Consider the following 275081-nt stretch of genomic DNA (forward strand, 5'->3'; position numbering starts at 1 on the left):
CTGATGGTGTGGAGGTCAAAGCTGTGAGTGTATGTGTGTGTGTGCGTGAGTGATGCTCCTTTTGCCCTTTCCAAATGTCACAAAAGGGCCAACTCCTGAGGAGCAGGCTCATAATGTGGGCCCAGATATTATGCACGTGTGTGTGTGTGTGTCATGGTAATCTTCCCTATTCAGCACTTCAAACGCATCATTCCTACTGATGTGTGTGCGCGGACAGGAAAGGGTGCTCTCGTGTTTGTGCGCCAAGTCTGTTTGCGTGTAGCTCTCCCGCTCTGCATCCCATTTTCTATTCTCTCATTGCATCTTTAATAATCGTCGTCCACAGAACAGTGCAGCGGTCCACAAACAGAGTCTTCAAAACAACATCTGCTTACCACAAATTTTCAAAATGGATTTTCATATATTTTTTCCCCCAGTGTTTTATAGTTCAGTATTGATTTATATTCATGAACAACTCCCCTAAAGTTAGCCACAAGAGACCCTCAGGCTTTCAAATGTCACTTTATTAAGTGAACGAAGGCCCACTTTTTATAATGCTGAAATGTTGCACCAGCTGTTTTGTTTTTTTTGTTTTGTTTTTTTCAAAGATTTTGTTTGGCAGAAGTGCTACAAAATAATTAGTTCACACATGTATAAAAACACAGCGAAAATGCAACCTGATTAATCCACAAGCCGAGTTTAGCTTCACGAATCGCCATTTATGTTTTCATTCAAATTTATTCCTCACCCATGTGACTAATGCTGGTGAAGACAAAGACGAGTGCTCCACGGTGCTGGATCCAGGCTAGCATTGTCCGCCTACAGTCTGTCACCAATCGGTCCTAATCTATTCCTTACGGCATAAAAAACAATTAGCAGAGGCACAGTGTTTGCTTCAGAATTGCTGACCATCATTGCCAAAGAGAAACAGAAAACCTATGTGTCAAGCGTCGCTTTATGATGCTAATGTTTGTTTTTTCACGGGCACTTTTCAGCAGCACATCATTTTTGCCAGCTGGGAGTGTGCAAAAAAAAAAAACACAAGACAATGAAGCACTGCAAACAGGTAATGTTTGATGTATTCCTTCTCTGCTCTTTTCACTGCTTGTGCCTCATTTTTGGTTTGCTTCTCTTCCCTTATTTGGTCGGCGTCTACGTTTGAGAGAGAGTTGTTTGCGTTACAAACATTGATTAAGCGCTCCAGAATTACAGGTACAATACAAGATTGATTTTCCCTTTAGCCACCACGGTAAAGTACACTTTTCACAAAAAAAGCATATCAAACCACACAGTTCATAATGAGAAGCATGAGGTGTGTTTATAAGCTTTCATTTACAAAAACATTATGAAAAACAATTCAAATGGATCAAATGCTTCTATATTCCATTAGTGCATCCTGATAAAAATGTGCATTTTTACAGCTTTTTAGAGACAAGCTCTGCGGGTGACCGGGATTGGTGTCGGTACTGATGGCAGGGGGCTGCACAAATAATGCCAAAGTGCAGTTTATATAGCAGTTTCTATGACAATCATAACTCGACAGGTTGCCTTGCTTGTATACAGAACACTTAATGATGGTGTTGGAATGCTTACAAAGTGCAAAATGCTGCCATTATTAGAGCAACAAAACTCCAAACATAGTGCGACTGCCACATAACTATTAAAGGCAAAACAACTTTTAAATTCACCACGGGAATTCAGTTTCTGTTACAGAAATCATCAAAGAAATAGATAAGGCAGTGATGGTTTATATGAAGATGTTCGAAAGCAAAACAACTTGAAAGAAACACTGTATCTCTGTGTTTCTTCAAGAAAAAATGAGGTAGATGATATTATATACTTTTCATTTTCAGGTTTATTATCTTTTTCTCGGTTACTACTAAGAGAGGTTCACATCCTTTCATGCCCAGAGCCACATCAGTTTTCTTACACTCTCCAGTGCTGCAGCTCTGTATTCCCTCTCTGTATGAAACACTGTCTCTTTAAGTCTCGTGTCTCTAATATTTAAACAATTGCCACAATTACCATCAGTGAACGTCATGTGAGTTTTTAGAAGTGATTTAAAGCTAAGATTTATTGTAAACATTAGAGAGATCAGCAAAGGTTATCGAGATTGACTCATTTCTGCTACTCAACTACCCCTTGTCTCCTTCACATGTCAGAAAACAACCACTTTATCCTAATGAACGACAAGCTTTGGCAATATACATTACTGTATCTGCACAGCCAGATGAAACCCCATCCATCAGTCAGTTCAGATTAATCGATTGATTGTATGCAGGTCAGCGTTGTTGATGCTTAAAGATGTTATTCACATGTAAAAAATATATTCTAAAATAGATTGCATACACAACCTGCGCTAACTTTAAAATACTGAGTCTGCTGGAGCTACATGGATGAGGAGCATGGAAAGCAAAGGGCCCAATCACCTTTTGTAACAAGTTCTGATTTTGGAACCATTAGTTCGGCCTTGCCAGAGCATTCCCTGCGGAGATGAGGCTTATAGGGGAGTCAGAAGATCCCCAATACAGGCAGGAACTGGACCTTTCAAAGCTTCAAATCAGTTCTAAATTAACAGGTTAACAGCGAAGAGCAGCGAGGATGTGTGATGTCTTAAAAGCCTGTCTACAGCATTTTGTATAAATTGCAGTCTTTGGGTGTTTCGCCTTTTGATATCAGAATAAAGTGCATTGCAGTAGTCAAGTCTGATGGACTAAAAAGCGTGGATGACCTTTTCTGGATCTGCAGAGAGAAGGAATGACCTGCTCTTGGTTAAATGTATCAGTTGGACAAAGCAGGATTGCACCATTTTGACACTTGAGAAGACAATTGTGAGAGGGAAAAGTATACTTGGGTCTCTTTTTTATTGACATTATTAGACGAGGCACCCAGACTAGATGAGAGATTGTTAATGCTGCCAGTTCTGGGGTCCACACCAGGGCTAATTATAGTTATTAATCTTTTTCGCTTTTTTGGGAGATTAAGTTGCATATCGTCAGAGTAGCATTGACGATCGATATGCATGATTTGTGCAGCAGCATTATAAAGTCAAGCATATATTTAAAGTAAACAAGAGGGGAAGAGCAAGGGAGGAGGAATTATCTCCAAGCACAACAGATTTCAAAATAGTTATTACAGCAGCTGATTGTTTTTTTGTGTGTCAAAGGTAAATTACAGGCCAACATCAGCAGTATACACTAAGTCACTGATGACCTTGAACACAGCAGTCTCAAGGCCTTGACAAACTGAGGATGTTTCACACATGCAAGGAATAATAGGCCGCAAAAAAGAGAATGCTTTTTCTTCAGCGCAAAGTCAATTGTTCAAAGCTTTCGAGCCAAGAAAAGACAGCATCAATCAATCAATCATTTACTGACAGTGAGCTGAAGCTGTTATAGCCATCTGTGCTCTCTACAAATTCACATACTGAATTTAGTTAGTTTGTTTGTAACTTTGGTCTTTTAACATATTATTACATCTTGGCGGACCAGACTGGACTAACAGCCTTGAGACAAGCAGCTGAGATACACCCGGTGAATGTGACCTCTCTCTTAACCCGTCAGCAAGTCGGTCAGTGCTGCAGTGCGACCCCAGAGACCACCGGGGCTCTCTCGGAGCTCCACAAGCTGGCGCCATTTTTCTGCCAGTCCCTATCCTGCTTGATCTGTGGTGAATATCATTTTAATGTGATCATATTCCCGTGTCACAATTTTGCATAGTGGAGCGTTATATGCGTTGCTGCGGTGTGACTAATTTGAATGCAACAAATACGAGGCAAATTCCCTGTTTCTTTGTCACGTCCCCGGCGTGTTAAGGCCTTGAACAAAACCAGATTTAAATAATAATATTGGTTTTGCTCTTTTCATTGGCTCATTTGACAATTAAAAAAAACTTTAAACGGCCATCCCTATGCTTCAAATGAGTCACCGGAAGAATGACTGAGTCATCCATGGCATATCATTGCTTTAATCTTAGTATTATTGCGTTAGGAGTGCTGTTAATCACCTGTTAATAAAATGACAAAAATAGCACTGTCTCACTAAAGCCTCTTGAATCCACTCATCTACTGCTGTTTTGGGCCACTCACTCTGTTTTTGTAAATTCCTCTTATGTTCTGCAGACCATCGTGTCATGGGAAACCAGAAGGGTTAGTAATTTTTTTTCTTTGTGTGTGTGTGTGTGTGATTGTGTACTTGGACGCATGTTTATTTATGTGCGCGCACGTGTGTGTGTGTGTCTGTTTTTAAGCTTAATTTATTCAGGAATTCCCCTGATATCAGCTTGCACATTACTTTCCCAGCCTCTCTCATAATCCTCTTCCCCCTTTATAAGTGTTTCCCAGACCAAAATGGAAAACCAATTGAATAATGAAGTACAATCTGATACAATACTTCACATACTTCCCCTCTTATCATCCCCCAGTAATGAGCCAAACAGGTCGGCTTAATAGGCTGTTTAGGCTGGACATTATTGATAATTCATATAGGACATCCCATTGGAAAACCAGAGAAGAAAAAAGAGACAGATATATCTGCTTGTTGAAAGCAGAAGTGGAATATAACAGCTGTACTGCACCAACAGCAAAAAATGAGAATAACATGTATCCACAAAATATATATTCCACCTCATATTCTCACTTGGTTGTTGTATGATCTGTCTTTTGAGCATCATTTTTTTGAATCGCAAAATGTTGTCATAGATTGCTTACTGTCCTTTAAAAGCTCTGTTAATGGATTTTCCTGGACAACTGGGGTCAGCAGAAAAAGCTACAAACACAACATCTGACATTATCACCTTATAAAGTTGTTTGGGCAGGTTAAAGCAACATTAGCATTCATTTGGAGTCATGCCTCTGTCCACCTAAAGAATGAAAGTCCAACATTTACTCTCCTTTTGAACTGAGAAAAATATCTTTCTCTGGATGGATGCTGGATGCTCCGCCATGTTCACCTGCTAGCCGCTGGCTTTGTCTGCATGTCATTTGGTGCCTGGCGGGTAGTGTCCAGTGGTTATATCAAAGCTGTTTTGCTGGAGGCGGGTGCCTGCTCCTGCTGGTCACATTAGAGGGAAGTTTGTTTGTTTTTGTTTTTCTACACCATTGATCCAACAAGAGAGGTCTGGATGGAGCCTTGGAGGTGATCATTCCCATGAAGGCTGCTCAGTGGCGAAAGCTTGCCTGCCTGGATATAGAATTATTATTACAGAATATTCATTGTTGTGGGGCCCAGAGAGCATACACTACAGAATTTAGCTGGCCAATACTGCTAAACGTCCGATTTAGCCCCCAACTTATTTGAATATGGTTGATGGTTTAATTTTTCGGCTTTTTCCTTCCCAGTGTTGCGGAGTGGATCAGATTATGACACGAGACACGAGTGAAACGAGGAGTTGTGGCGCTCAAAAAATGCATCAACTGTTTAACATCCACTTTTATAATGTATGCATGTGGGAAAACACCTTTTTTGGCACAAGTGCATCATATGGCATTGCAATTCAATGTTTTGGCCACTATGTAGAATTGGCTTGGCTGGTGCTCTTTTTGGGGGGCTTGATCTTACACCATGCTCCGTCGCCCCCACCTCATGGCTGAATAGAAGTGGTATATGCATCCATCCTTCTGTGTCGTGATAGCGACACATCTTGCCTCGATCCATTCTTGCAGTTAGACCTGAGAGTGAGTTTGAATACTGACAGTTAGGGGTAGTTTGTGTCATGCCTGAACACAAAACTTGATGATGACTCATTACTTTCCATTTTTTAAGGTTATAATGTTTAGTTTTTGTCCCCAGCTTGGTGAGGTTAAGGAAGAGATCATGCTTTGGGTTACAATGATGCACCAGTGATTTGGCTTAATTTAAGCACAGTTGCATCTTCCATCAAATATTTGACTAGAAAATGGCAATCGACCCAAGAGCTTCCGAGAAAGTTCAGAGAGAGGAAAGGTAAGGGCTCCAAGTGTCATGCCTACCAGCCTACCAACAAACCCAATGCCTTCCCTAGAGTCACGCTGCTAGTGTGACCAAAAAGTATAGATCCGGCGCAGCTCTTAGTAATTAATATGCTGTGAAAGTTTTAATTGCAACACCGGCAAAGTGCTGGCTAAACCACATAACATTTAGATAGCCAGTCAAAATGCTAATAGGAATGTAGTGCATGTGGTTGCATAATGAAGACAATCATCCAAAGTTGGTGTTCTGGCCTCGGAGGCTGGATGTGGAGGATCAAGCTCTCTTCCATTTTTGGGTGAGATTTAATAGTCATTATGAGGAGATGATTGCCTCTGTCCAGCGCTCCTCCCTCCTCCCACACTCCCCTTCATCCCTCTTTATTGGAGCTTCGAGCACATGCAGCCGCAGATCCTTCAGAAGACGCTGCCGTAACTACTCATTCACTGCTGCAGATATTTTGTGTGTGTGTGTGTGTGTGTGTGTGTGTGCGTGTGTGTTCAAGCATGCGAAGCTACATCCACACACAAACACTTGAAATAAGATGAACACACGCTCGCACACAGACACACACATGCATACGTGGTTACACACAGGGTCTAAAATATCAATCCAGCTAAGTCCCAGCTATTGCCAGGCACTTTGGCGTCGGCGGGCGAGAGTATGGAGAGAACATGAGTGTGGTGTGTTTGTGTGTGTGTGTGTATGTCACAGAGGCAGACAGACAAAATAAAGCTGAAAGTTGTGTTAATTTACTTTCTCTCTGCATTCTCTGAGTGTGTATGTGTTTATTTATGTAACACTAAATGTATATGTAATCTCTTGGCAAATTGGAAAAAAAATCAGTTATGTTCTTAAATTGGCCCAATGTGCGTGTTTATCAGGATCTCTCCCACATACCAGATGTAGGCTAAAGCCAAAGATGACACTAAAATTATCTTCATTCTTGTTTGTCTCTCACACTTTTTCCACTTCCTCTCTCCTGTTGCAAAGTTAACACCACAAATGCTGTTTTTTCTCAGTCCGTCTTGCTTTTTTTTTCCATCTCGCTCTCCCCGGCTGAGCCTGGGTGAGTGTGGTGTAGGCAGCAGTGATATTTCAGCGGTGGGTATTATTAGTCTCTCTGGAGAGCTCCACCTGTAAACAAGTCAAGCCACTGTCAGCGATGGAGGGGAAACCGACTGTGAGACATGGGCAGTATAATCGGATGCAGTGGGAGTAGCACGCTAATGAGAAAATAACCGCGGAGAAGGCACAGAGATAAATATCGAAGGAATACGTCACCAAAATTAGCATTTTTTTGTATGAATTACTCCCCCTTTGATGAAACGGATGATGAAAAGGTTTGCAGGAGCAGACTCTGAAAAAGTAAAAACAAAGGTGGTGCAGATCCTGCTTAAGTTTTAGTTCTGTAGGTGAGTGACTTCATGCTCAATTGATTATGACTGTGCAGGAGGCATGGATGTTGCCAAATGGTTTGTTTTGCGATATTTCAAAGAAAGAAAATGAGGAATTAAACATAAATATGTGCTGAATGAGTAGATTGAGAAGTTTAAGAGTTGAGCGGCTGTGGCTCAAGGGCAGAGCCAGAGTCTTGTTATCCAAAGGTCGCTGGTTCGATTCCTCTGGTCTGCATGTTGAAGAATCCTTTGGCAAGCTACTGAACTCCAGATGTGCTCCTGATGTGCAGGTTGGCATCATGCATGACCACCATCACTGTTTGTATGTATGACTTACTGTAAGTCGCTTTGGACAAAAGTGTCCAATAAATACCGTAAATGTAAACGTGGTTTGAATGCTTTATTCTCTGTGAAATTCAAACTGTGTTACATCTGCGGTGTGGTGGTCCCTTTAACCTAACATTGCCAGGTTGCTAACTTTAGCCATGAAACTTTAGATAACATTGCTAACACTAGCTGTATGTTTCATTTTTTTTTTTTTGTATGAAAAAATCATATCAATATGACCTTGAAAATATGGACACAGCTCTTTTTTATCGTGATCACAAACTTTTATTTCATAGCAGTTGGAGCAGGTAAACCACGGTGAAATATTGATACTCAGGTGTTAGGAGCACAGAAAGTCTGTAGAAAATGGTTGGAAGTCCTTAATTAGCTAGCGTGTCCCATTAACTTCACATCTTCGTACTGAAGCATGAGACAAATGAGTCGTCAGTTATTATGTAAACACATTAGCGAATGGAGCTACAAAATGTAAAATTCAAAAGCCCCTTTAAAAATCTATTTAAAATTAATTCATTTGATCATGATTTAAAGACAGTGGAATTATTCATTGTAAAGCTATTTTTACAACTTTTTCTTTCATTAATTGTCTTTTAATTGCACAATTTAAATGCATTGAATTAACCGAATAACTGAATGTATCAATTAATTAATCAATTATAATTAAGCACTGAGAACGTCCATAATGATTTCAGTGGCACCCTTAAGCCTCGATAGAAATTGCCCCCAAAGGACATAAAAGATATATTCAATTTGCACTGAGAGGAATTAACCTAGACGATTTGAAGCACTTATGTCTTCACTGTCCACTTTAACACCAGGAGGCTATCTAACTCAGTCTGTGTCCCAACACATGGGAGTTATCAGAGAGAAAGATGACACTGACTAGTATTTGATACATTTTTTTTGGGTCACTGAGAGAACAGAGAACTGAAACAAACTGTGTGTCCCTGATTCATTCATTCAATGCAAATCTGCCTCAGCAGTTTGTTTCAGTACAACAGTGCAGTTAGAGCAAAATGATCTCACTTATCAGTCGTTTCTAAAGGGAGACTTTAAAATCTATGTAATGTGTCGGTAGCTACTAATCAATTAGAGCAACTCTTTAACCTTAAATAAGAGCTTCAAAATCATGTGGATGGTTCTGTGTCTTGTAACAGGGTGAATGGTGTCTCTGTCTCAGCTAGCAGTCTGGTCTCATTTCAGGAAAAATGCATAATATATTCTAATGTCTGTCTTAATGACATGTTGGAATTGTCTATGTATGTACATTAGCATCATGAACTTATTTGACTTTGTGTACATATTTCAAAGTAAGGTGTTTTTAAAAAAAAAAAAAAATGACATCAATTATTGTTTTAATCATGGTGACTGCTTGGATAAAACCAAAACAATTATGTGCATTTTTTTTTCCAGCAAAGCAAGCCAGCAACAGATCCATGTGGGAGACATTCTGAAGCTATGACTTTAATTTTTCTGTGACTGCGCCCATTGCTAAAGCAATTTCTGCACCCAGCTGAGCTGAACACAGCCTCCGTACTTCAGACATGTCAAATTCGTCACTTCTGCCACCCAACCTCCACTCGCTCACTCCTTTTAACTCCTGCTTTTTAATATCACTTTCACTTTTGCTATCTTCGCGAATCTTTTAACGCAACCATTGCTCTCACTGTCTCGCACAAGCACCTCCGTCACACACACACATACACACACACTCACGGTCTCATTTCCTCACACACCCAGCAATCTTTTCAAAATCACTTCCTTGATTCACATCTTTGCCCTCCCATTTATGAGCACTTTATTGAGAAGCAGAGAGGTGGCAGAAAAACAGACATAATTGCCTAGGGTGGTAAGTTATTGGAAAATGGATGAATTGCTTTCTTCAGGGAAGAGCTGTGAGAGTGTCAGGAATAAAGAAGGCTCCTTAATAACGCTGAAGGTCAGGTGCAGGGGTGTCGGGGAGGGATTTCTTTATGCTGCAGCAGTATGGGGGATGAATATACACATATAGCGTTTTTTCTCCCTCCCTCTCTGCATATGCAATCTATCAGCGTGTGTTTTTTGAGGGCACGTGTGTTTGTGCGTGTGGGGCACGAGGGTTTGGGTGTGTCCTAGAGCAGGGCATTGAGACCGCTGATATTGTTATTCTTTGCCAGCTGGGCCTGGCAGACTAAGGTTAGGGCTCTTTTTGAAAAGGGGCGTTCAAGTTCATCTCCATGGTTACACTCAGATCCCCGCAAGATGGTTCAGTTACATTTAGTGAGGATGGACACGGATAACAAAAGAATATGGCCAAGAGCAGCACATATAGTAACAATAGAATATGGCACATATAGTCAGCCTAATAACAGCATCAGTCTATTGAGTTATCAACGTCTGTGTGTGTGTGTGTGTGTGTGTGTATGTGTTTGTGTCACTTTGTAACTTTTCTTACCATTTCAGCTATTCCAACTATTTCAGAGTTTGGGAGAGTACGTCACGTAGTAAAGGTGCAAGAAACTCTTAACGGAGGAGTTCGGATGTTTACAAAGTTTCTGGTATTATAGTAGTTTTAATAAAGGATCTCCTTCTGCAGTCCTCACCACTCTAACATGATGTCGGAGCCTGCAGCTGAAAATGAAGGGAGCTCTTTTTGCTTTAACTTCTAGTGGATTCCACTTTATGTTTCTTTATGAACAACTGGTGGCAGTCAGAAAAACAAAGTCCTTAGTGTGCTTTTGTAAGGAACATTTATGACGTGTATTCATTTATAGACAATATGTCATGAAGTCACAACCAAGGCTATCATCGTTAATTAAAACTAATCTAAAAACTAAAGCTAGGTGTGAAAAAAAAAACATTTTAGTTTACTGAAATAAAAAATGGAAACCAGACTTTATTAATTAAATTAACTGAAACAATACTGTATGCACAAAATTAGCTTAAAGTGGTATTACCAATCTAGTCTCAAACAAGCAATGTAAATAAATCAGTAATATGAACACAAAATTCACTTTACTTGCTCAAACGTCCCTAAACGTTTCTATTTATAATTCTAGCATCTAGCAACTTGGCCTCAAATTAGTCAATGCAGACAGATGGACACTGGATGAAAATAGATGTAAAGGCGTCTCTCTGTACATCCAGACAGAATATCCAGCAGCCCAGGGACAAGCAGCACGTTGTAGCCATACTGTGGGTGGACTCCCTGTGACCAATCGGTAAGAACTGCCGGAAGTCCCAAGAGACTTCAGGTTTTTGTTGAAGCTTTTGAAAGCAACATACTAATGGATATCACCACGAATTTAAGCAGCGTTGCATAAGATATGGTCAGAATTAAAATTTTGAGTGAAGAAAAAGTGTTGATGTTAGGTCAGGGACGTCCATGTATTGTTTTGTGGATGTGTGTACTGAAGTTAGCATGCTAAGCAGCTAGCCCTGGACCGTCTTGTCTCGTTATACCACCTTTGTACCAACAATAAGCGAGCAGTAGTTTAAGCTGAGATGTATGCAAGCTGTTAGCATAAAACAATTACAAAATAAACCAACAATGTCAAGAAATTAAATGGTCTTACCTCTGTTTTCCAAAATAAACAGAAAAATACAACTGTACACCTTCATAAGTTAAGTCTCTGAACTGAACTAAGACTAGTTCACTGAACTAAGACTAATTTAATTGCACTGCTAACTCTAACACATTTTATTCAACCTAAACTAAATGAAACTCACCAACACAATCTTGGTTTGTCTTTCTACAAACACCTCTGGTTTGGTTGAAATGAGTCCTCAAGATGAGACAATATTCCAGCTCTACATGCCGTTTTCAACTGCAGCTCCCTGCTGCTTCTCTGCTGCTGCAGGCCTCTCCCCTGCCATTTCTATCGTCCCCGAAGTCAAAGTCTTGGTCAGAGTTTCTGTAAATGATCTCTGTACAGATATCTCCCATTGTCAAACTGACATACAGCAGCCTTGGAGGCTTCGTCCAGTCCCAGCTCGGTGTCCAGCTGTGTTCACTGAGCCCGATCACTCGTAGTTACTCCCCCTGAGGTCTGAGATCCTGGTCCAGGAAAACCATGGCAACTGACTCCATGGCTAACTTAGCCTAAGTAGCTAACGGTAGCTAGCTATATTATACAAATTGAAACTTTAAGGCTTGTTTTACTATTATTTTTCTGAAATCTTTTTCTGATATAAGTATGTGCTACTTTGCATCCATTTTCAGAAAATTAAACTTTTGTTGACATATTTGTGGTGGTTTTTACACAGGGGATCTCAGATTTGTCTTTTTTTTCATTATTCCATAAATCAGAAAATACCATCAACAACTAACACAAAAAATAAATTCTCTGTGTAGAATAAACCTGGAAAGTTTGGGAGTATGTAAGTGCTACTCAAGTGTATATTCCGGACTCATAGAATTTCTTCGTTTTCTATTTTTTGTTTTTCTTATTAAATACACAAAAAGGCTAATAAAATAGGCCTGTGGGACATTTTACAAATTAACAGAAATCTAAAATAAAAATAAACACCTTAATACGTATTATTTCTACTCAGCTGAAATAAGACATATTATTAAAGAAAAGCAGGTGTCAGACGCTGCGTGTGAGACAAATTACTTACTGCCTTCTTAAAAATTGCAATATGAGTATTCCATAAACACATACAGGCCCCCAGTACTCTTAATTTCTGCATTGCTCTCCCTCATCTTTACCCAAATCTCTAACCTCTGAAAGTCATCTATCACCTGTCAGTGGTATCTTGTTCAGAATTTGACAGACAATGTAGACATGGGCAGCATATCATACACTACACAGCCTGACACGAGGCATCATTTCTCTCTCCGCTGCTCTGCCTGTCGAAAAAACCTCATAATAGCCTGCTTGGTAGGAGCAGAGGAATTCTCACTGTTATCCGTAACCGGAGCAGGCGCTCCGACATGGACCTGTTTTCTGATGAGGTGCTTCAACAGATTACTCGTCAAGTTTGCCTCAGTGGTTAGAAGATGCTCAACATGGATGGACATTTTGGCATTTATTTTGATACCGACAGGGAGAGAGGGGGAGAGGTTTGAACCATGGATGTAAGCTCATGATCAGCATCTTAAACACCAGTGGACGCCACCGACTGGGTTCAGCTTGTGCTCAGTGGTGACATTCTTTTCTTTACCTGGCATGAATTCAAATAATGACCAGACCTCTGCTTTTCTCCTGGCAGGAAGAATAATGAGACAAGCCAAATTGATTTTTATTTGATAGATAATAAAAACTGGGTTTTCATTAAATGGAAATAGCTTGCTGAAAATAAAACAGCAGTGCCTAAAACTGCTGTGTTCCTGAGGAGAAGTAGAAGTAGTGTGATTACATGACGTGTCCGGTACTAGGTGGAGGTGTTTGCCATTGCAATCTTGTCTGGCTGACGTAACACTAAACCAGACCTGTAATGAGTTAAGCTGGGGGCAAGTTGGGATGTTGAGAATATAGCAACATGATAAAGTGAGGAAGTGTGCCTGTGTGTGTGTGTGTGTGTGTGTGTGTGTGTGTGTGTGTGCAAGCGTGTGTGTGCGAGATAGAGAGATGGAGCGTCAGAGGATGGGATTTGTATGGACTGCAGCCTATCATAATTACAAGCCTTGCAGACAGCCCTGGAACCGCGGATGCCAAGAAGCGCTTATATTGTGTGCTTCTGAGAGTTCTGCTTTTTTTATCTACCGGCAGAGCGACGCCTCCCCGCCGTCTCCATCTGATCCCCCGGGGACACGAGACCTGACATCATTCAGACAGAGAGAGAAATACGGCAACACCTCAGTCTACGCCCATCTACAAATAAACAGACATTCAAATGCCTGTACATGCCCCCACACACGTGCATACATTTCCCAACAAAAAAGATTTTTTTCTCAGTGGGAAACTGGGACAAACTGCTCCTGGCAGGGGAAAACGTCTGTGCTCAGAGAGCAAATCTAACTGTTTGGCAGCCAACGAAGCGAGTGGGCAGGCTAGCATGTGCACTGGAGTGGCCGCGCTCGCGTATTGGAAAGTAGCAGGCCGCAGTGGCAGATGTGAAACGGATGACATCCGGTGGTTTTCTCTCTCTCTGTTCACATTTGTCCCATTGTCGTGAGGAACGGAGGGAGAAGTGACTGAATTTGGTTTGTCTTCTCAAGATCCAGAGGTAAAAAAAAACAAAAAAAACAAAAAAAACACAAAGTGTCGTGGAGGAATGAGTTAATATTAGCTGAAGACAAATATTAACTCAAGTATGGGAGGTGAACGAGGAGAGGGTGTGCTGAAAAGGCAACGGGAGGAGCTGAAAATAGGATTGTTGAGGAATAAAGAAGACAAGATGTGAGAGCAGAAAGAAATAAAGGTGGATGGGAGCAGGGATGGGGGAAAGGGAAGAAGCAGAAAAAACAGCAGCAAAGGAGATGGTTGGTATTTTTTTTTTTTGCTCTTGTTTTTTTTTCCTCCCCACTTTCATTCCATCTCTCTATTTCTCTCCCCCACCGCTGCTCTCATGGGAACTAAGTTTTGAGTTGCTCGAGCTGTTTGGAGGTGCTGTGAGTGTTTACCAGTTTGTGTGTGCGTTGGTGCGTGCATGTGTGTGGGAGGTGGCAAATTGAGCAGGTGTATCAGGAACAAAAGAGCAGGGAAGATCAGTGAGTCAACCGTCGCCGCGCTGTGTGTGTATGTGTGTGTGTGAGCGCATGCACGTGACTGTGACACGCGTGCGTGCGACAGAGAAAGAGAGCCAGGGTAATAAAACTGTCGACCTGGGGGATTTGTCAGGGGAAACAACACACGGTGAATCCCACTTAATGTGCAAGCGAATGCACGCAGTCGTGCAGGTAGAGTCAAACATGCAAAACGCACACAAACTCACAAACAAAGCGCTGGATTAGGTTGATTTTTTTTTCCTACAAATTCCAGCAGGCACTCAGCTACAAATGTGCTTCTGATTATGTCTTAGTTTGAGGTGAAGTAGTGGCTCTTGACAAACAGGAAATCTTCCAAAGCTTTTTTTTTCTTTTTTGAGCGTCAGCTTTCATAAATTGTCACCGTTGTTCCCCTTGAACGCACACACACACACACACACACACACACACACACACAGGACATCTTCTGTTCAACTATTGTACTGGGGCAGAAAATTACATAACGTTATGACTGAGTTAATTTATTGTACAGGACCAGTATGCTAATCCTATTCAAATGCAATAACCTGAACATGAGTGAGTCAACAGTATTATTCAGCACCGCTGTCGTGGAAAAGACTTGGGCTCCAGGTAATAGATGCCCACATACTTGGGAAACAAAGAAGACATTTAAACCATGTATAGATACACAATATAAAAAAACCAAAACACCAACCTGATTTATTTTGTTTTCATTTTTCTCGCTTTTGATCCCTCTCTTTCAGAACTTTAATGAGGTGCAGCGTGGGTGCTGCTGCTTCTCTTTCTCTCTCTATTGCTTTCTGCCTCCCTCGACACCACTATTCCTATTTTTTTTATTTTTATAATCAAATACACCCCAGTCCAGTTAAACTGCCACCACTTTCCGCAGGGGGTAATGACGGAGGCAGCCTTCTGAGAAATGTTGTCTTACTGAGTTGTAATGAAAAGGTCCAAGATGAAACGTTTGTGACATCCAACTCATATATAGATAGTGCCGCCCCCCCCCCCAAAAAAAGCATGTTTGTATATTATTAAACTGCTATTATAATTTTGTTATGCTGAAAGATAATTGCTGCCTGGATTATACTCCCAGACACCACCACATCTTTGAAATAATGATACACCGCGTAGCGCAAAGTGCAGGGAGGTAGTATCAGAATCCAGGGTTCACATCCAGACTCCTGTCTTTTGTCAAGTTTGGGCAACAAAAGCACTTTAAAATGGGCTCTGCAGAACTTCTGTGTTGTGCTGGAAGCCTGTTGTTAGTTGACGTTAGTGGACTTAGTTTCTAAACTAACGTTAGCTGATGTTGCTCTCTGAGTCCTTCACAACGAGATCCACAGTCCAGCAGCATTTAACAACTTCCACAGCCCGAGAGAGAGGCGGGGAAGGTCTAATTTTTTCGTGTCACGTTAGGCAACAGTCCGCTCACTTATGGCCAATAAAAAAGCCATTCATACATTTAAAATGCTAAAAGAAATGTTGCACAGAGCCCCTTTAAGGTAAGAGAAAGATGGTGATTTTGGTTAAATGTTAATAAAGAATTCTTATTTCTCAAGTCACTGCTGACTTTTTCTGTATTAAAACGGACTATAATCAAGTGCTGACCTGCGCCTGAAAGACTTTGGACTTTCAAATTGTATGCAGTACGTACGGCAAAAAGCTAATTTGGTGCACAATCCTTGTCAATCCTGCATTTGTTTTCACTCATGTCTGTGACATAGTGTACAAGGTAACAGATTTAGCCCAGTCCTTTATCTTTTCCTAATACTAACCGAGTAGTTCCATTGCCCATAAACTGTGGTGGTTTCACAGTGTTAACCACATTGACTTTTCATACCATGATAACAAAGGTCACCTGAGTTTGGATCTTCTCTCCACAGAAGTTAAGGGGAAGGGACAGGCATATCACCTGGATGTAAATTAGGACTTTATATGCACTGCGCGCAATTTGGAAAATGTAAATTCATGTTATTCATCTGCAGGTTGATGAGACATTGTATCCTTATTATGCTAATAGAAAACGTAATTAGGTCGGCATTATGGTTTCCTCAACTGTATTTTCTGTTGCATATTAATCTGAGCAGAATTTCTCAAGGCTGACAGAGCGGAGACAGACGCGGTTCATGCGTGGTCAGTATGATTATCTATGATGGGAGCATACTGCTGTGTTACGGTGGAGTGGTCTGGGGCTATTCAGTGCTGCCACACCTCAGAGAAAAACAATGTAGAGAGCTGTGAGAAGACATAGAGAGACTTTTTTGTAACAATGCAGATGGCCTTTTATTACCATCTGCTTTGTCATTACAGATGCAGTCTTGTTGACGGCCACCTTTGTAATTTAAAGAAAGTAATTGAATTTGCAAAAACTTCCAAAGTCATTGAAAACAGCTGTAATCTTGGAATTTACCCTTTTAGCAGGTTAGTGGTGTCACACACAATTTGGTTGGGTTAGGCTTTGTTTTGTTTTTTTTTGGTCATGGCGTGTGTTTCATTGTGGTTTAGCTTACGTGTCACTTAAGGTTACCCATATGTTAGTAATATCATTGTTGAACTCTAAATGACACTTCCATTTGATTCTTTTTAGACCGAATGGTACATTTTTAGAAGGATCCTCAGTCTTATTGGTCGCTCGGCAAAGACACATTTGGTTGCTGGCATTTTTATTTGTCGCCTACCTGTTTTTTTTAGTCACTTCACCTTGTGTGCTTACTGCTTTTAACTCCACTGGGAGTTGATCCATGTTCACCATGTTCTTCTGTGGTTCTGGAGGCGGCGTACTTCACTGCGAGATTATCTTCAGCATTGATGAACACATAAAACCAGAGAGAGAGAGAAAAAAAAAACAGGCTGATGGAGGTCTCTGCAGAAAATGTACCCTAAGGGTAATGAATTTACCCACATCGTAACTCCTTGAGTAACACTTCTCTCATTCTTGCGGGCCAGCTCCTTGACCGTGATTTTGTGGTGCATGTCCTTGTCACCTTTAAGCAGCTTCTGGCAGAAGATTCAGATCAGGTCAACTTACAGTTTTGGTCAGTACAGATACGAGTTGGATTTAAGTATTATGCTTCAAGTGCTCGAAACAACATATAACGGTTCTGATATCGTTCATACTTTTGTTTTAACGTAGTAGAAAAACCGTCACTTTGCCTCATGTTTATTTAGATCACTGGCCAAATGCAAACACTTGAGTGCCTCAATTAATCTAATAGAGACAGAAATGTTTTCCTTTGCATTTCCATTTTTCACATATGCAAAGCTTTGTTTTCTCTTTGTGTGTAGCATTTGTGTACACTAGCAGTGTAAAAATAAAAACTTTCCCAACAAAGGATTATGGAAGTGTCATATCAAGTGAAAAAATGTCATTATCGGTGTAAGGTCCCCATGTGACAGATGGGATGTGGGTGTCGATATCTCAGCCTGTGCCGGTGCCTTTATGTATGCATGTGCTGTAGGCGTTCGGTCCTTCTTACCTGCATTCTCACTCCCTCTCCCTCTTTACCTCTCTGTATGTTCTATCATCCGTCCTACTCTCTTTAACTGTGCAGTAAATTTATGTGGTGCAGTACAGATAAGTCAGGGTAGGATGGAGAGTACAACGTGGGTGTTTTAAGAGGGATGGAGAGAAAAGATGGAGCAAGAGAAAAGGAGAGGTAAAGAGAAGAGAGAGCCAGAGCGAGCGAGAGAGAGCGAGCCACGCATGTGTGTGTGCACATGTTGTGTTGTCTTTAAAGTCTTACATAGTGTATGCTGCATTACATATCATTACATACAGATATTAGGACGATGCAGAGAGTCAAATCAAGTCATTATAATCAACACCAATTCTAAGTAGGCTTTAGTGTAGCACTCTTCTATCTTTGACATATAAAAGTCCCAAAAATGCCATCAGCCCAAACTGGTTTTCACATTTCTCACATGAGTAAGGCACTTTTATATTTCCTGTAAAAATGGGTGGTGCTAAACGCTTGTTTTTATCATGGCTCCTTACAGGACTGCAGTTAGTTAAGCCCTCAGGAACAGCATGGGGATTTTGGCATAGAGGCTACGCTCCATATTGCAGGATCATGTGATGCACACTGGCCCCACAAGGATATTTCCCCATACACAAACATTATGGTGAATACATTGTCACATAAACACCCCCAAATTACTCTTGGTATTACCAGAATTTGATCATTTAGGTCAGGTATTATTTGGAAATAGTAGAAGAGTTAATTATTTTATGCCATTAAAGTGTGGGAAGCCAGCAGGAGGTCAGAAAGCGCTACAAAGGAGGAGTCTCCAGTGCCTGCCCTCAACTAGCTCGGCAAAAGAAGAATTCAGAGAAGTCGATTATTTAACACAGCTACAAATCAATGTTAGCCTCCTTTATTTTGACCTCTTTTTGGACTCTCAGGCTCTCTGTTCCCTCAGTGGTCAAAACTTAAGATAGGTAAACAAATAAAAAACATTTAATGCGGCTGGGTGACTGGGCCTTTAAACACAGTACACAGCTCGGTCACACTGGTCATTTAATGTAGAAAAAGCAAGATGCATTTGAACTGTAACAACACCCATAATCAAAAGCTGGGAATGATCACAGGTACAACAGGTCACATCTGATACATTTCTGCTGTACAGGGAGCAGACAGAGCATTCAGTCAACACTAGTTTGCAGCACAAGTAAGATTTTGCCTGTGTACAGTCTTTAAAAAGAAATGGTATATTGCTGACCTCATCTATTAATTTAAATCGGGTAAGTATCATAATATCAGTCTGTCAGTCAAAAACTCTGTTTTCCCTTTTGGCATACAACAAAAATACTAACTATTTTGTTTTGAGAGGTATCGGATGTAGTTGCAAAAACACAGATCATGATCTAATCACCAGGATCTGAAACAGGTACAAAGGCCAAGCCTTTTGTCAGAGGTTGAATAGATGTGCTGCAGCAGTGGACATTATTAGAAAAATCATGTGTATTTTTATCGCCTTAAAGCATGTGAACACCTTCTCAAGGACTCCCTCAAAAGTATGAACATGAAAGACGCCATAATATGGGGCCTTGAACCATGACCAAGATTATTTCCTGACCCTAAACAGACGGTTATTCAAGATTCAAGGTTCACTTATTTTTTCAGTTTCCAACACAAGGTTGTGCAACGAAATGCAAGTTGCAGTCTCTTCATGCAACACAATGAAGAGAAAATGATATTTTAATGGTGGAGATGAGTCTCATAGCTTGAGAATAGAAACTGCTTCGTAGTCTAGTGGCAGATACCACTGTTACTATTGCTGTTACCATGACAACGAAGGTCTCCTAACCTTAACAAAATAGATTTTTTTTTTAAAATAAAAACCATTATAATATTTTCCTAAACCTAACCAAGCTGATATTGTGTCTTGTTTTGAAAGAGACAGACACCTGACGTCATCCTGCCAATGGGGCTGTGAGAAACGAAAACACTTCTATGTGTTGTGAGGTCATGGGAACCTGTTTTTTAATGTTTTTCTTTTAGTGGCAGGCATGCAGAATGTCATAAATGTGTCTCTCCAGTGTTTTGGATGAAGACAGCAGGGGGCAGTAGTGAATCTCTGCTGTTTCTTTCCTTTATCTACATACAGAAGTTAAATGTTAAGTTTTTTAATATGCATGTGTGTCTGCAGGGATCCTTGGTGTCTGTAGGCGTGACTCTTTCTGGCCTGAGGAGTTGTTTTATGTGTGTTGGTGGACTCCAACTTAAAGTGTGACATGGAATGAATATGTGGGCAGACAACAGTGTCTGGTGTTGGCAAAGGTCTGAATTTAAATGCCTTATGCATTCTACTGACCACCTGGACTGCTAGCCTACTTATTCTACATGTGACAAAACAGCAATGGGATAAAAGCTTGCTTTGATTTCAGTGGGCTCGCAGTAGCAGCTTGGGTTTACAGGGCGTGCATGTATATGTTCATATAACACCATTATCTACAAGAATAGCAAGGTAGTTTGTGTTCTGGGCCAACACAGACTTTTTAATTTTAAGTTCAAACAGGGTGTAAGAAGGATATAGGGCGTATACATTACACATTGTCCAAAATGTATGTAATGACCTAAACTGTCAATGATACATTAATAAAGTTTCTGACAGACATTTGCATTTCATCTGAGAGCTGATTAAGCAGTCAAACCAGAAAAATATCACTTCAGGCATGTGGTAAAAGCGACAAACTCAGTTTGCCAGTTTTAACTTGGCATGTCTCTGGCAGGAGGCTCTGCCATCCAAGGTCACATCATTTAAGAGGAACATTTCAAAACAGGGGGTGGAAGCCATTGGATGCAATTTAAAGATCAGGGACAAACAATTCAAGAAAAAATAAGACATTACTTTTACCAAAAAAAAAAAAAAAAAAAGCTGCCAGCTGACAGGTGGCCAGATGGACTCTTAAATATCAGCTTGGATTGACACTTGCTTTGGCTAAAAGCTAAAGCCAAACTCACTGCGGTTTCCAAACAGTGAGTGGTTTTTCAAATGACTTTCTGAAAATGTTAAGTCAATGCTGTGGTAAACTCAGATTCTTTTACATTTACAATTACACTGGTGCCCTCACCATCAACAGTAGGTATCATGAACGACTCCCTTGCACTTTCCACCCTCCCCCCCTTTTGCTCCCATTGTTTGCTGTATTTACTTTCCACATTAGGAAGTGGGGGCGGCTGTGGCTCAGTGGGTAGAGCTGAGGACTAGTGACCAGAAGGTCACTGGTTCAAATCCCTGGCTCCCCTGGGCGGGACTGAGCTACAAGCCGAAGCATCCTTGAGCAAGATGCTGAACCCCAACACTGCTCCTGATGTGCAGTTGGCACCTTCGTGGCAGCCACTGCCATCAGTAAGGGCCCTGCGATGAGCTGGCGTCTCATCCAGGGAGTACCCTGGCCTTCGCCCATAGAGCCACTGGATTTGGCCCCAGTATCCCCGCTCCACCTTGAAAAAGGTGGTATAAAAGCGGTAACATCACCCGCGACCCGCATGGATAAAGCGGAAGAAAACGAACGAACGAAAACGAACGAACATTAGGAAGTGCATTTGGCACAAACCACTTGTAATTGTCTATTGTGTCTGCCAGACAGTGAGTACAAAAGGTGGAACTGCAAAGCGGGGGAGGGATCACTTACAATCTGAAGAGTTTTGTTATTTACATATTTATCACGTAGTAGTCAAACCTCGGGCTTTGACACAGTGTCACTACTGGTATTTACAGATCTAAGCAGTGTTCATTATATCTAACATTGAAGCTTACATACATTACATATCAGTTTCATATTCAACATTTCTACAGAATCCTTGAGTTTCCCATAGTAACACTACTTTAAATGCTGCTACTTGGCAGCAGTAGCTCTTTGAATGTACAGTACACTCTGAAATCTTTTTAATATTCATAGAGAATTTAGAGCCATTAAAGCAAATCCAAGCCTTCTTATTACGTCAATTTGTTAGGTCACCTGCTCTCTGTAATTCTTGAAGCAGTTTTGCCTCGGACTCATTAGAAATAATATGTCTCTGCACAGTTGTGGAGCTCATGGGATAAAGAAGAGAAGTGAGAACACGAGGGACAGCGTTTGATAAAGTGAGGAAGACGAGATCTGGGATTAAAAGACGAGTTGGGATTTTAGAAAATAAAAAGGTGTCACCATGTAAGGGGATGGAAGATGAGAGAAGTGGGGCTGGAGACCAAAGGTTTTTCCGTACGTCTCCCTCCAGCAGTGAGCAGATGTTGGACCCACAGGCCTCTACCAGCATGGAGCCCCCCAAAGCTGGCACTGTGGCAAACCTGCCCAAACACACATATACAGTACATTCTCTTTCATGTAGTTATATGTGTGTGGGCACTGAACCATCTTCTATTCCACCATATTGTATAACAAGGTCATGCAGCTGGGTGAACGCGCAGTGAGGTGATGACAGCGGTGCTCAGGATACATTAAACGCTTTCTTTCAGTCGGTTGTGGGTCGAGGGTGCAGTGGTCATTATTTTGTCTTGTGAAAAATGCCTCCATCTTAAGGAGCCCGCACCTTGTCCCCCTGGCTTTGATAGATGTGAATATGAATTTGGATTATGACAAAACTACAAGGCCCATCTTGGCATTCTGCATTCATTGCAAAACAGTTTTCACAATGCAATCTGTGGCGCACTGTAAAAACAATCGAGCCAGTTTCCTATATAGTCGAGACACAATGAGATTCTCATCCCTCCTGCTGATGAACTTATTTACTTATGTCAGGTCTCAGAATCAATAATGTATTGATGATGAAATGCTACATGAATCTTTATTAAAAAAGCATTTTGCTAAAAGATTGCAAACAGAATCTCTTACACACTTACAGGTCCTTTTGCGGGAAATTATTAAGATACACATCTATTTTTTGGAGAGTACCAACCACACCCATCACCACTACTTGCCTAACCCTAACCCATCCAAAAATCAGCTTTGGCACACACACACACACGGTGTTGACGGTGCATGTCAATGTTTGTAGGCGTGAGATGCAGATACAGTTAGTAAATGCGTGTCTCTACGTCTTTTGTGCAGGATACTACCATAGTGTATGTATGAGAGCTGATGGTGTGTTGTTCACTGACAGCAAAGTGAGGCTGAGTTTTCATTATATTTAGGAGTCTTCACTTCTTGCAACCTTGACTCTGTGAGAAACACATCTGAGTGGTCTTACAGTCTGTGTTCTTGTGCAGTCCAAGTGACCCTTATGTGAGAAACGAAAAAAGCAAGGTCAATGATGCCATCAGGTCAACGGGTCACTCAGCTCGATCACTGCGCTCTGTTGGTTGCTTTTATCAGCACTTCCCTGAGGGCTATTGTCCACCTACACTAGCTAATTAAAGACACCAGCTAAAGAGTGGGGAACGATGGCAGCACTGCTTTTGTGTGGCTGGTTTATACTTCTAATCATCTATTAAAAACACCTCGAAGTCCAATCAGGTTAATTTGTACAGCCTACTACGATACACAATACCTCAATGGGCTTTACAGATCAATTGGACACGAATAAACAACAAATGGATGAAACCTTCACTGAGGCAATTCAAAGACAGATCCTCTCCAAGGACAGCAACATGAGCACTTGAGTGTTATTAGTAATTTCGAAAAAAAAAAAAATGTCATAAAGGTTTGACAAGTTATAATAGCACAAGACTGAGAGTCTTCAGTCACACAGAGAGCTTTGAGAGGCTGATCTAACGCACTGCAGCACATGCTAGTGTAAGCATGCTACCATGCCCGCAGTGACAAGGCTAACATATCGATGATTGACAGGTGTTCCTAGTTGTATTTTAGTGTGTTTGCATGCAGTTACTTGCTGAAAAGGCACTAGTTGTGCAGGAATTTGGATGGAAATGAATTACATTGTCAACATTCAGTTTTTTTGCCTGGTGATGAACAGAAATAAAGGTGCAGATTATTCTTTATTTTAATAGGAGCACATGCAACAAGAAAATTGCTAAAACCTCAACTTTTAAAATAATTACAAAGTGCTGCTCAATCTATATAAGGTAATATTAAAGATCCATTTGGCAATCTAAAAGTATAAACTTTGAGTTAAAATGACATGCTATGGATCTGGCATGAAAATATTCAGGATTGAGAAGAGAGAGGTAGTGTGCTGCGTATGGACAGAAAGTACACTTTAACCTTAAAACTTTCTAAGCCCTGTTTTACTATATACTCTGGTTTGTAGTGCGAGTTGGTTTGCAAATGAAAGTGAAAATGGGAAAAAAAGATTTTTCATAGATTTTTCTAATCTGGCCTGCTGAACGTCAAGTGTCGCATGTGCGGCCAAAATTGCCACACCCTGGAGCCCTGTGGTGGTGCCAGTTGAACAGAGAGGAGGTTCAATTCATCATGAGCGGGGTAAGAAAATGTGTGCACCAGATTTCATGGCAACTCATCCAATAATGTCAAAATATTTCAGTCTGAACCAAAACTGTCAACCTGTCGGTGGAGCTGCATGAAAAGATGGAAGATTTATCATCCAGGAACATTTGATATCTCCACACATGTTTATGGCAATATGTCTAGTAGCTGTTGGGACATTTAACAAAAACAAAGAGCCCCTCCCTCAGAGAGGAATGGGTAGCCTAAATGAAGAAAATTAGGGAAGAAAATGTGTAGGTATATTTACTCTTACTTCAACATCTATTGGACCTATGAAGACGGCACAACTATGTAAACATGATCTGTTTCCATGTCATTGTTTGTCCAGCAGCCCAATCTATTTACACAGATGTAACAGGATGTCTAAATTGGTATTCAGCCCGGCAGTCTGAACTCTGTGTATCAGTACTCGGCCCAGCAGTCTGCTGCCCCTGACCTGATGGGCTGAGACGGCCCTCTGTTCAGATGAGAGCTGGGATCCTTTGGGTTGGATATGTTCTGATGATGGTGCAATCCCCAGATTGTCATCCTTTGCCAGGCCCTATGATTGGATCAGCAGGCATGGATGAAGGGCTGTGTGTGTGTGCGCGCGTGTGTGTAGTTGTGTGTCTCCTTCTGTGTGTTTGTGTGACCTAAAAGGAAACACTTTGACCCTCGTGTCTCCCCTGCTGTATCTTCTTCCTTTTTGGTGTTTAACTGTTTTTTCTTTCATCCACAAATTTTCTGAGAGATAGAGTTGACATGTCACAGGAAGAATAGAATAGAAAAGAAGAGAAGCGAAGAGAATAGAATGACAGCCTGAGATAACCCAGTACTGGCAGTTAGTCCGAGATGTCGCTGTTGGGTAGATGCTGCACAATGACACTAACGAAGCAACACAGTACATTAAATAAGTACAGTAGAAATGTCAGAAAGGTCGAACCTTTGGGTTTTTCCTTAAAAGAACATCTTCAAAATCATGTCGGTGTCTTGTAATAGGGTGTATGATGTCTGTATCTAACTTCCATGATGTGATGTTTTTTAGTTAGCACCTGCTAGCGTCTGATGAATTTTTCCCTTTGTATTTACGACAGTGGTGTTGCACTCAAAAACGGTTGGGGGCGCTGAATCTTCATGATGTTGCCTTAAACATTACAGCTTTGTCTAAAAGTTACAAAAGAAATAAACAAGTTTGCAGAATTAACTTCCACAACACAAATCAGAATCTATAAGTCACTTGACATCAACATCACAGTAATTCAACCTATGGAATAGAATAGAATAGAATAGAAATCAAACAAACTCGTTGAAAAGAGAATTTCTATGCTCAGCTGTCAATTATTGATGATTCTGATTTGACTTCATTTGAAAAGTGATCTTGTAGACAGATTAACACCATGCACACAAAGACACTGTAGGGATAATTTGTGCAAAAGTTTGATATAACAGCTACATGCTTCAATATCAAATATAGAGATTAAGTTAATTAATCAAAAAGGAATAGTTTGATTCCTCATTATTTCTGTAGCTTAGCTCATGTTGGATAAATAAAAGGGTTTTTATATTCTAACTATGTACAAATTCAAATCCAGTTAATGTAGTGCATCTCTCAGTTGTTGTATACTCACTGACTCTAAGCTTCTTTAAGCCTTAAATAATAAAGATAAAATCTCAGATCTTGGTAGCTGGCAAAGGCACAGCAGCAGGCTGACAAACCAATCTGCATACCTTGAGGCCTGCTGCTGGAACCAAATGCATTTTTGCCATGAATTGTTTTTGCAGCTGTATTTCATGTACTTGCCACTGACAAAGAGGTTCGGAGCAGGAGTTCGACTTCAGATAAACCAGCGTTGGTTTGTGAATAACATTTGGAGTTCACATTAGGTTCTAGCCTCTATTGCTATATCTTTAAACAAGAATCGAGTCTTATCAACGCGTTAAGTTTGCTGCTTGCTCTGAAATGTGGAGCACTTGTCCTTTCTCAATAGAGTGGCCTCTTCTCTTCTTGCAACATCATTTCCCATTAAATCAGCCATTGTCGTCCGCCCTTGAGAGTCACTTCTCAGTCACACAGCCAAGAGATCAAAAACCCCCTAGTATAGTCCCTCGACATACAGAGGTACCATTTGTACAAAGCGATCCTCAATCAAAGGTTGAGATACCCTTGCAGATCTGAGGGTTAAGAGCACGTGTGCGCGCATACACGTGTGCGTGCATGAGAGCGAGGGGTAATTGAGGCGCCTCATCCCTGGGTTTTGATAAGGCGACTAATAGTGTGTGTGGTTTCCATGGTAACCTTTGTTTGAACATAACAGCACAAGGATCTTCATTCCTCCACACGACACACACATATGCTGCCTCTCTCACTCCTGTCCTCTCTCTCTCTCTCTCTCTTTCTCTCTCACTCTCTCTCTCTCTCTCTCTCTCTCTCTCTGTCATATGAGAGCGTACTTCTTGCATCAGTGATTTGAAAAGAGGCAGCAGATACATAATGAAGAGTCCTTGGATGCTACAGCAAACAGCCAGCTTTTTAATCCTTTCCCTGCCTGTGAGGGTTGGGTATCCACCACCAAATAGTAGTGTCAGGTTTTTGAGTTTGGCCAGATCTCAGGAGGATGTTGAGCAAGTGCAATAAAAAAAAAAGGGAAAAAAAAAAAGGCTGCAGCTCATCAAAAACACACACAAATACGGATGTAGAGACAAACACAATAATAACCCACACACACACTCGTCTTCCCAGGTGACCGGCATTCATGCTGAGACCGTGTTGGCAAATTGTTAATATTGTGAGGTGCATTGCGGCTTATACATTTGAATGGTTCTTAAATTACATTTTAAATTTAGATGAGCTGTTTCAGTTAGCTGACAAATGTGTTGTCCTGTTCGCCGAGGGAGGGCTCGGGGCATCCAGTTCCTACAGAGGCAGTTCAAGAGGGACCAAGCAGCCAATCAAAATGCACGACACTTCATTTTTTGCACACCACACCCATGGCGGGGTTTAATAATCACAGCACCCATTGTGTTTGTGGGTGTGCGTATGTTTGTGTGTTCGTGGGTGTGTGTCTGCTAGTGCTTCCTACATACTGAGGACGTTTTAAACAAACAAAGTGAGGACATTTTGGGAAAATTAGGACATTTTAGATGCATTACTTATTTTCTGATTGCCTCTTTTCCTGTGTCTCTGGGTCATGCAAAAACTGACTTGTTTTGCCGCTCTCTAGCTTTTACCGTTCTTTACATTACTTTTTTGCATTTGAAGGTTTAGCCTTTGTTGGAAGGTTTACATTATGATTAGGGGTCTGCTATCTGACCAAGTAAGGGTTAGGGTTAGGGTTAATGTCACAAACTATTCAATCACAATAAATGATCTAAACAATCTTGTTTTGTTTTTCATTTGTTTTACTTCATGAAATATGGCCAGACTTAAAGGAGACATCATGATCATTTTCAGGTTGATTATTTGATTTTGGTAGTACGAGAGCAGGTTTACACGTTTTAATGTTTGAACAACTTCTTTGAGACTATATTCATAGTAAAATCAGTAATTATTTCATATTAGCAACAGCTTAAACTTATTTGTCAAAAAATATGAAGCAAACAGTGTGAAATAGCATAAACACAGCAAAACACACTGCAGGACACTCTGAGTTCTTTAGTTCTAGTTCAGTTGTTTACAATATGTCACCCAAGGAAAGAGACATGTGAAGCAATTCTTTCAGTCAGGCATCTAGCTGTCTTGTACATCGCTCTATCGGTTTCCTTTAGAAGCACAGTTCTGCTAGTCAATAAAGTTATGTGATATTTGGACAGAGAGGCAAGACAACATTAAATACCACGATCTCTCAGATTGACCTGGAATGATCACGATCTAAAATCGTCAGGCCACCCAGACCTAGAAGGTTTAGGTTTGTGTAAGGGACTGGGGAACGCAATATGTCAATGAGGGTCCTCACAAGTGTAGAGGTACAAATCACGTGTGTGTGTGTGTGTGTGTGTGTGTGTGAGTGTGTGTGTGTGGGTGTGGGTGTGTGTGTGTGTGTGAGAGTGTGTATTTGTCTGTGTTCCTGTGTCAAGTTAAGTTTTTGGGCTGTGGAAATTAATTAACAGGCTTTCAATCAGGCGCATCCATTACAGCAGGTAATCATGCTTGCAGAAATTTAATCAAATTGAATGTTTGATGATGTTTCTGCAATTTCTTCTGTAAACTCCAACATTTACACAGCGCCCTCTCACACAAAATACCTATTGGTTATTGTCAATAATCTACTGTACCAAACCGACTCACCCACCGGCTCCATGCAAATATCTAGAATCTATGCAAATAATGCAGGTACATGCAGGGCGGCGACACGAGCCTGTAAATGTTTGCACCCAATATTCAACCCACATACTTCGCCAGCAGTGTGCCCGGAGCCAGACACTTTGTTTTCAGGAGTTTTGTGTAGATGCTCTGTATGCTTGCATTCGCTGATTTATGTGAGCTAACTATAGCTCACATAAATCTCCTGAAACCTGACTTGAGTTTGAGATTAGGAGCCATAGTGCAGCATGTGCAAAAAAAAAGAAAAAAAGAGCTTTCGTCACATTCAGTATCCAAAACAAGAATCACTCTCTTGCTCTGTCTTAACATATTTTCTTTTTCAATCTTTTCTGAGGTGTTGTATTATCTAGATTCAACTATTAGCTGTTCTTCTTAAGACCCTCAACCGTAAAAAGAAAAAGAGAAAACCTTCAAAGTTTAACCTACTCCATCCTGCTCTTGAACCTCCAATCCTCACGACACAACACAGGGTCTATTCACAAGGCGCTGAAGAGTGAAAGAGGCTATGGGCCAACTAGAACAGCTTTGGTGAGAGGGAGAAAGGCGGACAAAAGAAATAAGTCTCACTGGTCAAATTTATCTCACAAGGTGTCTCTCTGAGCCGCCGTGTACTGTAGCCATAGCAACTGGCACCCAGCATCTCCTGAAGGGAATGCGAAAGGGATTCATGATTCATATCCAAACAACAACAGCCTGGGAATCCAAATATACTGAGGTAAACTGCCTCCCCCAGACAGTCAGGCTGACAGCTGTGAGGAGGAGGGGCCAAGCAGAAAACAAATAAACAAAAACAATCACAGTCATCCTCCGTTTGCTAAACCGCATCACTTGTGGTCATTGTTTTCTGTTTGTCTTTTGTGATCTCGGCCATGTTGACTTGTGCTGACAAACTGCATGATGGTAAAAAAGTAATAACTCATGCCAGCAGGATGGAATAAAGTAAAACTGGCAGCTCTGCTCGTGAGTCAGTTCTTGTGGACACAAACTAATGCCGGGTTCAGACTACATTATATTTTTTTCTGTTACAGTGGTCAGTGTGTCAGATAAGGCGATTGCCGTGACTTGGCTGAGAGACATGACAGACTACACGTTGGCCTCCGTCCAGTCATAGCTTGTCATCTTTTATGACCTCACAGGAAAACGAACACATTTTTGTGTGTTTATGATACGGACAAAAAAGAAAGAGAAAATGATAGCATGGCCGTGACTCTTTTATTACACTCTGTGCTCCTCTTGGTCGATGTTTGAAACATGTTTTGGTATACGCAAGCAAAGGCAAAACATTTCTAAGACGGAGCCATTCAATGTTTTTCAGGCCAAAGGCCCCTTAGTTGTTAGACAGAACAGGGAGAGTTTTATTTTGTATACAATTCTGGGTCATATTAAACTGGGCCTACAATACTGTGCAGGTCTGCAGATAGAGCCATGTATAAATAGTCAGCAGTTGTATCATGGCCCTTGTTAGGTGTGTTAACCTCACCCTCTGCAGTTTCCCCGGTGGTTTCTGAGGTGAAGATATGTCAGAGTCTTTTGCTCAGCAAGTTACAAAACAAACTATTGTTTTCCCTATCATCTTCCCAAGTGTATGGACAAGAGTGTCTAGCGCATCTATAATCGCTAGTTTGCCGCTATAGATGCATGGTGCATGGTTACAATAGTATTATCAAACTATGGCCGCCCCCCTGAAGTAACTCTGAGAACCCTCAAAGGGTCGTGGACCCCCTGTCGGCACACTAGTCATTTTCGCCTGACGCACTGTCTGTTGCCTTCCGCTACGAGGCTCTACACGGTAAACAGACATTAATTGTCGCTTCCGGCTTCAATTTTCCTTTCTGGTGCCCTATGGTGAGCTATTATCAGGCTGATATTGTGTTGTCTGAAGCCGGCATCAGACTCAGATGATTTTCGAATTCTCCTGTTGAGGAAATGGATACATTAAAAGGACATGAATATGAATCAGATAATATAAATCAGAGATTCAGTACAGGCAGGTGACAAAGTAAAGGGAAGAACCAACAACGTGGAGTATCTTAGTAAGGTGTTGAGAACAGAAGTCTCTGGAGCTCAACCAGACGGATGGAACACCATTCTTCCAAAAGATCCCTCATTTGTTGGTTTGATGATAGCGGTAGAGAGTGCAGTCCCATAAGTCCAACATCTCCCATATGTCTTCAATTGGGTTCAGATCTGTTGACTGTGAAGGCCATAGCATATGATTTACACTGATTCAACACTGATCAAAGCATTCAGTGAGCCCTCATGCCCTGTGGAATGGGCGGCCCTGTCATCTTGGAATGGCATGCTCCTATCAGAATGGCAATATTCATTACAGCATAGGGGGGAAAAAAATGATTTGCTGTGAACCTTCCCTCTGAGGGGACAAGCGGACTCAAACCATGCCAGCAAAATGCCCCTCTACAGCATAAAAGAGCCACCGTTTGTTATGCTTCTCAATTCATAGGTTTTTCTGTTAAGTTGTCACTCGTCCGTACGTACACCGTCCAAAATAAAGCATTGCTGGCAGCGAAATTGTGATCCATAGTTTAATGTTCTTGTACAAAAAGCTGCAAATCCAACACGCAATTACAGCTGTTTCACACTCACACTCACTCTAAGGCTCGTATCAGCGCAACTTTTTCTATATTTGTTCCAAAGCCATTATCCTGGAAGATCAGTGACGTTTACAGCCTTCACAAAAAAAACAAAAAAAAAACAACATCACATTCACTGCCAATGAAAATATAACAAGCAAGCCAGAACTACTTGTGAATCGTATTTAGTGGAGCTGAGAATACCGTTCTGAATCATAATAACCAAGATTGGGATCTCTTCATTACCAAAAGTCCCCCAGTTCTCGCACTCACATTGCAATCCAGTCGGCTTTGCCACATTTTGCCTGCTCAAGTAAGCGGCAGCAATCAAGGCCCTGCCTGCTGGGCCCACTATAAGGCAGCTGCGCCTCATTACCAATCAGAAGAAAAAGAGAGACATGGCCGCTGGGAGACATCAGTTTGGACTGCAGTGATATGTGGAGATTAAGCATAGAGGATGCTCTCTTTCCTTCCTGTTTGTCTCATGTTCTCTTCATCTGCATGTCATGCAAAACTCACTTCATGTCTGCAGCTTTGTTTTCCTCTCTTTCTTAGCTCTCTTTGTTTCTGCCCGTCTTCACATTACTCTTTTTTATTCGTGGCGACAGATTTTGCTATTCATTTTCAGAGGATAACACCAGCGTAATAGCAATTTTCTTCTCCCATCACATATTGTTGCCAAAACGTATCACATCACAGTCAGAAGCTACGTCTGTCTGCTTTGTTGTAGATATGCCCCACGCCCAGTGGTGGAGGAAGTATTCAGACCTTTTACTCATGTAGAAGTAGCAATACCTCAGGTTAATATTACTCCATACGAGTAAAGGTCTCGTGTTAAAACTCTTAACGTAGAAAAGTATGGTCCGTGAAATGTAGCCTATTTAAAGCATCAAAAGTACACATTGGCACCAGAATGACCAGTGTCAGTCTGACATTACATTACTACATTGGTATGTCGTAAAGGCTTACATTTTCGTCTAAGCAGCATTATAATTTGTAGCTTGTGAAAATTAGGCTAATTTTAACTACCTTTTATAGTGTTAGGTAGTTTAATGTATAACATCAAATCTTTCTTTATCATTGTATTTGATAAACTGAAATTATGGTTTGTACGTAAAACCTTGATGTTCAAAGTAGCTAGCAACTAAAGTTAATCAGATAAGAGCTGTAAGGTAACAAATGCAACATTTACCTCTGAACTGAACTGTACTGGTGGCATGAAATGTTAATACAAGTACCTAAAAATTATACCTAAGTGCGGTACTTGCATCAATGTACTTAGTTCCTACATTGCCATTATTTAAAAAACACCAGCTGTATGCGGTGGGGCACCAGTGTGTAGAAAGTAGTGATACGTCTATGGTGAAGTGGAAAGGAACCCAAGAGGGCACTTTATCATGTTTTATCTACCGTAGGGGCATCCAAGTGCAGAGTCACCCTTGAGGGCACTTTTGTGGCATTTGAAAAAAACAACACAAAAGTGCCCTCAGGGGTGACTATGCTATTTACCAGTGGTAAATGGTCGATTGCTGCTTTATCGAATGTAATACATCACAGTGAACATATTGGGAACAGGGCCAGTGGTTCACATCCAGATTCATATTGGTCATTTCAAAACCTAATAGATAAAGAACCATAGGTGAGATAATTTTCCATCACATTTTAAATCGATTCCTGAAGGTTATTATTATGACCATTCAATTACCTTCTGTCAAATGTTTATGACGTCTATTTTTTTTTACTGAGCTTTGCAATACTACTTTGAAAGGAGCTATTTGAGATAGACAAAGAAGCCTTCATGCATCGGATATATATTTGGTAAGTCCACTTTTCAGTCTTATGCAGTGAACCCAACAAACTAACAGCTTATTTGACAAATGCTTTGTTTGCGTGTTGTACTGATAATTGGGGTCAGAATTAGTGCACGTGGGCTACAACAATAGCAACAAACAAACCAAATATAAGTTCAAAGAAAGTTCAAGATGGAATTCAGTGCATAAGTAAGTCAGCTATCAAACTCTGAATACAGAGCAAGTTACATTTCAAACACTTCCAAATTAAGACTGTGGAAGATCAAGAAAAGCGAGCATTGAAGATAAAAGTACAGGTTATCTTGGTGAAAACATGAGGTGCCTGTACACGCTGTGCATCTCGCCATATAAGAGAGAATAAGTGCATATATTGCAAGACAAATTGCCTTTCAAGATTTTTCTTTTGGGCACAGCCAGCCCCGTTATGCTTTCATATAAAACCAGAGCTGTCACATGGGAAGTGTCACTGGACCTTTAATAAATTAAGTATATACCAGACCCAACACTAAATAACCTGTGCAGTTACCCAGTATTGGTGTTAACGTTACGCATATTAGGTGGGTAGGTTGGTCATTTTGGTCACTGGTGTAAGAGATCATGAGCAAAGGTGGGAAAGCTACACTGGTTCCATTTAGCATCCAGGACAAATTATTAAACTGGGAAAGGACATACTTCTATGATTTCTATTTTCTCTGTATGACAAAGAGACAGGGTAGACTTTGGTCTGTTTGTTAAAATATCAGTCAAAATATCCCTTCACTGTAAAGTCAATATGCTTAAAAGGGTCTTAAAGATATAATATGTAGAAATTCTGCGTTAAAATGTCTAAAAACAACTGGACCTTTGTTATGTATTGTGTTGAGTTATGCACTGACATTATCACAAGTATGTCCAAACCCAGAGAAATACACAAGTTTACTCAGGCTAACGGCGCATCCTTCATGTGAAGGCCACACTTCCAATTTAAAACATTACGTCGTCTGTGCAGATTTGTGCCTGAGTCGCATCAGTTTGATCATCATCAGCAATGATGGTTGTTTAATGGTATATACATTACCAGTAATGCTTAAAAACAGTTTCTTTTATATTAATCATTTATCTATTGCAATTATATGATTCAGTAACTCTGCAGTATTGCGAGAAACTACAACCATAGCACCTGTCATTCAACTCCAAGCCGAACAAGGGCAGTGAAGTCGGGTGAATCTGCAAGGCACCAGGGCTAACATGCTGTAAGTTTTTGGGACCCATTAGTTCCACCTTTGAACAAACTATCACAGTGGCCAGATATAGTTTGTTAACGAGATCCTACTTTGGTGAGCTAGCGTGTCATCGCAAAGTCAGAAACTGCACAGGTTTAAAATGCACTCTAATACTCCTGGAGCACTCCTTGCCACAGGAAATGTTCATGAGTGTCATGAGGGCTGACAGTACATCTCTTCATTTGCACTGGCTCTCCTCCTGTGTGACCACGATCAATTATTAATTGAAAGTGTTTCTCTTTTTTTTTTTCAACCTTTGCTCCATTATGTAGTAGGAATTATGCGCGAGTTGCACATTTGGGATGATCTAATCAGTTTTTTCTTGCTAGAGAAACTCGATCAATTTAAAAGAAGAAAATGAATCCATTTCAGAAAGTAATTTGACATGGGTCTGGCCTACTGTACTTGCTCTCCACAAAAGCGCACTGGCAGTAACCCAGCGTCTATCATTCATATACACTAGTGGCTAGCCCTCTCTCTCTCTCTCTCTCTCTCTCTCCCAGCCATCCCGGCGATAGTCTAAATGTCAGTGTTTTCTGAGCTCCTAATGTGTTCCTAAAATAGTATCTCCATTGCTGAGCCTCCGTGAAAAGGCATGCTCCAGAAAAGGCATAGTGAATCTGACTCACAGCAGAGGCAGCAGAAACACCATGCCATCCCAAAGCCAATTAAACATGCATGGGGGTGTATGTGACCTCAAAAAAAAAAAAAAAAGGCCAGTGGATGCTGGATGGCCACTCACCCCCCCTCCCATCTTTTCAACTCTGTAGCTCACCCTCTGTCACTCTTTTGCTAAAGCCTTTCTTTTCCCCCTTTTTGCCAATTAGAGTGAATAATTCAGGGTGGCCTGTATGTACCTGTTAAGTGTTTTTCTTCCAATGAGCACACTCACGGAAAATTGAGGTGAGGAGACGACGAGTAAGAGGCTGGGCAGCGCAAGCAGATGAGCTGGCATGGAAAATGGATGGGCAATCACACACTAGCAGACATACACACACACACACACACACACACACACACACACATAGGTCAATGGAGGGACCCCCAGTGCATTTTGATTTTTTTCCAGAGGTCAGTGCAAGGCTAGCCATTCAGACGCAAACACGATGTGGCTCAGAGAAAAGACTAATTAGCTCTCTCTCCCAGTGAGGTTCTAATCAAAGAAGGAATGGCCACAAAATGATAGATTGAATGCCCGGACAATGCAATTAAAATTGAGTAATTCAATACAATAATTTAATTCCAATGGCAGCACAGGAATTCTAGAATGTGAGGTCATGTGTTCCATTCCAGTCCATCAGAACCTCAACTAGATACCAGAATGGCGGGGAAATATGCCTCTTGTGCTTCATAATGCTCGACCGTGCAGAAGGAGGAAATGGGATGGAAATCTTGAAATGTCATACTGTATATGGATGGGCTGATTTTCCACATTTAATCAAATTCAGACTCGGCTTTAAATGTCATAGTTGCCTTAATTAACAGAGACCACAATGTAATATCGGTTTCACAATGAGGGAGCTGCTTGTTACCGTGCCATTCATTCGCATTCATCGCTAACGCCGGATTCCACTCGCATACCAGGTTGCATCCATCACGAAGCATTTAGGGAGTGATTCACTGGGAGAAAGGAACACACTGATGAGCTTCACATCTAAGTCAATCCATCAAGCTTTGTTTCAGGATAAACATTGTCAAAGCACCTGTATGGTATGAGCGAATGGCATCCGATGTTGAAGACTATGAGATGTGCTTGATAGTTTGAAGAAAAAAGCCAGTCAGTGGACTGTAAGAGGTATTTGTCAAAATTTCCTGATTCTAATTCTATGACACTCTGGCTTGCTTGAATTTTCATCTTTTCTATCTCTCGGCGTCATCTGAACTATTTCTGCACACGTACTTTTTCAACAACTCAGAACTATTTTGAGCTACGAGTGGCTTTCCAGGAAGTTATTCTGCACGTCTTGCTCTGTTTAGCTTTTTGTAGTCCCCTGCACTACAGTTGCCACATTTAGATTCCCTCGGCTTGCCACCATCATTAATTAATCATATACAATAAACAGATTGATTCCTTTAATTTATACTCCCGCTCATGCTCGCAGTCTTCTGCCTTTGGTGTGTGAGCTGAGTCTGAGAGACGTGTCACCTTGTAAGACATACTGAATGCCTTCCCTTGAAGGAGGGAAACAGAGAGAGCGGGGAAGATAACACAGCCAGGCAGCACTAACCGATCAGAGCACTCCAGCAGAGATATGACCCACATAGACCAACGCGCGTTTAATCAGCCTGCTACTAGCAGCGTGGCGGGGAAGGAGAGAGAGAGGGAGGTACAGGGGGAGTGTGAGTGTGAGGTGGCTCCAGTTAATTTGAAAGAAAGCTCAAATACGTTTATAAAAAATGCAATTTCTTTCCACATTTTTTTGGTTCTGTCTCCTTTTCTCACACCACTGTTCCATCTTGCAAATGCCTTCATTATTTTCCGACTCTCCTGACTCCATTATTTTCTTTACTTTTCCCTTCCATAAACTGAATCTGTGATCAAAGCAGATAAGAGATGGTGAGAGATGGTTTGTGGTGGCCCTGCAACAAATAAAATACAATTTCATGAAGATTTTGATATTCATCCAGAGCCAAATACTTATTTATCCATTTTTCTTTCGACAGATATATTGGAAATTCATTGTAGGTCAAGCACTGATGTTAACTGTCTGGGATGTGTTATGACCAGAGATTATCACCTTAAATTGTCTGTTTTCATATTGATAAATAAAACAATCTACAGCAACAACAAATGATAACCAAACCAACATCAGGCTGAGAGATGAACCTGAAGTAGCAAGAGTATTAGTGAATGAAAAGACATATGAACATCATTAGTGCACTGCTTAAATGCACAATATGTAACATTTCAAATACATCAAAATGGGGGGCTGTCATGCACAAATCAGCAATGACAATGTAACGCAGCTAGATAGCTACCGAGACATCAGCAAACTGGCTGCGATTGTTTTATGCTTGCAATAAAGAAAAGGAAATGACAGAGAGTTCTCATAACCCTTGGTTTGCGGTGTGCCAATGAAACCTGACTATTCTATCCTAACAGGAATCGGTGCAACCTAGCCCTTGACGGTAACCTGCAAAACTAGGCTAAACTAAGGCTAAGTGGTATGGGCAAGGGGTGTACTGGGATCGAGCATTTTTTCAGAGTGGCCTCAAGCTGAAGAAACTGTTTCTCTACTTGGAGATCAGTGGTCATATGTTACTCACTTGGTCAACACATATCTTCCAAATTTAGGGATGTGCAAGTATGCTATGTTCCACTGTCATCTCTCCAGAAAAGCAGCAGTTGGGTAAGGGTAATAAAACCTTACCTTGACAAAGGGTGTCAATTTAAGTGTGTCAAATTAGGTGGCGTGTCAAAAAAATGAAACCTGCAAATATGCATCCGAGATTGCAGCTCATCGGAATCAAGATATCGACAAATCTACGCTAAATACACACCCTTTGGCTCGCAGGTACCGCCACAAACAAGAACTGCTGCTTAACAGTCCACTTTGTAAGAAAGTTGTTATTGAGTCTCGTTCCTAACTTTTCAAATACGGACGCTTTGGCTTACCCAGGTGGGACCGTCCCCCATCCAAAAGCATCACTAGTTGACGAGTTAGGAATGAGACTCAACAAAACAGTCTTTTAAATTGGACCTTTGGAGCAAATTTATGAGATGCTATCAAAGTCTTGATAGTCTTGCAACAGCCCTATGGCCGAATGGGAGGAGCGTAGGAGCTCCTTGGTCCTGCCCTACAGAAGCAAGAATGACTGGAAAAGGTGCCCTAACAAGCGATATTCATTGAGTAGAATGGGACTTCCCAGAGTCGAGAACACTTGAAAAAATGCACGACCACAAGGGCTGAGCCAGCGAGAGGATGTGCTGGATGGGAGAGGATGAACTGTCTCAGAAATATCCCACCTACTTGTGTGCAATGTCTCCGACACCTCCTAATGTTAGTCAGTACCTTGGCTGGCAGCTACATCCACTCAGCGGCCAAGCTCAAAATTCGAGTCCAACTTTCTCTGTGTCTGCAATGAAAGGTCGTGCCAAGTAAGGGGGTCCCAGGTGGTCTCATCTTACTTCTGCACGATTCCTGAGAACGATAGCATGTGTTGTCAATACGGAGCTCACATCCTCTCTCTGCACCGTTTGTAGGAGTGGATGGAGTGGGGAAAGGAAGGAAAGGCATACAACCAAGGCCATCGATGGGTTTTGGCTTATTTTCCAAGGTGAGGGCAGTTGTTCCCCGGGGAGAAGCAGTGGGCTGCAGTCTGTCTTTCTACTCTCTATGGGATTGTCCCTGCATTTGGACCATCCTCAGAGACACAAACGATCTTTGGGCCATTTTATAGACACACTTGCAAACCTAAACTGCAGGGTATGGCAGAGGGCTTGCTGTATTGTTCTCATTTGCAGCACATGGATATCCAGGCAAGCAGAAAAAGACGTAAAGCAGAACTTTCTCTTTTTAGCGCACACAATCTTGTCCCTGGAGCAAGTATTCCAAATAGAATACACCTATTAATGATGGTGTAATCATTAGGCCACGTTGAGAGGAACAGAATGCTGTTTAATTAAATGTTTGCCCCTCTTCTCTCCCTAATTTGGAATAGGCATTTCAGTGGTTGGCGCTAACTTTCACTCTTAGCCACACAGTTGATGAGGACAGACCGACCTCCCTTATTTATCCACTAGTTCGGGTGCAAAGACATGATACCTCACCAGCTACCAATCCACGGACACTACCAATTATGTTTGCCAAACCATGAGCCCAGGTGCTGGGGATTTGACTCATTTCTCCAGTAATGAACATTGGGTGCTTTTTTCCTCCATGCACTGACCAGTATGCTTTACCTGTGCTGACTTTCATAACTTTTTGGTGGCTGGGAAAAGCACATGGAGGTCATACATGTTCCAAAAAATACATGATCCTTAGGATGCTTAGACAACCACGATGTACAACCAAACTGAGTGAATCTTGTGTTGTGATACCCGTTGGCTCTGTCTGACTTTCTAGTATTCTGCTATTGTGGCATTCAGCGACAAGATCGTAAAAGGCCGTCCTCGTACACAGACATCTATTTCAAACACCAACCTACTCTCAACCTAGCCCTCAAGTGACTATTCAAGGGCAGGTGCACAGGTGCTTTTATGTTGTGCACAGCCACTTCAAAGGTGGTTTGTGTGAACGTATTCTCATCCCCTGACCCTTGAGGGTCGGTTCTTCACATGTATGGGACGTGTAAATAAATGAAGAGTTAGTTTCAATACAAGTACTCCTTTCAGTCAACATTTACCCAGTAATTTCCTGATATTATTCTCTAAACGTCTACCTTCATATACATAAATCCAGGACGCTGAAATGATTTTATGGACATTACTCCTTTTTACAGATTTCCAAAGAATGGTAAGAATTTCCCAGAATAAAACATGAGCAGGTACAAACATACTAGAAAACCTACAGTATGTCATCACTAAATGGCTAGAAATGCATATTTGAAGTGAAATCACTGCTGGATTTAACGCCGTGTTTGCATTTCATTTCGCTGTAAAAACTGGTAACACTCAAGAGGCGGAAAACCGCGAAGCTATGTCAGTAATTTATTTGTTGGCAAACAACTTTCACTGTTACAACAAATATTAGTTATGAGATCATTCAACTTGGAACCCATACAAAAAGAATAAATAATTAGCAATAATATTGTAATAATAATCATGATCATAATAATTTAAAAAAAGAACCATAAAACAAACCCAGTGCCACTTTATATACTCCTGCCTAAAGCCAGCTTTCTTTCCTCTAAGCTTGTTTTTTTTTTTGCTGCCCTCAAACCAATAAACAGATAAATAAATAATTTCTCTCTTGGGGACATGGAGGGGGCTTGTGGGATACATGTGCAAGCTACACTTCATACACTTATGAAATCTTCTCCTAAATAAGTAAACATTGGCTTTCCACATTGGACAGTGCCGCTGTGTGCAGAGCTTTTCACATCTTCAGTACACAAACATGGTGTAATCATGGCATTTCACAGGTGAGACCCACTCTTTTTCAAATAGTGGAAATTCTCTCTTTTTTTAAGTTTAGAGAATGACATTTATTATTCTCAGTTTCATTTTTTTTTTCTGTACAACAAGTTTCGAAACCAGCACAGCAAGGTAACGTCAATTAGTAAAATATTTGGCAATAGAGAGGATATGCTTCATAAACCATTCTTGTGTAACTCCAAGTATCCATCTGCCTTCAGGAATGAAATGCTTTATTCAAGAAACAAATGAGATGAGTCCCACCTTCAGCAAAGACTAAAACGTAGCATTTCCATTTCCATAACTTTGCCACTTCATTTTTCCCATTTAGTTTTAAATCTACACAGTGGTAAAGTATATAGTAACAATTGATTTGCAAAATGTTAAGTGACAGTGGTGTTGCTATAAAAAGGACCAGGATGAAGTGCGCGCGGGGTAAATGCGTATTGATTAAGGAGTGCTTAACTGTCTCTGTATGTACGAAAAAGAGTGACATGAAAGATTGTTCCTTGCTCGTTCTGCAGTCTACACATGACCAGAACATGTTGTGACGTTTCAGAACAGTTCCACACACAGAAGGTTTGCAACATAAAAATCATGAAATAAAAAGACTTGGTCATATGCAACATTTGTATCTGTATCTGTATTCTGTACAATACATAGAAACAGTTTGTGATTTCTTTATAATCCTTTGATAACTGAAAACGTTTACAGAAGAAAGGAGAAGAAACGGAACCCATTCTTGTTTTTTTTTTTTTTGTTTTTTAGTATTTTTAAATTCAGTCTGTTGTAATATGATCTTCCTTCTTTGTTTTCAGTGAAATACACAGTAGCCGCAGTCACTACAACTTGCAGGAATGTTACACCAGCCCAGACAAAACGTCAGTTTAGCAGATACGAACGGGAAGAGAATTCAGAACATCAGCGTGATATGGGTACAGTTCGGTTGCCCAATAATATAGTTTTCGGGGTGATCCGTAGTGAGGGCATATATCATACATCCTCCACTTGATTGGCAGGTAGTGGGGCGGGGCCTCTTTAAGGCCAGTTTATGTTGTGAACACCAGAGTTTTAATATCCTGCTCTACCCTTCGGAGAGGTGGAAACGATATCCCAGTATGTGTCTTTGAGAGTGAGACAGAGAGACAGACATACAAACAAACAGACAGGCAGCTCCACGCCCCTGTAGTGGTGGTATCGGAGACTATATGCTATGATCTGCTAGAGGTCCATATTGGGGAACTTGTAGGGCTTCAGTCAATTCAAGATTCCAAATTAAAGTAACAGGTAGGGTAAAATTACAGAATCCCTCCCCATTCCTCTCCGTTCCAGGTTGAGTGTCCCATTTCTGTAGGATGTTCACGAAAAGTCTCTCAGAACCGCCCTTTTCAGTCTGCGCCATTTATGACAATACATTCAGTCCCTGCTTTCATTTGACCGGCGATATCTCAACCATACTGTCACGAGCCATAGTTAATGTCACACACAGCACGTCAGTCAAGGGTGGCGGGGCCAGCTCAGTCGACAACACAGAATGTTTTCATCGGAGGATTGGAAGTGTGAGAATAGGCTGGGGAGGGATAGAAGTCTCTTGGTTGGCTCTATAGACTGGTGACCAGGTGAGAAGGGTCTATGGGCGGCTCCTCGGGCGACGAATCGGACTCCTCCTTGCTGCTGGACACCATGTATCCATCGCTGCCACCACGGCCCATGTGGTAGTAGCTCTGGAGCTCGTGAAGGTGATTCCTGGAGCCTAAGTTTGGCATGCTCTTATAATAGACGTCATCCAGCTCTGGAGCAGTGGCACTCTTACAGGGCTGCAGCTCCCCGGAGCTGTCTTCCTCTCCGTCTGTCAAACCATTCATCTGCCCATCTGGAAGGTCCGTCAGCACTGGCATGCTGGTGTAAAGTGAGTCTCTGTGGTTGGGCGAATGCGTGTGCTCGTCAGTGTGCTCGTTGGTCAGCAGGGGGAAGAAGCTCTCGCTGGTCTCCTGGGGAATGCGCCTTGGCCGGGAGAAGCTGTGGGGAGGCGGCGGAGGCGGGGGGTGGCTGTCTGGCGGTGGAGGCCGAGGCGGCAGGAGCGGCGCGTTGGACTCCTCTCTGATAATCTCCAAACCCAGGTTCTCCTCATGGGGGAAGGCTGCAGGGTTGTCCAGCACCATGGGTCCATTGTCCTCTTTACTGCTGCCCACACAGCCACCAACTCCACTGCTGCTGCTGCTGCTGCTGCCTCCTGCCATGCTCCCTGAAAGACCCAGGCAGGAATAATAGTTACAGCACTGACTACTCATTTTGGAAAGAAGCTGTGTTTTTGCTTGTACGGTGACATGTGGTGATGATTTCAGCGTTCTGCACAAGCGATCTCGGCTTTAACCAGTCAGTATTTTCAGTTAACATAATTTATCCATAAATAACAAATGTATTATAATTTTGTGGTGAATCTCTCATTTACTGTGTGTAATGTGAAGCCTTATGGAGGGTTTCAGCATCTTTGGTCCCACTGTTTCGATGTTTTTTCAGCCCACAATCTTGCTGTTTTGGTTCAACTCATCACTCTCCTCAGCATCGTTTTCATCGTGGCAGGCAGCTGTTTTCAGCAAAAACCACTGTTTGTTAGCCTGGCAACAAAAGCCTAACTCACATTGCACATTAGTTCATTTCATTTTTGATTTCCAAGGGGCACTATCAATGCGCAGATCAAAATACGTCTAAATGGGAACAGGGAAATCTGTCTGAGTGGGAGGGGGGTTAGACGTACATGCCACAATAAATGTAGCATGCTCACAGATTTGTCTGATTCCCAGCATAACTGTACGCTACCAGTCCAGCACCAAGCAGCAGCCATTAAGAACGGCGAATATATTTGCTTTTTAAGGGTGGTGGACACCGAAGACAGCTAAGAGGAGAGTGAGTATTGGACTTTCAGCTGCCTCCAAGTGGCCAAAAAGTCAAGTATTGCAGGTTTAACATACTAATTTACAGCACATGTGCATGTCCAAAAAATGCCAACAAAGCACGTAGCGAAACTCTAAATGCTCTTCCTAGTGTTCCGCTCTAGTTAAATTATGAGACAGAAAAAGTGTTAGGCAACCCAACTTATAGAAGTTGCTCTATTTCAGCTCTATTTGTGAGGTTTTCGAGTGGTGTGTCTATCGAGATTAAAACCAGCAGTGTGTGACTAAACGTGTCATTTGAAAATCAAACCAGTCACCTCCATTGGCCATGCTGCTGTTGACCAGCTTGTTCATCAGGTTGTGATTGCGCTCAGTGGTGGCCCTCTCGTGGTTGTTGAGGTAGGATGGGATGTAATTGGAGGTCAGCTCCTTGAGAATCTTCTTCTCCAGGGTCGTCTCCTTGTGGTTGCTGTGGGTGCCGTAGCCGCCGCTACGGTCTAGAATCTGGACGCAGTCGCTCAAGTACTCACTGCTGGCCATGCTGTAGTTGTTGGCATGGTTACCATTAAGTGGGAGTGTATCCATAACACTGGAGTCTCTTGCGTTGTTCAGGATGCCCTCTGAGGAACAGAAATTAATAAAAAAAAAAAAAAAGTAATAATTATTAGGATTGTTAAATAAACTAAGTGGATTTCTCAGAAGAGAGATTTTAATTATTGTTTGATATCATCGTGTGTGCTGTGAATTGAGGATTAAAAAGTAGCACTGATATTTTTTTGGACAGAAAAATGCTTCAAGCATCCATAATTCATTTAAGAGAAACCTCAGAAGTACTTTCTTTTCTCAATTACTGCCAGCACTAGAGCAACACAAAGAGCAGTGTTAAGAGCTTCGTTGCAAAATATGATAAATGTTTTGAAGTGATACTTAAAGTTATTACATTACAAGTGATTTTAAGGGCAAGCCTATTGCAGCTCAATTCTTACCCAGATGTCAATTTGCACATTTGATCCACAATATTTCACTTCTTTTATATTGTACATAAGTATATTGTGTCCAAGGGAGGATTTTTTTAACAGCATTTTCTAGAAAAAGTGTGAAAAACCAAATAACTCCACTTTATTACATGGACTGATTAATGATTTGAGTAAAAAAAGACTTTGGGGTGGCTGACAGCCAAACAACACTGCTGTTTGGATGTAGATTGGACTGAAAAAATGTTAGGCAGAGTGCTTTGGAGGCAAGAAAAGAGAGAAGAAATTAACATTATGGAAGTATTAATTTAGCCCATACTTGTGTCTCGGTAAGGAGCTTATAGACAGCATGAGGAGGAAGGGAGAAAAGAGACAGTCGTGAGTTCACACTGCGAGAGAAGCAACTTTCGCCATCTACAAAATCAACAGTTGCACAGTAATTGGAGGCATGATTAAAAAAAAGGGTTTCACAAAGAAACCCTGCCTCTCAAAAAAAATCAAAGTCAGCGCTGGAAATATCTACTTTTCAAGGCCTTATTGTTAACTTGGCAGCTATCATGTGGATCCTTATTTATCTAACATAGTGAAAACATAAAAAAAAAACACCTCACAATTACATTTAAAAACAGTTTAGAAAAAGCAGACGTGCACTAAGACAAGTCATACACAAGTCCCAACTGACACATACAAAATGACATTCAAAAAATGAAGCGCACACTGTGTAAAATAGAACATTAACACAAAACAGTGCAAAAATATTTCATGGCTCCCAAGTAGCTTATAAAAGATACAGTAAAACTGCAGCCGGCAACGTATAGCAGTGCATCTATAGCACACAATAAATCAGCGTGTGAACTTGTTATACTGTTTCGATAAATCATCAGCAGAATTTTCCTCTCTACATTTATGTGCTGCGAGAACTGCCCAGTGGGTGTCCTTTGTGAGAGATTATTGCAGTGTGATTGATCGCCTCACTTGGGAGCCATAATAAGGCGAGATCAGATATGCATCCAAAAAAAGTGCACCACGGTAGCAAACATTTTAAAAATGAAATAACCATGCAAAATAAATTGAATTTAAACTCTACTGCTAACTTTCTAAATGTTGTGTGTTTATAATAGGAACATCAGGCACACCTTGGGTGTTGTACATGCCCACAGCCGGGTTGTTATAGACTGCCGAGTCCCCCAGGAGAGTGTTATAAGGATTGTTAGTACCATGGGGACGAAGGAGAGCATTAGTTATAAGATGATTAGCCATGGCTCCTGGTACAGACAGATAGAGAGAGAGAGAGGAAGAGCAGACAGCCAAGTCGAGAGAAGGAAGAGAGAGAGGAGAAGCAACAGCCAAGTCAAGAGAGAGAAAGGAGAGAAAAGCACTCAAGGGGAGAAAAAAAAGGGGGGGCAGGGATAGAGGGGTGAAGGAGAGAGCATGTAGATGTCGCAGAGTGGAAGTAAGCGAGAAGGAGAGAGGAGAAGGGAGAGTGAGATGGAAAGTGAGTGTGTGGAAGAAAGAGGGAGAGAAGAGGACAAGTAAATCAAACAAGCAAACATAGTTCGAGGTGAAAGCCAAGAAACAGCTCGACAAGTCATTCTTGCAGCCACTGCGTTCAGGCCGAGGGAGGGAACGAGACAGGGAGAGAGACGGAGAGAGAGAGAGAGAGAGAGAGAGAGAGAGAGAGAGAGAGAGAGAGAGAGAGAGAGAGAGAAAGAGAGAGCAGCATAGCTTGGAGAAGAAGATTGTGCTGCAGTTCAATACGCTTGAGCAGAGTAGCATGACTACAGGATAGTTAATGGGGGGCCACAAAAAAGGTGTTCTCAGTGCATTTTCACCCCTAGGTGAGAGACAAATCTTGTGCACATAAAGACACTGCAGAAAAAAAAAAAAACAGAAGACGAATGAACATGACAGCTCCTATGCATTCATCCTCGTGTTGCACTCTACACTGTGTCAAACGCACTAACTCCAGCACTATGCCTATGGTACTTGGTATTTCATGTAGCTTGGAAACTCAAGTAAGATGGATATTTGTGGTGCCGTTTTTTTTGTTAGCTAAGAGCAACAGGTGTGTAGCTAAAAGAACATACCACTTTTTACTCATCTACCTCCTAAGCCTAAAGGTTTGGGGTTTCAGTTCATGTTATTAAACATTTAACTTGTACTATTTGAGAAAGGAGAAGCTGGCCAGCAGCCTGAACCAGGTAGAATAAATAAGAAATAATGGAGACAGTGGAACATGGCCGAATAATGAATCATTTTCTGGGCATCAGTGTAGATTCTCTATTAACAAAAAATGTTTTTTTGCATCATAATGGATCTTTGCTGATACAGAATATGCTGAAATTGTTTTCTCCCCCAACAATTGCCAATGCATATACCTATATATACACTTTTTCCCCTCAATTTTATTCCCCCGCCTAATTGCAGAGAGCATCAAGTCTCTCCTGGAGTGCAATTAACATAAGTATGCCTTTTTTTGCGATGGCCCATTGGCAGATGCAGTGTTTTCAAATAGTTTATTTCAAAAAATCAGGTAGGCACAAAACAATCCTTTTGGATTCCGACCACTTAATTTTTTTTTTTTGATTGGTGAAAGAAACAATAAAAAATAAATGCTAGTGTGACCACGCAGCTAATTTGCACCCATAGTCCCCACTTGACAAAAAAACAGACAAAAGAAATAATAAATATTAGACATATTAACGCCTTAAAATGCACTTAAAAATTTAAATGACCACATTCATGTCTCCGATTCCCTCTCCTCAAATTTCAACATGTCAATCTCCTATCAGAATATCCAATTTATTCCACCCCATCCTTATTCTCTAAGCCACAGTGCGTAGTCATTTGAAATCTACTGGCTAAGTCGCTCTCTGCTGCAGCACACTTTTAAATGTGAGGGAGGAAGGGAGGAGGTGGGGGTGTCTTAAGCCCTGCCTCACTAAGTGTGTGATAATTCAGGCGCTGACACACACCGTGTCTGCTTTAGCATCAATCTGTCATGCTAACAGCTTATTAGTGGCCTGAAGGAAGTGAGGGCCACACCTCGACTCGGAGACTAACAAATGGCAGTGTGTGTGTGTGCGCATTCGAGTGCATTCCGCAGTATGTGTGTGTGACAGAATGTCTGGCCGTTTGGGTGTCTATGTCCTCATTACCCTCGCCTTCAGACAGCTACACTCACAGAGTCCATTCTTACAGCGGCTAACTCTGAAGGGACAGCTCAGAATACAGTGTGAATACAGTGACCTGGGCCCTAATGTTCCTTTAAAAGCTCGGGAACGACAGCAGCCTTCACATAATGAGATGGGCTAGTCAGAACGTATAGATTCTCCAGTGAAGCACGCTGCAGAACACACATTTCTAGTGCTGTTTTAGAGGCAGAGACTTTACCTGAAGTGACACACAACTGCGTTTAGCTAATAATAAAGCGTTTATCTGGAGCAACTCTGCATATGTTATCGTATGATAATGAGGGGGCCGCGGGTGCTCAGCTCAAAACTTGCACACATACTTTAACTTAAAGGATTTATCCCCCTCACATGCTTCAAAAGATGACTATCGTCTAAAGCGGTATAGGAGCCCTCTGTAACACGGTTGGCTCTACACTCTGTAGATTTATAATGGGACCACAAACCGGTTGAGGCTTCAGTTTTGACAAGAGTCCGCTCATAACTCTCCCTCCTGTAATGTCATCCTTTGAAGCAGCGCGAAAGTAGTAAGTGATATTTACACTCCACTCTGCTAATCTTCCTCTCTATGAGAACACGGCACCATTATCAGAAGTTTGGACTCCTACCACTTTACTAAATGACAGCGTATGCTGTCTGAGCCTCCCGCTATTAATAAAGTAGATATGGTGACAGTGATGAGGATGCAAATGGTAGGTATCCTGTGGTTACCTCTGTTGAGCGTGGCGGAGCTGTTGATGTCTCCAGTGATGAAGGAAGACTCCTGTTTCCTCACAGTGTCATTCCACATCCGCCTGATACGACTCTATACATAGGAGAGGAGAAGCGAGAGAGAAAGAGAGAGAAAATGAGGGAGAGACGGTGTGGACAGAGACGGAGGAGTGGCGGTAATGACGGGGGAAAAGGAAATAAAGGGGACAAGTCGAGGGAGGGGACGACAAAATAGGGGAAATAATTATGGTAAGAAACATAATATATGGGGGTGTGATGTGCAAAAGAAGGCAAATTAGTGCAGGAGAGGCAGGAGAGGCAGTAAAGGAAAAGGCAAAGCAACGACCGGTGAGGGAGAAGCAGGTGGGGAGAAATAATCACCCGTCAATGCCATTTATACTCCATCGGCCTGTGTGTCAGCATCAATATCTGAAGGTGTAAGTCAGGGTTTGGGCTATCTCACTTTCAACACAAAATCCGCATTTTAAGTCTGCACATACTATATAAAATATTCTGCCTGTCACATCAAAGGTCCCGTATTATGCTCATTCTGCAGTTTATGCTTTTTATTTGTGTGTCGTCAGGATACAGTGTTTACATGATTTGATGTTCAAAAGACACAACATTTTTCTCCCCCTGTCTGTTGCTGCAACACCACTGTTCACCCTCTGTCCGAACGCTCTTTTTTAGTTCCTGTCTCTTGAAGGCCCCCCCCCCTCCCTAAAAGTCTGCTCTTATTGTTCAGCTCTAAAAAAAAAAAGGACATGGATATCTACACGATGGGACCTTTAAACGTTTTAGTCTTGTTACATCTGCCTTAAAATTAAATCAAAAACTCTAAATTTAAGTTGAAAGTGATCAGCGATAACCCAAAACCCTCATGGCGTGCTCCGGCCTCACCTGAGAGTCTGCTGTGCTGTAGCGTCCAGGTGTGCAGGCAGGTAAGCTCACCTGTGAGCCTGTGGAGTAGCGGCCAGGGGTCCGTGACGTTGTGGTCTTACTGGAGGAGGAGATGGACGTCTCCACGCTCTTGCCGCTGCAGCAGTGAGTGCGCAGACACTTGCCGTACTCTTTACGCACCTGGGCGGCAGGAGACAGAGAGGGTTACTTACAACACACACACACACACACACACTACGCACATGTATAACACACATGAAGGAGGGGGAATTGACTGACGTTCCACTTTAATGAGCACATATTGAGGCATATTTTTAGGATGACATACTCGGAAAAGGAACAGTGTGGAAGGGCTTAACTTGATAGAGTGTCCCCGCTAACTTCTTCTTCTACTCAAATTCCTTGTGCAAACACTAACTCCATAAAAATGTGGACATTAAAGGATTAACTTCATAAACTTTCCCCCCCATCAGCATCCACCCCGATGTTATTGCTGCCACATATCCATCTGAAACGGACACACTCCTCCGGGAGACATATGATGCACTTGTACACACAGAACATCTGCATTTAGATCCCAATCAAGTTAGAACAAATAGGACTGTAATTGCTTTTTAACAAGCTTGTTGGACTTGCAGACGTGTATTGCCACATGCTCTGTTTGAACAGCTGTGTGGTGAGTTGCTTCATGCATCTTGGGAGAAACCATGTTTTGGGCTGCAGCCAAGGAAAACCTCAGCGCTGTTTCTGAGGACACATCTCTCAGGATACCTGATCCCGTGGCCTAACACATACCTAAGTCCACTGCACACACACACACACGTACAGCACTTGTATACCGGTCGTACACTTAAAACTAAAAACTCTCTGCGGGACCGCAGCCAGAAGAGTGTATTAAGCATTTGATGAATTTTTCTTTCCAGATCCTACTCCTCTTCTGCACTCCCAGGCACTGACAGCGTGTGGGAGACTTTGTAAAAATATCCTTGGATGTGTAGGCTCTTCCTGGGAGCCATTCATGTAATGCAAATATGAAAAGTGGAACATATGTGCTCACAAAATGCCTCTAATCCTTAAGGCCAGCCGAAACCCAAAACACATCTAAAGGGCTGGCGAACGGAACTGTGTTGGGGCATTAAATCACAGAGATCATCGTAACCTCGGTCACTTAGACACCAAAACAGACGCTGTATTCTCTCTGCGTGTGTTCAAGATATAAAACAATACGGGAAAAAATATTATTACAATTTCGAACAAGCTATTTCAGGCCCGATGACCCCGCCCGATGATGAAAACCTGCCTTTTCTGTCGGGGTAAGACAGAAACTTTGTAAGACTAGCAGCTTGGTTTGCTACCTGCTGAGGGAGGTGGTGGGAATAAAAAAGTGAGCGAGTTGAGCAGCCAGTAGGGTTATTGAATGACCAATCAAACCTGTGACAGCTCGGCAGATATTTTTGGTGTCCCTGCTGATCAATGCTAGCATGCGTGTGCGTGTGTGTCTGTGCGAGATTGTGTTTGTCTGCCCGTCACGCTGTCTGTCTATTTCTGTCCGGCTTTGTCTCGGTTCGTCTCCCTCACCTTCTTCTGCAGTATGCAGTGGAAGATGAAGATGAACATGCCCTGCAGGGAGTTGAAGATAGTGAAAAGGTAGGCCATGATGACGGTGCTCTCGTTGATGTACATCAGGCCGAAAGCCCAGGTGAGGCCCAGCAGACACAGCAGGGCGATGGCCCCGATCACCCAGGACCTACAGAGAAGGGAATAATGCTTAATGAATCACTGTACAATATAAAATCTGACAAAGGGACTTTACTTAAAACAATTGAAGTAAACTAAATATGTAAAGACATTTTACCTGGTACTACTTTAATGTAATAGTCTACGTTACTTGGCAATTATGAGGTAGTCGTTTTCCTGATAAAATCACACTTTACATTTGACAGTGATACCCCCCTGTCACTTCTTATTGTAAACTAAAACAAAACTAGGCAGTGAAAAAACTGAAATAAGACTAAAACTGAATTAGAAATATAATCTGTAATAAAACCTAAACCTGAAGTGAAACAATATTGGTCTGGTTACCAAGCGAAGTAAAAATAGAAATAAAAATAAAGATACATTCATTTTAGGTCAATTTACTGCCAATTTGCAACATGATGATTTCTAAACAAAGTGAAGGGTGTAGCCCCTCATCATGCGACACATACAACATACACAAATATTTGAATTTGAGGCACATTGCAGCATATTTTGTATTCTGTTTTTATTTGTAGCTACATACTTCTGACACATCATACGTGGTTTTGACAAAAATACACTAAAAACTAGTTCAATAGAACCTGAAACTGAACCTTTCTGAAAAAACTAGAACATGTAAAACTACATTTATTTAAAAAAAAAAGACTTTATTTTTTAACTATCTCAGAATTACCAAGTAAAATAGAGTATTAAATGTAAAGGTGCATTATGTTTGTCCCCAGAACAGTTTGAAGCTAGAAAGGTGGCCACTTCTAAAACAAAGTAAAATAGTATGAAAAACGGTTGTAAGTTGAGCGAGCTAAAAGGTATTATCAATTTAAAGTAAAGTAGTGAAGTAAAGTAGTGAAGTAAAGTCACTTTGTCATATTTTACAGTGTTTGAAATGCACTCTGAAAGCAAACTGCAGCAAACTAATGCGACATCTGAAAGTAAAAACTAAAAAAAAGAAAAGCTAATTGAAAATCCAAACTTTCATAACCTTGGCTGTATCACATTAAATGTACAGTCTATAATGTTGGTTTCATTGGCAGTACGTTAAGACTCTTGTCTCATTCCCTAGATCAGAAAAAAAGCTATTCAGGCAAGTTTGACACACGTGGGACCTCGAGGAGGAAAAAAGGGTTAGAGAGGGTTCATTCAGAATCCTAACGCTGTGGGAGTGGGATGGAGAAAACAGTGGGAGGTTTTTTTTTTTTTTGCCTAAAAGAGTTATACTCTTACGGAAAGGGTGAGAGAATAGAGCGAGAGTGGATTTGCTCGCTTAGATACCATCTCAAGAGAGGGCGCGGAGGTTATAAGCTGGCTGACGTCAGCCACTTGTCTCGAGAAAGTCAAGCAGTCGAGACTTTTCTTCTCCAAAAGTTACATCCAAACTCTGACGCTCACTCTGCCCCGTGCACTTGGGCACGGCGTGAAAGACGTTTTCACAGGCAAAAGTGGACACTGAAGTCTGTTAGTGCACTTGTGACTATAAGAATTTAATGGAATTAGATCTAATAAAAGTTTTCAAGGCTGTGAACCTCCATTTTAAATAAAGCCCATGCAGAAGAGCGTCATCAAGGCCAAATGTCAGGGGAAGTTGGCCGCGTCGAGGCATGTGTATGCATTGTAAGTCCTCCACTGAGCGAGTGCGCGCGAGTGCGGGCAGTAAGTAGAGGGACATTACTGCCATTATAAATGACATTTCCCACTAAAGGTCACAGTTTCGGGGTCTGCCACAGCCGCGAAGATGGCTGTTAATTTGATTGGCTGACTGGGCAGTGATCACCTCTCATGCGAGGGATGGAGACGAAGAAATGAGGTAAGGGAAAGGAAGGGGAGAGAGAAAATACAGCGAGGGGGGGGACATTAGGGGAGTCAGGAGGAAGGAAGAGAGAAAGAGGAGGAGAGTAAGTGAGTGAGACTGAGGTGATTGATTCGATGTTGCCCTCTGTGGCACCATTCAGGCGAGACAGAACCTCCAATAAAGCTCGTCTGACGACCCTCTTCAATAAAGGGTACACTCATCCCTCTTTTTTTTCCATCCCTTCATTCCACCTCTTCCTCCAGTGCTCCCTTGAGTCATGGTTTCTCTCCCAGCTCTGTTTCCCCTCATTCACATCTCACCATTCTAATATTTCAACAACACATTAAGTCTGTAGGTCACAGGGGCTCACAAATCACACATCAACAAGTAATCCATTTTACAAGGCAGGTTAATGGTTAATTGAGGGATATGCATAGACTCTCAGCAGATTTCTACGGACAAACAGGACAACAAGCAAACCAATCAAAATGTCTCCGCAGACAAAAGGCATCGTGATTGGAGAGCCGCCTTACCGGAGCCAATCCACAACAAAGACAACTTGTGATGGCAAAGGAAACAAAAGGAAGAATAATAATAAGACAAAAAGGACATGATGATGATTAACAAGTAAATGAACCACTGTAAGACATGACTTATGAAGTGAAATAGATTAAAATCTATTCAGTCCCTCAGTACGCTTGGAAGCAAGAAGGAATGTGATTAAAACGGAGGGGGAAAAAACATCCGAAAGCATCATATTTCTAAATCCTTCTTTGATTTACATCTTTCATCAGACCTTTTGATTATGATCCCGTGAAAAGATCAGCTGGTTTTTTGTCTTCATGTCTGCAACGCTTCCCACTCGAAAACCGACTTAAAACCGCTTAAAAAAAAACTGTCATCGAAGATACATTGGCAGTAATATTTAAATGATAAATCACGCGAGTGAGCCATTTTGTGTTTTACATTATAAATTCTGAGCCGCGCCTCAGCAAGGCGCTGAGCTCCGAGCCATGGCATATTGTTTGAATTAGACTGAGCCTTTTGTCTTTAGCTGCATTACAATGAGACCATAACACAATCCTGAATAGTTAGCCTAGTAGACAGCATTTCAATGCTCAGTGGAAATGAAGTCATATTTCAGTGACATTCTCCGAAGGTGATATGAGTAATAATGACATGGCTGGGAATAAGATAAATTCAATGAGATGGGTCTGAAAATGATGTAAGACGAAGGTCAAACGCTTTCATGTGGCCTGTTAACTCTCCAACAGAGGCTGATGGACATGTTGCGACATTTGGGAAATAAACTTTACCCACTCTCAAGTCTGTAAGGTGAATGTAGTTAGTTGAAGCATGCAGCCCTTTATCTTAGCTAAGCATGAGGACTAGAATCAGCTAACCTGGCCAATCTAAAGCTCCTTGTTAGCGCATTTCATGTTGTTCTTTATTCATTTTCACCTTTAAAAAAACATGTGAATCCCACCTTTAATTTCGGAATTCTGACAGAGTTTTTTTTTTTTCCGCTAAGCTCAGCTAACAGGCTGTTGGCTTAAGCTGACAGACAGTCATGAGAGTGCCATCAATCTTCTGATTTAACTCTCTAAAAGAAAACAAATTAGTGTGTTTCCCATAGGGCTGACTTATTCCTTAAACTTAGCTCCGCACACGCAGGCAACCATAATCACACTCGCTTTCAAAACCGGGCGTGCCGGTGTGATGGCAGCGACTGTATGCGCACAAGTACTTACTTGATGTTGTCCAGACATCCAGAGTCTGGTTTGAGAATGGCCGTATGATGGAACATCTTATAAAGAGCGATACCGAGGAAGATTACATTCAGCTGAAATAAGACACACGGACACACACACACCCATATACAAGTTAAAATTCTGCAGCAACAAGCCTAATTAAAGACACAATGTCACCACAACAATTCACTCGCACACAGTGCATATCATTTCATTTTCCCTTCCAGCAGTAATTGGCTTGGGGACACAGTATCAGCCCACAATCAACAGCCCTTTATGTGCTTAAAATACAGCTGCTTGAGCAACAGGGGAACTACAGCAGTCATTACACCCATTGAGGATCATTGTTACAATAGAAATCCAATTCTCACAGATGCTGTGTGTTCTATTGGCCTGGTAATGCACAGATAGGGTGGCTTAATAATGACTGCCTGGACTATTGTACCGGGTTTCCGAGGCTGTATTTGTTACCAGTGGGCACAGAGTCATAACAGAGCAGGTCCCACCTGCACCACTCCAACTCACTGCCCCAGTTAGATCACTGATAGCCTGCCTGACATTTCTTAAATGAGTGCAGAGCATCAGTGTTCATGCTGACATTCACCTAATTAAGAAACACCATTCTCTCCTTCCCAAACACCTCTCTTAATGTTTTTTTTTCCAGTGTGCCTGGTTGTCTATCTCTATTTCCACCTCTGTTGTTCAAGGTACGGCTCCTCACCACACTTTCACTCATTGACGTTGTTCATTGACTGTGTTTCCCTTTATACCGTGTAATTGGGCTGCATTGTGATGAATTAGCAAGCCCAGGAAGGAGTGCAGTGCCTGGATCATCAAATAAGTACTTAAGAGCCACCATAACTTTGTTGAGTTGTTATCTGGGGTTTATACTCTGTGGCCACATGTCCAACGCAACTTTCCCTTGAGACTGGTAACCATCAGTGGATCAGCTGGGACCAGGGTCTAAATTAAGTTCTGGGAACATTATTTTACCCCACCTTAAAGTCTCTGCTGGGGGGGATACGGGAACTTTGGCTCATAGGCTGAACATTTGTGATTGGTTGAGTAATTGCAGCTTTTTCATTCAAAAAATCTGTCATTTTGCGCTCCATCTCAGTGTTAGCTTTTTCCATGCGTCAGCGAACTAACGTGTCTAATCTTCATAGGTGTTAAGAACATCATGGAAACATGGTTTGGTTTATGTTCATGTTTTGTTATATTCAACATATTTTACATGTTTGTACATGGACTAATTCAAAGTTTAATTGTGCAATATTGAAAAGTGTTAGTTTAAACATTCACAGGTTTACCACAATTATCTTTACGAGACACAGTTTGGATCATATGTCAAAGACGTCTATGTATTTTGTTGCAGAGATATCTACTGACGCTAGTATGCTAACTAGTTAGCTCCTAGCCACTTTTTAGTTCAAGAAGTCATAGTCTGATAGTAGACAACACCAACACTTCCCTGGTGCTCTGAGCTCCTAGTGCAGGCAGAGTCAGCTAATGGGAGCGCTAGCTGCACAGCTAGCTGTGCTAAATAGCTACTGGCAGCTACTGTTGGCAGCTTCAATTAACAGCAGTTCGCGGTTCCTCTGATGATATGCTGCCCCCATCTGATCGGAGTATCAATTTGACAAGTGACTTGTTCTGACATAGTGCACCTTTATGGATCTCAGTGTGCATTTATTGGCAGATGTGCCAATGCAGATGTGAAAAATGTGTGGGATGGACTTTACGCCACAGTGTAAACTCAGACAACAACGGGCTCAGGAAAACTCTTGGTTTTTAATTTTGGACTAGAATCATCGAAATTGACACATACAATTCCATCTCCCGTCCACTTCCACTGTCTGAGGAGCTCAGGCAAACATTGTAAAGGATTAACAAACCAGTCGTTCCTGCATGAACACGTGACAGCCAGTCGACCCTGTGACATGTCATGCTATGTCAAGTGTGTGTGAGCATGCATGTATGTGTATCTTACCATAATGATGAGCGTGGCGGGGCCTATAAAGCTCCAGATGAAGTAGGTGTCCAATCGCAGCCAGCACCTAAAGAGACAAAGAGAAAGCAGGAGAGAAAGGAGAGAGAGAGTGTCAAGAGGATGAGGGAGAAACACATCACGCATGAGAAACAGAGTGAAGAAGAACAGGAGAGGAGAGATGCACAGGGATTAAAAACATGCTTCAGTCTCAGATGGATGTGGGGTAGCAAAGGATATACATCAGAGGACAGGACATGCATCATGGTTACACACACACACACACACACACACACACACACACACACACACCCACACATACACAAGGAAGTAAAAATTACACATACATTACATGACATACAGTACATCAAATGCTGACAGAGGGAGGACAAAAGGAATTGGGTAGGGTGAAAATGTGAAAGAGATGGAGAACGGTGAGGAAGGTGTGGCAGGGTGAAGGAAACAGACTTCACGCGGACCTCAAACATACATCACACACAGAGGGGGAGACAGCGAGGGATGAGCACCTGTGATAAATAAACCTTTGCTTCCCCCTTAGGGCACGGAAAAATGACACGACTGTGTTCATTTGAATACTGACTTATGGATGCAGCCCTCATACCGCTCTATTTATGGAGTCTAGGAATGGCTGGGTTGAGGTTAAAGGAGAGGGGAGTGACACACACACACACACACACACCTACACACACCTACACACACATTCATTTCTGACCACAACTATAGCGTCGGTATTAAAAGATCCACTGCTGTATGCTAAGTTATATTATCCACAAACATCTTCAGTCAATTGCAGAAAGCAGGAGAGTAAAAAAAAAAAAAAAAACAACATCCCCAGATGCCCTCCACTGAGGTCAGACCCGACGGGTTGCAGCAAAAAAAAAAAAGGTGCCAGAGAAAAACCACTGGAGCAAAATGGCCGACTGATTCATGACCAGCTGCTTTTGAATTATTAATCTTTCAATTTCCAGCACATTAGAGAGCCCTCCATTATGGGTCCCCGCCTGTGTCACTGTATCCACCATTAGGGTCCTTTGCTCAGTCATAGCAACCTTCATTACGGGAGGTGAATGAGAGTCAGTGCCACTGGCTAATATGGGGAGAGAGTGGGGAGCATTATGTGACAAGGTGACACAGCAGGGATGGCAGATGATATTTCCAGAGGTTTTCGTCTCAATGTGTTATGTCAAACATGATAAGCGGTGCCATTTTCAAGGCTGGACTGATGAATGAGTCATGTAAGTTATTTTCAGCTTTTAATGAAATGTACTTTGCAGTGAAAAATACGTAACGCCACTAAAAGCACATGCATCGAATGTTTAGGTGAAATATTTTTTAAAATTACTTGATTTAAAGGGTAACTCCATCTGTTTTACATATTAAAGTGTGTTTGTTCACGTCTTGGGGATGTACTATATGTAAAAAAAAAAAAAAAGCGAGCAAAAGTGGCATTGTGGGTAATGTAGGCACCAGGTTTTAAAAAAAGGAAGAAGAATGCATGGGACAACAAAGGGGACATCTCTGGTTCAGGGTTATATTATCGATTTTGATCATTATATTTTAAAACTGTCCATAATGAGTCCATTGTTAATACATTACCAACAACACAATTTAGCCACTGAGTGACATCACTAGAGGCAATTTATCAGATTATATGCAGCCTACTCTGAAGACACAAAAGGCTTTAAACTACCATTTTCACACACGCACACACACACACAGTAGTACACCCCAAGACCTGCAAACACACTATAATGTGTAGAATTGTTGGAGTGACCCTTTAAGTGTGGTTTATGTGATAGGCTCTGTGTCATTCTCCCGAAAACGTACCCCTTCATTTTGCATTTATCCTCAAACCATCGCTATTTTCTCCTCCTCTGTTCTCTAATGGCATGCAGTCGGATAATTCATCCAGAGTCTGGCATTCAGAAACTCATGTTTTAATGATCATCCCACGATGAAATATTGATCTAAGTGGCATAAGGATTGGTGTGGCTCGACGGTTAAACACTGCTAAATTCAACCCCTGTTTCCCTGTCTTCCTCTTCCTCTACCAGCTGATGTGTCGCTAGCGGAAAGCCATGAGCTCTGAGCCACGAAAGGCCCACAGAGCAGCGGAGACTGTGAGCGGTCGAGCATGTGAATCATTTAACAGTCCTATAGCTTCCTGTCATTTCTCACTTACTATATAGAGCAGCTCACTTATAAGCAATTCAGAGAAGAGAGATATTTACCATTTTTTTAAAAGCAGCGTGCACACTGGTAATGCCTTCTGAAGTCCTTATGATTTCATACAGTCACAGGATTGGAGGTCACTGGCATGTATAGGTCACCATATACAATTTATGCACATTATGCACATAATATGCATTATGCACTGCATGAATAAAACGTGGGTTCTCTTCAGGGTCCCTGCATGAATGGATCGGACAGGTCAGGCGTGTGAAGTGTTACTATTATGCCGACTCTGATGTATTTGTAGGTGGTCTGCTACACAAATGCTGCATATGAATGATAGGCTGGCTGCCTCTTCTTGTATTCGCCCTGTGTCTCGGGTTGCACAAGTCAAGCATGAATTAATACATTACCATGTGTTCTTAATGTATGTTCTCATCCCACTCATTGCTCTGCACTTCCTTCGGGGAGGCCAGCTTTTTTCTTAGCACGCACAAGCGCAAGCCAGCATGGACGTGCGCATACCCCGACAGACTACTCCATCCCTCACACTCTCACACTTAAAACCACTCCTTTTTCTCCGTCAATCTGCTCCACTGTGTACCCCCTCCTTCCATCCCGCCTGTTAAATCCTTCCATATTCACACATTGTCGCTGCTGTGCTCATGCAGGCACTCTGTGGTGCATCCCCCCCTGCTTGTCCCCATACTTCCCCCCTCTTCCTTCTTCTCTGCCTCTCTAAACCTCTCTGTATTGACGCCTCAGTAGTGCCACAGCTTGTAGAGGCCACTGTGGCAGACGCAGCCAAAATGACAGCAGGCACTCCAGCCTCCCACCCTTCCACCCTCACCCCATCATCCATCCTTCCCTTCGCGCCACGCTCTCCTCTACCAGCCCTCTGTCCTTACACTCGGTCGGTGCCGTAGCTCCTGTAGTCCACTGCGGCGGAAACGGCCACTATGACAGCAGGCACTCCGTATCCTGCCAGGTAGAAGTACTTAGTCCTGGAGTGCTCGCTCTCGAACACCTCAACCAGCATGATGTAGAGCTGCACTCCTTCCAGGAACATCCAGGTGAAGGCTGCCAAGAAGAAGAAATGGAGCAAGGCCGCAAAGACTGCACAGGCAATCTGGTTTGGGAAAAGAAAAGATGGAGAGGATTTAAAAATACAGTAACACTACAGATAGTAATGCTCAGGAAATGGTTTATCGGCTGGACAGTTGCACTGACGAGTTAGAGAGTGGAAGAAAGACACAAACACCGCAGGCGATGAGGGTATGAGTCAGAGTTAGAAGTAATCATTTATCATATTCACATAAGGAAGGAAATGTGAGGGATTAAAAAACTGTTCTGCCAATACTGGAATAGACCGGAGAGGGAGAGGATACAGCAAATAAAAATAGAGAGAACTCACAATCATAGTATACCAAAGCAGCAATTACAGCCGATGAAACGCCTCAAAATCACTTCACGATAGCAATATTAGTCGAGCCTCCTTCACACTTTTGCCCCACATCTACATTCTACAAGTCATCGGAGAAGATAAACGAGAAAATAGAAGTGACAAGCTGGTGCGGCAGCCTCCGCTGATTGACCACATTTCAAACAGAAGTAGCGAGGCACTTTCAAAAAGGAGCTGGGTGAAAATGGGGGATGGGGGAGGAAGGCAAATGACTTGGCAACGCTTGAAAATACAATATGATTTCTGTCAATGCCAAGGATGAACAAAAACATTTGTGGAAGTGCCGCAAAAATGACTCAGCAGATTGGTATGAAAGAGAGAAAGCGAACATAAAAGTTTGACACATTTAAAAGCTCTGAAAAAGCCGGCAGCAGCGTCGGTTTAGATACTGAATAGTTTGGGAAGAATTACAGCTTTTTGTGCCGTTACGAGAGCTGAGCTGTATGTTTTAAGCGAAACTACATCATCAAAATATTGTACAAGTTCTTTACTGGGTTTCGTGTAAAACGGCAGCCATCAAACATTCTCTTTGAAGACCACATCTATAGTGCGATATGGGGGAGTTCAAATGCATTCACAATGCTTCATGGCTCGACTCACAGCGCTTTCTGATGCGCTATATAAACAGTCAAAACGTTACAAGTGCGAGTTTTATGAATCTCATTGATGCTCTTGAGTAGACATAAACTCGAGGCTCACTGATGAGGCTTAAAGTACATTATGACTCATATATACTCACCTCAGCATCTAACTGTAGTAAAGACTCAGTATGCTACAACAGTCCATGAAGTATAAGTTATCACTGTATGTGTTAAAAAAAAGGAATAGGCAACCTTTTTGCTTCTACTTATCATTAGGTTGTAAATACAGATTGCACAGTGTCATGGCTGAAGAAAAAATGACACCATCTGCGTCTAGATTAGTTACCTCTAAACCTAACTTTCACTGGTGTTTGGTCGGTCGCCGTGGTTGCTTTTTCCAACAAAAACAAAGGTTGCGTTATGGCACAAAGAAAGCGAGTCTGCCACTGCACAACCAAAACTAGAAGAGGACAGCGAAAATCGACACTACAAAAGAAAGAGAACCCTGCTGGCGGCAGACGGTCGGGCATTCACTCGATGTGAGAGCGTGCTTGTTGTGTCAGAGTCATTGATATGTGTTTACTCTTACAAGCGGGACTCTGGACGGTTCAAAACCAGCATTGTTGGAAGAGATCAGTGTGCAACAAAACCTGCCTACTTATTAAAACAACTGGGTGTTTGGATCTGCCTTTTCACAGCACTTGGATTGGGTTTTCTAGGTCAAATCGTCATGGAATGTGTTTTTTAAGTTAGGTTATATCTTTGTGTCTCACATTTTCTTCACACCTCCTGCCTTTGTCTTTTTGTTCACCAGTGTTTCATTAGTTAACTAGTCCTTGTGTATTTTCCCTCACTTGTTGTCAGTTTGACCTGCTTTGTTCCTGCTGTCTCTGTGCTTGCTCCTCTTGTTTTTCTGCCCTTGTTCCCCAAGCCTCATCCTGGTTTATACTTCATTTGGTTTTGTATTTCTTCTGTTTTTGTCAGTTTTGTTGCCCGCCTTAGGGTTTTTCGTGGATTCAGCTTCGCATTGGTAGCTTGCCTTTCGTCACATATTCCTGCCTGCCTGGGAGTCTTGCGTTTGTGTTTTCTATTTTGATAACCATCACACAAATTGGGATCCTAACAGTTGTTTTGGAGCTGTGAATGGCAGCCAGGCTGCTGAGTTCGCTACAGTGGCAGCATCAGTAATACCAACTGGAGATGATAGAAGAGGGGAAAGTTGAACAGTTGTCTGTTTCTCCTTAAAGTAAGGTAACTATCATGAACTATTATACCATACTATGAGTCCTTATTACACAACATTGTTTGGATGTGTATAGGTATGTATGGCTAGTCATAAATTTGACACTAGTTTATAACTAGGACGAGGACACTGGAACTTATAATTAATTAAAAGTTTATGGTTTATGGTTTATGGCTGTTGATATGGTGGATCAAAAACCATTACGCATGTTTATGAGTGTATTCATCAAGTGTTAAATGCCTTATAATACACTATAAATGCCCCCATAACATAAAATGGATGTGGTCTTCACAGAATGTGTTACCCAAACGTCAAACTAAAAGAATAACATAGATACCAACCTGTGGTTATGCATTTAATCTGCCAGTGAGAGAACAAATTTGAATTCACATTGTTAGTAGCCAGCGAACAGTGACGGATGAAAGGGATGTAAAAAAGTTAGATGAAAAAACACTCTGAGAAAGAAAAAGTCCCCTGCATGTCAAAAAAAGAAAGAAAAAAAAACAGCACCAAAGGATGAGTGGTAGGAAAATAAAAGAGGGGTATCAAACCTTGAAAAAAAAAACCGCATTAACAATTTAGGCAATGGGATGGGAAGAAAAGAGTTGTGCTTAAGTAAAGAAGAGGAGGAAGGAATGAGCGGTGCGATCTGGCTTGTCACGTTCGCGGCAATGTTCTAATCTAAAGAGTTGCTCCTAAATCACTGAATGGGAGAGCGAACAGGCAGACTTTTATAACGGAGGGGTTTGCAGCGAGAAGACAATTACCTAATGTCTGAGAGACAATGAGTTTAGGGGGCGAGGGAGTCACTCATTTCCATTTCTAATGATCGCACAGTGTAGGTTACACACACAGAGACACACACACATGCACGCACGCACACAGGTAAAAGGAAAAAAAAGTGGCTGCTTATGCAAAGTCATTTAGCTCTCCTGCTGGAATTACTGGCTTAACCGGCTGCGAGCTAAGTGACGGCAAAGGATGTTAATGGAGGTCACAAATAGTCACCAGTAATTAACAGGAGAGAGGCGCGCACAAATACAGCGGCGCACATACATACAAAGAAACATGATCCCTCCCACACAAACACACAGGGACAAAAGGAAATATACAAGCCTCAATGTCAAAATGCAACCTATCAAATTTGTTTTGTCATTTCATTTGCAGTAAGAATGTTTTCTCATTCAACGCTCAGCGGGATGCGAAGGCCCGAGGCTGCCGCACTCAGGCTCCTTGAATACTATGGAGGAGATGAAGGATACAGCCCTGAGCACTTCCTCCCCCACAGACATATGCTTCGTAATGATTCAGCTCACAGACAAAGAAAACATAGGCGACCTCGCGCTAAGATGTCTACGATGTCCAAAATTGTGTTCTGTGTAAACATAGTACATCAACACTGTGACAGTACTCGCACACATCATTGTTTCCCTCAGTAGATACTGATTATACTTGGGTGACCTTGCCCAGAGGAATTAAAGGAGACTGTCTCATCTCAGAAACTGACGCATACGATTTTTTGTGTAAGTGCTTGCGCCCAAGTGAGGTTTAAAGTCCTAATCCTTGATTGGCGTATTGAATGCAGACCATATGGATTATACAGCATGGGCTGTGATTGGGATGCAGACCATGTGGACACTGATGGTGGAGCCAAAACTGCACTGTGCATCATTAGGGACTGAGCTTGATAAGAGGTTAGCTTGCTGATATGTAGAAATTGCTCCACAAAATGTAATTAGCAAGGGCATCAATTTGTGTTTAAAAAAAGTGGTGGGGACATAAGGGGCTAAGATAACGTCACTGACAACCTAAAGAAGGTACACCTATCATGTTATGCTTTAGTTTAAGCAGAGGATGGCGCTCCAAGGACTTTTTTAAAATGCTTTTTCAAGGGCAAATTATTTCAAATTTAAGGACCAATTACCCACAGATGTCCATATATACCAGTCTAACCCAGAGCAATACTCAAGAGCGTCGCTGTGCTGAGAAGTTGCAGTGCACAGATGAAAAAAACATTTTCAAAGTGTGCTTCAACATTTGTGATTTCAGACAATGTAATGAGCACATCGCATGAGGTGAGAGCACATAATTACAGCAGGAAGAACAATGTGCATCGACATTTATTTTATCTCATTTGTTAGTTTGCAAGCTATTTTTAGCACTAAAACTAAATAAGCATTTAAAAAATAATGGTGGCAAAATTGGTCACAAAAAGTGGTGTGGACATCCCCAACATCCCCAGTATAAATGACACTTATGATAATGTGAGAATTTTGACTCTTCACACTCTCACCTCACACTATTGTTCATGGGTGTCACCAGGACCACTGCAGTTTGGAGTTGTAGCGAAATTGCCCATCTTATGTTAAAAACACAATAGTATATAAACAACCAATGAGATGACAGCATCTTTGAAAATTGTACTCTGTAACTGTAAGCTTGGGTAAATATCTTACGTGAAACAATACTTAACTAAAACTTTATACAGAAAGTTACAGTTGTGTTAGGTTGTGTAGACGGAGTAAACAAAAGATAAGAGAGTCTATAGAGAACTTGCTGTGGCCCTGTTTGGCTGGATGGGTAATTCAAAGGACTTTCTCTTCACCAGGAGGCTAACCCAGATTAGCCTCCTGGTTGTGACCAAGCGTCAAGATGTTATGTGATGTGAGTTATGTCACTTAAGTGACTTATGTAACGAGACTGCATGTAGTTATTTCAACCCAACGAAGGAACTTTTCCTAAACCTAGCCAATTCGTTTTTGTGCCTAAACAAAATCATGACGCTTGAGAACGTAAATAACATTCCAAAAGTCATGTTATGTTATACTATGAGTGTTCATCAGCACGCTTTAGTTTGGAAGTCTAACCAGACATTGTATGTTGCCTGTTGTTGCTAAACTGACCTTTATTTTGAAAGTTTTAAGGGCACTTACCAATCTGCCAAATTTGACAAGTAATAATTCACCCAAACCAACGGGGTGTTTTGGTGTAACGTTAATGTTCAGATGCTGAATCAAAACAACCCCCTTTTCTATTCATTGTTGCTGGGTAACACTGAGCCGGTATTTTTTATTGTGCACGTTTATCAATATGGTAATCATCCAGGGTCTACTTGAGTCAGTCAACCTGCCAGACTGACAAAGGCATCGCTGATATTAGCAGAGAGCCTTGAGAGATTTTACTATCAGTAATAACTGATCTAGCGCATGTTGCTTTCATGAATCCTTTTTCTAAAGGTTCAGTGTGTTGGATTTAGTGGCACGAAGAGGTTTGGCTGCAGATTGGAAGCAATTAAAATACCCCTTTTCTCACCCATCACTGACTATGGCCGCTAAAAATGCCAGAATCAGTTTTTGGTTTGTCTGTTCTGGGCAAATGTAGAAATAACGACAACACAGCAATTCTTAGTTTGAGGTGATTATACACTAATGGAGACATGACAATAGATCCTCCTGAAATCCTACACACTGTACCTTTAAATGTACAGCTGACACTGAAGAATAAGGATAATTGTGCAGTATGTCACTTGACGTGTTGAAGCAGTGACATAACGCCAATTCAGACTGACATGGTGATCCAGCATAAACCCTCAGGTTCGTCTGAATGTCAACATGTATTATGTGACCCTGTCTTGACCCTGCTTATGAGCCATTTACATCACAGCTCTGGATAAAATCATTCTCAGGTTTAGTGGACGGAAACAAGTTTCTACACTAACAACTGAATAGATGTGAAATTCCTATAAACTATCATGTATTGTGTATGGGCAGCATCTATGTCACTCACATAAATTCTGCCCCCTTGCATCTCAGAGACATTTAAAAATCATTGCTTACAAAATGACTTTTTTTTTTTATTTAAGAAAGCCACAAGGCCTGGATTTATACAAGGTTATTCTTGACCTGAGCCTTGTGTGAAACTACCTGACAGCACTCTAATAGGACTGTCCAAATGCAGGTTGAGCCCATATTTAGTAGCGTGCCTCAATTGGGCTTTGTTTACTGAAGTTTTATTGTTTAACAAACATCCTCCTCACAACCAACAGGATTCCCTGGCAAGGGAAGAGATAGACTGCAGCTACTGTAGCCTGAGGGGGGGATGACTAACAAAAGCAACAGAAGACTGAAGGATAGCGCAAACATCAGCTAAGCTAAAACAAAGCTAATACATGAGCTTTCCTACATTATCTAATCAGCCAAGGCTGCATGGTGTGCACTATGTGTTTTGTAAATCATTTATGTTGCAACTGGGAACAGGCCAAAGAACAGGCAATTAGGTTTTTTTTTCATTGACATATTTATTATATTTAGGCTAATTTGCCATTCAAGGAAAATATAACAACCTAACTATGCTGGTGGCCTAATGTTATAGCAATGTTTTTGTCTCCTATTTTGCCTCGGTTGGCAATCCTTTCTAAATTAGCCGCAGACTGTGATACAATTAATCCAAGGATGGTTGTAGTGCTCAGTATAGCGATGATGATGTCATGGGAAAATGAGCATTCGCAGTACAAACACTGCCAGTAAAACTCTGCTTTTGCTGGGTTTGTTTTTTTTCCTTTCCACAATTCACGAGAAAAAAAGTTAGAGTAATCCAGGCTGGTTTGAATACACAGATATGGTTTGTTTAGCAGAGAAACTTCTGTTTTCCATTTATTCTGGGAACTCTGCATGGACTACATCTGCTGTTCCTTATTCATGTGGCAGCAATGTGGTCAACCACTGACAGCAAGTTAGTAAACATTTCACAATGTACACTGCCAACAATGCAGCATGATCAGTGGTGTTGGTCAGTGACCAGTTATGCCGAGCCTCTGCCAACGCAGCATGCATAAAGAGCCACATTTTGAAATGTCGCCTGTCTTCAAAATATTATTATTTAGCACACATGCTGCATGTTGTGCACACACTTACATACAGAGGAAGTCCCAACCCTTCTTACCGGCTGATCTGCCCTGTTGATCCCGACCAAGAACAGTGACTCAGCGATGAAGAGGCTGATGCAGAGGTTCTTGTGGATGGTGTTGCGGTCGCTCTGCAGCCCGCGGAAGAAGCAAAAGGTGAAGATGCAGATGAGTAGGCAAACCAGTGACAACAGGATGCCCACCCATGTGATGACGTCCAGGAGCAGGTCGTGCATGCTGTCTGCCTTCTGTGGGAAGAGAGAGACAAGCTTGAGTGGTTCGCTTAATAGTCATTTACAGTCACTAAATGTAGCTATGTTTAGCCTCAGTTTGCTGAAAACATACATGAGTCATGTTGTCGCAATACGAACCTCACTGTAGAAACAGACTCGCATCCCCCACTCCCTGACTAATGCGAGGCTGGCTGTGTGTGTCACTGAGCGTTCAGGGCCGCAGTGTTACGCTGCGTTGCACAGGTGTGCTGGCTCTATCCATCAGTGTCCTGCAACCTGGCAGCCGGAGCAATGTTCAACATAGCACTGCTGTGATGGATCTACTGCTCAAACCCTCACACTGTGTTCACAAAGGGCTGCCAAGCTAGCTCTGACCATGACCCCTTTAGAAGTAACACACGTCCTCTGGCCCAGAGGGAGAGACTGGGTGTCACACAATATCCGGACTTACAAGGGCCGATTTGTGAGGAGGAACTTGGTCTTAACGTGACAAAAGAGGGAGACAAAGAGTACTTATCCCACACACAGTGGGACAATGAGGTTTTTATCCGCCGCCCACAGTGGCTCGTGGATATCAAAATAAATGAGCCACTCACACTGTCTGATCAGTCAAATATCATTTTTACCAGCAGGTTTTGTCTCTGCTTTAAGCCTCTCTAGTAAATTAATAAGTCTGTCTGTTTTGGTCATCCACAACGCCATAGACTTAATGTCTGTGGTGCACATGTGTTTTGTCAACTCAAAAGTCATCATCTGGCTCGACAAATCAATTGTAAAGTTTCTCCTGCCAAGTGTGATTCCTCAGTACTGGAAAGCCAGGAGAGTTATAATCTATTTTCCAGATGTTGAGGTCTCCTTCCCTCCCTTCCTTCCACCTTATTTTTTTTTTTTCTTTGGGAATCTGTTGACCAGCCTTGCCAGCCACTGCTAATCAAATGATGAACAACTGACCCTTTGATCTTGCCCATCCCCCTCCTGGCAGGCACGGCAGAATAAACGCCTACCTTGACCTCCACGTGGGCCATGAGCACCGCGAAACTGGTGAGGTGTGTGCAGGAGCAGCTGGTGTGTGTGCGATTGGTGGCCAGCAGACGACAGTCCTGTGTAGACCAGAATCCCGTCATGGTGCGCTTGGAGTAGCTCCAGAATGAACAGTTGGGATTGAAGTTCTCTTCCGAATGCTGGGGGCACGGGAGGGAGGGAGAGAGAGAGTAAGTGAGTGAGAGGAAGAAATTGAGAGAGAGGGATAAAAAGGAGGAGGGGTTGCGGGGGGGGGGGGGGAGCAGGAAGATGGAGAACAGATACTTAGTCATGGGGAGGTGGGAGGCAGAAACATGGAGTGGTGGGAGAGCCAAAAAAAAGTGAGAAAAATGGTGGGAGGAATTGGTGGAGAGACGGGACGGAGAGGAAGAAACACGGAGAGGGAGTCAAGTACACACAACAAAACAACAAACAGAAGGGACAGAATGCGAGAGTGCAGCAACAAATAAACACAAGAGCCATGGCAGGAGGTGACTGTGCTGCGTCCGCACTTGTTGTGTGAGCTTTTGGAGTGTAGGAGCTGCTCGTGTTGTGTAAACTGATGGGAGCCGTGTGTGTGTTGGATTTGTAAGAAAAAGTTACTCTCAAAATGAGCAAGTGAGACCGGGAGGATCTCTCCGCTGCCAACGAGCTGGATCACCAACTGGATCAGCATTTGCTTGCTCAATGAGCGACACAAGATAATAGTGTTGCACGGAGCATCTCAGCTCATACAGTGCGAAGCAATGTGGAGTTAGATCCTAATTCAGTGTGTAATTATCGCTAATGCCGGAGCTTTTCTCGTGTTATTTGGAGCAAGCTGACGTCATTGGAGTCATGTTTTGCAAGAGCAAGTCATTGCAGTGGTGAACATGAATGATATTTTCAAAAGCTCTGCTAATTAACTTTCTTATTCATGACGGTGACCAAGAACTTCATTAATTTATAATTTCAGGCTGAACGACTATGCCTTATCATTTACCAGGTCCAGATTTGACTGTTTTTATTTTCTTTAGTCTGACAGTCTGCAGCTCTGATGTTTTCCATTTACATTGTCATTAAAGGATAGGGCCTCCGTCATTCAGTGGTTTCCTTATTTCGTCAAATTCCATGTGAAGGCCAAAACCAACATTGCGTCATTCCATTTGTCCAACTTCTCCCACCTGTCTGTGGCCCAAGCCCATTGTCCCGTTCACAGTCCCAAACACTGGTTTCAGTCATTTGTAAAGCTGCTATAAGTAACTTGCATTTTGTGTTGATTCTGGCGGCCCCTGTGGACAAAAGTGGTCGCGTTCCGACTGCCTTGTGTCCAACAAGTGAAAATAAAGACACATTTTCAAAGCCATTTTCCTTCTTCAAACATAGCTGTTTGCAGGACACATAGCGATGGTGCATCTGTTCGCGCCTATGTCTGATCAATAAACAACAAGGTAAACTATGTTTAAGTGCTGTACAGTACCGCCAGACTAGACAGCAGCATCTTTCCTCAGGCTGTGAGACCTCACAATTCATTCTCAGCACTCCGGTATGAAACAATAGTTTTAATTTTATGACTTACTCAACCCAGAGAAGTTTGTGTCTGACCCTGTGACAGGCCTGAAGAATAACTACAATAAATATGAAGAAATATCCGTTCTTTTCGCTGCAGGTCATAAACAGGAATCACAACTGTGCTGTTTCATAACTAGTTGAAAACCTCTTCAAGTAGGTTTAATATATCTATTTCCTTAAACAGCTGGGACCTATAGATTTCAGCAAACATCACTCAGACAGGAGTAAATATCATATTTGCTTTTCATAGCTGTGGATGAACACACATTTGGTGCTCTGGCAAGTATAGCACCGGAGTGGTTTATGTGAAATTGAATCACAATACAATACAGCGCCTGAGAAAAGGAGCCTGCTGCAACAGTGTGGCTCATTTCTGTGATTTTTAGTAAGTGTTTAGACAACAATGTAGGTCTGTGGAGAAACTTGAATGGTGGTTGTTAGTAATTGTAAGAATTGTTGACATGAGAAACAGATGGACTAGCATCACCCTATAATCGCTACTTCTGTCAAATTTTCCCAGCAAGTTATTCTTACTTGTATTTGGAAAAAAAATCTATATCTATACTTTTTGTGGGGCTTTTCATGGCTTTATTTGACAGGACAGCTTAAGAGAGATCGAAGGAAATGGGATGAAAAGGAGGTGGGTGACATGCAGCGAAGGGCCACCATTTGGATTTGAACCCAGGGGTGCTGCAGCTAGGACACAACCTCTGTACATGGGCACACACACTTTACCAACTGAGCTAGGGCCCCCCATTTTACTATTATTAGTATTTTTTCATTGTTTAAACATAATAGGCAAGACACCTTGCACCTCCCTTACCTGCAGGTGTTTGACAGTGAAGACCACGGGCTCGGACAGGTACACCTTATTGCTCTCTTTGTTAATGGACGCTGTGATGACGGGGGAGTTGACGATGACGGAGTAATTGGGGTAGACGGCCTCGCTGCTCAGTCTCACGCTGGCGTTCTCCGTGGACAGGTAGGCGCCCAAGTTCCTGTACAGGACGAAGGCCATCCTGATCTCACCTGTAAGGGGACACACACACACACACACACACACACACACACACACACACACACACACACAGGAACATGGAGGAGGTTACACTTGATAATTGTTGGCCCAAACCAGAAATAGATGCGGATGTGTGAAAGAGCGAGAGGAAGAAAAAACAGGGTGGGGGAGAGGGGGGAGTGTGGGGGAGGGGGTGGGACAACTCATGGTGAGAGGAAGAGAGAGAATATGAGATTTGTCTTCTACCGTTTCTGCCGTGCTGTTTGAGAGTGCTAGCTGACAGCTGGATGGAGTTTCCATGTAGCTCTGACTGAGGGAATGTCAGGTCTGCCAGGTTCCCATCCGTGCTCAGCCGGGCCACTTCCAGCTCTGCAACACACACACACACACACACACACACACACACACACACACACACACACACACACACACACACACATGCGCGCTAATGTCAAGTCATTGCATGGTTACATCAGGTATGTTTTGCAGCCTCTTGTAATAACCATGTTTTCTCACTAAGTGCTTCACACTAGAGCACGGGCATGAATCCTGAAGCCGTATTCTGGCTTCTTCCAAACAAAGGAAATGGAGAAAAAAATAAATTAATAAATAAAGGAGCTGACATGTATCAAAGTGAAATAATGTGGATTTTTATACTAAAAAAAGGCAACGATGTCTCCAGGCAACTGGTCCGACGCATCCATCGAGGCAGATAATCCGGCCTCTCTCTTGCATTGTGGGAATCTAATTTCACCATCCAGGTTCGTTAGCACTTTCTTGATTACGGCCGTGTAATGTATTAGATAAAGTTTCTAATTAAGGGCTAATTATACCTTTGGTGTATTGCTATCTTGTGCTTCTGAGCGATTTGGTGATTTAGACGTTTCGCTTTCATGGTGAAAACAGCTCCCCGATCAAATAAACAACACAAGGACATGCTAGGATGGAAATGAGACTGGAGGAGGAGGAGGAGGAGGAAGAAGAAGAGGGGTGAGAGAAAAGAAAGGGAAGATAGTGGTGGAGAGAGGTGGAGAGGGGAAAATGGAGCTGGCAGTCAAAGGAGCAGAATGGACGAGAGATGGGAAACGAGCAGATAGAGTTGAGAGGAGAGGAGTGGAGTGGCGATAGGTGGGGAGAAGACTATGTTCTCTCGCAGAGTACAAAAGATAGGGCACAAAGGCGAGAGATACTGAGGTCTGGGAGAGAGGAAAATGGAGGCAGGCAGACGTAAACACAGACACTGATATGCAAATGCTGGCAGAAAGGAGAGAAAAACACCGGTTAAGTGTTGCCAAAACTAAACATCCCGGCTCTGCGAACACACACACATATGCACACACGTACACACACACACACACACACATTCACACGCAGCGGCGGGGTATCAAAACACGCTGAGTTTAATCTAATTAAAGCATCCTTGTCATGACAATCCTCCTCCGAAGAAAACACACTTGTTCATTATCGTTATCACACGCGCACGCTGTTACCGCTGTGCTATCCCTTCAAATCACTGTTTTGGTTTCTAATAATAACACTATTTATTCATCTGCCTAATGCTGCGCTACACTGTTCACAGCCACAAACACACAATCCGACACAATAATATCACCTTCAGTAGCTGCAGTGGCTTTTCTCTATAATGCGTCACTCAAATAATTTATTCCTGTCGCTCACTCTCCTCTGAAAGACTTGTTTAAGGGGGATGGATGGAGGGAGGGAAGTGGGGGCTTAAAAAGTGCAGTGAGGAGAGTGGAGAGGGAGGAGATGGGGGGGAGAGAGAGAGAGAGAGAGAGAAGTGAGGATGGAAGGCGAAGAGAAAGAGAGATGAGAGGCGGTATCGGGCCGGTTATGAATAAAGGGAAGAGATAATCGTGGTGGATCTGCCCACTGGATTAGCTGGGAGGGAAGATTAACGGCACAAAAAGGAGAGGGATGCAGAGACAAAATTTCTTCCACTGAAAAGATGACTTCCTGTTTTAAGTTCTTCTGAGATGCGGTAGCCTACATCTCGATGACTGTTTATGTAACCGAATTTATGTGGTGCGTTCAGGGGGAATGAGGAGATACGAGTCTGGAATTATGTAAGGTGGATCTGCGTAGGACGGCAGTTGTCGCGAAAAACCAACCGTTGTCCTCAAAGCTGAAGGGAGAGGAAGACAAAGTCACGTTGGCAGGACTGACTTTGTGGAATCTGCTTCCACTATCTGTTCCGCTATGAGAAAAGAAAAAAAAAAAAAAAAAATGCGGCATCACCGCGTCATGCGACTTAAATAGCCGTGATTTCATCGCTTAGTGATGTGGAAGTGAACAAAAAAAACCCTCAGAGCATCATTTGACATTCCACCACAACCATCACCCTCAAGCGTGCACTCATCCAGTATTCTTTACTCATCATCCTCAGTTTTCTCTCTTCCACCCCTCCTCCTCCTCCTCCTCCTCCTCCACGACTTTTCATCTCTGACGGAGCAAAACACACGCCCAGTGAATCTTGGTAATGGGGAGATGATGTGAAGGAAATTTGGAGACATCAAATCAAAAAGGGGTGGTAAACAGGGGCGATAATCAAGGGAAACATAAGAGAGCGCAACTTGCTGGTCCGAGCGCAGATGAAACGACGACTCGCGGATATATCATCGTCTAAAGGCATGAAAAGCAAAGAGGGTTTTTTTTGGCTCTCCAGCATCGCTTTGCCTCATTCCACGGCCCAATGATGAGAGGATCAGTGAGGGGAGATGAGAGGAGATGATGGAGGGAGAAGAAAGACAGAGGAGAGAGTGATGTGCACGACGCCATAATAACCAGCTTTGTTCTGCTTTGTCAATTCCGCCTACAAGTGGAGGGAAAATACGGGAAAAATAAATAAAAATGATTGTCTCTGGCTTACAATTCATCCCCGCCTCACAAACATAGAGGGCAGTGTGTGTGTGTGTGTGTGTGTGTGTGTTTTATTCCTGCATGTTGTTAGACCTGACCCTTTAAACCTGGACCTCTTCATTATGACCTCTTTCTGACAATCTATACAAGCCCGCTCTGCATAATAACTGTGAACACATCAAGTCTATTGTACATCCTGTTTTGTGAATGTAACCAGATAATAAAGTTTTTGAAGCATCTCTGGCAAATGCGATCCCAGCCTACACTTTATTGAATTATGAAGTATTTTTTTTTTTTTTTTTCTTTCATCTCATTCAGATTTTTATGGAGCCAGACAGTATATAAAGGTTATCATTTGTTTGGGTTCACGATTTGTTCATTCACATTAGTATCAATGGAGTTTCCCCCAATTCAATTTGCGCGTCACCTTATATTATCTTGAATAGGTAAACCAGTCATTTCAAATAGATCCTTTGATATTATTTATTGAAATCATATATACATGTTAAATACTTTATAAAAGAGATCAAATAAATGCATTGAGGCAGAGTGTTATTTCCCATTGCAGTTACTCGTCAATTACTTGTTAGCCTATTTTGTATGCAGAGAGAGAGAGAGAGACAGAGACAGAGTGCGGTCAGGGCAAAGGTCATCCTTTGAGTTTCCTGCACATCACATGAGCTGCACTAGCTTGAGGTTTAATGCTTTTTGGTGTTCTTATATGTTTGCATACGATCAGTGTGCTCACGTGCAGTTACAGACGAGTTTATCACTCCTTATTATAAAACTGTAATCCTGAGTTATCCACTTTTTTTGACTGAATGGGTCTGTCAACTGTTTGTATCTTTTTTTCTGCAATCTTACTGGAATATAGCTGCCCTCTTTTCATATCCTGATTACATGCTCCCGCTGCGTGTATTCTCTGACGCCCCAAGTCTGCATTTGATAAGCGTAAGCCCTCGGAAGCAAGTGGGACCTCATGGTGAAATGGTGACTTGAGAGTGGGGAAATTAGGGTGTGAGTGGTAAGATGCCACGCTGGCCTTCTACGGAAATGCAGGAGATGGATCGATAGACAGACAGACAGACAGACAGGCCGAGAACATGAAACTTATTTCGGTTTCTTAGCCTGCTTTCATTTCGTGAAAACTTTTGGCCCTAGTTTCAATCCTCCCCACCATTATAACAATCCACAGACAGAAGGGAAACGACAGGAAAGTGACAGCACAGTCAAAAAGAGAGAGGGAGAGCTTCAAACCATAAACAGCTGTTTCTGCACGCCTCTCCCTGATGATTTTGGGTGATTATTGTGAATGCCCTGATTAATAATTGCAAATACATAATGCTCTGTTTGACAGTTTTGTTTCTGTTTGACAGTTCTGACAGTATTTGGTCGGTTTTGACAGCTGCAGCAGCACCCAGGCGTTGACCACTGTGCTGCAGGCACTGTGGATCTTTGTTGTGTGCTGTGACTCCCCCCCCCCCCCCCCCCCCCCCCGACCCCCGACCCGCTGGAGCAGCACCCTGTCTGTGTTTTGAGACCTTCTGAGTGATAAATTAAACACCGGATATACCAACAAGCTCCCCACATGTAGCTCAAAGTACTGTAGAGGAATGAGCTACTACACCGCAGATGCAAGTCTTAAATAAAGGACTCTGGAAGAAATTCTGCAAATTTTGATTCAGTGCTTCTTTTGTACTCCTGCTGGCCAGCTGCGGCACTCACGCTGCTGTGGAAAATGAACTGTTTCAAAAATGTTCACCTGTTGTGTAATGAAAAAGAGCTACTGGGGTTTTATACCGTTTTATTTTGATTTTAGGCTGAGATACATGAAAATAACATGGTTATCTCTGACATCTCTAATAACAGATTTCTGTTCGGTTTTCAGTTTATCAAGTAGCACACACAAAAAAGATTTAATGAAGGCATATACTCATTTTAAGTTTCATAAATTAACTAAAATTAATGAAAAAAAAACACGGCAGCACTGTGTTTTCCCTCTGTTTGAAATGCTCTGTCTCTTTAAGGCCCCCATTTCTTGAATACCCAGTCTCCTCTTATTGGTCAGCTCACACATGTCTGAGCCAACACCTCTAACAAAAAAACAACCAAATTGATTCTTACATGCCAAACTAGCCGCTGTGTGACGTGGTGACATAGTGTGATGTCACAAAGTCACAGAGCTAAGGGTGGGATTACTGACGAGGTGTTTCAGAAGCAGTGTTTTCTGTGGACTTTTTTAACCTTCAAGACCTTAGACATGCAGAAGAACCTCTGTTAAATACTGACGGAAAAAAAACAAAAACTTCTTGAAGTCCTGTTGGAAAAAAGTCTCATACATAAAATCTTGCCAGTGCATCTTTTTTTTCCACACCACCACCCGTCTTACATAATGCGTATACAGTATTTTACTTATGTTAATAAATGCAAGCTTTTTTAACCAAAGTATGGTCGTCCACCAAGTTTAATGTCAACTCTGCTCCAGCATTTCAGAGTTTATATTCTGGTACAATGGCCCTACTTTCACCCATGTACACTCGTGTCCATTCACATGTAAAGAGTGTGTGTAATTGGACAAACGAGGATCGTGTTATTTTTGCAAACTTTGAAGTTAGATAATATACTTTGTTTCTCGTTTGTATTATAAAATGAAGAAGATCAGAGCCGTTAATGCCTGCGGTCAGCTTCACCTCTTACCAGGATATTTCATCATATTCTTAGATCTTTAGCAGCCTGAGTTGGTTTACGTTGTTTTAAGATCTGTTGGGGGGGAAAAACCTGAAATCTAAGAACCCCACTTCTGCTAAAGCAAGTGCATGTTCTCGAAAAGCTTTCCCTTTGTTTCATTACATTAGATTCAACAAAATGTAAAAAAGCTTTTGTCACAGACCTCGCACTCTTACTATCCAACACCTGAGACAAAAGCGGTGTAGCCACATCCGTCAACAATGAGCCAATGTGCAGCTTCACCGGAGCAAATGGAGGTTAAGTGCCTTGCTTGAGGGCATCTCAACAGGCTCTTTGACAGTTTTCAGGGTCCAGCTGAGTTTGGAGGATGGCGAAGGAACCAAAATAAAAAATAAAAAAGATGTACTCACGGATGTTGTCAGTAGTCTCCTGCACAGTGTCAGTCTTGAGGAGGTTGTCAGCCAACATAAACGCCCCGGTCTCCACGGTGTCGAGGAGCAGAGTGGCCGAGTGCAGCTGCTCGCTGGTGGGCAGCTCCCTCCACGCCGCCTGGGCTCGTGGCTGCAGCAAATTATTCACAGTCTCCACCATAGCCTGGGGCAGCATCAGAAACACAGAGGTCACACGGAGGAAGCCAATACTAGCTCCTCAGTCAAGGATGCTAAAGTGAAAATAAATGCAAATCCATTCAGCGTACAAATAACATTGTGACACCATAGCTGTCGAGGACGGCAGCTGGTGGGATGCAGTGAGAAAGCGGCGGCTTTACATTTATCATGTGGATAAATCATGACAACAAAACATGTTAGCGATGCAAATGTAGCATTCCCATGCAGACGTAACAAAATACAGAAGCTGTTAAATATAAAGTAAATTTCCAAACTTCTTCTTTTAAAAAAAACGCTCTACATAAAAGGATGTTGTGCTTGAAAATCTCCATCACAGATGTTCTGAAAATCAAGCTAAGCTAATTAGCTGATTGCAATCACCGTGTGTCTACACCCCCAAACCTGGTTCATTTTTTTTTCTTCCTTTTCTAAAGCAACAGTCTTATCTTTAGAGTTAGAAAACTTGTGCTTGAGGGATTGAGAAGAAATTAGAGTTTTATCAGATCATGTCTGCTGGGTCACATCCAGCCATGCAGAACAGCTCCGACTCCAAAAATATTACCACTTGGCTCGCGCGGATGAAATGTTCCTCGGCGAAACAATACTTATTTTGTCTCCGGCTCACATTCCTTTATACTCTTAAGAATTCACCTCCTCATTTTCAAACATGAACACCCACACATAGGCAGACACACACGTCTTTAAAAGACCCTGGGAGAGATAAAGAGAGCCGGGCGGAGGGAGGAGGGAGGAGAAGGGGGAAGAGCCATGGGAGAGCGATAAAACAGTCCAGTGAGTCCATGGTGACAGGCGTCTGCTGGGAACAAGGGAGGCGGAAAAAGCGAATACAGGTGCTATCAAACACACACATCTCACACTCCCGTCTGTCTCTTTATTTTCTCTTTCTTTTTTCACACTGACTGTAAACCACCCTCCTCTGCGAGCCCATCCCCGGTACCTCTCGCTCCTTCAGCACGGCTCCCTCTTGAGGAAGGTCGGATGCGAGAGTGGGAAAAAAAGGAAACGCAGGTGCCATTATACAAGCAAAGAGGGTCTCCAGTGGGGAATTGAAAGGGCGGGGGGGGTGGAAAGTGAGAGACATCAGTTTATTGGCATTCACGCGTCAACCATTTGACTTCCTCCAAGGCCCTTTCACTCGGGGTTAGGGAGAAGCGAAAAGACCAAGAGGGAGGAGGGGAGACAGCAAAAAGAGATTGTCGAGGAGTAGTGTGTTTTTTTTGTCTGTGTGTGTGTCTACGAGTGTCCTAGATAGAGAAAGACAGTAGATGGTGACTCATACAAGCGTTGACGGCATGTGCTCGGAAAATGTGCATTCGGCATCTGGAATTAGATTTTAATCCTACCTGTTTATTTTTTTGGGGGGGTGATACCCACATGTAGATACAGTACATCACACACACGAAATGGGTGCTTAGCCAACAAGCTAATATGATAATATTATGTCCTCTTTTAGCGCTAGCAACTAATTAGCTGGGATGCATATCGGATGAGTTTGGGAGGGCTACATGTAAACAAAAACTAATTAATCCACTGCTTCAGCAAACAACTAGAATAAGCAGGAGTTGGTTTGAAGCACACACATGCAAACACACACACACACACTCACACCGAGCAAACCTGTTTCTATTTACAACTTTTCATTGACTGGGAAAAGAGACGACAAGCTTTAAGAGTCAACTTGGGCTGCCTGTGTTTTTTTGTAATTTCGCCAATCCTTTTTCCATCACTTAGGATAACACAGCGCTGTAGCCGGTGAAGTGATAAAATCTGAGGCACAACAAATCCAACAGTCACTCAGATTGGCTGCAAACAAGCAATCGATTAGCCGATAGACAAAAAGTAATCAGCACCACTGTTTTGATAATAAATCCGTCCTCTGAGCCATTTTTCAAGCAAAAAAAAAAGACAAACATTCAAGTTTCCGGTTTCTCAAATTTGATGATGTGTCTAAAAGCGAACTAAATATCTTTGTGTTTTTGAACCATTAGTCAGACAAAACAAACAGGTTCGACTCGTGACTTTGGCTCTGGGAAGATTTGAATGCATATTTTTCATGATTCTCTGGTATTTTTACTGACAAAATGAGCAATTAATCTGGAATATAGTTAACATAATCAGTAGTTGTTGCCCTTCAGTTGACAGATTTCTGATCATTCATCAAGGACAAATTCCAAACGTTTGCTGGTTCTATGAGCTGTTTTATATCATTGTATATTGCTTGTTTTGGGGTTAATTTATCAACGTTCAGATAAAAAAAAAAAAGCATAATATCTATATACATATATATGTTTTCTTCACTTTTACTTGCACTTTTGATACTTAAGTACATTTATTATCAGACACTTTAAGACTTTTACAACACTGTTGCTCTGTAGAATCAAGGCATTAATTGCTGCACAAACCCAACCATCTTGGAAGGAAACTTGCATTTTACACTTTTTTATTGAGACTATATTCCACAAACGCATGAGCCCTTCACAAGATGGAATAAGCACAGTGCAAGTATCCAAAGAGCACTTGTATGTAATCACCGCGAACACCCTGCAGCACTTCCCCCATCGTCTCCTCGTGCACTTGAAAGTTCTGATGGGCATTTCTTTCACACTTTTTTCTGACATTTCATTGGCAGATACATAATGTCAATCATACGAGTTATAAACAGAGTGATCAATAATAAAGGAGGTTAGAACGAAACACACCGAAAAACTTCAGTAATAATCCCAAATTGGTCAGAAAAAACTATGTACGTACACTATTAGTGCTGTCATTCAAAAGTTGAACCAGGAAATGAGTCTGTAAATGTGACGGTTGGCTGCAGACAACAATAACTCTACAATTCCCCTTTTGTTATCTCCTCCAAATGGCTACATCTAATCTGGGGATTTGTTTTAAACCTGCACGATGTTCTGACTGCTTCTGTTTTATTGCTCCGCTGGACAAATATCTGCTATTAACTTTGCTGAGCACAACTATTACAGATAGGAATAATGTCCTGGATGATGGCTGATTTGGGGGTGTGCGTGTCGCACCATACATCGTCGAAGTCTGTTTAATGTGCAGGTATGTCTGTTAGGAGATACGGGTGTGCTCATAAGGTGTGTGTGTGTGTGTGTGTGTGTGTGTGTGTGTGTGTGTGTGTGTGTTTGTGTTGGAGGGAGTGCACAAGGGGCCGGGAGAAGCATTGCAGTGCATCATTCTGCTCCACTTGCTTTACAGTAGCAGTCGAGGCAACTGAGAGAGAGAGAGAGAGAGAGAGAGAGCAAGATAGAGGAGGGAAGGGGAGAGGATGCTCCGTCAGCGCAGCAGATATGGCGGCGGTGGCGCTGCTTTCCATTCGCTCGTGGGGCTGCTCCAGAGTGCTCACTTTGATGTGTTCCAGATAACCCCCCTTTTCTACTCTCATTAAACTTTTCATTGCTTTTTATTGAACTTTTGATTATCTTGCATTTTCAATTTCATATAATTTTTTCATTGAAATTTAATTCACCGGCGACGAGATTGCATCTGTAGAGGGAGGGAGATAGGTGAGGAGAAGAAGGGGGTGTGATTTCCTTGAGGTCCAGACATCTCCACATCAGAAACTCAAAGATGGAATATACGTGTTTGTGTGTGTCTGTGTGTCTGTGTGTCTGTGTGTGTGTGTGTGTGTGCGCGTGTGTGTGAGCCTGTAAGCTCTGGTGCCGTTGGTGACATTTCTATCAGCACAAGTGTGAGGACTTGAGGGCTAAAATGGAGACAGGTTTTTTAGGGGTCTTCAAAGAGGGGAGAGACTCTGCAGAGACAGATAAGGGTGTCTTTTGTGTGTGTGTGTGTGTGCGTGTGTGTGTGAATATGTATTACAGGGTATGCACGCGCATGTGTGCATGTACACACAAGCGTGCACGCACACACAACCACATGCACACACCAGTAAATGGGGCAGAAGTGAAATGCTTTGAAGCGTCGGGGTAATCCAGCGTAAACAGCAGCGGCAAGACAGACTGGAGCTGGGCTGTTCTACTTCTCCCAGCTACATGGGGGGAACACACACGCGCAGATGTACAGTATGTGCCTACACTCACGCACAGTAGGACATACTTTGTAAAAAATGACAGAGTTGGGATGTTAGAAGGACGGGAAAAAAAGGGGGCGAGAGTGGTGGAGAGGACGGAACTTTTTTTTTTCTCCCTCCCGCTCGCTTGGCTGAGCTCGGAGAGAGTGCATGTTTTGAAAATGTTTTCATCAGAGCAGCAGGCTTATCTGTCAGTTGTTGTTGGAGTTTGTCTTCCCTGACAGGATGAGTTTGCAGCTAAATCAGGCTTTAAATTCACAGCATGCCGCGCTCTGACCCGCCATCCATAAATAGAGGGCAAATTAGACATTGTCATTGAGCATCACTGTCTCCTCACTGCCCCCTTTATTGTTTTTCTCTCTCTCTCGCTCGCATTCCATTTCTGTTTCTGTGAGTCTGTTCTCCGTCTCTGTTTAATTTCTCAACCCCCCCCCCTCCCTCACTCCCTCCCTCCCTCCCCCGCCTCTCCCTCTCTCTCTCTCTCTCTCTCTCTCTTTCTCAGTCTACCTTGCGGACTCTAGCTCCTTCCATCAATCCACCCTACAGCATCAAAGCCTCTCCACACCACCAACTTCATCATGAATAAATTGCCAATTTAGTATACATGAAACGAGTCCCTAGTTCCCCAAACGAAGTGAGAGAGGAGGGAAGATGAAGTGTGAGAGGGAGGGAGAGAGAATGAGAGAGAGAGAGAACGAGAGAGAGAGAGAGAGAGAGAGAATTCAATTATTTTTGTCTCTATTAAGAACCCAAACCTCCTGCCCACTCTCCTCACTTGGCAATTAGTGCTGTAGATAATTAACGAGGAGAGGGCAGCGCCACACCACATCCCTAATCACGCACATTTCTATCTGGCGGAGTGAGGGACTGTTGGTATAATTTTGTTTCACATTACTAAGGCTAATTATATAATCGATCACTCCCAGCCCCCTGCAGTAACCAAGGTGTGTGGCGGACCGGTTTGGATTTTTTAACCTGCGACTAGCTGTCAGGGCGCCGCCAGAAAACGTCTTCGCTGTGTTTATTGGATTAAGGGAGACGCATAAAAGGAAAAAAAAAATGGCCCAGACTGTTTTGATGCGACGGCATGAGATCATTGTTGAAAATATATTTATATATTTGCGGGGCGGTGCGTGCAGTGCATGTGTGTGCGTGTCAGCTCGCATATAGTCATAAGCCATGTTCTATGATGTGACATTGCTGACTGGTGCTGACGTTAAGACTTTTCAGGGGGAGAGTGGAAAAAAGCCTGCATCAGGAGAAAAAGAGCTAGCCCATCAAGGGTGTGTGTGTGTGTGTGTGTGTGCGTGTGTGTGTGTGTGTGTGTGTGTGTGTGTGTGTGTGTGTGTGTGTGTCGGAGGATACAGGGAGAGAAAAAGAGAGACTCTGCAGTCTATCTACACCACATGGATGAGGAAGGTGGGGTCCTTTGATGTTCCCAATTGTGATTTATTATTACTATTTTTTTTAGCTGACCAGAAACATGCCTAAGTGATGTTAGATTTTCTGTTAGCAGGGGGTGGGGGGTGGGGTCAAGGCTCCTGTGGAATCAACACAAAGAAACATCAATACGAGTGGAGAAATAAGGATGCAAAGTAAATTAATACTGAGCCACAAACACAAGCTGGTATTATTTTTAAGGCACTGAGGCCATGACCAAGCAATAGGCGACAGAATATCCATCATGCTCAGCTCTTTCTCTCTGATACGGCAGACAGAGAGGACATTTCATTGAATGGAGATGAATAGCGAGGCGTTTTTCGGTTCCAGGCAGGCCTGTTTACAATTCTGTGGACAGAACCGCAAAATAGATGAGCTATTATTGATATTGATCATGGCCTCTTTATCAGTACCACTGACTCTGAATGCAAGAGGACCAAAAAAAATAAATAAAACAAGGGTGAGAGAAATAGAAAACAAAAAAATGTCAGCGAACCCTTTGAGGAGACCGAAAGTTTGTTGGCAGACACCAGCGGACGGCTGCACACAAGAACAGACACGTTCAAAACGGCCGCCCTCCTCAAAGGGTTGGGATGCAATTCATAAGACAACCGCTGCAGCATAGAATTAGATTTCTAGGCCAAGCGTTGCAATGTGTGATAACACACACACACAAGACACACATATGACATGCTGAGTGTGAAAGAGAAAAGAAAAAAAAAAACACACGTCCGACTGCGGTGCAAAGTAATCAACGACACCAGGAAGCGGAAATACCTGTGTGAAAAACCTGCAGGACCTTTCTCTCTTCTGAAGCTGCAAATTCAAACAATTCAGCTGTTAGCGATATAACACCTCCCAATCACTCACTCACACACACACACGCACACACACACTGGGGTGCTCAGAGGCAGTCACACACACTTCATTGACATTGCACAAAAAAGACTTTAGTGGCTGAAATGTATTGTCATTCTCCTCACTTGCGCATGTTTTCATTCCTTCTCTCGTAACCGTTTGACTGTTCCTTTCCCCGCTTACCTCCAGATTGTTGTTCATAATTTCCTCTGTTCCCTTGTTCCCTTTTCTGCTCATTCTCTGCTTCCACCGTCAAGTGAATTGATGGCATTAATTACTCTGCCACTCGTGCGTGATTGGTCATATTCGATTTTCTAACCAAAATTAGCATAATAAGCCGGCATATTACTCAATTAGGTATATATATAATTGGGCCATTATTGAAATCAGGAGGAATGCGTTTTCTCTTTTGTGGAGGACATTTTTTTCATTTTTTACTTTTTTAACAGATTCAACCTTTAAACAGGCCATTTGGTCAACAGCGAAACACAGATTAATTGATTCCACTTACACGTGCTCCAGCATGTATTCACTTCACACGTGTGACTGAATAACTTAGCGAGCAAGCGCGTGGGAGATGCAAAGAGCGTGATAGTGAGACACAAAGAGGCAGAAAGGGGAGAGGAGAGGGGAGACTCGACGCTGAAGCCAGTGACTGAATAAGAGGTGGCACCGGCTGTCAATCCGGCTGCTAAGGCCCGCCTATCACTCTTGACCTCGGCAGAGCCAAGCAAGAAACAGTCCACCATCCAGTCAGTCAGTCAGTCAGTCAGTCAATTAGCCAGCCGAGCCAGCCGGTCAGCCGTTCCCCAATGATTTAACTCACTCTAATCGAATGCCTACATGCACAAAGTACAGAACTATATTTTTTCCTTGTCCACCACGCTAGTAAAACAGATCCTTTGCATACTCAGGATCGAGTTTCCATTTATGTAAGCACTCAAGCCTGCCCATCGACGGCATCTTTGCAGCCGTAGCTCAACGGCTGAACTTCATTTAACAATGGGCTGTGACGTAAAGACGCGTCCTGAGCCTGTTTTCATCTTGAGCGCTGTATGTTTTAATGAGAGTAACTCCCGGGCCGAGACAGACTTTTATTACATTTCGGCCCTGATCTGAGAAGAGTTGTAGGAACCCTGCCAAAGACTAAAAGCAGTTATCTATCAGCCATAATGTTGCACAAAACTTGTTACAAACACACACACACACACACACACACACACAGAAGAGGATAAAATAATGTCTAAAAGTAGCTATTTATCATCTGGAGCTCGACAGTGTTATGTATGGTTCTTCATCAAACTCTGCACACAGAGACTTTTCTAACCCCTGAAGACCGAGCGTTAGACAAAAACACTAACCTCCGATGCTATTCATCTCACTGTTAACTCAAAGGAGTCCCTCTATCTGGTCCCTTTTCCCTCCCTCATCCCTCTTTCTCTTAATTTTCTGACATTCACCCTGCACCCCCCTCCAATGCTAGAACCTGCAAGAAAATCATTTATCGCACTCAATCACCCACTGAACATTGACCGAAAGTGTCCCAGGTCGCGTTACCTTGGTGAGGCTGCGGGCGGCGCTATCCTTGCCCCCGGGGGTGAGGTTCCTGAGCTGGACATCGAGCAATTCGACCAGTTGTGCCATGGCCCGCACTGTGGATGGAACATCGCCAGGACGCAGAAGCCCTTTGGTCTGCTCTGCGAGCTCCCTCGCCACGATCGCCGCTGTCTCCCCCGAACGGAGCTGCGAGCCAAAGGGGGCGACGGGGTGGAGGGAGGGATAGTGCCAAAGTTGGATGAGGTGAGAAGTGAATATGAAAGTTGGGAAGAGGAGAGAAAGTTGGCGAGGGCGTGAGGAGGGGGAGGACACGAGGCGAAGGGCAGAGAGGTAAAGGACAGATGGAGGAATGGATGTCAGCAAGACGAGAACAAAGATGGGATGAAGGAGCATAAAGGGAACAACAGTGATGAGGTTATTTGAAGTGGACAAAACAAGTCTGTGTAACTGCCTACATAAAAACATGTACTTCACGGAAGCATCTCTACTGACTTTAAAACTTCCGCTGGAATACAGACTTCACAGGGACCATTTTTTTCCGTCGATGTTTTGTCTTATAAAGAAAAAGCCTGTAAAGTCTTGTGGCTCATGTGAGAACAGACACAAAGCTGTGAACTGACATTCTAAAAACTGGAGCAACAGAATAAGAGTATCTTGAAGAATCAAACAAAACAGTATTTTCCATGCAAGAGCAATGCATCTATGCAAAGTGGCCTTTCCCGATGCCCGTGAGCCTATTATGATAAGCACAGTGTTAGCAAATGACCTTAATGGACATTTCCATTCCCCTACAGCAATATCAGATCTCTCAGACCTCAAATGCGAGTTAGAGTTAACAAATGAAGATGGATACGTGGCCTAAATCTCCCCCTGTGGTCAGTGCGTCCTCATGCGTGAGAAGTCCGCTCCAGGACTATCTATCCATAACACATAGCCTAAAACCAGGGTTCAGCGGGAGCCAGCGGGGCCAGTAGCCAGCATTCAGACTTACTTTCTGCATGATGTGGTTGACCCAGGGCGACGTGCAGTTGCTGAGGTCAGGGCCTTGGGGATCCCAGTAGCCCAAATGGGCCACGCATACGTATGTGGCCACGCCTGCACCGCAAGCAAAACAAACAGGGTGAGACAGCGCTGACATTCACCAGGAGACAGGAAGACCCTTGAGGTGCCGGGGGATCACTGAGCGGTGTGTGTGTCTGTGTGTGTGTGTGTGCGTGTGTGCGTGTATGTGTGCGCGTTGATGGTCGGAGAACCATCCCTGTCATGTGAGTTAACTGATTATAAAAGGAGAATGTCCTAAGTGTGCAACCATTTAAGGAAAAAAAAAAACAGAGTGACTTGATACCACCAGCTGCCATAAACAAAACTTCAGCACTCTTTGGCATTGATTGTCTCTGAACCTCTAAAGGAGGAAGGAATGCTTTTATACACAATATATTCCTTATTTAGTGCTTTTGATGATGTCAGTGGAGAGTGCAGTCTAACACAAATCTCCCACAGTCTTTAAATCTTTATATCTGGCGATCTGGTGATATCTGTTGTTATTTTTCATCAATCAATTAAAGACTTATTTGTCACCTATCTGTATGTGATTTTTAACAGCCCCTATTCCAACTTCGGATCCATTACATCTTACTCCTCTCCTCCCCACAATCCGTGGAATCCAAAATCAGAGGGGATAAATGCTCCAAGCATTTTCCTTTGCTTATTACATCAGGGTTTTTCTATGCGTGTGTGTGTGTGTGTGTGTGTGTGTGTGTGTGTGTGTGTGTGTGTGTGTGTGTGTGTGTGTGTGTCCCAATCAAAATCATTCATCTATTTATTTTCGTTTCAAGACTTTAATTGTTCGGTCAATTTGTTTATAGTGCTCATTTCAAAACAGCAAATTATGACCAAAATGCTTTTCGGAGAAATTTAAAACACAATTAGGCACAGTTATTTAAATCAAAAAACTAATTGATTGATGCACTTTGGTCAGAATTCATTGTTTTAAGTGTTGTGTTCTATAAATGTATTGACTGCATTTGATTATTGAGGATAATAGTTACCCAACAGCCAGGGTTCTTATGGGTCGGCCTTTGAAGCAACACCATGTCATCCTATGACAACGGCCACCACTCTGCTCCCCTGTTGTAGCTTTACATACATTTCACTTCAAGATACCATTTTCCAATATATAACATTGTTATGACGTAATGAGTTTTGTTTGTAATTAGAACCTACCTTACATCTGAAAAATTGTTATTTACGACAGCAGTGTTAATCTCAAAAAACTGTACTCAAATTACTTTCACTTTCAGTAGCCTACATTTAATACACGCCTCAGCTCCTAAATCAAATGTGCCTTCCAAACAGGCGTCTGTCAGGTTGGGGAATGACGACCTGTAGAAAGCTATTGGTCACATGGCGGCTAGCTGCACACTGTGAGTGTTGCAGGAGTTACGTTCTGCCATCAGTCCTTAATGAATTTATTTCAGTGGACGGCTCTGCAGAAAAGAAGATTTCTGAAACAAATGGATCGGCTGATACTACCTCGGGGTTATCTGTCTTACCTGTACCCTCAGAATTTGAATCATAAAGTTTAACACCATTGTCAGACAAGTCACACGAGTTAACCTGTGTGGCACTCAGTCAGTTTGAACTGCTATCCAGTAGCATGTGCAGCAAATAGTTTCAGCATTTAATTACTTTGAACAGGTTAAGGTTGTGTTTTCTTGATCTGCTGCTTTATTGTGTAATTAATAGTTTAACTAATACTTAGACATGAAAAGGGTTTTGAAAATGTGTCGACCGTTTCCAACAAGACACCTCCAACATGGTTACAGTTATATTTCTGCAACATTTTGCTGGCAGTTTTTCAAAGAACACACAAAATAATAATAGCACATAGACATGCACATTGCACTATACAAAGCTTTCACACACACTTTAACTAACCTATCTAACTAGCCTATTTTTAACCTATTTGTCCTACCATAACAATCCTTCTATACATTCTGCTGTACAGCCACCCATACAGCTTCCTTACCCAGCGTCCCTACAGGGCAGGGCTGTTTGGCTGTCTGGCTTTGCTGCGTCCGGGGCCACGATATGTCAGCCGTCACCCTCGGACTGCAGAAGTCTTGGGGAGGCAGGATGGGAGGTTGCGGGGCTGCTGGAGGGACCAGCACTGGCGTTGAGTGACCTCCAGCTTTCCGGTTGGTGTCAGGAATCTGGTTGGTGTCAGATGACGAGCCGCCGGCGGGGACCAGGATGGGCTTGCGGATTGTGGTGGTGGTTCGATAGCGCTGGCCTGGGGAGGTGGTGAGGAGAGGGCGCGGGGTGGTGTAGTAAGGAGGAGAGCGGGTGGTGGTGGTGCGGCTGGTAGATGAAGAGGAGGAACCAGCTCCGCCGCCAATTGGAACTCCCCCTCCTCCTCCTCCTCCTCCTCCTCCTCCGCCGCCGCCGCCACCGCCTCCTCGGTTTGGAGGCATCATTGGAGGTGGGCGATAGTCTGCAGAGAAAAGAGAAGGAGAGAAGGTCACAAAAAACACAGTACCTGGTGCATGAACTCAGCAATTTGTGGGTCCCAACATGACCAGAGTGAAAATGTTCTTTATGAGCTCGTCAGGCCAGGAACAAGAGTTCAAAAATGTATCCCCAAGATAAAAGAGCAAGAACAATGGAGTTGAAAGGACTGTGATCAAGCAAAGCATCTGTGTCAGCACCGAGTGATGTGAGCAATGGCCTGCAAGCATAAATAATACTACAATGACAGCCACTAACACATTTGCAGGCAGTCATTTGCGCAGCTCTAAATAGCTCTTACAAGAAGTTGCTCATGTTTCTGATGATTTCCTGACGTTGGTGTTCCATCCCTCGTCAGTGGCGTTATACCGTGCGCCTGATCTCTGCGGGGCTCATTGTCCTCTTCATCGGTTACTCCAGAAGAGAACAACGTAAAGCGTTGATGCAAAAATCTCCCATTCAGCACCAACAATTGGTTTGTCCCCCGAGCGTGCGCGAGGTAGCCCGTCTTTCCTGTGGGACTGGCCTGCATGTAGTTGTTCTTGCTGCCTGTCAGCGAAGCATGCGTTCGGTGTCATGTATGATTCATAACATCATGACATCACGAGAGGCAGGGACGCCACTTAAATGCATATGACACATTCTTTTAATGTCAATATTTAATTGTAAAAAGGCTCAATTATGCACATTGACTCTGTTCAGGGGACGGAAATACAGAAAGGAAAAGGATGACATGATGCGAAGAGAGAGGAGCGGCGCATGTGTCGGTGAAGTGTTTCACCGTTCTCCTGTGAACATACTACAGCAGCGTGTCTCACTCGATCTGATAAGCTCCAGTCGCTTTCAACGGCACGAGGCGCGAATCAATACTGCAAGATCGAAAGCTGAGTAGCGGGGAAATAATTGTTTTAATTATCTTCCTTTTGGATTATTTCACCGCTCTCAAAACATTTGGGAGTCATCAAGTGTAATACTGCACACAGGCGGAGCTCGTTCTCCGAATCTGCACTCGTGCACATTTCTTTAACAAAGCGGCAAACAGCTTTGTCTGTCACTGTGAACACTTTTATTACTCAGCTGAGATCGCCTAAATGTTTCCTTGGATAAACATGTAAATTACACTCAAGAATATGTTTAGGAATTTGTAGTTACAGGAAACAAACTCACAACCTGTGTATTAAGCTTGAACCTGCAGATGTTCATCATCGTGTCAATTAGGGGGAATAGCTCCTCATTTTGTCTCTTCTTACTTTATCTATATCCTGCATTATTTCATAAGATGCAGCAACAGTTAAGTGCTCAAGCCAGATCAACACGACTCTAAATATACTTTGCTTGCAGGCCTCTACGAACGATAAAAAAAATGTGTGTTTGTGTTTCCATAGTGTGGATTTCCTACAATACACACGAAGAGTACAAACAAACAAGAGAGGCTAATAAGGCAAAAACACAGAGGCAGCTCGCTTGGATCACAAAACTATTTAAAAATGAGTCCTCACAGTTTCACGTTATGCCACTTTTATGAGAGAAATGTTTATTTCATAATCACAGGTTTCTCGCTTAGTCATCAGCTGAGAATATTGTGTACCTTCAAAAAGAAAACCTGAAGCCTAACGGTGAAATACTCCAGAGTGTGGAGGAAGCTGAACTTGCCCAAAAAGATTTCCCTCACCATCTCCGTGGCGACCAGCTACTATGAATACGATTTGTTTTTTTCTGAAGCGTGTGCAATACACCCACATCACGCCACATGATTTCTGGGTAACGGAGTCCTTCAAGTTCCTTAAAAAATTAAGCTATTGCTTCCTGCCAGTTGGGGTGGCAAAAGTGTGAGGTTGCCTTGTGCCCCGATGGGAAGAAATTCTCGACTCCATGATTTTCAGCAAAAAAAATGGAAAGCGCAGCACTTGTGTTTCTGTGTCTGAGGGGGTTGGTGTGCCTAAGGCCATAATATGTACTACACGCTGGTCACTGACATTGAAGGGTTATAGAGTTTGTCATCTCTCAACGGGGCTGTATGTTTTGCTCAGGAAACGGGTATGATTGTAAAGAATTTATCCAGGCTCACACCGATCAGATTACTTTGAAAGGTAGACAGTTAATGGATACAAAATAATGGCCAATTTTTTGTCACATGTATCATTAGATTACAAAAAGTGTAATCTTACCTGATTATTTTGAAATCAAACATTGGACGAACAAACTGATGTTTTTTTCTTCTCCAAGAATCTTTAATGCGAATAAAATGTTTTATTCATATTCAGCATTTAAATTTGGTCAACTTAAATTACGCTTTCAACAAAAGTACTGGCACAAAGTTGTACTGTGTGTATTCTGCAGCATGTGGGATGCTGTGTAACAAATAGGCCACAATTTAAAGGTGTAAACAAAGCTGTAATCAAGTAATCCATGGCAATGTAACTGTAATGTAAGTGCAAATATTTCAAATGGACACGTTAGTTATCTTTTGTAATTGACTGATTACATTATTCCAAATACATGATATCCTTTGCTCCACGTATCCATTGGCTCACAAAACTGGACATATACAAGGAGATGGAATGTTACTAAGTACATTTACTCAAGTACTGTCCTTAAGTACAACTTTGAGGGACTTGCACTTGGAGTATTTCCATTTTATGGTACTTTATTCTTCCATTCCACTTCATTCTGGAGGCAGATATTGTTCTCTTTACTCAAAAAGTTATTCTAAAAACTAATAATTAACAAGTTGCTAATTACTCTTCAGATTGTACGCTGCATTATATTCAACTGGTTAACATGGTAGAAAAATACTGATTACATTGATAAACAACCAGATCTGATAATTACCCAGGCCAGTAATAGATTGACCCGTAGTGAACAGTATGCAGTATGCGTACCTGTAAATATATGTATAATTTACCTTTTCTTTTACTTCTGATACTTAGTTAAAGTAACATTTTAGCAAGAAAATTACTTTTGATTCTTTAATACGTGTCATATCAGACTTTTACTCACGTACTATATGACTTTCGGGTACTTTATATAGACATAGCATTTGTTGTGCTGTTCAATGATTTCTAAACCTGTTTTATTCAGGGTTTAACGTGCACAGAATTAGATTACTGTAGTGTTCTGCTAAATGTTTTCGTTTCTTGTTTCCTTCGGTCTAAGCGAGGTGTGAGTGTGGAGAATGAAAGTGTGAATGTGTGGACGTGTGGGTGTTTATATTATTTACTGCGAACCCAAGTCGTCCCTTCCTGTGGATTCTTTAGGTTTAATTAAAGACCCGGTACTCCCGTCTTTCTCACTCTCCCTCTGCCTGTCTGTCTGTCTGTCTGGTTGACTGACAACCACGTAACGTCTCGCTCCTCCTGTACGTTCTGTTCTCTTCCTCCACAACTCAATGGAGTGTTTCCGTACCTAAACTGCGCTGCTCCCCGTTCCTGAATCACTGCCGCCCTGCCTCATGCATTCTCCACGGAACATTGCCATCAATCATGCGTAGCAGCAGTGGCCTAGGGACTAGCTGTCAATCTGAGAGCGCACGCGCGTGTGTGCGCGTGTGTGTGCTTACGAAACAGGGAGTGTGTGTGTGTCTATCTGCACTCAAACGGGAAGCTCCATTAGGGCCTCTGCCACAACAACAGAAGAGTAATGGTGTGTGTGTGTGTGTGTGTGTGTGTGTGTGTGTGTGTGTGGAGGTTGATGTCTGCTGTCATTTGAGTACAGGGGGAGAAAACACAGGGGCTGGCAGCTTGAGGTGAGGTAACACAAAAGCCTGCAAGCATCACAGGCAAGGGGCCACAGCACTTCACTACCCATGCATCTCTATCTCTCTTCCTTCCCGTTCTCTTGACATTTTCCACCTGATTTAATCGCTCAGTCGCAAACTTTCCTCTCACTTTCCGCCGCCACTTAAATTCTCCCCATTGTCAATTTTCTGTATTTCCCGACACTCCCTTTCAAGTGTGCTCGCCCATGTCTTCATTTCGTCCTCCCTTTTCTCTCCCGCTCTTTGGATGAAAAGAAAAAGAAAGATCTTGTAACGTGATGAATTCATCACCGGCGCCACTCAGGACGCCGTGAAAGACGCTGTAGGGAACTAAAGCAACATGACATAACAGCTTCATGAAACATTTATAAAGACGAACAAAAAAAAAAGGGGCTAGAGGTTGTTCTCACGGGGGCTGACATATCTCCCGGCGTTTAAGAGTGAATGTGCTGTGACAACTTCATGATGTCGGCTAACCTAAACGTTGTGCTCTTTCGCCGGGAATGATGCTACGAGAACAAGCGTGTGACAGGAAGCAGAAAAAATAAAATAAAATTTGGTAAAGCGTTTCAAACTGTACAGAACGCGTGCCCTGCATATGCATGCGGTGACATATTTTGACGGATATGTTTCAGGGGAAACATCGGTTACCCCATAACATGCTTTCATGTAGCGGTCGTCCCGTGATTAAACGTGCTTCCTCGTTTGGCTGCAGAAATGTGAGAAATGATTTGTTGCTGCACTGACTCAGGAAAAAAAGCCCGACAACAGCATTTACTATTCTAACCAACAGTGGGCTATAAGCTTAAAATGAACCACCTGATGGTAATAAAAATCTCAATATGTCACAATATGGCAGATATATGGAAAATGGTAGGGGCATAATTATACACGTATCGCATGAATAAATGAACAGGTAGCTCTCAGCTTGGGAAGCGTCTTTTAACATCTTTGAACTTGGCTAAGATCCCACTACTGAAACACTGTCTCTGAAGACATTTTTTGGTTATGGGTGGCACTGTAATTACCCGTTTTAAAGTCACTCTGCACTTCACAAATTCAATCTGCAGTCTCACAAACAACCTTTAATATTACCTTCTTTTGCATATCAAATAATCTGTGTTTTATGTAAAATAACTGCCACACAGCCTTCATAAGCCGGCTAAACGTCAGCCAACTGAATGATAAGAATTTTTCAGTGCTTACATTCTTTACAAGCTGATGGCAGGGATGTCACGAAGCATACTTCCTTATAGCTGAATGTCTGAAAACGGTCAGTTGTCAGCTTTTCCCAAAAGAACACCTAGTTCAGCATCACAGCAGCACACGGACCTTTGTTGTACGGTTGCAGTTTGTTTGGGTTTAGGCAAGAAAAAATTTGGATTGCTTTGGGCAAGAAAAATATTTGCTCTTTTGTATATATCTTTTATTATATCTTTTTATTATATCTATTATATCCTATCTTTTTTGTGTTTTTCTATTTATTGTCTAATTAACTATATGCATGTTTTTCTGATTCTTTCCCTGCACTGTTGCATCTCATGCTGTTGTAACAAGTGAATGTCCCCGTTGTGGGATAAATAACGCCAATCTTAATCTTAATCTTAATCTTAATCTTAATCTTTTCCTTGGGCAAGAAAACTATTTGGTCAGGTTTTAGGTAAGAAAACTACGTTTGTGGCATATCTTCTCTACATCAGTGAGTTAAAACGTCTCATCCTTAACTTCTGGTTTCACACTGAACATAAACAGCGGTCTTCTGATTTAAAGTCCCCATGCTTGTTTAAGATGACCACCCATCCCTCTCCTCACTTCCTCCTCTGCAGCTGCAGTAATTACAACACCTGCAAGAGGTCGCTTCACCCAAAAAAATTCAAATACGGCTCGTAATGACCTCCTTTAATCTGTTGTTTTATTTCCGACGAGGACAGGCTTCCCGATAGAAACAACAAAAGAGCAAACATTGTTGTTGTTCTTGATGATGCTGCTCACACCCTCAAGAATTCTATTATTTGAGCTTTCTCCTTAATATATATGAGAATTTGAACCGTACAGGAAAAGTTTAACGTGATCAAGAGCCCTGGAACAGCTGGGATGGTGCGAATGTTTTGTGGTCTATTCTATTCTATTCTATTCCATTCTATTGTGCCCCTGTTTGTTGACCCTGTAGAAAGCCCACGGGGAAGGTGAGACAATGGCAGGCTGGCAGTAAACCTGTTCCTGGAGTTGTCTATCTGTCACCACACCGGAGGGACCACAGAGACGCTGTCAGTCAGCCTGGGATGCCGGCACATGATCGGCTGACATGCAGATAGACGTGTGTGTGTTTGTGTGTGTCTGTGTGTGTATGCATGTGCTGTTGTTTGTCTGCGTGGGTAGGATTGCCTGTCTCTGCCGCCGCACTGCACTGTTTTTTTTTTTGTTTTTTTTCGCCGAGAATGCTTTTGACTTCTCACTCGGTAAACAGAGGGATCGTAAAAAACCACAAGACAAAAGGTAGAAGGCAGGCGGCAGGAGGAGAGAGGAGAGGGAAAATGAACTTCCCCTGGCAAGTTTCCCACGTCATCAGAAACGAGGCAGACAGCAAGCGAGCGAGCGAGAGAGTGAGAGAAGAGGAGTGAAACAGAAGCAAAGAGAAGAGGGATTTGAATTAAGACAGAAGTTTCACAGGGCTGAGACTCGAGTGTCTATTATACTCGTATGGTCTTTCTTATTATGCGAGATGATTACTTTCTGGCACTTTCCTTAAAAGTTACTGCCTCCTTTGCCTCGACGCACACACACATGCACACACCAGCCTGAACAGTGGGGAGGGTGGATCCAGAGGGGTAACAGCGAAAATGATAATCTGGAAGGCACAAAGCTTTCTAGGCTGGATAGCAGCACAGACACTGAATGGGGCTGCGTACTGCGATAACGCGCTGCCCCTATGGCTGGAGTGCGCACACACACATGCACACAAACACACGCTTGTACAGACACACTTTCCACTTAGTTGTGCTTCAAGCAACACACACACACACACACACACTTGAACAGAATTTGTACTTTTTTTTCCCTCTCTCACTTATGTGCGACGCAATACACACACTCAACACAGAGCTCGTGGCGAGTGGCTCGAGCCTGCTGATAAGACAGAATGGAGCACTTCAAAGCGGTGATACTTGGAGATAGAAAACAACCTCAACTAATAGAGCCTCCCTCAAAATGGCTGCCAGGCACCGCCACGTTCTCCGGCTAAATGTGTCACATATACGGAGGCCGCATCACACCAGCCGCTCAGCCCTGTCGGCTTACCGCTTGCGTAATCGCGTCAACCCTCTGCTGAGGTCGGGGACACCTGCAGCAAATTTGCCAATTACATGCTTCTTTCTTAATCGGGGGAAGTTCCCTTGTTCAAAGCAAAAAGCTAATGGGACGGACCTATTTCTTTAAATGTTGTTTTCCTGTATAATAAGCGAGGGAGTTCATCAGCATATTCCTTTAAAGCCCGGATCGTAGCCTCTCCTATTCCAGACATGCACTGGGTTTATGTCAATTCTATGAGGATGACAAGCACAGTAAATATATATCAGGCATCCAGCGAAATCCCATTGCTGTGTTGAGAATGAAAGCTCTAGCCTCTAGCAGTTGACCCTGTGGTTATTCAATACTTTGCTCCCCGTAATTTATCACCAAGGCCCATCATTTAGAGATTAAGATTGCATCCACTTTGGTGCTCTCCTGCCCATTTTTTTTTTACATTCTCAAAAACGGAATCTGAATGGAGCCCAGCTATAGCGACACGCTCGGCTCGCTGCCCTCTCATGTATTCACTTCCTGTGGCTGTGGGTTTTCCCTACCACCCTGCTGTCCTGGCTAAGCCCGCTTAATTTGGCATCTGCTTTTTGGCAGAGGAGAAGCGGTGCGGAGGCCAAAAGCACGCAGAGCGCCCGACTGGGGCAATCCAATCGATAAGGACACACTGCAGGCAAGGAACAGGTGCGCCACTCGCCCCGAAGCAGAGTTCAGTCTCTGCCGAGACGGCTGTGTCGTAATCTATTTGGGAGGGAGGGAGATAGGCAGAGAGGGAGAGGGCAATAGAGGACAGGATGAGGACGGGAGCACGAGTGTAGACTGAGGTGTGAAAGACTATGTATCCTTATTCCTAGTATAACACTGTTTACTGCACACAGGATTGTGAATGCTTTTCGTGCAGTGAGCGACTGGGACACATTTATTTTAGAAATTAAGCTCAGCGTAAGTTCAATCAGGAAGACTGATCTTCTCATTCACCTCTCTCCCTGGTCCCTCTTCATGTAACCAACCAGATTCTGCCTCCAACATTATCCGCCAATCATGTCTCTGCTGTCATACTCAGAACTGCTCCCGTCTCTGCCATCAGTTGTTATTTCAGGCATTCGTGCGACCTTCCTCCAACCCATCCTCCTCCAGCTCTTCATCCAGCGGCTCTGTTCTACTCACCAGAATCAACTCTCCCCGTCGTCAGATCTCCAGGATCCTTCTTCCCTCCATCGCCACCACTAGTGTCTAGACTCCATCAGGGGCTTTCCTATTCTAGGCACAGCTTTCATTACCTCCCCAAATATTACTTCATCACCGTGGAGTCTAATCCCCAAACACTCTTGTCTTCTCTTTTTTTACACATTGCAATATATCTTCATGTTTCAAGTCGCTCCTGATTGAAATCAGATTCAACAAGACACACACGAAATTTTCTGATTCTGGGATTGTTAACCATCAACCAGATAATCGCTTATTTTTTGACATATGATACCACAATTGGGAGGATAATATTTTCAATTCAAGTGTTGCAAACAATCACAAACACACTAAGTAAACCTGCTCCATTTTGTTTTGAGTTCAATCACCTCAAGTGGTCTGAACAGGCCGGTCTTTACACACAGCCAGAATGCACACTCACAAACACACACACAGTTTGATGCAACGAGGCGCGAATGCACTGACGGTTCGTCTAATCAGCGATCTGGCGAAAGAGGGTCTCCACTTCAGCCATTAAGTCTTTTTATTCTTCCCCCACTTTAGCTGGTTTCCAACATTTCCGGCACTGCTTAGCCGTGTCGCTTGATTGCAATCCGGTGCCAAAGGAAGGAAAAAGGAGAGAGGAGAGCAGAGAGGAGACGTGGGCCAGAGGAGAGGTGGGGGAGGACGGTGGAAATAAGTGGAGAGGGGTTAAGACAATAGATAGTCCATGCTTGACTTCCTTAGGAAATGGAGCACTGTGATTCCAGCCATTAGGAGTTCAAAGGTGAAGATTTAAATTTCCGTGAACTGACAGAGTGGCAAGCAGAGGTCATCTCTGTATTACTGTGTATTTAATAGATTAGCGCAGAATGCCAGCGATTGATGGCTCTCTAATTAAGATTGAAGATATTACTTTTGACACTTTAAATATCCGACTGAAGTTAGCCATGGGTGAGTTTAATTGAGTTTTTATTTTTGACAACAATGATTTTAAACTGATTTACAAAGAATTTTGACCTTGTCCAAATTATATTTACACGCAGTACGAGGAACTTTTAAGTGGCTATGAAACAGTCTTAATTCAAAGGACACAATTGCTCATTTTCTTTACTATCTACTACTCGAATAGGTTTATGTACATGCATTAGAGTTCAACAGACATATCTCATACTGTCCAGTACTGCAGCCCTGTGTTCCCTGAAATGCTCTGTTTTAGCTGCTGTCACTTTAAGGCCTTCTCTCCTGAATACACAGTCTCCTTTGATTGGTCAGCTCTCACAACACAGCAGTTGTACTAAATGAATTCTTGTTTGCGAAACTAGCTGCTAGGCACAAATTATGCAAATGTGTGACATGGTGACATAGTGCAATGTTACAAAGTCATTTAATACAAGGTGAGACTACTGGCGAGGCGTTTCAGGAGCGGCGTTTTCTGTAGGAGAGAGGAGCTTCTGTCGGTGCAGACTTTGGCCTTTTTAACTTTCAAGATCTTCTACAAGCACAAGAACAAAAGCATGATAAGTCTCCTTTTAAGCAAACAAGACCATCATTGAGAAAACACTGGCTGTTATTATAGAAATATCATAATTATTCCTAATGCCTGTCTTTGGGTCGGATTCCAACTTAGCCGGGTTGAAACAAAGTACAACAAGTCTACTCTGTTTCACCTTTATCATCTTTTATCCAAAGGGGAACGCCACCAGAATCATTTATTCAGATTTCTTTAAAATTCATTGTAATAGCCTTTACTCTCTAAATATTTTCTTTTAGGTAGTGTTAAGTGTAAAACATTGTTTTAATATTTCTAAGTCTTCATTACTCACACCATTTTTGAGCAATTGAGTTGTAGCAACAGATTTTTAAAACAGTGCTAATAGAATACTGAAATCATCTCACGCAGAGTTAATGTCTGTGCATACTTTGCTTTAATAAAGTTGAAGTCATTATTGTGAATGGTTGTAAAAGAAAATGTATTTATGTCTCCTGATTAACACATTTTTTAACACAAGATGTCTCCGGGGCTGCTCCATAAACTTTCATAATTATCTACGTTTCCTGTTTTACTAATTTCAGCGTGCCTCTTCCATCCTACAGAAAATGCAAGTTGTTTCACCTGCACGTATGAACTTAAATAGATCAACGCCTTGAAGGGCTCAAATGAGAGGTGAAAATAAAAGACATACTTGTAAAATCGTTTTCCCATTTGTGTGATAACCTGAGGAATCGTGTTTTCGTTTGCCTTAGAATGAGCATGCTGTATGTACAAAGGGAGCGACTCCACCATGTTTCAGTACACTAGAACGGACAAACCAAACTGTACTGCTGTACTGAGCAGCCACCCGGCGCGGTGAGGTGAGGGGTTGTACAGTCGGATTTAATCGGCAACCTCACTGCTGGATCCCTTTAAATCCTACATACTGGACCTTCAAGCGTAATGTGGAAAATCTGCAGCAACAACGATGGAACAGAAAACACAGAAAGGTGCAGATAGCAGGAAAAATGAGACTACTGAAGAGAAATATGTGTGAAACAAATATGGGAAAGGCGTTGTGTACGAGTTAAGATCTATTCCGTTTTTTTTTTGGCCGTGTTCTCCCCTCCCTTCCCGAAAGATGCAGATAACATGAATAATTTTGCGACTTTGTTGGGAAAACTTTCTAAAGTGTGGCAAGGCAGACTGGAGGTGATAAATTATTCAAATGTTTCATTGGAGCCATGCTGCTTGCGTAGGGGCAGGCCTCTATAATATGCATGTAAGAAGACATGATGAAACAACTCCATAAACAGACGAGAGAGTGAGAGACTGTTTGGTGAGGAAGGGGTAATACAGAGGCAAGTGACTTTGACTCCGACTCTGAGTTGGCATTCGCACACCAGGCCCCTATAATATATACATCTGACGGAGACCCGATGAAATGGCCCTGTGTGATGTGGGAGACGGCTGAGCGCAGAAAAAGGAGGGCAGATTAAGCGGGAGATAAGGGCGACAGAGAGAAAAACAGTGCCGAACACAGAGTTAAAGTGAAGGATATATGAGGAGGGGAAGGGGAAATATTGAGATTCCTGCCATTGTTGAGTGTACGTGAACGTGTTTGTGTGAGGGACGGGAAGAGAAAGAATGGGCGTTTAACAGACAAAGAAGAAACGCAAACAGACATGGAAAACGATAAATGGAGGGAGGCAGTTCACTTTCTTCTTAAGTGCCGAGCACCGAGGGTGGAAGAATATGCATTTCAAAAAAGATCATTTGCTGCCGCGCGCTGCATCAATGCTGTGATTGAATACATGGGAGTAAACCTTTATTTCATCTGTTGGCCCGAGGTGAACTAAACCATACTTTTCCATTTCCTCCCAGTGATGTTTTAATCCTGATACCTAGAGCAAACCTCACGCGATAGATTATTATTGTCTGCTCAGAACACCGGTACTAGAACGTATTAAAGGTTGTAGTACAGAATTGGCAGTTATTCCTGGATTTCAAACTTACTGTGACTTAAAGGAGACTTATTATGCTTTTAGAGGCTCGTGTGCATGAAAGTTCAAAAAAAGGTCAAAGTCTACACCAACAGAAGCTCCTCGCTCCCACAGAAAGCACTGTTCCTGAAACGCCCCGTCTGTAGTCCCGCTTTAACTCTGTTACTTTGTGACATCACACTACGTCACCAGGTCACATGTTTGCATGGTTAATGCCCAGCAGCTAGGGTGGCACTTCAGACTTTGTTCAGCATCAAAGCATGTACACCTATTCTAGTAGTAATTCAAAACTCCTTTATAGTCCAGACAATGACAATGCTTCAGAATTTCTTCTTCCTAACTGTCCGGGGAGCGGCCTCTGTTAGCCAGCTGGACAGACCGAACACTGGAAGCTGTTCTGTCTGCGTTGAACCCCAATTACACTCAGTCCTCAGTGGCCAACCTCGGCCCTCCTCTCGCTCCACGGCCCATTTCCTGTCTCATTTTTGTATCTTTAAGAAGTCCATATGAGCTGAACAAAAGCAGGGCGAGCATTACGCTACAACACTAATGAGTGGAAACCCTTTAGAATGGCCCCTTTCCTTGGCCTGTTTCCTGAATGGACTAAGTGAAAGGGGGAAAAAAAAAAAAGACACCAGGCCCCGGAACATAGCAAGATTGACCATACTCACCTCACAGTATATGCTTAATGTATTTATAGTGATCCTGAATAATGAAGAGCAGACTGCAGGGTCTGGGTACAACAAGAAAATAAAAACCTGAATGTATCGACCCTGTTTTGTGAAGAATGAGAAAATCATGCAGCTAAGGTAGTTAATTTATTCCTTGTCTTCATTGAGTGAGCGGAGAGGAGAGTAAAAGAGTGGGCCAGCATTGATTGTATGTATTTATCTCCCGCTGGTCAGCAGTCTGGCTTGTTGCTGTGCACTGGAGGTCATTCTCCACATTGAATCCCCATTGATCTCCTCTGTAGAGCCTCCAGAGACACCCTGAGCTCCATTATGAGAGTGATCACACTCTCGAGCGTACACCAATAAACACGTATGCACACTCATGAATAGCGGAACACAAACTCCTACTGTAAGTACATAACCACATTAGGACACGGCCACGCTCATCATTACGCATGCATAAACACAAACGTACACACATTTTTTACAGCGTGGCCTCACGTCACACACTCACACTGATCGGTAGAAACCAAGTTTAATGCTGCCTCTCTCTATAATTCCTTGTACTGCGCCTCCTAACTGCGTGTAAGAGCATGCATTAATTCAGACATCATTTAATAAGACATGCAGCCAGACTGCCTTGACCACTCCATAGAAAGGTGCTGAAAGGCAATTACGTTGGGCAAATAGCCCTTCAGGCTCCAGGGGCCTAAGCCCTTCCATCCAGATGAAGGAGGGAGGGGCGGGTGGACTCACCCAACCTCACACCAGAGTTGAGAGACAGTCACACTGGGTCAGACAGTATTCACTGTCCTTTCAGACGGACACAACGGTGATCGTTAAAACCCACACTGGTGGTTCATCTAAATGAAATAAACCTGCCAGCAGGATTCATGACCCTGAAGAATTGATTTTAAAAAAAGGGGCAACAGCTTAGATAAGCCAGCATGTAAGTTTCAAACAGACGATCTGCTATCGGTTTCCTGATTCTTATATGACTGTCCCAATGTAAAGGCTCACCCAGATTACTCAGATGTTCTTACTTATCCATAACGGTGTCTAAACATGGAGAGAGTTTTAGTTACCACCTGTTAGACTTCTGCCATCAACCAAAAACAAAGATGAGTGGAATCATGCGTGGCATTAATCGATTAATTAATCGATTAGTATATGTTTACTGCTACTACTACTAACTCCTAGAGTAGAACATTTAACATCAGCTACTTCAAGACTTTTGAGGATGTCATCTTGGGCTTTGGGAAATACAGATCTACATTTGACACCATTTTCCATTATTTTATAGACTAATCCATTAATCGAGATAATAATCAACAGCAAAAAAATAATTGTTATTTACAGCCCTTTAATAACCTTTTCGGAAATAAGCTGTTAACACAACGTTGACATGATTTCACCTTATACGCCAAAACTACATGAATGTAATTCTCTCCTTTTTGCTCCGTTTTGTTCCCCACCAACTCTTTTGGGAAATATTCAGCTTTAGCTGCTAAGTGATCTACTATGTTCACAGACTAGTCGTTAGATATGTTTATTTGCTATTTGGTGCTGAGCAGGTACTGTTCATGTAGTTCATCAACACTTTATGCATCTGGTAAAAGTTTCATGAGAGCACTGAGAGCGAACCAAAGTCTCAGGCATTAAAACCCAAACGATGAGCTGGGATATGCTAAAATGCTTTTCAGGGCTGAGGGGAACTGCGGGGTACTGATAATCATCTGTGGGTTTGTCACTGGGAGCGGCTCCTTTCACATGTTGCCATTACATCCATTAGCTGATACCAAAATCAGCACAGCCTTTAAAAAAAACAAACCAAAAGTGGCAGCAGCCTCGTGTGAATTGGTTAACAATAAATCAACAGGAAAAAGTCAAACGCGAGTGTAAGTGCCATTAAATTGTTATCATAATCGGATGTCCTGTATGAAAGGGGTGTCAGTTCCTCCTCCAGACATTCCTGGCTCCATTCTCAAGGAATGCATTAGGATTTGTTAAGCAGCTGAGAAACTCAAGAGAAGTGCTGGCACAGTAAAAGGCACGAGGCATTTACAGTACTGAAGGCACAGCATGACATCATTAGAGATATTCTTCTAAAGGCAGAGATCAAGGTACTCTTCATGATGTCTTTGACGGGAACTCTTTGGTGAACTAAAGCAGAAACATTTTCACAAATATCAACTCTGCAGGCATCTACAATTCAAATGACACCGGTTTAGTGAGGGACCCGCTCTAAAAGTTTGAAACATGCAGATACCATGGGTTGGGTGGTGTTCATGATTGAGAATTGTGACAGCACAGATGGTGCTTTTCTTATTTTTTGAGTCCTTTTTGCAGAATTAATTATTGGGGGAAGATTAGTGGCTGTAAGTATTCCTTATGTCACAACAAAAAGCATTTATCATTATGAATATTAGAATGAATGAATATCAAAAAGCATTACGAATATGCCAGGGTATTTCATGCGGAGATTTAGAAAAATCACTTCACAGCCTGTCCAATTAATGAAGTGAGGAACAAAAAAAAGAAAAGACATATTTTTCTTATTATTAGACAGTTGAAGTCGAAAAGCATGAAGTAAAAAGATGGCTGAAGAATGGCAGGAGGAGAGGGTGGAGAAAAGGGGGATTGGATTTAAGATGGGACCTACCATTGTTGCCGAAGTCCAGTGAGTACTTGACCACGTGGTAGTTATTCCACACGTAAAGCAGGTTGTCTCTCGGGTTGTAATCCACTGCAGCGATGTACTGGTAGGAGTTCGGGAATGGTATGTTCACAGTCATCTCCTTGCTCTTATCGGTGTTGTACATGTAGTCGATTTTGTTCCCCGTCCCTTCGTTGTCGTCGTCTTCGTAGACAGTTTTGACCACGTACAGGACCCCGCAGATCATGAAAGCATTGGAGGCGGAGCGCTTGTCGTAGCTGGTGTCCCACGAGCCTTCGATGCGCAGGGTATAGGGGTTGAGCTGGCTCACCACGATGCGCCCGTTGTTCTGCTCCGTGGCGTAGATCACCCACAGTCCATTCTCGTCCACCGCCAGGTCAATGTCGGACTTGCCGCCCCAGCGGTATGGTGAGGTGTCGTGGTAGTTGGCGTTGGCGATAATGGCCTCACCACTCTTGATGCGAGTGCGCAGGTCAAACTTTACGATGTTGCGTGTGCGCTCCTTGTTGAAGAACAATGCGCCGTCATAGACGACAAAACCAGTCCCATCCACGCGGTGCGGGAGTTTGTAGGTGGTGGTGGGACGGCCTGCGATGAAATCCTCCTTCGACGAGTACTCTGTTAGTGTGTCTGTGCGGTACGGCGTCCAGGGCATGTAGTAGATCTTGTCTGAGGCCTGCAACGGGTCTTTGCACCACGCACCGGACTGGTGATCGGACTCAAAGAGATGCTCACTTTGGTACACTCCTCGCAGAATGCCAGGGCAGAGAAATACTGCGGAACGAATGACAAACATTTTCACATCAGATCCATTTTCATGCAGCCGCTGTGAAATGTCAAATATTCTCTCTGGATTCCCTGACAGTGCCTGTGAAATGTTTGCCTCTTTTCATAAATGTTGCATTGTGTTTTAACTTAACCTTAACCGCCAGTGAGTGACGATGACATGATAGGCTTACTGTGTTGTGATTTGGATGTTGTATAGTCACTGTCACTTTTAAGCACAGCAACAGCATGCCTCCTATTCAACAGATAATACCCTGCTCTCACAGCAAAGAGAAAAAGAGAAAATGGCACATTTTGTTCTACTCCCCCCTCCTTTCCCTCTATTCCCATTCCTCCCTCCCTGCCTCCCACCCCGGCTCCTCATTAGTCTCATAGCTCTTTCTTCCTTTCACTCCCTTTCTATCTCTGTCAGGAACAACCAACTGTAGGGCCGAACACGTCTTTTATCGCCTGCTGTTTCTGCAATTGTTACAATAATTCATTTCCCACTCTCTGCCCGGTATTCCCATCTTGGAATACCGGGGTCATGTTTTATGAGTGATGTGGGAGACGTAGTAAATTCTGGGAAGCCGGTGCGACCGGAGTCATAGGGACCTTTGCAATTTAACTGGAATGTTGTCACATACGCGCACACACACACACACACACACACACACACACACACACACACGCACACATGCACACAGCAGATACGCACAAAGACGGACCAGATGTGCATTGTGGTTTTTCCCATTCTTCCAAATAATATGATTCCAGATTCTACGCAAAGGTCTAGGAATATTGATTTAATTTTCACTGGCTATTCAAAGCAGTGGGATAATTTTTCATATCATGGGAAAGCATTCGAAATATTAAATGTCAATGTAATTCTCTGTTCATTGGCTCATCATAAAAGTGTGCTCGACCCGTGGAGAGTTTATTAAGTGACATTCTACACGATACCATGGAATAATATGGGCCTGGAGTGTGTCTAATGAGAACCAGTGTTTCGAAATTGCCTCTATATGGTGAGATCAAGCTGTCTTAATATAGCAGCCGTGACTTTGAAAGAGATGTCATCCTGCCATGAGGTACAAAACGCTTCAGGCGCCGGCATCAAGAAAGTGACACCCAACCCCAAATCCTTAGCGTGCGTGCACGTGCGAACGTGGGCGTGCTCCTTTTCACAGACTCACCTTTTTGTTCCACTTCTGCAGGAGCCATAGGCGAAGGATTTGACGGGGGAGAAGAAGAGAAAGAGAGAAAGAGATAGAGACAAGAGACAAAAATAGATTAATGATGCAATAATAAGGAAATCATGATAATACAATCTCAGATCTCCATAATCGGTCTCATATTTCATCCTAACCTTGTGAGAGTGCCAGGATGCTCTCCATGTGTGATTGGTAATAACATTACGTAAGCGTCTGAGGAGACTGCACTGCAACGGGGGAAGCTATCTGACAGTAATGTGTCTCACATATGTCAAACACACATACAGAGACACACGCGTGCCACGCAGACGAAGGGCACGTTGGGGGGGGATAGAGGAGCAATGAATGAGCATGACAAAACATGGAAAAACACGCAAATTTGCGGCATTCATCGCGCCGCCATCCCCAGAGCGGGACACAACACTGCCATAGAAAATGACCTGAGATAATGAGCTCTTTAATGTATGCTAACAGCAACAGAGCAATGAAAACCAGAAAATTTATTTGATTACTGGGATAGCATTTCAGTGGACCAGCCAAAACTGACACATTAAAATGCTTTCTGATGCACAGTGGGTGAGTGAACACTTTGTGTATGTCACCTACTCTGTGTGACTCTGCGTGCGAGTGCGCAATCATCTGTGTGTGGAGGTGGCAGCATACTGAATGTGCCGCTTCTCTTCAGCCCCAACACCAATTCCCTGTCTATTATATTCAAAGCTTTATCCTCCAAGCTTCGACGGAGGGTTTGCTCGTGTCGGCCCCGCGATGAAATGTGCACACTTGCTCGGAACCTCTTAAACATATGAATCCCATTTCACCGTTCTCCCGGGGGGGGGGGGGGGGGAACTGAGTGGAATGTGAACATGGCAGAAACCTAATCCTGCAGGCTGTGCCCTTGTGTCTTCGGAGACCGTTAGGGACCTGCTGAATGGAACTGTTCCCCCGAGAGGAGAAGCGAGGGAGAGGAGAGGAGAGGAGACAAGGCTGAGTCCTCAAAGGGAAAACATTTGGAAGGACTTCCGGAATGGCCCGTGTTTATATATAGCATCTGTGCACTACATATTGCACATGCATAAATTCTTCAACACATAGAACTCATCACCAACCGCAAGAGATACACAAACACATGCGACACACAAACACACAGACTTACGCCCCCACACACAGGCAACCATTAAATCCTAGCCTCATGAAAAATGCATGGTAACTAGTGCGGCTTCGCACAACTCCCGATAAATAAGCAATCTCTGGAAGGAGATCGTGTTAAACCTAAAACAAGTGTGCATATACGCGTGTGTGTGCACGTGCGAGTGTGAGTATGTGTGTGTCTATGCCGTTAGGAGATATAAAATGGTTCACCACAAGGAAGCAGTTCCCTTGTGTGAAAAGTCGGGAAAGGAAAAGCAGATAGTGTGTCTGTGCAGGGCAGTGTGCGAGATGGAACGACAGATATTGACGCTGGAAACACACACACAGATTTAAACAATACAAAGAGACACATTGTGGCTGAGAAGACGGGGATTAATGACAGCGAACAACAAGGACTTCACATCACCTGAGTCTGGTGTATACAACCTCCCAGACACAAAGGAAAAACACGCCGAGTTCAAGGTCGCCGGCAACTAATAGATTTCAAATGAAAACGCGCGGCAGCAACAAGTATACCAAATGGCACGCAAAATGTCAAACAAATGTCATTCAATTTGTGTTGCCGCACGTTGTTTCGCCATATTACCGGATGCCTCTGTTGGTGACCTCATTGCGAGATTCTTTTTTTTGCGAGGCACCGCTGTTTTTAATCTCCGTGACAAGGGTACGAAATGAACGTTTTTCACGCGTTGCAGTCATTCATCTTCCAGCGAGCGGAATTTAACTGAGCGAATATAGCAGGGTGGTGAGACAATTGTGGAAACGTTTTTTTTCTCAAGGTGAGCTCGAGCACGCAAGATAATGCCCGAGATGAGGGGTCTTTTGTGATTTTTTTTGTGAGAAGAAGTGCGGACGACAAACTTCCCGGAAGGTGTCCTTGTTTCCAAGAAAAACATCAACAAAAAAGCATCGTCCCTCAATCTTTCTCTCACAATTGAATTCTGCAGAGGTGTGGCATGTTTTTATCTACCCAGTATCTGTGACTGATCGTTTGCAAAATCACTTAGACTGCACTATTGAAGAGTTAGTCCCCCCCCAACCCGCGCAAAAAAAAAAAAAAACCCGACTCATTCATTCCCAGCAATGCTTTGAATGAATATTAGAAAACAAAAGTAGCATAATAACAGCAATAACTGCTATGTTCTGCTGTCGCCTGTCTGCTTTCACGTTCATTAAAAATCATCTAAATATTCATTAATATCTGCGCTGGTATCGTCTAAATTTTTCAGAAACGTCTCTAATCACACGAACAGCTCTGACACTGCACCTCGGATGCCTCCTCCGTCTCCCCCACTCTCCATTTTCTTTCCATTTTCTATTTCTCGCGCACAGAAGCCGTGTTAACCTGACTGTGCTGCAGTGTAAAGATAATTAGCATTTTTATTGAAAGCATATGGTTTATTAAGGAGGTATTCGTCTTGGAGGAAACTCAATGTGTGTGTGTGTGCTTGCGAGTGTGTATTTGTGTGTGCCCCTGCAGACGAGTGGCGACAGCAGCCTCACCACTATTATCTCTGATCTCCAATCAGCTCAGCCGGGCTGAAGCCCAAGGTCATTTGTGGACACGGCCCTTTTTCTCTTTCTCTCTCTGCATTATTCTATTCTTCCTCTTTATCCTCTCATCCTCACCTGCCATTCTCTCTCGTCATTTCATGCTGTGCCTTTTTCTCGCCGCTCGTTCGCCCCGTCGCGTCCTCGCTTCCCCACAACCCGAAACCCTGTCCACCTCTCACACTGTGTCTTTTATCAGTTAATTCGTTCTTTCTGTTCCTCGTCTGCTGGCCTCGTCTAACCTATTCCTCTCTATCTCTGTCTCAGCTGTCGCTCTCTCGCTCCCTCGATCCCTCGCTCTGGCTCTCTCCTTCTGTCTCCTTGGTTCCTTTCCATCTTCCCTCGCCCTCTCTCCGGGAAGCACAGAATCGCCTGCATATGTGCACACACGTACTGTACAATATCCCGTGCATGCACAGACAGAGAGAGGTGCGCACACACTTAGGGCTCCTCTCATGTTATCATGATGAAGTTATTCCAAGGGTCCAATCTGACAGAAGTCTTTAATTGGACAAACAAGAAGGTGATTTTATCTTTTAATTAGCTTTCCTACTGAGCCAAGTTCTATTGTCTAAAATAGACTGCATGGGTATTGCATAACATATCACTGGCTTTTCTGATTAATACACTAAATGTGGTAGTAGGCTAATTGCCTTCATAGCGACTGTTGGAGAGCCAGGGTCTTGTGCAAGAAGATGAGGAAATGGATAGACATAATCCCAAGTGTTGCCGTCTCTTTTCTTTTTTTTTTTCATAAATGGCTGGCCATGAATGAAACACAATACAAATGATCATATATCTTTTTTCTGCAGCAGGGCATTTTTGTAGAGATTAAATGTATCCGTGTGTGAGAGAGCCGCCTCGGAGAAGCAATTCGTACAGTAGTGCACTAATGTATGGATATTTATAGTCTGCCTGCAGTGCTATGAGCAAGTATACACAGGTGGCTAATTACTGCCAAAGCTAGCTGGCTAGTTTGGCACATGACTGCCACACACTCATACCACCGAGAGCCAGGGAGAGAAAGCGAGAGAGCACTTGATTTTAGTTTTGGGAAAAAGCCAGAAACCTGCAGTGCAGGGAGGAGAGATGAAGAGCTGTGAAGGTAGTGCAAGCCAAAAATCCTCAAGAAAAAAAAAAGAGAGAGGAGGGGAGGTGGAGGGGCAAAATCTCCCTGAAAACTGAACCGCACATAATTTAATTACCTGTTTTACAACCCACTTTGAGATTTGTTTACAATATCTATTTCTAGCGGGAAACATAGCAGCTCAACTTCAACAGCAGCGTTGAGGAAAAGCGCCTCCACGATATGAAGTGGTGTCTCTTCGGAGCTCGGCTCATTTCCTTTGCACGCAATCAGTTTCTGATTAGCAGCACCTGGCCTCAGACGTGATAGGCAGGGGTCAGGGGCCTCATTACACAAACTTCTTAATTCTGAAATTCTGTCTTATCTCAGTTTAGGATGACATTTGCAGTAGGAGCAGTAGCGGTTATTTGGGTGCTACAGAAACATGGAAAAACAGGAGAGGAATGTTGATCTTAGGATAGGAATTAAGCTGAATAGCATCCTGGACTGAATATTAAAATAACTTCCAATAAATGGCAGCGCCCCTGTTGTTAGATCTGTATGGCATTGATACTAATGACACAGTAATGTTACGATTGAAAAGCTACTCAGATCGTATGATGACCCCTTACATTTCCTGAGACCGCTGCCTTGGAGAGGTCATTTGTACATGTAATAATAGTTACATATTGACCGCCAAAGCGATTGATTATTTGATCTACATTTTATGTCCAGCTCTGAAGAGCATGGGGCTCTACCAATTGTTGTTACAGATCCACTGATTTACAGAACTACTGTTCATTTTCATTATTGATAAATCTGCTGATTTACAATTATCCAGATATTTCAGTGAGTCTATAAAATGTAAAAAAGAAATTTAAAAATGCTCATCACAATTTCCAGACCAAAACCAAGAGTGTTTACTTAGCAAAATCTTACATTTAAGAAGCTGGAAACAGCAAATGGTTGACATTTTTGCAAGAACGATTAATTGATTATCAAAATAATTGATGAAGAATATTCTTTTTGATCAACTAATCAATTGATCGATAAGTCATTGCAATTCTTAAATTAGGTGAAGTGAGAAAGCCATTGTCTTGTGGCCAGTTTAAATACAGGCACGACTGCACGAGTTCAAAGGTCAAGTTAGGATTTCTTTAGATAAGATCCAAGATCTCAGGTGGGACTAAGGTGGGTTTAACAATTGGTAATATTTTTGCTATCTTTGAAACAATAGGAACGAAAGGATAGGACGAGCTGTTACATATCTGTAACGAGTCCCCAGGTGTTCACACTCATCACCCAGCACCACCAGTGCGTCTAACACTGCTGGACACTTGCCTGAGTTATGGACGCCCTTTGATGTTAGCCATTTGAGTGCACTAAAAACCAAACCTGCCTTTAAATATAAATATGATGATTTGTTGAACTTGCAGCTTGTGAGTGTTTTAGGAATAGCGACAGTTTGAGTACACGCCGTCATATATTTCAGAGAACAAGCCTCCTCCATCGATCTGTCTTGATTTACGACAATATTTTTGGGAATATATCATCACTTAATGTCTTACAAAACATATCTTTCACAACGACGCGGCTGACAGCATTGATTTGCTACGTCCAGCATGCCAGCTTGATCGTAGATGCCTGCATCTCTGGCCTGAATGTCAATGAATGGGAGTATCTCTGTCATTGGTTCAGACATGATTACGCCTTTTAAAGAAAAGGGATTTCTTAAATATTTGAAGGATGCAATGCTAGGGCTCTGTGAAGGGCGGTTGTGGCTCAGGGGTAGAGCCAGCATCTTGTTATCCAAAGGTCGCTAGTTCAATTCCCTTGGTCTGCATGTTAGACACTAAAGATACTGAACCCCAAACTGCTCCTGATGTGCTGGTCGGCACCTTGCATGGCAACTGCCATCAATGTATATATGAATTACTGCAAGTCGCTTTGGACAAAAGCGTCTGCTAAACGCCCTAAAAATGTAAATGAAAATGTAAGGGTCCCGAGCTTGAGGTGTTCCCAGACAAAAACCCTATAAAGAGTGTGGATCCATGGGCTCATTTCACCTCCATTCAACACATTTTTTTTCTCTGGAACATTGTACGACATTTTCTACGACTAAACACACCCACAGGAGCAAGGTAGTGTATCACTGCGCTACCTGATCCAGCCTGAACACTTAGTCGGAACACAGAAACTGCTAATGTACTGTCAAAGGCTCTCCCTCTATCTATCTCTCTCTACAAAGCTGCATCTCTCTTTCTCCTCTATCTTATTCTCCAATGCGCCATCTCTCCCTCTCTCTCTCTCTCTTTCTCTCTCTCTCTCTCTGTCTCTGTGTCCCTCCCTCTGTTAGCTGAGCTCTCTAATGACTTTGGTTTCAGATGTTGTCTATTTTTTCGCGGGTGGACCGGGGGAGGTGGGGACGTTACCCTGACGGACTCATTCTTTATCAGATCTGCACACAACTCATCTCCCTTTTCACTCCCTCTGCCGCTCCGAGTTCTTTACTGTGATTAATCTACGAAATAAGTAGTGCAGTATTTTCAAGCAGGCCTGCAGTTACAACAGCGATAAAGACAGGACATGCAGACAAGTTTCAAATGAATGGACGAGACGAGAGTGAAAACACACACGCTCACACACACCCTGTTTTGATGCATGCGTGTGTGGGGGCGTGCGCGTGTGTGCGCGGGCACTCGGTGGGGCATTAAGCAGGTATCAGGTTGTGTTTCCATCTGCTCCAGAGAGGGCTCTGATAGTCCTATTATTTAATCTGCTGGTCATTCTAGACGCCAGGCAAGAGCCGTTTACCCAGACATAATTGAATGCTTCAGTGTGGGAGATCACCTTGGCCGTCTGAATGGACCGCTGCGCCAAAGCTGCACACTCAGACCATGATGGACTAAGATTTCTGAAGCGCTGAAATCTCAAATTCAAAATATTTTTTGTATTTTGTTGGACATACACTCTTTGTATTGAGGGAAATATGAAATTAATATTCAGGCTTAAAATGATTCCTTACAAATATTAAATATTTTCCATAATTGAACAAACAAGCTGTCCTCAGAGGAAAATAAGGTCTCCAGAACACTGTTTGAAGCTAGAAAGGTGGCAGGGTCCACCACATATAAACAAAGTCACACAGCATGAAGCCTCGTTGTCCAAGGTCAGTTTGTTTATTTAGTTCGCTTAGGATAAAAAAAAAAAAAAACTAGTGAATGAAGATCTGGGTTTAGTCGACTTTTTTGGCAAAAGTTAGATTTACAGACAAGACTGAATTGGCTTTTTTGGCTGTAAATAAGTCCCTACTGTATCTCGTCTTACTCCAACTCTGAACGTCCTCCGCTCTTTCGTGGCCTCCACCGCAGAGATATTTGCAGCGAACAAAACATGTCAACAACAAGATATACGGCACTTTGTTTGGACAAAAATAGACACGTTTTCTTTTAACAACACCCACACGGCTTCGAGAATCTACGTTTATGTGAGCTGTACAAAGGAAAGCATCTATCAAGGTCACATCATATTAATAACAAAAATCTGATTACTATCTACTTTCATCTGAGAGTTATGTTTGGAATCTGCCAGAAAATGTAGGTTTATTAATGGACCGCAAAAGTTGTATTTTTTCTACTCTATTCAGTGCCTTCACTTTATACTTATTGAGTATTATGTCCTCTTGCATTGCTTTGTAAACGTACCGTCATTTTATATTTTTTTATTAAATTCCAAGTGAGTGTTCACCCACTAGTCTCTCTTCAGGTTTTTTCATTCAAGTTGCGGCAGGAATCAAATATGACAACTATGTGAACAAAGACAATGTGAATGCCTCACGATAGAAAAGTGACTAGTGAGAGGCGGCACAGAGGGAGTCACTTTAGATTTAGCGTCTTTCATGAAACAGACACGGGGAGTTGCATTTTAAACTTCGCCTTCGAAGCTGGAATGTAGTGTGAAATAAACATCAAGGACAAAATAGATGTCTTTAATCCGCTGAGTCTCCACCCTGAACCCTGACACATTTATTATGCAGTGAGCTGTAACCTAGATTTTGGGCGAACTACACACAAAAACAAGAAAAAATCAAAAAAGTTCCACGGTTGTTTGCGACCGTGAACGTTTCACTCCAGTGAACACGACCTCCCAGTCTGTTATCGTTTGGTCAAAGGCCATATCACCATCTGTCATCGCTGGAGCACGTCCTTCCTCCCTCGGACTTTCCCAGCGAGCGTTGTCATCATAGTTACCCTTATTAACTTTTTAAGGGACTCTGGAGCTCATATTGCTGACGTTCATTTTGGATTCAAACCCGAATGTAGTATCGCTGTTAATAAGTCAGCATGAAACACCGCAAGCTTTCCACGATTGCTTATCTTTCACAAATCTACCAAGAAATATGAATAGACAGCTTGCAAATTAGATTATTTTGACGTTTCATTCATAGTATGTGGATGAATCATGTAAGACGAAACACAGTGTGCTCCGGGGCTAAACAATTAGGATTGCCTGATTGCAGGAGACAAATAAAATGCCAAGCGAGGCAAGTAAATGTCTGTTAAAAGTTTCACCAGTGCTTGATCGTAGCAATGGGGTAAAGAAGCTTATGAGCTGAAGCGCAAGCAACCATTTCAATTATCGTTGAAAGAGGTGTGTTGCGCCGAGTTTTACAGCAAAGTGAAATCAGGTTAAAAATGACTATCAACTTTAGGAAATGTGGAAACGGACTTTGGGCAAGTATATTTCTGACCCTCTGACTGCCATTAAAGGTGCAATATGTAAGAATTGTCCACCCGTTGAAAGGATTCTGGAAACAAATTCGGGGCAGCGTATCATTAGAGTAATCACTAACCGCTGCTACCTATAGCTGCTCAGGCTAGTTAGCTCAGCTAGCCGTGCAGCCGGCGGTGCAGACCGGGAGCTAAGAGCACCAGGGAAGTGTTGGTGTTCAAACTGCCAGCACAAGGGCTTTAGACCGGGACTGGACAGAGCTAGCTGATTAGCATGCTAACTTCAGTGCATTAACTCTGTTAGTTAACTTTTGAAAATTTTTTCAACAGAAAATCTTGCATATTGCACCCTAAATGTTAAACCCTGCAGTCAAAAATACGACTCGCAGGAGTGCTATTGTAGAGATAAGAGGTCACAAAATGTCAAAATACTTATCAAAAAGAAAAGGGCGGTACTTACTGTAGGGAACACACTCATATTGGACCTCCAGGTATTTGTATGTGCCAGGGCAGGGGTCGGGGAAGACGTCAGGCCCAGCCACCACTGCACACTGGGTACGGTTGTTGCATCTACGTGGAGAGGAGATGGCATATATGTTATCAGTTAAACACATCCAGATCTGTAGATATATTTTCCTACACCCACCGGAAAACACACACTTCTAAGTCCAAAGTACGTGATGTAATATATATTGAGCTATATTATAACCACTCATGGAATCACTACTTTTATTCTGACACTCAAGAGTCATTCTGTGTTTAAGGACCCTTTAGACTGATACAAGAGCAGACAATATGTCCTCAATGGTACACCTGGAGTGAATAGTACACTAATGGAATCATCGCGTTCAGTCATATACAAGGCGGTCGACAATGGCTACTGAAGAGCTGTTGGGTAAGGACACTTGTGGTGCTTGTATGTGTGGATGTGTGTGTGTGTGTGTGTGTGTGTGTGTTCAGCAGTGAGAACAATAACCTATGGCTTTAAGAGTATTTTGCCCCAGACTCCAGATAATTAATCTGAATTATCAGGGGGGCCCTCTCCTCTGACACACAAAAAGTAAGTATTCCTCACTCTTATTAACTCCGGTTAGGAAAGGCTGCACTTTGTGCATTTACTGCTGTACGTGCCTGTGAGAGGTTTCTGTTTGCATGCATCTAGGTGAGCTGCTATAAAAAAATGCACACGTGACATTTACCTGTAAGTGTTTGTAATTAAACACGGCAAAAGGCCAGCAAGGCAACCAAAGATGATTTGTCGGGGGATGTTTGCACCCCATACATTATCCTGATAGATGCATGTAATAACATAAAATGCTATCCTGCATTGAAGTGCCACTTTGTCTCAATGACGCTCGCCGGTTTGAATAAATCATTAGAATAACGTGAATGAAAAGATGCCACGTGCGAGGGGACGGACACGGAATGCATGAGGAGAAAAGGTCTATTTTTAAGGAGGCATTCCTCTTCTCGTCTGAATATTTTCTTTCAATTAGCACAACTGTTCGGTCTCTCCCTCTTTCCCTCTCCGCGCACCTGTCAAACAGGTGACACTCACATTAAAAACATCCAGATTCTCCCATTGAGATATTTTTTAATGAGCATGCCATCCCCCTCAAGTCTCTTTTCTTACAGTATCATTCAACAGTTTGCATAATGAAATATGCATGAGAGCTAATTCAATTTTTTTTGTTCAATATTCACATGTGACACAGAGGACTAATGCGGCCCGCATAACCGCTAGCTGTTACGTATTTCAGTGTCTATTGCTGACCAGCTGCTCGAGGGAGGGGTGACTGCAGTTTGAATGTTTCAAACTCTATGTGTTGCGATGTCTGTCATATTCTAATAACAATACCCGCCAGTCTTCTCTCCTCTCTCCCTCCTTTTTTTCTCGCCTCTCTGCCTTTTAATTTCTTGCCCCGGTGCTTTCATCATCGGTCACCTGTCATCAGTGCAAGTTGTGGACCCGGAGGTGGGTGGGCGGGTGGGGGGACACAAAGTGACACGCCGCCACAACTTTACTCACAAAACGCCCGCCAATCGACACGACCGGCTGGACCGCAGTGGTGAATCAGGGTGCAGAGCTCTGTTTAATGACTTCCAAAACAGTCCAGCGGTGATGATGTAATCACAGCGGGAGATGGAATTAGAGCGACAGTAAAATGTCGGCATTTTACATTTCCTTTGCTCATATGTTGCACGTGTCGTATCAACATTTCTATGATGCGCGTCGCATCGTGTTCACTTTGCGTGTATGTGAGCTGAATTTCATGTCCCAGCTGGGTGAGATGGCTGTCGAGTCAGAAACAACAAGCGTGAAATCAATGGCTGTTTTTAACAAGACTTTGGGACTTCTCCTGGTAGCGTTTGTGGCGACAAAACCAGATATTTTAAGCCAAAAACATGCTCGTTCCTTAACCCTGACAAAGTGATTTTATGCCTCAACGAGTCAAAACCAGGTGTTTTTTTGGGAAAAATACTTGGAGATATTTCTAGCCGTTTCTCTGGAGACCAAAACTGGCTATATTTCACAGGAAGTTGGACCATTCCCATCCATTATCATGGCAACCAAAACAAGTATTCTAAGCCAAACCCGGATGTTTTCCTAACCCTAACCACGTTTCATAGTGCCTAAGCAGAGCATAAGCACGGCATTCTGACAGGGAAGCAATACAAAAATTCAACATAAACAAATATTTGCCACTTAAGTAATCGTAACGTCCAGTTTTAACTCATCTGTGGTTTCGTGTAACGTACTTAGCATAGATTTACTCTGGTGATTGTGCTGCAACCCAGCCAGACCACAAGCACAGTTTTGTCGCAAATAACTGAACCTATAAAGTTGCAACATAAAGAAATATAAAGTTTCGATATATCCTTGGTTTGCAGACATGTACACTGCCTTTATTTTTCAGGCGATTGAGTCGGTTTCCTTCAAAACTTTGTGCTCAAAAAGTGCTGCCACAGGAGTTGCGTGCAGGATTAATCATTTCAAACTTAAAAAAAAACCTTAACACCAACAAACCCCGGGAGCTTATAAACATGTCTCATCCCTGAAGCGGAGGGGGGATAAAAATCCAACTAACACAAAAAGATGCAAGTGAAATGGCCAGTGAAGCCACACGACATCATAAAAGTCACTGCACAAAGCCGGCAGAATGCATAAGGAACTGAAAAACAACATTTTTTATTTTTTTTTTTAAAAAGGGCAGGTGCAAAGAACGGGCAGCCTAGAAGAAAACAAAAGATGCAAATGTGTTGCAAGAGAGCAAAAGGGAGAAAATTTAGTTTTTTTTCCACTAGCTGTGTGTGTGTGTGTTTCTACTTTATGATATGATTCTGGGGACTTTCACTGCTGAGTCATAAAGCACTGAAGGTTATTGACTGGTATTTTAAATAAAGGGTATAGAGCAAAGATTTGACAATCTCTTGCGCGCTCTATCTCTCCGCTATCGCTCCCCGTCTATTTCTGTCTGCACTACCTTTCTTTTTCCTTCTCCCCACACTCTCTAAGCCCAGATAATAAACTAATTTATTTCTCAGCCTTTGTCTTCATCCTTCCCGCCAAGGAGTTATTCCTCCTCCTTTTGTCTCTCATTCCGGCTGTCTGTTTTTTTTTTCTCTTTGTCTTTGCCTGTTTATCTGTCTTAAACCCACTTAGCTGCAGTTTCCCAAGTCACACCCAGATATATGTGGTAGGCCTCTTATTGCTGGCTTCTCTCTCTGTCTGTCCTCTCTCTCCCCTTAATATCTTTCTCATTCCTGCCTCCCTCAGGGCATCATCTCCAGCCTCCCTCTGTTTCTCTCTCGATCCCTCCATCCTTAGTAAAGCTTGTGCTGACGTCACCGTTCTGTCTGAGCCAGTAGTCTGAGTCAGATTCGAAAAAAAGAGTCCCTTATGTCCCCGCTACCTCCAATCTCCTTCGCTTTTTCCTCTCCCTCTCTCTTTCCCTCTGCCAACGTGTTTATCCGGCAGCCGAACAAAACATAAAAACATCAGCAGAAATTCACAACTCACGTCCTCTCTTCATTCCGACCCGGGATGAATGGAAATGCAGAACATGCACACACACACACACCCACCCACACACACACACACACACACACACACACACACCCACACACACACACACACACACCTTTGCAACACATTGCTTTCCTTCCTCATTCTTTCAAATAGCTCAATATTTTTAACCGTGTGGTTTGCTCAGTGTTGGCAGAAAAGCTCCTTTTTTTAATTAGCATGACCACATCAAAACAAGGCAGTGGCCTGGATACCGCCTTGCCTGCTGGCTTTCTTCCCCGCAACGTGCAACACACACATGCTCATAGGCACACAAACAAACTCTCCGCTAACAAAGCCGAGCCGTGGCAGGCAGGGGAAGAGAAAGCTGCGATGCTGCAGTGGGTGCTGCTGTTGTTATTGTCTCTGATGTTTTTCACTTTGTTTGGCAGACCTCCCTTCACTCCGGCTCTGTCTCTCCGTCTCTATCCCTCATATAAACATAACTGACTGACTGATGATTTGATGAGGCTGACGCTGGCTGACGGCACGTGCGCGTGTGTGGGTATGTGTGTGCATATCCGAGCAGATGTAAAAAAGGGAATAAATATTTGTGTGCGTGTGTGTCTGCCTGCATGTGTGTGCGCTTGAGTGCAGATGTGTTGAAGAACTATATAATTACAGAGCAAGTGAGAGCCGGGAACTAATCCTCATGAGTTGAAAGAGGTGTCTGAGAGTGAGTGACGCACAAAGCCTCGGCTCAGTCTTCTGGAATCAACGCTCCAATACAGTCAAAGCCCTCCGCAACACTGTCTGAGTCATCTCCAACATGCTTAGCACATACAAACTTTCTGGAAAGTTGTCAGTATATCGGAAAACGAGGACGCACACAAATAGGAGATTGTGCTGCGTTAAATAATACAGATATTGTAGAAGATTGGCAGAGCATCTGTAGAGGGCCAGTCGCAATGTTTGTATACAATAACCCTGCGTCACATCGCACATACAATTTAATATTTCTCCTTCTTCAACACTTTCACTCACATAATTATCCTGTTGGGCCACGGACTAGAGACTTTACCATGTTAGACCAACTGGCGGTCGCAGACACTAGCAAAGTCGCTAGCAAAGCAACATAGTATATAAAATAGGCACAGCAGACAATGTCAGATAGGTCGGACCCAGTGTTTATCACGGCACTGCAGCTCGTCTTGTCTACTCGTTCACTCACTGAACATGTTTGTTGAATGGTGAATTGGGTGTTCAATCATGAACAATGTCATGTTTCTTGGTGCGATTTATTATGGATCCGTCCTACTCTGCCTCCGGTTGGTTGACAAGTCACGAACACAGCCTCTGATTTGTCAACAGACTCCACCTAAGGGCATCATGGGATTGCCAGAGGAGGGCCGACGATCATGCTTACAACCACAATGACCATTTTCAACACGGATAAATAATCAAAGAAGAAATTCAGTGTCAGATGTATCAGTATGTATTCATTTCATGTCTCCAGAATAGACACTGCGATTCAAGGTTGGATTATAAACCTGCTCAAAGGGATGCGAAGTGCTCATTAGCATGATGGTAACCTTCTGGGCAATAAGAAAAGTACGTCTCTAACACGCAGCTTTCCAGCTATATTTATCATGTCATATACAACGTAACTTGATATAGTTTGTAGAGTGGTAATGTGTAAATTGACAATGTAAATGTTGTTGAACTCGTTCGTTCTAATCTGTGTGAACTGAGCTTTGAGCTAGCGCTTGTCACGTGTGAACTTGCCCAACCATCTGAGCTACAGCCAATATTAATGCTCATAATCATGAGTCGCATGGAAAATGTGACAAGACTAAAGTAACATTTCCTCAGGTCGTGTGAGAACAAGTGAACCGACCCTGTGACAGCCGAGGAACATCTTCGTGTGCTGATGAAAGCTCCACAAAAAGATGGTGCCTGAGTTAAGAACATTTTGTCCAACTACTGTAATACATTTGAGAGATTCCGCATTCATCTTCATGAGTGATTCTGTAAAAAAAATAAAAATAAATGTTTGTAGTCATGAGGTCAGGTTAAGCACGATGTTCAGTGTTTGAGTAGGAGAGTCTGGGCCTTTAGGGCATTTGTCAAAGGGTGAAAAACTCATAATACTAGTTCATTTGACTACCATCCTTATCTAACACACGAGGTGAACCACGTGACATACTGCCAAGCCTCTGCTCCGGGCTTGTATTTACAATGCAATGAATCACATTTAACAGTGACACAACTCTGCACCTCTCAGTGTTGCAAAATGAAAACCATTAAAGACAGTCTGAAATCTCAATTTACTTCAGTCCTATTTACTACAAATGCCACTGAAGATATTTTCACTTGCTTTTTTTTTTTTTTTAAAACCACAAAAAATTCAAGAAGAGAGCTGCAACATGTCTCTGTAGCTGCATTTCTGAATTTCTTTTTTGGCTTCTCTTTTCACACCAGTAGGAACACTGAAGGTTCAGATTATCGAGAAACCTCTTGGGAGAGCTCCCTCTGAGAGCTGTGCGATGGTCGGCACATGCAATATGGACATAATGTCGCAATTTTATCTTTTTCTCTCTCTCTCAGGCTAGTTCTCCCACACTGTGAGGCAAGTCGCAGGAAACAGAACTGGAATAACATTTTCTGCTTTTGAGTGTTGATTCATACTACCAGAAAGAGGCGATGAGACTACGGAGGAAACAGGGGGACAGCAGCTTTTTAATGAGGGCGAGGAAGTAGGTGTTGAAATGTTACACTTGTTTTTGCAGAGGAAAACATGTCAGACACACACATAGTTCCACACGTGTTTGTCAGTACATGTCTGGAGGGGGTCTTTAATCGATTTGTAAAATCTCATAATTGCTGTCTGGGACGCCCGTTAGCCCAGTTGGTAGAGCCGGTGTCCCATGTGCAGAGGCTTTGTCCTCACTGCAGTGGCCCTGGGTTCGAGTCCGACCCTTCAACTCTGAGCTGTCCTACCAAAAAAAGCCATAATAAGGCAAAAAAATAAAAATCCAAAACCTAAATATTTGCTGTGTAAGGTTCAGAGACCCTTAGAAACAATTCCTCTGAATGTAAATTACATAAATCCAACATAGTTCCTCCACTGTCACTTTATGTTACTGCAGTTTGATAGGAAAATAAAAAAATACATTGTAGTGCCACAAACAATTAGATTAAACACAATGCAAGAAATATTGCTAGACATTACCACTGTACATGAAACTGTCTTAGTCGTCTGAATAATCCCTAGCACAGTCAAATTAGCCGAACAATATTTCCTATTGTGTGACACTTCCTGAAAAAATAAATTAAATTATAATCTGCTAACGAGGGGGGGGGGGAGTTGAGCAGTTGGAGGGGGGAGTAAAACAAAAAGACAGTTTGTGAAATTAACAAAAGGATGTGGGAGAGATGATTTCACGGGGCTCTTAATGTCCCGCGGGAGTTCAGGAAACCCATTTGACAGCAGACAGAGCACAGTTACTGCATCTCGCTACAGGATAAAAAGCTGTTAGGCTGGCCATATACTCTCCCCACCTCTATCTCCCTCTCTCATACACACACACACACACACACAAGGCACATAGAGATTCCGCTCCTACTGGCCTCGTTTCTGCTTTATTAGCTCCCCAATGTGGTCATACGCACATATACAGTAGTGCTGTTTGTGGATGGCCAAACGGATTGATGGGAGCGGATGTCGAACAGGAGGAGGAACCGCGGCAGGATGCAGAGGACCTGTAAGTAATTGAAGTGATGCGAGGAGTGTGACTGACAGAGGTAAGAGAAAAGGGGGCAAGAGACAGGTGTCCACGTGTGTGTTTGCGTGAGGAAGTCTGTGTATACGTCTACCGTGGAGTACAGTGAAGCAGATGCATCACATCCTGCGCCAGCACCACCACGCCACACTTATAAAGAAATGACAGATCCGTCTCTCTCTCTCTCTCTCTCTCTCTCTCTCTTTCTCCCACACACTCACACACACATGTACACACACACACACACATACACACCTAAACACACACACACACAAACACTGACACACTCCTCTGCGGTCCCTGAATGCGTTTCTGTCAGCTCCTCGAACAGCCTGTCAGACAAGCCACAGGTAAAATAATGTTGTTTTTCCCTACTGGGAGAAAGCTTTGAAATGTGTTACATTATTAATATTTGGCTGGAGGATGTCACTCTCTCCCATTTTTCTCCAATTCTTCCCGAGCACGTCAAGTGCCACTCGCGACATTTAACACGCAATATATGCTGTGTATACCACAGATATAATATGTGCTGTATCCAATATGTAGCCTCCGTCAAACAAACTGCACCTCCCTCAGTGCCTCCCCTGGCATTCATGTGCATTCACTTTGGGAGCCACTCAAGTCCACCACTCATGTCAAGTGTACTTGAAGAGTAAATCAAATTTTGATCCAGAAGCCAACAAACTGCAGTCAAGTCAACGAAAAACGGCCGTCGGCACTGACAATTTCGGTGAGCAGATAAAAGTTGTTTTTTTTTTTCAAGGTTACAACCATAATGTCTCTAACAATGTTAAATCTTAAATGCTTACTCAACCTTAAAAATTTGCTCATTTCTTTTTTTTTGCGGGGGGGAGGTAATAATGGATCAGATTGGATTTTTTTTTTTTTTTTTCACGATAAGCAACTGTTACAAGTAAAATAGCGCTCAACAATATTGCTTGTCTTATCATACACAGAGGCACACACATAACACTAGCACAAACACCATTATGGCCTCTTTCTTGCTTGCAGGCTCACGGCCAAGTAGTTTTTGAGCTCCGCCGTCTCTCCTCTCCTCCCTTCTCCTCTTCCACTGGTAACCATGGCAACTTCCACGTCGTCCAATTCCAGGACACACTCGGGGAGTCGTCCTCCTGATTCCACCTAGCAACATTCCTGTGCTGACATCTCCGTGTTTCTCCCTGCCTTACAATCTGTGTGTATGTGTGTGTGCATTTCTCTATTTGACACATCTTTCTCCACAGTTTAATCCAAGACCACCTGCTTGCACAAACTCCAAATCCTCCTAAAATCTAAAAGACGAGTAGCGTTTCAGACAGCTGGGCTGTCGGTCCTGGTTGGTTTTAAGGCAGAGAAGCGTGCGAGACGGCATCGCTGCCAAGACGACGGAGCCACGCCACACCGAGATACTGTCTTCTAGGATTTAGTCAGCCCTCACCTCACGATGCACACAAAAAGAGCATGCTGGTGTGCGTGAGCATGTATGTGCTTTTGCAGGGGGGGAGGAGGAGTGCCGCTACGTGTGCCCTGGTCTGGTTTTGCGCGTCAGTGCCAATGTCAAAGTATCAAGTCAGTGTGGAAGTCAAGTCACTGTCTACATGCCAGCATGTCTGAGGCACTGACTCACATGGATGTGTCAGGCTGTGTGTGTGTGTGCGTGTGTGTGTGTGTGTGTGGGTGTGCGCGCGCGATGTCTACACTATTCTCAAACCATTCGCAGGCAGCCATGTAGCTTAGGTGCTTGGTGAAGCATGATAACTAAGGTTAGCAGAGCTGTGGCGACAGGAGAGAAGGGTCAGACAGTGGAGGCTCTGGCATGTGGAAATACAGAGGTTTTGGGAGAGCAGCACAGCTGTCAGTCAGGGTAAGGGCATATCGGTGCGTGAGTGGGTGGTTGGAGAATGCAGCTACGTGTAAGGGACAATAATAAATGTGTTGATGGGATTACAAAGGAGCCTTAGCGTTCATGCTGTCACATGGCTGAAGGAAAGTCACTGTATATGTGATTCAGGACTGACTGTATGCCAGAATCCGTCTATCTTTAAGTGTATCGTTACTTGTGAGTTCTCCCTATCTTTGTGTGTGTGTGTGTGTGTGTGTGTGTGTGTGTACATATGCATCCATGTGTGTGGGCCCTAATTACCGCACTGAGCAAGGGTGACAGTCGGGCCCCCAGGGTGCCGCAGGGCATCTCCTGTAAGCGTGGGGACTATATGAGGGTGTTAGCACGCGCACACACATGCACAGACAGACACGTACACTCACACACACTCACACACACACACATTAAGTAGGACATTTCCAGATATGACCTCATTCAGTGGGATGCAGGATAGCTAATGGAGGGAGAAGAGAAGAACAGTGAACAGATAAAGACAGAAAAAGTCAGAGCCGGATATTCTAACCAGATAGAATTGCAAATATCCTGGTGAGTCCACCGCTGCAAGACATCACACACACACAAACACACATACACACACACGTCACAGCTTCCGTTGCCTCAGTGCAAAACTTCAATTTAGCAGATAATATTGTTTTTGTACTTAGAGTCACTGGGCTGGAATAATGATCAAAAATCTAAGATTTATGTAAGGTTTAGAGCATTTATTTATCAGTTTCTCAGTCATTATCTGTTCCGCCTCTCTCTGCTTCTCCTTCCGTGTCTGCAGAGATGGATTAGGCTCAAATGGAGAAGACAGATGAAGTGCAGGTATGCCTGATAAAAAATAAAAGAAAGCTGCCAGACTGCATGGCATAGTTCACCGGTTACACAGTCCTAGACTGCAGCACATGGCTAGCACTAGATTGCAGTCTTTGATTCAAGTGGTTTTCTATAATTCAGAGAGTCAAAGGAAAAAAACTTCAGAGGCTTCTTTACAGTCTCCCGCGTGAACGGTTCAAACACACGCGCACGCTCGCTGACACACATACGCGCATACAAAAGCATGCGACTATAGATGCATGCATTCGCACACATGCACATTCACACAAACGTGTGCACACACTAGCACACTAGCCCAGTACTTTGAAGGCTGAGGCTCAGTTCTAAAGGCACAGGCTGACAGAAGAAGTTGACCGAGCTCGGGAACTGATGAGCAACTCCCTCAATTTCTCTGTTTGTGTATGTGTGGGCAAGAGAGTGTGTGAGCATGCATGCTTGAGCAAGTGAGAATGTTCATGAATGCATGCATGTATGTTCACTGGTGTGTGTGCACACAGGGCTGGAGCACAGTTGGGGATTTACAGCAATCGTGCACCTATTTTCCCTCGGGCTAATGAAGGCTGGGGCTTAATCTACAGCCTCGAGGTGTCTCTGGTGTTCACTCCTGGTGCCTATGGTCCATACTGGACCATACATTCTGTAAAATAAAGACAGCACGCTGAACCCCATAAGCCCCCATATGGCAGGCTCAACCCCACCTTTCCCCTGGGCTGGGGAAAGAAAAAAGTGAGTGGAATAACAGGAAAAGGCGATGAAAACTAAAACAGATGGCGAAGGAGAGAGGAAAAGTGACAGTGAGGGTGAGAAGCAGGGGGTGAGAAGCAATTTGAGGTTTGAGAAGAGGGAAGAAAGAAAAAATCTGGAAATGGAGTGACAAAAGCTGAGATATCAAGAGAGTGGCAGATAGGGGAATAATAGATGAAGTATTTTGTTATTTAACACTTCCAAAAGCAAGTGAGAGATGGCGAGCGGAAGGGAAGGGGGAACAACTCCCTACCCTTGTCTTTCTTGTCAAAGTGCTTTCCCTTTGTGTTGAGGGACTTCTTGAGGAGGGATGAGAAGGGAGAGAAGAAAAGGGAGGGAAACAGAGAGGAAGTGTGGAGAGAGGAAGAAAGGGAGAAGGGCAAACAAGGGGACAAGGTGGGAGAGGCAGTATGGAGGTGTCAGGGGGAACGTCTGTTGAAAGTCCAGAGGCAATTTTCTTACACGGTAGATGTGGCAGAGGTAGCAAAACAGAGTTTGTGTGCCCGTGTGCTCCGTCTACACATTCTTCGGAGCGTCCACGCTCGCGACCTCGAGCACGTGCGTGAGGTGGAGAGAGAGGGGATGAGAGCGAGCGTGCTGAAAGGTGCTCAGTCCATGAAGCACTCAAGTATCAGTAAGGGACAAGGAGAGCATTGTGAAGCATCTCCGCAGAAGCCATCGAGTCCCTTTTATGTCTGTAGATTGCTATAACTCGCAGGCATTCCGCCATCTTGGCTCGCAACTCCTCTCCCTGCGCAGAATTGAACAACCCAAACCTTCAAATGCTTGTGTTGTCCTAAATTTAACTCTCCCCAGTGACGCTTTAATGTACACTCAACCGAACCGCACCCTGGCTGTAGCCAACACAGCTACTTTGAAAAAATACAATGAGATTGATCCTGATTTCTAGGAAAACACATAAAGGGTGCAGAGGAGGAGGAGACTCAAGTGGGATGTAATAAAAACAATAAAAAGTTGGAATGATATGCACTTTCTCTTAAATGGAGAAAAACTGAATCAGCTGCAACGCACCTTAAAACAAAGAATGCTCAGTAGCCATTTTGAAATAAAGGCATTTCGGTTCAAAACGTGATAAAACGGAGTGAGTCACTGAACTGAGGCCAGTCTATCACTGAAACAGATTAGGGGTAACTTTCATGGCTACGGCTTTGTTTCCCCCTTCAACCCAGTGTATCCCAATGGGGAGATAATCTGGGAAATGCAGCGATATCAGGTCCTCTCTAGGTTGCCTGAGAAGCCTTGTGAGACCCTCTGGAGATATGAGGCTTTGATATCAAGACCAATTATGTGGTATGGGCGCACACGCACACACAAACATACACGCGCAAACACGCGCACACGCTCCCTGGCCTTGGAGAGTGGTAGGCAGGAAAACAAAGAGAGAATGCGATACTGAGGAAACACCGGGCAGGCGGAACATGCTCTGATTTTTATCAGCCAGTTGAGCTGGGCTTGAAAACCAGAGACGATACAGACATAGAGGGAATGACAGAGTGGAAACCAGACAGGCTGAAACAGAATGAAGAAGAGGGCTGCGCAAGTACGGCAATGAGCTGAAAAGCACACACACACACACACACACACACTGGACATGTGCATGAGCGCACATGCTAAGATCCACTGTGTGCATTTATGTGCAGCGCTGGTGCTTTTAAAACCCACCGTGTGCATGAGCATATCCGAGCCCCGCTCATGCTTGCGAACATACAGTATTGTGCGCACAGACACTCACAAGGGCTCACACACCCATCCACTGAAAATATATATGTGATAAACAGTTGTTTCCGGTCTGAGTCACCTCCACAGAGGATCCCTCAAGATTAAGTTTGGCCTCTGGCTCTGCTAATTGGAGCTTAAAGTCTGGTGTAGCCCCTGGGCAGTGTATGCTGTGTGTGGTGCATGCCGTGTGTTCCTGCGTGTGTGTGCATGCGCATGTGTATAAATTATGGATGGCGAGGACTGCAGGAGAGTGGCCACACAGGCTGCAGCTGCCAGAGCGAGCGGCGAGGCTGAGCCAGGCCAAAGCAATCACAATCCGAGCAACGCCGCATGACACGGACAGGTGGTCTGACGAGAGAGACGGCGGGATGAGCGCAATATTGAGACAGAAAAAAGATGAGAGAGAAAATAATGGGACAGCAGGAAAGAGCCCTCAAAGTCAGAGCAACACGTTATGTGAAAAATTGAGATACTAATGGTGACATTAATGAATTATTTATATTCAGACATTCTCATTACACAGAGAATTCCACTCCCCTCATTGCTATTTTTGCTCTGCTATTATTTTCCAGTTAGCGCTCATCATCTTACCTGCCCAACAAAATGTTGGCACTGAAGGGTGTAGAGACCATTAACAAAACAAACAAAAGACCACTTCTTCATGATGATAATGAATACCAGTAAAGAAAATTCGTATCACTTTTGCAGTATCAAAAAAATGATACACTGTCACTTCTCATAAGACCACTTCAAGCTACAAGTCCAGAACACTTACTGCACAGCTAACTGAGCTAAATAGTTAACAGCAGCTGCAGTCTGCAGTTACTCTGGGATATGTTGAATCCTTATTTGTTAAGGGTACGAATCAGAGAGGTGGCCAGTTCTTACATATTGCACATTTTTAAGTGGCAACTGACCACTTATTCTTTATCCATTACATTGTGCAATATAACATATACTTCATAATGATAAGTAGAAGCAGAAAACTTGTCTACTGCCAGTTTAAGTGAGATAAAAGAGATGCTTTTACAGAATCAGACAACATTGTTACATCTTGCAACTAAAACAAATAAGTACTGATTATTCTTACAAAAGTGCTTGGAGGAATAATAATCATTCAGTTTAGGCTCCTGGGACTCAGTTATGCTAAACATCAGCAGGAGTCAGGGCATAGTTGGCTAAAAATAACTTTGATACATGACCTGTATCTATCAAGCCTAATTTCTTACCGTAGATCCATATCTGAATGGTTTTATTGGCATCTTACAGCTCACAGTCATAAAACCTCTCAGTGTTATACTGTTACAGGAGAATCAGAACTAAACCTGTATTATAATCCCTGTTCAGTGACACACTTCTAATTCTGCCCGCTTCTCAAACTTCAGCTGCCGTGCTCCTTACAGCACAGTCAGAAGAGGAGGCGAACACACCGGTCAAGTGTAGAGGAAGTGTTACCTGAGTAATTTCCATTGTCTGATAAGGTTCTCCAGTTGTATGGCATCGTGCCGCTTGTACAGGAACTGATAGCAGCAGAGCTGCATAGGGTGGGACTCACAGGTTATAGTTTCCACAGATTTTCCATCACCTTCCTCCTTTTTCCCCATCGCACCACGACTGACAGGTGTGCAGCAGTGTCGTGTTGTTTTTATGCTGTTGTTGTGTGCTGTCAACTTTTGGGAAGTGGGTTAACGTGTGAGTAATGCAGAACCTGACACTGATACTTCACCGGGGGTTGAATACTAAATGAACAGTTGACACTGCAAACGCACTACAGCGAGGATCTGCTGGAATGAGAAATGTCTGTCTCTTCTGCTGTATGAAATTGTTCCTGTTTTGGGTAAAGCTCTTGGTGCCACAAGTCAGCCTTGTGTATTTTGCACAAAGTGTTCCATGGGACAAACTTAATTAACAAAGCAACACGCAGACTGCATTACTTTCGCAGCGGTCCTCCAATTTCTCCACTCGTCCCCAAACAGGAGACTTGAGGGAAACTTTCTTTACAAGAGGCAGCACTGGGTTTCATGTGCATTTCACATCATCCACGCAAACACGTGCACACATGCTTACTGACCTGAGCGACATTATCTTGTACGCATCGGGGAGGTAGCACCTCGTGTTTTCCATCTGGGCGGGGTCTGAGTCGCAGATCTTGTCATCGGTGCGGCCATAGTTGGCGCTCTCGATCATGATGACATCTGTGCCCGGGCAGCGCAGTTCAATGGGGTAGGACTCGCAGGACAGCTCCCTGCGCACCACTGCCATGGGAATAGGGGCACGGCTGTTGGCTGGACACAAAGACACACAAACATTAACATCAGTGCAAAGATGATGTTTGATTTAATGATAATTGTCTCTTCTACCCACTGAAATACTGGAACACTAGACTTATTTGTAGGGCTGTCTTTAAAACATGTGCACTGGAGGCCTAAATTGTACAAGCACAGATTGTGTTCAACTAAAACTGCATTTGTACCCTTGTCATATGGACTAATTATCCATGCTATACAAAAACAATAGCGTCGCAGAAGATTTTTCATAAGGGCATGTTCACTGTCGCAAGAGAACCCAACTTAGTAATTACTGTTCTGCAGTTAGCACTTTTAGACATCACTCCAGATAGAGAGTAATTGCCTGGCAATTTCAACAGGCATTAAGTGCTGCAGACATTTTCAAAGATGGCATTGACATCTTATTCTCAGAAGTTGCAAATTTTATGTATACATCCACTCTTCCTGTGCTGAAGTAGGAAACATTTCATTAGTTCTAATGAGATTGGAACTACTGATCCATCCCCGATCTTTCTTACTGCTGTTTTCCTTACTACTTCCTTGCTGGTTTAATGAGTAGAACTGATGAGGTCTCTTGGATGTTGAAGCATCTTTAAGACCACACAGCCATCAAGTTGCCATTGACTAATTAGGTCTAGATATCCTATAAGCTCAATGTCTGGCAATCTTCACTGAATACAGCTGCTGTCCTGCACACAGAAGTAGACGTAACCACAAGATGTCACCTAAAGGTTTGATGACCCCCACTTGGAGCCCCGAGTATTACATTATGGACATAGCCATCTTGGATTGTTTGGAGTAGGATGTGACTACATTCGGTGGGAGCTTGTTTGTACAGTTGGGTGGACTGACCACAGCTGGCTCCTGGCTATGCCATGGTAGCAACTTGTCACTCAAAAGGTAGCCATGCCCAGAAGCGTAACTCTCTTTATTGTCTTTTTTAATCTAATTGTGATAATCATTTGCAAAATGAACATCGTACTTTGCTAAACAAGGCTTCAGACGAGCGATCGAAACCCTAAACAATCAACTGTTTAAAATGGATGGAGCGTCTGCATCTGAAAAGTGAAGCCTATGCAGAGGTGCCTTTTCCTGCATTCTTTCTAATGGCCAGCAACTCAAAGAAGTTTGACTGTATTGAAGTCTATGAAAAAGTCACCCTCCTTTTCACTTGATTTATAACCTCAGCAAACAGTTATCTAATGAGTTCATGGTCTCAATATCCAGTTTCAAGTCTTCCTCAACACAGCATCATGTTCATTTTGTAAATTATGCTCCCATTTAGAGTGATAGTAATAATAAGCATGGTACGCTTTCGTGTGGCTCCCTTGTGATTCACAAGTCATGAACACAGTGCTTCCTCAGCACTGTGATTGTCGGTCAAATCCAGTCAGGATATCCTCTCTAGCGCCACCATCTCATCCAAAAACTGTTACTTCTGGCACCAAAAAACACAATGGCGATGTGTGTAATGCTAAATCTGAGGCAATGGGTGATATCACAGTGAGTTTAAACTTGCCATACACTCATTTCAAAGCTGTCTACAGAGGTAATAAATCAAGTGAGAAGTCACTTTCTCATAGATTTCTACACAATCTAACTTGGTTTTGCAACCAGTGGTGTCGCCCCCTATCAGCCATTACAACAGAAGGCCCTTGGCTTCACTTTTAAGATCTGGACGACGACTTCTTTTATGCAGTCAATGCTTCTGTGCCCAAGTTCCTATCTTTGCTGCATAGAGTCAGGGGATATGATGGGGCATGTGCTCTTCACTGTGCCATCAAATTCCAAGACAACACCCTCTGCCAAATCCTAAAAGTAAAAAATGTGTGCTTGCAGCTCTGCTTCTGCCTCACCTCACAGCAGGTGCCACTATCACGCTTTTTTCAAGGCAGACATTTTGGCTCTTCATATCGGGGAAAAGCACAGGTGAAACAAATTTCATTGAGGGGGGCTCAGTTCCTTCCAAGTGTCCCAGTAAGCCATGACACTAAGCCAGCATGCAAAATATGGGGATCCTGAAACCACAGTCATATTTTAATCTTTTAATTTACACTTGTGCCTTCACTGCTGTGACAGGTACAAACATGTTTTGTGAAAAATATCCGGACTATAATCTGACAAGATGGTCATTTTTCATTTTTCTTTTTTTTTGATCAAACATTAGTCCACACATCATCAAGAGAGGACAGTACCTGCACTGACTTTAAAATGCAGCATAATGACAGAATGGTTGTCCTCCTGTTCCTTTAAGTGTGTGTTTATTAACACACTGGAAACATATCGTCTTGTGATTAGAGGAGGGTGCTGTGATATCGATGGTTTGGGGCTGGATATTCCCTGGGACTTTGGTTGCCGTGGTGTAGCTTGGATGTTGTTATTCTCTGTTCTTGAGCGGAACGATCCCAGGGTGCATCAGCTATCATCCCTTGATAGATAGGTTATCAGCTAAGGTGTTCACTTGTGTTGTTCAGCTTTGTCATCACCTCGCCCGGATGCAACTGTAATTTAGACTTTATTGTGCACAGCTTCCTACTGTCACTTGCCACCCCCGGATAGGACCTCATCGGAGAGTTTGAGCTATATCTGGAGCAATATACATAATATGCATTGTCCCTGTCGAATAAACAAATAAAGTATATTAAATCTGATAGAGTCCAGTGATTGTGACTGCTTATTGTTCTATGTCAGTTTGGTTTTTATTGAATAATTCATCCTGTCAAGGCCATCCAAATCATTCCTGCACACACATGTGCACACGCGAACACCCACACCCACACGGCGAACAGCCATCTACCTGCGATCCAAACACAGACCTTCAACATCCCCTGAAAAGCGAGACACGGCACCACCTTCCTCGCTCTCCCTGTCACGATAACCATAGCAACCCTGTCCTCCCTCCCTCGGCTCTCTCATTGGCTGGAGGAGCGTCATGGTTACACCGATGCTGTAAAGAATCTGAATGAGCTCAATGACACTCTGCCCGGGCTCTACTTAATTCTGCCCTTCACCACATCACACACACGACCACACACGCATGCACGCGCGCACGCACACACACACACACACACACACACACGCATACAAACGCTCCGAGTGATGACATGTCCTGGCAGAAATTCATAGCCAATATCTGTGCGGTGCCGGCACTCGAGGGCACCACATTGATAAAGGCAGGCCCTAGCTTCCAGATAAGACTGATATATAAGTGACATTTACTGAAAATGTCCTCTCTAATGAACACACACACGTATATCACCGCAGGCCATGATTAGACCTTAAGCACACGTTCAGAAAGGATGCGTGTCCCAGCAGTGGCTGAGGATTTGAAGGGACTTTTTGTGTGTGAAAGAGGGTAAGAGCGCTAAGGTCAGTGGGTCATTATGGTGTTAATACGTGTGTTAGTTTATGAGTTTGTCAATGGCTGCATCGCTTCTGCCTCCGTGAGCACGAATGTAAATTCTGAAGAGAGGGTTAATTGAAGCGTGAGGGGATCAATACGCAGTATTGTAAGGCAGCTGTCTAGACTGGCTTTGGATCAGATGTCTTACAGTGTTGCCTTGCAGGGTCCCCGCTGGGCATAAAGAGAGCATTATGACACAAACACACGCACTCACAACACACAATTCAAATAAGGGGTCTATCTGTATTCCAATTAAAATACACTCTGCCTTTATAAGTGGCAGTAAATGCGCTGACTCTCACATGCCGTCCCGTCACCTTTTTAATTCATCTATTTATATCAGCTGCCACTCCTATAAAGCTGCACTCTGTTTAACCTGCACTCGCTCTGCATACATTTCTGTCACATTTCACCAAACAAGCACACATGAGACATGCGATACACACAAAGAACAGGAGCCAATGTTTAGAGCTCGGTCTTTGCAAACATGCAATAATGTGTGAGCTGGCAAGTGCATGTTAATGTGTCTGTCATTAGTTGTGTAAGTGGTGACAGGAACTTGGCAGCAGCGGACAGTACAGACAATCTTATTCAGACACTCTTATTGCCTCAGGGGGCTGAAACAAAAGGATATCGATTTTTACATTTGGGCCAAGAACAAGAGAGTGGCGAAAGAGGTGGATAGATGGAAAGAAGGAGAAGGAGAGGGAAGAGGAGAGCGATTTAAAAGGTGATCTCTCACTCCAACTGCCAAAGCATTTGGCCAAGACTGGTGTCAGAAATGTGGGTCGTCTGAGTTAGAGCAAAAATAACAGCACATTTTTAAAGTGTAAAAGGTATTTTAAAGCAGGCGTGCAATTTTGCGTTTTTTCGTACTGTCAATAAATCCTGTGGAAAAAAAACAAAACAATTGATCCTACTTACTTGGCTGTGTAGCCAAAGCCTGATATAATTTTTTTCCTCCTCTGTTCTTCAGTGCTCCATTGTTGTCCAAAATCTATTTATTTCCAATATATACAGATAACTGCTCACCAAATAAAGGCTTGTTGGAGGTGCTGGAGCTGAGGAATAATGCGTGATGGGAAAACCATTCGAATAGTGCAGTCAGTTCAGTTTTATTGAGGGGCTAACTTTTGGTCAGAGATCCAGTTCCTGTGGGACTACTGAAAAAGGATCATGAATAAAAAGTCACTTCAATAAATGTATTTTGCACAGATCCAGCTGTTTTTCCTATTGTTGTCTAAAAAAAAAAAGACATCTAAAAACACATAATTATGCCCCTTTGTCGCTCTGGCAGACATGTTGTTTTTTTTTAAGATGATGATGGGCATTGTACTTTATTTTGAAATGTATTACTCCACAGCAACACATTTCCCCAACAAAGGCACAATTTACCCTGCTTGAGTACATTTTTGAAAAGCTACAGTACCAAGGTGCTTTAAAAGTGCAGCATGTACTTTTGGGGAATGAACTGTAATCAAAAGCTAAAGATCTTCTTTGACATTGATTTTTAAAAATTTTTTTATGCCAAAACAAACAAAATCAACAGACTCTCTTCTTTTTCATGTCGACTTAAAGGACAACACAGTGTCACACTGTTTTACATTGTAAACGCTATCTTATTTTCCTATTCCTATTTCTGAGTATGTATTAGCACCTCATTAATATCGTAATTAATACAATTATGAGTTTGAACTTCTTCTCCAAAACTACATAGTGCCCCTATAAGAAATGGCTTACCCTTTCATTGAAATGTGTTTGTTTTAAGTAGGGATATAAAGCACTACAAACTGAGACAAAGAGTATTGAGGAATGGACTAATACATTATTGGTCGTTATTTTTTCATGATGTTTGTCAACAAGAAAGATTCATTACCTTTAACGCTGTGAGCTGTATTTGCCACATTTAGTTTGAGCTCTTATTATTGACATTTACATCACATGTACTGTACTATTGTAGCATTTTTTTAGAGCCACCATGATTAACCTTGACAGGTTAAATACTGTTAATGCCAGGAATATACTCTAAACCCCATATTTTTTAAAATGTATTTATCAGTGATTTATGTTCAGAGATCCATGCTTTCCTATTCTCTTTTATTTGTCTGCACACAACCCTGAAATAATGACAAGACACGGCTAGTTGGAAGAGATGGAGGCCTTGCTGCCGTGTGTCCTCAAGCTAAACTGTCTTTGTTTCAATTAATCCTCGCTAAGTATAAACAGCGTCATTTGCATATGTCGACTTATTCTTTAGACATTGATGCAAATACCTTTGACTGAAACTCATCCCTCGGTTGTAAAGCAAAGCCGTCTGTGTGTCTAGGTGGCTGCCTGTGAACATTTCCTGCGTGAGCTTGAGTGTGTGTTTGTAATAAGGATTCTGCGTCAATGTGGGTGTACAGCAGTCCAGCGTTATGAGTATATCATCCACGCACATGTATGTCAGCAGGCGCGAGTACATGCCTTAGTGTGTGCGTTTGTGTCCTACATGTGTGCACGTGCGCCCGCAGTTTTTTCTCTCAACGGTGTGATTGACAGCAGCCATTAATAGGATTAAGTCCAAGTGGGCCAGAGCTCCCTTTAGGAGTCTTCAAAGCCCACTGTCGCGAGGGAGTGGTGGAAACATACAGACATCCTACTGGGGCTGCATCTGCATCTGCATCTGCATCTGCACTCTGCGTTTGTGTGTGTGTGTGTGTGTGTGTGGTGTAAATCTTGGTGTGTCTGTGTGTGAGCGAACGCAGAAGAGCGAGGGAAAGATATAAATGTGCTCTGCAATAAGACAGAGGATCTGTGTAAATGAACAAGAGCAAGTGCGTTAAGTGTTTCCTTGGTTTTTGCAGCTGCAGTGCTTGGGTGTGTGGGGGTGGATAAGGAGTCAAAGTTACACAGTTATTTCTTCCATTTGTAGCTGTAAATGTGGAACTAGACTTTGTCGTAAATTGCGTGTAAAATGCGTGTGAGAATGTTTTGTCTTCTAATTTGACATATGCCTGCATAGTGACCAAAAGTGCAACTGGTTACAATAACATTGCAGGAAACACTTCTAACCACAGCAATAAGCCTTTTTTCTTCTCAGGCAAGTTAACTTTTCAGAGTAGGAAAAGCGGAGGTGTTACTAACAACATTAAAGGTGCACTACGTAGTTTTGAGGAAGTAATTTCAATCCCAAGAGAACGATATACATGTTTGGGTTTTTTTAATGCCTACACAAACTGAATAAACAAACTCTTTTTATTCATGCCTTTAAAGGACAACACAATTTTAGTACTGTTTTACTTTGTTTATATTTGGCGGACCCTGACACCTTTCTAGCTTCTAGCTTTTTAGAGCTAAATGGAATTCAGCCATCATTAATTTGTATTGTTTACACCATTGCTTTGCCTGTTGCGACATGTTACATAACCTACCTTGAAAAGTGGAGTGGTAAACCAGCTACATTGTGATGCCAGTGTTGCAAGCAGTTTCCAGGACTAAGGTAAAGTTAGTTGTTGATAGTCAGTAAATACTTATAAAGCGTTAACTGGCTACATGTTATATTCAGAAGACGTTTGACTGAGAGTCTGTTTTTAACAGTTGCAGCGGACAAACTGGGACAAACAGACACAATGATTTTTACACAAACAAAGACGTATTGTAATGTTTTGTATTTAATGCTGAATTCAAAAGAAGGCACAAATAATCATGAAATTGCTGTAGCTGTCTTGCAAAGTTCCTTTTTTTTTTAAGTTTCTTACCACTCAACAACTAAACTCAACACTCGACAAAATTACTTGATTTTTGAAGAGAGTCTGGTGATATTGCTGTTTTAATGGTGTTCACAAACATCTGCTGCTCATATTGGTAGTTAAGAGAGCCCCAACACGCAATTTGCATTATAGTGAAATAAATGGAAATCAGTGTGTGTAGGCGGTCCTTTAATGTGGCCCGGGACACATTCATGTACACACTGCTAAAATGATGTGGCCATATGACCTTCTCCAAATGTCAGATCTTAATACGTTCTCAAAGCGTGTTAGTGTGTGTGTTTATGTTGTTATTGGTTAAATAATGCAGCCTGGGGTTAGATTACACTGTCTTGGATGTAAATATGTATTATCATTTTGTGCTCTGTGTGTGGCCTTGCATCTTACCGATGGCGATGGGCGCAAACAAGGTTGAGACGAAGAGCAGGCATCTGGTCCACATGACGTCTGAGGTTGACCTGGAAGTAGATCTGGAGGTACTTCCTGCTGAGCCCAGACGGGCTTGTGGTGAGCTGTTTTTGTCACAGCTCAGTGTTCCTGACACCATACAGGCCTGCAAAATGACACACAGACAGGATTTGTTCACTTGGATGCCATATCAAAACAAGTTCAAATGCCTTATCACTGTGTAATGGGCGTCTCGGTGTAACGCATTTTTTGCAAAAAATCACAAGCACAGATTTATAACAGTTTACCAAGTGCTTGCAAAAGAGAACCACCTGCCTCTGTAAAATTTCAATTTCGTACAACAATTCGGCCTCATGGTCAATACCAGTAAGCCACTCAAATGACAAAGTGTTGGTAAGAAGTTTACGCAGCAAAGGAAAAATATTTCCCTGACATCCTTCAACTTGCTTTACATACGGCAGATTAATGCTTTAACAAACAGCACTTAACGTGGGTCAATGCAGCCTCCAGTGAATGTCAATCAATAACTATCTTAAACGATGCTGAGTGACATACAGAGAGCACGGATTGATTAATAAGCAGCAGTGGCTCAAATTCTTGTTGTCAAAGACCTCAACATAGCTATCTTAAGACAACATCAAATAACATATATATATACATTCCCCATGTATATATATATATATATATATATATATATACATATATATATATATATATATATATATATTTATATATATATATATTAGGGCCGGGACTTTAACGCGTTAATTACAATTAATTAATTACACAAAAATTAACACGTTAAAAAAATAAACACATTTTAATCGCACTTATTTTTGCACCGCAGAACGTTTCTCACTGGAGGAGTTTCAGGGGTACCGATTATACTGGAGCACCAACTAACGTTCATGACAACAACAATGAACGAAGAAGCAGATGAGACTGCTTTGGTTGGCCCCTGGATGGGAAATTTTGTTTTCAAAAGCGGACGGATGGCAGCGTAGATAAGAGCATGCTATTGCTGCACTTTATGGCAAAAATTGCACTGGTCGGGCAGCGTTTAGCTCAGTGGGTAGAGCGCGCGTCCCATGTGCTGAGGCTCTGCAGCGGACCCAGGTTCGACTCCCGGCCTGGGTCCGTTAGCTGCGTGTCATTCCCGCTCTCTCTCTCCCTGTTTCCTGTCATATCTTCAGCTGTTCTGTCAATAAAGCCATAAAAGGCCAAAAAAATATTTAAAAATTGCACTGGTCTGTTGGTCTTGACAAAACAAAAACAATGTTTTGTTGCTTAAGCTTCTGTATTCAGTCATTATTCAATGGTATACTAAAATCCATGTGAAAAAAATTGCTTCTCACTGTTCTCAAGTCAAATATTTATATGCGATTAAAATGCGATTAATTTCGATTAATTAATTACAAAGCCTCTGATTAATTCGATTAATTTTTTTAATCGAGTCCCGGCCCTAATATATATATATATATATATATATATATATATATATATATATATATATATATATATATATATATATATGTACATATAGGACATATTCTTAATAACCCAACGTAATAATCCATTTATACACACTGCCACATGTCGATGGCAAACATTGTGCATCATGTAACTCACAATAGCTGATGAAGCCTTTTTTTTTATTCTGCAAGCACATTTGTTTGATATGCAGCCAAGCAGCTCATCCATCATTGAGTTGTTCCCATGTCGTCTTTTCTATTGTCTTTAGAGTCTCAAATTGTCTCACAGTATGCTGTCACAGTTTCTTTAGAACTCAAGAGCCATTTCTGATTTTGTGGCATTTACAGCTCTAATACAGCTGCAGATGATAATGAATACGAAACTCGCTAACAAGAACAGGAAAATGAACGTTTCACAAAGACAACTGACCATATGCCGAATAAAACCACAAACAACAAATCTGTAAAAGAAATGCAAGAATAAATGCTAAATGTCGGCCATGTAAAAGAAGTAGGAAACCACAAAAAAAAAACATCTGATGCTTAATGTTTGCATAATGATGCTGCTGTCTGTATTAGGATCCACTTCACTTGGTATTCCGCATCAGCATCAAAGTGTGAAATGTATTGATGTTCCAATCTAATTGTTCATTTCATGGTCTATCAGCGATAAACAATTAATAAGAGGATGGTCTCTGAGATTAGTTATAGCAATGACAGACTGGTGAGCATCATCTCTCCATTTTTTTTCTAAGCTGATTAAGCTGACTAGCAGTCTTTAATCACTCGCTCATACAAAAACTAACTCAATCACTTTCTTTCCGTGCTCCCATGTACTTTCTGATGGTAAGGATATAGTTGGAGACTCTTGACACTCTTGAGTTGTGTTTGATTTTATTACAGTGTTTAAGTCTGCAGAAGGATCGCTGCATCACTGAGTCATTAGTGAGCCCTCTCATGCACAGCATCCGCTAAAGAGGACACATATTTGGAAGCCTTTTCTAACCATTTAGGTCAGCGCCATGTCCCAGTCACCAAGTGGCATATCTCCAAAAGCCTTGTCCGCAATTTCATCTGATATTTACCTCTTTGTTGTTTTGAGATATGACATCATACATTCAAAATGGCAGAGTTACATCAAAGGGTATAGTCTGAATATTTAGTTTCACCTTGTTTTGACACTGTGTTTTAAATGTTTCATTTAAAACTATAATATACATTATACTTGAATATTGTCATTAAACAGTCTTAATTAATACTTTTTCGATTTTATCTCAATTTTGGCCCATTGGATCAAATATAGGTCCAATAGGCAGAATATACCCGTTGGTGCATATCATCCAGATGTATGACAAATCTATTTTCCGTATTTTCAGACATACAAGCAAAATATCTTGAAAATCTGAAAAGTATATTCTGTAAAATTCGTGTTTTTACCTTTCTAGATTTATGAAAACAAAAGGATTTAACAGTTATTCTTGAATCACTCTCTGTATTGCTGACCTTCAAATCACAATATATTTCAAAAAAAGCTACTGGCATGACTTTTCACTTGTTCCAGAGTGAAAACAAACATAAAAAAAAACCATATTACTCTGTGATGTTTTAATTCATGCATGAAAGGGCTAGTTGATGTCAAACAAACACAACTTTTCATGGGAGTAGCTCAACATCAGCCCTGTTTTGTGCCTAAATTATCACCGTTCTCAAGGGAACCGAGCTCCAGATAAACAGTCATGTGGAGCTTGTGTGTGTGTGTGTGTGTGTGTGTGTGTGTGTGTGTCTGACTGAGAAAGACTGCAGAAATGTGCGACAGCTGGGGACAGATGGAGTAAAGCATACATCATGTGTAACAGAGACTATTGATCAGTGTGGCCATATCATTTTGGCCCAGCAGAGACTAAGACAATAGCCAGCTATCTCCGTCATGCCATGTTGTGAAGGCGAATAGCTGCCTTGGCACGGCCTCCACCTTAGATATTTTTGGATAGCTACAACTGCTCATATAAGAATACCAGATTGTCTTCTTATTTATAGATACTGTCAGAGTGATGCAGACCTTTCTATAACCACCAGAGACATACTACATATGCATAATGCATCTTCTGAACGTCCACAGTGACAAAATGCCTCATGTTGCAGACAGGACAGATAGACGGAAATACCCAGAGGCACATGTACACTACAGAAACTGAGTCTCTGATCACAGTCCAGACCCAAGCAGTGTGATAAGCTGTGTAGACATCTATGGTTTTATTGTCTCTGTTCTTTTAATGTCAAACTAAATCCTTGAAATTGAAAATTAAATGAAAATGATCGTGACTTAAACTGCTGAAATAAATTTTTGCTGAAGAGAGATTGCAGGAGAAAAAAATTCCTATCTGCATTCCAGCATATAAAAGTCTTTTGTTTGTATCCAGTCAGACCATGTTTCACAGCGTTCACATATTTCTGACTTTTTAATTTTTTGTGAATAGTTGAATAATTTTGCATCAACTGGAAGGTAATTCTCCCTCTTTTTTTCTTCAAAAACACAACCTCTGATTCAATGACACCTTTCTAATTTGCAAGCCTGTGAAGGCTGAGAGGCAAAAAACACAGATTTTAACTACCAACAACAGACTGTTAGAATTGTAGTGGAGGAGCCAGGAATCTTGGAAATCAGTTTTTTTTTTTTGTGACCTCTTTTTAACCTGGCTGGTCTCTTGTATCGAAATCTATTTTTCAATAAAGTGCAGGTCAAAATACCAGCATGTACCTGTTACATAAACCAAAACAGAACCAACACAGGGAAGAAGAGCAGGGTCAGTCTGGATCACCTCAGGCTGTAGTGCTATTCATCCATTGTTTCGGGGAAAGTTTCCAGGTTTGGGAGATATCATCTGAAGAAATGTTGCCTTCTTTCGAAAAATAATGAAACTACATGGTGCTCGGCTTGTGGTGCTCTAATCACCCAAAAACTAGGAACTATTTTCTTTACGTATCACTGCACAATGGACTCATCGACAAGGGTGTCCTGCTATTGGCAGCAGAGGTTGTAAACATTAATGTTCCCAAATGTAAATATGATGACTTTAACATTAGCTATCCTCTCTTCCATTTGTAGATGCACACCGTTCACTAAAATGTTTGTGGAAGACCTTTGATAACTAGGTTCTGATTAATGAAAAGAGACATTTCTTTTGAGTTTATTTAATTTTTCATTTTGGGGTTAACTGTACATTTCAAGCCTCTTCAAACAACCTCCGATGCCTCACCTAAAGACACATTCACCTTTCCAATCATCAGATGGCGCGAGTGATACGATGGAGAGTGATCTCACATCTGCTAACAGTTCCTGGCAAATCCATAATGGCATCAAAGTGATAGAATCACAATAGACTCGCCGTGCCCCATTCTTCCCCCCGCTTAAACAACTCAACAAGCTGCCCATATTTTGATTGATTGGTCCCTAACTCGGTTGAACATGAGCAATCTGACCAGCTGTCCACAGCCAGACACAGGAGGCATACACTGACATATGGCCGGACGCCACCAGCCACAGCATTCCACTGTTCCATAATTCAAAAGCTATTCCATCACCCCGTATGCTCTGCCACCATCACACCCATCAGTTAATTAACCCTCTCATTTCCAACCTGCTCCTGGTGCCTTTACAGACAATAGTTTGCAAATAGCTGAAAGCCTCAAGCGGTTCATGGCTAATCTCAACTCAAGTTATGTTCATAATTCAGTAGGGCTGCATACTCCCATATGCTCATTTAACGATGTAGAAATATGTTCACGTAGACAGCGGTGATCGCCCAAAGCACGGCCCTGTTCCCCTGACCTGTTTCCGTTCATTATCTTAATGCGTCGATTGGTTAATACATTATGAATAAACAGGCCGTAATGGCGCTAATTATCAGAACATATGCGATGTGTGCACACCGTATTCATCAGTTGATCATGCACTTAAGGTCTGGCAAACATCGCATGCCCCTGCCTGAACTCACTCACTGTTAAAATGATGGAATGATCGAGCCATATATTTTTAAAGGGAGCTCAATATTTCCTATCCTGAGCTAGTTATATCTCACTGGAGACCCTGCCTGGCAGAGAGCGGCAGCATCTGCATAAATCTGAGCAAAACATCAACTAATAAGCAGGATCAGACCAAAACAAATAGCCGTCCCTGGATCCAAAGTCCTTTGCTATACCTGCTGTTTTCTCTCTATCTCTGCCCTAGTTATATCTGCTCCGTAGCTGTAGCTGGTAATTATTCCATAAACATAAACATATGTGACTGTTTTGCTCCTTTCAGATGAATTTTGCCACCAAACGTTATAAAAAAGTTACAATGTATGCAATGAAAAAGATGTATCATTCAGTTTGGATGAGTGTGACTCGTTAAATGAACCTAATTATTTCAAAGTAACAACATATTATTTTAGGGTACCACTAGGACAATCTGCTCCCCAGTAGCCAAGCATGCATATGTGACTTGGTTTCTGTGTCCTATATTTTCCTGCCCTGAATCTTCATCTCCTACAGGGTGGGCATTAAAAGATCTGTTGCCGGGGCCACTACACTCACGGAGTATATTGCATGCATCCATGAACTAATTGATGTTGGGCTGATTCTGTGCACAGAGGCAGCCTGACCCTACGTATCTGTAGGGTGTGTGTGTGTGTGTGTGTGTGTGTGTGTGTGTGTGTGTTCAGTCCCCTAACGAGAGTCCTGCCTGTCACAGCACTCCTCATTCGGGGACTCTCTCTTTCACTAATGAGTGCTGACCGGCTTGTGCTACCTTGTCAGCCCACGTCATGTGCACGGACACGTGCACGTGCACCCACATACACACGTTTAGAGACACACACACACACACGCACACATGCTTATCACTGGGAGACCAGATGCCCTAGTCCCTCAGCCTCCAGGCAGAGAGTCTGAAATGTGTCCATGCTGCGTTTGTAGTCTACCCTGTGCGTATGGCTAAAAGAAAACCTTGTGGATGTGTTTGTGTGGATGTGTTTGTGTGGATGTGTGTGTGTGTGTGTGTGTGTAAGTCCCCCAAAAAATTATAAATAAAGAGCATAAAAAGAGTATTATATGTTCTCCCTCATAAAATGAAGTAAGCAAGGTGGGATATTTGTTGACACATTTGAGGATGCAGCAGGATCGGAAAACGCATTGCTTATCATTGTTTGTGTAACATGTGAAATGTGTGTCATTTGTGCAATTTACTGTATGGAATGTGAAATATGTGTAATTTGGGGTTGTGTCTTGTGACAGTATATGTTACTTGCAGCTACATTTGCTCAGAGTCCAAAATAAATGTCCCTAAGGGGTCCATAAATTAATCCTATTCTATCCTAAAGTAACATAACATAACATAACATAACATAATATATAACAACATAATGTAATGTAATGTATTATGTTTGTCCAAAAAATAATCATACACTAAAGCATACATCTTCAAATGTTCTATATACTGTATATAGATATATACTGTCTATATATATACTTGACATATAAACAGTATACAGTTGTATCAAATTCTTGCACAGTGTTCTATAATTGCACAGTAAGAAGGTCAGCGCCTAATGCATTCTTTCCTCCCTTGCCATTTTTCTTCATTTGGTTTTTCTTCACCTGTTCTTTTCTTCCCACTCTTTAGTCTTTTTAGTTGTTCATTCTTTGGTCTGCTGGAGAGAAGCCTGAGCGGAACAAAGCTCATGGGGCCATGCGCCGTGTTCAGTAAAATGGCATGTGTCCGCCAAGCTACGGTAAATTACCTCCAGTTGGCTTGCTAGGGTAGGTTTAACCACCACGGACTATTTCTCTGCGTGTGTGCATGTGTGTGTGTGTGTGTGTGTGTGTGATGGAGAGGGCTGGAATGAGGTTGTGTGGGTGACGGAGTGTGAGTGGGTATGGGTAGCGTGGCAAATTATCATCAGCGCAGGTAGACAGGCTGGGAGAATTTTGATTAGCGTGGCCGTGCACACACGCATGCACAAACACACACACAAACTCAGGTAGCTAATTTGGCAGCGTTGGAGCTGAAGAGATGACTAATCAGGATAGGACCTGGTGGGAGTCTGGCTTGTGGCCCATAATGAGAGACATAAGACACAAGCTCACACATGCACGAGGAAACAAGTACATGTACACACACAACTACACACACACATGCAACATGCATAGGGCAGACGACCATGAATGATTTGGAATAGAAGACCCACCCTCACAATTTGCCCGTGCTGATGAAGATTTAGATACTGATTAGCGACGAGTGCCCCCCCCCCCCCCCCCCCCGTTGGGACCAGAGGCTCAAGGAAAACATACTGTCATCTCCCAACAATATGGATGTCTTATCATGTCCGCCACAACACGTATCCCTGCTGTTGCATGCGCTGGGTGTTTGGGGAAGAGGGGAGTTTGCATACAAGCCCCCTCAGACCAGATTAAAATCACAATTAATAATGAGTCAATGTCACATGTTTGTGCTGGCAAAATCTTAACGCAACGAGACATACAGTCATGTCAGCTTGTGTCCTTCATTTTGAATATATATATATATATATATATATATATATATATATATATATATATATATATATATATATATGGCTGGTACAGCCAGATGCAGTATGGCTACTCCCACTGGCAATTTCCTAACATGTACAGTACACACACACACACACACACACACACACACACACGAGTGCGGACATGTGTGTGTGAGTAGGTGGGTGAGGGGCTGGTTCACTGTCAGAATGTGCACAATTGTCATAGTGCCCCGAAGACAAGTGGCCTGGCTGGCAATTTATTTCATACAGCACTGGTTGTAAATCCTTTGTGTGGCTTCTCAGCAAAGAGCCGCAGAGTGCTGGAGTGTAGCCTTAAAGGTATAGGTCACCCCCACATCAGCATGACATGTTTCGGCCACTGTGGTCCCAATTCAAAGTCGTCGGTGAAAAATAAATGGCAGCTTTTTAGCACTGTCTTGTCATATGGAAGGATAACAGTTGTAATCGTCTGTTGGATTAAAATTTCTCATTGTGCTTTTTAAATTGCTTAAAAAAAATGTAATCAAAGCATTTATTCTATTTGAACATGTTATGATTGGGGATAATGGACTGTGACAGAGAAGAGCAAGGTTGAATTTGGTCTTTTTCGCATGTAGCGTGAGAAAAACTCAGATCTACCCCTTTAAAATCATTTCCACATTAAAATAGTTCAAAGCTCTGGGCTCCGCACCTCATCCTCTCCCTCCATGTTAGACATTCTATGCCCGTCAGAAAATTGCGTCTGGGGAAGGCTCCGGCTTTGACCGGACCACTGCTGTTTCCGCATGGCTGCCTCTGGCTGCTCCGAGGACGCTCCCAGAAATCCGATGCACCAAAACCACCCTGAAAATCCACCACCAACGACCTCGTCTGTAAGGCACTGCCGTTTTGATTCCTCCCCACCTGGCGGCTAGACACCACGCTCTGTTCTGCTCCACTCTGCTCTGAACTTTCTAATGCTCCAGTCTAATCAACTCCACACACCCTCCCTCCCTCCTGAGACAAGACGGGCTGAGGCAGGGACGTGCGAGGGAGAATGAAGGGAGGAGGAGGAGAGGTGGAGGTAGAGGGGGAGGGGAGAGGTGGGGAGAGGACAGAAGAGGAGAGGAGAGCGGATGAAGGATATAAGGCGGGAGAGGAAAGATGAAGAAGGAGATACATGGATGAGGTCAGGACGGAAAAGGGCTAAAGATGATAGAGATGGAAGACGGGATAAAGGAGCAGTTAGAGAGGGATGGAGACAGGAAGGATGGAGGGAGGCAGCGGGGAGAGGGAGGGAGTGCCAAAAGCGATCGGAGTGAGTCGAAGAGATTGTTAAGGCAAGTTAATAACCTGAGGCATTTATCTTGTTCTTCCCTGTCAATCGGTACCCTTTAGGACAAAGGTTCATAAAACAAAACCCGAAGACACGAGATAGTGGTATGAAAAGATTAACTGTCAAACGGAACAGGAGAAATATGCAGACCTATATTAAAGATGCAATATGTGAGATGATGTTGATTGTTGACTCTCATTTCAAGGTTGTAAAATACAGAAGCTCTAGGTTGGTGAACCATCTGTGTTCGACGATCTGGGAATGAGACTCAACGATCGCATCTCCTTCTCTTATCTCTTCTCTTATTTGCAGCTTTACATTAAACTAGTATGAGCTAAGACCTGAATCTGACCTTTTGACATCTGTTTCACTATATTCACATAACTTAGAAATGTTCAATTTAAAAATCAAAACACTACGTGAAATTATAGTTCAAACCAATCTGCAGTAACTGTGTTGTGGCTAACTCAGACTAGCAAACGCCCAGTCATAGCTAGCCATAGCCAAATCTAATTTACAGACTTTAAGTTTCATTAAATGAATTTTGATGCGCCATTATTTTAATACCTGGGTTTTTTATGACACATAAATAAGGCAGTAGTCTAGCTAAATCTTTAAAATAAACAACAGATAAACTATACATCATCAAACCATAGAAATGTTGGGGACTGACCCGACCCACAAACCCAAAGCATCGATATTTGACGACCTGACAATAAGACTTGAAAGCCAGCTATCTCTTTAAGAATAGCTAAATGACCCTTTAAATTAAAATGGAACTCAAAAACAGGGGAAAGTATATTTCCATAGGAAGACAAAGCGTAAGAAATAGCTAGCCCATTGTCAGCAGCTTCTTAGCTAGCTAGTCTAAGACCTGAATCTGACTTTTTGACATCCATCATCACACCACAGAAATGTTAAATTTAGAATAAAACATTTTGTAAATTTAAAGTTAAAACCAATCTACTGTGTGATTGCACAACTCTAGCTAGGCTTAGCATAAGCTAATTCAGAGGCCTTCTCCGACCTGATTTTGTATCATCACTAAAGGTACAGAAGGGGATTCTGGGGAAAGACAGTTTATTGTTGAGGGTCAATCAGAGGTCGTCAAACACTGATGCTTTGGGTTAGAATTTTGGGACAAATACTGACACAAAGCATTGGCATTTGAGGCCTTGGGAATGGGACTCTATACTATATTTCCTATCTTTATACACATCTTTTGATAATCCGTTATTTTAATTACTGGGTTACCACATAAATAAGGTGGTAGTGTTGCTAAATCAAAAAAAAAACAAACAAAAAAACACGGAGGGAACACCTGATAAACTACTACTCCTTAACACTAACTAGCCTCACTTGCCTGTAGATTACCTGAATATAGAGTAGCCTATACCTTTTTTTAATATCATCTTATCTTCTATTTTTTTTCTCTCCGCTTGTGTGCACTTTGGCTGAGTAGCACTTCACACTACTTCAGCCTTACAGCGTCTGTAGTTACCGCGGCCTGCCTTTGTAAGGCACTATCGTATAGCAGCATACAGCAGATTTCATTGTTGCAAATTACTCATCGCTCCTGTTCGTGTGTGGTCAGCCTTACTCATCTCGAACCAAGTTGATTCACACAACAAATCTCGCCCTGATGACAAAGCAAGAATAAATCAATGAATGCACACAACAAACATGCCACAGGAAAATACGTCCGCGAGCACACAGTCATGCATAATGCACACACACACGTGAAGTCTTTCAAACCCTGCGTGGCGGTGCAGCTGAGTAACCCAAAAGGGGGACGTTAATGGTTTACAAAACCGCCTCTGATACAATCAATTATGTCAGCTCGGGATGCAGTGATGTTGATTCCGCTGCCACCGCTGCTGTTTTTCCTCCCTTTGATTCATCTGTCTTCTCCTTCATGCCACCCCCACCACCCCCCATCGCCATCTCCCTCTCTCCCTCTCCGTCACTGTGCTCTGAAACTAGTACTGTCACAATGGATCCGTCAGAGCCGTGCCGTAAAGCCAGAGGCAGGGAGAGGCAAAAGTTTGTGTGTGCGTGATTGTGTTTGTGAGAGATGCGAAGAGAGGGAGAGGGAGAGAGAGAGAGAGAGGGGGAGAGAGGGAGAGAAAGTTGTCCTGTACAGTACAGAGAACAGCCACCTCAGCAGTGAATGATGCTGCATCAAAGAGGAGGCAGACAAACAGGCAGGATCCGACACTCGTGGCCTAGATTTAAACCCGCATGAAAGGGCCGGGTTTTGGTTAGCAGGAGAATACACTCCAGTGTTCAAATGTAGCCTCGCTCTTGTTCTCCAGCTTTTTTTCTTTCCTCTCCCATTTATCTTTATTTTTTATCCAGTTCCGCTTCTCTTCCTCCACTTATTTTCATCCCCTATTGTTATATCCTCCCTCCTGCCTTGTTTACCTAACTGCTTTTAACTGTTCTCCCCTCTCGCTGCCTTTTTTTTTTTTTCATTTCGTCTTTTATCTCGCGCCGCCTCCTGCTCTGTCCCCTCTATCATCTGCCCTGTCAATCCGGCTCCCTTCGCTGCTCTGTGGAGAAGATTAAAAATGTTCACTGTCTTCAGGTTCCTCTACGCCCATTGTTCTCCATTTCAAAATAACCTCGCATAAGAGGCATCTGAGGATGCTCAGGACCCTAAAGTAATGAGATTCCCACTTAGGCGGCGTGTTTTTTTGTTTTTTTACCACCTTCTTTCCAAAAAGCTGAGGAGAGATCCCAATGTGATCCCCAGACACACAAACTTTCAAAGATTTGTCCAGAATCAGCAGATTAAAAAGTCACCGATTCAGTTAGAAAGAAAAGAGAAAGCGATTTCTGCATAAGACATTAAGGAGCAAACCTTAGCCTCTTACATTACAGAGCAGATATGAACTGTGTATATCAGAGCCTTGAAATATTTATTCGAAAAGGCCTTTCTGGGGCGCTTACTGGGCTCTGTTCATAATTTAATAATGCATAAGCACCAACACTGGTATATAAATATAAAAGGAGGCACTTAACACTGGATTGTCTAACTGCTGAGAAAATGGCAATGGAAATACAGGAGATGTAGCAAAGTGGAGAGAGCATTCATTTGCAGACTGTCACTTTGACTCCTGTGTAAGAAAACACGCTGCATGTGGAGACAAAAAAAAAAAAGAAAAAGAAATGTATTTCACATATATAGCGGAGCACCATTAACACTACAATCTCTTTGAGTCACTTTGCTGCTTTCCGCTCTGCCTCGGAGCGATGATGTGTGTAAAACGTCTCATGACAGATGTCCACGGCGATATGAGAGTATTTGTCAGTAAACACTTTTGTTAGATATTACATTTTCGCTTCTCTGTGGAAAACAAAAAAAAACGAGAAATCCAAACCGAAGAAGACGTTTTCCCCTTCAAAGTTTACTGGGATTGGAGAGGTGCAGCGGTGGTGCCTCCGTGCAAGAAATATACTTGGAACATTAACGCGTAAAAAATGAAGACTTATTACTGGTCCCTTCTGGGCCGAGGGCTGAGATTTGGTTTTCAGCTTGTAAGGGCAAAAAAAGAAAAAAGGTTAGGAATACCATCAGATTTCAGTTCAAACCCTTATCAGTCTCACAGAGAGAGCCATAAATATCATTACCTGTGTTATCAAACACATGTACAGACCTGTTCTGGAGTCATTCGCCCCCCCCCCCCCACATCCATCTATCTGTCTTTATAATGATATTCAATGATGTTTGAAATGCACGCTGGTAAAGAGCCACTGTTCCGTGATTGCGAGGCAACGCAGTTATTTTCTGCGCTGGGCACAGACCACAACTGTTGCATTTTTGATAAGCTGTATCCATCATTTTTTTTTTTTTTCCGAAATGGCATAAAACCGGTCACACAATGAGCTCCAGCAGGATGTATGGGCGGTGATTTTGAAGCAATCAATGGAGACAGCAAAGGTAAACACAGTGCTAAATGTCAGCCATGGTGATTGCGCTGCCACAATATCATCTCGGGGCGGCAGACCCAAATAACCAAAATCAATAATCTAATCATTTCATATTCAAATCACGCAGTGTGGAGGCCTGGATCTTATTGCAGTTTCATATCCCTGGTGTGCTGATGTATTCCAATCACCGCCAGCAGAGTGGGCGGATGCATTGAAAATACAGTAATTCAAAAGAACGGTCGGTGGACCACAACTGTTACTGCGTATCTCCATTCTGTAATAGATTTTTGAAGGTTTATCGTTTCCCGTATCTGATGCCGACATGCATGTAAAATGCCATATTTCATACGCAGAAAATGTTGCTTTATATAATACTATTGCAATAATACCTAAACAGGCTTTCAATACTGTTACATGCATATACATTCGACTTCATCCAGACTGTTTTATGTCACAGTAAGAAATGGTAAGAGAATAGTGTATTTTTCTCTAAAGTTACAAAGTCCAAACAAAAGAAAACTAGTCTCATCAATGCTTAATTGAGCCAGTGTGATATATTTGATGAAATATTCATCTTAAGCTGCTCAGATCTCACATTCAGGTTGTAGCTAGAAGTCTTGAACATTGATTCCCTGTCAAATTTGTAATTCTGGATGGATTCAAGTTCCATGAAGCACAAGTGGAATGTGAGGGGTCCCATTTCGATGCAGGTCGGTTCTGCACACTCCTGTACAAACTGCAAAACTCTTATTTAAAAAGTCTCATTGTGCTGTACGCACTGTTTTTTTTATTGTTTCAATTAGACTCCTACACACAAATGAGCAAATCTCTTATTTAATGACAGTGTCAGCGTTGTTTTTATTGTTATCATTGTTTCTACTTTTGTTTTCATTACTGCTCCGACGCCTAAAAAAAATATTTTATCTTTTTATATTTCTTTTAATAGTTCTATATTTATTGTTCTAAGCGCCGTCGGGATTTCAGATTTTAACTACACGTTTAGCGCGGCCAAACAAATTCACAGTAACTATGGAAATTTGAAACAGAAAGAAATGCAGGAAAAACAATCTATTCTAACTCTGCTTACTGTGTGTTTTGTCTCATTTTTTGGCAAATAAGTAAGCCTCAAAATACAAGTGTAGGGAGTCGGAGAGAGTCCGAAACAATATTTTTCAAAAAAGAATTTGCACTCCAAAGTGAAAAAGGCAACCACATGAACTCATGAACAAAAGATTGACAAGGGACAAGCATCTTTGTGGGTCGTCGCCATGATATCATCATATGCGTATCATTAAAGCAATATCAATATTTAAACTCTTTACACACATATCATGTATATCATAAATATCCTGACACCCTTGATTGTTAGGCACCAGCACCAGCAAAGCAAATTCCTAGTGTGTGAAAATGTGCTCGGCAATTAACGTGTTGCTGATTCTCTACTTTCAGTATCCGAGAATGCACACGGAGAGCACATAGCCAGAATTAAACCGGAAACCCAGAATGGATATGATGCTAATCCAGTGGTATATTTCTTGAATTAAAAGAGAAAAGCTAAACCCAACAACCTCCCATAGGTTGGTTCAGCAACACATTTTCCAGCACAATTAGATTGTAACCTCTGAACTATTCCCTTCAACTGCAGTTTGCATTATGCAACAGAATGAAATAGGATGTATTTAGGTTTTGACATCAGTGTTTTTTTTTCTTTTTCATTTCATTTTCTCATACTTCCAGATATATTAAACAGTGATTTGAATTTCAAGTGCCAGAAAGAGTGGAGTTACCACAGGCTTGTAATACTTCACTAACTAGTGTTTTTGCTGGAATCTATGCCGAAGCGCCTAAATAGAACAACAAATCTCTACAGTATGCGATAGGGGTAATTGAACTGGTAAACAGACACATGGAGGGAAAACATCTGCGAGTGCATCTGCTCATCACCGCGCCAAGCCCGTTGGAAATCTGCATTCACAATATACTGCGCTCCGCTTTACACAATTAGCACCGACTCGCAGCGGGGAGGAGAGAGTGATAGTAACTGCCATAACTTGTTTTGTTTCGCACAGGCTCTTCGCACAAATAAGATGCCCTATCCTTCCAGGAATACAGTGGCCCTAAATAGCTGCTTTCTTCCAAGTTGTTGACAAAGAGCATCTCTGTGGGCTATTCCCTGTTGCCGAATGTGTGTGTGTTTGCGTTTGTGTGTGTGTTGTGGAGGGTGTGTGGGGGATTGTGCCATGGCACTCAGGTGGCAATGTATTTGTGTTTGTAGGCGGTGTACGTGTGAGTCTTTGTTCGCTCGTTTACGTCACCGTATATGTGTGTTTGTTTAGGAGTGAGTGTAGGTGTGGGTGTGTTTGTGTGTGTGTATGTGTGTGTGTGTGTGTGTGTGTGTGTCTTTGCTCCTCTGCCACCCTGTCTTGATCCTGTGCAAGGAAAGAATGAATGCATAAGGGACACGCCGGTATCTTTAGCACAGTCAACAGGATACTCAGCCACCGGGGCAGCAGCAGCAGCAGCAGCAGACGCAGTGAAAAATTCTCGTATCAATAATAAACTGCGAATCTAAGATCAAGTAAATTCATCCTGACTGTCGCTGATGCAGAACACCAAATTAGGGAACGAAATCGTTAGCACTCAAAGCTGGAATAATAACCGAAAATGCCACACGTTTGTAAGCCATCAAGCCATAAGCCTCATTTAGCGTGGCTCATTGACTGAGAAAGAACACATTCATGTTTGCATGAATGGCTGAGGGGGAGTAGCGGAGAGAGGAAGGGAAGGCCGCGCCACGTTCACACATTAACACAGTCACACCTGGGAGCTGCGCGCCGCCGTCACGCAGTCTCGCACTATTGGCCACTGAGCTGCTCCACTGGAACAGCTAAAGGTTAAGTGCCCAGAGGTCACAGCCCTGATGGTAGTTGTTGAGGGATTTAAACTGCCAGGAATTTTCACAGCTACTGTACTACTCAGATTTTAAACTGTGACCTTTAAGTCACAAGCTCATTTCCTCTGAGCCTCCTCTGTTACTGCGGGTCAATACATGACTGGTGTGGCAAAATGTCGAGATGGTGTACCGAGACAGTCAAGAGGGCTTCTTCTTCTGTTTATGAGCAGCAGATTTGTAGATAGACAGACAGTTGGAGAGATCAGTTCACAATCGTATAGGACGAAACAAACATCACGTCCTCTTTGGCCATTTGCCATCTTGTCCTCAGTGATTATCTACTCATCTTAACAGTTTCTCATTAACTTGGCTGAATTGAATCAACTAACCTCTTTCACCTCTGGTAGAAATCCATGTTGCAATATTGAATAAACATGCCTTCTGTTATTACGCAAATATAAAAAAATTAGGCAAATGTATGCAAAAATGCGCAAATAATCAAACCGTCGTTGTTGATGTTTATGTTTGTCTTAATTAGAGCTGGTTCGGAATCATTAACCTTGAAAAAAGCAATTTGTTGAACGACAACACAAATATTATCACACTAACACTGTTGCTAGTTTATGAGGTACGCCTAGCTATAACTATTCCACAGCAGTCCCACAAGGAATCTTCCCTTCACAAAGGTTATAATGTTCAGGTTTTGTTGAAACAGTTTTAGAATTTGGTCATTTTGCTGACTGGTTTTTCTAATATTTTGTCTACCCCATTTACAGCAGTGATATGTAGTTTTGCTTAATTATATCAATTATTGGATGGACTGATAGATGGATGGATAGACACTGGAGACAGTAGTTGATCAACTCTATTCTCATTCCTCATTTTCCTCCTCCATTACAGTATCTGTCGGGTCTAGTGTTTCAGAGACATCTGCTTCATGCCCGGCCCTGGGTGTGTTTGTGTGTGTGTGTGAGGGTTTGTGCGTGTCTGTTTGTGTGCATCCGTGCATGTGTGCACACAAGGGAAGAGACGGCTGAGTCTAATTGCACAGGCCCATCTGCTGATTGTGGAAAACAGGCTTGCATCTTGCAGACACAAACAGCGCAGACGAAAAATACACAAGCACCGACAAACACACACCGACAGGCCAACACACGCACACACACAGACACACGCCACAAGTGCCTGCCTCAAAACCTTCAACTTGGACCTCGGACAATCTGCACCCTTTCTCTGGCAGCTGTGTGGACGGCATTGACTGGCATGGTTTACAATATGGACTCTATTGTTTTAGGACAAAGGCCTCCCCACTCAAGGCAAAGGTCACATTATAAGACAATACACCTGTGTTCATGGGGGGTGGCAACAGGGGGGCGAAGGAGGGTGTTTGCGTGTGTGTGTGTGTGTGTGTGTGTGTGTGAGACATCAGGTACAATTTCTAAAATTTGAGTTGCCACAGCTGGAATTTTTAATCAATTATTTTTTTGTTTGCGCATGTCATCCAATGTTTACTCTCATTGCTGTCATGTGTCAAACACCTAGCTTCTCTCTCCACAGCACAGTGCATATCTCATTTCAAACGTGTGCATGTCATATCAAAGCTATCAGAACTGTCTGTAGATTCTACATTTTAGCTTTTCATTTTAGACCTGTTAATTTTTGGTCACATTAATTTTACTATTTCTATTCTTATTTTTACATGTTATATTTGTGGAGCAAATGCCAAGACACATTTTTGAATGCTTGACGAATAAAAGTGATTCTAATTCTGAGCCTGATTTATCCAGGACTTTACACATCACTTTACGGGGCAGAGGCGGTGCCCCCACATTCGGGAAAAAAAAAAAATGTGCCATGCGAATGTGCTACACTAAAAAAAAAAAAAAAAAAATGATAAAGTGCCCTCTAGGGCTCCCTTCCAGTTGAGAAAATGTGGTCACCATATATGTGTCACGACTTTCTGCACAATGGTGCCCTGCTGCAAACAGCTGGTGCTCTTTTTATGTTGTTTTGCCTCTGCCCCTCAAAGCAGTCCACCACTGTATAAACGCTTTTGTGGCTCCAGATGGAAGCTGCATTTCATCTGGTAACCTGCCTCCGGTGATGTCACTTAGTCGCTATGTTGCACTGTGGGTGACGTAGGCGCCAGGTATTGAAATGGAATATGAATGTAAAACCTACTTAAAGTTGTAAAATTGGTTGTGTTACCATTTAATCAAAGAAACTGAAAAGTAAACATTTATTCGCCACATGTACACAATGTTTTTACAAGTAGATTCATTCTTCTTACTCAGTTTCACACCTAGATTCCAGTAACATTTGGTATGAATAGCCAGATGAGCATTTGTCTTCTTATCTGCCCATGCGTATGTGCACTGTACTGCCGTGTGACTCACTTTACATGTAATTGTTGTTTAACCAATGAAACTGAGCTGGATTGTATTTCAATCTGCGCTCTCATTAGCCGCGTGGTAAATGAGGGTTGTGTGTTTGTGCAAGCGGAGCGGGAAACACCTGTTTTCGCGCAGAGAAAAGGCACATCCCCCACACGAAGAATGATATATCCCTTTTCCTGTTGTTCATTCTTGTCCCCTCATTGTTTCAGCGAAATAAAGACAAAACGCAAGCCTTGATATCACAGAATTAGATTTCAAAGCAAGCATTCAGAGTCATACGAGAGTCGGGGAAGGAAAGCATGCGGAGTGAGGGAAGTGTACAGGAAGTGTATTAAAAATAATGGAGACAATCGCATGCACACACACCACAGGCAGAGGCGCGGTGAAGGTTATGTTTTTCGATAACTTTAAAAACTAAGAAGATGGAGATGTAATAAGGGTAAACCAATGTTTTCGCTTCGGGCTGAAAGAACCCATTAACCACTCTGACACAATCTCTGTTGTTAAACTTGTTTGAAAAGAATAAAACTCAGGTCTTAATACAATTCAAATCTTTGGATCTTCGAAAAAAAAAATGTTATTTACTTTGAAGGGACTTCTCTTTCATGTCTCCAGTGTTTTAATCGAGTGGTAGGACACTTGAGTTAAACGACCTTGGCCACTGAATAGATAAAACTTAACTAACGAAAGAGCGAACTGCCAAACCACACAGAAGGAGAAGGAGAGAGAGGGAGAGAGAGAGGGCCCCCTCGTTCACATTAATCTAAGCCAATTCAATCAATTAAAAACAGCATCCCACATGAAAACATGGCCTCGGGGGTTTTTAATACAGCAAAGATGCAACATATTTCTCCTCTCAGTGAAAAAAAAAAAAACGGATGTCAACCGGGGATAGTCTGACTAGCTGTCAATACCCAAGAACTGCACCCACCACTACTGTCAATAAATTGAATGTGCAATTCATCAGCCCGACTCTAGGAGACAGTATTTCTAATTAAAAAGGAGCTCGTAAATTCGATGTTTTACAGGCCCGGCACAGCTTGTAAATACACTGTAAATAAGTTGTAGTGAGTGGCTTCATGGGCAGATGAAGGTCTGTGTTTGTGGTTTAACTCCTGTTGATGCCTTCACGGAACCGCAGGCTGATCATAATTAATTTGACGTTCGTTTCATTTTTGTGCTCTGTTTTATTCTCTCCAAGGCTGACGGCGCCACCTATTCTATCCCACCCTATTCCATTCTATTCTGTTTCTGCTCTGCTTTGCTGCTCGCATGCTGCTCTGTATTCTGTTTGAAGCTCGGTGGGTCACATCTGATTGGATTAGCAGTTTGAGAGGACGCATTTGTTGGGCCAATTAGAGCACTTCCAGGCACAGATGGAACCCTGAGATCTCCGAGGAGAACACTGGGTCATATTTGGGTTCTAAAAAAGCATAATGTGTACTGTAGAGTCGGCAAAAACAACACACCAGGTGTGTGTGTATATTTGCTTGACCATCCCCCCAGGCCTAAAAAAAAACAAACACCCCAGCTGTAAATAAGAAACCACTTTGAGTCAACATCCCTGATTAAATTTGTTTAAAATTACCAAGGGGTAGTATACTGGGCATTTCAACTTGCCCGCACATGTACAGGCACATATGTTCTTACCTGTTATAGTGTATTTTGCTTTGTCAGAGTGAAATGAAACCCCAGATGAATCACATCTCAAAGGCAGCTGGACGTCCTAGTCCTAAAGAGACAGGAAGGCAAAGAGAGAGAGAGAGAGAGAGAGAGAGACGGGTGGGGGTTATTCAAGCTTACTGAGCTGAAGTCCCTGTCATTTTTCACAATAGAGACAGATAGCCATAATATGTAGTGAATGTAGGGTGCTATGTGAATAATGGGCCCCTCCAGATTGTGTGAATAGCCCATAACATACTCAAACACAAGAACCAGACAGTTCACAAGCCATTATCGCTCGAGATTGCTTGTTTAGTGTTGGTGTGTCCATGTGCGCTCGTACACATGCACACATGTGTGTGTGTGTGTGTGTGTGTGTGTGTGTGTCTGTGCTCTGCCTCATAATGACCTCTAAAAGGCAGAATGAGTAGGATTTGTCGGTTGCGGGGTTGTGAACAGGAAATTCAAAGTCAGCCCCTCTTCAGCACCAGAGGCAGCCACATCTGGTATATGGTCACCATGTTTTTTATGATAGACTCTAAAAAACATGGGTGTAGTCTCTAGGATATCACACACAGGTTTCCAAAGAGCCATTGTGAAGCTCAGAGTGATGGCTACGGCTTTCGCCATCTGCATAGAACATGCACTGATTTGAGGCAGGCAGAGTGAAGCCTGGTTGCTGACAGCTACCTGGTCAGTTAATGTTTCTGGAAATGACAGTAACGTCCAAGGTTGACATGTGCACCAAATGTGGCGTAACATTCACACTATATGATTTTTAGCCACCTGTTACAAGGCAATAAGGCCGCCAAACAGCCAACCGGAGCTCGAGTCATACCACTGGATAATTTTGAGGACACCTGGAGACATTTCCAGCCGTCTTTAGTGGCACCAAAAATGACTATTTTTCACAGGAAGTTGGGCCATCCATGAGCATGGGCTACCAAAACAGGTATTTCAAGCCAAACCATGATGCTTTCCTAACCCAAACAGAGTATATGCACAGTGCTGTGTTTAAAGAAAAATAGGAAATTCAACCTAAACAAACAAGAGAGTTGCAGCATGAAGAAAGTTCCAGTTTTGCAGCGGTGCAGAAATGTACTTGGCTAAGATTTATTCTGGCATTGCGTTGCGTTTTCAGCCCCCTACGTTGCCTCTTGGTTAGTACTGCTATCCCAGTGACATTGGCCAGCGGGGTAAACATCCACTGCCCAAAGGTTGACACCCAAAAACCTCCCAATCAAGAAGATACCCACTAGAAAACACACAGTTCTAGTGGGTCATAAGTGATGATTGAGAGGGAATATCATTGTATGAGTGCATAGATTGTTTTTGTTGTTTTTTTTTAATCCTACCCATCCTGCCTTTAAGTGTTAGGGTATCAAAGTCCATAATGGTCCATTTCAGTGCTCGCTGGCACTTTACAGCTAAAAAGCACTCTCTCACGCCACGATAACTGGTTTATATGGGTGGCTTTTCACTGACAAATGCCAGAGACACTTTTCAGAGACGGGGAACTGTGAGCTTTGTTACTAGAATGCAGAGTGGCAGTTATTCACAGTTAGAATCTCTCTTATGTTGTTCTCCACCTGGGCCTTGTCTCCACTTTTTACCTCCCTCTGCACCTTCCACTGTTTTCTATCACTGTGTGCTTTTTTTCTTTCACCTCCCCATATTCCTCCCCATCCTTCTCCTCTTGAGGGTAAACTCTGCAGCCTCATCTCACCAGGGTCAGTCTAAATGTGAGTGTGTGTATTGTGACTGACATTGTGCATGGGTTTTGTGTGTGTGTGTGTGTGTGTGTGTGTGTGTGTGTGTGTGTGTGTGTGTGTGTGTGTGTGTGTGTGTGTGTGTGTGTGTGCGCACCTTTTGGCATGCACACTGTAGTTCTGTGTGTGTGTGTGTTTTTGCGGTTACTGGGAGGGCTGATGGGGCCAAGGAAATAGCTTATATGTGTTTGGCCTTGAATTTCCTGTTACAGAGTATTTGACTGTGTGCAAGATTTTTCACAGGTGCACAAAAAACAGGTACAGCAACGTACTGTTATACACATACACAAACACACATACACACACACACACACACCAACACAGAGTGCTGGAGCCTCGACCTCTGTGGAGATCTCAGGCAGAGCTGTGCAGCAATATGGTATATTAGCCAGTGTGGGAGGCCAGGAGCAATATCTCTACAGCTGGGGGGTGATATTTCAACCAAAGATGGATTCTGTGTGTTTGTGTACATGCATGTGCTGCATGTTTTCATGTGAATGCATGTGAATCAGTGTATACCCCTTTTTCTATATGCGTATGCATGCACTACATTGCGGGAGAATTGAAAGAAGCAACAGAGCATTGGTGGGAGAAAGAAGTTAGGCCCTGCGCTCCCCCACCATTACAGCACCTCCGTTCGTGTCTCGCTCGCTTCTCTCAGAACGCGGTATACATTATTCACACCGAGCTGGCCAACAATGGACGGATCAATGAATGAGGAATGGAAGAGGAGAGGTGGAAAAGAAACAGGCATAGCTGCATGGGCGAACCAGTGGAGGAACAAGTTCGCAGTGGGAGCAGAACTGAGCGGGGAATGAGATTTTTCATTAGGACTCATTTGTGTGAACAAGTGGAAAAAGGGGGAACAAGGAGATTAAAGATGCAGCCATTGCAAAAGTCTGTGCATACATCCGCAGTGCACCGTCGCCTTTCTCCATCTCTGGTGAGGAATTCTTCATTAAATTCAAATTTTGCTCTCTTGTCTGCTGTTAACAGTTTTCCAGGGAACGACCTGGAAAGTTGCAAATGAATGAAACAAATTTTACATGGATATATGATATTATATATTTTTTGTTATTTACCCACAAGCCCAGTATCATGAAGAACTATTTCACACTGGATAATTCCATACTTCATAATGCAGGAAGTAGCGTGCCCTTTAGTGAGGATATTAAGGTTGGGCCGGTGATGGGAATGTAGCGCATCAATCTTTAATGCGGGAGCCATAGCTTGTGTCTTGCCACATTCTTGCAATTTGCAATTTTTAGCTGTTTTCCTTAACTCTAACACAATCTTTTCATCAATTTAACCAAGTATAACAATAAATTAACTAAGCCTAACAATACCGTAGTGAGGGTTGGGTCGGACTGCTTCCAAATGCAGTGTTTATTAGATTGGCAATTAGTAATGTAACTGGTACAATGAATTAGAATAATGTCATTTGCTGCACAAAGAAAACAAGAACATAATCACATCATAGCACTTTTGGATCAAACAAATCAAACATTAGAAATATTGCTCTTTGTAATAAAAACAATGTTCACAGCCATGACATTTTGAGTTCCAGAAATATTCTCTTTAAACATTTCAAAACATGCTTTCAAGGCAAAGTTTCTGTTGCCACTGCCTCATCAAAGGTCACGAGCGAGACTTTTCTCTTGTAAACTCAGCAGAACACTCACTCAGAATATTTCTCTGCCATTTTAAATCAAAATATAAATGAAGAAAAATACTCTATCATCATTGGCTGCGGCTGTTTGAAACTGCCATCTTGACTGAATGCTGTTCTTTTTTCTCCTGCCATGTCAGACAAAGTGGAGCGCCAGTCTTGAAAAACTGTATGTCAGACACGCTTTTTAAGAGTTAACAGACCATTTCCATATGCAAATGTAATATATGTAGGCAACATACACGGATTTCCTTTATATGAAACATATGTAGATATATGTGCAAACCTAAATTTAGATCTACTAGGAATTTTAACCATTTCATGTAATCAAAAATGTATCTCATGTAAACTTTGACAGTGTAACAATAATATAATTCAAAATAATTAAATTATAATAATTGTTTCCAAGTGTTATCAGGGCTGATTATTGTTACTTATTTTTGTAATCTGATGACAAAATTCTGTAAATCGGATAGCACCCTGACTGTAGTTGCCATGCACAGATATTGTTGCAAGGAAACACTGGCGCTGATTGTGATCCAGGGTTCCACAGAATAGTATCAATCTTCTCGTCCTCTTGTGATGGAATTGAAAGAGGCTGATCTGAGGTGCGGAAACAGCCACAGCTCTTTCTTTTTTAAGTGTAGTTTTAGCTGTTGCTGGTGTTTGCCATTTTGATAACTATGTCAACATTTGAAATAATACAGGTAGCTCCACTTACAAAGAATCACGTGTCAATTGCACAATTTTCCCTACTATACTAACCATAGTATCTGACTACCATTTCTGTGAGCAAGGTTAAGACTGAACTGCGACTGAGTTCATAAGAGGCGACAAGCAAGATTTTGATCAAATGAAGGTGAGAGGGCTCCTCTGAGAGCACTAGACAGAGAAGCAAAGACGACGACAGCAGTAGAGAGATTATAATGAGAAAATGGTAAGCGCTTACTGCTTTGTAAAGAGTTAGGAAGGGGCACTGGTCAAGTGGGTATTTGATGGCGGGTGACTTAGCCTAACTGAACAATGGATGGACATGATGACGAGAAAGGAAAAGGTTTTTTTCTCAAGTCTCAGGGCACAGTATCTTCCTGAAAACACCAAAAAAAAAGTGGAATAGATTCCAAATGATAGATGCTGACCATTTTCTCACGGTAAAACAATGGTGTTTTCTATTATGAGAGGCAGTGGTTGTATTGATGTCCCAAGTCACCCCCATTACTCATGAGCCTGCTGTATGTAATTAGGATGACTCTACAGTATGCTTTCATGGTGGTTTTTCGTGTATTACCCTTTTTAATTATGCTTCAAACAACAGATTGCGCCATAAGAAGCGAGGAATGGTGTTGATGTGCGTTGGTGGAGATTTATGGCGCTTCCAAATGAAGCAACGTGATAGCCCTCCTTTAAAGGGTTAGAGTCCCCTATATGTCCATGGTAAAACCACAAATCTCCCCCTGGGCATGGACAGATTCGATATAAGCATGAAGAATATGGAGCAATAGTGTATATGGTCTGCCCAGGCGTAAAATTAAAGAGTCTTGTCTGTGTGCCCCATATAAATCTTCGAAAGAGAGAGAGGAAGGGAGGATAAAGAGAGACGAAGTGGATGGGTGTGCGCACTGAAACAAAAAAAAAACTGGTTGTATTGTCCGGCGATTGTGAATCAGCGAACTGTAATGAACTGCACTCAACCCTGGACAGTGAGATGTTTCAACACATGGGCGCACAAACAGCCACACGAAGAAGATGCATGCCGACATGTATCATTCTCACCACAACAACAGCCTATAGCACGCCTGACATGCATGGGTTTTGCACAAAGAATGGTTTTAAAATACCAAATATCATTCATCAAAGACTTTCACGCCCTCACTCTACGATAAAGCCCCTCAATCCAATCCCCTCTCACTCTCATCAGGGTACATGTGATGGGTACTGTATCATTTATCAAACATATACCATCTGAGCGAGAGCCAATAAGGGGGTTCAGAACGCACGTAAGCACACTGCAGGAGACGCAGGCGTACAATTTCTTACATGGTTAGAAAACAGACACATGGTCCATGTAAGTTATTGCTGCAGGCCCACAGGCCAGAGTGGTGCTCATCTGTCTTGCCGTGACACTATCAGGCTCCATTGCAGAACACAGAGGTGGTAAAATGGTTTTATTGCAAAATGTGAGAGATACGTTGTGTGCAAATTGACGGGTGCTGATACATGCCAAAGGGGGCATGGCGTCTTTATTTCAAATGAGTTGTATCGTCCTCGCGACAAAAAAAACCAGAGCTTCGCGTTGACAACATGCTAATGGTTAGCTAGCCAATTCTAGCCCCGGCATTATTCACCAGCCAGTCAAAGGGGATTTAACCTGAGGCAGAGTTAGGTGCTATATTTACACTCGAGACAGGAATAGTCAGCTCAATAACACGAGGAGAAAACACACAAAAAAAAGCGCCAACGATGTAAACATACATTATCAAGCCATTGATCACTACTACATCGGCTTATATCTTTGTTCCACCAAGCATGACCATCTAGTCATCCACGCCCTCCTTCAGCCTATCACACTGCACCATCAACTAAACTCCAGATCAATACTCCCTGGCACATATTCTCACTCTCAAAGACTTGGAATGAAAACGCCATTCGATATCAATCAAGATCACAGCTGTGCCACTGAACAGGCACAATAAACGACAATATTATTTTTCTGTAATTTGCCATCAAATGACCAGTCGCATCGAGGCACTCCACATTAGATCTTTCAGCCTGGTTTATGCTGAAAGGAACCAGATGAACAGGGAGTGGAAGATGTATGTAATGCAGTTAAAGTAAAAGCCCAGTAAGCAGGAAATTTAAGAGGGGCCTGGGGATGATGGTATTACAGCAGACGCTGATTGTGGACAATCTGCTGAAGAAGGGAAAGATATGGAAAATATCATTGGATGCAGCACGGTGGATAAAAGAGGCATGCAAACATTTTAAAAGGCTGGAGGAAAGGGAAGACTGGAACAATCTGACAATCTGCAAAGAATCTGGTATATTTTGCAGCGATCATTCAAAATTAGTGCACTGAAAAAAATATCTGGGCGGTTGTTACTGCAGCATAATTAAATCTCTGATATCAACAATAATAAATAGCCTTATTGCCTTTCCTTTGTCAACTTTGTGCATTAAATATGTTTGTGTTTCGCAACTGTCCCTATAGACACTGTGTCTATATATTGTAATCCACTATACATAGGACTACAATTCCCTTGATGTTTAGCTACACAAGTTCAACTGATTGACACAAGTGTTCTGCATTAAGGCTAATCGAGTGATGTTATTTTAACCTGTTGTGCCACAGCAACCTCTTGCTGCCTGTTCAAGCCTTGAAGAACATCTCACACCGAAAACTTGACATATTTAACAGATTTTATACACGCACTGAGTGTGCTGGCGCTTTTTTTCTGTCTTAGTTTGATGCTTTATAGCTCCAGCACCTCAGCTAAGTTTGACACCTGGTGAGTGGTGTTTTTTCCCAATGTTTGAATCCCGCCTGAAAATTGAAAATTTGGCACCATACTGTAGTTGCAAAGACATCAGTCTAGAGTTAATTTGAAAATGAAATGTGATAAACCAAAGATAGCTAACCACTGAAACTGAAGCTTGATTACTGGCTGTTTGATGGGATTTGCAGTTTCCTTATTTTCTGTTTTTTTAATGTGCACATTCTTGTACTTTTGTACCTTTTTTCTGGTGAGCATCAATTATTTCAACAGTTACTATCTGTTGTAATGGTGATGGTAATGATGACTCAACTGTTTCATGCCCAGCCACATGTTGTACACCTGAATATTGACACTTTGGTCACTACGCAAGCTTTTCTTAAGAGCAAACCTCAGGCTAAAATGTACAAACCTCATTCCCTCACCACCTGACAAGAAGCAGTGATGGACAGCCCACACAAAATCTTACCAAAGTAAATAATTAACTATTTGAATTGGTATTTTCAGTGTAATACCAGAAACACTCCATGGCTAAATAGAAAATGGTAAATGACACTGGCATATTTGGAAAAACAACACAGCAGCACATAAAATACTTTTCAATTAGAAAAATAGATATCTGAACTCTTGAGTTCAGGTGGATCACACAGTCATTAAAAAAAAAAGAGAAATGCTAAAATGATGTTCGGCTTGACTCACATTTTTTTTCTAGTTCCAAAAAAATTGCATTTTTTGCACAGACTAGTCTTGCTTTATCTACATAATAATCAGATGCAAAAAAAAACCTATTCTATTTAAGATCAAGCTGATAATTCTTATCAGAGTGTCAAAATGTAACTGTTGTTAGTTGACATAAACAGCACTCAACACACAATGCCACTGCCATCAAACCAGAATTCCCCTACCATTGTCTCTGCCACTGTAGTCGACCAATGCAGTCCTTTATTTGCGACAATAAATCGGCCTCTCAAACAATACTGCATTTTGCAAACCCTTCTGTAGTTTCCTCCATTGATAAGAAATGCTGTGTTATACCACGGCACTGGGAGATTTATGCCCCCAGCCCTGCGATGACCTCATTGTTCATTGCCCCATAATTCAAATCTGCTCCGCTGTGTTGCATCACATTGTGTATGACTCATTTCCAAGCACCCCATTCTCTAAACAAGTGAGACCTCCTCAACACGCTATAGTCGACTGTGGCAAACAACACAGCGAAGAATTTCCCCATCAATACTGTGGTGGCGACTGGCTCAGGGCTTGCGTATGCGCACACACACGCGCGCACACCAACGCGCTGTTTAAATGGACTGAACTGGGAGGAGGGGGGGTTGGGGGGTGAGTGCTATTGTAAATGATTTCCTGCAGAGACCAAAATAATCGGCAGACCTTTGAGCGAGCTTCTTACAATCACTCTGGCCTTGTACACTGATTCTCCATTCAGCTCCCTAATGGCACTGTGTGTGTCACTAAATATACAGCTGCAGGCGATTGTCTATGTGTTGCTCTCCGCGGTTGTGTGTGTGTGTGAACATATACGTGTGCGTTAGCCTTCCAACCTTCCAAGTGGGAAAGCGTGTGTGTGTGTGAGAGTGTCGATAATTGATGTGTTCCGCATTGATGTGTGTTACCAGTATCTGTGGGAAGAAAATGCATGCATGGATGCACGTGTGTGTGTGTGTGTGTGTGTGTGTGTGTGTGTGTGTGTGTGTGTGTTGTTTCTTTTGAGTGGTGACAGCTTTGAGCGGGGCTCTGGGAGGTGAAGGGCACCGGGAGGAGGTGTGGACAGGAGATGTGTTGACTGGAAGAACAAGTGTTTTTTTTCTCTGTGAAAGAGGGATGACAACCACCGGGTGAGTGAGAGGCTTGAAGAGAACAGCGGACTGTGGATACAGCGGCCAACATGGAAAGCAGCTGCTTAAACATATAGCAAATAGAGTGGTGATGGCGCTCCACAAGGCCATTTGCAGAATAAAAGAGCGTAAGCGTGCCGACATTAACACAAACATTAAGGCTGCTAAAATCTGTCTCACAGCTCAGACTCTGGGATGCATTATTTAAATGGTTATGGTAAGCTGTGCACAGCGTGGCTTCAGTCAGTTCAGATAGAGGGGGTTAAGATGAACCATTTCAGAAATCAGTGTCATCTTTCTTTAACCCGTTATCTAGAATAATTGCATAAATGTACCTTTTCACAGCCTCCACACTCCACTTTCGCAAAAAAAGGCACAATAATAACTTAATCTAACAGCATTACAAGATGTTTTGCTACCAGTAAATAAAAAAGCCACCGACGACAGAAAAGCCACATGTGAAATAAATTCTGGGACGCCGAAGACACAAATAAAGACTGGTCAACTGGTCAAAGGAGAACAAATGAAAGCCCGTCTTTTAAAAAAGCATTATCGTTAGATGTGACATTGATTTCACCCAGCAAAGCCTCTTAAATTGATCACTCCAAAAGGAACGGCAAAGAGACAGCGAAGCGCAAGCCATTAGCGTGTGTTTCTTCTTCATTCACAATGTTCAATATTTGTTCTCTTTAGTAGTTTTACAATGGGAAGGTGGCAAGAAATATAAAGTAGGGAAGAATAAAAGACAGCATCGTGTCCATACAGTTTTAATATCCTCATAAATGGCTGTAGGGTGATTTCAGGATTAATTCACACTGATTGATTTCTCAATCATTTTTATCCCATGAGAGATGGATCACGACCTAAGTTCATTTTGCTTGTTTAATTAAGCTGTTAAAAAACTGTGATTATAAATAAGATGCAGTTGAATCAAAGTTGAATTGAAGCAAATCGCACAATATGTCAATTTCCATATAATGTTGCTTTAAGAAAAACATTACACTTATCAATCTGTTTAAGGATGCACATTGCTGAACACTGGTGTCGTCTTTGTTACGGTTCAACATTCTCTAATGCTTGCCTTCACCAGGGTTGGGAGAGCTTCTTTAAAAGATCTATTCTGATACAGTTGCTAATTACCTGTGCAAAAATATAGTCAGCAATGTAAAATGTAAAGTTTCACAATATCAAGGTAATGTAACTTGATTACTTTTAGTTACTTTTGGATTACCTCAATTCCAAACATGCACAAAGAGAAACAATAACCAATAAGATAACATTGTTTGTATTTGTATTGTATTCTGTTGGGATACACACACTTGTGGGTTTAGTTTCACTCAAAACCAGAGGGATGTTGTATGAGACTCATGAAGCGTTGTTATGTGTGAACGCGTACAGAGTTGCATAGTATGTCATCTGTCATCCTGTTAGTTACTTTTTTACTGAATGTATTTGTAAATTAATTACATCTCTTTTTCCTGTAACATTATTTGAATAAAGTTTTTTGTTTGTATCCTAATCACATTACAATCCTTTTCATGTATTCCATTACTCGCCCAGTCTGGCCTTGACTCACTTAGTCATTATATCCTTGTTACTGCTGATTTTCAGTGTTTAAATATTTTTGCAAATGTACCAACAGTCATCCTTACATATTGCAATATCATTTCAAGGCCATATCAGCCAACCAGAAAAAGGTAAATAAGTATCATCATGGCTTTTTGAAGCCCAAGGTATTCAATTTATTATATAAAAAAAGCCTAAGAAGCTATAGAAAAGCAGCAAATTGGTATTTTCACTTAGAGAATTACTTAATTATCACTTAAGGAGTAATTTCCATGAACAAATTAATCAACTCTGTTTCATCTCTAATTATCAGTTTCAATCCAAGAGGTTACAGTGAGTCATCTCTGAACCATCTTTCCTTTGTCTTGGCCCCCACACTCAGAACCCCTGCTGATTTAGCATCACAGCACTGCTCGTGTTGTTAGTAGTATGATTACAATGAACTGCTCAACAATGCAATAACCACTCAGCAGGATTACAGCGCGTATCACTTTCAGCGATGCACACAAACAGCCCAGTTAACTGGCGGCGCGAACGCCAGGCCGAGAGTGTACATTTCCTCCGATCGGCCCCAAAATACCGACAGATAATAGGCCGTGGTGGTTGGAGCAGAGAGCCTTCCAACTGTTCCATATTTAGGCAGAGTAAGACATCTATCTCTAGAGGGCTATTCTAGTCGAGGCCATAGGAGCAATGAGTCAGAGAATGCCCTGAGATCTGACAGCCCAGTCGTCCACTACTGGTTTTTCCCCTTTCCTGAGCGCAGATCTAATCAGGTAGCAAAGTAACTGCGTAAGGCCTCTCGCATGGTCTCAACCTCTAATAGGGTTGAATGATATCGCTGGCGAGTTTCACACATTAAGAGAGGTGAACTGAGCTGATAGCTCCAGTCGATGGAAGAAAACGCACTGAGCCGGGGCTATTCTTTGAGGGACGGGAAAGGGTAGGGAGGAAGGATGTGTTAACACATGACCGAGTGCTTTAGGTGGATGAGGAAGACGGGCAAGGATCTGGCCTCATTATTTCAATACGGGAGAGAGATGTCGTCTAGCGCAGGAAGGGGCCTTTTGAATTAGGTTAAACTCGGCACACAAAGTGGGGTTGAGACGAGCAATGTGAATCATCGGCGCATTAGGCAGACGGTGCTGTGAAATTCAACAGCTCCGCTTTCATTGAAAACGTAATATTATTATTGCTGAATTAAGATTTGTTTTGGTTCCCCCTCGCAGCTTTAAGCCGCGAGAGTGACAATTTAGTTATGCGGGAAGGTTGGTTGTCTCCGTGCACACAATGAGCACCACCTTCTGTTTATCTACAAGGCTCTCTGACACAAACCTTTACCTGTGTATAAATTAACTAAATAGAGGACTGGATCCCGGGATGTGCAAATTCTTTAGGAAACGCTTGTTAAAAACGGTTCTGGGGGAAATCAGCCCTTAGGTTCTACGTGCCCACTAAACTGAATTAATTGCACAAGTGTTGAAGTTAGACTCTCTAATAACCCTTGACGATGGAAATAGAGACTTCAGTAACAAGCAGTTACACTTGTTCCAAAACTGATTATATGCCTGCTCGTATTAATATTCAAGTGTGTATGTGTGTCTGTTGCTGTCTGTCTGCAGCGGATCACGCTGTCTGCCGAGGTTTATTTTCATTATCCTGAGGTTTCACTGTGCTCACACACGATGTTTGACATATACGATCCCCTTATTTAAATCACAAGCTGGTTCCATAACACGGCTGGATAATGTTTTTGGAGCCAACTAAATCTAAACCAAATATTGTGTTACATTAACAGCTCTAAACAAAGAAAAGTCAGCCTTCAGTCAATCAGGCAGAACAATCCGTATTAGCCCAGCCATTGTAACTTGCACCCTGTTTCCCCCCCCCCGACGAGGAGCTTTGTCTTTCTTGTGCATCAAAACAAGTGAAATGAATCAGTGACCTAATTAAAGGAGGACAGACACACACACACACACACACACACACACACACACACAGACAGACAAGACAGACAAACAAGACAGACCCACAGTCAGCAGAACGCTCGATTGCTGCTGTTGCACATTACGTAGCTTCAGGTGCTTCATCAGTACCGTGTGGGTGTCATTTCCTAATGTGGCCCATGATGCTCTTTGACACGCCTCGCGTTCGCCGTGTGAGCACTGACAAACACCCTGTGGTTCTCTGGAGGAGCTACCCGAGGCCTGTCAGAAAAGTAAACCAAAAACATCCACTCTGGCTGGTGTTAGTTTGGACGGGGGGAAAAAAAACACACAAATACCATCGAAGCTCCATTTTTTCTCCACCGTTGAGACTAGATAAACAACTTGTCAGACACCTACAGCCAACAACCACCGCAGGATTTGGGCAGCGGAACTCAAAGTTTTTCTTCCTTCCTAGCAAACCTTTAAAACAAATGATCCACTTGGCATGCAAACGCAACCGGGGAGCTGTAGGATCACTTAGACAACAAACAGATGCACGGATGACAGGTGATTTAGTGATATTCATCTTATCCGCGATAACAGTAACCTCCATGGAGATGAGCCTATGTTGTTGGGGGTTATTTTTGTTGTTGGCTTTTTTAACAGATGCTGCCAAAATGGCAGCCAAGCAAATCTATGTCAAATTCCTCCCGACGTACACGCACAGACACCGGCCCACGCTGACCGATTCTCCGCCTGCTCCATGGATCTCCTTGTAGGCTCTTTGCTCAACTGTAAGCACTGACAGGCGAGCCGACACACTGTCATCCACCCCAGCCTATAGAGCCTACAAACCCACCCCACTGTGTCACAATGAGCACTGACATCAACACAGGAGTTCGCACACAGTCTCTCTGCTGATAGCCATTTGGATTGTTGAGAGCAGTGATTCAGAGAGGAGGCTAGTTCTCAGCCACCCAGGCAGCCACAGGCAGCAGGAGGCGCTTTTGATGGCCAGATATCTGCATGGACCACTTATGATTAAGCATATAGCTCATCTTCTGCGTGGAGGCACAAGAGGATTATTTTGCTGCTTCAAAGAGGAGACTGAGTGCACTCTGCAGGGTCGCACAGGAGCATTGTGCTCTCTTCCAGTTTAGGTCAACAATCGAATATTGTGCAACCTTCAGTAGTTTCTCAGTGGCGAATCAAGGTCATGTGCCTCCTCAGTAAATAAGAGCCACAGCTTTCACTCATGGATCCGCATGATTGACGTATCCTGGAGGGGGGGGGTGCACTGGCCTGCTGGATGCTCCTTTTTCTCACAGTAGCTGGATTTACTGTGGATTTTTTAAGACTGCGGCTGACAAACCGGTGAGCACAGCAGCCCCCCCACCACACTAATGAGAGAACTGCATTCCAATATACTCAAATGACAGCCATATGAAATAGGACTTTAAGAAAAAAAAAAAAAAGAAAAGCAAAGGAGCCGAGGAGGTGAACACTTAGTCCAATCTGTCATCCATCACGCCAAAGCATGCGATTAGTAATTGCGCCCTGCAGTGAGGCGCACACACGCGCGGGCCACAGAATAATAATCATGTGTACACCTTGGCCGCGGAGCCGTCATGGGATAATGTGATTGCATTGATTATTCGCCGGAGAGGTAATAGGTATCATTGCTTATTACTTCGCCTCAGCGACGTCTCGCATCCGAGCGACGCCCATCCAGCCACAAGTCGCCGGACCGTCATCCGCGCGAAAAAAACAAACAAAAAAACACGGCAACTACATCACATTCCGAGCCCCGCTCCTCGTCCATGAAGGGCCAGTTTTGTTGTTTGTCTTTTTTTTTTTATCCCGCGCCCCGATACGCGCAACGATCGCAGGCCACATTCCCATGGGCAAGCCGTGAGAACCGAAGTCAGCTTTGCCTCACGGCTTCCCGGTGCAGGTCACAGGTTGACATGCAGCAAAGAGCTTTTGTCTACAAACATAATTTAAAAAAATAATAATAATCTACATCACATGTCTAAGCGATAGAGAAGCGGATCCCTTACCGTATCACCAGTCGCAGCCGCGGTATGGGGCGCATGTACACATCCAGCGCACAGATGAGTCAGGAATAACCTTTTCTGCCCTCTTTCATACAGTCCTCTCCTCGCCCTCCTCCTTCCTCCGACAACGAAACGCAAGATCTTGGACAGAAATGTATTCTTCCTCGGTCGATGAATGATTTCGCCAGCCTCGGCTCCGGGTTCGTTGCGGGTTAATTTCTCTCTTGCAGCTGCCGCGGCTGCAGAAAAAGCGACGACGTGGGCATAAACGATCGAAAGGAAGACGAAGACGGGATGGAGATAAAGCTTGACGGGTGTAATAAACCAGATAGCTTCGTGCTTAGTATCCCGATCAGCGCACACACGGGAGGATGTACCGCGTCCGTCCAAACGCACCAAGTCCAGTGAAGTGCTGGAGGAGGACAGAGGCGTCTCTCTCTCTCTCTCTCTCTCTCTCTCTCTCTCTCTCTCTCTCTCCCTATCCGTCTGTCTGTATCCCTGCCTCCCTCCCTCTTTTTCTCCCTCTCTCTCTCTTTCCCGGCTGCCTTTATGTTCTTACTGACTTCTGCTCAAGTCCACAGACGCAGAGCGCAGCGGAGTAAAGGACCGTGGTCAATACACACAGAGAGACACGCACGCACGCACACATACACGCAGGCGCACGCACAGGGTGAGGGGGAGAGAGAGAGAGAGAGAGAGAGAGAGAGAGAGAGAGAGAGAGAGAGAGAGAAGGGTCAGAAATGACAAACCAATTTGGAGGCGCGGTGAATGCTCGGTTGATCGAGCGCAGCCCGGCGAGAGGAGCGTTGTGCGTCGCAGGCGGGCGGGGAGCCGAGGGTGGGTGGGAGGAGGAGGTGGCGGTGGTGTTGGTGGTGGAGGAGGAGGATGAGGAGGAGGAGGAGGAGGCGGGGAGGGGGTGATGATTCCAGCCTGGGGGATGCAGAGACAGAGGGAAGGAGAGAGCGAGGGAGAGATGAAGAAGTGGGGGTGTCTGGTGGAAAACGCGGAACTGGATCTGGATCTCCGAAATGTCTGGACCGAGGGCTCCACCTGCTGTGTGGAAACAGGGGCTCCCGAAACTTCCCGCGCCGTGGAACGGCGCGCAGAGACCCCTCGGTGGGCCCGCACCGGACGCGACTTTGACTCAAGAGCACCCAACTGAGAGGCTGTTGGTGGACATGACTATGAATATGATTGCATAATTTCGCCTTTGGGTGACAATTGCAATATGTACAGTTGGTACAGTTCCATCCAATGTCACATTCCAAGATGAATAAAGAGGGAGAACAAGAACATTCACTGAATGACTCATGGACGAGAGTCTGGGATTTAGAGAGCCCAGGGACAGAATGTAACTGAGTACATTTAATCAAGTGCTGTACTTAAATGCAATGTTGAGGTACTAGCCTTCACTTGAGTATTTCCTTTATCTGCTCCTCTCTACCCACTACATTTTTATTTGCATTTTATCGACAGTTAGATTTTTTTTAAAAAAAGAAAAGAAAACTGGATCCAGAAATCTGGATCCAATCGGTCATGCCGGTAATCTGTCAAACCCGGATTAAACCGGATGTGGGCCTAAATGTACTCTTTTTAAAGTATTCATTGGAAGTATTGTATAGGTTGATAATGATTTTTTTTGTCTCTTATTTCGAAGTTGTATTAAAGGAAACTATCAGTTTAAAAAAAGCTTTCAAAATAGGTAGATTTAAAATCAGATGCTTATGAATTTTTAATTAGTTTATTTTGAAATATGGGTAACTGTCACTTCAACCAGAGGGATAGGCCTATGTTAACACAGTATCATTACTCTCACTCAAATTGGGTGCTTGTTTTACAACTCTGAGAAAGCCAGACATTAAATGTGGACTGTCAACAGTTCCTCCTAAAGGGGGTCCTGTGGGGAAGTGGTTCTCAAAGACCCCTAAGGACCCCTGCATAAATTAGAGCACATGCCTCCGTTTTATAAGATTCTGTCCCAGGGTCCCCCATTCGATTAGAGTTTTAATGCTTTTTAAATGTTTTATTACGGAAATGTATAAAATCCATGACCAAAAAAAATCCCACATTCTGTCGCTGTGTTATATATGGACATAGTGAAAATAACCCCCCTTTTTGCTGGGAACCCACAGGAACCCCATCGAGGACGCATGTGGGTTTCCGGACTCTATTTTAAGGACAGCTGCAATATGGGTCCACTGGGCAAAGCTAAAAATGAGAAAATGACAAATTCACAGCAGCAATAAGCTGGAAATGCTATTAGAAAAGAAGTGGCCTAAATAGCCAATGGAAATGAGCCTTTTAACAGATCTGACCACCCATTTTTCCTCGATATGGTTTCTTATAACGTTCCCACATTAGTTGGAACATTCTCAAAGGTTCCCTGTAGGATAGCTACATCAGTTTAATTGGCACCACGATATCCCCAAGATTTATTTGCAGTGTCCCACTGAAATGCTTTGCAGGATTACTGTAGGCTACTTCTTTTTCATTAGGGATGAGCCCTGTGTGCCTGAAGATCAGAGGGTGACATGCGCACTGCGCCGAGCGCTCGCAAGCCGCGCGGACACAATGCTGGAAAATAAAAGCGCACAGCCTGCTTCTTGATATCTTGTCGTCTCTCTCTCTCTCTCTCCGCAAGCTGTGATGACTTGTCCCGTCAGGGAAGTGTCGTCCTCGGTGTTCGGTGCTGCTAAATTCAGCCTGCGGACCGGTGGAGGTGCTGGTGCTGGTTGCGCGGTACTTGGAGTGGGGACCTGTTGATAGCCCGCGGGCGCTGCAATGGAGGTGAGACGAGGCTTTCTGCAACATGCGATGCTGGACTGTCCATGATGTCCGCCTGTTCGTCACAGTGATAGGTCTAACGCTCCCAGGTCACTTTTAAAGAAATTAACAGACCGTTTGGTGGATTACATATCAAATTAGGAGCTAATTGGTCTGCGTAATTGCTGTAAATCATTCGTGTTTAATGATTTTTTTTATTCTAGAGCTGTCAGTGTCGCTTTAATATCAACAGGTATAAGATATAGATTTCATTACGTTGCCGTGAAGGGCATGTAAACACTGCGGCACCCCGAGTGCCTATCAATGGGCCTTAATTACATTTAAGATGAGACGTTGTCATTTCCAGCCCACCGTTTTTTGCAAATCAAATCATGTCATTGGTATCGCGCTTTGATGCTATACAGATTTCCCCTCAAGTCAGAATGGTCGGGCAGGCCATGTGTCGCTGTTAATTAGCATCACTGGCTGATAAAGCCTTTTGGAGAAGATTTAAATCCTGCTAAAGAGCATTAGTGCACAAGCAAGGCGCTTGCAAACAAGCATGGCCTTGTGAGGGGATGTAGAGGTAAAATGATACTGAGCACACATTGGTGCAGTAGGGTGGGAGGCTAATAAAAGTGTAATTATGATAAACAGAGACCAGCAGTGGACTGCCAACTGTCACACATGCTCAGCCACACAAAATGAAAATAGTCCATGTGTATAAGTGTCATGTTAACGCAAGTAAACTCTCTCACACAGGTGCCAGACAGAGAAGAATGACATTCAACTGAGACAGAAAGCCACAAAGACACAATTCATCTGAACAATCTGTCCGGCTACGATGGAGATCATGGGTAAGTGATTCGCAGGTGCAGAGGGCTGTTTAAAGCCAAACCAGTTCCAGTAACCTCAGCGGGACTCCGCCATTACAGGCTTACAATCAAGGTGTCAGGCATGGCGGCTGCAGGCAGACAGTAGGGAATAGTTACATGTGCAGGTGGCACAGGGCTCACAGTCTGGTCGGTAGTCAAAACTTTGTGGTGAAGAGTTTACAGGGTCTTAACCTCCTGCCACATACAATTAATGCAATTGTGGCTTGTGCTCATTAGCCGCTACTCACACACAGACACCCAAAAAACAAGGGCAACATGACCTGATGCAACATTTCAGTTGTTGTCTTTGTTTTTTAGTGCTGCAGAAGGGACGGCACATCCCTCTTTTGCACTGAATCTAAGTGTTTCTTGATGAAGTTGTCTAACAAAGGGAACATTTTGCTGCACGCAAGCGACCCCGGCATGTTTAAACTTTGCAAGGTGATGTGACAGCATTTGTGAAAACTTTGGAACTGAAAAGAGCCGAGTCAGGAAGCAGGGTTATTTTTTCAAAATAGTTTCCTGTCCACTCAAACCAGCCAAAATGTGTTTTTCATAGTTATCACACTGTGGATCAGAGTCTGGAATCTAAAGCCAGATGTTATATTTTAACGGTCCCTATTAAAGGAGCGCTGTGTAGTTGTAGGGAAAGGCTTTTTAATAGAAAGATCTTCATTGACTGTTTTTGTTATGCCCAAACAAACTCAACAAACAAACTGACCTTGCAGAACAACACTATTTTGTACTGTGTTATAAGTGGCGGACCCTGCCACCTCTCTAGCTTCAAGCAGTGTTCTGGGGACCTTATTTTCCTCTGAGAGGGGCTTGTTTATTCAGTTACGGGAACAAAATAAATGTTTCCGAGTTTGCATCATCCCTCAGTAATATTGTACATATCAAAACAATGAGTTTGGGTTTCATCTCCAAAACTGCCCCTCGCCCCTTTAAGTATTGATATTTCACAGCTTATTAAAGAATAAACATTTTTTTTAAAAGTCTGGGTTTGTGTCAGGGTCACCCAGCGGCTGCTACAACACACTTCACGGAAGAAACCCTGTGCCTGAGTGACACAAATGATATACAATTCCTCTGCAGATACTCAGCGTGCCTTGGAGGCTGTGGAGAGGCTGCAAGCCAAGCTGAAGGAGAGAGGAGAGGCCCCCACGCAGGAGAAACTCTCCCTGCTGAAGACGGTCCTGCAGAGCCCCCTGTTCCATCATATACTCAGCTTACAGCAGGCTCAGCGGAAGCCCCCAGCGAAGGTACAAGCGTGAGCGCGTGGGCGCTCGGTGTATAGTGAATGGTGGGGAAGGAGCCGGAATCGTTCCCAAAATACTGAATGCAGGAACCAAACTGGATGAGTAATCAGCTTACCTAAGCTTACCACTAAAGCCCCAAGAAATAGAGAGAGAGAGAGGGAGAGGGAGAGAGGAAAAGAGGGAGGGGGGGAGAAAGAAGTGGCTATATCATGTCGAGGGAGTTTGCAGAAGTCATATGTAACCGTGTTATAAGTTTTGAGCCGATGTGTGGGACGTGGTCACCAAGCAACTTTTCATTTTGCACATACCTGCCTCATCATGTGCAGTATGCTGGCGCACGTGTTGGTGTATGACATTTGTTCCACCATCAAGGTATTTAACGCGTTTGTCAGCGTTAATCATCGCGGCTTTGTAGTTGTCTGTTGCGGTCCACTGTAATAGGCTAATGCTATAAGCACCACAGATCTACACACACAGGCATTATTACATTAGCTTTGTGTGTGCCAGCCTGTAGCCATTTGGCATCTCTGCACTCCAGGAAACACGGCACTGGATCGTGTCAGAGGCTTCTGGATTGTTAGCGGCACAGGCAATCGACACAGTTTTCAAAACATTTTTTATATATAAGTTCAAGTTCTCGTTGTAAGATTCACAGGTTTTTATGTAGATAAAGCGCCGAGAATGATAAGTGTGGCTCAAAGGAGTTGCTTATAAGTATTTTGTTAGCGCTCTGTCTTTTTGTTCTATTACTGCTATTTCAACAGGTGTCGTAGTTGCTGGAATGGAACGTCAGAGATCTTCTGAAACTCCTTTTTTTTCAACTTTGAAACAGCAAACATAAAAGACAAGAAGGGAGCGGTTTCGTGGTTATGTGGTATTGAACGGAAGCGTTTATCTCAGATCCCCGTGTTCCAGCTCTCCTATCTTTTCCCGCTCGGCTCCATTTTAAAGCTATCTTTCTCTACTATTTTTTTTTTTCTTTTGGCTAACACACATTCACCCTCCCTCCCTCCCTCCCACATCTTTCTCCATTGTCTCACAATGCCCTCCTTTTTCAATTTCTTTATCCTTTCTATTTCCCTCCATCGCTCTCCCACCCTCATCCCATTCCTCTCTGTCTCCATATCTCCTTTCTTCAATTAATGCCTCCACCTCTCTATCAATCCCCTTTCCCCATCTCTTTATCTTCCCCATCCATTTTGTACTCCCTTCCCCTGGATCCCTCAATCCTTCTCCGATTCATCTCCTGTCTCTCTTTATCCCACTCTCTGTTTTATATGCGTCCCCTTCCATTTTTACATCTTTAACCTCCTCTTCTTCGTCTTCCCTTCAGTCCTACCAGGGGAAGGGCATTTCCAAATCCGTGTCCATGAACTGTGGCCCCTGCCAGGGTATGCCGCAGGTCCTGAGCCACAGTGACTCCTACACATGGGCCATGGAGAACCGTAGGCCCAGCACCGCGCAATCCGCCAACAAGGACGGCAGCGTCTGTTCCCTCGGCTCGCAGGATCTGTCCTACCCGGACATTTACCCAGACAACTGCATTCCAACGGAATCACAGGTGTGTATGATATCCATCGTAAATGTGAGGTCAGTTAGGAGGAGTTTAGTAATAGGGAGCAATTTAATCTTAAAAGCAGACCATGAACAGACCAAATGTGTTTTCTTTTTTCTTTTCAGTTGTAAAATGTAACTCACCACCATTCAAAATGTCACATTTTACATTTGAGAGTATTACACTGCATTATAAAACGTCTGAGGGTTTTAGCTGATCGTGGCAGGCTTGCTTTTGTTTTACGCATGACATTTTTTTTTTTTAGTACTGCACTCCCCCTCGGATCTCCCGCACCATGTCGATGGGGAGAAACCTGTCTGCTATTGCTCATGAGGTACAGTAAGCTCACATGTGACGTGTTGCTGTAGAGCTGGTAAAAATGTGTGTCTGTGGGTGTAGGCTGGATCCCGCCCGTTGTTATTTAACAGCTCAATAGCAATAGATTTTTCTCTCTCTCCTCCTTTTCTGTCTCCCCCTTCGTTGTCCCGACCTCTGCCATGTTAGAGGCGTCATGTGGAGATGATAGAGCTGATCAATGATGGGAAAGGGCTCGGCTTTGGTATCATAGGAGGGCGGAGCACAGGAGTCATGGTCAAGACCATCCTTCCCGGCGGAGCTGCCGGACAGGTAAACACGTCCACCAGTCAGTCATACAGCCAAAGCTTAACTAGCCAAATAAAGTTATAACTCAGAAGGAGCATTGTCGAGCATTACTGTACAAAGAAAGATCATCACTTCTGTCATGTCCAGCAAACACAAAACTACTGACATAATTTAGCACAAGTTAAAGCTGGAAGTTGGGCAAAAGAGCTAACCTGGCTCTACAAAAAACACCAATCACTGCACCTACAGCTGTAGACTAAAAACTGTGGAAGTGTGGAAACAAGAAATTGTGTACCCACCAAATGTTTTTGTTGAAATGTGCCTCTGCAGGATAAGCGACTGCGTAGCGGAGATCAAATCCTGCGCATTGGAGATACAGATCTGGCAGGCATGAGCAGCGAGCAGGTGGCACAGGTGAGGTATCATTTAAACAAATGTATAAAAATCAGATGATGAGCTGAAGCTGCTGAGCTTTTTCTGTCCGTCTGTAGTGACAATGCTTTGTGTACGCTGACAACTTACAGCTCAGCGCTACTAAGTTTCCAAGTCACTGATAGTCCCACATTAAAGTTTGGGGAAGTAGATGTGCTCTGCTCGTTGAGGGTGGAGAGGCGAGTCGTGAATCACACATGTGATGTTTGTCTATTTAAAAGATCATTTCTAATCGAAAAAGTTTGTTGGAAAAGTAGTGAAGTACGATTTAGTTTTGTGTGAAACTGCTCGGTGAACCACGTCATCCCGCTGAATGTACAGTATGTCACCAACAGCAACTTGGCCGTCACCTCAGCAAAAGTTTGAAAAAAGTTTAAAAAAATAAACAAGGTTAAGCGTTTTGACAGCTAGAGTAATATGAATGGAGGGTTAGTCAGTTCTGTGAGCTAGCTAATGCACACGACCGCCTCTGCAAAGTTTCACTGAGTGTTAAACAAGATGATGTCACTCACGACTGTTGGGTGTGTAGCCTTTCTAATTATGAATGTTATACCTGATTAGTTTTACAACAAACTGCGCCTTTCTCAAGTTGAAAAATTATCTTTTGATTTGGCAAACATCATATGTGTACGTCCAGGCGCAATGCAAATGGGATCAAAAAAATTGATTTCCCCATTCGCCATCATAAATGATTTGTCTGAAATAATTTCTCCACCAGAAGGGGAGGGACTTCACCTCTCTGTGTAAGTCTTGTTAACTGCCCCACCTCTATAAGAGAGCAGCATACAGCCAGTTTTCTGAGCCTGAACCATCCGGGAATATCTCCCACACAGCTGATGAAACCTTCCAAATGGTGCTAATCTACTGCCTCTTCAGAGCAGCTGCCTCTTTTTATGTTATTTATTTATAACTTGACAAACGCTATCGCTTTTCATCCATTCAAAAATGACCACCTGGCCCAGGTTCTGCGAAACGCTGGTAGCAAGGTGAAACTGCTCATCGCCAGGGATGTCATCAAGGACAACCACGTTTCCTCTCCCGTACTCAGTCAGGACAGCTTGGACGAAAAGGTGTGTGTGTGTGTGTGTGTATGTGTGTGTGCGTGAACATATGCCTAAATCATAACAGCACATAATTAACGTCAAATGCAAACTTTATGTAAAATAATTGGTTAATCAGTGCCTTTAAATGCTGAAATCACTGTCCTCTTAACCTTAAAGATAAACATTGTTTTCTTTTTCTGTGCGTGTGTTTTCCAGCTCAGTGACTTGAATGATGACTATGAGTTCAGCGTGCAGTTCGCTAAAAATAGTCGGGGCCTGGGATTCAGCATCTCAAGCTACATAGGTGACCTAAACTCAGGTAAAAACATCTAGTTGAAGTGAAAAAAATGAGGTAATGATCTTTATTTATTTCAATAGGGGGGAGCATATCACCAAAGAAACCAGTAATTGCTGCTAACTGTAGCTAACCTTAGCTAGTTGGCCCAGCCGTGCAGCGCTGGCGGTTTGAACTAGGAGCTTGGCAGGGGCAGTTTTAGGGGGGGGCCAACAGGGGCCAGTGCCCCGTAACTCCGAGTCTTGACCCCCCTGTGGCCCCCCCGACAGGGAGTCTGCATCAATAATACAATGACAGATTTCTTGCAATGATTTTCTTTTGAAGGGAAAGGCAGAAATAAAGTGTCTCAGCAGTTTACTACCCAATCAAAATTGCTGAAATTGTAAACACTGTTTTGTCTGAATGAGGGATTTATCTTTTTTTCTGGGTTATATGTGCCCCCTAACAAAAAAGCCGGCCCCAACCTGGCTCCCCTATTAAAACTGGTCCAGAACCGCCACTGGAGCAGGGGAGTGTTAGTGCTTACTCCGCTAGCACAGGAGCTTTGGAGTGGGATAGGCCGGGGCTAGCTATTTAGCTTGCTAAGCTATTTAGCATGCTAAATAGCTAGCGTCCACATTCTGTTGACAATATTTGTTGATTTTATTTTCATTTTCCTAAAATGAACTGATATTGTTGAATTTTAACTGTCAATATTATTATTATTTAATACCCTTAATGTCTGGCATTATGTGAGTAGAGCTACATCAATATAATCAATGCAGACTTTTCCTTTGATTTTTCCTGCTGTCCTCAGTCTACAGTGCCGGTGTGATAGTGAAGAGCATAGTGAAAGGCAGCACTGTCGATCAAGATGGGCGCATCCACATTGGAGACATCATCCTGTCTGTGAGTTCCACTTAAAACACAGCAGATGGCTTTTTTTTGTTCTTCTCTTTACTGCATTTCCTGACGACAAATACCTTGTTGTTGTCTCGGATACAGTCTCAGCTGAATCTTAACGATTTCAGCATCTCCAAATCTGCACAGTTTGCAACTTTTAGTAGTTCCCTACATGCCAATTAGGGTCCTTTTTTTTTTGCTGATGAGATGGAATTCTTCTGTCCATGAATTCCAGATCATGTTCATGATCATGTTCCAATCTAGCTCTTTCTAAATTTTTGTTTACTATCGATTCAGTTTTTATTTTAACTGCCCTCGCAATGCGTCCACACCGCCCAGTTCATCCACAAAAAACAAAATATTTCTGTCTCCGTTTGCTCCGCTCACTACTCTTACATCTCCCTCAGGTGGACGGAGTGAGCCTGCAGGGCTGCAGTGAGCAGCGAGCCATGGAAGTGCTGAGGAGGACAGGTCCCCTGATCAGACTGAGGCTGCTGAGGAAGGCTGTCCGACTGAGTCACATCCTGCCCCCAGTTCCCCCTCTGCAGCCCCTCCGTCACTCCCACAGCTTCCACGAGGGCAATCCATACAGAGTGGGCCTCAACAAGATTCAAGAGACAGGTGCTTTGTGCTGAGAGAGGGGGATGTATTGACTCAGTGGTAGCATGAGAGGACTCGTTTTGAAGGAGCTGGGCAAATGGAGAATATGCAATTTGGCAGAATGCACTAAAATAAACTTTATAAGAATTATGCAAGCAATCATCCAGATACCACCTGCATCTGTGAGACATATTTTCGTGCTTCTTTGGGCCTCTTGCATGTTGTCGTCTCTCAAATGCTCGTTGGGAATTTGTACACAACATTACCTTTTTTTTTGTTTGTATGTGTGATCGGATCCTGGCGTGTGTGCTCAAATGTGTTTCCTCGTCTCTCCCAGGAATCTGCTCTCTGCGCGAAATCTCCCGGCGTGCAGCATACGCCAACAGACGACCCCGACATGATTCCAGAAACGGTAAGCCCCCCACCCCCTTCCCATGCTGCACTGCAGTCTGGAACTGGATCATGGGTCTTAGTCTGATATGCTGATTGGGCTCATGGAACAGCGATGTGGCAGCGAAAAGCACGCTCTTTGATGGGGAGTCTATTTATAGTGTCATGCAGTCATGTGTTTATCCAACTCATTCAGCTCATTCCAGATGATTTGTCTCTTGCTCCGCCTCTATATATGGCTTTATTTAGACAAGGATTTCAGGGCTTGATTAGAGAGCCCAGCCAAATAAGCCCTGATTGCTGTGAGGCTTTAATAGATGAACGAGAAAACATTAGTTTGCCAGGAAATTACAAGATGGTGGGTGTGAATATGTGTGCCTGTAGTGTGGGGGCGTGTGTGTGTGTGTGTGTGTGTGTGTGTAGGTGTGTGCAGTTGACATCCTGCTTTGCCTCAAAAAGAATTATGTTGTCTCCTGTTCATAAAATAGGTGAGGTGATGTTTTCATATGGGATCCTATTCTTTATTGATTGGATCATCTGGGGCTAGGAGCAACGTGAATGGAGATGTGTATTTGTCTCCATATGCGAATGTGTTTGGGTGTATGTGGCGTGAGGGTGATTGTCTTTTTTATGTGTGCACCCCTAACAGGTGTGAAACTGACGCCGGTTGAGGAGGAGGACCTGAGGAAGAGGTGGCAGCACGCAGTCGGACCGCGATTCGAAGTTATCGTACGTCTCTCTGTGATGAAGACAAACATTTGATATAAAAAAAAGCATAGCACAATCTAATTAGGGCTGTTTGGAATGTCCTTTTTTAACATTCAAAGCTTCTATTGAGGTTTTCAATAACTGTTTAACACAACAATCATTAATACATCACAAATGTATAGTTAATTTAAATTTAGTTAATAGTTATTTCATTGTCAGACACTATTTACTTAGTTAAGTACTCATAGGCAAACTCTATGAGAAATTAAGTCATTTGGCTTAATACAAAACAAGATTAAAGATACTTTAACAAATCAGAATTAACACCAATTAAATCACAGTATCAGTATTGCAGAGATCCCCCGAGCTATTGGATAAAGAGATGTGAAACTTTAACAGTCACAACGAATGCCAGCTATATCACAGTATCACAATATTGCATAAATGTCTTAAATTATGGGCTAAAATTACCCTCAGTACGTTTCGCAAATAAAATAATAATAGATGATACTGTGGAGAAAAAAAAGAAGAGATTTGAAGCTATACAGCCCTTCTCGAGAACAAACCCCCCACTCACTTTACTTTACTTTTCTTTTTCTTCATTTCCCAACTCTTGACTTCACGTCACTCTTTCAGGTTTGTCATCTGGAGCGTTTTGGTGAGACAAGTGGCCTCGGCATCAGTCTGGAGGCTCGGGCGGGACATCACTACCTGTGCTCGGTCTTACCTGAGGGGCCTGTTGGCCAAAGTAGCAAGATCTTCACCGGAGACCAGATCCTGGAGGTAACCCTTGACACCGACCCTTTTGGCCAATTACTCTTAACAGCTCAGGCTTTAATAAAGATATGAGATGATGTAAACTGGAGTCAGATATGATCTGAGTGGGACAGATTAGTTTCATCTGTGGCTCCCTTGTGGATTATCTTGAGGTCACAGTATCATAGTTCCTTACTACGCTCATCTTCACTTAAGCCGTGCACTGCAGTTGACAGCTTCTTAGTAAACACTGCACAATTTCGAGTGTAAAATCTCAGCATTTTCCCTTAAGGCAGCAAAAACAGTCATAAGAAGGTGGGAGTGAGTATGTGTGGCTCTGTGCATTTGTGTTCGTGTTGCAGGGGGGAGTGCTTGCCCTCCTCCCCCTCCACTGGGCAAGTTCGCACACCCACACGTATCACTCATCATGATGAGCTGTCTGATGAGCTCTCAGACAATGCACGGCGGCGTTCGCTCGCGATGTAGAAAACACTGACGGCCCACTGGCACACTCGTGTCCTTCGTATCTTCAGAGTGCAGAGCCAACATCTGTGTCGCAGCTCAGCCCTTTGATCTCCCTTCAGACGACATCGGTGCGGCGGAGCCATTGTTCAGCGCTGCTTTTTTTAAATGAGCCTCGCTCAGTTACCGCTTTCAGCTTTAATTGTTCTTTCCGTGGTTTGATGTACTCTGGCTACTAATTGCTTTCACGAGACCCATGCCTGAAATATCACTAAAAATATCAGATTTTAAGGACTGTCTGACCCACACGCACACACACTCGTAGAGGCACAAATGTATGATAACGGCAGGTATTGAGTATTAAAAAAAAACAAAAAAAACAGCATGACTAACACCATTAGAAGATCTATTTTGGAAAATGCTGTATTATGTGCCTTCCTGGCAGGTGAACGGGATCCCTCTCATTGGAGTGGCACATAAGGAGGTGGTCAATATTCTCAAGGAGCTGCCGATGCATGTTTGCCTGGTGTGCTCTCGCATTGTGCCCCCAGCAATTCCTGACAGTGACGAGGAGGACGACGACGAAGTCCGTCTCACCCTGAAAGAGCTGCTGGCGGAGTTCAACGACAAGGTGATCGCACACAGAGGATAAACCACATTAGGATTGTTCCACATCCTCTGCATTCGAAACACTACTGACATGCCACTTCTCTTGTATATCAATCTCCTCTCCCTCTCCTCTGCTTGTCCCAGTTGGACCAGGGCTGTGTCATTCCCTGTCCTACGGCTGAGGACATCACCAAGCGTGGCGTGCCCCCCATGTCACCTCCTCTGGCCATGTGGGAGAGAGAGGCACAGGTGGTCGAGCTGGAGAAAGGCGAGCTGGGCCTGGGCTTCAGTATCCTGGACTACCAGGTCAGAGACATGCCCCTCAGCCCTTCCACAAATAGAAAAGACTGAAATAGACTGCAGTCTGATAATGTCAGTGTCAGGTTAGATAGGATGAATGCCAAAAAAAAGTCTGAGAAAATAGAGAAGCATATGGAAAATGACAACTGCTCTGATATTCTTTTTTCAGTTTCTGATTGAAAACAGGTCAAATCTTTAGCAAAAACTCAGTGTGAAGCAATAGTAGTGTTCCTATACACTTTTCATTTCATTCTGTTGTTTAAATGAATCTCTCATTTTCATTTTAAAATATTCCATGTATATAACTCACCAAACCGTCCTTTCCAACCTTATATCAAACTCTAGGATCCAGAAGATGCCACTAAAACAGTGCTGGTAATCCGGTCCCTTGTTCCTGGAGGTGTTGCAGATAGAGATGGTCGCCTGCTGCCTGGTGACCGACTCATGTTCGTGAATGAAACAGACTTGGAAGGCTCCAGCCTGGATTATGCTGTGCATGTCCTCAAATCCACTGGCTATGGCCCTATTCGCATTGGAGTTGCAAAACCACTGCCAGTATGTATAATTTAATAAGGAGTACATTCCAATTTTTGTGTGGGACACTTGAGAGAATTTATTTCAGTTTTGTTTCATTAACGAAGACATATTATGCTAATGTTTGGCTTCATACATTTAATTTGGGTTAGTACGAGAATATTAATAAATGCATAAAATACTTACATTTTCTCATACTGTCCAGTGCTGCAGCACCGTATTCCACATCCAACACTCCTTTAGCTCCCGTCCCTTTAAGGCCCCCTGCCTGAGATTACACAGGCTTCTCTGATTGGTCACCTTTCACACGCCTGAGCCAGCGCTAGTAACAACAATGGAACAGCTGTGTTAAATGTATACTTGCCAAATTAGCTGCTAGGCATACATTATGCTAATGTTCGACATGGTGAAGTAGTTTAATGTCACAAAGTCATAGAGTTGAAGGCGAGACTACTGACTACTGAGGAGCTCCCATTTTTACCTTTCAGGACCATTTACATGCATAATAACCGACGTATATAAAAGACTGAAGGACAAAGAGAAACGAAAAGGCCCAATAGATCTTCACCCAAAAGAGAAAATTCTTATGACTAGAAGTGGGTGATACAGATAAAATCCTCATTCTGATATCTGTTATTTTGCACTTAAATATCATTACAGATCATTTGATTCGAAACAAACTTACTGACTAAAATAATCTGAGAGAGCTGTTTTTCTTTAGCAAATGAAATACCTAGAAGATCAAGGTGCTTCACCACAATGATACAAAAAACATAAAGATCGGCAACTGCTTTCATGAATTCATGCTCAGTGTTTTGCAACACTGCCAACGATGGCCCTAATACAGTGGTTCCCACCCTAGTCCGATGAACTCATGTATTCATCAGCACCGCCATTTATGTCCATATGTGTTTATTTGAATGTACTTCAAATCTGGCTGTTATATAATCATCGTATAACAGTTGATGTTAAAGTATGTTTGCATAATTGAACAGTCTGTTTATTTCAGTTTGGTCAAGTTAGCTTTCGTACTGAGACCACATGGAGTGGCAAAAACTTCCACTCATTTATTACTTTTAGTTGAGTAATTCAACAGTGCTCCTGTTACTACAAGCTTTCTGTCTCATCTCCTCTGCTCTTTTGCTTGCTAGTTTTTCAAGCACTCTTAATTGCAGTAACACCTAAATTAATTATTTAAAGCGCACTCAATATGTGGATGTGTTTTTCAGTTCATTAATTTGTTTTCTTCAAATTAGATGAGCTTCTCCACTCCATGTTCCCCCTGGCAATTGCAGAGTTTCACTGGTAGAAATCGTTGGCCTAATAAACCAGAGCTATCAAAGGGATGAATATTATGGTATGGCACAGTTTTTGACGATAGACGTGTGTATGTTTTCATACAGTTTATCATTATGTTGCCCAAACCTGTGCACATGTAGGAAATTTGAATTCTCAGAAAACATATTAATTATAATGGCTTGCAGCACACGTGCCTTTGAATTCAAAACTGGATTTTCTCTTTCAGGATTTCATATTTATAGATAGTCATTTCCACAGGTATCAGACTTCAAACTTAGACTTTTATTATCTTAAGGGGAAATTCTTTTTTTATGGCACCGTACCCATCAGATTAGACAGTACAGACGACAGACAGACATAATGCAAGACAATTATTTAAATGTGTGTTTTCCTTGAGAGTACAGTATTTCTTCTCCCTTTTGTTGTGGACTGTGGCTTAGTAACAAGGAACAGAGAATCCAGTTACAGGCCGTCTGAATATTTAATGCAGCTGAGAGATGAACACAATGCTCGACCACACTACAGATGGAGAGAGGGGGGGAGAGGAGAAGAGGGCGTCTAATTTACAAGTCACCTTCTTTAGCCTGTGTGCCTCCATGTGAATTTAGCCAGACAGTTTCCTTTACAACTTTTGGGAATTTTTGCATTCTCAGCTGGAGCTGTGCGGCGGCTTAACACCCATCTCAGAGAGGAGCGCCCGGGCCTCCTGCGACGACAATGACAGCCACACTCAGGTCAGCCTGCTAGCTGAGGCAGAGGAGGCTAATACCAACAGCAACAGCAATACTCACAACTCTGAGGACAACAGAATCATCCAGTCACATTACACTACAACGGTACGTCATAAAAACCCACAAAAAACTTTCTTTGTTTAAACTTTTTGCTCACTTTTGAGCATTTGTCATCTGCAGAAGTTTGGTCCACAGAAGAGGCAAGGGCAGGGTCCAAAAGTTGTTTTAATAGCGCCAGTTCTTGCAGAAAACAGATCTGAAAAGTAGAAAATGTCACAGTCCTTGCTGACATTCACCAGTTTAAAATGTGTTATGTCGCTCAATGGCGTAAACTCATTTGTGTGTAATCATGCACAGTCTTGTTGCATTTCCCTGCTTTAGACACAGCAGGAAGCGTCTTTGCGGTGACAGTTACAGTAACACTGCAGCAGTCCGTCACAGCAGAAGCATTGCTCATTACCATGCAAACCTGAGATTCAGTGGGTAGCCATTTTAGCTGCTCTAAAGGAGATTACTGTGGCAGCGTCTGCTCTCTCTGTTCAGGTTCTATAGCAAGGGAGCTTACAGCCGGCAGTATCAGTATCAGTGGGTCAGGTACAGCGAAAGTGCTCAATGTCAAAGACTTGTTCCTCCATTGTACCATCGACTCAGTCCTATTGAGGCAGCCTTTTGTACTTGCTTTTGCTTAATTACCAACAATTGCCTCTCAATGAAAAGTGCTTACTGCTCGCACGACATTGGCACCTGGTGCCGCACAAGGACATAAAGTGCTGCCTCGGTGTCTCCCACACGTACACACACACAAAGAGACTCAGAGCAGCAAGTGTCAGTGTGTTCTCATCAAAGACAGGCTTGTTGCAAAGGTAGCTTCAGAACTTCAGTGCTGCTTGTACTTTCTGTGAAGGTTCAAAGACGATCTCCTTGCTGCCCTTTTTCTTTGGGAAGTGCCCGGGGGGACCAAAGGAGTCCACCTTACTGCATGTTTTACATTTCAGAATTACTCCGAAGGCCTTCACCTTGGAGAGTTAACGGTTGTTTGAAGTAATTTTGGTGTGAGACCTGAAATATGATGGTTTGTGTTGATAGTGGTTTAGGACTTTATTTCCAAGTTACATCTGAAAAGTGAATTTGCTCTCTAATTTTGAGATTTACTCCAGGTGATGGGCACCAAAGTCGATGTTTGGGAAAATCTGCAATTTTCCACCATCACTGAGGCTCTCATATAGCCAGCAGCCAGCAGCATGGCTCTAGGGATGGCAATGTCTGTCAGTCGGTTCATGGATCGATCAGTAGTTCATCGATGGGTTCACAACTTTTGGTCAGACTAAAATATCTCATCAAACATTAGCTCACTTCCCTCAACCACCACCATGAGGTTCACATTTGGATATTCAAGGATACCATCTCGCTAGGTAGTCTCAGCCCTTTATCATCATCTCGATTCCACTCAATTAAAGTTGAATTTCGACATGGTCGGTAAACACAGTTGTACAGTGGACTGTGACAACCAATCACAAGCCCAACATACAGAAATATTTGATAATTCTGAGGCACTATGAGTGCAGGATATAAGGACAGACAGTCAGATACAGAAGGAGGTTAATGGTATGTGTTTCATTTTACAAGATACCAGTAAAGTAATGCAACATTTAGCTGGCGTTTTGTTCGCATTCAAGTAGCATAACATTGGCTAACCTTATCATCTAGCAAACTGAAATGTTGCAACATGTCGAGAGTTTCTCTTTATATCAGCATTTGTCTTTGGATACTTAATATATTTCTGGTGATGATCGATTAACAGATGACAAATGGGCGGTGGCAGATAACGGCAGCTAGTATGCTATCCTCCAAAATGGCTGCAGCGCCCCAGACTGCTGAAGTAAGATGGTGAAAATGGTAAACATTCTACTTGCTAAACATGAGGTTTTTTAGCATTGTGATTGTGAGCACGGTAGCATGCTGATGTTAGCATGCTGATGTTAGCATGCTGATGTTAGCATGCTGATGTTAGCATGCGTCTTCAAGCGCCACTGTGCCTGAGTGAAGCCTCACAGAGTTGCTAGCATTGCCATAGGCTCTTACTCTTGTGTACTGTATTTGTCACGACATCCTCACACTCTTACTCACTCATGCCCTCTGCTGTCCCTCTCAGGAAAACCAGCTGCGTCATCGTTACAGCATCATGGAAGACGACAATAGGCAGCAAGCACCTCCTCTGCCCCCCCGCACCAGCTTTGAGAGGACAATCACTGTTGTCCGGGGCAACCGTAGCCTTGGTATGTTCTCCGTCTTTCTCATGGTGATGGTGTCTTGGTGTGTGTACGTCGCCGGCATGGCGGTAATGACGCTGATAGGCGATGATGATGACGACTGCCTTGAAGAGGAGTGGTGAAGTGATGTGCTCCTCATACCTAATGAAGGAGATGATAACTGTGTGTGTGCGTGGGTGTGTGTGTGTGTGTGTGTGTGGGTGTACTGTACGTCTGTTTGTTTTGACCGAGAGGATAGTATGGTGGTCAGAATGGGGTCCAAGTAATGTGATAGAATTTAAAGAAATTATATTTAAAGACTTTATATTGTTATATATTAAGTATTTATTAACTTGAATATTGATCTAAATGTATTTGTTTTTGTACTCAAGTGTCGAGAGTACATTGTCTTTACTGTTCCAATAACAAGTCCAAGACTGTTTAAACGTGACAGGGAGGAAACAACAGGGTGTAAAGTGCTCCTGCACTTTCATCGCAGGGCACAATGCAAAGCTAAGGCAGCAAACTCATTTGTATTCTGGTAAAGTGCTCCAATAAGGCACCGCACTACTGTGTGTGTGTGTGTGTGTGTGTGTGTGTGTGTGTGTGTGTGGGTGTGTGTGTGCGAGTGTGAAAGTTTATAATTATGTAAATGTTCTTAGGTAGAGAAGATCAAGGTCATAACCTACAGTCTGTGTGTCACTGCATTCTTTGGTTATCATCTGTTTAAAATATTGTAGGTCCTCTTGCTGAGATATTTTGGTAGCATGGCGTTTCTCGAAGGTTTGCAGATTTTCTGTGATTGTGGTTTATTTAAATATATTTGAATTTGAAGCAGAGCTTTAGCTCTGGTTGAGCTATGGTCTGTATCAGCAAGGCCTGAATACTGGGGATGTTTTATGAGCAATAGTATTGCAGTACAATATCTGTTTGTACTACATTAGACTCTTTCTGTTATTAGGTGCCATGTGTTATTCCACCCATTGTGTAACATTGATGTTATGCCCAATTTCGGAGATGAGATATGCTGATATGTACAGAACGTACATTGTATAGTTGTTCTGAACTGAAAGGATGGTATGGCTTTTAGAGCAAGTTTGTGAAGGAAAAGGTCTGATGGACTAAAATGAGGTCTTTTTTTCTTGCCTTGCTCGTCGAAACAAATGATTATAAACAGCCTATTTAGAAATATTTTCTTGAATGATGTGAACCTGTTGCGCTTACTGTAAGTCTGTGGTAATGTAACAATGTTTTGTTGAGATCAAAACAATCAAACAATAGATTTTCATATGGAAATTATTATTAATGTTTCTGCCACAGAGTTTGTAATAGAAAAATGTTTTTTGTTTGCGTGTCATAGTATTTCAACACCTTTTGGATGTTCGAGACATTCATTGTTACGACTTCAGACTTCCTCTCATGTCTTCAAAATGTGTGTCTTCTACTTGTTTTGTCAGCGTCATTAGCCGTGTCTCCAGTCGACTGTATTCCATGCACTATGATTGTATTGTAATTTGAATGTAGAACCAAAAAACAATAAACTATTTATTTGATCAAAAATAAGCACAAAGTCATTTTCTTTGACCAACTTCAAATTATGTACGACCATAGTGTTGTGGATGTGTGTAGTCTTCCATTAGATAGCATCGTAGTACGCAGGCAGCCTTCCCCGTCAGCGTTGTGTCTGTGTGTGTGCATGAGATGTGTGCGCGCACGTGTGTGTGTGTGTGTGATGCCTGGTTTACCTGTTTCTGCCTGTTTGCATTAATGAAGTGTCGGTGTAATCCGCCTTGCATCCAATTTGATAATGCCAAAGTCAGGTGTTTGTGCGACTAGCATGTGTTACCCCCGAGTCACCTGTGCCCCGTGCCCTATGTGGGTGTGAGTGTGTGTGATTGTGTTCGTGCACCGTGTGTGAGTGTGACTGTGAGGGATGATGCTGTGCAAATGTCAAGCATGTGTAGCCATGTTTGTGTGCTAATCTGCCTAGTGTCTGTCTTGATTATGCTGATTATGCCACTGTCAGGTGTTTGTTTGTGCGGCTGTCTGTTTGGCAAGAAGCCTTAGCCAACCCTCCACTCACCTGAGCTCCTGTGCATGTGTCTGTGTACGTGTTTGTGTGTGTGTGTGTGTGTGTGCGTGCGTGTTGGCAGGGATGTCGGTGAGTGCTATCAAGGATGGCTCAGGCATGCTGGTGCGTAGTGTGGTCCAGGGGGGCTCTGTCAGCCAGGATGGCAGGCTGGGGGTTGGGGACGCCATCTTGGCCATCAATGGAGAACCTACCTCCAACCTGACCAACGCCAGGGCCAGGGCCATGCTCCGCAGACACTCTGTCATAGGACCGGAGATGAGGTGAGGGGCCAGTCACTGTCTAACAGCATTACACAATGTCAAGTGCTTTGTTCTGGGTTGAAAAATAACAGGTGATCCGCACTGTTTATCATTGTGGAGCTCACACAGTTCTGTGAAAGTTTGATCACACTATATTACTGAGCTCCTCTCTGCCTCACCTGATCTCAATAATCCTCAGCCCGTATCAAGAACCAGTGGGTGTGCCAGGTGAGCAACGCTGTGTGCGTCATCCTCTTGACAGAGGCTCAAGTGCTGCTTGAATCTTCTTTCCTAATTGTTGTGGAGAGCGGCTTGTTAATCCATAAGTAACCTACAGTCATAGCAGTTCATTTTTGCTCATTTTGACAGTGGGAGGTACACTAGAAAGGGGTACACCAGGAGTCCATTTCTGATCCCCAAGGGTTACAGTCTGGAGGGTACAGTCTGGATTAATTGATACCATAGGGCTCATTGTTGGACTTAAATGTAACTGTGTGTACCTTTTGAGGGTCAGAAAGGTAAATATATGTACCGTTTTTTAATAAATTAAACCAATTATACCTATTGTCATCAGAGGTACGAGGCTGGGCTCTTTAAAGTTCAAACCGCAAGGGTACAAATAAGTACCCAATGTCAGGGGTACAACAGCTGTACCTTAGGGGTGACAAGCTGATGGACCCCTAAAGGTACAAATATAAACTTCTTTTCTGACAGTGTAGGGCTGCAACTAATGATTAATTTAATCGTTGACCAATCTGCTGATTAATTCCACAATTAACCGATCAATCATTTAGTCTATTGAAAAAAAAGGAAAATTCTTATTATATTTCCCAGAGGCCAAAGTGTCCTTTCGTCCAACCGACAGTCCACAAAACCAAAGCGTCTTCATCTACTGTCATAAATAAATGACAAAGAAAAGCAGCAACATTCTTACATTTAAGATATGTATTGTTTAAAAAAATAGAATAAAAAAATCAGAACAAAAACTTGATATTGGCAGGATTGTTAAAGTTACGAGGCTTTTCAGACTTAGTAGGGGAAAAGCACAGGTGTTATAAGTGACACTAACGATGGCCTCATTCTACTGTCCCAGCAAGTCGTGACAGTGAGTCAGCATGCACAGCATCAGCACCCCGAATAACAAAAGCAGCTATGGAACTCAGCTGTCACTCACTTCATGACTTCCACCTGCACTCTTCCTCCCTTTACTTGTCACAGAGACCCTGCACACCCAGGCAGGTGTTTTTCACTTATCCTAGATAATTGGACATCTGCTCAGGCTGACGTCGTAAAGAACCGTGTTGGCTTTTCATGAGCTCAACAAAATAGTAACAAAAATGTAAACACTGACAGGGACCATCTCTTTAGTACTTTTGTTTTTACTTGTGATATCCTTACACACGTTTACTGTTTTATTAAGGTTTGAATGCAGGACTTTTACTTGTATTAGAGTGTGGTATTAATACTTTTACTTTGGTAAAGAATATAACTATTTCTTCCCCAAATGGGTGCAACTGTCTGACCCTAAAGGAGTAGGGTTAATAATGGTCAGAGTTTTCAATCAGGCGCAATCAGAGGAGACGGAATCAGGTAAAAACACCTGTAAGACATCAAGGAAGCTCACAAAATCGAGTGTTTCATACGTGACAAATTCATGGAGCTGTTCATCAGCATAAAACTCTATATCATAACACATGGAAAACACATCTACGAATATTTGTCTTCTGCCATTTAGATGTAGATGTGAGCAAACAAGTTAAAGTAAGAACAGTTAAAACAAAAGTGAATTTTTCCAGAGAAACATTAACTGTTGATTATTGATTATGAACAACCAAAGAAGCTTACAACACAAAAAAATAAACTATTGCCGGGCTGTTGGCCCAAAAGAAGAGACTTTTTTGTGAGTTTCCTTGATGAATTCAGCTCTGCAGGACATGACAGGTTAATCACGCTAACAATGGAGCCCTTGAGTGCCCTGCGAAGAGACAATGACAATGATACCAGTGGAAAGCTGGGACACTTTAAGGATGTGGATAAGCAGTTCAGTTCAGAAGTGTTCAAACATTTTGTGACAGTGGCTCATTTCAGCTGCCGTCGAGGTCTAAAGGGTTAACAGGTGCCAATCTGCAAATGTGTCAACAATCTGCCCCACTCTAAATATTTGCCATTTATTTGATGTTTAGTCATGTCACGTCACCGGTTTCCACTCGGAGAAGCCGGTCTTCTATCTGGATCTGGAATCGATCGATTAACCATCACAGGGAAAATGATTGCCACACTTCTTAAAATGTAACATCTGGTGGCCACAGCTCACGACACAAAAACAAGGCCCTGCATTTGCCCATTAAAGTAGGACGTGTTCCCCATCAGTCATACGCACTTTCCCTCATGTCATAGTTCCAACACGTCTTTGCTTGCAAAAACGAGAAAAAGCCAGAGTTCTTAGAGAGAATGTGGACAAAGCTCCCTCGGGAATGCAGAGAAACAAAACAGTAATTGAACACTGCTCACGTTTTTCTAGATCTACCCATGCAGATCCCGACAGTCTGTGTGACTCGAATGAGTAAGTATGCGTGCACGATAAATACAAATATGTGCTCTCCGCCGTTACAAGCATGACTTTCACCGAACATCCTCAGTGTCTGAACGATCTCGTCTCACTTTGGATCTCCATTCCCACCTTGTTTTTCGACACCGCAATCATAGTTGACGGAGGCGCCGCGGTCATGTTAAATTAGATTAGATGATGAAATTTTAAAGATTGCCTGAGGGGAAATTGGAAAAATTATTACTTGTTCTAACATCAGCAGTTATGGCTCCACATCGACAATGCTTGTTTGGCTGATTGGAGATGTGCCCCACCTCCACCACCCCGCTGCCCTGCAAAACACCCACTCACTCTCTCGCTCAACCTCTCTGTCTCTTTCTCCCTCTCTCACTTGCTTTTAAAGGCACACACATACACACACACACACACATACACACATGCATACACAGCCTTTCAATGGTCTAACCTCCAAAAACACCTTTTTCCTGCGATGGGAAATATCTCTGAATAATTCATCACTCATCTCACCTTGAACAGTGCGCTTCTGAATAAAAGAGCGTTTTAAAGAGCCCCTCATAGATGCACACACAATACACACACACACACACACACAGATGAACACCTAAAAAACACTTGGCTGCACACACATGCTCGCACTGCCTCCTCCTGACAGCACTGCAGACAAACTAACAGAGAGTGGAGGCAGATGAGTTGCTTTGGCAGCCTCAGAATAAGACAGACATGGAAGGGTGAGGGCTTGTCACTATCAAACTGCCTCTGTTGAGACAAGACAGGCTGTCCACATGGCTCAGTCACAACAGCTTAGCGCAGAAGACCTCCATATTCAATCTGCCACCATGAGTGGAACAGAGAAATTGGCTCTTTCAGCGGATTCAAACAGCATGTCTGCTGGTAGCGTCACGCGGGAATGGAAGCGGGGGGCGGGGGGGTCTTTAATGATGTCCTTGACACTTCAGTTAAATGACATCCATTACACCACAGCTTAGATTGATCCAGGCTTATGCAAAATCACGTTCCTCTATTATTCCAAAAATGATGTGTTTCAGAAACTGTCTTAGAACTGTCAGAAATGCACCACTTAGTGATGTAAAATCGACATTTTGTCACAATTGTATTTCCATTTTTTTCTTTTCATCTTGCACCAGCCGCTGTACAAGCATGTTGTTGGAGCGGGGCGTATCTCAAATTCATTGCTCACTTAAAAAAAAAATTCACATGCGAGACAGCAGCCTCAGCTGCTAGTGGCTGTTTATTGGTGATTTTTTCAGGAGATGATTGTTACTTAGGATAATAAACATCGCTTCAGGTATCCAGCTTTCAATTTCTTTCAATCTAATGGTGACAGAATGAGTCCAGGAAGTCATCCGACTAAGAAAAAGCCTTTGAAGGTTAACCCCCTCCCCAAAAAATAAACATATTTTTCCTCGTAGAGTTATTTATCTCATCCAGATTATTTTCTTGTGTGTTGCAGAGTTTTGGAGATACAGTATCAGCCCTCTCTCAAACATCATAGCCCGAGAGGCTAGTGTAGTTTGGAAGACAGAAAATAGTTTACACATGAAACAGATTATATTTCAATATATTCATGTCATTTGTTTGTATTTGTTACTTTTAGCCAAGTGCCATCTAGTTCCACTATATTTCAAGAGATGGTCGACATCTCTATGGCCGATATCTCAAAAAACTCAGCCACTCGCACCAAAACAATCTAGATGGCTCCAACATACAACAGTGGTAAAGTGTCTCTTTGCACAAACATGACAATATGTAAATCGGGGAGCTTTTAGAGGCGCTAGTAGGCAGATTCAGGGAGTGCTGGCTGTAGCCTCATATTTACGGCACAGACTGTTCCTTTAAACCATAACATTATCCCACCTTCCCCTGCAGAGGTGATAATCCATCTGTGCTTTATAGAAACCATTCCAGACTGTCACTTGTCTTCTTCCTTGTCACCATTATCCATCATTGTTTTGTGTGTCTGTGAAAACAGTGATGGAGGGCGCATTGATATTTAACATGTGTCCACCCCGACCCCACATCTCTTCTCCCACTGTCCCATCCCATCAGCATAACCTATGTCGCAGCCCACCAGGTGGACGAGCACCGAACCCGTCTGTGTTTACCTCCTCTGGCATCCATCGCAGGAGACAGCGCCCCCTGCTCACCGACCCCACCTTCTCCAGATCCTGCCTTGGACCTGGCCCCGGCCACTGCAAGATCCCCAAGTCCGGTCAGAGCCGAAGCTCCAGCTCCAGCTCCAGCTTCAGCTCCAGCTCCAGCTTCAGCTTCAGCTTCATCCGCCCTCAAACACTCAGCCTCTGTCAAAGTTAAGGCTGCAGCACTAGATTCAGCGTTAGGCAGGACCTCTGCTTCATTTAAAGCTCCGTTCAGAGGCCCGACCATCACCCCGGCCCCAGACTCAAGGTAATGTAAGATCCAGAGGTCTCAGCCTATTATTTATGGTCACCTAATCTGTACTCTGGCCCCAGAGTGCAAGATAAACCTGTCTCAGGGTTTATTAGACTCCAAGGCTCCAGCTTTATTACACGTTGATGTGTTTTCTGCAGAGAATTCGGACTATGAAATAGCTATATGTTGTGCCTGATGTGAGTTCTTTGAAAATGTTATCCTCAGGCTTTTTTTATTTTTTATTCTTTTTGTAGCAACCAGGGGTTTTATTGCTGTAACACATCACACATTTCAGTTACCCAGCAGCTTAAGTCACACTAATGATCTGAGTTATTATCTGACACTTTAATTAACCGTATCCACGAGGAAACAATGTGCTTCAGTGTGCAGCCGGCTCGGCGTGAGTCTCCTCCAGTCCGTATTTTCCCCTATCCATTCTTCGCCGTGGTAAAGGCAAAAAAGCTTCTCTGAATGTGGAATCTCTGAGTTATATTTAGCTGTTCGCTTATGGATCTCAGTGCTGACTGTCAGCGAAAATGAATTGTTTCGCTTCTGTCTGTCCCTGCTTTCACTCCATCTCCGTGCCTCTGCCTTTCTCCTCCCTCCCTCACTCACCATTTCTCTCTGCAGCCCTTTCTTCACTCTTATCTCCCAATACATTGTCTTTGTCTCTCTCTTTCTCTCTCTCTCTCGTTCTCTCCCTCCTTGCTGCCTCTCTCTTGACTCTTTGTGTCTACATCCGTCTCTCATCTCACTCTCCCTCAGTCATCGTCCTCTGGTCTTTTTCCTCTTTAACTCATTTTCTCCCTCCTCCCCACTTCGGTCCTACCCCCCCTCTCCTGGCCGCTCTCTTTCAGCCCTGCTGGAACCATTTGTTCTGCCCTCTTCTGTAACTTAACTGGCTATAGGCTCCTGCTGCGTAGATAGCACCACTATCACTCACCTCCATGGGCTTATTACAGCCCTCCACCGTTAAATATATTCATGAAAAATTCTCTTCTTCTCTACCTCTTTCTTCCAAACACACACACACACATATATACAGTGTGTATACTGTATATATACAGATATACTGTATATGTGTAAACACACACACACACATTAAAGACACCAACTTACTGCAACCTCTCTGGCAGAAATAGGTGCTTTCAGGGATGTTTGCACCTAAAGCAGTGGATCCTCTCAAGGACCACATATATAGGTCGCTAGCGGTGATGTGTCACAGTGTGTCAGGACTTGAAGGAATAACAAAGCGCGCCAAGATACCTTTGTGTCCACAACACTCCTGCTAGTGTGGGATCTAGTCGGAAGCTTTTTGTTTAACAGAGAACTAAGGATTAATAAACTGATTATTTCTTGGCTCGTTAGACTGTAAAAATGTCAGAAAATTGGGGAAAATGCTTGTCATCATCATTGTGATGTCTTCGGATGTCCTTTTTTGTTTTTGTTTTTTTCCTCCAACCAACAGTCTGAAACAAAAGACATCATATTTTCAGTGACATGAAAACAGAGAAAAGGCAGCAAATCTTCACATCTGAGAGGCAGGAATGAAAGAATGTCTGGCATTCTTCTGCTTGATAATCCACCATTAATCAATCAACACTGTCGCAGCTACACAAAAAACACTATTTGATCAGTTACGGTGTTATTAACTGAACTGCGTATTTGTTCTGAAGATACTGAGACAAAAACATTTACGTGCAGGGAGTTAACTGTTGAGGAAAATGACATTTTAAGCACAGGTACTGGCGTATTTGATCATCAAGTTTCTCGTAAAATTACTTCAATATACTTGCATGTTTTTTTTTACCATCAGTTGGCAGATTCCAAAATGTCTACCTCACAAGAAGAAGGAGGAAGGAAAAGAAGATGGACAGATTACGGAGGAGAAAAAGGACGACACCAGCCCTGCCGATGGGAAAGCACGCAAGCTTGGGGTGGAGATAAAGGTGGACGGTAAAGAGGATGCAGAAGACGAGTTTCATCCTCATATCGTAGTGACTTGGGATCCGCCCAGGAGGTTAGTATATCACCGATGTAGGTAACAATGTCATTTTCTTCTGTCATTTAGATTTTGATCAGATTTTCCATTTTCTGCCCGTGATGCCCTTTATCCTCTCTCAGCCGGCGAGGGCTTAACACAATCCTCGTGTGCTCAGGTTATGTTCACAGCAGGGGTAGAGCAGCACAGCACAGACTCAACACGCTCATATGTCTTAGGCCCGGAGAGGACGACTACTTTCACTACCCGTATTTATCGCATTTATGACTGTATCCCCGCCTGGATAAATCGCATAAGCTGCACTGCATGCAAAGACCAGCTTTTGTGCATTTCTGCCTGGCAGGTATAATATTCTATTGTTTTGACTTAATCTCTGAAACTCTATCCGCGGCCCTAAGCAGCGGATAGAAGGAGACTGAAAGGGGGGTGAAAAAAGCACACCCACTGGATTAATTCTCCTTCTTGAGCATTTATTCAGTAATGTTTCAAACCGAGTAAGTCCTCGTCAGGCATAAGGGAGAGGTGCATTCATCACCACTGTACTCGTACTGTAAGGAGGATTTTCTGCTCAACAATATGTGGATGTTCCCCGAATCCTGCTTTGTGCTCCAGCGTACAGCTGTTTCGAGCACCAGGCCAGTCCCTAGGCATCAGCATAATGGGAGGCAGAGGCATGGGCCGGAGACTGAGCAGTGGAGAGATGATGAGAGGAGTCTTCATCAAGCACATCAGCCCCGACAGCCCGGCAGCACATAATGGCACCCTCCGGACCGGAGACAGGATACTAGAGGTATGTGTGTGTGTGTGTACTTGTGCCTGAGTGTGTGTGTGTGTGTGTGTGTGTGTGTGTGTGTGTGGTGTGTGTGTGTGTCTGTGTGTGTGTGTGTGTGTGTGTGCGTGCGTATGTGCATATGTGTGCGTGTTGCACAGATAGGGGAGGAAACACATTTATTAGAGATTGCGGGAAACAAGAGTGTGTGTGTTTGCCTATACTGTATGAGAGTCTCTGAGTGGCCCAGAGACCAAAAAAGTGGTGAAAATAGGATTGTGTGCATTTGAGGCATGTGCAGTAATCTGGTATTGTTTGGGGTCTCTGTTGTATTAAAGGATGAACATTTCATTCATTGACATCTACCGATTATCTACTGTAGGTCCAAGGTTAAAAGTTCAGTTTTTCAGTTCTGTCTTGACACACACAGAAATAAATGTCTTTTTGCAAGTGGAAGCGACACATATTTGTGTCTTCTGCCAAGAAATATCGAATGTATATTTGAATCAAAATACCGAGGACTTCCTTTTAAAGAGATAAATGTGATCCCTACCCTCTCACAATAGAGTTTGTGAAATCTTTTAAGCATATCTTTTTTGAGCATATTATGTGACTGAGACATATTGCAATTCCTTTACTTCATCAGGGATGTATAAATGAACAACTATCAATCCGAGCCCCGGCCAAGACAGCAAAACACGTTTCACATAAAGGAACGAGCAACAACTTAAAACAAACAACATAAACAAAACTTCTAAAAATCTTTTGAATGTGTATTAAAGCACTCTCCTCCTCACAGTGTGGTGTTCTGAACAATCAGACTGTACGTTTCCATGTTTCTCTGCATTCAGAAACGAAACAAATCTATTTCACTTGGCTGAAAAACTGCTTTTCCAGTTTAGTTGATATTTCATCAACATTACACACTCTTGAAGAAAATGTTTTTTCCCCATTATCTGCTGTGTGTTGAATGGTCCAAGGTGTGTGGTGTGGACCTCAGAGATGCCAGCCATGAGCAAGCGGTAGAGGCCATCCGCAGGGCCGGAGACTGTGTGGACTTCCTGGTCCAGTCCGGACAACAGAGATCTCAGGTACCACATCTCAGAAAAAACAGCCAAAAATAGCATACTACGACTGTAAACTGCAGTGTATATGCAGGTAGTCATACATTACATTTACAGCATTATGGTCTCTTGAGGTTCCAGATTCTTTCCCACTGCATCTCCATACTGAACTAATGCAAAGGGAAGGAGCGGTGTGCATTCTGCTGGACAACTCCATCAGAGGTTTCAGCAGTGTTGAGCGTGGGAGTTTGTAGCATTACGAAAAAATGTCCTCTGGACATAAAGCAAATTGAGCAAAAGTATCTCTGACTGAAAACCTAATGCCACATAACATAACATGTTGGATACACCATTTAAAGCATCCGTGTTTCACAGTCATATACGCAGATATTCATCTGCCTACTCTGCATCTTGTGTTTTCGCCCACAGTCCCCTATACTTCCCAACCACGAGAGACTAACTCCAACACCGCTGTCCAACTCACACAGCAGCAAGGTAACACTGCCCAAACAGATACTTTGAGCTTCATACTCATGTTTTAATAGATACAAGTGGAGATAATGATAGTGTACAATGAGCACTTGAGAACACATATTGTATACGGCACTACAAAGCCGAAGAGCAGCAGCTACTTGTTTGTATCTTTCGAGGTCGTGCCCGCAGCTTTAGATTCTTTAGAACAGATGACAAGCTGTGAAATCACTTTTTCTCAGTTTCTGTTCCCACTCGGTCACTGATGTTTGGCTGTGTATGGCTGTAGCATATAGAGAATGTTACGTATACACTGCATTTTATAGAGAGAGGTGAATCATGGACACCCACAGGGTATTCCAAAAAAGAAGAAAGGAGCTCTTATGGGTTTTCTGAGGGGAAGACTGTTGTTTTGATGGTGATGTGTACGGGACTATATCTGTGTTTCCCCTCATGATCGTAGGAAGCAGAGACTCTCAGTGGTTTGTTCCTTAGTCTCTCCCCTACAAACCCCTTCACTCCCACCCCCTTTAAGGTTAGTACATTTCTGTGTGTGTGTGTGCGTGTTATCATGGTTATGCGGCATCTTAAAAGCAGCCTTGCATTAGCATTTGCGTTAAGCCAACTTCCAAAAAACATAATTAACGTGCATATTTGTAGATAGAACCCTTGTAGTTCAAAGTCCCTTGCAGCTACCTTGTTTGTTTAAACCCTTTGTTTTTCTCTGTGGTGGAGATGCATAACTCTCTAAATAGACAGTATTCTTTTGAAGTTATTTTGCCATGCACTTGTAAGTTGGTTACAAAATAATGCATGATTCTGGTCATCTTTCATGTTATTTTTAGCTGACATTAAAGCTGTGTTCATTAATTCATCCTGTTCGTCAGTTTTTTTCCCCCACTGCTACATCAAGCGCACTGAACAAGCCCCAGGGGTAGTCCAACTCATGCCAGAAGGACCCCTGAGGCATCCCCAACTCTGCCTGTTCAATAATGTAAAAACTTCTCCCAAGGTACCTTCCCCGACACCAGATGGGATGGATCGGAGGAGCCCCACAATGGCCACAACACCAATCACAGCAGCAGCTGAGGACGAGGAGGACACCGGCAGGAGTAAGTGAGCGTCACAAAGACGTCACAGAGGCGCACAGAAGGATCTTCCAAAGCCCTCAGGAACAGAACAGGAGCTGTGTGGCAATTTTTTGTGTAGTGGCGACTGTCACACTGTGGTCACAGGATGCCCTCTGGCCCACTAAGACTTTTTTTTTGCTGTACACATTCATTAAAAATCAAAAAGCCGTAACATTAAAACATTTCATGATCATCATGAAGATTTAAATAATGCAATCTTCAAAATATCACCTTATTGAAAGTAGGGTACACCATTACCTGTTACTGGGTGAGCAGTGGGTGTGGCTTAAAGGGAGAAGGTGGTGCTTAAGCCAAATGTGGGTGGGGCTAGCTGAACATTTTTTTTTTTTTTTTTCATTTTATTATACAGACTGGACATTAATCACATACACAAGAACATTACATACACATATGACATATCAAAACAAAACAAAACAAAGCAACTTCTTTAAGTCAGAGGATGCTTGAAAATCATCTTGTAGCTAATCATGAAATACACCATTACACTTAATTCAGTATGGAGCTCTAATATGACCTTATTGTGTCCCATAATCCATCTTGTCCCCTCTATTTAAAAAAACAACTAAACTTTACAGAACAGTCTCAGAATTGAGTTTCAGATCATGTATGTCTGTAAGAGTAAAATAAGTAATTACAGAACAAGTCTGTTATGAACTTGAAAGAAAAAAACTTCAGTAAGCTACCCCATTAGGATTTCCATCACCCAGTGACGGATATTGACTCATTTTACTTCTAACTCACACTCCTAAAAAGTGCAGTATCTGTACTTAATACTCGATTCAGTTGAGTACTTCCTCAATCTTTATTGAAAGTTATATTAAGGCCAGTTGGCAAGGCACACACAGTTTGTCCTGGGAGAGAATCTAGACTTTAAGTTTCTTCTTTGGCACATAAAAAAACAAACCCACTGTTATTCAAGTTGTATCCATTCTTTGGTTTGCTCAATGCACATACAGTATTAAAAGTGCCCTCTGGAGTTTCCTTGTAAACAAACAAAGTTTCTGTTTACATTCAGCAATACTCATCAGAATCCACCGTGTGAATCCTGAAGGTCTAACAAATGTGTTGAATTCATTTCTGTCCTCACAGAACATTTTCAAAGCCGATTTTTATGAAAAGTTTGAAACCAGCTTTTTTTTTTTTTTTTTTTTTCAAGATCCACGTTTGCTAGCTAGCAGACTCTTTCTTCACTGCCTTTGTCGGCGTGCTGTTATGTTGGCATGGTATCACCTCCTGCAGATCAGTGAAATTGTGTGAAACTCTTGAAGTAGAAGAAGAAGAAGTCTGTGTGACCATGGTTATTTACACACATGTACATCTGAATCATGCAAATATTTGAGTGCATATGCACAAGAATACGCATGGATATAGACCAGCGCACACAGATAAATCTCCAAGCACCCAGAAACCCACACGCACACACTTACCCTATCTATTTTGGTGACATACATGCGTGCTCACACAAGCCTGTACTGTATGTTCATTATACAGACATCCCTTACCTTTCTCATAACATGACTGACATCCTCCCTTCCAGACAAATTGCAACAACACACACTTGCACAAGCTCCTCCAGGGTGTAATGCTTTCTCTCCACATGAAGTGTCAGTCATTACATGTAGCCTTCTGCACTTTTTTTTTTTTTTTTTTTGTGGCTCAGCCATCATATCCTCCTCCTAACAGACTCCTGTTTGTTAACTCTGCCTCTCCTAGAGAAAATGCTGCAGCGATATGGCAGCTTGTCTGGGAAGCTCCATATGTTTGAGCTGGAGAAGGACCCCGCAGCTCGGGGCCTGGGAATCAGCCTCGCCGGGAACAAGGATGGTTCCAGGGCCCGCATGAGCGTCTACGTGGCAGATATACACCCTCGGGGACCTGCTGGTTTAGATGGGAGGATATGTGTTGGAGACGAGATACTGGAGGTGAGGGGGAGAGTGAATGGAGATAGTGAGGGAGAATCACTTTGGAGAAAAAACAGATGGGAGGGTTTTTTAAGGGCCAAGAAGGGTCAGAGTCCAAGAGAGATACAGAATTGAGAGCAAGCAGAAGGAGGGTTGTGGGAAGGATGGATGGATGAGTACCTGCGCAGTGGATTTATCACACAAATTACCACTGAAGGATGGCTGGTTCTGGGTTGGATTCCAGCAATGAGCAACCGTGTAATAAAGATGATGAGCAAAATGGTGGCAGAGGAGTGGCTGTGGGGGGGAGGAGAGGTAGAAGGAGATGACAGGAGATGGCAGATTAATGTGGAGATGGATGGGATGGGATAGTACATGACGTGATTTTTCTTCCAGATCAACGGTCAGATCTTGTACGGTCGAAGCCACCAAAATGCCTCCACCATCATCAATAACGCTCCGTCTAAAGTCAAGATCATCCTCATCAGGTAGGACATTCCGAGTGCACTCCCGGTGGGATTTAAGTCTTTCCCAGACTATAGGTGTTGATAACCAGCTTCAGGGAGATACCAGATTTGGTTTTGTTTTATCAGGAATAAAGCAGCTCTGGGTCAGATGGCACAGGGATCCAGAACAGAGTGTGAGGACACGGTCGACTCCCAGACAGACTCTGCAGAGCCTGGAGGATTATCCAGAGACACCCAGCACATCATCCTACCTCAGGTGCAGCAGCTTCAGTAAATCTTGGCATTTAACCAATGTTAGACTTCGAGCGGCACATATCTAACATCTAAAGCAACCGGTTGTGGTACCCGTCCACACGTTGGAGCAAAAAGAGTGATGACACCAGAGAAGATGACAGCAAATACACACTGATGCAGAACCCTGCTATTAGCTTCACTAAGTCTGGGTTCAGAGATTGAGTTTGTTTTCTTTTTCTTCTATCTCAGAACACCTTGAAGGAACTGAGGGTCAAAGGTCAAAGGTCAAAGGTCAACGTCACTGTGACCTCCAAAAAAATGTCTGTAACTCAAGAAAGAAAATTCTGACAAAATTTCACACAAATTTATAATAGAATGAAATAATTAAGTGATATCATGTTATATCCAAAATGTCAACGGTCAACTTGACTGTGGCATCATTATGTTCTGCAAAACATTGTTTTGGCCATTATTCAGTGACATAAACAGGGCTGATCCGCATGCTTCGAAGCTTCTGCTGCTAACATGGCAATCAGTGTCCGAATCAATATTCGATAGCGCTGTCTGATTGGTTACACGTCACAAATAATATCCTAACTTAACTGAAGGGTGTTGCGCCGCAGACATGTGTCAAGGGGAAGGCCACAGATATTGGCAAAGTTGCAATCAACAAGCTTCTTATCTATTTTCTATGACAGCTTGCTGAATCATGGGCTGAATCTGTTTGGATCAACTTGTTTCGTGTACACAAATGCTGGCAGCACTAGCCACGACCCAGGCACAAAAGTGGAAATTGTGACTATATTTCACATTTGGTCAGGTTCTGAGTTTGTGACGCTAACCTTGGGTGCTCACCTTGAAAGTTTGGTAAAGACTTTCTGTACCTCTCAGAACATGAAGCTTTTTTGCCTCAACTTTCCAATCTGAATGCCGTCTACTGTCATGGCGCCAACTTTCAATGTAATTGACATACAGCAGAACAACAGTAACAAAGTTTAACGAAGTCAAGTCCGATCAATTTTTTTTAATATCTCTCTATCAAAATAAACATTTGCCTCAAGGGGCTTCGCAATCTCTATCCTCATAGCCTCGACTCGGATGAGGAACGAGTCCCATTAACTGGCAAAATTGGAAGAAATCCCAGGAAGAACAGTCAACTCTGTCCCGAGGAGGGCTTCAGTTTCATGTTTTTTAAATTGATTTAGACCACAGGGAACTTGTCAACCAGGACAGAGGGCCTCCTTTTCCTCCGGTAGTTCACCACAAGCTCATTTGTTTTGCCGATGTTGAGCCTCGGATGATTGTGTCGGGTATCGTGACAAAGCTCTCTGTCAGTCCTCTGTACCCCTCTGTAGGAATAGTCTCTAAATGAAGACAGCGTGTTTCTCACTGGAATTGACTCACTGGGATCATACATGTTAATACAGGCATACTGAACTTTCCCCCCCCAAAAAATACACTCAAGGTTCCTTTAAAGTCAAAAACTTGATGTAAACTGCAACTTGAGTCATACAGCCACAAGGTCATTCTAGTTTCCAATCTCCCTGCAGGATCACGTAGGTCTCGGCCTCTGCCTGGAGGAGGACAAGTCCAAGGACGGAGCGGTGGTCAGGTCCCTGATCCAGCACGGCACTGCCAGTAAGGTGTGACATCATCAGTAGCATCATCATAATCTTCGACATCTTTATCCATGACACAGCAATGTTTTCTCTATAAAAATTCTAATCCTTTACGTAGCCCACTTCCTATTACTGTCTCGACCAGTTTGCTGCCATTTGTTCTCTTGTCATGTGTAATGTGCTATTTTTTCATTTATAATGAATAAGAAGTTGGACTATAACATTACTGAAAGTACTGAAATGTAAATGAAGGAAGTGTTTTGGTCCATGTCAGTGTTATATCATATTATTGGATTATGTTTTTTATTACTGATGCATTAAGGTCGGAGCAGCTTTTAATGTTATAACCAGGTAAAGTGGAGTCAATTTAACCATTGTTTTGATTGTTGGATGATGTTGCATGATTTTTGTTTCATATTAATCATCTTTAAACTAACTCTATCTGTCACAGTAACAAGTAAGACAGAGTCAAGTAGAATATCAAGTAGAATAGAATAGGAATACTCAAGTAAACTGAGTACATTTATTTTGTGACATTTCACCACTGCTTTTTATCCCAACCTTGTTTTTCTCTATTTATCTCACACGAGATAAGAAAATAACCATTGCTTCATTTTTTTAAAATTTTTTTTTACCTCAAACATTATTATTTCTATTGATTTCTTATTATTCCGCATCCTCGGGATATTGATTTTGTTTGGTATTTTTCTTTACGAGTAGAATCATCTCAGTGACTTCAGCCTTCGTCGGACTTCTTCTTAATTGTTGCTTTGGATTTATTCCAGCACACGGGCTGCACATAACTTCAGCTGTTTTTAGCATCTATCAAACCTTCATAGCTTGACTGTAATTTGGAGGATCAATAATCCATCAGCTTCGGTCTCTTTGGTGTTTCTGGCAAAATTTAAACCAGATTAACTCTGGGGTGACGTTCTCCATGATTTAAACTTATGTCATCATGCACTAATAAGCTTTCATGTAGGACCCCGGGCTGCAGTTATTCAGATATTTGTCCAGAGGGTGTGTTCGGTTCTAAATCTCATTTCCTCTCCATCCTTCTGTTACATACACTGTCATGCATTTTGCTTATGTGCTATCTTTTATTCATGTTTCTGTGTGTGTGCAGGATGGCAGAATAAAGGTTGGAGACAGAATCGTGGCGGTGGGTGATGAACTTGTGGCAGGACTGTCTGTGGACAAGGTAGAAACACACACACACACACACACACACACACACACACACACAGAATGCACCTCAAGGTCAAGCGTCAAGCTGATTTAATAATTTATGACTCACCTGTCTTCTCTTTATTCAGGTGTCCAGTTTGATTCTCAAACACCAGGTCACTGTCAAGCTCTCCATCAGCCGCTCCAAGAGTCTCTCCTCCTCTTCTTGTTTACCTTTGCCAACATCTCTTTCCCATCCCTCCTCTCTCTCTCCTGCTTCCTCCTCAACACTCCCTGCCGCCTCCTCCTCCTCCTCCTCCCCCGCTTCATCCATCAATACTGTGCAGGCCTGTCCCAAGGGACGATCTGATTGGCTAGGATCAGCCCCAACAACTTCTGACCTCGTGAGCTGCCCAGTTGTGGCTGGCAGGGAGTCCACCATAGAGATCTGCAAAGAGAACTTAGGCCTGGGCCTCAGCATCGTAGGAGGATTCGACACTCTGCTGGTGAGAGCAGCCAATTGATGTTTGACATCAGCGTTTCATTTTGTTGTTAATCATTTCTGAATCATTCTTAATAATCGAGATGTACAGCATCAAATTAGGCAGCAGGAGTTTGTGTAATGCATCTACAGAGAGTGTCAGTGAGAGTGGTGATGCAGTACTGTGGAAACAACTTCTTATGTTTCAGTGCATGTTGTCTGAAATACTAAGTAGTATAATATCGATTCTAATCAAGTGGATTGGACTCTGTAATAGTGAGAGTGATGTTCATATAATTCCACCAGGGGGCAGTAATAATCCATGAAGTAAATGATGGAGGAGCAGCACAAAGGGATGGAAGGCTGCAGGCTGGAGACCAGATATTAGAGGTACTGTTATATATCATTATGACTTAATCAAGTCAAAGGTTTCAACGTTCATCCAAATCTGTTGTGATGACATGGCATTCCACTGTAGTTAAATCATAAAACACAATGCAAAACTCAAATGCCATTGCTCTATTTTGCTTTCATGTTGTTTCCCACCGCAGCAACAGAGAACTATTTTTACATGAACATGATTGTTGAGTTTGGCCAGTGCTGGTATCTTTATGTCATTACTGTCCGGTGAATGTCACGTGTCTCCATTTTTACATTTTTTTTTTACAATTCTAAAATATTGTAAATGTCCTTTAATCGCCAAGTTTTGACCGGCTGGGAAACCAAATATTAACCGGAGAAGAGTTTTTTTTCAATAGTGACCACGCCAAAAGGGCAGTGTAATTGTTGCAATAATGAACACAAACACATTACAGCACAATATCCAGTTAATGTGCAAGACAAGGTCATGGACAGAACTCCAATTATGATGCACAGTTACAATTTTCTCGCCGATTTCAGAGAAAACTTGGGAGCAATCACGCTGACCCAGGGTGCCGGTTCCTCGATCCTTTGAAAGTGACTTGAAGGGGCTCATTGTAATCAGCGCTGACAATTTCAGGCCATTCTGTAAATCATTCGAGAAATGTCATTCTGTTCTAAATCCAGGGACCTACATCTGTAGGATGTTTTTTTTTAAACATGTGCATATGTGCACAGATAAGAAAGAACAAGCCCAAAAAGAGATTCATATTTTAACGTCTACTCTGCGGACGGTAAATTGCTCTACATGTGCCACTGTAAGTCAGTCAAGTAATTTTGAAAAACCAACAAATTCAGAACAAACAGGTTCAGAAGTACAAACCCAAGAAAATAAGATGCGGAAATAACACCAAAATCAGCATGCAGCAGTGTGCAGTGTACAAATCATACAGAGCAGCAGAAAGCTTTGGTAGTTCAAAGCAGTGCCATGCTTGTAGATTGATGCTGTGGTCCTCAATGTATCCATTAATCATGATAAATAACTCCTTGCAATCTTTAGTTTGTGATACACAAATACAATTGCCCCAGTCTCTTCTAACCCCCTTCATCCAAATACAGCCTGCTTCCGTCTTTCTCACTTCCTCCCAGGTAAATGGTATCGACCTGCGGCAGGCCACTCACGATGAGGCCATTGGCGTGCTGCGGCTCACCACCCAGCGCGTTCGCCTGTGTGTCTTCAGGCACCAGGAGGCCTACAGGGAGGAGGACCTGTGGGACGTCTTCAGCCTGGAGATGAGGCCTCGTCCTGGAGAGGGGCTGGGGTTCACCACTGTGGGGAAGAGGTAAGTTCATGAAGTCGTTTTGAAAATGAGAGTGGCAGTTATTTACATGACTTCTTACAGTGCTGTGGGTTTAATAACATGGGACACTGTAGTTCAAATCCTAGATGGGATGTACATTTGGAAAGCACTCCCTGGAGGAGGTAACATGCAGTCTTGTGTTCTGAATTTGACACAAGTCAAACCATTGTACCATTATATGAAATATAAGACAAAGACATTGAACCATAAGTTGTTCCTGATGAGAGTGTGTGTGTGTGTGTGTGTGTGTGTGTGTGTTCGCGTGTGGCCAATTGCAAAGCACTTTGTCCATTAAGGCAGAAAAGCGCTATTTAAGTGCAGTCCATTTACCATTCCAATACTTGCACCGAAGATGAGGAATAGGTGAGAAATTGGTTGGCCATAAAAGCGAGTGGTTAAGCAAACAGCTGGGCCATTTCTTACCTGAAATTCAGACAGAATGCACTCGTGTCTGCCTTCCAGAGTGCCTGTGTTGACTGAATGTTTTTATAGTTTCAGTGAAAAACAACACTCGCCAACCTGCTGTCAGTTTGTTTAAGGCTAATCAGGATGCTCACAATGGTTTTTTCATGTACCTCTGTCGATACAGCCTCCGAATCAAGCACAGCTCACCAAAACAGGTTCACTATGGTCTTTTCAGACCCGAAGCAAATTTGCCGGCAGAATTTAGTCACGCTTCACATATAAAACTTACTTCTGTTCTTCGTTTCAAAATATCAGAAAGACCTTGAAGCCTTACTTTTCGTCTGGTGAGGCAAAAGTAGTCAAAAAAAATGCCAGAATCGATCATATTTGCACATTTATTTTTTTAGTATCAGATGGTATCATTAACTTTTATGAACTTCAGAGGCACTTTCATTTTTTCAAGTGTCTTTGAAAAAAGCAATGTGGTTATTCTTGCTCATTATTAACAGCCCTATTTCTTAACCGGAGTTATTTATTATTTACTGTATGTGTTGCCAAGGTTTTTGTCAAGGGGTTTATAGTGCTGGAATGTCTTTGGCAACAACAACAGTGTAGAGGTGCTGGCGTGTTAGGGGTCAGGGACTCTGTAGGAACAGGGATCATTATTTTGAAAATAACGTGTGATAGACACATAATGAAATCACACACCCTTATGGCATCCAATAATCACCGTAGAGGTTACAGAACCAGGGCGTCGTGTCACACTGCAGCAGAGACACGGGGCACATTATTTATTATTAGAGTTTCGCTGCAGATTTCCGTGCAGCTTTATGTATTTACACAATCAAGTGTGACGCTATGCAAAACAGCAGGCTTACAGGTTCGCATAATTCACCCTATAAGCGCGGAACAGACACCGTTTTTGACCTCTGTTTTCTCTCCGACAGTAATGACACGGGCATATTTGTGTCAGATATCATCAGAGGAGGCATAGCAGATTCGGATGGCAGTTTGTTGCTAGGTGACCAGATCCTGTCAATCAACGGGGAGGATGTTCGTGCAGCAACAATGGAACATGCACAGAAGCTTCTGCAGGTCTGACACGTTGACACTAAGTCTATAAAGTGATCAGTAAAGGGTTATACATTTCGGGGGGATTCATCATCTTATGTGAGATGTGTCACTTTGCTCACAGAGTTGCAGTGGCACGGTCCATCTGGAGGTGGCTCGTTTTAAAGCCGGGCTGCAGTACTCACAGCGAAGCCAGGTAAACTGATCCCCACAGCTGTCTGTGTCCGAGCCATGACAGGCCGACAAAGAACATATAAAAATGTAGAATGTCAGGTGTTGAGTTCACCTTTTCTTTGAATTACCTATTTGTTCTATTGTATTGAGGGACCAGACTTTCTTAAATCAGCTTATTCATTTAATTATAGCCTGTAGTTTACCTAACCAAATTTTGGCACTTTTTTTAACAATAGCACTTTGTGAACTTAGGAGTACTTTAAGTTTTGTTTTATCCAGAGCGAAGACTCCGACCGTTCCACCCTCACCCCCTCAAGCGATGCATCCCTCGGCCACCAGAGGGAGACAGATAACAAAACAGGGTGCTTCTGTGAGTGCTCGTCAAAAAATATACTGTACATATAGAAAAGTGCTTATTAGTGAGGCTTTGATCGTTGACAATTGATCTTTAGGCTGGTTACGCAATCATTTATCTCTTTCTCCTCCCACAGCATTTCAAGACCACCCTGTCATCAGAAAAGTAATAATACAAAAGGTAATGCAATACATTTTTAAAATGACAATGAATCATTCCTTTTCCTTCATAGTTGCCCTGTACTGTCTTGCAATATTTTGATGTTCATTTTTTAGAAAGTTGGTATTTGGTTGTGAACCCTAACAGCTTTTGTTTCCTTTAATGATGAAGTCCAAATTAGAAAGATAGATATATAAAACCTCCCTGGCTTATATAACATTAGGTATTTGTGTCCTGTGATTCGATGGCATTGTTTTACATACGATATTATTGTGTTATTGGTAAACGTATTTCTTATGTCATAATGTGTGTGTGCTATCACCAAAGGGTCCACGTGACTCCCTGGGCATCACTGTGGCAGGAGGAGTGGGCAGCCCCCATGGGGACGTACCCGTTTTTATCGCTACCATGGATGCCGACGGACCTGCTGCCAAAACACAGCAATTACAGGTGGGGAGCGGTGATGAACATACGCCTGTGTGTGTGTGTGCTTATTGTGGTGATTATGTGTGTCCATTACATTATGGGGACAAATCTGTCATTGTCATCACATGGTTTGTAACCAACTGTCCAGGTTATAAAACAATCAGTACCCACGAAGGTTAACTCTTTATTCAAATGTGCGCTAATGATCTAATTTTAGGGTTAACATTTGAATTATGATGGTGTAAAGAGGTTAGGGTTGGGGTGAAGAAAGGTGAAGCTGCACACTATGATGCATATTTAATAGCATATTTGCAAAGAGGTAATTTTTTCACCAGTGTCCGTTTGTTATTTTGTTGACTGGTCGGTTGGTTTGTCAGCAGGATTACACAAAAACTATTCATTTCCACAAAACCCTGATGGAGGATGGGTCTCAGTTCAGAACAGGCCTTATAAACCTGGCCAGTTAAATGGACGGATCCAGGATTTTTCTCTCAGTCGCTTTTTTTTTTTCAACTGTTCTGTTAATTTCTCAGGGAGTGATGCGTAGGTTTTTCTGAGTACAATTCTAGTCAAATGCCCCAAAACACAAAAACAAAATGAGGGCCTAATAAAATCAAGAGAAAGGAAAAGAAGGTCGGTTATGTAACAGCGTGGGTTAATGTTGAGGTGTGTCTCCATGGAATTATTGTTCAGGAAGTCAATAAAAATGTCCTGGCAAATACAAAAAGCAAAAAGTTTTTGTTTGTGTGCAACAATCAGACAGGAGACCAGGTCCTCAGCATCAATGATGTGTCCTTGGAGGGAATGACTCACGTTCAAGCCGGACTCTTGCTGAAAAACGCCACCGGAGCCATCAGTCTGCAGGTGATGTCGCAGTGTGACACGCAGTAGTAAATCTATAATGCCCGTGAGGCACTGAGCTGCCATGACGTCAACAACACCTTCAGTGTTCTCGGAATGAGGCAGTTACACACTATAACCTGCTTCTTCTAGGTCATTATTACTTTTTTTTTAACTTAGCAAGACTACACTGTAATTTTAAGACAAAAGTGTTTCAGACACTAATTTGACACTTCTTTTTTTAAGTTGTTCTTGTCATGTTTATACTGTTTTTAGGACTGGCATGACAATGTTATTACAGCGGTAGGATGATTTAATTAGAGTAGTTCATTTAAATCTGTCTGCCTAGCTCCATATTTACACATTGCTTTGCGTGTGTTTGTGTGTGTGTCTAGGTGGTAGCAGGTTCTGCTGGGGTCAGCACTAAGGACCACAACGATGTCCATGCCCAGTCATCATGCCAGCCCAGCAGCCTGCCCCGCTTTCACAACAACCTGCGGTGAGAATCGGTTTCCTGACAGTCTCCTGCTGTCGTAGGATTACTTTGGTTCCCCTCCTGATTTATCCACTGAGTAAGGACAAAGGCAGACCCTGGTCCCCTTGACAATAATGAGGAGGTGCAGACGCTGGGGGAGAAGAACTGGGATGAATGTTCTTTTGCCCAGAATGAGCAGTGTTTTGAGCTAAAATACGGAAGACTAATTTCTTTCTTCATTTAACTGTGAAAATAACACTTTGGGTTTTTTGGCAGCTTGTGAAAATGTCAGAATCTGAAGACAGAAGTACTTTGATTACTTATACGCAAGTAATTATTTGCGTATTTTTTATTCTAGAAACGTCCGCATAGCAGCCTCAAATCTGTTGAAGCCCTGTGTGAATAACTGGCAACCCAGCCCCAAGGTTAAGAAACTCAAACAAAACTATAAAATATTCTGGGATTCATCACATTTACCCACACAGCACATTAGAAATTCATCTCTTTTTTATCACCTATTGTCTGTCCTGGTGAGATGAGCTGCGTCTTTCTACACAAACACTACACTTATTTCAGTGCAGAGCGAGTTCAACGCTTGCTCTCGACACCGCACACTAGAATGCCCAGCAACACGTTGTTTTGCCTTCTATTCCCACAGTGCTCGCACGTATAAGACCATCAGCCTAGAGAGAGGCTCAACGGGCCTGGGCTTCAGCATCGTAGGAGGGTTCGGCAGCCCTCACGGAGACCTGCCGATCTACATCAAAACCGTCTTCAACAAGGTGAGAGGATGTACTCCAGGGACAAAGTCTTTCAAGGCGGATCCTGGGATTCAGAAATTTAATCTCAGCACAGCATGGGGTTCGGTTATACTGGCAGAGTTTTAATATATGACAGGAGAATGCAAAGGTAGGAAGCCACGAGTAAAAACCGCTAAAGGCATTAACAGCTGGTGATCGAGTAATAGTAAAATAAACTTGCTGTGACTGACTACCCACTTTCATTATACAGTAGATTATCATTTGATCCTTTTGTTATGTTTGATGTTTTTGAAATAAAATGAAATGAGAAAGACACTGTAGTTACATTTCAAGGGGAGCTGAGAATGGCCGTTCTTGCAATCATTTTTTAAGTCATCTTGAGATCATGATCTTTATTATCCAGAGATGATGAGATAATTGATCCGGTATCTCGAGAAAACAAGAGATTATTTCCTTGTATGACTTATAACTAGTGCAGTGCCTGTTGGAAAAACCCTTTTCTGCACAAATTATATGGTCATGTGAGAGGGTTTACAGATCCAGTCTTAAACCTCCTGAACTGCTCACAGAATCAAACACATTTGATATGTACAATATAAAATCTGGATGATTACATCACAGCAACCAGTGCCAGACGCATCCCGAAACAGCTAATGGTGCTGCTACTGGGCAAAGGTACGCATTCTGGACCTTCAGGCTATCGTTAGCTGGCATACTACTGTTGACAGAAAGTTAAATGTCAAATCTGTTCTATCTATTCGTCTCCCCACTGTACCCGATTTGTTTAAGCGTCTGCTTTTGTTTTTTAATCATTGCAAGGTGTTACTACAGCATGTTGTTGCGCCAGACTCCATATTGTTTATGTCTTCTTTCTAATAAGCTGGATTCACATGTGACGCCAGCTTACCTATTATCGTGGGTGCCCATTATCGATCAACACATCAGACTGCACTTCAATATCACTGATTAATACACTGTATATACTAAAGGGCCAAAGCTCGTGAAAAGTCCATACATCTTGCTTTGAAGCTGCCAAACCCACCCACAGAGCAGTGTTGACTGGTGATCTTAACATAGGACCAAACAAAATTATTGCAAGCGCGACCAGTCTCTGCTTCCTTTCATTTCCTAATGGTTATTACAGCATTGTTTTCATTGTCTCTTGCATCTCTCAGTGTTGTGATAATCATGAAAACAGCATGTGATCTCTGATCTGCACATGTTGATGAGCTAGTCTTTGTGCTCTGCAGGGGGCGGCCATAGAGGACGGCAGGCTGAAACGAGGAGATCAGATAATCGCTGTGAACGGACACTGTCTAGAGGGCGTGACTCACTCTGAGGCTGTGGACATCCTGAAGAAGACCAAGGGGGCTGTAGTCCTGACTGTACTCTCCTGAGACACCGCTCAATGTGTCTCATTATGTCGTTATGTCTTCACAAAGTAGCCTATAAAATAACATAGCTGCTGCCTGTAGAGGTGCTTCACGCAAATCTTAGAAAGCAAATGTGGACAGTTAAAGTGATGCAGTTTTGCTCATAAGCATAAAAAAGAGTGTAAATTGATCTGCATTTAGTTTGGGGAAGCTACCTCTAACTGCGAACACATCCTGGGTATGTTTACATGCACACAGTATTCAAGGTATCAAGGTTGATTTATTTGTCATTTCACAATTGATTGCAAAAAATGAATTTAGTTTAAACTCCTTCATGCCACATAGGAGAAAAACCAATACAAAAGCATTAATATTAACACAAAACTATTTATGGAGTGAATTAGGGTGTGCAACAATGAATGGAGGAGTCTCATGAGCCTAGGGAAAGACGCTGCTCTGTAGTCTGCTGGTATGGCAACATATTCTTCTGTAAGCTTTGATCTTTCGAACTGTCTGGGGTCTGTATGTGAGGAAGCCAATGTTCAATTGTAGAGTGTAGCACTCAAGCCCAGATTGTTCGGTTTTTCAAATGAACTTCGTGGGTGAGAAATCAACAAAGAGCATTCTGCTGTAGCTCTTCTTATTCTCCCGGCCTGTGAAGATTGAGTGGAGGGCAGTGGATACGGCATCCTCTGTGGATCTGTGGGTTCTGAAAGCATACCCAGCATAAGCGCATATTCCTATGAAAGTGTTATTTGACCTAATGTGTCTATTTAATATGAGTCTTCATATCCCAATCGTTATTATCAATCTTATGTATACAAACAGGATTTTCTTTTTTAATTACCATGGAATCAAAGCTGATAGTAATAAGTCAATACTGCAGCGTCCCATCTGATGATAATAGATTGCCTCTTAGCTATCCTATTCGCAATATTTATTATATAGTTTAAAAAAGTAAGGCTTCTTCCGGGACTCAGATTGAGTTTTTCCAGGGGTTCTGTGGTTAGGGATACATGTAAACATCTAAAATCACAAGAAAACTCCAAGGCTCTTTTTCAAACAATTAAAATGCCGTTATTGTCATGGCATGGTCATGTTGGACCTCAACACAAACTCCGACACATTAAGAGTCGTTACGCGTCACTGCCCAATGCGTCCCCAAACTTCTGAACCCGCCGACTGTACATGTGAACGCAACAGAATCATCGCTTATGAAATACGTGTATTTACTGCTGTCTCCAGTCTCTTGTTCATTAACTACTGTGATAAACTCCTAAGACACATAACATGCCAAGTGCTTCTGCCAATCTTTTGTATGGCAATAAGGTTTTAGGACATTTTGCTTTGAAAGACTTTTATTCTCCATTCTCATATTCTGCTCGTCAACAGGGAGTCATGATTGCCTAGATGATCAATGTATTGCATGACATGATGACGTTGATAATTAGCGATGATAACCACCTTATGGTTAGGCAGGTAGGGTAGAAAAAAGTCGTTTTGTTGCATCTGTTAAAAGCAGCTGTTAGGTTAAATATCAGCTATGTGAGATTTATTTATTTATTTATTTATGCTTTTCATAATGTTGATTTTTTTTTTTTAGGACTTGAGTCATGTACTCCAGTGTTATGTGCAGTCTATATGTAGAAACCCTCTCAAAACCGTTTTATATGAATGTAGGTACACTGTGATATTTGCTTTTTCTTCAGAGTTATTCATTTTATTGTATTTATGTCAGTAGTCCTCAGAGCCATAATACACACACGTGTGTGTTTGGCATTGTGTAACATTGTACAACTGAATATACTGAAAGTGATCTTATTAAATGTTGATATGTTAGAGTTTTGTATGCAAAACTTTTTTTTTTTTTTATCTTTCAGGACTTATTTTGTTCTGATCATTTCTTCAAACAAGCAGTCACCTTAAATATGGTCATATTTTAATGAGGAATGACAATAACAAGTCTTTCCTGTTATCTGATACTTTGTGACGACTCTCTCTGGAATAATACCAAGTCGGATAAGCTGGTGGATCTCGCATTGTTTGACTTTCAAAGCCCAAAGATGCAGATAGAAGTATCTGAGATAATCTGAGATTCCTGAACTGTTAAACAAGGACGTCTGCGCCTGCAGTTAGATATTTAAGGGATGGATGCAAGAATTCTTTTTGAGCATCTTTTGCATATTTTTGCATCCATTTCCCCAAATCAGTGAGCTGAATTTTGCCTTGGAGATGTTTTATTGCCGTGGTTATGGTCTTTGTCTCTCACTCTTTCTCTCTGTCTTTGTCGAACGTCAATACATATTCAGGATCGCTCAAGTTTAGCGAAGCTGCCAGGATGAGGAGTGTGTCGTGCAGTAGATCATGCAATGACAGGGCAGCACTAAATCACAGAGTGGGGATTTCAGTGACAACAGGAGAGGAGGATTTAGAGAAGTACAATATCGTAGAGAAAGCTGGGGAAATTAGGCCAACGTTACGACTGACGTGTTCCACCTGAGTCAGAGAAAGTGCTGAGGGAGGGTAAACCTGCGCTGTTTCTTTTTGCCTAGGCACCGAACTTTCACATTAATTACTGGAGTTACTGGTGACAACTTGACAAACAATACATTTGCACACAAATGTCTCATTTAGGAAATAGGAGGCATCTAGGGAGATCCTGTCTGGAGCCTGCGCATTAATCAAAGCCATCTGTTCACATTGCAAGCTTTATTGAAACCCCGCCATCGCAGGCTGCTTTATCCTTCTCCAGATGAACGATTGCCTTTCCTAAAGGCTGGCATGGCAGGGTTTTAAGACGGGGAAATGTTGAAATGCTTTTTCTTTTTTTTGTGCATTTCCTAGAACATAATGGTGAAAAATTATACTCTTATGTCTGCTGCTTGTTTTAATGCTATTTTTTATGATGTGAACTTCAATGGGTTGCCATACAGCTCTTGTGGGAGTAGCAGGGGCCAGAAACATTGACATCTCCCTTTCTTCTCTTTCATTAGGCAAGAAAACTGATCTGCTGGTTTTTCACAACCAGGCTCAAATTCCCTTTCCCTCAAACATTTATGAGTTTGCCAGCAGGCCACGAGCAATGAGACCTTCTCCATCCCATGCCCCTTCCTATCCTCTTTAAAAACCTACAGTCGGGCCGGTCTACTGTGAATGCAAAGCTGAACGCCTTTTTTTGTCTGCAGTTGAGAATAGGATGAGTTTCATGAGAGCACACTTGACATGAAAAGCACTAATGATCCTCTTTCCCCGGAGGGTAGCGGTGGCCAAATGATTGCTCTGTGTGTGACTGTCACATCTATCCATATTAATAAATCCACAGGATTGTGTCTTTTAGCTGTCAGTGTAACCTGCTGGTACAGAGAGAACAGCCAACTGATGGTGGATCCAAAAAAAATCTTCTTCTTCTCCATCCATTCCCATGAGATTCTTTTTTAAAGATACCAGCTTGCGCTGCAAAAATGCCAATCCTGAGAAATTCAGCCCAGTGCTGACTCTTCAAATCTTGTGTTTCCTTAAAGAAAGATAAAAATATCCCGGCAGGAATTAGTGAGGTCACTGTACACACTGCAGGTCTAGAGTACTTACAGCCAAGTTAAAGTTCTCAATTTAGATGCCACCAACTCACACAAACAATGAGCTGGACTGATGGGAATTTTGGCACAGGGAGTCGCACGTCCCTATGTTATTCTGTTTTATACAGAGGCATAGCCTGAAGCAAGAAATAATTAGGAACAGTCATGCAGTCATAGCAGAGAAGCGCTGCGTGACACGACGTATCATCTCGTTATGAGTTTTAAGCTATGACTCATTAAAACAAGGATCGGCAGATCATATAATACCACTCTTTTCTTTCCATCTCTTCTCTTTTCTTATGACATTTATTTCCTTAATCCATTGCTTGATCCAACAGTTTCTCTACATATCAGTCCTGTAGCAGTTTTTTTTACACTCGTCCTCAATAATTTTATTCTCTAAAAATTGCCAGAGTTAAGAAACTGAGGCTCAAACATAGTGGGACTTTTTTCATAACCCACTAGGGTAAGTCACATCTTTGATGAAATGTAAATATCCATAAAAGCACACTGAGGACTTAACCTCTCGGTCCTCAGCAGTAGCTACAGCCCTGACTTGAGCCTCACTTATACCTAGGATCATAAGTACACAGTAGATGCTGCATGATTGCTTTAACGCGTAATTAAGCAGTGGCATGTGGATGCTATTTCCATTCTCGCAATTTTTCTAAGGGGGCATGATTCAAAGACTCAACGTGGCCTTTCCCAGCAGATGAAAAGGTCATTATAGGACACAGCAAGTGTGTTTTCTCCAGAGAATGTAGCACAAAGATCGAGCTAAATCACACAGGCCTACATGTAAGAGCAAAATTCCACTAAACGGTGTTGAGGTTAGGGTGAACACGCGACGTGACGCTGAAGTCCTCACTGTCACTGTCAGAGGTATGTAGCAGCTTCATTGTGGTAGTTAATGGCATACATTTAATGGTGTACTGGTGAACGTTTAGTGAACGTGTTTTATGGTATTTTTTATGGTGCTTTAAGGAGCGTGGGCTCTTTGAGGAAGAATTTGTCAGAATTTCTGGTCAAACTTCAGGGTTCTGGTCCAGCAAAGTTTTATTCAGCCAACCTTTGTCATTACCTACATGCAGCTAGATATACAGTCTTAATTTATAAGCTATCAGGAAATGAAACTTCCATGTTATTCAGCCGCTCTGAAAGCAGGACTGTACTTGTTCTGGTAGAAATATAAATTTCTTGTTTTTGGTTGAGAGATGCAAAACTGTTACATAAATTCATAAACAGTTGCATACTGTAAATAACATTTTCTCTGCGCCTGTCTTTATTACATATAAATGAATGTATGAGGTATCTGCTAATTAACATTCCTTGACATATGTCAACTAATCACAGTCATAGTGAGGGGATTATGTTTATGGTGAGAGACAGGAATTCATGATACATCCTGCACTAATTCATGCATTTGGTCGTCATGCACCGTGCATGAATTAAACATTTGTTATAAATGTTACCTCCCGTTGCAGTTATTTGTTACATCCACATGGGGGCGCTGTGTGTGCTGTTATGAACACACGGAGATCTGCATGGACTTGATCTGACTCATCGGTGTGAAGCAACATGAAAACAAAACGGTTTGATTTGCCTGTTAGCCTCGGGCTTCAGACAAGCACATTTGTGCCTGCAGCAACAGGCCTCTAGTATTAAGACGTGTGTTCATACCATGCAGTGTATTCTTCACACAGATAGTGACCTAAAGACCAGGAACAGAGGCGTCACACTTAGTCAGCATGAACATGTTTGAGCTGAAGAAGGGACAATATGGTGGAGAAACAGTCACCCAGATCATCTACCAGCCGTTTCCCCCTTCTATTCCGGGCAGTCTGACCTCTTGACTGCAGTCTGATCACTAAAAACAAAAGACCCGCCAGGCTCGTACCAGTCCCGCAATTTATAGCAAATGCACTGACACGGAAACACAGACTCTGGGTTCAAAACCAGTTCAACTTTATTAGAAGAAGTTAGGGAATAAAATAAAAAAAATAACAGAACAACCTCATTAAAATGTTAAGGCCTCTCTGGAAAGGCATGGGTTTTAGACAACAGACTGTGATTTGTCCAGCCTCCGGTCATCCTCTGAGTAGCGTCGGAAGGTCTCCCCCAGCAGCGGCTCCAGGGCCTCGGCTGAGCGGTAGGAGCGGGCGCGCACGGCACAGGCGATGACGCCTCCCACCACCGCCACCACCAGCACCGCCGCAACAATGGCAATGGTGATGATCTCAGACAGGGTGTAGGCACGAGCTGTGGAAAAAGCAGTGGTCATCAGGGGTCATTGGCTTTTGTGGATATGTGTGGGTGCTGCTACTCACTTGGCCACTGGACCTCATAAGAGTATCCCAGATTTTCTGGGGCAGGCAGAAACATCTCAGCGTTGGTGACAGGAGGCCAGAAAGGAACCATGTTGGATCTGCGGTTGTGCCCAATGGGAGCGTTCTCCTCTGGGTAAACTAGTTCACCTGCAGGATGAGGGGAAAAGTAGGTTTATCCGTCTCAGACATCGTCCTTGGTGGGTTATGTTTCTGTGTGTAGTTGAGCCCGTGCGTACCTGCTTGGTGCCTGCTGAGCCACTCGTCGAAGATGGCGTCGGTGAACGTGTGCAGCAGGACAAAGATGGGATCGTTGGGCGAAAGGTGAGTCTGTCCGCCCGTCCCGTTGAGGAAGAGGTGAGCCAAGTTGTGGAGGCTGCGGACCACCGGGTCGTACATCCCCTGGGGGGCGCTGTAGCCTAGAAAATAGGACACAAGAAAAAGTCATTAAATGAAAGCCTTGATTTACCAAAATTAGGAACAACAAATGTTATGGAGCTAACAATCTGTATGTGGGTGGAGGGTTTAGTGTGTGTTTTATGTTCTTGGCTTGGTGCTCGTATCTGTGCCGTCACACCGCACTTCAGCAGCACTGGAGACTGAGCTTGATGGGGAGATCTTTAATCTTAGGTTAGATTCTGACCAGTGACACACAACTGTGCACCTTCAATCGTGTTCCTGAAGCTCTCAGAGGAGGTGGAGTAGTAAGGTGGAGTGTCGAAGGTGTTGAGCTCCAGACAGTCCAACACATCCTGGGGCTCTGGCAGCCTCTGCACCATGGGCCGAGCCACGTTGCCCGCCGGGTTCCTCCTGATGGGGCTGGTCTCTGTGCCTGGGTGATAAGGACAGAACCCAAAGTCAGAGGTAACATTGTCTGACTCAAGTGATCCTTTTCCCAAAACTTGAAGAGCTTGTTGTAAAGCAGTTTCTTTTTGTTAGTCGAGACACGGGCCAATGAAAAGTGAGATGATTAGAAATGTTGTTTTATTCAACTCTAATTCTACGGAGGAGTCTAGACTAGTTTGATCAGCCTTAAACATGACAGGATGGCAGTTTTCTTTTTTAATAATTCACTGAAAGTCAACAGCAGTGAGTGAAACAGAAGGTTTCTCTTTTTTTTCCCCTCTCGCAACGCATGATCTCTTTCTGTCTTCCCCCCCGCTCTCCCACATGGACGTAAACACACACGCACCACGAGCGCATAAACAGAAGGCTACATAACCGACTTGTCTGTCTGTTTGAAGATTATTCCCTCAGATCAAAGGAACCGGTAGACTGCTCGATTCCTGTCTTCAACGAGCACACGCACAAATGAGGCAAACCCCCCCTCTAACCCATTTAAGGAGACGCTAGCTCGTCGATGCACGAAATACCGGGGCTTGTCATGACTCTCCAAGGGGATTAATGAGACAGATCACTCACGCGTCGGCCGATCACATGTTGTACCTGCTACCGAATTCCCTTTGGCTTTTTTTCTTAGACATGTTGGATTGTTCAAAAGGGACCCACCCCGGCTTAATCTGTTTGTAAAGTAAAAGAGGATTGATTCTATTTAACCGCAGATGAAAAGAAATATTGTGCGAATGAAGCCTTGAGAACTAACTTTTGCGTTTGTAATCTGGCGCCGGTGCGGAATGAGATCCAGTCCCTGCAAATCTGATCACCCAAAGTCCAGCGTATTACAGTGTTACACGGGGTTTGCCTTATTCTGGGCTAAACTGCTTGACCCGTTGGGAATTAACGCTTGAAAAGCTACTGTGTGCTCTGATGTTAGCCACAGAGAGAAATTAGGCTTGCTGAGAAAGCTTCAGCACCGAGCACTTACAATACTTTGGATGCAACTCAGATGTAGAAGTTGCCTAACAAGTTGAGCAGTTTCAAACAAACTGTAGTAACAGCGAGCAATATCGAATGCGGCACAACAGCTGTGAGGTATTATTTATAGCAGCTTATGTTCTACATGCTCTCTTTATGAGCTCTTTGCCCTCTTTCCTGATGCAGCTGAGACTACGCTGTACATCAGTTCCGTTCCCCTGCAGAGTGCGATTGTCGTTTGTGCTGTCTGTATCCGGGCCCCTTACTGTTGCAGACGGTGCCCATCGTGTCGTAGTCGTCCACGCTCTCGCAGATGACCCTCCACTGGGAGAACACGGAGTTGGGGCTGAGGGAGCTCATGTCGAAAGAGCTCCTGGCTCCCAGCAGGTCGTCGGTGCAGATGTCGCAATCGCTGCCTCCGATGGCAAAGTTCCAGTAAGGCAGGGCAAAGGTGGGGTCGCCCAGCATGTCCTGCATACAGGGGATGGAATAAAGGAAGAGGGCAGGTGTTCAGGGATGGATCAGTATATATTATCTTTGCACTTTCATTCCCCTCTCTTTTATTTTTATTATACCACTTCTCTCATTTTCTCTTTTCTCTGTCTATTCTCCCCCCCTCTCTCCTCCAGGATAGCTCCTCACTCTGCCTGTTTGCTTCCTCGGCTTCTCCCGTACTCACTTCCTCCTTCGTCTCTCCATCAGCCCCAAAAGCCTCCTCTGCTTCCCCTTTTTCCTCTCCCTTCCTCCCTCCCTTCCTGCCCTCCGCTCACCTGCATGTCTCTTTCCAGTTGCAGCAGATGAAATCGGTGCCAAGTGACAAAGCCGGGGCCCTCATGGGAGAAGTCAACGCCGCCAAAGCTGGCCTGTCCCGGCCCAAGGAAGGTTTTACTGACTGAGTAGTAGTGGCTCCAAACAAAGTAGTTGTAAATGGTGATGTTCTCAAACTGCGGGGTGTTGCCGTCGGGCCCGAGCACCTCCTGGTACCTGCGGATGAGCGGAGCAGACAGGTTCAAGTCACCTCCACACAGCTCCATTTACCCTATTGTTAGTCAGTGCAGAATTTCATATTGGTTTATTTGATGTGTGAGAGTTAAACTGCAAATTGTATTTCTGTGTGCTGCTGCTGAGGGTGACTTCCAATATGAAGCCTGCAGCTAAGATCCCAAGAATGGCCATTAACACAGGCGAAATTTAATTTTTTTATTAGCAGGTTAAAAGGGTTCGTCTACCTGCAGCTGAGAATTGCTTGGAAAATTAATCTACTATAATCCTCAGCTGACTCGGAAGGAGGTTATTCACAGATTTATGTACTGTTACTTAAAAGATTATGAATCCCACCACACCTGCCTAAACTGATAATTTTTTTCTTCCACCTGCAGCTTAAACAGGAGGCCGCCACGAGAAGTTTGACGATTTCACTGATAATTTTCAAAACACAGCGTGGGCTCACCCATAGCTGTATTGTTGCGCTTTTAACTGCCAGACTCAGCGAGACGGAGCCTTCAGATCCTTGGGCAAAACTGATACGAGACCAAAGACTGGCTGAATAAAGATCAGTCTCCCTTTGAAATTACTTCATTAATTTTGTGAAATATTCTGACTGTATTAGCCCATACAGAATGATATATGCCCATGTTTGTACCGTCTTGTGCAGATGACCAAGTCAGGGTGGACGGTACTCTTAGCCTGGTCCAAAGCATTCACAAATGCCAGCTTCTCAGCCGTGCTCATCTGCATGATGTTCCTCCTTACTGGAGCGAGGTTAATGGAGGAAGGAGAAGACAGGGGGCCAGGAAGAGAGGAGGAAAAGATTATTAAAAATTAACACATAAATTTTTTTTTCCCTGACAATAAATGTTTCCGTCACTCCCTTGACTCATGTATTTCCCCACATCTTTGAGGCCCACTGAGATCTTAAATTGCACAGTAGGAATTTTTTAGGTTGCCAGTGCTGACCTGGGACAGCATCCACTTTCTTACCCACAGAGATCCTCTGATCACAGTTTGGTCCAGTCAGCCCGTGTCGACAGCGGCCACAGTTGTAGCCGGTGAAATTCCCATTACACTGGCAAGTGCGGTTGAAGAATCTCAGCGGCCACCTCTCTCTGTCATCACGTCCAGCATAAGGGTACTGGGGACCGTGGCGTCGGTTGTCTGCAGCGATGGCCACGCATTGCCCCCTCCCCGTGCTGGAACCACACTCATCCCCCGCCACCCCTGAAAGAGACGGGCAGCACTGGCCGCTCAGCAGCCCCTCGGGGCTCACGCACTCCCGGGGGAACTGTGCCAGCGTTTGGGTGGCACACAGGGTCACCAGCAGGAGACCCAATCTCCACATGCTGCCATCCACAGAGAAGGAAGATGAAAGAAGGGGACGGGTATTTCAGACACGCAGAGTAGAGAAAGAGTGGAAACGCTTTACGTGTTGAGAATTGTTTTACATCCATCTTTTTTCTGAACCACTTATCATGTTCAGGGATGTAGGGGGCCGCCAGCCTCACGCATTTGTCAAGACGAAGACAAAAAAAAATATATTTCAACACGCTGCAGACATACACTTCAATTAAGCTCAAGAACAACTCTCTCGGTTTGTGTTCTCTTGTTAAAGCCAATTGTCTTAACATTATTCTGAAACTTCACTTCTTACATGCCCCTGCAGGCAGCTTCAGTCGTTATTTATAATTCACAAAGCCATTAGCTTTCAACTCTTGCAAGTTCAAAAATGCTTTCAACAATAGACGACAAGAGATGATTTGCTTCAACCTTTTTTTTTCACTCTTCGAGTTAGATTTGCTTGTCTTTTGAAGCTTGTTGATTAGGGATGAATGAAGGAGTGACTAATAATTTGGCAGGAGCATTTTTTTTCTTTTTTTTTACAACAAAACAGTGATAACAGCCACTAAACACAAGCTACCAATTTAAAAAAAGAAAGAAAAAACTTGGAGAAAAGAGTGTTTTACATATCTTTTGCACCAGATACTGCCTCTTATTGAGTGCATTACTAAACCACTCACAACATTGAATCAGTGGCGGAAATAAAACTGTTTTGATTATTGTTTTTTAATTTAACTTTGCCAGTAGCTTAATTTGTACATTTGTTTCATGTCCACTTTCAGCAGTTAAATTAAGCAAAATGTAAGACTTGTTGCAATCTACAGTTCACTTTGTGAAAAAGGCTTCAGTGTGAATCCCCTACCTCTGACTGTGCATGCTGCTCCTCTCTGTCTGCAGAACTGTAGCCCCCCAAGAGTCGGCTCATTCTTATTTCTTGGCTTAAATAGCTGCTGAGCGCATGACCAGGCCTCGTGTAAGCACACACACAGTAGACGCAGAGTACACATGGCTACACTTGAGGGTTCAAGCCCCTTCTCAAACACTCATTCATAGGCCTTGTGATCATAACCCAAATGACGCCAGTGTGTGCATGTCTGTGTGTGTGTTCGGTCGCACACACACAATAAAAAGACTCAACTGTGAGATAGCATTCTTGCTAAATTTAGTCATTTTTAACCAAGTAACCATATGATGGCTCCATATCTGTGGAGGCTCAAATGAGTCATTTGCTTCCTGTAATTACTCAATTTGTGTGCTTGAATAAAAATTTAAAAAAATCCCCCCTGGAGGGCAAGAACGTAAAACACAAATTCAACATTATCATTTTTTTTTATCATTATTTTTTTTTTATTTGGTTCTGCTCAAATCATAAATGACGATACAGGAGGTCAGGAGTTATGTAGAATAAAAATCAAATCAAGTTTATACCTCATCTCAATAATGTAAAATCTTTTTTCTTCTTCTTGTAGGATAGTATTGTACAACATAATGAAATGCAGATACGGTACCATACAGCGCTCCTGCGCTGAGCTGCTGATAAAACAGGACAATTGTCCATAGCCGCTGTCCCTTTCACATCGTGTTCAACAGCTTTGTACAGCACATGACTGATGTGGTCGTGTTCAGTATGAAAGACATTTAACAACTGAATTCTAGCCAAAACTACATTCACATCATTTTTTTTTTTTTATCTCATTGACACACACGCGCTCACTTCCACGCTCAGAGGGTTTAAAAGACAGCCATTCACACCACCGTGCTCACCTGTTAATGCACTTTCCTTCCTCCGCACATCCACACAGGCCAGAGTAGTTACAGAGTCTCTTTCTTTCAATTAACACTCACACCGACAGACAAAAAGTTATAAACACCGAATACAACATGTGGTACATATACAGTAAGGTTGTCACAATACCAGAATTTTAAACTTCAATACAATGCTAAAAAAAAACGATACTCGATACCTCTTTCGATACCACAGCCGAGAGACAAGAAAAATTAAATCATTGGCACACATACAGTAATAGGATTATATTTGTTTCCCTCTTTTCATGAGTCACTGAACACGTACTGTACCAGCATACAACATGCACGTTTAAATCCGTGCAGCCTTGGGTTGAGAATCTGATTGTAGGTCTGGTTTTAAAACTTTGGTACCTTCGATAGAAGCTATGTGGCTATCGTACAGTTTAAACATGTGGTATCAATACTTTTGACAACCTTAAAGGTCCACTTTGTACGAGAGTTGATTTTTGAGTTCTCATTCCCGACTCGTCAGATAACGGCACTTTGTGAAGGCGACCGACCCGACCTACAATCCCAAAAGTTCAGTATTTGACGGGTTGGGAATGAGACTTAAAAACCGACTTCCTGAAAAAGAGAGCCTCTAATATAAAGTAGCTATTACAGTCAGAATCCAAGGCAGTCTGTGTTGGGTTGGTTAGTAGACGAGAATTTGGGGTAATTCACTGGGGAAATTGGGAATTGGGCGCAGGGATGGAGAGTGGCTTTTGGAGGGTTTTATTGGAGGAGACACAGCAGTTGGTACCCCCCCTAGAGAATGGAAGTCCTGGGGTCTTGTGAGGAGTCTGGTCCTGGTCCAGTATTGGCCGACTCCTCTGTGGAGCTGGGCGGGAGGTCAGACATGGCTATCGCATGCTCCTCCTCGTGCTGCTCTTTGTTCTGGGCCAAGGTCGAAGCCACATCAGATGGGTCGAGGGCTGCTATCCTGGTAGAGAGGACAGTAGGGCAGTTGGCAGCTGTTTAACAGTTGTAATGAAGGAAATATCAGAAAGGGAAAAGACGAGGCTGCGTGATAGCAGGAGTAATCACTGTCGGAGTGCAGGAAATAGACCCCATTTAACGCAAATGAGGATGAGACCTGCTTTACTTTACGTGAAGAGAAAGACAGACGTACTCTGATGGGACACTTTGGGTACCACTAAAATTCAAACACAACTTAATTCGATGAGCTCACAATGGCTGTTTGAGTGTATAGTGCTGCGAGCAAATGTGAATATTTTCACTGCGAGGTCTGTTTATTTAATGACTTCCACACCAGATGGAGGAGAGCGCAAACGGTGGTGGAAGGAGATACGCTGGGAGGTAACGACACACCCAGATATAAATAGACCACTTGACATTATTGACTAATTGCAGGTGACGGCGGCCCTGATGAAAGAATTTTTCTAAAAGTGCTGTGTGTGTGTTTTGCCCCAGTTGATTTGCCCTCAAGGGTATCAACACCCTGTGTGTCGAGTGTCATTCCAGATGTATGAAGCATGTATGCTGAGGGCCTGCATCTCACCCAGAATGCATTGCGGTCATTCATTACTTCCTCTGCTCTGCTCGCGTTGAGCAAACCAAACCTCACAGGTCCCACCACGGTACAAAGTTATCTGGGTCAGATTGGGGCTGTTTGGTTGTGTAAAACATTTTATGTAATACTCTATTTTAGACGATTCAAACCTTTACGCAAATTAACTTGGATCTCACTTTTCTTTGAATTATCAGCCCTGCTTAATGGCAGGTACCATCCATTTTAAATCCTTCCCTCTCACTCGGTCCCTGATATCCAACAACCACGTCCACCAGCTATCATCTGGCGATGGTAATGTGTTGGGGCTTCTGGTGGAGAGCCAGAGCAGCCGCCAGCGCTTCAGAACTTGTGTTGCAACCAGCAGATATCTGGATGGAGGCAAAGATTTCCTCCTCCACACGCCGGTCATTGTTTGCAGCACAATTAGCAACTTGAGACGAGGGAATGGAGTTAGAGTTGAACGATGATCAACACACATTTAAAACGAATAAAGAGAAGTATTTCACGGTTAAATGCCGATGGCTTCTGTGATAGCGTTCAACCAACGCATTCTTCTGCTTTTGCATTTCTGCATTTATGTTTTTTTTGTTTGTTTGTTTTTTGCATTTTTCTGATGTCATGAGTGCAACCAAAGACTTCTTGAAACAGAAAAGGGCTCAATACACAAACAAATAAACAGAGGAACACCAAAACTTTTAATATCAAAATCTTGCCCCTTCCTGCATTCATACAGTATATCTGACAAGCATGACGTTTGGTGCTACATGTTTGGCAAGTTCTAGGGGGAAATAAAGGAGGGCCTATTTAACAGCTGCTGTATTATAGGTCCAACTGGTCTGCCTCAGGACTCTGGTGTGGTCCAAGTCAGGCGCAATCCTTCCTTGTGATTGTAAGCCATCATTTTTGCCCTTGCAAATACTGCATACCAAGTTCAATGTCATTCTGAGTATCCTAGATTAATCCTAGATCCTTGATGGTGTGTGAATCAAGCTAAAGAAGAGCATTTAAGGTTGCAAAGTGAACACGATCTTCTCATGGCTTTCGTCGTTCACGCACACTCGCTGAATTTGCCTGCCTTGCACCGCGGCTTCTGGCATCCTTGTATGCACGAGGGGCTGCACTCGCTGCCTTTACTGTTGAGATGAAACCGCTGCTTAAGAAGTGACTTTCAGATAGTATTCTAAAAGTCACTTCTGGTGTTTGTCGGCGGTGTTTTTTTGTGTGTGATTCCCTCTCCCAATGACAACTGGATTGTCACTGCTGCTATAAAGTCTCTTAACAAGGACACATTTCAAGATGACTCTGTCTGCTGTTTAATAATTCAGCGTTGCTTTGTTATCGTCTGTGCTCGGCACGCACAAGATTTCTCTTTGTGTCTTGCACACTCCTACTTTGCACAAGCAACAAACACTCTGAGGATCAAACACAGGCAACTTTAAGTGTGCACATGAGTTTTGTTTTTAAACACATTCTCTCGCGGTCCTCAAGGCCTCTGTGTTGTATTTCCTTTTCCTTTTTCCCCCTTTTTTTTTTTTTACACACACCCCTTCCCTGAACATTCACATGGTCACTCCCTACGCACACGCATGGGCTTATTATTGATCCAAGCCTGTTAGTCTGATTAGGAAAAATAGTGGCATTACCCAGTAATGCTCAGGGTTCACGGGACTCACACTCTCATGTGACCCAGTGAGCAGCCCCCTGAGCGCATAGCTTACAAAAACAGCCAGGAGGGAATCAGCTGAGAAGCACACAACTGGTGGTTCCTATGAATCTCAAGCTTTCATGTCAGTGCGCCACATTTAGTCGAGTGCCACTGGACAAGTCTGACATCCGACTCTAGTGTAAGTGACAGGGGGAGTGATACTGTAGAGTTCGCTGTTTGCAGAAAACAAGACGTTAGGTAGGAATCTGGGAGAGGGAAAGAAAAGGCCTGGATGCTCTCTGAGCTCAGGGAGATCATGTCAAACCTTAAAGTGAAAAATACGAATGGTGGATGATTGAATTTTCAATCTTTTCTGTACTTGTATTCATGGTAACGGTGTGGTTCATAACCCACCACCCTGTTCAAGGTGGGATCGCTGTGCCTTTACTGTATCTCGCACTGTAAATGATTATTATTGCAAAGTGATGTAACACTGATGCGTTCACGTCGTGCCTTTTTAGCTTGCGAAACGCCGGCACGCTATCCAAAATAACGTTGGGGCGGCAAAGGTATTACACAATCTCAATGTAAAAAGGACTACAAACGTCTAGAGTAACACAAACAGGGAGCAAGAAAGGAAGTCTGCACATTAGCTAACTAGCCACTCTATTGTTTGTATTGGACACTTGTGAAGGAGCACAATCAGTCATCAACTGCCATTCGCGGTGCGTTTCACTGCTTAACCCGTCCCCCGTAATGCACAAGGTAAGCAAGTAACCATTGCATAAGCTAACGTTTCTTGTGACTGTTTCATTGGAATGAAATGACATAACGTGAATAAGCATAAATAAATGAGACCCAATGTAGCTTAAATAAACAAGGTTGTTCAACAAGGGACCTAACAACTCCCATGATCCGGCGCTAATTTACAACCTCGTTGAACTCTGTCTCTTTGTTATTGTTTTGACCGAGAGGCTCCTGGCGGCAGAAATAACTTGTGTGTTTGAGTTTTCAGTTTGAGATTTAGCGCCTGTGAAAATGTCAAAAAGCACACACATGAAAAGAGTGGTGTTCATCAAAGACATGCGGAGGAGCACAGAAGTTGTCCTGGCAGCTTCTCGCCCATTTTTTTCCCCCAGTTTATAATCTATGCGTATGAATCTGTGAATTCAGTTCAGTCTGTGAAACCGTTATAGATGCTAAATAGACGTGAGTGTGTGAACATACTGTTGAGCATCCCCGTTGCCTGCAGGAAGTGTGTCGTCGCTGCAGTCGCCTCCCGTAGCTGCCTCTGGTTCAACACACCCTTCCTCACATGCCCGCTGCAGGGCCCGGGAGCTGAACACACACACATACACGAACACAACACACAAAATCTCAGATATTACTGCTGTTACTGACTGTTGCACTTCTACAAATTAACTACATGTTGCATCGGGCCATGTGGCAAAATAATAGAAAAACGGGCACAGCATATTACTGAAAGGCCATTCTCTTTCTGTGAGACAAATACAGTCTCGTCATGTCATCGAGTGGAAATGTTATAGCTGCAGCTTGGGCAACTTCAGAAGCAATCATGTACCAGTGCCGCTGTAAGTCCCATCTGTGATTGTAGCGCTGTTGGTGCTACAGCTAGCAATCAGATGGCTTATTTCGGCTATTAGAGAAGAAGCACTGGGATGCGGCGGGTGCTCGTGTGGAAGCAGACTGAGTGTCGTTTAATTCCCATTCATAAAAAATCAAGAGAGAAGAGGCGTCTGTTTTACAAAGACTGTGGCTGGACACAAAAATCATGCCACAGTATGGTGCGAATAGGGTTGTAATGGAAATCTATTTTTGCATGGGTACAATGTAGCTCAGCCTTTCCCAAATTATATCAATGGATGGCAGACTGCAGGAGATAATACTGGCTAGAAGTAGAGCGGAAATAAGTAAAGGACATCTGGACTGTACTTTGAGTTCCACCAGAAATGTTTGGGCTGTGAGTCGACTCTCAAAACAAGCCTTCCCGAAGCTGAAGATGTGCACAGAAAAAAAAAAAAACAGCACTACCCACCTGTTTTTGTCACGACATTTGAAGATATAGATGATGATCACAACGGTCTCCAAAACCAGGAAGACGGCAGCGGAAATAGCCCCAATCTTCCACGCCTCCAGGCTCAGCTCACTTGTCTCTAAACAGGTGCATTAAGGCAGAAGAGATCAAAAAGAGAGGAGGTGGAAGAGGACGGGGAGCTTTGGATTTAGTGGTGATTGTACAGTAATTTACCCATCAGAGATCATAAATCTGACACACTACGTGTTCAAACAACTAAATCAGCTATCTCTAAACTGCCCATAAAGGAGCCACACTCTGACATCCCATCGATTCGATACTATCACATCACAGTTTTCCAGAAAAAAGAAAATACCATCGAGCTGTTTTAAATTGCACTTTGCTTGTGATGCATCGGAAGAGTACAAAGGAAACACTCCTCGTCCATTTCAGTGAGGCAGAAAATAGCATATTATATTGTGATGAGACGCTCCCAAACTTTCTGGTCCCCAAACAGACAACAGTGTGCAGTTAGCCCGCGCTACCGCTTATTCAAATGGAACAACATCAACTCGGCCATCTGCAGAGTTTGTTGGCAGTGTAACTGCGATGATCTGTTTTCCTCTTCTTTATTCTCCCAAAGATTTAAGCTGCAGAAAATCTGCTGTGATATATGAGCAAACCCTTTTATTGTCTGAGACGCAGTTCTGAAACTGCTCTTGAGAACTAGAGTACATATTATTTCTATTTTAAAAGTTGAATTCCCCATAAAATGTTTCTTTAATGAGACATTAAAAAAAAGAATCTTATCAAGACCAGACGAGTGCATTGAGGTCCAATGAGTCACCTGTCCTTTACCTATTTGTTTACCTAAATAGTCAAATACTGAAGCTTTAGGTTTGTAGGTTGAGATGCCCACTAACCAAAGCGTCAGTACTTGACTAGCTGGGAATGAGACCCCAAATTCTGCTATCTTACAAATAGGTCCTTTAAAGGGCCACTATCTAGGGACGAAATTCAAACTCTGAATGTTAATACTTAAAAAATTAATGAGAAACTCACAAATATTTATTTTGTCCATAACTGAATAAACATGCTGTTCTCAGAGGAAAATAAGGTCCCCAGAATGCTGCTTGAAGCTCAAAAGGTGGAAGGGTCCGCCCACATATAAAAAAATTAACACAGTATAAAAATTGTGTTTATTCATTATTTTATCATGAGAATGAAGAGAGGTTAATGTAGTCCGTCGAGGCACGAACAGTCAATGAAGATCTTCCCCAAAACAACTTCTTTCCCAAAACTACGGAGTGCACCTTTAATATTTTGGGGGTTTTTTTGTTTTGTTTTCTGTTTTTACCTGTGGCTGCAGCTATATCTTCCACCAGCTCATTGGCCTCCCCTGGTTCCTCCCCTTCTGCCTGAGGACCTTCGGCCACAACATCCTCCACGAGATTATCAAGCGTAGGTTGGGCCATGACGGGGTCGTGTGGCAGAAGGTCATCGCTCGCGGTGATGATATCGTTGGCATCATTAGATTTCTCATCACCGAGGGTATTCACCTCCGCCTCCACCCCACCCCTTGATGGGCCTGAGGTGGGACCCTGGTTCTCAGGGCTCTGCTCCATGGGGCCGTCAGCACCGTCTCCAGGCTCTGGGGCAGAGATCACCGGTGCTTCTAGAAGAGGGGTTCGGTATGTGACACACACATGAAAATGAAGCCAAGAGGCCAAGGTTTAGGGTTTGTCGAGGGGACCTATGGAATGTAGAATAATGCATAGATGTGCTGCGGCTGAGTGTTGCAGGTTGGCTCATGTTTTGTAAGCTAACAGTATCACAGAGTGTTTACAGTGCAGAGTGTGTGTTCAACACAATCACTGGGCTTTAAGAGAATATTAGAAGTTTTTCGACCAATAAATAATGCATGTCCGTGTCAAGATATTCTCAAGTGCACTTCACCAAAAAGCTTGTGGAAACATTTCAAAAGTCCTCGCTCACTCTCAAACCAAACCGTGCAGCTAAAAAACAGAGCAGTCGACGTTGAGGGCAAACATCGGCTGGCAAACTGTCGCTGTGAATTCTACTAAAGGGGCAATAATCTTCATTTAAGAGCTCTCCTCTCTCAAAGTAGGTTAAGATGCAAACAATGCGAGCTCAGCCAAAGCTGCTGAGTCGAATGTAACTGCATGTTTAAAAGATAAATACCATTGCAGTTTTTAGGTTTTTGTGACCCAAATTGTGAGCAGATTTTACATATTCAACATTTCAGATGTTTAGGAGATAAGGATGCGCTGAAATGGAGCTCATGAATAACAGCGGGATCTAGAGGAGATTTGTTTGGGAGTTTTGAGGTTTTCAGATGTTGTTTGTGGGAGTTCAACGGAGGGCACTGGGTTTCATTTTTCAGGGCCATCTTTTTGCATTTTTCTTTCCCTATTGGAGCCGTTTCTCACCTTGGTCCTCTTTTTCACTGCCATGTGAGGTCTCCAAAGCAATCTGCGCCTCCTCTCCTTCGACTCCTTCATCTACCGGTGCCACCGATTCATCCTTGATTACACTCTCTCCTTCTGCTTCCCCCACGTCTGCGCCTTCTGCTTCGACCCCCTCGGCAGCTCCTCCCTCCACCGCTAAATGGCCTTGTTCATCCTCCACCTCAGTCCCCTCACCATCCTCCCTTACGTTCCCTTCTTCCTCGTCCTCTACCGGCTCTCCTACAACAGATTGTGTAGTTTCCATTTCGTCACTATCAGCAGGCGGTGCTATCGCCTCACCTTCCATGTCATCTAACTGAGTTTCTTCCTCCAGAGCTTCTGCCTTTGCCCCTAAATCAATCTGCTCCACATCAGCCACCGCCAGGCTGGGGTCAGATTCTACCACAGTCTCCTGCTCCAACTCTCCGCCTACAACAGCTGGAGTTTCCTCTATCTCCTGTGATTCTATTTCACTTTTTTCTTCTGACAACTCACCCTCCACCCCTGCCTCCTCCACTGCTAAATACCCTCCTGTCTCATCTGAAGCAACTGCAGCTTCCTCTACAACCTCATGACTAACTTTAGCATCTGGAGACTCGTCGACAACCTCCACTTCCTCTGCTTCCCGGCCACCGATTTCTACACCCGCTGCAGTCCCCTCCACAGATCCAGCTGCAATCTCAACCTCCCCCTCGACAGGTCCTTTCTCCTCTTCAGCCACATCTTGAAATGCATGCACCTTGGCTTCCTCCTGCTCCACTTCGACACCAGTATCTCCCGCTTCCTTGGCGCCGATATCCTCACCCTCAGCTTCCTCCTCCACTTCCTGCTCCATCACCTCTGACTCAGTCTCTCCTCTCTCAGCCCCCACCTCCTCAGTCGTTTCCTGCTCTGCTGCCTCATCTGCTTTCACTTCGCCTCCTCCTTCCGCCTGCCCCAGAGCTGCCTCCACCACCCTCTCTAGAAGCCCCTTCAGCACTTCCTCTGCCCCGCGACCCTCCACCTGCTCCGAGGCCTCCTGCACAGCCTGCTGCACCTCCCTCAGGCTAGGTGGGGCAACCACGGGCACCACCTCTGCAGGGGTCTGCTCCGGTTCATTGGGGGGGGCCTGGTCATCTTGGAGGGTGACCGCTGTGGAGGACTGGATGGACGTAGACAAATCTAGGGAGATAGTATCAAATATTGTTGTTGTTTTGTTGATCAGGTGTGTTAAGTATATTCACACTGATGATGAAAGTACGTCGACCTTGATATATTTGATTATAATGCCATATGTGGCGCCATAATCAGTGCAAATCACTTGAAATGTATTTCCGCATCCTTACTGTTAATTGAGATATTATGTAATTAACGCAACCATTTGTTCTTAATTCTGTGATTCATTCGTTGGTTCAAAATATGAAAACAGACAGAAGCGTGGTTACATGCACATCACGTGCCGGTGCGGTTAAATCTGTGGTTCTCAGTCAGTGTGCAGGTGCTACTCTTTTCATCAAAACACAAAGATTTTGTCACTTAGACAATAAAACCTATTTGCATAATGCCACCCTACCTTCACATGTGCAGTGTTGTATCAACAAAACCACTAGGAATCCTTTCAAAAAGCAGTAGTCCATGTTGTCAGAGAAAACATAAAGGTATATACTCCCAAACAATCCTGGTGTCCTGCAGGAAAACACTCTTTACTTCCTTTCGTCCCTTCAATCTTGCACAAGTGTCAAGCGGTACTGTGTACACCAGCACTAGACATACACTGAGTGTGTAGACTGCAGATGGTTGGACGGTAATTTGGGCCCGGGGCAGGGAGGGTAATGTTAGCAGGTGACGCTGAGAGGAGGGAGGGTGAAAAAACGAACATCGCCATGTTAAATATTGCCACCCTGAGGTGTCTTCGTACCACCAGGTGTCTCTATGGGCGTTTGGGAGGGGGGGCAGTAAAGTCACACTTCAGCGTTAAATGATTTTGAGACTCTTACAAGTGCTATGGTGAAGCTTGGGCGGCATGTCACACACACAATGAACTCTGGAGGAGCAATTATAGGTGGGCTGTGAGTTTGGGGCGTGAGTGATGCTGCCATTAGGGCTTGGCGTAGAGCTAGAGAAAGTAGATCTGTATGCAACGGCAAAATGCTGCAGGCAAAAGTTCATAATGATATCAAAACACAACATAACGAGCAGAATACGCTTAAGTTAGTCTTTAGGGCAGAAGATGTGAAAAGGCCTCCCATGTGGGTGTGTTACTTTTTGTTTTTATGAATCCCTTCATAGCTTTTTACCTTCTGCTTCACTATGCTCCACACTTCTATGTCTCCAGTTGTGCGCACATTGCCTGCATTATAACAGCATGGCAATGCCTGATGGTCCCAACTCTTCAGTTATCTAACAAAGACACCCATGTCTATCATGTTATGTAATGCAAAGAATGTTTATGTTACATGGATGTCTAGCGTGTTCCTGTTCATTCTCACGGTGGCTTGGTTAGTGTAGGAATCCACGGAAATTGGACATTTGTGTGACATTAATTGGGATCTCTCTGTAAATGTACCATGTCAGCCACTACGTGTTACCAAAGGCAATGAAAGTTTGAGTTTTTCTCCAACCGTTTATTTGTTTTCACATCCAGGTTAGCAATATTTAGACACCCCAAGCATACACAACAAGACATGAGATTGAGCAAAACTGAGCCTCAGCTGTACTTTGTATTGAGTGCTTATCAGCAAGTGTTTGCACGTTAACGCACCAAAATAAGAGAATGCAGAATGTAGCAAACATTATACCTGGAAAGCATCAGCATGTCGGTATTGTCACTGTGCGCATGAAAGAATGCCGTCGTGACATTTAGCCCGAAACCTTCTAGCCATGCTGTCCAGTCTCGTTTGATGGTATTTAGTCCATTACCTTGGTTTAAAAATGGAGCAACGAAAAAGAGAAATGTGTGTTGCTGAATCTCCCCCCAGTTTAAGGACAAAAAACTGTGAGTCACAGTCGAGTCATAGTTTGGCAGACATTACACCATCCATCTTTATACTTTATTTTCCAGCTGCTTAATTCAATTATGATCGTTTATTGTCATGCTAAATGTGCTGTAACATCAACTGGGGCGACATGAATGGAACCATTTATGCTTAACATAAATAGCTCTATTCATTGATGGCTGGGTCAGTGGGAAATGAGGATTGAGGATTAAGTGGTTTAGTTCAAACTGTGTAAAAAGGAATTAAGTGTTGCAAGAGAGCCCATTTGAAGTGTGAATTCTCATCTCTTCCCTCCAGGTAAGGATATCGGTTTCGTCCACACAAACTTCATGTCTGTCTGCCCTCCCCTTTGAGCAGAGTAACATCTCTTTGATAGATCGTACGCTGTTGCCCTGTGATCTGCCCAACAACGGTAGCCCTTCTGGGGCCTTTCAATGAAATCGGCTGATCCTGAGCGAACGCTGCATTGAATCTAATGCCAGAAAAGACCAGCGTGACAAAACTATAAACCGCAATCATGGAACCAATGAGATTTCTTGACCTACAAACTTATTATGTAGCTGTCTTCTCAGCGGGAACACTGACAGCTATAAAAACTAACTATGGAAATAATAGAGTCTTCCTCGCTGTCAGTGTTTGTTTAAGAACATGTCAGTGTTATTCTCTGTGGCCTTTGTGTTGCTTTTGAAGCCACGGGGGGTTCTGCGCAGTGATCTCCGCTTCAGTTCGATTTACTTGACAATTCAGCGCCAAATCTGCACTTCTGCATAACAAGTGTCCCTGTTCTCTGTCTCAAAACAAGCCATAGAAAGAAACAGAGACGCTTCAGAGGAGTGACAAAAAAAAAATAAAAAAATATCTGCACTGTTTTACTTTGTTGCATTCCTTTGAAATCTCTCTCCTGATCTATCCCTCTCTTTCTCTTTCCCTCATTTTCTCTCTCATTCGTGACTGCAGGAGATTAGGTTTGAAAGGTTAATGCGGTCACATGAGCTTCACATTGTGCTTTGTTCTACCAGGCAGCAGCACTTCATACTCAGCTTGTGACCGGGCTGGAGAGGCGGATTATTACAATGATGCATACTGTACATTGCCTACATACACATACATGCAAACAGCAACTTCACACTCCTTACCTTTATAACTCAGCGCACACACACACAGTACACACACACACACACACACACTCAGGAACATTTACCACCACGCACTCTGTATAATGTTGGAAAACTATTTTAACATGAGTGTGAGTTTCACACACAAGCCAATTTTTAGAACTTTTTTAGGCCTAATTACATCTTTGTTTTGTTTGATCACTGAAATGAAAAAGTGCTACATTTCGGTAATTCATTCAGGACACGTGGGAACAAACATAAAAATATTGTGTTTTTATATAGAAAACCATCAGTTACTGGTTAACAGTGCTCTCTCCATCCTAAGCACCTTAGTAATAGGTCAGCCGTAGTCTTATTTAATAAAGCAAAGTGACAATGGTGAAAGTAAAACTGGTGCACAGCTGTGGAGCTCCTGAAGCTGGTCTATGTTTAGGGCTGGGAGGAGCAGTGCTGTGTGTCCATAGGGGTTGCTGTCTGTATTTCACATGTCAATGTTGGAATTTCAGATGTGCTCTCCATGAAAAGGGGGCGGTGGAGGGTGAGTAATCAACACTAACCTCTACCCCGGCCTGGTCCGCTGTCCACACTCGCCAACACCAACTACTGATACAAAGCAGAAAAGCATGGCACACGTAGTCACTTTGTATTTATTGTATTTATGTCTGTTAGACACAGGTTAAGGTGACGCTCCAGTGGTGATTCCACCAAAAATGTTTCTTTCACCCTATCGACATGAAACTTGAAAAATAAGTGGAAAATGCATGACTTAATATGACAGTTGGACAATACTGATTTCAAAATATCTAAATGTTTTCAGTCTTCTCTTATATCATCTCACAATGTGGTGCAAAACACAAAGATGGTGATTTATAAGAGGATCTTTTTGTCCATGAAAAACAGTTGTTAAAACAATGTTGAATGTTTTGTACAGAGCCTTCCTTTCTAGATTTGTAGTCCCAATCTTAAATGAGTCACCTTTAGGCAAAACAATGACAAACATACAGCAGCAGTAATGAGGTACAGATGTGGACATGTCAATCGGTGCGATCTGCAGGCAAGGAAACGTCATCACTTCTGCGGTTGTGATCATAGACTGCAGAAGTGCCTTCCGCCAGCACGGGGTGATTCCACTGGTTGCAAAAAAAAAGTTAAATTGTATGCAAGCTTATGAAAACAAAAACCTACTTCTCACTGGATTTATTACCTCAGTGAACAGTTTTCTTATTAGCGTATGTGCCAAAGAGCTAGCGGAAGTCTTCTTTAACATAGGATAGTGTTCATTTTGTAAATTATGGCCCCATTTAGAGTAAAACAATAAAGCGGAGTATGCTTTAGGGCATGGCTATGTTGTGACTGATAAGTTGGTACCAGATCCAATTGGGGTAAAGGCATAGAAATGTGTATCCTCACGAGCTCCCCAATCTCAACCAAATACATTCACTTCTGGATCAAGAAAACAAAGGCAGCGACAGCCTTCATGCCATATTCAATGTACATGCGTATGTATGTGAGTACAGACATCACTGTTGGTTTACTCTTGGTTTTGACGTATGTGCCCCCTGCAGGCTTTGCTTATTACAACTGCATTTCCTTGCTGCTTTAAGTGTGTGTGTATATTAAATAATTTTTGCTGCAAAATATGACTGGACCATCCCCTGGGTTATTTTGGCAATGGAGGGAGAATTTCCCAAACACTGGGAAAGAAAGAGATAATAGTTCATTTGTGATGTCAGACGGTTCGTCTGTCCCCTCTTGTGTTTTATCTCTCCTCTCGCAGGTCTTCCTGATGGGCTGATGTGTGGGTGGCCCTGATCACATTTAAGGGAGGTTGGAAAAGAGGGAATATCCAGACTATGCAGTTCCTCCTCCCTGCAGCTTTAACTTAGTTTGTTTTTGTTTCTTTTGAGGACAGAGGTCTGGAAGTCAAGTTTTCTCAGCTTCATCCGTGCAGATTTCTAATAGTTTAGCGAGGGAAGTTCTGGGTCCTACGGCCGATTGCATGCGTCGCTGGCCCAGACTTGCCCCAATCCTTTTTCCATTTTTGGGCTAGGCCTCTAGATTCCCGTAGTTATGGTTAATTAATCATGGCATTATTTGTGAATAAAAATCATTTCCCTTTGCAAACTTGTCCTCGGGTGTGGCGTCCTCTTTCTGTGCTGGTCACAAGGTTGAACCAGATGTAAGTTAACACTTGGGTTGCCCTCCTTCACTTCTCCAAGACACTTAGTAAAACATAGTACTATACAAAACATACAGCTCCATTTTCAAGGGGAAATTATGGCAGATATTTCTAAATGGACCATACCAGCTATACTAATTAAGAACAGTGATAATTACCTAAAATGTTTTCAGGTTGGTCAGAAAAATTGGCATATTTGTTCATGCACACCTTTGTCTTTCTTGATCTTCAACTGTGCTTTGTGAGGCAATGGTGAAAGCCCACATTGGATTATGGGTGAGTGAAGGGTCAATCGCACAAATGGGCAACTTCAGTATCCCCAGTAATGGAAAAGCATTTTAAAATGGCAGCTGGAACCACCAGTGGTGGTTGAACCACCAGTGGAGCCCTCTGAGGGGGAAAAGGCTCTTGAGGTTGAGGTCATTGCCAGAGGCCAGAAGAGAAGGGCCATCGACTTTAAATGTGCATCTATAATGAGGGTATGGCCATAAGCTTCAATATGACCATACAGTATCTCCAGAGTGTGCTCAACATATTGTGTGCTTAGTGAAAAGAAAACAGTGTGTCTGATTGATTTGGCAGAGAAATGTTTGAAATGATATGTCACTCATAATGCAAGCAGAAGCTCCATTTCATCTCCCTCTTCTCTCTTTCTCTCTCTCCTGCCTCTCCTCTGTGCTCTCTGTCTCTCTGTCTGTAGTTTCAGGAATTTTTCAAAAGGATGTTCCCCAAATATCTAGGACATCTTTTTGGGTCACCATTAAAATGATCCTCCAAACTTATAAAACATGCAGAGAAGTTACCTTTTTTTCTTTTTTTTTTTTTTTTTTGCATATATGGAGATCTGAGCCTTCCTGCCGACACAAACAACAACAACATCAACCAGTACCAACAACAGGAATAATGTATGCTCTCATTATTATTCCTATTTAGAGTTCTAATTTATTCGGCCTTAGTGGGGAAACAGCAGTTTCAAAGGAAAAACCATGAAGAGTGGCTTGTTGATAAGGCACGGAAGTTAAGTCAAATTATTCAGTCTTCCCCTCTGTTTTTTCCCCCTCTCACTCTCTCTGAAATGAAAACACAAACACACACTCTACATGCACACATCACTCAGTGTCCCCACTTCAAGCGGTGACAATTTACAATTAATTAGAGGGAATCCATATTTCCGTTTATGCCTTTGCAAAGGCTCTATGATCCGCATGCTCAAAGCGAGCGGAGCAGTGAAGACGGAAGCCCAAAACCTCCCCCGTCAGGTCCATATGGTTGGCTCAGCCTTTATCACTGAACGATTGACAGCCGCATATGAAGTGCCAAATAAAACATCCCAGTCGCTCCCCCTCACAAATGCACGTCCAAACCACCAGAATAGAGCTGCACGAGCGGCTAAGTCATCACTCTCTCTGCTCGCGGTTTTCATTTGTTGTGCTGTCGTCTGGACAGGATAACAATGGCTGCTCAGAGGGTGATCTTTAACATGTTAGCTGTAGGTGTGTTTGTACCCATGTACTCTTCAGTGTGAGCTCTTGAAGTGAGAGAGGGAGCAACAGAGGGGGCATATTTTTTTGTCCGCAGCTGCCTTCAACCACTGCTCTCATATGCTCACATTATTGTCTGCCAACATACAACTGTTTCTCTCTTTTTCTGTGATGGTAAAAAAAAAAAGAAGAAGAAGAGAGAAAACAATACCTCCCTGCACATTTCTGCTTCTCCTTGTAAAATGGAACACTTATATAAGGCACCATTGTGGATTACATAAATGTCTCAAAGTTATCAATATTTCATCCTCTGTGCGTTTGATGTGTTTGGTAATTGGATATTTATGTTGTGGGCTTCCTCTCTCAAAGCCCCCATTGCACTTTGGTATTTGTGTACATGTATGTGTGTGTGTGAATGGGGTCGCAATGTGTATGTGTGTGCGCGCATTCATGCATACGACATATGTGTGTGTGTGTGTGTGCATGCTCGCATTTGTTTTTTCGGCGCGTAATGTGCCTTGTTTGTTTGCGTGTGTGTGTTCCCTCTCCTCTACTGCTGCTGCAGCTTTCTTGAAAAGAAGAAAACCTTCGTCTTCAGAATGGAATCGCTCAAAAAGAGCAATACAAAGTCTGTGTGTGTTTGACATGGAAAGTCACGGAGGGCCCCCCACAGGAGAGAGCCAAGAATGCGTCTTTGTCTGCAAAAATGAAACAGCGCCGCTATTTGTGCATTTTTGATTGTGCATATGTCGTTTCTCTTCTTCTCCTCCTCACATTGGGATGGTCCAGCAGAAAAGAGAGCTTGGAGGTTTGTCTGTCTCACGGCGTCTCTCTGGGCCAGATGGAGCCGCTGGTTCTCCTTTGATGAAGACAGCGAACAAGGAGACGAGAGAAGAAGAGGAGGAGAAAGAGGAGGAGTATGGGACTCCTTAGTGGGAAGTTGAGTTTAATAAATTCTTCAGCTCTCTGGCGGTTAATGTGACAAAAGCGTTGTCTGTGTCTAGAAACTATCCGACAAATCATTCAAGGACCGACCTGGGTATGGGGTTAGATTGGCGACTGAGTGGAATAGCATTGAGACAAATGGAGGAGAGAGGGAGGAGTGTGCAACATATTTATGGATGGAAATGGAGATACCAGCACAGACAGCTCTGGATGTAGTTCCCTCCCGTGACCGAGCGAGGGAGCTGTTGGGTTTCGGTTCAGTGATCCCAGAGGAGCAGAAGGAGTAGCCTGCCAAGACGAAAAAGAAAGAGTGAAAAAAAACAAAACAGACATGGGAACAGAGAGGAGGAGGGAGGGCGAAACAGTGAGACAGCGAGGAGGAGGGAGTGAAAAGAAGGAGCCTGACTAGTACCTTCACGGTCCATTACATCACTGTTCTCTATGAGAATACTCCTCTCGGGCTTACGTCAGTGGGAAAGACTCCAATCACACTGTTGGTACAGGAGCAACACCTTCATCATGCTATAACACAACAACAAATACAGTCCTTCAGCTCATATCAGCTCCTCACACCGCAGAGGATGTGTGACATTTCATTTGGCACATGTGATATTTAGTGCGCGCTATATACTTTGAAGGTTAACCTGCATGTACTGGAGATATTAAATGTACCGTAGCACGGAAAAGCAGTGGACTCGGGGCTGGTAAACATGAGCGCAAATGCAGCTACTCATAGCTATTCTGGTGTTGGAGACAGCTTTACTGCTCATCAGACTAACAGCACCTCTGCCCCGCTGCTGATGTGCCTGCTTACCTGCCTGCCTCCTCAGCAGTTCAGCAGAAACTTGTCTCAAAGTACACCAGAGAAAGGGAGAGAGAAGAGAGGCGGCGGCAGCAGAGCGCATAAGAGTGTGAGCTGGTGTGTGTGCATGCGAGCGCGCTGGCATGTACGGGCAATTTGTGCATATTCTCAGCCCAGGACTGATGGTGCATGTATGTGAGCGTGTGGGGCGAAGGGAGGTGGTGTTGGTGGTGGTGTTGGTGGTGGTGGTGGTGGTGTTGGAGCCCAGTGTGTGTGGGCTAATGATCCCGAGCACTCTTCCTCCACTGCCACGTGAAAGCAGCTCAGTGCCTGGAGGTCCCAGATAACCTGTTTGTGTGATTTTGCTGTGGCTGCGGATATTCCAGTCTTATCATCAATCATTAGACTTTCTCGCTAGCTGTTTGAATCAGGTTTGCCCTGCTGCGAACACATTTAGTGTAACAGGATCTGCGTGGGTGTGTGTGTGTGGGTTGGTGTGAGAGCGCGCGTGTGTGCATGTCCTGCTGTGAACGCAGATACAGCAACACTCAGCACTGGACATCGCAGCAGGCAGCACCTGAGAGAGATTGAGGAAGGAAGGTGTGTGTGTGTGTGTGTGTGTGTGTGTGTGTGTGGTGGGAAAATGCTGCTCTATGAAAAGGTGGAGAGTAGAAAGAGAAGATGGGAGGAGTGAGTAAGTGAGTGTGCATTCAAATCAGCAAGCACCAAACAGAGCTGTACAGTAAATGCCTGAGAGAGGCACACACAAACACAAACACACACACACACACACACACATGCACGCACAGTCACAGATACAAACACATACACACCATCCAGGTGCAAGTGGCTGGTGTCTGCTTGTGATGAAGCAGCTCCTTCCAGGCATAAATAGGTCAGAGCGCAAACCTTCGTTTCCCAAGGATGTACTGCATCATACTATATATATATACATACATGTATAGGGTCGGCCACTGACTGCTGTCTGTTTAGTTTTATAGTAGTATAGTCATGTTATGAACAAAAAACTCAGTCATGGTTCCAAGAACGATGTTCAGGAAATACATAGATACAAATAGACATATAGTTAAAAACAAGGACAACAAAGCTAAAACAAATATCGGCAAAAATGAACATAAAGCTATTATTAAGTAGGTGGGAAACAGGTGCATATGTTAATATATAAATATACATGTTTAGAAAAAACATTAATATTCTTGTTTATTTTTTAACTATGTTCAAGGACTGTTATAAAACCATAATATTGTTACAAAAGTTTCAATTAGACAGGAACTTATTTTCACACAGCAGATTTACAGCTAGAGTCAAGAAATGTGACGCCCACTGCACTTATGGTGAAAACTACATTCCACTGTCTTACACATCACTATCAAGTGGTGTTTTCACAATACATCTGTGAAAAAAAAGAAAAGAAAAGAAAGTTGAAAGACACAAATTAAGGCAAAGTTTACATGGTGAAAATCTCTAGAATTTTTCAACATTTCTGTAAATTCATTTTAAAAATCTGTGTATGATGCTTGCAAATATAACCACAGAATCAATACTTCTTTTAGTGTGAACGTCACTAATTGCATTGAAGTAAATAAGTGTTTACACAATATTAAGCTTGAATTCAACATTGTTTTCAACTTTGTGAAAAAAAATTGCAATGTTATGCTTATTCACAGAGTTGTTGTGTTTTAAACGTTGGACTATTTTAAATTAAAGGGAAAATCTGAAAAATAAAAATAAAATGATGAAATATATATATATTTTTTTACAGTGTTTATACAAACCAACAATGAACAAGTCCGCTTAAATACACTAACGATCGGCATCCAGCACAACATAGAAGTGTCACACAGTCACTTTAAACAACTCAAGCTATGTTGGTAAAAAAGAATACAATATTGAATACTGTGGTGGCTGTAAAAGTAGAGCAGGTCATCTAGTATTGATAGGATTGATGGTTTGACCCTCAGCTCCTCCTGTACATATGCCAAAGTGTCCTTGATTAAAGATATGGATGATGGTCAGGACAGCACCTTGCGTGTGCGTGAATGAGAGTCAAATTTAATATGTTGGCATTAAAGAATGTGGTGAGACAAAGTGTGTGATTGGTCGACATACCAACCATAGTTTACATGCAAACCTGCAGTTGGACAAGCACATGAGAATAAGATTCATAGGAGAGAGCAATAAACGTCCTTGGGACTCTACGCCAACATAGCCTATTTTCGTCTTTAAGCTTAGAAAGCATAAACCATCTCCTATTAAACTTGCATTAAGAGTGATGACATTTGTAGAACGCTAATCCATTGTGGTGCTTATTGATTACAAATATTAAGAGATCTTAAAGTGGTAAAACTCTATTTAGCTGTGATACATAAGGGAAATTAGCAAGTGCTGAACAACCCTCACCTGGAGGACTCAGGTGAGGCTCATCTGGCTAAACAACATTCCCATTTCAGTGTTGGGTTTGGGGATGTATTATAGATACACACGTTGTTCAGAATCGGAATTTCAAGATATGGTTGAAACTGCTAACAGTAATATCAACAATACTTCTTCCAAAATATATTTTCACTTATTTTAAAAAAAGTCTCAACTTTTACCGAAAACTTCAGCCAAAATTCCTTGAAGTTATAAATGCACAAGCAGCTGTGACATTTGAATTCAGAAAGTTTGTTTAGAATAGTCCCTAAAATAATAATGTTCTAGCATCTTTTCTAGATTTTCTGATGGGGTAAGAAAAAAAATTACTTTCTTTGTTGGCATGATCCTCATCCTGGCTGAGAGATGATTCCACTTCTCATCACAATAAAAAAATGGAAACCAATAACTTTTCGCGGACAGTATGCTTAATTTGACTGGATTGCTTAGCTATTTTAGTGTTATTTATGCTGTTAACATAGTATAGCTCTGTGTATTTCTGCTCTGGAAAGGGCAGAAAAGACACAAAGATAGCTCTGATCAACAGTTTGATAAAAATATAAGAAATCACAAGTCATTGGCAAAAGAAATTAGAAGCTTAGCCTGGAACCCTTGCAGATTATAACACGTTCCTGTTTCAGTGCCAAGAACACAATAATTAAAACTTCAAAATAGAAATGCAAGGTCAGTCTAGGGTTAACACTGTTGGAGTTTGATCACTGAATATCAGCTGAACCTTCTCAACCTGACAAGTCACAGTTCAAACCCATTCAGTGCCATGTTGGTGTTGGTGGCCTATACTGTGAGACGATGTAGTTTGCTACAAAACATAATATTGTCTTACAATCTGTATGAAAAGCTGCTGCTTTGTTCACTTGCAAAGTTATCTTTTAAGGTGACAAACATAATAGGTGTATTTCATGGCGCAATTCAAACAGGATCAAAAATTGTACAATATCAAATTGGACACAGAGGCAGGGGCAGGACACCATCGTGGTTCGACAATGATCTGGGCTCATTTAGGTTTTTTTTTTCTGGATTGGAAAATCAAATCTATAAGGTATTTGGGGGAAATGATTTTACTATACTCCCCCTATCATGTAACACTGTGGACACATCATCGGTTTGTGGCTGGCATCAGTATTTGACAACCTGTGAATGACACTCATGAGTCAATTACCTACTTAACATATTGCACCTTTATTTATTTTTGGGGCCAAAATGACATGAAATGTAGATAACACATTCGGTGTCTGAATTAAACAGTTTAATTAAAGTTATAGTGGCCATTATTGAAGGATAGAGGAGATATGTCAATGTAACAAATGATGTTTGGAGGTGAATCTGGGTAACAGTCGGTTCCTGATTGGCTGCCAGAAGTCTCTGAAATTAGTCAGCACCCATTAGATCATGTTTTTTAATGTAGTCTCTACTTGCCAGACATACAAACACACTGACACACACATAAGCGCTCTCTCTCACTCTCTCCAACTCATCTGTATCTGGAAGTGGGATTAGCAGTTATGGCCGAGGTATGGGAATGAGGCTTACCTGTGAGTGGAAGCCTAGTCCTCAGTCCCTCAGCAGACGAGAGGGAGATTAGCCCAGTGCATAAACACACTGGGATTACTCACTACCAAGGATTAATGGATGCATGCGTACAGTGCTGGGTTATGTTCGTACAGCATGTGTATTTATGCATTTATACGAGCCATGAAACCGGGGCTTTCTCCGTCCACATCCGCGCATCTTTTAAGATTACTCGCAGTGTGATTAACTCTGCGGAGAGTTAGGGCACTTTGAGCCTCTCAAACACAGAAACTGATGCGGGGAGGATTAGTCAGCAAATCCAAATCGGCACACGACAAAGTGTTGAGATGCGCCTCCACTGTTTCAAATTTGAATCGTGCTGTTGTTTACTTACAAGTTGTGCCTGTGTCAGTCAGTTGGTGGCTATTTATTTGTTAGGATCAATATTGGTATTTTTTATTCTGTTTACTTGCAAGTTCTGCCCAGTCAGTGAGTCGGTAGCTATTTGTTTGTCCAGAATCAATATTTTTGTTACATCCTCACCTGCTAAGCAAAGCAGCTGCCATCGCTGGGAAAAGACCTTATGTAACCCAGCGTGGAGCCCGCCAAACTGAACAGATGAGTTACTATAGACAAAGGGCATGTGCGTTTGTGTGTGTGTGTGTGTGTTCTTGCATCCGTGTGTATACATAGTCAAGGTTTGCTCTCATTTTTGCAGGAGCCAAATCAGGGAAGGGCAGTGATTCGCTGTGCCTCATTTGAAGTACAACTTTGAAACGTAATTGGTCTCCTGACACATGCGATTGCGCACAGACTCGCTCACACACTCACATGCTCGCTCGCTCATTTGCTCGTTTCTCTGTTTTCCATGCCTTTGAACCCATCAGAATGTATTAGCCCAAGAACAAAGACTGTGTACTCTGGATGATGTTGATTAGTCAATTACACAACAGGGAGTATGATAAGAAAACTGGCGGATCTCATGAATATAATGCATCATTATGTCCTCCACCAGCTCTTTGTTTTGAGAGGGTTCCCCCTACTTTTGACAGATCATGCACTCTGCACAATGTGTGAGAGGAAGTGCCGTACATTGTCAGTCAGCCTTTGAGTACGTCAGAGCAAATGAGGACTTCGTATTCCATAGATATGGAAACTTATAACTTATGAAGTATGAACATTCCCAGTATGTAAATGAGCACTGATGGGTGTCCTCACTGTGGGGAACACATTTGGGGCTGTCCATGATTAGTCCACCAGACAGTTAAACGTCACTATTCTCAGGAGTCAGTTAAACTCGTACACATTTCAATGACACATAAATTACATCTGGACATATTTGCAATGAAATGTCAGATCTTCCAAATCAAATTTATGAAAACAATTGATCATTTACATTTCCGTCGCACTCAGTCTTTGAGAAGGCATGTTTGATTAAATATGTTGTTGCACTTGAGTAATGTTTTCAATCAGTGTTAATTTTATTTCGTGAGATGTCACGGTTTGTAGGATAATGTGCTTTGCTCACACTGCATGGCACAAAATGCCCCATAATTAGAGAAATTTAAGATAAGCTTTGGTCATTGAAGAATGTCATTAAGACATTTTGTAGAAAATCTTAAAACAACAGACAACACAGTGACTGGACTCGGCCACTCCGACCACCTGTCACTTATTATGTGACTGATCAGGTAGTGGGTCGAAACCTCCAGTGTGTAAAACTTTGCGGCACAGGTCGCACAAAGGAAAACTATGAGTGAATTTGGTGAAACTGGATCGTGTTCTGTGGAGAAATGTTTTCTGGTTTTTCCTCTAAGGTCTGATCTCCTCCCTGTGATTTCCTAAAAGCGACATGTAACTACTGCCTACTGTAGCAACAAGTTAGCTCAGTTAGCTGACTCTGTTCAGAGCAGCATGGGTAAGCGTTGATGTTTACCCTGTTATCAAAGGAGTTCTGGACTGCCATGCGATAGCCACCAGAGCCGGAGCAAGGTGAGCAGCCAACAAAATAGGACTCTGCAGACATCATGATAGATAGAGGTGAAGAGACCTAGGTGGACATTGAGAGAGGAAAAGAGACAGTGACTGAGCGAATGGCCGGACGAATATAAATCTTAGAGTGGCTTTCAGTTTTTTACACAGCTTTAATATAAGTAAAAGGCTGCAGACAGACGCCAAGCTGGACTTGTTTCTGTTGTACAGTCAAGTTATGTCTTGTGTTGTTGCACTTATGTCAACCGACAGCGATGTAGCTAGTAATTAGCATTTTACAGCCAGTTGTTATTGGCTCTAGTCCATGTTACGTAAGCTTGGCGTGCTGTTACTGTCTTAAGTTGTGTGAAAGGCTTGTGCAAACTTTGACAAAATGGCAAAAATACTTGAACATTCATGTCCGAGTTTTGCATGTAGTTAGCTTGTAAAGTTCGATTACATCTGACAAACTGTTCCAGATCTGGGAATTATATTGACTACTGTTGTTGCACTCAGAAGCGCTGATTTTGCCAAATTACACAAAATACAAATTGTTATTATATATTTTTCCGCCAATTTTTAACATTGCAGATTAAGCTGTGCTCATTTCAGACTGTTTTCTGAGGTGTTTTTTTTTTCAGACTAGTCAGCTAGTCTGTGTTCAGACTTCCATCAACCTTGGAACCCAGTGACTACTTCTGAGGGCAACGGCCTATAGGGAATACTAGCGTAGCCAGCGATACAGTTAGTGGACCTGGACTTCCTCTTCTGTGTGCATCCTTTGCTGATCTTTAAACACAGATATCTGCATATGAAAGCAGATAGATTAAAATATGCTAACAAAAAGCTAAAGTGATGGGTTTCAAAGTCCTCTCACATGATTGTTCATTGCTGGATGAACTACAAGAGAAACCAGAACCTCTCTGATACGAACATTTTTTCCCTTGCTTACCCCCTAGAAACAACAGGGAAATCATTTGTTACATCTTCAGGGAACGGGGTATTTTCAACAAATGTAAACGTGTAATTTTTTATCTGAATATCTAATGATTATTGGCTGGAATTTCCTCTCATATAATAGATAGAAGAAGAAAGGAAATAGTTTCCGTTTTTGGACTGGTGGTTCATCCATAGCAACCTAATAAAGTAGTACAATAAAATACAATATGAGCTCATCTTTCCCTTAAATCTGCTTTTGGTCCCTGGATACATATGTCTTGACTATCTGTCAAATATTAGGTCAGGCATTTCAGAGGAGCCTTCTTGTTGTTCGTTATTCTCCGGCTTACTGAGGGAGACATGAAGGAGCGTCGTCTCCCTGCTTCAGGTTTCAAAGCCGTGTTACAGCTACGCACTGGAAACAAAGCATATGTTTTCATCTCGACTTTTAAGAGAACCTACTTGCTATTTATATCCCGTCAGCGGGAGAAGAGAGATGACAGCTCTCTCTTCTCTTGCCTTCTTTCTCTCTAAACTTCCTCTGATAAAAAGACTTAAGCAATCAGTCACTTTCTCTCCTCCCCACAGCATTCGCCGTTGCACAGCAATGGCACCAGTCTGTGTGTGTGTGTGTGTGTGTGTGTGTGTGCATGCGCGCGTGCTGCATCTGTGCACGTCAATGTACATGTGTCCCTGATGCTTCACCTTTATGCAAAGAGGACTGAACCAGTTAGCTGTCAGCCTTGGATGACAACTGTAACAGATCAAAGGCGCGTCACACTTGTGACTATGTACAAAACACAAAAAACATATTTGACATTAAGTACAATAACCTTTAAATAATATCTATCTAACAAAATGAGTGCTTTCCCAGACGCTTGGTGCGAAGATGAAAGTTGCAATTCTGCCGTTGTGCTCGGGAGGGTGGGAAAACACACAGGCACGGACGGGCAAACGGAGGAGCGAGCAAAAAAAAAAAAGAGAGAAATATAACGTCTGACAGGTGGCACACTTTCTCTGTGCTGTTCCTCCCCGAAACCGACGATTGAGACTCCTCGCAAATGATGTAAGATAGGAGAAAACAATTTAACTTTGCTCATACCAGTTGCTTGTTCTCGACTGATCAATGTGCTGCGCTTCAATGAGCGCCAACGCAGCTCGTATGAAAATGACTTCATCTGAGGAAATTCTACATTGATGGTTTATACATGGCAACATTAATTCCTGTGAAATATAAAGTCTGGACACTGAGAAAACAGTCAAAGTTGAGATTAAATATATATTATGTCTTACATGAACTTTAGTTTAATTAAGTCTGTGCTTTGGACCATTGTGTGTTCACATTACAGGGTCAAATAGGTATTCAAGAGCAGACCCTAATGACATCTGTAGGGGATTCTCAAACTATGGAGGCTGCTGAAGTATTGGAAGATCCGACATTAGTGGAAACAGACAACTTTCACCTCTCCTTGTCTCCAAGTTAGATCATTGTAGGTGCAGCTGTCGCAATGACAACCGGATTGTTTCTGGGGTTTTTTCTGAGTCGCAGCTATCACCAGACACAACATGCGTTTATTCGTTCACTTAGTCTTTAATGGAGACATGAAGGCTGACAGAAATGGTGCCAGCCTGGATCCACGGTCAGCTTTCCTTTCCTGCGAGATTTCGGGCACGGTAGCAGACCAAGTTGCACAGTAAAAGGTTCAAGACCAATCAAAATGTTGTTGATGTTGTCATTAGTCAACAGCCATTACATTATGCGAACAACATTCACTTCATAATGACACCTTAGGGCAGTTTAAACTTTAAAGTTTGAACTTGATTCATGTGGAATGATAAACAAGAGTGTTTTTACCGTAACAAAGCAGTTAAGATCTGGATGACCAACCTTTATTAAGATGGCCAAACAACATATCAAGTACTGAAACAGGTTTTTATGTTGAAACTAAAGTTAATAAAATACGATGCAATCTGTTCTTGATGTTCAAGGTGATTAATTTGTCCTTGTACAGCACAAGGTTGTTCCACAAATTGTAAGTTGCCTTCCCCTCATGCTTCACAAACATAAAACATATTCAAAGAATTACCTCAACCAAGGATGGATGGGTCTCAACCCAGAATAGACCCCACTGACTTGCAGGTACAGATAAAGGGACGGATCGAGGAATTTTTCCTTTTAAAGAGAAATTGTTTTCAAGATTTCCATTAATTTCTCAAGGAATAATACACAATGCATAAAGTTACCGTTCTAGTTGAATTTAGAATAGGGTATAAGAGAAATGTGAAAAAGTAAAATTAAACTAATGTGTACAGTTATTCGTATACATATAAATGTTTTATTAATTTGCATCGGGGAGTTTGTTTCCAGCAGCAACAATAAACTGATGGTTACTTGATTTTCATCTTCACATATAAAAGTTCTACATCATGGAAACGTCCACTATGACTGCATGTAAGCACAAGCGTGACTGACGTACAGACAGGGTTTTCAGGTTCACCCTTTCTCTATGGTTCTATGATGAAAACTGTGACAATCATGCAACATCATGTTATGTAAATTCTACTCAGCTTGATTTGTCACTAATTTCCCCAGTGTTATTTGTGCTTGATCAAAGTTTAACAGGACACTGGCAGATGAGAAGAAAATGCATAAATCCAAGATGGAAAGATAACAGCTCTGAGATATCTCTGTAACGTGCTAACAGTCAGAACAATTAATAATGATTTTCTGGCCATTGAGCGCTACACATCCTCGTCTAATGGGATTCATCTAATTACACTGTTTTCTGCTTGTTGTCTTGCCTCTGGGATCCCCGAATGTTGAGTTCTCTTGCTCTATCTCGCCTCCAGGAACCCTGTGAATATAAAGATCACAGAACCTGAGGAACATTTTTAATGGCTCCCGAAATGAACATCTCTTCAGGCAACTGCTCAACTTTTCTCCCACTCAGAAACTTTCCTGGAGCATCGCATGCGACCCACCAACTACTTCTTCGCTGCTGCTTACTCTCTTTCGCTTCATGCGGTGTCCTCCCACCAGTGCCAACATCCCGTGGCTGAGAGTAAGTGGAGCAGAGAGGGGAGTTCTTCCCATTTTAACTGCTTCAGAGACCATCTAACTTAATTGCCTTCAGGGGTTTTGTGCTGTTTTATACAGTGCATGAAGCCACACAGTATTCATTTGCATCAGACGCAGAGGAGCTTCTCGAGCTTCATCCGTCTGGACATCTGATAATGGATGTCCTGGTGTGTTCACCGAGCTTGTCTTGTGAATTCAGTGGTAGTTGGTGCCATGCTGACATGTCATCTCATCTTTACTTTTACAAGGACACTCCACATTATCTTTGGAGGCACACTGTTGCTTTGACTGTCTGAAGAGAAGTGAAAAAAAGCAAGCCTCGAGAAAGTTACAATAATGTCTGAAATCAATTTTTCTCTCGTTAAAGATAATCGAATCAACCACCGTATGTATGATACACTAGTTTAAAGATAAATGGTGTTAATGTCCAGCTATGTGTGTATAGGCACACTCTGATGGTCAGTTGTATGCTCTGATGAAGGTATGACAGACTGGAAACTTGCTTTAAAAGAAAGTGAAACACTGCATAGACCCATGTGTGCAGAAATCGTTCATTTGGAGTTACTAAAATGAGGAGAGAATATGCCGTAGTGTGTGGGTATAGAGGCACAATGAATATCCATTTGCTCCAGTAACTTCGGCTTGCATCCCAAGACAGACACCATATAACTGTTCTCACTTATTTAGCCTGATTAAATTATCTCACAGGACTTGTTAGAGTGTGTGGATTATTGTTGATTTATATCCCTCTCACGCTTCTATTTCTTTTCTCTTGAACATTTTATTTCACCTCTTATGGGAAGACCACTTACACCTTAAATATACCTAATGGTGCCTCTAAAACCTTAACCTGAGCGGATGAGGAGTCCCAGTAAATACAGAAAAAAAACGAAAATCACTTCTCTATTACAGGAGCCATTCAAGTCCACTTGCATGCACATGCTAATTTTGACTTGTCATAGCAGGACAAGCACTAGTGTATTTAATAGCAATGATGATGGCTGCATTCCATTTTGTGTGCAGGTTTCAAGGCTTTAGTGTTATGGCCTGGAGGCTCACTAGCTTTCCTTACTGGAACACATGCAATGAACAAAACCATGGATATGTTAAAACGTTACTTTTCTTTATCTTGTAAATTAGCATTTCTTTAGGTTAAATATCACAATTTTTTGCTTTGGTGATGGTGTGCTGTTAATATCTGCTTCATCACCACAAACACACCTGGTGATGTCCACAAGCCTCATCAAAAATTTTAATGTTTTTGTCATCACAAACATGGCTGGAAATTGTCTCAAAAAAGTCTTATTACAAATAATCAGTGGTTTCACACTAACAGATGTTGAAACACAGTCTCTAACAGTAGTCACTGGCTTGTAAGCCTTCATGCCAACAACCCACCACCGTCCCCTCCACAGCATGATATGAACGCCAGGTCATAAACATTTAATGTGAACGTTATACAACACGTTTTGTAGAAACTTCAATATGGTACAAAGCCTATAACGTGAGCATTCTTCATTCTTGAATAAGCAGAAAGGGCTTCCTGATGAGTCCTTTCTGATTTAAACAAGATGAACCTAAGTTTTTTTAGCATCCGCTCACAATGTCATCACAAACGTTACTATAACTACGGATATTTGCTTCAGCAACACTTAAGAAAATGACAACGTTTCAAGCTGAACACAGTAATGAGGAGTTGTCTTTAACTGATTTGTAACTCATCATAACCACAAACTACAAGTGGCATCTGAAGAAAAGAATAACGTAGGTGTAACCATCCTGACAAGATAATAATAATTATGAAAATAGTGAAACTTGCCGCCTTAGACTTGCTGCCCACAAGAGAAAGGCTTTCTCAGTCTTCCCACACAGCGTGTGCGTGCTTGCTTGTTTCCCCATCCTGGAAAGTACAAAAAAAAACATTCTCAGTCAGCATACTTTTTATCCCGTTAAATTTGATTCATTATAATATTATAGTATTATTCATTATAATTTCATGAATTGTGATTGTGTTTGGGAAACAGGCTTTTTTATGAACTTGATACATTGATGTTTGAGTGCTGCAAGTTCATAGAATATTTCATAAAGTTTTGTCACACATAAATGTTTTCCATCCTGTCATCTATTACACATGGTCATTGATGGTGCAAATACTTTATTCACCATTTGCTGATAATCAATCAAAAAAAAAAAAAAACAATATTTAAAGAGAAATATCGTGCTCATTTTCAGGTTCACAATTTGATTTTGGATTAGTAATAGAATAGGTTAACAAGCTTTAATGCTCGAAGGAAAAAACACATCAGTCTTCTCATACTGTCTTGGGGTAGCAGCATTGTGTTCTCCCTCGGTCTGAATCGCTTTTAGCTCCAGTCTTTTAAAGGCCCCCCTCCTGAATCCCCAGTCTCCTCTGATTGGTCGGCTCACACAGGCCTGATCCAACAACAGGGTAGCTATGCTACATCAATTCATACTGAACATGCCCTCACCCTAACAACTACGTGTGAACTATGCAAATGTGTGACAAGGTGACATAGTGTGAAGTCACAAAGTCACAAAATTGAAGGCTAGACTACTGCGGAGGCATTTCAGGATCAGTGTTTATCTGTGGAAGAGCGGAGCTTCTGTTGGTGCGGACTTCGACCCTTTAACTTTCAAGATCTTGTACCTGCATGGGATAATTTATAAATTACTGAAGGAAAAGAAAATAAACAAAAAAAAGCATAACATGTCTCTTTAAACCTCTTCTTTTTTAGCATACTTTACACTGCAGACTATTAAATATATATTTTCATATATGGGCCAATATTATGTCAGAGAAAAAAGGTAGTGATTCAATTTTGCTAACTGAATTGTTAAATAAAAGCAAATTTCTCCCAAGCATGTTTCCTCTCACACTGTCTTTGTCTCGCTGAAGTCTAATGAAAAATCCATTTCATTTTAGTGCGACTTTGCTGTTGGCAATATGAGACCGTTTAACTAGTCATGGATTTAATGGCAGCTGTACACTATCACTATTCCAAGGTGTCCATCTGTGTTAAGCATATTCATAATACATCAAATCAAACAGCACTGGATTTCAGCATTTAAGTGTGTGTTTTTTCTAGTGTTTAAATATGTTATGGGGCCATAGTGTCCTTGCAGGAAATCCAGTATCCATTATTTTCTTTGCTAACTATAAGCACAATTACAATTAAAAGCTCTTGAGGTTGTAAACATTAAGACAAAATACTGAGCTGTCAATAAAAATGTTATTGAACAGCTTCAGGCTGTAAATCTGTCTGACATGTTGGATTAGTCCTGGTACCCATCCTTTAAAACGATATCTCAAAGCGTAAATAATGATTGGACAGTTCTGGGTCACTGAAATAGCATAAAGTGTGAATTGATAAATGAGTGAGAAATGTTAAATTCAATACAGATGTAATGTTCCCACAGTCTTGTCATCCTGCATTGTCTCGGTTTCCTTATTTTCCCTTTTTCTTCAACAGTTCCACATAATAAGCCAAACTCTTCCCACTTGTGTCAGGATTACTGTCACTCTGGTTTCCTGCAGTCCTCTGGTATCCAGAGCCCTTCGCGGATTTTGTGGTACACTCATTTTTTTTTTTCACTTGATAATAATAATCAATCACCGTGCTAAGAAAACCTGTCATACCCCATTCATGTTTCTGCCAATGGCTCAAGGTCTTGGTTGTGTGAAAGGTAACACTGAGTTCAGGTAAGAGGAGTTTACAGAATTTACAGCACCGCATCAGCAAAGTACAGTGGTGGTGAGATGATTCTGTAAGCATACAATCCAAGACTATAGCTTTTGTTTCTCATAATGACTATTTGGATTATGAAAATATTACAATTAATTAAGAACCTTATTTCTCAAATTAGCAAAAATAACATAAAGCCTTCGTTATTGCTTTGATGAAATCCGGATTACAACATTTTGAGATTAAAGTATTTCATAAACCCATGATGGCTGACAATTTATCTTTCCCCTCAAAGGATCATGCACTCCTTCATTTGAAGTGCTAGATATGTCAGGTATCGGCTTTTCACCCATCAACGGGGATATTTTCATTCACCAGTTTAAAGAAATACAATAAATATTAATACAAGTAATTATCAAGGCACATTCAGGGACAGTGATGACTTCTATCATCATACACAGTCATAGTTTATTGCTGTTCATGGCTCTGTTCAAAGTGCCTTCTTGCCCAATCCAAAAACCGTACATTAGCACCTGAAAGCAATTATCTGCTGTTATGTAAAATAAAGCATTTTAAGATGTGTGGGTTTTCTACTTGTTGTTCTCATTATTACTGTTCTTTTCCTTGGAAGCTGTTCCGTAAGTTTATCACCAGGTTGTTATTCAAAGAGCTTGGAAACATTTCTGCGCTGGCAGTGAGGACAGAGGAGTGATTAACAATTTTTTCATCAATTTCATTATTTCAATAACCCTTGTTGCACTGATTAATTGCATTCACTAAATTGTGATCACTCATTCTCATGCTCATGGGGTATTAATCTCAAGAGACTTAGCTCCGACATTTGTTATTACTGTGTGCTTTTCCACTTTCTCCTGCACCTCCGAAAAGGCTGGGGAAACTATCAGGGTGATCGCTGAGGCCTAAAAAGAGAAAGTTATCTTATTCAAAGTCTCAAAGGTTTTGTTCATCCATTAAGCCAAACAAGTATGTACTTTGTAAATGTTAGGGAATGCTGTGCTGCTCATCTAAAGTTTTACTTTCCCAAAGTCTAACCATGTCTTCTTCTGTCCTTGCATGAACTTTTTCACAAATGTTAAGTATGCAAATATTAAATCGTATTCAATGTTTGTTTGGTCTCCAGGGGCACTAAAGTAAAGACCCACAGGTTATTGTTTTTGCAAATCGTTTTTTGGACAATTTACAGTTTGGTTTCCATAAAGACCTGGCCTGCAAACAAATATGTTTACTTGTTTTTTCAGCTGTCACAGGTGTGCATATTCAAATCAACTCTGTATTTGAAAAAAAATTAATTAATAAAACTCAAACTCAACAACTTTAACTTCAATTGTAAGGTTTCTTTCTAAATAACAGATTATCGTCATCGTCATCTCAAATATGTCAATGTAAAGTCAGGGTAACATTCAGCGGCATGTGAACATTGTGTTTCTGTGTTTTAAAAGTTTTCATGTCATCCTAAATGTAAATTCAATAATCACAGGTGTTTTAGACTTACTTTGGACCCCCCGAATTCTAAGAAAACATCTGGCTCCAAAAGGCTTTCGTAAAGTTTGCCTTTGATCACACACACTTTTTACTACGTTGACTTCCCCGCTACCCACAAAAGTTCCTTCTAGGTTTCCCATCCAGTTCACTTTACTGTAAATGCATCATGACTTTCTGCCCTTTTTGTTCCCATCTCTGCCCCTCAAACATCCTGAGTCAGCCACTGCTTCGGGCATGGCTTCCCCAAAGTGAAGCTGTATATTACAGTGAGTAGTTTCATCCTAGCACATATATATCAAAAGAAACATGGGTTAGAATATGAACCACTGGTATTGGCAGTATTTGTAACCCTTTCAAATTATAAGCACATGTGAAAATGGGGCTGAATCTGTCTTTGATATCTTATTATTAACAATGCAGATGAATCTGTATTACAGCTTGGGGGGCTGTTGTGCCTCATTAACCCTGGGAGAAATTACTCTATAATCAAAGTGAGACTCATTTACAAACTGATTGAGATACCAAGGGGGCTAGACTGAGAGGAAAGGTCTCCCATGAGGAGAGTTCTTGTTGGACATCTTCGGTAGCCTGGACTGGACTAAACAGTACGTTGGACACTTGGGATACAAGGTTCCAAAGAACTGTGGGACCAAATTCAGGGATCAACTTTTTAGTTGTTTATTAAGTATTTATGTCCAGATATGTTCTGGGCACAAACATTGTGGAGGCTGAATGTAATCTGGTAAACTGCCTCTAGTGATGTCACTTAGTGGCTGAGTTGCATTCTGGGTATGGTAGGCGCCAGTGTTGTGTTACACTTTGGGACACATTATGCACAGTTTAAAAACATATTATCAACACTGATGCTGCACATCCACAGATAACGCCTTTTTAATTCTACACATTCTCCTTCCCTTTCAAAACCTAGTGTCTACATCACCCACAATGCAACGTATCCACAGAATGTGACAGCACTGGAGGCAATTTATCAGATTACATGCAGCTTTTTCTGGAACCACAAAAGGCTTTATGCCACTTTATTCACAAACGCAGTCGTACTCACCTGTAGACCTGTAAACACACTTTAATGGTTACCAGATCCGCCACCTGTCTTACAGAACAACCTTTAACACATGTGGACACTTCATACACATCTGAGCTTATTGCTGTATAGATTTGAGCCTGAACTTTGTTATCAACAACCACTGCGCCTGTGCACACATCATATTAAAGCTGCTGTATAAAAATCTAAATAATATACTTTTGTCAAATTTAGCAACTAGTCTTTACTTCTATGATCTTTGGATATGATATTAAATGGTCTTTTCAAAGACAACCAATTGTGCCTTCTTACATAAACAGCTGACCTCTCTGGCCTGGTGCGCTCAAGCCATAATCACTGCTGCTTCCTCGGTTGCCAACCTCAGCTTGGGCCAGTGACAATAAGGCCAAAGAGTCATCAATCATGTCATAGGTGATGGCCCATGCACCTTACTATTTGCATACCATTAGCTGTGAGTACCTCGGGTTTCAGGATTTATGGGGATGCAAAAAAGCATCAATATACTTTGAATGCTGGAATGTCGGAGAAAAGGCAACAGAGGTACATAGAATCAAGAGGAGCGAGACAACGCCTGCAAGTAACAGGTTTGGCAAAGAAATAGTTATTCTGATTATAAATATATCTTTAATATTTATTCATTGTCTTAGAAGAGAAGAGATCAATATTTCCTTTTTTTATGGTTGCATCTAAATTTGTAGTATTTTTTTCTCTTTTTATAGTGATTAGGGTGAAATGCTAAAAATGACTAAAACAAATTAACAGTATAACTACTTGGAGAGGCACTGCTTTGGATGCAAATGACAGATGAGATTACTGCGTCTTTCTATAAACTTATTCTGTCATGTCATGTATGGCACCAGAACAATTTAGATAGATATCAAGCTAAAATGAGAAACATTGTAGCAAGAGGACGACTTCAAATTTGTAAAAAAGCAAAGAAAATGTTCTTAAATACATCAATAGTAAATACATGAATAAGATGCCGCATGAGGTGATGTCATCTTTGAAATTGTTTTTCAAAATAAAAGAAAGGTCATGTTTCTTTCCATAGACTTCCAGCATGAACGACACTACTCTTGGAAACACCTCCTTGCTGCCTGGTTACCACGTCGAACACGCCAGTATGACAGTGATTACCCCTATGGTCGCCCTGACCCTCCAACTACCTGTCAACATCTACATCCTGCAGCTGATAATATCAAGACACTGGATCACAACTGAGTTCTACACCCTCAAAGTGGCCATTTTTTAAATCCTCCTCTGCTTCAAAAACATTTTGGGAATAGCAATTCACTTTTCCAAAAACACATATTTGATGATTATCAGAAAGTTTTTCCTTGGATTCATAGTCACAGGTCGCCCCAGTCTTCTGACACTTATTTGTGTGGAGCGCTACATAGCAGTTGTTAAACCTGTGGCTTTCTTGAGGCTCAAGCTACTGAAGTACAAACTGGCCTTTGCTGGGATCATCTGGATGTGGACACTGCTTTCTTGCTCCCTCAGATTTGTAATAACATCCGGATTTCACTACATTATCGCAGTGCAGGTCGGTGTGTGCTGTGTGGTGAAGCTTTACTGTTGTATCGCTACTCTTCGTGCACTAAAACAGCCTGGTCCTGGAGAAGCGATCAAGCAGATGGAGGGAATGAGCAAAATCAAACGGAAGGCTTTCAGGATAATATTTATTCTCACAGTATCAGTTATCCTCGTATATGTCCCCTTGATGGTTGTTGTTTCTTTAAAAAATTACCTGGCATATCATTTGTTCCTTGACATCATAAATGTGTGCCACACCATCAGCACCTTTGCAGGGTTTGTCCAGGCTTTACTGTTCTTTCAGAGGGCTGGCAAACTGACTTTTATCAAGTGTCCCTAACACTGAAGTCAAATCTGCATGATCTTTGATGCATCCTCAGTCATTGCATTTAACTCTACGGATAAACCACACTGCTATTCTTCACGAATTACCAGTCATTTCAACTTAATTGTCATGAATAGCTCGCAGCCTACTGTAAATGTTTTAATAACACAGCTGACTTTTCAGGATTTGCAGTACAACAGCTTGGACGTTATGCAGTACTGCAATTTCTGCAACACATATCACATCTTGACTTCAGTTTGTGGACTTCTGTGTTTGCATGTCATTGGCAAAACGGTTTACAGCAGCACTCACGTTTCAAAAAGCTGAGATGCCCACTGGAACTGAGTGTCTTTTCAGAAAACATTAGGGCTCTTCTGGTACCGATGTAACGTAACATAAGAAGAATTTAGTGGGGAGAGCTGTCGATTTTTTGCAACCAAGATACAATCAAGGATCCGTATTTTGCCCTGTGGCTAACTGAGCTAACTAGCTAGAGCAGGTATAGTAAGATGCAGCTAGCGGTTACTCTAGTGATATGCTATCCCACAATTGTTTTCAGAATGATATTGACAGATGGAGATTCCTTACATCTTGCAACTTTGATAGTTTACAAATTATTTTAAGGGTTAAATTAAGAATCAAGGCTTTTTAACACTATTATAGACTAAACAGCTAATCATGTCAATATTGAAGCAATGGTATAGCAAACCCTGTATTATATATTAGTATTTTAGAGTACTTTGAAAGGGGGGTGCTGTACCTGTCAATATGTGTGTTGGTTCACTGTAATCCACTGGTTATGTATTATTGCTTAAATTTAGTATGAGTGCTTGCTTGCTTGATATCGAACATATTGTATTATCTTTGTTTTGTCAGTAACTGAAGGAATTGATTTTTCAGGTCCTATTCCTGCCCGCCTGATAATAGAATATATTCTGAAAGTCAAAGTATGCTTAATCTTTTTATAGCGCTCCAGGATGGCAAGATGGGCGGAAATAACAGTCTACCAGTGGTTGCATCTCATCTGATGCACATTGCAGATGCCCGGGATCCATTCATAATCAGTACTGTATTTGGTCTCCCTGCCAACATATGTGTCTTGTGGTTAATATTGGCAGGACCTGGAGATAAAGCTGCAGAAGTCTTTTTTCTCTTAACCAGGCTGTTTGTGAGGTTGCCATCTGCACAGCAAATGTCTTTGCGTTAATTGCAATAAATAGCAGAACATCCGATGTAGCGGATTCAACCTACCACTGGTGTATACGGTTTTCCTTCAGACTATGGCATCCACTGTTTTTAGATTACAGTCATGTATCCTGTGACGTTCCTAAAGCACAAGTACTTCAGATACAAACTAGCTGGAACTATATTACCTTGGCTGACAGCGTTGGTGTGCTGTACAGTTCGTGTATGAATTGTACAATATAAGTCGTATTATATTTCATATTATATTTCCAGCCTTTCTAATATGTGTGTGTGTTTGGCATGACTTTCATCTTATTTCTGGTGCAGCTCTTTTGTTGCGTTGAAACACTTATTGCTCTTGCTCGGCCTGGACCGGGAAAAAGGAACCAGTAGAGCAGTGGAATGAACAGTGCAAAACTGGAGGCTTTCAGAATCATTATGGCCATCGTTGTATCCTCTGCTCTCAACTATCTCCCCTATATTCCTTCACATGTTTCGTACGGTCATGGATGGTTAGAAGCTAGAGTCGGGTGGATATTCTTATCTTAGCATAAAGACTGCAAGTAAGGAGAAACAGCTATCCTGACTCTCGCAAAAGCTCCAAACATACCAACATATCTAGCTCAAATTGTACAGTAGCAACATTATCCAAACATTGTTTTGGCAAGGGGTTATTTCTTTTTTTTTTTGCAATCCGGTGCCAAAACAGTGCAATTCACTTATACACCACTGTCGTAAATATGGACTGCTGTACACGTGCCTTTGTTATAATTACCTCACATATGATCAAAAACCAGGATTCTTGCCTCTCGATCTGTCACGCCCTGCTGTTCTCGTCTCAGCCTCCTCTATCAATGTCGTCTTTGATCTCTTCACCTCTGCCCTGATGTTTGTAGAGGCGGCTGAGCCCTGTTCCAAGCTCATTACAAGATGATCTCCAAAGCACACACCCCCAAAATTCTGAATTCAGTCAGTTATTCAACTATATGTACTGTATTCTTCTAAGGTTATCTGTACTTGAGCCGGATCTGTTGTACGGGACGGGGACATGTTTAGGAACACGGTTACTTTTCTTGTTTTAGTTGATTAAGATACAAATGTGGTGTGTTTGTGATGATTTCACATATTTGAAAAACATTCATCCATGAACTGGGTTTTTGAAGTACAGTATCTCAGTTTCCTCTCATAAGCTTTGATATCAGAAAAATTGGTTTGTATGTGCTTATTTTACGTTATGAATGATATTGTGTCCTACAGTTTTCAGAGTTGTTTGGCTTTGTCTCACTGAAGGACAGTGTGGCAGCGTCGGGTTTCAGGACTTGTGATTCATGTTTCTGTTTTGTTAACACTCTGAGTAATGACTTCACAAGTGATCAGCAGAATATGCAAATATGAGACCCCAGAACCAGAACTCGGCCCATACCAGCACCCTTTTGTGTTGAGAAAGAATAACCACGCAACCTTGTGACTGACTTAAACATTGGAAAACATATAATTTTGCTGGTGCGACACGTGTGAAGAACTACATTGTTGTCATGTTATGTAACAGTTTATAGACGTTTCACATGTATTATAATAAGTACATGTTTTTTAGTCATAAAAGTGTGTTATTGAAGAGTGTTTGTCTTTTCTCTTCTTGAAAATATGTTGCACTTAAGTTACGCTTCACTTTTTTCGTGTGTTTTTAATACATTGACCTATTTTTTTTCTCACTGTCTTCTCCAGTCTTAACCTTCGCTTATTCAGCTTTGTTGTCCTTCGTTCTCAGCTGTTCTTGAATACTCAAATGTGTACGTACATACTCGCTTGTTTCTGATGTTGCTGTATGGAAATAATCAATTAGGCTCTAAAGCTGCGTGTCTGTTGACGCTGGGTCCTGCCCTTCTCTTCCTCTCCTCACTCAGCTGAGTGCAGTTTCTGTGATGACTAAGACTGAGGGAGACTGTTCAGTAGACACCCCATCGCCACCGCCGCCACAGCCACCGCCGCCACGGCCACCTGCTTGTTATGAACGGGGCCTTTGTGATTGACACAACTATCTCATCAGACTTCTCCTCACGACCAGTAAACACCACGGCCAAAAAAGGGCTGACCTAGTCTGTTTGATGAGAGCGGATCATAAACTTGATTTTAAAGTGTTCCCAGCGACGGCGTCTTAAATTTGAGCTGGAGTTGGAAGTCACCTCAATTAAATCTGTTCCCAGCGGCAAATTACAACTCTGACTCACAGCTCTCCTTCAAAAACATGTGAAATACCAGAACGTGATTTACTTATCCTTCGTCTTCTTTATTGTCCCTTTCTCTACCTTTCTGCTTTCATTCAGCATTTCTCTCACCCTTCCCCGGAAGCTTGCTCGTTATTAAGCATGTGTTACACTCACAAAAGACAGCTGTTTCAAGGATGAAAGAATTGCAATCATACCAATGAGCTAAATGTCACAACGAGCATCAGCGGCACATTCTTTACACGCAATGAAATTCCCCTGTTGCGGCATGGAGGTATGCGAACCAGTTTTCACCAGTTAAAAGGAAAATTCAAATAGGAAATTGTCACACAGCTTTTCATATGGTTTATTCATGGTCATGCATTCACAGGCTGATGGCAAAGTTATTTCAGTGACTGCACTCCCAGAGCTGCACAATGTGAGTAAGCAGCAACAAAAGTCAAACGTTTCACCTTTTTTTTTTTAAAGCAAAGACAGGCAGAAAGCTTCATGTCAACATGTCTTATTAGAATCATGTTTTTGAAGCTAATTGTGCTCATTCAAATCACGCAGCACTGATGTAAGCGTGCTAACTGATCCCCCGTAGTACAACAGCCACTCGCATTGATGTGGGCTAATTGGCATTCCTGTGGTCGACCAACGTAAAGCAGCCAATTGTTTTGGTCTTGTTTTCATGCATTGTTTCGTTGCTTTATTTCTGGAAGGAAAGTAAAGGCTTTAAGTGCAGCTGCAGGCTAGCCTGTTGGCAGCTGTATGCTAATGGCTTGCCTTGTTTGTGACTTTGAAATCAAAGCAAGTCTTATTCTGGTCAGTGCCGGCCTCAAGGCTGTCAGTTTAAGGAACGCGGTGGGCGAGGAAAAAGAAATAGGGAAGAGCAATTTCAGTTATTGTTATTGACAAACGGAAAGACTAATGGAACGAGTCACAGGTCGTTTAGAAGCTACATGCTAAAAGCTAGATATTGCTTCGCAGTGTTGGTCAGGGGAAAACTTTTGGACAGTTGAAAAGTGTAAGAAATTTGTGAGTTTTCATGATTCAAGTACAAAAGTAAAGGCAGGATCCCACAACTGATACTGCAGATGAAGACATCGCCACAGCATTTTTCTCTAATCACTTCAGCTCCGTCACTCTTATTTTGCACTTCACACTCCCTTCAGCTCCCCCTGCACTGATCCTTTCTTTACCTTACGTTCTCTAAACCAAGTCTCTTTTTTCAGTCCTTCCTCAGTTTTCTTTTCTTCATACCAATTCGCCTTCTATTGCCTTCTGTCACTTCTCTACCTTTTCTCCTCTCTCTCTCTCTCTCTCTATCTTTCATGTCTTCCTCCCTTCCTCTCCATGTAGGCTGTGTGATATGTAAATGCGCAGACAGCTGCTCCCGTTCGCTGACTTTTGATTCAGCAGTCGGCGTAATTAACAGCTCTGCGAACTGTGACTCATCCCAAACTAGGCTCCGTCAGCCAATAAGCACACTCTGTCTCTCCTCTCTCCCTCTGTGGCCTCCTCTCTGCGGCTCTCCCGAACACACATTGTTCGATATTTACCGAGACACATACTGAGACACTTGCACACCTATCTGACCCTGAAACGTTTGGGGTCATGTCCCAGTGGCTGGCTGCTGCATTGTTTCCCTGCCCTCTCTCGTCTTGGGTCCTCCGTCCTCCTTTCCATGCTGTCATCTTCCTCCTCATCTTCCTCCTCCCCTCCTGCCTCTTTTCGTCTACACCCTGCAGTAACTTCTCTGCTCTCTGGCCCTCTCATCCTCCCCGAGTCTACTTATCTCTTTAATGGGGATATCAATTAACATGGGAAACTGGGACCCCAAGGCCCCTAGAGAATTAATGCATAACAACCTAAGCCACAGAGACAGGCTCCAATGTGCTCATCTGCTCCCTCTCCTGTACTCTCCTCTCTCCCTTCTCACTATTCTTCCTCCGCAGAGAATGATTCATTTTCTCTTTCTGGGTTTGAGCCACTTGCTGTTTATACAGCAGCAGAAGGTTTTATGTTACGTTTTTATAATTTGGCAGGGCTTGGCGAGCCGCATCTGCACACCTATACCAGTAAGTTGCAAACACACACACTTTTGACAGCCTTGCAGGTGTGGAGATTCGACTATGGTAATGGCCCAGGGGTCCGTGGCAGGTATAAATAACGCGAGGCAGGGGAAATTACTCAGCCTCAAAGCAAAAGGGCAATTTAACATGTGACCACGTCATAAACATATAATCGGCATGTCATCGTAGCACGGCACTCCACGTCAATGAGTTTAATTTTCAGTAATTAAATTACAATCACTGCCCTGCTGAAAAGTGGTACCTGTGCTTTTTTTAAAGATTTTACTTTAGCTCATTTCCCCCATCATTGTAAGAAAGCACTTTTATGGAGAAGAGAAAAACATTAAGTGCAGAGGAGGTATAATTTATAGTAAAAACAAAAAAAATAAATAAATATCACAATTAAAAATGTGAGTTGAGTCTAGGTCAGACTCTCCTTTCTACTCAACAAATCTGCATATGCAATCTGCAAAAAGGAAAAGTCACAGTGTTGCTGCATTCTGCTAAACAACTGGAGGAGCTGGAGACTTGTTTTAAAACATGAAAAAACAAGGGAAAAAAAGAACACACAAAGGCTCCATACAGCCCGTCCTGCGTAATCCAAGTCTCCAGATATTGAAAGAGCCCAAATGTATTTGAAAATATAGTATTTACACGCTTTTTAAAGCCTTCTTCACTGTAGCTGCTAAGCTACAGTTGTTAGCACACACAAGGTCTCAAGTGGGTGCAATGCTTGACCATGTGTCAAGTGTGTAAATATTGTCATATAAATCCAATTTGGATCTGGAGGCTTACAGCAGACGAGCTGTGTGAAGTAATTGTTGTTGTTGTTGCTGTTTTACATTTTACTGCAAGTCTGGTAAAAGTTGGGTTTGAATAACAGAGCAAACAAACACAAGACTTCCACCCGTGAGACTGATGTTCATGTCCAGTGTGAAACCAAAAGAAAGGGTGGACTGACGTCCATTTGTTAACAGACCTAATGCATTCAACATGTAACATGAAAGCAGACAAAGTAGAAGTATTACTTAAACCTATGCAAACTCTGACTGCTATGTGTTTATGACCATGGGTCTGTTCTCCATAATGGAAAGTAGTTGCGTATCACCTGTACACAGAATTGGCTTTTAGGGAATGCACTGCACTCAGATGTCAGTGTAAAGTCTTGTTATTTTCACTCTAATATAAAACCTTTTCAATGCAGATTTTTCAATAAAGACTGACAGCATATTTTTATTGATCGTAACTAGAAAGACGTGACAACTAAGCTAGGCTTAGTCCACATTAGGATCAGTGTTTGGTAACTGTCTTGTTGGTCTGAGACTAGACATGGACCCTGGCCAATAGATATATACCACGACCATCCGCCAACACCAGTCTGACTTTCACACCTTTCACAACACCGCATACGCGTCACACTATCTATTGCATTGGCACTGAATGTTGCTATTGGATATAAATCTTGTCCCGCAGCATCATCCAATATGAAAATCATTCCTAGAGGGGTGGGCTGGGTACTGCAGGACAATAATCAGTGAAAGTAATGAGCAATGTGATCACCTTCGTTAGGAATAGTTATGATATAGAGACAGAAGGAATTAGAAACGGTTTATTAGTTTGTCCCCATAGTAACTTTCCCCAACTGTGGCAATCAGGGATATTTCACTGCACAGAATAATTAATACACCAGCAGGGGTTTGCAAGTACAGCTGTTCAAAGTCATTCACTCCTCTGTTAAATCAATGGCTGCTTTACTTAAAATTCAAGCGTTTTGAACTGGCAGCAGGCTGGCTTGATTGTGTGTTTGCTGGGAGAGCCACAGAAAAGCACCAGGCACTCCAATTCACAAGCAGACTTTATCTTCTGAGCAAGCCCGCATGTGCTTTGTGATAGGCCTTTTTCACAGCAGACAATATGACTTGTTATAGAGAAGCACAGGTGGAACCAATTACATTAACGATGACTTTGTTCTATTCAAGTGTCGCAGAAAGCAATGACAGTGTGACAGTGAGCCAGAATGCAAAGTGCCAGGACCCTGAAACTGAAGCAGCTAAATGGAATTCAGCTATAATTGTTATATTTTCTTAACACAAATGGTTTTCAGCGGTAATTTTTCAAATTGTCTGTGAAAAAGGCCTATTAATTAAATTAGTGAGCTCAAATGCAGCATTTGAGATGCAAATGGAGCTATGGACCTCACATAGCGGCAGTTGTGGTACTGATTTGGCATTGCAGTTGTTAAACTGGCAAAAGACAAGTTTTTTTGCCTTATCATTCTGAAGTAATTAGCAACTGCACAGTGTGATGGCTGTTGAAAAAATGACACCATTCATGTATAGATTGATAAACTTTGCTTTCGCAATGCTATTCATTCTGCCCATTGGGCTGGATTTCTTCCTGCAAAAATATAAGGACCAACAACGGCAAAAAGAAAGTGAGTCTGCCATTGTGCAACCAAAACAGTAAGAAGCATTGTTTTCATCGATTGATATCTCTAGCTACTAGTTGAGCAACTGGAATAGGTGTGGAAACTCCACACTGCAAAACAAAAAGAACCTAGCCAATGGAGGAGGAAAAGAAGTGGAAGAGAGAGAGTGACAGAGGCAGAGGTAAATCAAAAATGAACAGAAGGGCATTCACTCAATAGATAATGAACAGACAGACATTCAATCAATGGATAACTCTGGTGTACAGTCAAAATCTGTTTCCCCTTACCACTTCGACTTGAGGCAAAACCAGCGCTCTTTCTACAAGATCTGTAAGTAACAAAACCTGCGTACTTTTAAGTACAATAGGGTGTTTTACACTATTTTTCCTAGCCCTGAGATCGGAATTTCAAGGTCAAACAGGGGTTCTGACAGTGTTTTTTGCTTTGAACAATAGGCAGTAGCATAACATAACATAAATACCACAGGGAAACGGTAGGTGGAATTTTAAAAGTTCTCTGTTTCCAGGCAAGCAATCCTGTGATAAAACATTCGCCACATAACATAAACTAGCTTGCTTCTAGTTAAATTGATGCTAATTGTGTATTTAGCATCCATTATACCTGAAACAGGGACGCCCAAACTTTTTGCCAAAATGTGTAAAGCAATTACACATTTAAAAAAAAAAACAAAATCAACAGCATAAACAGTGATTTATATAATTTGATTAATATAATTTTAAAATAAATTTTTATTTTTCAAATTTTGTTTGATATTGATATTCTTAGTCGTCTTTTGTTTGCCAGAAACATCCCAGCAGCCTTGACCTAAAACTTATTTCCTTCTCTCTTGTCTTTGAAACTATTATATATATTGATGACTCTTTGAATGTATGTCATGCTAATTTTAGCTCTTACTCCTAGCTGGGGTGTTGTGGTGTCATGTCACCTCAGTCCGCAGCAAGTCAGTGGAGACGTGTTTGCTAGTGTAAAAGTTAACACCCTTAACCATGAGAAGTCCGCATCAGCAGATGCAGAGTGGGAAAGAAATCCAGTCGATCACGAGGTGTTACTCTCAGTAAAGTGCTGCAGCATTAATTGAAATTGTTGCTTCTCTGACAGGCGTTGGTGTCAACACCCTGTTCTGAGTGTTTAAAAAATGTATTCAGCGAACACAATAAACCTTAAATGCATTCATCTTATTTAGATTTTTGAGACATTGAGACAATGCAAACTCACAATTTTTGAGAGCTGTCGCTATCCTCTGCTAGTCTTCGTCTACAGCCACATTTCACTGATTGCACCTTTAACAATAGTGAATCGTAGCAGTAGAAGCAGGGGTAGAAGACACTGGGGCAAGCAAAAGTGTTGTATGATTAATTAGAGAAGCTGCATTCCTCAAGATGAGTGTGTTTAGTCGCTCCCTCCCCTTCCTCAGCAGAGAGATGGTATCATAAATATTTTCTTAACCCCTCCATAATCCAACAGGGTGACTTGACCTAATGGTGTGAGGTTACATTAAGCTTCTATTTTCTGCTTTGTCAGGGCCTAAGGTCAACAGTGAGATGACATAATCAATGTCTAAACGGAGACACAGTCGGGAGGTGACGGCCTGTAGTGGCAGAAAATGATACAGGCTAATATTAATGGCGTTATTGATATTCTTAGTCGTCTTGAAAAAGAAACACTGAAATCCCTCCCCCACCCCCACTTTACCCTCACAGAGCACGGAGACAAGCACTAATAGTCTCGTGGGAGTTTATTTTGCTTTCTCAAACATTTAAGCTTTAAAAAATGAGAATCTGAAAAAGGAGATTTATGCTGGAAAAAATGGATGTATGTTCTCTGTTCCTTGCAGTAGTTTAATAACGTCCATCAATATGAGCACTTTCACGCCTAAAACACACAGCTTCTGCTTCAACCCGTCCGCCGCTGAGGCGGTCAAAAGGGTTAAACCGCCGACCCCTGTGATAAAATTCAAAACCAATCAGAGCCGATCCCATTCATATCCATTATACTCTGAACTGGATCGATAGTGACAAGGTCTGCAGCTCATCGCTCTGGGCCTGTCAGCGAGGGAAGCCCTAATCTATAGGAAAATGGCCAGCCACCAGCGCAGGCTGGAGAAGGGCTGTATAAATGAAACATGGATGTTTATCAATCTGGATAAGATTTATTTAGATATGTGTATGATTAAGTGTTTGATGTTACTCTTTGAACACAATATGAGCCAGGGGTTTATCACACAGGAGGGGCCTGTCTGTGTGAGTGTGTGTGTGTGTGTGTGTGTGTGTGTGTGTGTGTGTCTGCTTCTGTGTGTGGGAATGTGCACATGCCTTGTCTTTTTTTCCCCCTTTATGGCATTTGAAATGCTATTTTTTTTTTTTCTATTTAAACCATGTTGCTTTGGTACCCCCTGAGCTTTCAAACCCCTGGGTGGTCGATATGGCCTAGTTTCTGAATTTCCTGCTGCACACAGAGAGGCACACACAAACAACTGGCACACATACAATGCACCGTCAGCCCCACTCGTGCGGCAATACACACACACAACACAACGCAACACAGTCCTTGTAAGCGAATCGACGGAGCACGTATGAAGTTGCTTTAGTTTTTCATCCATTTTCATTCCAGTATAGCACAAGAAAAGCATCTGAAGAGGGAGGGGAGAGGGGAGGATGAAGGAAAGGAGGGAGTAGGTGAGAGGAGAGGAAGGGTAGGAGGTGTGTATATGTGTGTGTGTGGCGGGGGGGGGGGGGCTGAAGGAGGAAAAAAAGGAGGGGAAGAAAGGGAGGGTTGAAATATAATAATGTGTCACAGTATATGGAGCTGAGCCAAGACGCACGCTGTGAATAATCTGTGGTGGTTTTTTGCTGAACCGGTTGTTGTAGCATTAAAAATATAATGCCAAATACGTCCCAGTGTCTGGCTCGCCTAAATGATGACAGCCCAGGGGAACGGATAATTAAGACAAAGGGATGTGCAGTTTGCCTCCATATAGCTTTAATAGTTTTCCAATGGCTCCTGTTCAGTGTTACTGTATGGGACATTGATAGGTTGCCCTGACCATCTCAGTGACCCTATCAGTGCTAGTTTAAAGGAGCAGAAAAAAAAATGGGGCTACAACGCAACCTAATAAGCAGAATCAATGCTGGCAATGAACCGTTTCGGTAAACCGTGGATATTTCACCATGTCGGAGCTTGACAATTATTCGAGGTTTCTAATTCGATGATGTCCACGCTGAGAAATCGTGGAGGATGATGACATTGTTGTTTTAGTGGTGGGTGTTTGATTTCTGAATTTGAGGCTGTAGTCACTGCAGTTTCCCACTGAGGCGAGGTTTAAAAGCATCTTCATCTCCACACCTCATGTCCATGAATGAGCTGAGTTTTAGCCTCACAAGCTTAAAACAATGGTGGCCAGCTAGCTATACTGAGGAAGCTGAGCTAAGAAAACGTCAAGAGCAACGGCCCGGTAAACTCACCATCAGAGGTCCGCAGAGAAGAAGTACAGCTGCCATAAAAATGTGTCTCTCGTGTCTCAGATTGGCCTTAATGAGCAAGAACAAAATAACCAGGACATGGAGACGTTATATTAGTGCACTGAGCAGCAACAAACTTCTTTCCATTTTCTCCCCAACATGTCAAAGACAGCGCCGCTGCCTTAAGGCAACTCTGAGTTCACTAGGGGTGGGAAAAATAATAGATTCTTAGATTAATCGCAATTCGGACGTGGATGATTCTGAATCGATTCACAAATGTCAAAAATCTATTTTCTACATGTTAATTGACAACGTAATGTTGACGGAAAGCAAGAGGCGGAATGCGGAAGTGCAGCGCCCGTACGGTCGACGGCGTGCACACAACAAAAAACATGGGAATGTCATGAATGTCTGTACTCACAAACAACTCATGGGTGGAACAGTCTGAGGCATTTGTTCACGCCGAGCGGCTCGAGAGCAGCGCGGAGACTGCTGTTGGCTGTTAGCTGTTAGCTGTTGCGTTGAGTGCGCAGCGTCCAGGCTAACTTGTGACACCTGTAACTATTTCTGTCTTTTCACACTGCGTTCAAATGGTTACTTAAAGCCATCGTTCCCAGCCACATACATCGTTATTAAGCTGAATCCAAGTCGATGTATGGATTATTACAAATACTTTGCTTTGAAAGTACCAAGTAGTCACACAGTGAGAAAAAAGTAGGAAGTGATTAGCAAACTCAGGTTTGATTATTATTAATTTTTAAATCATGCATGGAAATGTACACAAACAAATTGCTGCATCGCGATGCATCGAGAATCGGTTCAGAATCGAATCGTTGACCTCTGAATCGGAATTGGAATCGAATCGAATCGAATCGAATCGTGAGGTGCCAAGAGAT

The 275081-nt window shown here is 42.6% G+C and overlaps 4 protein-coding genes across 13 annotated transcripts; 1 reads left to right on the plus strand and 3 right to left on the minus strand.

Moving 5' to 3' along the window:
• Window positions 1-39830: 39830 nt before the first annotated feature.
• On the minus strand, window positions 39831-171873 carry adgrl3.1 (adhesion G protein-coupled receptor L3.1). 7 transcript variants are annotated; one of them, XM_030412152.1, is made up of 26 exons: window positions 171726-171873; window positions 156632-156713; window positions 136398-136563; window positions 128642-128855; window positions 114037-114146; window positions 105060-105074; window positions 103084-103872; window positions 87556-88020; window positions 85519-85622; window positions 84528-84713; window positions 82890-82928; window positions 76403-76586; window positions 70674-70796; window positions 70233-70438; window positions 67843-68019; window positions 66644-66853; window positions 59325-59545; window positions 56227-56293; window positions 54237-54328; window positions 50520-50688; window positions 48942-49121; window positions 48042-48135; window positions 45276-45404; window positions 44459-44476; window positions 43483-43785; window positions 39831-42516 (listed from the first exon to the last, which is right to left on the minus strand). In XM_030412152.1, exons 3-26 carry the CDS (start codon window positions 136555-136557, stop codon window positions 41873-41875), a joined length of 4899 nt encoding a protein of 1632 aa, XP_030268012.1. In that variant the 5' UTR covers window positions 136558-136563; window positions 156632-156713; window positions 171726-171873; the 3' UTR covers window positions 39831-41872. The 7 variants fall into 7 exon arrangements, with proteins under 7 accessions (XP_030268012.1, XP_030268036.1, XP_030268018.1 ...); XM_030412176.1 differs by lacking the exon at window positions 171726-171873 and adding an exon at window positions 170980-171678 and having other exon boundaries at window positions 45276-45314; window positions 48993-49121; XM_030412158.1 differs by lacking the exon at window positions 171726-171873 and adding an exon at window positions 170980-171678 and having other exon boundaries at window positions 48993-49121.
• Window positions 171874-173528: 1655 nt separating this feature from the next.
• On the plus strand, window positions 173529-217555 carry LOC115578852 (multiple PDZ domain protein). Of its 4 annotated transcripts, none has more exons than XM_030412096.1 (45): window positions 173529-173763; window positions 174502-174596; window positions 175710-175876; window positions 177207-177434; window positions 177694-177762; window positions 177933-178055; window positions 178362-178445; window positions 179426-179533; window positions 179723-179825; window positions 180598-180689; window positions 181091-181304; window positions 181621-181695; window positions 182323-182402; window positions 183018-183164; window positions 184045-184230; window positions 184353-184514; window positions 184854-185063; window positions 186995-187177; window positions 189225-189348; window positions 191475-191673; window positions 194174-194215; window positions 196289-196645; window positions 198447-198650; window positions 199245-199422; window positions 200382-200492; window positions 200895-200960; window positions 201400-201471; window positions 201949-202048; window positions 203801-204009; window positions 204385-204476; window positions 204582-204711; window positions 206240-206332; window positions 207435-207509; window positions 207625-207981; window positions 208263-208346; window positions 209466-209659; window positions 211030-211177; window positions 211278-211349; window positions 211592-211697; window positions 211819-211862; window positions 212169-212291; window positions 213027-213131; window positions 213503-213606; window positions 214241-214364; window positions 215594-217555. In XM_030412096.1, exons 2-45 carry the CDS (start codon window positions 174584-174586, stop codon window positions 215738-215740), a joined length of 5904 nt encoding a protein of 1967 aa, XP_030267956.1. In that variant the 5' UTR covers window positions 173529-173763; window positions 174502-174583; the 3' UTR covers window positions 215741-217555. The 4 variants fall into 4 exon arrangements, with proteins under 4 accessions (XP_030267956.1, XP_030267967.1, XP_030267978.1 ...); XM_030412107.1 differs by having other exon boundaries at window positions 211607-211697; XM_030412118.1 differs by lacking the exon at window positions 194174-194215 and having other exon boundaries at window positions 211580-211697.
• A 3748-nt stretch (window positions 217556-221303) lies between these two features.
• On the minus strand, window positions 221304-226694 carry tyrp1b (tyrosinase-related protein 1b). Its single transcript, XM_030439967.1, has 9 exons — window positions 226627-226694; window positions 225411-225769; window positions 225073-225181; window positions 224201-224414; window positions 223697-223901; window positions 222280-222447; window positions 221855-222034; window positions 221619-221765; window positions 221304-221550 (listed from the first exon to the last, which is right to left on the minus strand). The coding sequence occupies exons 1-9, from the start codon at window positions 226638-226640 to the stop codon at window positions 221345-221347; spliced, it is 1602 nt and encodes a 533-aa protein (XP_030295827.1). The 5' UTR covers window positions 226641-226694; the 3' UTR covers window positions 221304-221344.
• A 727-nt stretch (window positions 226695-227421) lies between these two features.
• On the minus strand, window positions 227422-237003 carry LOC115567512 (uncharacterized abhydrolase domain-containing protein DDB_G0269086). Its single transcript, XM_030394224.1, has 6 exons — window positions 236784-237003; window positions 235214-236392; window positions 234121-234438; window positions 232785-232902; window positions 231956-232066; window positions 227422-228492 (listed from the first exon to the last, which is right to left on the minus strand). Exons 1-6 carry the CDS (start codon window positions 236845-236847, stop codon window positions 228318-228320), a joined length of 1965 nt encoding a protein of 654 aa, XP_030250084.1. The 5' UTR covers window positions 236848-237003; the 3' UTR covers window positions 227422-228317.
• Between the last annotated feature and the right edge of the window lie 38078 nt (window positions 237004-275081).

This window comes from Sparus aurata, chromosome 1 (genome assembly GCF_900880675.1).
Source record: "Sparus aurata chromosome 1, fSpaAur1.1, whole genome shotgun sequence".
NCBI classification, from domain to species: domain Eukaryota; kingdom Metazoa; phylum Chordata; class Actinopteri; order Spariformes; family Sparidae; genus Sparus; species Sparus aurata.

What these genes read in the sequence shown, in the direction of transcription:
- adgrl3.1 (XM_030412152.1), bottom strand. Translation starts at nt 136,557, where the DNA reads ATGGTGTCAGGAACACTGAGCTGTGACAAAAACAGCTCACCACAAGCC. An exon ending in CAAACAGCACGGCAGAAACG is followed by an intron (nt 70,439 to 70,673) that starts GTAGAAGACAAA and finishes GTCCCCTTACAG; the next exon opens with GTGAGATCAGGATGGCCTTC. An exon ending in TCAACAGGGCAGATCAGCCG is followed by an intron (nt 59,546 to 66,643) that starts GTAAGAAGGGTT and finishes TTCCCAAACCAG; the next exon opens with ATTGCCTGTGCAGTCTTTGC.
- LOC115578852 (XM_030412096.1), top strand. An exon ending in AGGACAGCTTGGACGAAAAG is followed by an intron (nt 179,534 to 179,722) that starts GTGTGTGTGTGT and finishes TGTGTTTTCCAG; the next exon opens with CTCAGTGACTTGAATGATGA. An exon ending in TAACAAAACAGGGTGCTTCT is followed by an intron (nt 211,698 to 211,818) that starts GTGAGTGCTCGT and finishes CTCCTCCCACAG; the next exon opens with CATTTCAAGACCACCCTGTC.
- tyrp1b (XM_030439967.1), bottom strand. An exon ending in TTGGTCATCTGCACAAGACG is followed by an intron (nt 224,415 to 225,072) that starts GTACAAACATGG and finishes GCTCATCCGCAG; the next exon opens with GTACCAGGAGGTGCTCGGGC. An exon ending in GATGGGCACCGTCTGCAACA is followed by an intron (nt 222,448 to 223,696) that starts GTAAGGGGCCCG and finishes CTTATCACCCAG; the next exon opens with GCACAGAGACCAGCCCCATC.
- LOC115567512 (XM_030394224.1), bottom strand. Translation starts at nt 236,847, where the DNA reads ATGGACTACTGCTTTTTGAAAGGATTCCTAGTGGTTTTGTTGATACAA. An exon ending in CAGTGAAAAAGAGGACCAAG is followed by an intron (nt 234,439 to 235,213) that starts GTGAGAAACGGC and finishes CCCCTCTTCTAG; the next exon opens with AAGCACCGGTGATCTCTGCC. An exon ending in GGCAACGGGGATGCTCAACA is followed by an intron (nt 228,493 to 231,955) that starts GTATGTTCACAC and finishes CCTCTCTACCAG; the next exon opens with GATAGCAGCCCTCGACCCAT.